At 43.9% G+C, this 288,358-nt stretch overlaps 4 protein-coding genes, 1 long non-coding RNA gene and 1 pseudogene across 5 annotated transcripts; all 6 read left to right on the top strand.

Annotated features, from left to right (window-relative positions):
* Positions 1-66,975: 66,975 nt before the first annotated feature.
* dph6 (diphthamine biosynthesis 6) lies at positions 66,976-158,809 on the top strand. The gene is made up of 15 exons (XM_041847962.2): positions 66,976-67,144; positions 67,498-67,589; positions 67,810-67,994; positions 90,839-90,912; positions 93,365-93,483; positions 100,888-100,949; positions 101,208-101,302; positions 101,394-101,487; positions 103,488-103,629; positions 104,003-104,125; positions 105,363-105,492; positions 105,815-106,001; positions 135,122-135,367; positions 144,873-145,269; positions 157,379-158,809. The coding sequence occupies exons 1-15, from the start codon at positions 67,113-67,115 to the stop codon at positions 157,495-157,497; spliced, it is 2,097 nt and encodes a 698-aa protein (XP_041703896.2). The 5' UTR covers positions 66,976-67,112; the 3' UTR covers positions 157,498-158,809.
* Positions 158,810-160,420: 1,611 nt separating this feature from the next.
* On the top strand, positions 160,421-164,920 carry LOC121539455 (zinc finger protein 770-like). Its single transcript, XM_041847961.1, has 2 exons — positions 160,421-160,592; positions 160,899-164,920. Exon 2 carries the CDS (start codon positions 160,965-160,967, stop codon positions 164,466-164,468), a length of 3,504 nt encoding a protein of 1,167 aa, XP_041703895.1. The 5' UTR covers positions 160,421-160,592; positions 160,899-160,964; the 3' UTR covers positions 164,469-164,920.
* A 2,074-nt stretch (positions 164,921-166,994) lies between these two features.
* Positions 166,995-248,842, top strand: aqr (aquarius intron-binding spliceosomal factor). The gene is made up of 35 exons (XM_041847960.1): positions 166,995-167,091; positions 167,374-167,477; positions 167,966-168,022; positions 168,112-168,152; positions 168,250-168,285; positions 168,375-168,495; positions 168,760-168,900; positions 169,491-169,559; positions 169,799-169,899; positions 170,490-170,566; positions 171,872-171,936; positions 173,195-173,425; positions 173,988-174,091; positions 180,275-180,377; positions 182,540-182,660; positions 183,112-183,253; positions 183,440-183,618; positions 184,496-184,663; positions 188,345-188,514; positions 189,047-189,288; positions 189,408-189,557; positions 190,363-190,432; positions 192,181-192,291; positions 194,033-194,142; positions 198,420-198,555; positions 200,067-200,276; positions 204,315-204,452; positions 204,595-204,666; positions 205,405-205,592; positions 208,184-208,355; positions 223,679-223,849; positions 240,241-240,326; positions 244,326-244,500; positions 246,596-246,709; positions 248,323-248,842. Exons 1-35 carry the CDS (start codon positions 167,052-167,054, stop codon positions 248,602-248,604), a joined length of 4,497 nt encoding a protein of 1,498 aa, XP_041703894.1. The 5' UTR covers positions 166,995-167,051; the 3' UTR covers positions 248,605-248,842.
* Positions 248,843-250,485: 1,643 nt separating this feature from the next.
* On the top strand, positions 250,486-252,759 carry LOC121538849. Its single transcript, XR_005995256.2, has 2 exons — positions 250,486-250,701; positions 252,103-252,759. It is a non-coding gene; the product is annotated as an uncharacterized LOC121538849 (long non-coding RNA).
* Positions 252,760-258,625: 5,866 nt separating this feature from the next.
* LOC121539453 lies at positions 258,626-262,690 on the top strand (annotated as a pseudogene).
* Positions 262,691-273,768: 11,078 nt separating this feature from the next.
* LOC121539452 (gap junction delta-2 protein) lies at positions 273,769-278,510 on the top strand. Its single transcript, XM_041847959.2, has 2 exons — positions 273,769-274,204; positions 274,650-278,510. Exons 1-2 carry the CDS (start codon positions 274,134-274,136, stop codon positions 275,494-275,496), a joined length of 918 nt encoding a protein of 305 aa, XP_041703893.1. The 5' UTR covers positions 273,769-274,133; the 3' UTR covers positions 275,497-278,510.
* The last annotated feature ends 9,848 nt before the right edge of the window (positions 278,511-288,358 follow it).

Genomic DNA, 288,358 nt, shown 5'->3' with positions numbered 1-288,358 from the left:
GGAACCAGAGGGTTCTTCATGAGAGGGTTCTAAATGGAACTCAAAAGTGTTCCCCTACAGGGACAAATTAAAGGGTTCTACGTGGCACCCAAAAGTTATCCCCCATAGGGACAAATGACAGAATGTCTATTGGTTCTAATCTTATAACAATTATTATCATACCCACAGATCCAGTGGTGTAGCATTAAATTAATGTCACTGGCAACTGAAAGGTTGTGAGTTCAATTCCCAAGTAATCAGCATTTTGCTGGTCTGCAAAACGACACCCATCATTATCATATTTCCCAGCATGCTCTATTGCAGTTAGATTTTAAAAAATAGTTTGTTTCAATATCTGTGGTTTTGTATGTACATTAATGCTACACAAAGATAAATGACATACATTTTTCTAAACTAATCCAATCTATTAGTTGGATTTATTGCACCCGTTACAAATGGTTGTTCCAGTTTAGATGGTTTAGGTAGTCCCGTTCATTAATTCTCCTAACCCTGGCAGTCATTCTGAATGCAGATTGTGGGAATCCCCTCTGGCTGGATTCCAATTGGAATAAACATCGCTTTGTAAGACAGCATTATGTGACTTGATGCTGGTTTTTAGCTTTAGTGTATGCTGCTCACCAGTAAAAACACAATGAAGGCTGGTCAACAGCGAAAACACAACAAAGGCTGGTCTGCCAGAATAACCAGCTAGACCATACTGGTTGGCCAGCAAAACCAGTTAGACCATGCTGGTCAGACCAGTTTGACCAGCTAGACCATGCTGGTCAGACCAGTTTGACCAGCTAGACCACGCTGGTCAGACCAGCTTGACCAGCATCCGACCAGGACTGACCAGCATAGACCAGCATGGACCTGCTTGAAATTTATGCTGGTCTATGATGTTTTTTTCAGCAGGGGAGAGGTCTTATCCCGCCACAGCCTTTGAATAATGGGAGAAAACAGCCAAACGTCACAGCTCTCCCAATGCAAACGCATTTGGGCTACTATGGATGACCTACAGAGACAGCAATAATATGCAGCCCTGCAGGTTGAGATGACGCCCAGATTGGGGTTAGGGGCTTGGTGCTTGACGGCTTGCTGAATTTGACCTAGGCTCGCTATGCCACATCCACTGTGGAATGCTGGGAATTTCCCTTCTTTGGACTAGAGAGATGCACAAAACACGGTAAGCAAAAAAAAAAAAAGACATTAGAGCTCATTGACACCATCACATCTTACATGTTTTTTTTTCTTCTGCCATTTTAGACATTTACTGCCCTTCACCACCATCATCTCCATCCCCATCCTCCGCCACCACCACCCTCCTGTCTGCAGTGTTGGGTAAACAAGGCGGAACCCTCATCAGCATGGCTGAGCTGGCGGCTCCTGACAGAACGCTGAATGAGTGATTTAAGGTTTCAAGTGAGAAGCTTTCACAGGTAATTAACCTGCTGATGGGTGTGCATGTGGGAAGACAGGGATCGAGGCAGAGGGAGGCGAAAACCTCTCTACATCACGTCACCATTTCAAGTCGAGACAGTGTGGATAGTTATGGCATCAGGGCTTAGCATACTAGCATGGGGCTTCACTCATTCTTAGCAATTGTTGGGACTGAAGGTACCAAGGAGAGTATATCCTTCTGTCCTTACCTTCACAGTCTGGGAATATGTTTCCGTAGAAATATGACTACAGTGTCTCAACACCAAGCCTCTTCCATATGTGGGTACAGTTGGCCAACAATAAGGGTGTAAGGAAATACGTATGAAGACCCACTGGACAGATGTCTCAATGTTCCATTGCCCTGCATCTTTATTTGTCTTATTGTGGAATGCAGTTAGGGACAGGGGCTAGTCAATGCAATTAAATACAGGGCTTCACTTGGAGCAGACAGGAAGATACAGTATTTGGGTGTGATTTCATTTTCATAACATTTACATTTTAGTCATTTAGCAGACGCTTTTATCCAGAGTGACTTACAGGAGCAATTAGGGTTAAGTGCCTTGCTCAAGGGCACATCGACAGATTCACCTAGTCGGCTCAGGGATTAGAACCAGCGACCTTTCGGTTACTGGCACAACGCTCTTAACCACTAAGCTACCTGCCGCCTCTAACCTTGTAGCTTAAAGGGATACTTCAGGATTTTGGCAATGAAGCCCTTTATCTACTTCCCCAGACTCAGATGAACTTGTGGATACCATTTTTATGTCTCTGCATGCAGTTTGAAGGAAGTTGCTAACTAGCATTAAAGCAATTGCTAACTAGCGTTAGCACAATGCCTGGAAGACTATGGTAACTGCTAGCATTCTAGTAAATACCATAGACTTCCAGTCATTGTGCTAATGCAAAACTACCTCTTGAAAAAAAAAAAGAATAAAATCCCCATGAATACAGTATCTTCATGAATAATTCTGGAAGCCTGTGACATAACCGGCTAACCGCTACGCTCAGGAAGACTTGCCACCTCTGGGAGTGCCTAAACACTACTGACTACTTCACCCTGTGAAACGTTCAGGAAGTTAGCTGTTAAGCTGCATTTAAATATGAGCTAATCATTCCTGCTGTAAATTTCCCTGACGCTTGGCGTTCACACTGGGAGGTCAGGGACTGTAGGGATACGTGCTGCGGATTTGCTTTAGGCCAGAGGGAATGAAGTGAACAGAACACACACACACACACACTTCCCGAAGCAGCCCCATTAGCAGTCATCAATGCTCTCCTCTCGCAGGCTCCCCAGGTTTCCCCGGTAACCTGATCTGTGGCGTGCTGAAAGTCGGGTCCTCACCTGTTAGCAGAAAACCCACCCATGAGTCTTCTGGCTCAGTCTGTGGGCTATTTTTCTCTGGTTTGCCACCCAGGCAGAAATGCATGGTACAGACAGTGAGGAGTGTTGGAGTGATTCATGTCCTGATAATTACACACTGTGTCCTCTCATGGATGGCAGCTGACAATACAGACTGACTGGCTGCACGGTTAAACTGGGAGGATGTGCCTTGGCAGTGATAGTCATTGCTAGTTTGTCCACCAATAGACAATAGTCTACAGGGACACATAGTTTTGATATGAATACGTACAGTGAGGGAAAAAAGTATTTGATCCCCTGCTGATTTTGTACGTTTGCCCACTGATAAAGACATGATCAGTCTATAATTGTAATGGTAGGTTTATTTGAACAGTGAGAGACAGAATAACAACAACAAAATCCAGAAAAACACATGTCAAAAACTTAAAAATTGATTTGCATTTTAATGAGGGAAATAAGTATTTGACCCCTCTGCAAAACATGACTTAGTACTTGGTGGCAAAACCCTTGTTGGCAATCACAGAGGTCAGACGTTTCTTGTAGTTGGCCACCAGGTTTACACACATCTCAGGAGGGATTTTGTTCCACTCCTCTTTGCAGATCTTCTCCAAGTCATTAAGGTTTCGAGGCTGACGTTTGGCAACTCGAACCTTCAGCTCCCTCCACAGATTTTCTATGGGATTGAGGTCTGGAGACTGGCTAGGCCACTCCATGACCTTAATGTGCTTCTTCTTGAGCCACTCCTTTGTTGCCTTGGCTGTGTGTTTTGGGTCATTGTCATGCTGGAATACCCATCCACAACCAATTTTCAATGCCCTGGCTGAGGGAAGGAGGTTCTCACCCAAGATTTGACGGTACATGGCCCCATCCATCGTCCCTTTGATGCGGTGAAGTTGCCCTGTCCCCTTAGCAGAAAAACACCCCCAAAGCATAAGGTTTCCACCTCCATGTTTGACAGTGGGGATGGTGTTCTTGGGGTCATAGGCAGCATTCCTCCTCCTTCAAACACGGCGAGTTGAGTTGATGCCAAAGAGCTCGATTTTGGTCTCATCTGACCACAACACTTTCACCCAGTTCTCCTCTGAATCATTCAGATGTTCATTGGCAGACTTCAGACGGCCCTGTATATGTGCTTTCTTGAGCATGGGGACCTTGCGTGCGCTGCAGGATTTCAGTCCTTCACGGCGTAGTGTGTTACCAATTGTTTTCTTGGTGACTATGGTCCCAGCTGCCTTGAGATCATTGACAAGATCCTCCAGTGTACTTCTGGGCTGATTCCTCACCGTTCTCACGATCATTGCAACTCCACAAGGTGAGATCTTGCATGGAGCCCCAGGCAGAGGGAGATTGACAGTTCTTTTGTGTTTCTTCCATTTGTGAATAATCACACCAACTGTTGTCACGTTCTCACCATGCTGCTTGGCGATGGTCTTGTAGCCCATTCCAGCCTTGTGTAGGTCTACAATCTTGTCCCTGACATCCTTGGAGAGGTCTTTGGTCTTGGCCATGGTGGAGAGTTTGGAATCTGATTGATTGATTGCTTCTGTGGACAGGTGTCTTTTATACAGGTAACAAACTGAGATTAGGAGCATTCCCTTTAAGAGTGCGCTCCTAATCTCAGCTCGTTACCTGTATAAAAGACACCAGGGAGCCAGAAATCTTTCTGATTGAGAGGGGGTCAAATACTTATTTCCCTCTTTAAAATGCAAATCAATTTATAACATTTTTGAGATGCGTTTTTCTGGATTTACTTGTTGGTATTCCGTCTCTCGCTGTTCAAATAAACCTACCATTAAAATTATAGACTGATCAGCAGGGGATCAAATACTTTTTTCCCTCAATGTAAGTGATTTCTTAATAATATTGAATCTTTTGAATAAATGTTACAAACAATACTTAAAAATAGAAAACTGCCGGAGTCATTATTGATTGGAGTACTAAAATACAAAAGGATAGCCTACAGTAGAGACATTATATAATTGTGTGAGCCACGATAGAGCTTCTGATGTTCATCTGGCAGTAATGTTATGGTACATTTTTTGCTGCTTATTCACATCAAGCTGGAGGCATTGCAGCAACACAAAATCCCACGAGGGAGAAACTATTAGAGAAACCAAATAAGAACATGTAGGTAATTATTAACTCCGACTTTTTTAACAGCTCTCATCACTGCGTGGTAATTGTCTTATCCATATACATGAATACCTTGAGGTTGTTGAGGATGACTTTTTGATTAGATTGTCTCTCTCTGCAATCACAGAGATTATCATAGTTCTTTTTGATTATTTTTTTCAGATTAAAACAAAGCATTTTCTACTTTCTGTCCACATTCAACGACACTAGACTAGACGCAACAACAAAAACAGTATCTCATTTAGTGATGCTACTGCTAGATAGTAGAGGTTTGGAATCCTTTCTCATCTTACTGAAAAGACAATTGCAGCTTTAAGGTGATATTGTTTTTTATGGAGGCAAATGTGGATGTAGAATAGTGCATGGTGTTGTTACCGTACCACTGATCTATGAGACTCAATAATGAAGCCTTCTCCCAAGGCTCTCTGGGATGCATTTAGGACATGCATGGGGAAAACGATGGCGGGTGTATTACCAGAAAAGATAAATCTATCTCATTAATCCTTTCTTCTCCCGGGCTGGGAGGCACATCTAAGGGAACATGCTGCAGCAGCCTTGTATGCTCGGATCTTTCACACAGATGGGCAGAGAGGAGAGGAGGAAGAGAGGATGGAGGGAGGGATGAAGGGAGGAGGGAGGGGGCTCAGTGTCAATCTGTGCATCATTAGACAGTGCAGCAACTACAAGAGGAAGAGAGGGATTACGAAGATGCGGCTTTCACTACAAAATGATCAATGATGTCTTTGTCTCTTCATAAAAAAGTGATGAATTCTCCTTTCCTCTTTGAAGCCATGCATTAAAATAATTCTGCTTTCAGAAGATCTGATGAAAAAGAAGGTGGATGTGTATGTTAACTGAGGCTATGGAACAGTAAACTGCCCGGAAGTACAGATCAAACTGAAATATAAGCCTTAATGACTAGTACGCTTTGGTTACAGCTATTTTGCTTCCCTTTACTTGAGTTAGTTCACTTAAGTATTTTAAATACATATTTGAAATGTCAAACACAAGTTCAAGTATTGATCTCTCCAGATTGTGGTTTTCCGTCCCACAATTCCCTGGTACTCCTACTACCCCTCCACCATACAGCACAAATTAGGGCCAGTAAATTCCATTGATTTTGGTCAAAAATGCCATTGATTCTGACCATGTGAAATGGTCAGGCAGTCCATAAAACAGATAAAGAGGTCATAACGGTTTTATCAGCCTGTAGAGTCCCATGGAAAGCTTTAGGGGGTTGTGAAAGTAGGAGTGGGAGCAGAGCATCCTCCACAGGGCAGTTTTGAACGTTCAGTTATATGGTGCCAGCTTGTCTTTCCTCTATCTCTCTTGAATTATTAAACAAATCTTGAAATTAATTATGCTGGATTATTGCATTTCTAACAATTCACAGGTTTAAACAAAATATTATTTGTGTCAGTAGTTGTATGCTCACTTCTGAGAAAAACATATATATATTTTTTTTTAAAGACATTGAGCTGTGATGAGTGTGATTAGAAGGAGTCAGGCGCAGGAGGGTAAATCACTGAATACAGAGTTTATTCCGTCGTACACAGTTGCGCTGGATAGCGACCACAAAATACAGGCAAAGGGGAACAATCTACCCCGGCAATACAAGGTACGAGTAGCTCCACTGAGCTACACTCAACTCACATAAAACAATCACCCACAAGGACAAGGGGGCAGAGCGAACACTTATACACAGACTAATGAGGGGATATGAACCAGGTGTGTGTAATTGACAAGACAAGACAAATGGAATGATGATATATGGAGCGGCAGTGGCTAGTAAGCCGGTGACGACGAACGCCGAAGCCTGCCCGAACAAGGAGGGGAGGCAGCCTCGGCGGAAGTCGTGACATGAGCGGAATAAGTCTGAAAAGTTTTCTCAATTTGTACAGTTTACAATAAGCACACATTAATCAAGAGGGCTTGATGTTTTATTGTTAAAATGTCCACTTTAAACTTTTGGGGCAATATGGATAAATGAAATGGAAAGAGACAGAGCTGAAACCTTAGTTGATTACAAATTCAATTACAGAGGTCCTTATGCTCATTTGAGAGGTAGATGGATATCTGATACACCTGAACCAAGGAGATTTTCCTTTGGATAAGATCTCTAAATGAAAAGGCTTTGGTATGAATTGCAACAGGGGGAGTAAATGACATCATACAAAGTGCTGCACTCTTTGGAATAGCCATTTATGCTAAATGTATTCATTTCAGGATATTACTGTAATAGTTACTTAGATTTGAAGATTATAGACCCTGAATTGCAATCATTGAAGGTAGCGTCTGTTTGCAGACTCAAACGTTTCCTGAACCAGCTTTATTGCTATAATATTGCCTTCAGGTAGACATTCGACTATAGGAGTTATTCATCATCCTCAACATCTTTTAGTCATTTTCATATTGTTCTGATAATGTACTCCCTCTCTCTTGGAATCTACTATCATCTCCCCACATCTGTACTGTACAGTTCTGTAAAAGACACAAACCTTTTGTCTGCAGTTGTTCCTCTGTCTAATGAAAGTGCCTGACTGACTTTAAAACTGCAGGTGAATAGGATGTGGTGGAGGGTGGAGGAGACAAGGTCCAAGAACACACTAGTCCAAAGACAGCCAGGGAGTGGAGGAGTGCTTGTGTTGACAGGTAAAGCGCTATTAATAATTTATTTATCTCCCTCTTAGTGGAGACTATAGGAGAGGAGAATGGATGAGGAGGTCTCGGAGACCACGCTGGATGTCAACCCTATCAACCTTTATTTTCACCTGTCAGCGCGGTGACTGACGTACAGTTGTTTGCCCTTCCTGTGGTCTTCACCCGCGTGCGTTGCCGTGACAGCCTGCGAGGAGGAGACAGCCCAGGCCTTCGTCTCAGGGCTCCCCTCATTCCCACCACACTATGCTAGCTCTTTATCTCAGACGGCGTGATTGAGAAACCAACCGCCTCCTCCTTCTCCTCTTGAGACGTCATTTACTCCTCTAAAACACAACTAGTAGCGAGAGAGATATGAAAGGGATGGACAGTGAAGACAGTGGAGACACCTATCCATGATTGACTGAGTTGTGATGGCTTGCAGGTGAAGTTCTTTCCCTCATGCATCCAACCAGTCAGGCCCATAGTGTATACAACAGATCAATCATATTCATCACATGGATAGTGTGTCAGTTGATGGAGAGTTTTGTCAGATTTGTTGCGGTGGAGATGCTCCTTTCTGCCAGTAATTTCCATTTGCCAAGGCCTTCACAGAGTAGAGCATACATAAAGCAATGTAACATTTTATAGAATAGATACTTGTAATAATCAAAGTAGAACCGTCTGTTATTATCAGTTATATTTAATGTTCCAAATGTTGGGGTTGCCTTTTTATTAATGTGTATCTTTCAGTGCTGATTTTAAAAGCATAAGTATTCAATGTGGATACAGAAATTAGCTGGGCCAAATCCACATAATGACATTAAATTATAGCTTTGCAAACCATGAAAATAAATATGTCTCTCTGCAGCCTTGGCTTTGAGGTTTGTGGAGTTGGAGGGCAGCAGCTTGTTGGACATGCATGAAAGGTTTTGTCTTGATTTTGCTGATTTTTCTGAAGTATTGAAACTTCCTCTTTGAAAACCACAAAAGGTTTAATGATAGATCTTGGAGAGCATACTGAATAGAAGTCGCTGAACATGGCACGGCTGCATGCATGGCAACCCTGTTATTGTTTTTGTATAAGGTAAATTCATAAGCTGAACTCCAATCAAAACCAATTGAATGTCAGCGAAATCAGGGCATATTTTAGTTTCCAAAGCAAAGCCCATCGAATGCGTCAGACTGGCTGCGTCAGAGAGAACTTTGTTATAATCAATGACTATGTCTTGTGGTTAATGTGTTGTCTTTTAAGGTTTTTACTAATTTCATTGAATTATCTTGAGATTTTCAGACGTTATTATACAGTAAGAACATAATCTTATTTTGCGTTTTTCACTTGCGTCAATAATCAAGACATAGAACCAAGTTGGAAGTTAAAATTGAACGCTATCTTCATGCCAAAAGGAATAATATATCCAAAGTTTTTTGCAAATATTACACCTCCATTACAATTTGCAGAAATGTCCATATTGTTCTGTACCTGACCAAAACCATCCAGAGAAAGATAATCTAACAATCCTCTCACTTTGGGTTGAATCTAGTGCCAAGCATCTCCTTGATGTAAACCCAGAGATGAATGAGATCCTGAGAGTCATTTTGCTGTCTGTGATCAGTCCATTGGCAGCTATGGGTTCTGGATGGGTGGGTGGAGTCCACGTCTCTCTATGTCAGTCCGCATGGAATCCTGCACTGGGGAACTTCACAATCAGCCTTTGTTTTGGTTGACTCCCTCCTCCTCTAGCTCCTCTCCTGTCATCCTTTGATCACGTCAAGCCCCTGCACTCTCTCTCTCTACCTTCATGGGGTTGACGGGAGCTGTGTTCGTATAGGACTGCATTCAGCGAGACGATAGGTACCCTATCCATTGCCCTTGGATCTTCCATTCCTCCTTCCCCACCCCCTTCCCGACACACCCCTGCCAGGTAGGTGACAGCAGGTGAGAAAACACCCCTGGGTTCCCTGGATCCTCCCCACAGTGGACCCCATGTCCCCCTCCACAGGCTAGCGATGCTATCTGCTAACTGAGACAAGGGTCAGCACCTGTGATGAAACACCAAACTACTGCAAAGGGATGTCAAAATGTGCAAATCCCTCACCTGGGCTCAGCTCAGTTCAGGAATGCATAAAATCCAAATGCAGGTTGAAGAGGGGTGGGTAAAGGACTTACATTAGGGGAACGATGTATCATGGCCTTTTTAATGTTGCAGCTTCTTAGCCTATTACTAATGACATGGAATGACCTGGACAGTGGTATGAAGGGAAGGTGACAAGTGGATCCTACGGAGAGAGGAGATGAGACACCTGTGACTGCATGATGCCTCTTGGCTTAATTAGTTGGTTGGAAAGGATCGCATCTCTTCACCTATACCGGCTTACTTCTGCACTGTGATTATATATTTACGAGTAATTTGATTTGGGACTCTATGTCATCATGTTTGAAAACGTGTGTTTTTTGGTATCGTCACATTGCTCCTTCTTATCAAAAAATTTTTAAGCTCCCTCTCTATTTATCTTTTTCTGGGCCTCATTGATTTTTGTCTTTGCCCTGTCCTGTCATTGCTCCTCCTCGGCCTACCCCCCCAAACAATAACAACTCAGGCTTGCTCTCTTGCCCTAACTCCAACACAGGAAGTGTCAGTCTCTGTGTGTGCTGCGCCGGGTGTTGGGTGCTGCTGCCCAGCTTTAAATGCCCCCAAACCTCTCTGTCGATAATATCGATGTAATCCACAGGAATCTTTGAGTGATCCTGCTGTCAGAGGAGCCTAATGACAGGCAACGGAGGGGTGATTGAACCTGCTCTACACAGGGCCGGCCGGCAGCCAGCCAACCAAGTCAGGCATTGATAAAGTGTCACAGACTTCAGTGCTTTGATTAGCCCTTCGACTAAGGCCATGCTAAGCAGAAACATTACTCTGCCCCCGCTAGCTATGGCTACAGAGAGAGGAGGGCTGGACTGAGCAAGGGAAAAAATATACTCTACAGGGAAATTAACCAATGCGGATGAAATGGTGTACCAAGGAAATTCTTGGATAAATTAACAACGCAATTACATTACATGACACGCAGCAAGATGGATGAGGAAAACTTGGCCGGCATTATGTTCTGTTTTCCAAATTGCAATTTATTTGAGGGCTTTAATGGATGCCGTATTAAAACATCTTGGGCCCCGGTCAGGTTTCATTGTGTGTCACCCAGCCATGATTGATGACCCCCTCTTCCTCGCCCCTCCTCCCCCTTCTCAGCTCCATCACCCCCTACTTCCCACCCCCATTACTCCCTCCACACTGCATTCTCTGAACATTTGCTGGGAATGTTAAACATTAGCTACATTTATATGGATGCAGGAGTAAGCAATTGATTTTCTTATCACTTAATTTCCCTGCTCGGTGCTGCAATGATACAATAAATTCCGGCCTACTTGGATCCTGATAACCCCTCTCTCTCACCTCGTGGTAAATTTCTATCAATAATGCCATTTGTCTCGAATCTCGGGCCTCTTTCCTCTTTCTTCATCTCCCTCTGATCTTGCACGGCTTTCCATGTGCTTTTGTTCCAGTTTCAATGATAGCTAGGGCCATTTTGGAAATGAAAATATAATCAAACGTATTTTTATTGCTGTAGCAAATGCATTAGTGTGTAAGGGACATCTGGAAATCATCCCAGCAGAGCTTACACAGTTATGGCAATATCATAGCGACTATTTTACCATTCATAATTACTCACAGGACAGTGAAAAACCACATGCGTTCTGCTTTGAACTGGGAGAAACTAGTTTTAGGACAGCGAGTGAAACCCGTGCAGACAAATGAAAGCAAACCCCCATTCACCGATGCACTTTTCTCCCATTTTCCTCTCCTCTTGTACCACCTTCATTTTCCTTTTCACTGTTGCTGTGGGATAAGTGCAGTGGAACCTTTTGGGGAGGAAAAGGTTAATAACATGGTGAATAAATCAGCTCTGCAGCACATCGCCTGCATGATATCAGCCCTCCTCCAACCCATGCCATAAATAATGTTGTTTTTTCATGTTTATTTCAGATATGTGCAAACGGATAAATAATGAATGAGCAGCCCTGACGGGACACATATTTCACTTAGCGGAAACGGCTTTAATGCAGTCGTGGTGGATTAGGCTCGCAATCACCCCGTTTTAAGATGCAGCGAGGGGAAAAAGGATGTTCAAACAACATTCAGAGCATGTTGGTTGAACTTTAGGTGTGCTTCCTTCCAATGATACTGACCTAGTTTTGAGATATGCTGTTATCCCTTTACCTGCCTCACTGGGTGGGAATTACTGTAAGGAAGAGGCAGACTTCATCTCATTATTGTCAACATCTATGGAAATCTAGGAAATGTTGTGTCAAGATAATTTGTTGTAATGATACAAAATATTTTCTGAGAATTTAAGGAAATGCTTAACAAATAGAGGGGAATTATCTAAATTAAGGAATTGATTTTGGTTAATTGTTTCCGCAATGTTTAAAAAAATGTTTTTAATCATAGCAGCATATCCCTAAAACATTACATTTTGGCCAGACCTTTTTCTCAGACTACAAAACTGCTTTGCTTATACATTCCTCAACATTTGAATTAATGTAATTATTTGGACTTTTTGGAAAGGATATAGGCAGAAACTACTTCATATGCGGCTCCATGCAGTTCCGTTCCATGCTCTTTGATTTTAGGTATGCCAAAAGTCTGAGACGCAAGTGCACAATCTTACCCTAATTCCATATTTATTTACATATTCCGAACAGAAGTGTTCTCATGGTGGTTTGAGGGAAGATTCGGCACGACTTTCCATTTTTCCCAGGTCTTGATGGTTAAATCCCCCCAAAAATCAGACGTTTTTTTTGGCGGGTGGATGGCTTTTAGAGGGTTTATCTAAACAAAGTTTGGGATTTGTAAATAGCCGAGGTTATCTGGCCATCGAGCTGGGCCTCCAGATGGCTGCTGAGACAGACCACCTGCTATGGGAATGCCTTCACTATGAACGCAACGCACTGAACACAGGCAGGCAGGGTGGAAATGGTCAGGCTGCACTCACTGACTGAACTTCCATCTTTCTGTATCTCATCTTCTTTCTCTTTCTAATATAATAATATAATATGCCATTTAGCAGACGCTTTTATCCAAAGCGACTTACAGTCATGTGTGCATACATTTTTATGTATGGGTGGTCCCGGGGATCGAACCCACTACCCTGGCGTTACAAGCGCCATGCTCTACCAATTGAGCTACAGAGGACCACGCTCTCTCTCTAGCTCTCTTTCTTTCCCACATCTTTATGTTTAACATGGCCTGACTGAGGATGAGAGGGAGACTTCTGCTCTTTTCCCTCTCCAACAGACAGATTCCCCTGTGAGGAGAGTTCCACCCCCCATAGTCTTCCCCTACCCCTCACCCCTGGCCCCTGGACGAAACAGCTGGACAGGAATCGACTCTGCTGCGGGTCCAGACGATCCGATCATGTTAAAAAATGACAACTCTTTTGAAGTGCCGGGGAGAAGGGCTGGCGGTTTGGGCGGGTGTGAGAAAACTAAACTAAAACAAAGGTGGTTTAATATGGTGGTTGCCAGTGGTAGATACTGTAGATTGAGGTGGATTGCCACAAAAATGTTTTGCTTACAATACAAACCCCTTGAAAAACAGCCTGCAGCCCTAAGCATGAAACATGAAAGGCTGGTCATGGCTCACATCAACAGCATTATCCCAGAAACCCTAGACCCACTCCAATTTGCATACCGCCCCAACAGATCCACAGATGATGCAATCTCTATTGCACTCCACACTGCCCTTTCCCACCTGGACAAGAGGAACACCTACGTGAGAATGCTATTCATTGACTACAGCTCAGCATTCAACACCATAGTGCCCTCTAAGCTCATCACTAAGCTAAGGATCCTGGGACTAAACACCTCCCTCTGCAACTGGATCCTGGACTTCCTGACGGGCCGCCCCAAGGTGGTAAGGGTAGGTAACAACACATCTGCCACACTGATCCTCAACACGGGGGCCCCTCAGGGGTGCGTGCTCAGTCCCCTCCTGTACTCTCTGTTCACCCATGACTGCATGGCCAGGCACGACTCCAACACCATCATTAAGTTTGCCGACGACACAACAGTGGTAGGCCTGATCACCGACAACGATGAGACAGCCTATAGGGAGGAGGTCAGATATCTGGCCATGTGGTGCCAGGACAACAACCTCTCCCTCAACGTGACCAAGACAAAGGAGATGATTGTGGACTACAGGAAAAAAAAGAGGACTGAGCACGCCCCCATTCTCATCGACGGGGCTGTAGTGGAACAGGTTGAGAGCTTCAAGTTCCTTGGTGTCCACATCACCAACGAACTATCATGGTCCAAACACACCAAGACAGTCGTGAAGAGGGCACGACAAAGCCTATTCCCCCTCAGGAGACTAAAAAGATTTGGCATGGGTCCTCAGATCCTCAAAAAATTAGACAGCTAAACCATCGAGAGCATCCTGACTGGTTGCATCACCGCCTGGTATGGCAACTGCTTGGCCTCCGACTGCAAGGCACTACAGAGGGTAGTGCGTACGGCCCAGTACATCACTGGGGCAAAGCTTCCTGCCATCCAGGACCTCTATACCAGGCGGTGTCAGAGGAAGGCCCTCAAAATTGTCAAAGACTCCAGCCACCCTAGTCATAGACTGTTCTCTCTGCTACCGCACGGCAAGCGGTACCGGGGTGCCAAGTCTAGGTCCAAAAGACTTCTCAACAGCTTCTACCCCCAAGCCATAAGACTCCTGAACAGCTAATCATGGCTACCCGGACTATTTGCACTGCCCCCCCACCCCATCCTTTTTACGCTGCTGCTACTCTGTTAAGTATTTATGCATAGTCACTTTAACTCTACCCACATGTACATATTACCTCAACTACCTCAACTAGCAACGGTACAACATTGACTCTGCAACGGTACCCCCCTGTATATATAGCCTCCCTACTGTCACTTTATTTTACTTCTGCTCTTTTTTTTCTCAACACTTTTTTTGTTGTTGTTGTTGTTTTAACAATATAAATGCACTGTTGGTTAAGGGCTGTAAGTAAGCATTTCACTGTAATGTCTGCACCTGTTGTATTCGGCGCATGTGACCAATAAAATTTGATTTGATTTGATTTGATTTAACTCCGTTTTTTAAAGTCTGAACTTTAATTTTACATCTTTGCTAGGGTTGACATGAGTAAGGGTAAGGTTGTGGGTAAGGTTGATTCAAAGGTCTGTTTCTTTTTTAATTGCTATGTACTGTAATATATACTGAACAAAAATATTAAATGCAACATGCAACAATTTCTAAGATTTTACTGAGTTACAGTTCATATAAGGTAATCAGTCAATTGAAATTCATTTATTAGGCCCTAATCTATGGATTTGGCATGACTGGGAATACAGATACAGTGGGGAAAAAAAGTATTTAGTCAGCCACCAATTGTGCAAGTTCTCCCACTTAAAAAGATGAGAGAGGCCTGTAATTTTCATCATAGGTACACGTCAACTATGACAGACAAAATGAGAAAAGAAATTCCAGAAAATCACATTGTAGGATTTTTAATGAATTTATTTGCAAATTATGGTGGAAAATAAGTATTTGGTCAATAACAAAAGTTTCTCAATACTTTGTTAAATACCCTTTGTTGGCAATGACACAGGTCAAACGTTTTCTGTAAGTCTTCACAAGGTTTTCACACACTGTTGCTGGTATTTTGGCCCATTCCTCCATGCAGATCTCCTCTAGAGCAGTGATGTTTTGGGGCTGTCGCTGGGCAACACGGACTTTCAACTCCCTCCAAAGATTTTCTATGGGGTTGAGATCTGGAGACTGGCTAGGCCACTCCAGGACCTTGAAATGCTTCTTACGAAGCCACTCCTTCGTTGCCCGGGTGATGTGTTTGGGATCATTGTCATGCTGAAAGACCCAGCCACGTTTCATCTTCAATGCCCTTGCTGATGGAAGGAGGTTTTCACTCAAAATCTCACGATACATGGCCCCATTCATTCTTTCCTTTACACGGATCAGTCGTCCTGGTCCCTTTGCAGAAAAACAGCCCCAAAGCATGATGTTTCCACCCCCATGCTTCACAGTAGGTATGGTGTTCTTTGGATGCAACTCAGCATTCTTTGTTCTCCAAACACGACGAGTTGAGTTTTTACCAAAAAAGTTATATTTTGGTTTCATCTGACCATATGACATTCTCCCAATCCTCTTCTGGATCATCCAAATGCACTCTAGCAAACTTCAGACGGGCCTGGACATGTACTGGCTTAAGCAGGGGGACACGTCTGGCACTGCAGGATTTGAGTCCCTGGCGGCGTAGTGTGTTACTGATGGTAGGCTTTGTTACTTTGGTCCCAGCTCTCTGCAGGTCATTCGCTAGGTCCCCCCGTGTGGTTCTGGGATTTTTGCTCACCGTTCTTGTGATCATTTTGACCCCACGAGGTGAGATCTTGTGTGGAGCCCCAGATCGAGGGAGATTATCAGTGGTCTTGTATGTCTTCCATTTCCTAATAATTGCTCCCACAGTTGATTTCTTCAAACCAAGCTGCTTACCTATTGCAGATTCAGTCTTCCCAGCCTGGTGCAGGTCTACAATTTTGTTTCTGGTGTCCTTTGACAGCTCTTTGGTCTTGGCCATAGTGGAGTTTGGAGTGTGACTGTTTGAGGTTGTGGACAGGTGTCTTTTATACTGATAACAAGTTCAAACAGGTGCCATTAATACAGGTAACGAGTGGAGGACAGAGGAGCCTCTTAAAGAAGAAGTTACAGGTCTGTGAGAGCCAGAAATCTTGCTTGTTTGTAGGTGACCAAATACTTATTTTCCACCATAATTTGCAAATAAATTCATAAAAAATCCTACAATGTGATTTTCTGGAGAAAAAAAATTCTCATTTTGTCTGTCATAGTTGACGTGTACCTATGATGAAAATTACAGGCCTCTCTCATCTTTTTAAGTGGGAGAACTTGCACAATTGGTGGCTGACTAAATACTTTTCACAGATCACAGATACCTTTAAAAAACTGGGCCTCACAATGGGCCTCAGGACCTCGTCACGGTATCTCTGTGCATTCAAATTTCCATCGGTAACATGCAATTGTGTACGTTGTCCGTAGCTTATGCCTGCCCATACCATAACCCCATCGCCACCATGGGGCACTCTGTTTACAATGTTGACATCAGCAAACCGCTCGCCCACACAAAGCCATACATGTGGTCTGTGGTTGTAAGGCCGGTTGGACGTGCTGCCATATTCTCGAAAACAACTTTGAAAGTGGCTTATGGTAGAGAAACTAGCATTCAATTCTCTGGCAACAGCCCTGGTGGACATTCCTGCAGTCAGCATGCCAATTGCACGCTCCCTCGAAATTTAAGACATCTGTGGTATTATGTTGTGTGACAAAACTGCACATTTTAGAGTGGCCTTTTATTGTTCCTAGCACAAGGTGCACCTGTGTAATGATCATGCTGTTTAATCAGCTTCTTGATATGCAACACCTATCAGGTGGTTGGATTATCTTGGCAAAGGAAAAATGCTCACTAACAGGGATGTAAACAAATTGAGAGAAATAAGCTTTTTGTGCATGTGGAACATTTCTGGGATATTTTATTTCAGCTCATGAAACATGGGACCAACACTTTACATGTTGTGTTTATATTTTTGTTCAGTGTAATATATGGGGTAAATAATGTAATCTTCACACCAGATTAGTATAAGTAAGAGGTTAAGTTATTGATTTAGTTTTACTTGGTGGAGTGCTGATATTGTGTGTGCCCGTGTATATGTAGCCTACATGCGCGAGTGTGTGTGTGACAGAGGGTTCCTTGTAAACCTCTCTGAATCCTCTCCAGCCCTGCCTGATTGGTTTAAACGGCACTCTTATGATCCTAGGTCACTCTACAGGACTGCTTTGACACTCCTCTTTGATCAATAGGGCCTGGTGCATTGTGGTCGAACAGAACAGACGCCCGTTCCCAGCACTGTTTAAGAGGTCACAGTGAGAAGCAGAACAGTGCATCATATCACCCCAACACCCCCTCACACCCCCCAACACATCATCTGACATGACACATGTGAGACAACACGGACCACAACAATGGCCGCCCCCCTTTGATGGATTGAATTCCTGAGTGTTTGTTTACATCGGAGTAGCCGCCCAGCCTGTCTGTCATTCAGTGTGGCGTGGTTGGGGCTTTGAAGTCATGGCAGCGGGGTGGTGATGCATCATCTCTCCCAGGGAGATGCAGGGAGGTGGCCATCTTGGCAGCACTTCTTGGGGACAGGCCTCAGACACGACGTTTGATCAGGGAAACTTTCCCCTTGTGTCATGGCTCAGAGCAGCTGAAGTGTGGCCTTCGTTGTGGTACAGTATAGAATCTTGGTATGTTGATGATCTGAGATGGTATGGAACAGGACTTGACTTGAAATTGTCATCAAAGTAATTGGGGTTGGATCCTTTCAAGTTTGTCGTGGGGGTGCAGGTTATTCCAGGATATTTTTGCTCTGATACATTGAATGGGAATTATTGGGGACATCGTTGAAGCCAAATGAAGTCGGTTAAGATGGCGTCTCATGGAGACATAACATACCCAGTTTGAGCTACTCCAGGAAGTGAGGTCCTTGATATTCAGGGTCCTTGGGACATCCATACCCCATTGAAGTTGAAATTCAAAATGGTTAAGGTAAGGGTTAAGGTTAGGGTTAGGTTATGGTTATGGTTAAGGTTAGGGTAGAGACATCCCAAGGATCCCGCATAGCACTGACACAGGAAGTGACGTTGCAGGCTAGCTCAGTGCTGTCTCCTCTGATTGAATAACTCAAATTGAAGGCCAACCAGGGTACTGCAGGCTGCCATTAGCAACTAAATTATCCTCTTCTGGGTGCGATTTTAAAATAATCGGTTCTAGGACATACATCTGGTGTATTAGAAGCAATTATTGGTACCATGATTGTCTTCTACATTTTATTTATTTAACAATGCCTTTAGTACTGCGGTCAGTAGTGCTGAGCAATTAACAGAAATGTTGGTTATTTTTCGGTTTTAAACAACTAATTGGCCCCTGTCAGGTCAATTATTTGAATTCCAATTAGTTCGGTTTTTTTCTGTGAGCTCAATGCGAATGTTGTGCAGTTTCTCTAGAGATAAATCAGATCAAGCCCCGAACTGTGCGATGCAGTAGTAGTAGTTTCCAATAGGCCAATATTGTACAAAGTTTAGCTCAGAAAACGTGGTAATTAACTGAAATGACCATAATCCATTGCGCGTCTACTTGTCCGGTCTGTGTTTCTTTTATGCCTGCTACGTAAAAGAGACAGAAGAATTTGTGCAATCGAGAGGGATAGAGTAGAGAGCAGTTGCTTGGCAAGGTATCTCTACCTGAAAATACATGATCTAAGTGATTGATAGTTGGCATTCAGCAGTCATAAAAGTATGCCTTATTTACTTTGAAGAACTACTAAAATAGTGATTTTGTCAGACAGTATAGGCAGCAGCTCTATAGAGATGATGACTTGGAATTAAATAATAGTCATCAAATAAAACAAATGTAATATACAGAACAACTGAAATATTTTATTAAAGTAAAGTCATGTGAATAAATGATGGTTAATAAGTCATAAGCAGTAATTGTCACGATCGTTTATGGAAGATACGGACCAAGGCGCAGCGTGATAAGCGTACATTTTATTAAGTACTAAACTCACGACACAAAAACAAACAAACGAAACGTGAAGTCCTAGGTTACACAAAACAAACCTTAACGGAACAAGATCCCACACCGACTAGTGCCAAACAGGCTGCCTAAGTATGGTCCCCAATCAGAGACAACGAGATACAGCTGCCTCTGATTGGGAACCACCCTGGCCAACATAGATCTAAACGATCTAGCACATCAACATAGAAAATAAGACATAGAAACTCAACACCCTGGCTCAACACTTAAGAGTCCCCAGAGCCAGGGCGTGACAGTACCCCCCCCGAAAGGCGCGGACTGCGACTGCGCCACACAAACACAACAGGGTAGGGGCCGGGTGGGCATTCCGCCTCGGAGGTGGATCCGGCTCCGGGCGTGACCACCACTTTCTCTCCACCTCTCCATTGCGCCCCTGGTCTGGTCTGGCACCGCTGACTGGAGCTGGACCCGACGACGGTGGATCGATCTGTACAGGCTGTACCTCAAAAAGCTCTAATCGCTCAGCAGTAGTGGTAGTATGCCTTGAACTTCTGAGAAGGGGTAGTCATTCTCCCCTGCTTGGACCACACACACACACACACAACCACAGAAACACACACACAACCACAGACACACACACACACAGCCAAGCACCAGCCGTGGGCCTCATCCCAGCACATTAATTAAAGCTGAAAGGTTACAAAAAGTGGGAGCCAATAAGAAGGACACATTTAAGTTGCCTCGTCTCCTTACACCCTCTCAATAATTAATGTTATCAGAGAGTCTACAAGGAAGTGGGGACTCTCTACACCTAGCCCAGCCCAGCCCAGCCCAGCCCACCCCAGCCCAGCCCACCCCAGCCCACCCCAGCCCACCCCAGCCCAGCCCAGCCCAGCCCAGCCCACCCCAGCCCAGCCCAGCCCACCCCAGCCCAGCCCAGCCTAGCCACAGACAGGGATCGTCTGTCCCCTATACCCAATCTAAGAAAGGAAGTGTGCACCAATACATAGGCTGGCATTCCAGCCTCATAAATAAATATGATGATTGTTAATGGGGTTTGAGATTACCCGGTCAGTACTGCGTTCCCCAGCCTCCTCCTAGCCCTGACATACGAGTGCATCTGGTCCCTGAGGTCCCCGAAAATATGGCACCAACAGTAGTCTCTGGGACAACGACAAATCTGCAATATCACAATGTTTCCTTTTCATCATCTTCATTATAATCACCATCCTCATCACTATCATCTCTGTCTTCAACATCATGACATCATCACCTCCGTCATCTTCATCAGCAGTACATTTTAACTTGTTTCAGGAAAGCTTTTTCTTTCCAGAGAATGTTTTATTTTTCACTCTTGTTATTCCTCAGACGTTCACTAGTATCCAGCTTGCTGTACATATATTATTATTTGCCAGGAAGTGTTTACAGATTTCTATCAGTGTTTGCATGTCATTACATAGCAACTGAAGGCTTTCTCTCTAGAACTAGATTGTGTTTATCTTCGGCCTGGAATAGATTTCACTCTGTTTAAGCACTGATGGCCTGTTTCATCTTCTCTGTGAATACACCGCCTTGGCATGGGGTGATATAGGGAAACCGCATATTTACATTTATATTTACATCAAGTCAAGCCAGCAGATTGTTTTTGTTACGTCATACTTTTTGTTATCATTTTGTGTCAATATGAAACATACTGCTCTTCTCATTCTCTTGTATCAGTTTTGAAATAGTACAACTATTTGGCTGGTAACACAGAGTGCGCACAGACCATGTTAGGCCATGCAAATGTAAACTGTTCATAGTTCAAGTTTATATGAGTAATAATAAACATCATAAATTCACAGCATCTGGTCTTGAGGAAGGAACTGTTTATTTTTCTAATAGGGAGATTGTATCTAATAGGGAGATTGTATTGCACCCAAAACCTTAGCTATGCTGTAAATACTTGTACAAATTAACTGTAGTGTTTCAGATTTGATGGTCATCCAAAGCTGCTCTTTTTCAATAAGCCACCCTTTAGAACATATGGAAACAATACAAATATTATTGTCTTTCATATACACTAGATTTCAAGTGGAGCATACGTTTTTCAAAATTATGTATTGCAAGTTATTCTTTATTTAAGTATTCTTTATTCACAAAGTGATTCTTACCATCCTGCAGACTAAAAAATGTTTTCAGCTTTTGGGGATTTGGGTTGTTCCATGAAATGGGTGCCTTTTGGACAGGCAAACTTTTAAGAAATTAACATTAAAATACCTCTTCTTTCAACATTCAATTGCACGGAGGATATGTTTAGCCTACGGACATTAAACTCCTATGAACTAAGAGTAAAACACTGTCTGTCAACCCTGCTACGGACACTTATGTAACTGCCTAACTATTTAAAAAGCATGTTTGAGATAAATGCAACATTTTCTCATTGATCAAGTATCCCGTGTACAAATAAACTCACATATAATATCAAACTGATAATGTTACCTTTGGGCATCTAACAGGATTGACAATAACAGGGTTGAGGTTTTAGGTGAAGATCGCCATTACTCCTTATGTGGTGAAGAGCATGGGACAACATGGTATTGATGAAATTAGGAATTATATATATGTTCCACACATAATGAAAGTTAAATCAACTTCAAGTTTTCCTAACATTAATTGAGCGAACAGTGTTAACGTGTTGAGCTCAACCACCTCAGTCAAAGATGATAAAACAATTATAAATAGACCGAAAAGAGAGGAAATACTTATTTCCCTTTCCACCATGCTGTTCAGAAGACCCAAACGATGTCACCTGCTGTGAATCATTTAATTTGGTGGAATTATCCATTATTTTAAAGGGGAAAATAGTTTGCATAACAAGGGTGGCCTTAAAATGAGGTACAGATGTAAATGCATCACTAATCACATTACATAAATAATAATCTTCAGAAATGACTTTGTTAAAGCAGCAATGACTAGGCCTTTACAATGATGGTGAAACTTCGAGAAATTGGTGGATTAAAAAGTGGGTTCAAATCTTCCTAGAAGTGACACAGGTTTGACAGAGGGACATGTCAAAATGATATTTCTTTTGCGCTTTTGCAAGCCTTTATTCACATAAAAAATCAGATTTATTGAATTCTCCATGTGGTCTATATTAAAGTGCACTTCATTTAATATAAAAGGCTTTTCAAATTCAATATCGGTGCATAATTTCTACTTAAAATATCAAAGGCACCCAATTAGTGGAATGACCCATCTACAGTATACAAATTCACTGCATTATTTTCTTGGCTAATTGTATGACCACACTTGTGCCTATATGTATGACTGTATGAATATATGACTGTATAAGCATGCTCCTTGACACCATGGCGTGGTGTTGCTTTTCTGTGTGAGCTGTTTGGATTGCATGCCTGTAACTCCCCCTCCAGGACAACTTGCATATGGTCTCCCTGCTCCCTGTTCCCTGTTCCCTGCACCACCGGGGCTGGATCTGGAGCCTGCCTCAGCCTCAGCCTCAGCCTCTCCCCACTCCCTACTCCCTACTCCCCAGCCGCCAGTCCCCACACAGCCCAGAGCTGAGCTGATAACAAGTGAGCGCGCTCCTGGAATGATGGATGGGCCCTAGCCATGGGCTTGTCAGCAGAGGGTGGTGGGCCATATGGAACTGGCATATGGACCTCATAGTCTAAGATGGGCTAAGAGGAGGGGAGTGACAGAGATATACATTAAAGACACTGCTCTGCTCTTAAAAATGCAAGGTTCATCAGTTTGGTGGGGGAATATTAGTCAGTGAGGCTTCCGCGAGGCGCCAGCCAGACAAACACAGGCAGATGGACCTTCTGTTGTGACATGGGGAGATACTCTGAATTTATTCAATTTGATCTTCTGTCTCTAAGCTTTTTGGGTTGCGATGATTGCAAAGAATGGGATAGGCCTGATTTCAAGTCATTGAAGTAATTGACTTTTTTCTACTTCAAGGAATGCTGTAGTACAACTGAGTGTAACCAAAACGAAATTCATTTACATTTATGGTTTAACATTTTTGGTGTTAAAAATTGCCTGAAATGATTCTAAAGAGAGAAATATGCATGCATTAATTATGCCTTTTGACCTAATCGTGGTCATTCTATTTTTACTGCTCTTATCTACGATGTGTGTGTGTTTTCAAGTGTTTTAGTATGTGTCTGCCTGTGTGTGCGTGTGTGCCTGAGTGCCCTGTGTAGTGTCTGTGGGGCCTGAGGAACTCTGTTTGATTGTTTAAAGCCCCTCTTAATTGGCGCTTTGTCTGTGGGCTCCTAAATGAGCTGGGACACCCACCAAGGAGGTTCCCATGGAGAGCGCAAGCCCGTTTGACAGCCCCCATAGTGGAGCCTGTCCCGTCACCCCTCAAACTGCCAGCCGTGTGACAGCGGCCTGCACGCGCTACAAACACCATCCTGCCCAATTAAAACTCAGCTGTCAGAGAGCAGATATTACACTAACACTGTCTCGATTTCGGAGTGTGTGTGTGTGTGTGTGTGTGTTTGTGTGTGTGTGTGTGTGTGTGTGTGTGTGGCTATGCATGCATGTCTGTGTGTATGCAATCATTAAGGAATGAATGTGCTCCCTTTATCCAGGGCTCACTCTGTGCTTGTTTGTGTATATGTCCATTTCTATGTCACCAGGTGTGCTCGGCCCACATGTCCATGCATGCTGCAGCATATCCACCCCCAGACAGAGTGTCCCAGCCTTGTATTTGAGGCAGTTTTTTTTTAAGCGTGTGTGTATATTCTCTGTGAGTTGGGGTGCCCGGCAGACTGGCTGGATTGGGTTACATACAGAGTGATTTGTAATTCTGAGTAATCACTTAGGACAAGGTCTTACACTATTTTATCTGTTCACGACTGTAGGCCAAAGTCAATACTCATAGTATAGTAATGAGTGGAGGCTAACTGAGCCCTTTTATTAAAGCTCAGAGGAGTGAATCTGATGCCGGCCTGCTTCCCTTTGAAAGTATCTATTTTTCTCTTTCCTTCTCCATCTCTCTCTTCTCCCTCTTCTCCCCCCCAAACAGACCTGGAGCTCCAAATGGCCAGCAACAGCACTTCCACCACCTCTCTAGCATCCTCCAATGCTTTTGTTTCCAAACAAACAAAGGCAAATCCCCCAAAAAACAAGACAGGAAAAAAAAGCTATACAAGTAGGATCCATTTACAGTGTTGCTGTTGTTGTTGCTGTAAGAGAGAGGAGAAAAGGTAAAACATACATAAGAGAAACAAGTCCACTGAGTCAGAGAGTGGGAGAGAGAGAGGGAGAACAGAGAAGGCTGATTTTCTATAATATCATACAAGACTTTCTGGACAAGGTAACATTGTGTATGGTGAATTTCACAGTTTATGTGGGGGAAAAAGTAAGAAGACCCAACTAGCAGTGACGTCACATGCCCAGACATGTTCTGCCCTAAGAATCTGTTGTTGACCTATATTCTTCTGCCAAATGTTTTTTTTAAATATTCCTGGTATTATATATTGTCATTACTGCATTGCTTCAAACATCGGGTCCAGGACTAATTTAATCTACATAATGATTTAGGTAAAAGTCGTGATTTACTGACATAAACAAGTAGACATTATTCAATGGGATTATAGTAAAATGCCAGAGATGAGACAAAATCCCCAACGGCCAGGTCCAGATGTGTAATCTGAGATTCAGACATGGGGCATATATTTAGTTTAATCCCTGCCACTGGCAAAATACAGTTATTGGAAACTTCTCACCTCACCATAACCATGTTTCAGCACCGCATAAAAGCTCACCTCCACAAAATAAATTCTGCTGACTTTTCTTTCTTCTTCTTATGGTATGGTCTAAGTATTGAATCTTGCATTTCTCTGTGATGGATATGGTATATATGGTGAACAACGTAACATTGTTGAGAAGGTGCACTAGCTCTGTACCCTTGGGCAAGTGTGTGAAAGAAGACATTCTATGGTGGAAGTAAAGTCAAGTCAGTCAAGGTATATTCATTATTCCGCTGCTACACTGTATAACTATTTTATTATGATTATTTTATTAAATCTCATTTTAAAAGGTTTTCATTGTATCCCATTTGATGCCAGATAGTTACCTATTGTGTTGAATTATTGGAAGTGAATACAAGTAAGTACCTACTATTACTACACAATGTCTCAGTAAATGCCATGTAAATACCTATACCTGTACCAGTTCTGTAAATCAAAGCACTGTCCTAACTAACTAATCACTTTGAATACAATAGAACATCAGCATCTCTCTGTGGCAGAAGTCATCTTCCACAGCATGGACTGTACTGTCACAGCAAAATGTCTGGTTTACACTTGAAAGGAGATGAAGAGAAAGGGACAGTAAGGCCTGCCCTAATAGGCTACAGATGAGGAAACGGACAGTAAGGCCTGCCCTAATAGGCTGCAGATGAGGAAACGGACAGTAAGGCCTGCCCTAATAGGCTGCAGATGAGGACACAGACAGTAAGGCCTGCCCTAATAGGCTGCAGATGAGGACACAGACAGTAAGGCCTGCCCTAATAGGCTGCAGATGAGGACACAGACAGTAAGGCCTGCCCTAATAGGCTGCAGATGAGGACACGGACAGTAAGGCCTGCCCTAATAGGCTGCAGATGAGGACACGGACAGTAAGGCCTGCCCTAATAGGCTGCAGATGAGGACACGGACAGTAAGGCCTGCCCTAATAGGCTGCAGATGAGGACACAGACAGTAAGGCCTGCCCTAATAGGCTGCAGATGAGGAAACGGACAGTAAGGCCTGCCCTAATAGGCTGTAGATGAGGAAACGGACAGTAAGGCCTGCCCTAATAGGCTGCAGCTGAGGACCGGGACAGTAAGGCCTGCCCCTAATAGGCTGCAGATGAGGACACGGACAGTAAGGCCTGCCCTAATAGGCTGCAGATGAGGAAACTGACAGTAAGGCCTGCCCTAATAGGCTGCAGCTGAGGACAGGGACAGTAAGGCCTGCCCTAATAGGCTGCAGATGAGGACACGGACAGTAAGGCCTGCCCTAATAGGCTGCAGATGAGGACACAGACAGTAAGGCCTGCCCTAATAGGCTGCAGATGAGGAAACGGACAGTAAGGCCTGCCCTAATAGGCTGTAGATGAGGAAACGGACAGTAAGGCCTGCCCTAATAGGCTGCAGCTGAGGACCGGGACAGTAAGGCCTGCCCTAATAGGCTGCAGATGAGGACACGGACAGTAAGGCCTGCCCTAATAGGCTGCAGCTGAGGACAGGGACAGTAAGGCCTGCCCTAATAGGCTGCAGATGAGGACACGGACAGTAAGGCCTGCCCTAATAGGCTGCAGATGAGGAAACGGACAGTAAGGCCTGCCCTAATAGGCTGCAGATGAGGAAACGGACAGTAAGGCCTGCCCTAATAGGCTGCAGATGAGGAGAGGAACAGTAATGACTACTCTAATAGGCTGCAGATGAGGAGAGGAACAGTAATGACTACTCTAATAGGCTGCAGCTGAGGACAGGGACAGTAAGGCCTGCCCTAATAGGCTACATATGAGGAGAGAGACAGTAATGCCTGCTCTAATAGGCTACTGAACTCAGTGGGAATGAATAGGGATGTCCTTTTCCAGCTTAAATGAATCCGAGCCCATGAGGAAGTGACCAGAAACAGTCCAATCAGTACGGCCCACCTTTAAGACCAGTCCAATCAGCACAGCCCACTTTCAGATTTACCTCCTCTCTGCCCTCATCAGAGCAGAACTGGGACTCACTCACTGATGTACGGTATACCTCACATGCACTGTACATTCACACACACACACACACACACACACACACACACACACACACACACACACACACACACACACACACACATACAACACACACTAATTATGAGAAACCCAGTTACACACCTCCAGACACTCTCCCATATCATATCCACCTCTACAGAACCCACTAGCCTGCATCTGGAAGCGGGTCCATGAAAAGTGGCTTCTTCCTGATAGCTGGAACCATTTTCCAACCAGTGGAAAAGCTTCTTCTGCCTGGGACTTGGCCGACCTCCAGGAACACTTTGGCTCTACAGCTGTCTTACAGCGTTTAAAGCAGCATATGGTACCCAAGTACCATTGTTTCACCACTAAAGACCCGTCTTTTTCATCAAGGGAGAAAGGCCTTTTAACGTCAATTTCACTGGGGAAAAAAGAAAAGTTCAGAAAATGAGGGCTGGACGAAAAGAGTGATATGTTTTTTTGGGAGGGGGTGTATTTTCTTCCACAGGCCATCACTAATGTTGGCAGTGATGACATTTTGATTCTCAGCCTGTGAGTTTGTGAAACAGCACCATCTGTGTGCTTCCCCCTAATTAGTGTAATAGCCACAAATATTAAGGCAACAGTTTCACATGAAAAGCTGTTAGACACGTATGTGTGAAGACTGCTCTGCTCTCTCTCCACTCACTAGATACAAGTTAACAGGCTGGGAAATACAACTGAGCCAATTGCACATGTCCATCTATTGTATAGTCAGCATCTTTCAAAATAGATCTTGCCATATTGCAAAAATTTGCATGTTTGACAGATTTGCATAGAATTGTCGACATTTAATTGTATGCTATTCAACATGATGACATTGAAATCTTTACATTTGTATATCTTTATCATTTCTATCTTCCCGCTAAATAAATAAATCTGAACAAAATAAAAGCTTTTTGTTGAAAATGATGAGAGCAACAAGCACAATTAAACCTCTCACCTGCTGTGAAACACACTACATCATCTCTAGAACAATATCATAATGATTCATCAAAGCCAAGATAAAACATTTCATTTATATGACACAATCTCCCAAATCATCCTCCTGATCGCCTTACCCCATTATTCTTTTTTTATCATTTGAACCAAAACCTGACATTAACAAATGGAAGTTAATTTCTTTCCCTCGGAACACATTATAATCAGTCCAAAGGTTAATGTTTCTGCTAATTTATAAATGCTAGATGGCTGTCAGCGAGAGGGGGAAATGGTTTTGAAGGGGCTGACATAGTAAATTAAGCCTGTCAGATAGTGTCTCTGAGCTGGCGGATCAGAATCTGCCGTACCCTATGATGTCAGACAGCCAGGCAAACAGCCCCAGGGGCCCGGAGCGCTCAGCTCCCTCGCACTGCTCAATCCCAGACTTGGGAACACCAGGAATTTAGTGGCTCTTGAATGAGAGGAAAGGTAACAGGGATGTCTCATCTTTGGAGCTGGAGCTGGATGGTCATTGGTCAAATAGATCTACAGTAGTGATGAGACGTTGGTCAATGGGCTACAGTCAGAGTAAAGGATCATGGTACTGGAGCTGTCTGGTGTGGCACTGTAGCAAAGTGCATTATGAAGGCAGTTTGGCTGGTCTCTATGACATGGTTTTGGCTAAATAGAGTACAGCTATGGATGTAAGTGACGCAGCAGGTTATGAGAATTAGGTTACGTTTAGGAAAAGGGTAAAGGTTAGGGTTAGGGTTAGCTACAATGCTACAGTTGTCCCCGACGTGACTCGAACATGCAACTTTTGATCTGTAGCTGTACTCCATCTAGACACAACCCTCAGACATGACTGTCTGTGATTGTTTAAGCCTGGGAATGGCTGTCTTGCATTTTCCCTTTTATCAAGCTATATCATAGGGAAAATATGCTCTATTTATTGGCATGCTGGATCCACAGATTAACTGGGTAGTTTAAGGTAATAATTGATGGCATGTGTAGGACAATTTAGGTATGAGAAAGTGGGTTGTGAAATTGGCTGTTTTAAATGCGGTCATACACTCAGTAACTGGTCATGGCTTCTATCTAATGCCAGACGCAACTGTCTGCTTTTTTTCCTGGCTACCTTTTGGAGTGGATGCCGAAGAATAGCCCAGTTTAATTGTGAGGAATAGCCCGGGCAGCACTTGCCAAGTTTGCATCAACTGTTTTTTCCTGAGAATATCTCCATTCATGGTAAGTGTTACAAAGCCTTGTGGGATGGAAAGAATTACAACCATACAGTAAAGCCTGTAAGCCAATCAGAGACTTGGAGGAATAGTTCACGGGGGTAGGGAGGCATAGTGAAGCTCTGACAACCACCAATCTAGTCACACTGGTGAGATGATGAGGCCAAGAATCAAGATAAAGGTTATTCCAATCATTGCGCTAGAAAATCCCAAAAATGTGATCCGGGCCAATTTCTCTATCAATGGGAGGAAATGGCAACCGAAAGATTACTGTAATCTATATGGACCTTTGAAATGTATACGGGCTGCGAGCCAAATACACACACACGCACACAGACAGACACACCGACACGCACACTCACTTGCGCACCTGCACGCACGCACACACAGAATGACAAGAGATCTGCCTTAAGAAACAGAAGGTAAAAGGGAAGGCCTGTGTTCATGCCATTTCCATCCATCAGGCGTGTGAGGCGGTTGGTTGTAACGAGCGGTTTGTGTTTGTGTTTCTGTTTGTGGTGTGAAGGAGTGACGTGCAGGGAAGCACTGCTGGGCCCTATCACTCACTCAGACTGGACCACAGAGAGCTAGAGAAGACTGGATGGGAGGATCTCTCTCCTCCGCCTAGAAAGGTCAGAGAGAAAGTGAAAGAGAGAAAGAAGGGGGAGATAGAGAGAGAGTGTGTAGCCCCTGTGCAAAACGTTAGAGCTCTTCCCTCCATCAGTGGTCATTATTGGAGCCTGTCAGGAGCCAGTCTAATGGTGTCTCACCTGACAGCCTCCCAGCCGGCTGCCCCCCTGCCCCCCTGCCTCTCTGCCCCCCTGCCCCCCTGCCCCCCTGCTCCCCTGCCCTGCACCAAACTGCCAGCAGAGGAACAAGGGATGAGGAAGGATGGAGGAAGTGAGGTGCAGGGAGGGAGGAGGGGAGTGTAGCGAGGAAAATGAGGAGCCAGTGAAAAATGCAATCGATAGCAAACTCATCTTACTGTTTTTCAATGAAGTGACAAAGCACCCATTTTATTGGCAAATCGCTGGTTTAAGAGAGAAATATATTCAATAAAAAGAAAGCTCCTCCATCCCTTCTCCCTCCCACCCAATTGCTCTCTGCTTGCAGTGCAAATGTAGCTCTTTTAGGACAGGTCTCAGCTTCTCGTGTCTGACAACAAGCAGGATTATGCAGCTAGCGCTCTCGTAAAAAATTGCAATTATGGTGAAGAGGGCATTGGTGTCTGACTTGTTGGAGGAGGAGTGATTTGCTCGCTCCATCCAACGCTACTGGTAACATCAATCTCTCCAAATCCCTCCGATAGGCGAAAACCATGCAAGAGGAGAGGAGAGGTTCAGTTGGGATGAGGGTAGATTGGATTACCGCTGTGCTGCTGCTGCTGTAGCTGTGTGAATAATGTCCAAGGTCCCCAGAAGACACCATCAGGAGGGAAGGGGTATCAATCGTCCCCTATACGTACATACTGTAACCACTGGTATTGTTCACTACCCCCTCTCTCTCATTGTGCTATGACAGATGGAGAGGGTTTATGCAGGTGTGCTGAATTGTGCTTCATCATCCAGTGCTCTAGCTTTAAGTTGCAAATGACCCGCTTTTCCCGCGTACAAAACCTAGCAATTAAATGAATGTTGTGCATTACAAGTCAGATCGACAAGCGATGAGACCTAAAATTATGAATTGGGCATTGGAAATATTTTACTACCATTAACAACTGTCTCTGTCATAAGAGACCATCCATTCTAGTCCTGGTCCAGCTCAGCCCTGGCAGAGAAGGAGGGCTGAGTCTGTTCTACTTAACTGACTCCTTTATTATTAGAGAGAGGCTGTTAGCTATGTTCCTGGAGCGTGTGTCTGTGTCTTTGAGTTGACATTCCCCTCTCTGTCTCTGTGTCCCTGGGCCGTGATGACCCCATGCTGGGGCTCCGGGGCCCTGCCAGAAGTGCCTGAGGTGCTTTACCAGGGTGACTTATGGCTGCTGTGAGGACACCGGCGCGCACGCACACACACACACGCACACAGGCACACGCACACACACAGGCATAATTAAACACAGACAGACACAATGGCATACACACCCAGGCAAAGGCACAAACACAGGGGTCGGGACGAGAGGAGGAAGGGGGGAGGATGTGTCTATTACACACCTTCACGCTCTCTGGTAACAACCGTAGCTCACTCAGGTTCTGGAGGCAGGTGAAGGACAACCAGAATTGGCTCAGGGTGTAACGCTTGTCACAGCAACACCCTCTATACCACAAACAAAGAATGTTGTGCCATCTCCAGACATACACCGCAAATAGTGAAAATATTCAGGAAAACCTGCACTCTACAGATATCCAAGTAACGCTCCCAATGCTCGCAATCCTCCCCATACACCCTACACACTCACACCAATGCCCTCTCGACCCACGCTGTGTTGCGCCACTGAGACATGGGGAGCGTGACGTGCTGGGTGCGTGACGGTTCTCTCCCTCCCGGACCTGAGGATTTACTAGGTGACCCTGAGCTTGGTGCTGTGGCTCCTGCTGCCTGCCTGGGTCCTGGGTTCAGCCAGCTGTAAAATGAGGTGTAGGCAGCAGCCCCTCCGCTGGTAATGAGAAGTGGCATCTCGTTCAGGATAACCTCGGGAAAATGGCCTCTATAAATACCTTCTATAAATAAGAGTGTACCTTGGCCCAAGCCTCAGCCCGAGCCTGGGTCTGTGACTGGGTCCTCTCTGGAAAGGTCATCTCTTGCGCCATCACCAGCGTGCGCCGCTCACTCGCTTTTCCCTTTCCCTTTCCCTCTCTCTCTCTCTCTCTCTCTCTCTCTCTCTCTCTCTCTCTCTCTCTCTCTCTCTCTCTCTCTCTCTCTCTCTCTCTCTCTCTCTCTCTCTCTCTCTCTCTCTCTCAGTGCAGGTTCATTTTATAAGGTCTATCTCCTTTGATGGCGTGTTGCAGAACCTTCTCTGTTGACGTCTCTGCCCCCTCTGCCTTTCCATCCATCACATGACTCCATCCTTGATCTACGTTATGGTTCACGTCACTGAGGGCATATACCTCAGAGAAAGAGAAAGAGAGGTAGAGAGAGAGAGAGAGAAGGAGAGCTATAAAAGGGGGATGAAGGGGGGCAGGTGTTGGGGGCGAGGGTGGTCTGCCCTCTGTTAATTACTTCCCTAAAGGGTTTATGTGTGTCCACTCCATCGTCACGTCTCATTATGTCAACACCCATGTAGCGTGTCACAGTCAGCTCCCACCACAGAGCGTAGTGTTAATGTCATACTCCACTGGAGGCCAGGTTAACCTTAGGAATCTTGTACAATAACATTTTTGGAAAATGTATATTTGTACCTATCATATTATAACGTGAGTGTTTGCATCTGTTGTTGTTGTTGAGCATGGTATTACAAAAAAAAAGATTTTGGTCATGTTCTAAACACATTGGTCATGTTCTAAACACATTCTAAACCCACCCTACTCATTGGTCCTTGGCTTCCAGCTAAAGTCATCCAACAGTGACATTGTCCAGGCATGGTACCCAGAGCACCAGATCAGAGTCAGGGGACTGAGAAGGGGCCCCCTGTCTGTCTCCAAGACACTTCCCCTGGGCTAGCCTGTCCAGTTCTCCGCCTTGGGTCCCTCAGGTTTTCCAGACCTCCACTACCCAACCAGAGCCCATCCAGAACAGAGCCCCCTCCCACTCCCTGTAGGTCAGCCATTTTAACACAGCTTATCCCCCATCTTAAACTGCCTGTGGCCAACTTAAACGGATTAGCCTTAACCTACCAGCTCTGCCTGACCTGACTCTTGGCCCTGCATCCAAAACCACTTATCAATCAATATCCATATTGATCAGGGCCTCCCATGTCGGACCAAGGGAAAGCATTGGTATTGATTAGACCATATTAGCCGGGAAGAAAGGGTGCCAAATCAGTTTAGACACACCGCGTCAGAGGAATATGACAGCACATTTCACAGCATGGTTCCAGTGTCAACTGCGGATTTGATATACCAATACAATGAGGTAATCGGCCGGTAATCAAGTCACAAGGTATGTTAATTTAGTAATGCCTGCCCTTTAAATGCAGACGGTACTATGAATCGATCTCTTTGTGAACCTAGCATCAGATCAAATACAGTTAATGGGCATGGCTAGGTTTCTAATGAGTTAGTACAGTTGTTGTGTTGAGGGCCCAGCCGGCCATAGCATTTTGGCATGTCCCCTCCGTTAACCCTGCGTCACTTCTAGGAAGATTTCAACCCACTTAATCCAAAAATGTCTCCAAATTTCATCATCATTGTAAAGCCCAAGTTATTTTGTTGCTTTAACAAAGTCATTTCTGAAGATTATTATTTATTTCATGTGATTTTTTTGTGAAGCTTGCATTCAGTTGTCACTCCCTGTAGCACACAACAAGCTTCCATTCCCCCTGATGGCTGATTTAAGATGAAATTGTCAACCCTGTTACAGTCAACCCTGTTACTTTATTTGGCACTTAATAGGCACTTACTATAGTCCTTTTTTATTCAACCTCTTGAGATGGGAAAACAAATGCTCTGTATGACAGAATGTAAAAATGTAAAACAATTTTTTAACCAAGTTACACTTCTCAAAAGGCACCGAATTGGTAGAACGACCCAGCAACCCTTGAAGGAGTCTGGCATCAGAGGGCCGGTGTTCCTTTGACAGGGACACGGTGTTCCTTTGACAGTGACCCGGTGTTCCTTTGACAGGGACACGGTGTTCCTTTGACAGTGACCCGGTGTTCATTTGACAGTGACCCGGTGTTCCTTTGACAGTGACCCGGTGTTCCTTTGACAGGGACACGGTGTTCCTTTGACAGGGACACGGTGTTCCTTTGACAGTGACCCGGTGTTCCTTTGACAGGGACACGGTGTTCCTTTGACAGTGACCCGGTGTTCCTTTGACAGGGACACGGTGTTCCTTTGACAGTGACACGGTGTTCCTTTGACAGTGACCCGGTGTTCCTTTGACAGGGACACGGTGTTCCTTTGACAGTGACCCGGTGTTCATTTGACAGGGACACGGTGTTCCTTTGACAGGGACACGGTGTTCCTTTGACAGTGACCCGGTGTTCATTTGACAGGGACACGGTGTTCCTTTGACAGGGACACGGTGTTCATTTGACAGGGACACGGTGTTCCTTTGACAGGGACACGGTGTTCCTTTGACAGTGACCCGGTGTTCATTTGACAGTGACCCGGTGTTCCTTTGACAGTGACCCGGTGTTCCTTTGACAGTGACCCGGTGTTCCTTTGACAGTGACCCGGTGTTCATTTGACAGTGACCCGGTGTTCCTTTGACAGTGACCCGGTGTTCCTTTGACAGTGACCCGATGTTCATTTGACAGGGACACGGTGTTCCTTTGACAGTGACCCGGTGTTCATTTGACAGGGACACGGTGTTCCTTTGACAGGGACACGGTGTTCCTTTGACAGTGACCCGGTGTTCATTTGACAGGGACACGGTGTTCCTTTGACAGGGACACGGTGTTCCTTTGACAGTGACCCGGTGTTCATTTGACAGGGACACGGTGTTCCTTTGACAGGGACACGGTGTTCATTTGACAGGGACACGGTGTTCCTTTGACAGGGACACGGTGTTCCTTTGACAGTGACCCGGTGTTCATTTGACAGTGACCCGGTGTTCCTTTGACAGTGACCCGGTGTTCCTTTGACAGTGACCCGGTGTTCCTTTGACAGTGACCCGGTGTTCATTTGACAGTGACCCGGTGTTCCTTTGACAGTGACCCGGTGTTCCTTTGACAGTGACCCGATGTTCATTTGACAGGGACACGGTGTTCCTTTGACAGTGACCCGGTGCTGACTGACTGACTGGGTCTCCAGAGTACCATGGTGGTGGTGGTGCTGTGGTTTGTGTTCCTTCACCCTAGAGAGATGTCTGCTGTTACATCACCAAACACACACACACACACACACACACACACACACACACACATGCACACACACACAAACACGCACATGCACACACACACTTCATTAGATAGGGCATGGGAAAAACGTTCTTTCTCTCCCCTCCCCCCCATCAAATATTGATGCCCTGCACGAGACCAAACCAAATGAGTGAATAAGTCATGAAACACTGAGACAACACATAACAAAGAGCGTGTGGACTGTGGAGAGGAGAGCGGTCTTTTGCACTGTTGAATGTTTCTCGCCTACCACAGAGATTCAAATGGGTGGAGAGAGAAAGGAGGAATATCATACCAACTGGAGTGGTGGGCTTCATAAAAGGAAAGGGTTTCAAATGTGAGAACTAGAAATAGATGTGGTTATTGAATTTAAAGGACATAGGGGTTTGACAACCATTTACATAAAATTCATAATTCCACACATTCAGCCTTTGAAAAGGTATGAAATACATGATTTAATGCTTATGATATGGTTATTCTAAAATAGATGGCCTATGGATATCCCCCTTTCCTGGCTAGTGTTATGTATGAATTGGCAAAGGGTGTTGAACAAATTACTCCTAGTGGAGCCCTGTCTTTAAAAACTGGACGACAGCCATGAAAAGATTGAGCTCCATTCTATGATATGCGCTCTAGCAGACGCGGAAATAGCCACTTCCCCTTGAAGCTCCCTGAGGGTCTCATTTTGCGGACATCGCTTTTTTGGGTCAGCGAGTTAATGCAAAAAATATGTCCTGCCAAAGTCTCCACATTTATCTGGGTGGGTTTTCTGTGTCAGCCTCAGCGTGCCTAATTCTCCCAGGAACTCCCCTCTGTTGAGGAAGACAAGGCTGACTGGCAAACTCACACATTATCTCTGCAGTGATCCATTCTAGCCTCCTCTTACAGGGCCCGTCGCCAAGCACAACGGGAGGCATACACACACGCTTCACATGCACACACACACTTGCGCACACACACGCTTGCATGAACACACACACACAATGATCTGCTCATCAAAAAGTTGTATTTACTAGTCATAAATCACACTTTTTCGTCATTTGTCAAGCAGCCATGTACATCAAATAAATGTTTATTGACATTTAATCCACTCAGTAGGGTTTTTAATAATAATGCTAATAATAATTTGGTGGGTACTCATATTTGTCCTATTTCACACATGTAAAAGTGTGTATTAATACGCATGTGTGAATTGGAAATGTGTTTTTGCATATCCCACTCCCCCTGAGACACCCTCAGAGAGTGGGGTCACGGCCAGGGTCTGCCATTCAACGGTGACCCTGGAGCAATTAGGGTTAAGTGCCTTGCTCAAGGGCACATCGACAGATTTTTCACCTTTCGGTTACTGGCCCAACGCTCTAACCGTTAGACTACCTGCCTCCCATACTTTTTGAAGTACTTTATATGGTAGAGAACTTGAAAAGAAACATTCTGACACAACCACGGTCCCCCAGGCGATAGCTAAGTGTACTTACTAACCGTCCTCCGTCCAAGGGGTATTTTCTTTACCCATTAAGCCTTTTCATAAGGCCATCAAGTGAAAGAAAGGGTCAAATGTTCCCGTTTACGGGGAGCGACTGTAGCACAAAGGGGAGTGTGAGGAGCCATTTTGGGGCTGTCAGAGGGGTTTTGTGCTGCTAAAAGGCTGCTGTGATATGCTCTGACATGGGAGACCTTCCACAGAGCTTTTAAAAGCTGAACGTCGTGGGCACTCTCCCCATCACACTGGACGAGACGGAAAAAAACACACCTGTCACCGGCTGCTGAGCGTTGCTGCACTTAAGAGGTTTCTGGGGTGTTTTCAGACTGATGCAGGACGTGAGGTGTGAGGTGAGTTGGTGATAGTGTTGTGGTACACTTCAGCTCCTTTGTATCTCAACATAAAACCTATCTTTGTGATGATGAAAGGGCATTTCTGAGCTCTTGTTCGATTATGTTCTATAGCAAGGGTGAGCTCAAACTTCAGGTTAGATTCCTGAGTTCAAGGTACAAGGATGAAGAGATAAAAACTTGCTTGAAAAGGTGGGTTTACTTCATGTAACTTCAGTGTCTCACAATGGCATATAACTATATGAGGATATGTCTGAGCTAAGATCTAAATGTAGGAACAACACAGTTTTTTCCTAAAGCCCTTCTTCACTTTACTTGCCTAGTGATTCAAACAGATTGTCCTTCCTACCATCCAATCCATTCGAAACCTCTCTAAATGTTCCCAATGCCTTTCGGGAAGGTTATGGCACTGAGAAAAAAACAGTCGTTAGAGAATAGAGAGGGACAATCCTCCATCAGCACCCCCTCTCCTTCTCTCCCAGTCCCATCTCTCCCTGCTACCTTTATTCGCTGCCCTATTAACAACTGTTACTGGGCTTCTAATTATGCCCCTGTGATCTTGGAGAGTGGCGGGCACGTATCATCTCCCTCCCAGGGGAGTATGGGTAATTACCAGCATCCATCCAAGGCCGCCCGCCGCCCCTGTTCCTCTATCACCGTGGCGATAATCATGTGGTGCGTCGCCACCAACATCTGTTCCTTCCTTGAGCGATGAGCCAGAAAGGCCTGAGTCTGTCACACTAGCTACTTCCTGTCTGTGTCCTAACCTTTGACCTTCGACAATGCTTCGCTGGGCTAATTTGTTTACTCTTAGAGGTAGGGAGTCTTACAGACATCCCAACAGAATGTAATTAAGTCAGGGTTTAAAAATAAAGGACCTCTACTTGTGTCTGTTTAACACTGTAACTCTGTTTTCATTTCTTTTCCATCCAACTCTCTCACACATGCAAACCTCTATTTCCTTTGATTTTGTTGCATTTATCATGCAGTGATATTATGCGGTAACATTCTATATTTGTTGAATATAAAGTCATCTTCATAGGACTTGAAATACAACCATCTGCTCCCCAATATTCAAATTGTCTACCACAACCATGTCCATTTCTGACCACATAATAGCACCTATTCTGATGGATAAATTAAAATGCTTTGATAGAGTTCACATGGAATGAAATATTTAAAGAGCAGCCTATATCTAAGATCTCTGTATTATTTATTCATTTCATATCACTTCCATAAAAAACCCTTCAGAGTTGATGCTTCCTTGATTGACAGCTGGCTCAATGCAAAGCTATCGACTTCTGCAAAGTGGTGAAGGTGGAAAGAGCGTCCCAATGTTTTCAAAGACAAAAGAAAAAGGAATAAAAGGAGACGGCAGACAAAAAGAACAATATGGGGTTCTGATAAAGAATGCATGAGGTATGCGAGAGAGTTTAAGGTCCAAAATCAAGGAATGACATGGGGAGAGAAGATGACCGCTTTACATAGATATGAGCTGAAGTTATTCATATTTGGTCACTGCTATATCCTCAGCACAGTTTATCGGAGTCCACCTTCATGGCCTCCTCGTCACTCGTGGCCTTCTCACCAGCCTATGCGGGGACAAAGGCATTCAGTAAACATCTCTATAATGGAGCATGAATGCACCATTGTCTGTTGAAGAGACCCTAACTTGCCCTCAACTGATTACGTAGCTAATGTATAGTCTTTGATTCAGCATGATACTGTACATACAGTGACTTAATACCAGATATGCCTCCAATGGGAGACCACAGATCTAACAGTGGCCTTTAGCCTCCTCAACCATTACAACAGAAAATAAAGAATTTGTCTGATTTCATCCATGTCTCATCTCAACCTCCCCTCCCTTCTTTTTACAGTGTGGATCACAACTTGGGTCCCCGGGCCAAGTTTTCATGGGAATAGAAGAGCATGCAGTGACGGAGTGAGACTCAGAATTAGGGAGTAATCAGGGAACAAATCCTAGGAGACCAGAGAGTAATTTCCCCCCGTTTTCACTGATGAGACCCAGCAGCAACTTCTACTTCAACTCTCAAGTTTTCCCACATAATAAGAAGAACGCTTAGCCACTTCTGACCGCACTCACTATGAGAAACAAAGTAGGGATACATACAGTAGGGGTATGAAGGAGATGAAGGGATATACGAAGGTAAATAAAGACATATTCCGCATGTAAGCTCAGACAAGACGGTAGGAAAAATAAGCGAAGCAGCTTATAATAATGAAATGCTTTTTGATCAAAGGGGATGGGGGAAAGTGATGTATTTAAGCAGATCAGAATCTCTTTAAAATATGTTTTAGTTATGCGCTACTTCTGAAAAGAAAGTCATAGTCAATATTTGGCAGCTGTGACATTAATGAGCAACTTATTAGAAGGGAAAGAGTCATAAATATTCATAAAGATATTAGGGAGGGGTGTTAACGGTAAGCACCTGTCTACTTAACAGTGACAGGGAAGCACTGAGTGACTTTATGAAGACCCCCCCTCCCCTCCTCCTCTTCCCCGAGCCACATGTGTCCTTCCTTACTTAACGTCGCCTCTCCTCGCCATTGACAGCTCTGCTGACAACCCACACTTGAAGAAAATAAGAACATGTTTTTAGAGATGTCAACTTATGATGGTGAAAGCTCAAGGTTAGGGTTGCTCTCTCGCTTGCTGACTAGCCCGCCTGCTACCTCCCTCCCTGCCTGCCTGCCTGCTCTCTCCTGGCATGCTGTATGGATATTGGCCATCAATGCATCCGCATATTGTGAAAATTAATAATGCATTTTCGTGTTTTTTTGGCAGAGGAGATGTGGAATGCGGTGATACATCTGTCATGTCGTCTTCTAAATCCAAAAAGTCAAAGGGTTATGCATTTATTTTATTTTGTCAGAGAGAGAAGCTGTCGAGGGTATTAACTTTGACAGAAAATATTTTCTTACAGTATGGCGTATGCATAATTTCATCGGAAGTTTGAAGATGGGGGGTTAATCATGGTTCTGTGTCCTCTGATGTGGAGTATTCGCTCTTTCAGTCACATACTATTGTGTGTTTGGTGTGTGTGAAAACAATGATATGTTTTTTGATCCACAATGTATCATCAGCTGTGTGGGCTGTTTATTTATTTGGTTGGCTTTTGGACAAGGGGGCTACTTTCAAGATCAATGTTATTAAACACTAGTGTAATGGAATATGTACATTATCTTGATTAAATAGGGTGCCAAACATTTATCACACAGTCATAAACCATTGATGCACTTAACTGACATGCTGATATCATAGTATATCATCAAACTATTGTATTTAAACAGCTTACGGAGGATCTGCCTATTTTACTAATGACCACATTGATATGTATGTTCTCCTGTGTAGAATACTGTTTGTTCCCATGCCTCAAAGTCACGCTGGAGTGAGTCTGTCCTTCCCTTCAGCTAGAAGGAGGGGGATGAAGGAAGAGGAGGGGGCATCTGGGACATCTCAACATCACCTCAGTGTTTAGGAATGCTGGGAACTCTACAAGAGTGTCTACCTGTCACACCACAGGACGCCAGGCCCAGACAGACGCCGGACCAAAGGTGATGCTGTTTACCGACGTGTTCCCTCTCTCTCTCCCTCCCTTCCCCTCTCCCTCCTCTTCCCCTCTCCCTCCATTTTCTCCTCATCTTCCTCTCCTGTTTCCCTCAACGTAAGCCAGACCCCCTTCTGTTCTTCAACAGTCAGGGTTGTAGCGTCAATGCCGATCTGGATGGGGTGATGGAATGGAGGAGGGGGAGGGAGGGAGGGAAAGAGGGTGATGGGGTGATGGGATAGAGGTGGAGGAGGAAAGGAAAGAGGGAGGGTGGGAAAGAAGGGGTGAGGCAGAGGAGAGGGTTGTGGTGGGTCAGAGCCCAACAAGCTGTGCTGGGAAGCTAGCCCACCATGGTCCCTTGGCAGGAGGCTCTCTCTCAGCACCAGGTGGTGATGCCCACCCGCCTGCACTTCCAACCTGCCCACCTGCCACCCCCTCGGCCCTTGCCACGTCTCATGCAGATTAGTTACAAAAACAAGGGAAGGAAGAGAAGAGGAGAGAAGAAGGGGAGGAAGGACAGACAGGTAGATAAACAGCATCCTAACGAGAACCCCCTCCCACAACACCATCCTTCCCCCCATGTCTTTAAAATGCCTTTGAGGAGTTGGGATGCAGGATTGTGACATTGGGGATGTTTACTAACCGACACCTGGCAGTGAGTGCTATTCTCTTGAATATGTTGACTAGAAGCTGTACTCTACACTGAGTGTACAAAACATTAGGAACACCTGCTCTTTTCATGACATACATTTTACATTTACGTCATTTAGCAGACGCTCTTATCCAGAGCGACTTACAGTTAGTGAATGCATACATAATTTTTTTGTTGTTGTTTTTTTTTCATACTGGCCCCCCGTGGGAAACGAACCCACATCCCTGCCGGCCAAACCCTCCCCTACCTTGGACCAATTGTGCGCCGCCCATGGGTCTCCCGGTCGGTTGCGACAGAGCCTGGACTCGAACCAGGATCTCTAGTGGCACAGCTAGCACTGCGATGCAGTGCCTTAGACCACTGCCCCACTCGGGAGTCCTAGACAGGTGAAGCCAGGTGAAAGATCCCTTAAATCCCTTACAGTGGCTTGCGAAAGTATTCACAAACCTTGGCATTTTTCCTATTTTGTTGCCTTAGAACCGGGAATTAAAAGTAATTTTTGGGGGGGTTGTATCATTTGATTTACACAACATGTCTACCACTTTGAAGATGCAAAATATTTTTGATTGTGAAACAAACAAGAAATAAGACAGAAAAACAGAAAACTTGAGCATGCATAACTATTCACCCCCCCTCCACAAAGTCAATACTTTGTAGAGCCACATTTTGCAGCAATTCAGCTGCAAGTCTCTTGGGGTATGTCTCTATAAGCTCCACCACCATGCTTCACTGTGGGGATGGTGTTCTCGGGGTGATGAGAGGTGTTGGGTGTCAATTAACTTCTGGGCCACATCCTGACTGATGGCAGCCCATTCTTGCATAATCAATGCTTGGAGTTTGTCAGAATTTGTGGGTTTTTGTTTGTCCACCCGCCTCTTGAGGATCGACCACAAGTTCTCAATGGGATTAAGGTCTGGGGAGTTTCCTGGCCATGGACCCAAAATGTCGATGTTTTGTTCCCCGAGCCACTTAGTTATCACTTTTGTCTTATGGCAAGGTGCTCCATCATGCTGGAAAAGGCATTGGTCGTCACCAAACTGTTCTTGGATGGTTGGGAGAAGTTGCTCTCGAAGGATGTGTTGGTACCATTCTTTATTCATGACTGTGTTCTTAGGCAAAATTGTGAGTGAGCCCACTCCCTTGGCTGAGAAGCAACCCCACACATGAATGGTCTCAGGATACTTTACTATTGGCATGACACAGATCTGATGGTAGCGCTCACCTTGTCTTCTCCGGACAAGGTGTTTTCCGGATGCCCCAAACAATCGGAAAGGGGATTCATCAGAGAAAATGACTTTACCCCAGTCCTCAGCAGTCCAATCCCTGTACCTTTTGCAGAATATCAGTCTGTCCATGATGTTTTTCCTAGAGAGAAGTGGCTTCTTTGCTGCCCTTTTTGACACCAGGCCATCTTCCAAAAGTCTTCACCTCACTGTGCGTGCAGATGCACTCACACCTGCCTGCTGCCATTCCTGAGCAAGCTCTGCACTGGTGGTGCCCCGATCCTGCAGCTGAATCAACTTTAGGAGACGGTCCTGTCGCTTGCTGGACTTTCTTGGGCGCCCTGAAGCCTTCTTCACAACAATTGAACCTCTCTCCTTGAAGTTCTTGATGATCCGATAAATGGTTGATTTAGGTGCAATCTTACTAGCAGCAATATCCTTGCCTATGAAGGCCTTTTTGTGCAAAGCAATGATGACGGCACGTGTTTCCTTGCAGGTAAACATGGTTAACAGAGGAAGAACAATGATTTCAAGCACCACCCTCCTTTTAAAGCTTCCAGTCTGTTATTCTAACTCAATCAGCATACAGAGTGATCTCCAGCCTTGTCCTCGTCAACACTCTCACCTGTGTTAACGAGAGAATCACTGACATGATGGCAGCTGGTCCTTTTGTGGCAGGGCTGAAATGCAGTGGAAATGTTTATTTGGGATTAAGTAAATTTTCATGGCAAAGAGGGACTTTGCAATTAATTGCAATTCATCTGATCACTCTTCATGACATTCTGGAGTATATGCAAATTGCCATCATCAAAACTGAGGCAGCAGACTTTGTGAAAATTAGTATTTGTGTCATTCTCAAAACTTTTGACCACGACTGTAGTCAGTTGCACAACTAAATGCATTCAAATGAAATGTGTCTTTCCGCATTTAACCCAACCTCTGAATCAGAGAGGTGCGGGGGGCTTCCTTAATCGACATCATCGGCACCTGGGGAGCAATTGTTGTTTGGGGTTAACTGCCTTGCTGAAGGGCAGACGGAAGATATTTCCACCTTGCTGGCTTGGGGATTCAATCCAGCAACTTTTCAGTTACTGGCCCAACGCTCTTAACCGTTAGGCTACCTGTCGCCCCTGTAATGGTGTGTGTATGTGCGTGCACATGCATGTGTGTGTGCGAGTCCGCATATTCAGACCATTAACAAATGATAAATGGAAAGGGGACATTGACTGTGATTGGTGACCACTTATTACATCAAGGTTCTCATGAACAGAGAGATTCCATTTTCTGCTCTTCTGATCATTATAAAACTCAGAGTTCTCAGTTATTATGCTGTTCCATAAATAAATACACAGGCAAACGTTCCCAATTAGCCATGTATACACACAGGGAGGTTTCCTCTTTACTAACAGCTACTTGATACTCCCTGCAAAATTAGCCTGGCTCAGAAGATGGATCGAGCCTCCTTTGGTCCGTCGGAGGTCAATGATTTCCCTTCCCATGTCAGAGGAGAAACAAACAGCAGGACACAGGAGGCTATTTCTGCTCTGTGACGCAGTGACGTGTCTGGACTCATGAACTCTGTTGTGAGCTCAAGATCCCTGTCTCCAAGAAAATAAATCCTCCCCTCCTCTCCTCTCCTCTCTTTTCCCTCCCCCTCTCCCCCCTCTCCCCTTACCTTCATTACGCATTGTTTTGTTTATGCTTGGGCGCAACTGTGGCTGCTCCTGATAGTTTGAGGTCAGGCGTGACTGGCTGCGGGTTACTCTAAATAAATACACAGGGACTAGCCAGGAAGGAGCGGGTAGGCTGCGCTTGCCGCCGAATCACCCTTGATTCGTGTGTGTGTAGTGGGCTAGTATTGTATGGCAATGATGCCCCTTCTGCCTGCCCCCCCCAACAACCTCCCATCAATCCCCCATCACACCCTCCATCCCCCTGCTCCCTTGGAAGGAGATGGAATCAGGCCGGGCAGGCAGGCAGGCAGAAGGGGCATCATTGCCATACAATACTAGCCCACTACACACACACACACACACACACACACACACACACACATACAGTACATACACTATAGACTTTGACTGGCATTGCACAGGCTGTGCTTTACTATAAGTGATGCTAGATACTTGAACACATGGCCTGTGGTTACACAGAGGCAACTCAGAATACACAAATGCACAGTACTTGTGGCTGTGTGTTTGTTGTGTTTGTTGTGTTTGTTGTGTTTGTTGTGTTTGTTGTGTTTGTTGTGTCTGTGTGTTTGTTGTGTTAGTTGTGTCTGTGTGTTTATTGTGGCTGTGTGTTTGTTGTGTTTGTTGTGTTTGTTGTGTCTGTGTGTTTGTTGTGTTTGTGAAATGCTTCAGTCTGGTTTTAGACCCCATCATAGCACTGAGACTGCACTTGTGAAGGTGGTAAATGACCTTTTAATGGCGTCAGACCGAGGCTCTGCATCTGTCCTCGTGCTACTAGACCTTAGTGCTGCCTTTGACACCATCGATCACCACATTCTTTTGGAGAGACTGGAAACCCAAATTGGTCTACACGGACAAGTTCTGGCCTGGTTTAGATCTTACCTGTCGGAAAGATATCAGTTTGTCTCTGTGAATGGTCTGTCCTCCGACAAATCAACTGTACATTTCGGTGTTCCTCAAGGTTCCGTTTTAGGACCACTATTGTTTTCACTATATATTTTACCTCTTGGGGATGTTATTCGAAAACATAATGTTAACTTTCACTGCTATGCGGATGACACACAGCTGTACATTTCAATGAAACATGGTGAAGCCCCAAAATTGCCCTCGCTAGAAGCCTGTGTTTCAGACATAAGGAAGTGGATGGCTGAAAACTTTTTACTTTTAAACTCGGACAAAACAGAGATGCTTGTTCTAGGTCCCAAGAAACAAAGAGATCTTCTGTTAAATCTGACAATTCATCTTGATGGTTGTAAAGTCGTCTCAAATAAAACTGTGAAGGACCTCGGCGTTACTCTTGACCCTGATCTCTCTTTTTGACGAACATATCAAGACTGTTTCAAGGACAGCTTTTTTCCATCTACGTAACATTGCAAAAATCAGAAATTTTCTGTCCAAAAATGATGCAGAAAAATTAATCCATGCATTTGTTACTTCTAGGTTAGACTACTGCAATGCTCTATTTTCCGGCTACCCGGATAAAGCACTAAATAAACTTCAGTTAGTGCTAAATACGGCTGCTAGAATCCTGACTAGAACCAAGAAATTTGATCATATTACTCCAGTGCTAGCTTCCCTACACTGGCTTCCTGTTAAGGCAAGGGCTGATTTCAAGGTTTTACTGTTAACCTATAAAGCGTTACATGGGCTTGCTCCTACCTATCTTTCCGAGTTGGTCCTGCCGTACATACCAATACGTACGCTACGGTCACAAGACGCAGGCCTCCTAATTGTCCCTAGAATTTCTAAGCAAACAGCGGGAGGCAGGGCTTTCTCCTATAGATCTCCATTTTTATGGAACAGTCTGCCTACCCATGTGAGAGACGCAGACTCGGTCTCAACCTTTAAGTCTTTACTGAAGACTTATCTCTTCAGTAGGTCATATGATTGAGTGTAGTCTGGCCCAGGAGTGTGAAGGTGAACGGAAAGGCTCTGGAGCAACGAACAGCCCTTGCTGTCTCTGCCGGGCCGGTTCCCCTCTCCACTGGGGTTCTCTGCCTCTAACCCTGTTGCAGGGGCTGAGTCACTGGCTTGCTGGTGCTCTTTCATGCCGTCCCTGGGAGGGGTGCGTCACTTGAGTGGGTTGAGTTACTGACGTGATCTTCCTGTCTGGGTTGGCGCCCCCCTTGGTTTGTGCTGTGGTGGAGACCTCTGTGGGCTATACTCGGCCTTGTCTCAGGATTGTAAGTTGGTGGTTGAGGATATCCCTCTAGTGGTGCGGGGGCTGTGCTTTGGCAGAGTGGGTGGGGTTATATCCTTCCTGTTTGGCCCTGTCCGGGGTTTCTTCGGATGGGGCCACAGTGTCTCCGGACCGCTCCTGTCTCAGCCTCCAGTATTTATGCTGCAGTAGTTTATGTGTCGGGGGGCTGGGGTTAGTTGGTTATACCTGGAGTACTTCTCCTGTCTTATCCAGTGTCCTGTGTGAATTTAAGTATGCTCTCTCTAATTCTCTCGTTCTCTCTTTCTCTCTGAGAACCTGAGCCCTAGGACCATACGTCAGGACTACCGGGCATGATGACACCTTGCTGTCCCCAGTCCGCCTGGCCTTGCTGCTATTCCAGTTTCAACTGTTCTGCCTGCGGTTACGAAACCCCTACCTGTCCCAGACCTGCTGTTTTCAACTCTTAATGATCGGCTATGAAAAGCCAACTGAGAGACCTGAGCACCTAGGACCATACGTCGGGACTACCGGCCGTGGTGACTCCTTGCTGTCCCCAGTCCGCCTGGCCTTGCTGCTATTCCAGTTTCAACTGTTCTGCCTGCGGTTATGGAACCCCTACCTGTCCCAGACCTGCTGTTTTCAACTCTTAATGATCGGCTATGAAAAGCCAACTGAGATTTATTCCTGATTATTATTTGACCATGCTTGTCACTTATGAACATTTTTGAACATCTTGGCATGGTTCTGTTATAATCTTCACCCGGCACAGCCAGAAGAGGACTGGCCACCCCTCATAGCCTGGTTCCTCTCTAGGTTTCTTCCTAGGTTTTCGCCTTTCTAGGGAGTTTTTCCTAGCCACCGTGCTTCTACACCTGCATTACTAGCTGTTTGGGGTTTTAGGCTGGGTTTCTGTACAGCACTTCGAGATATTAGCTGATGTAAGAAGGGCTATATAAAATAAAATTGATTGATTGATTGATTTGTTGTGTTTGTTGTGTTTGTTGTGTTTGTTGTGTCTGTGTGTTTGTTGTGTCTGTGTGTTTGTTTTGTTTGTTGTGATTGTTGTGTTTGTTGTGTTTGTTGTGTTTGTTGTGTTTGTTGTGTTTGTTGTGTCTGTGTTTGTTGTGTTTGTTGTGTCTGTGTGTTTGTTGTGTCTGTGTGTTTGTTGTGTTTGTTGTGTCTGTGTGTTTGTTGTGGCTGTGTGTTTGTTGTGTTTGTTGTGTCTGTGTGTTTGTTGTGTTTGTTGTGTTTGTTGTGTTTGTTGTGTCTGTGTGTTTGTTGTGTCTGTGTGTTTGTTGTGTTTGTTGTGATTGTTGTGTTTGTTGTGTTTGTTGTGTTTGTTGTGTTTGTTGTGTCTGTGTTTGTTGTGTTTGTTGTGTCTGTGTGTTTGTTGTGTCTGTGTGTTTGTTGTGTTTGTTGTTTCTGTGTGTTTGTTGTGGCTGTGTGTTTGTTGTGTTTGTTGTGTCTGTGTGTTTGTTGTGTTTGTTGTGTTTGTTGTGTTTGTTGTGTTTGTCTGTGTGTTTGTTGTGTCTGTGTGTTTGTTGTGTTTGTTGTGATTGTTGTGTTTGTGTGTTTGTTGTGTTTGTGTGGGGAGGGAGGGAGGATGAGAAAGACAGCCTTCCCCTTTCTTTGTTATGTAGCCATTACATAATGGTGGGAAGTTTGGGTTCTTTTACCAAGGTGATTTTGAACCTGATAGAAAAACTGATTATGGTCTGATCAAACTGACCAAAGTCTCTCCGATCTGTACCCATAAACCTCACCTAAGAAAATATGTCAGACAGCCTATAGTCTGAATAACAGATGTATTGCATGCCATCGTGTTCAATTATGCAGTCATTCTTTGATCGGCCTCTCGTCAGCTCATTGTCCGCTACCCATCTCATCTGTCCTCCCTTCCCTCCCTCCTTCATCCCTCCTCTATCCCTCTGTCCCTCCATCCCCCGCCCTGCCCTCTGTTTGCCATCTTTAGGCTGTGTTGGCCTTTCACCTGTCTGCTCCAATCTGGCAGGGGCCACAAAAGCCTCATCTGTACCATGCTGGCCCCATGCCCCTGGCCACTACATCTCTGTAGCCCCCAGCATGACTGGACATACCTGTCCTCAGGCATGGTACGACCCCATGTGGCACGTCTGTCCATTCCAGAGGTTATCAGCTTTGATCGCCGCTATAGACTTCAACCTCAAGACTTCACCTGCTGCCCTGAGTGGCTGGAGAGATGGAGGACAAAAGCAAAGGAGAGAAAGAGTGAAGGAGGATAGAAGGAGGGGGCTGATGAGTGAGACCAAGCAAGAGAGGGAATGAGTTGGAAGTGGATGGATAGAGGTATGCCTGGAGGCAGGGATGAGGTGATGAGTAGCCCTCAAAATGAGGCAGGCAGGTGGAGACCACCACAGGCACTGTTGAGGGAGAACACAGGGGATTTCAGGTGTGTGTCAAACATGGACCAGCATGCTCACTGTTCTCCGATACTTCTCCACGCTCCACAGTGACATGCTTTAGCTGCCCCACAGACATCCTCTGGAAGTTACGGAAGGTAGTGGGGTGCTTTCTGACTGCTGGTTTGACACATTGATTGATGTTTAATGTGTCAGCTGCACTTTTTATTTATGTCTGTTCATCTGTCCTTTTTCCCCCTTTCTTTTTCTAATTAAAACAGCTTTCTTCCCCTCGGTCTATCTTTCTTTCTGTCATTACTCACTTCACTTATTTACTTCTTGACATACCTGTTAATTAGTGCTGAGCAATTAGTGCTTTTTGAGGTCGGTTCGGTTATTTAAAGAATTATCATGGTTTTCATTTTCTATTTGATTAGATTGTTATTAAATGCATTATGAAATGATGACATTCAAATGATTAGAGCTTTTTAATAGAAATTCCAAAGCCAAAAAATTGAATGACAGAAAATTACTATGAAATAATACAATATTTAATAATAATAATAATAATATGCCATTTAGCAGACGCTTTTATCCAAAGCGACTTACAGTCATGCGTGCATAATTTTTTTTTTTTTGTGTAGGCAGGCAGGCAGAAGGGGCATCATTGCCATACAATACTAGCCCACTACACACACACACACACACACACACACACACACATACAGTACATACACTATAGACTTTGACTGGCATTGCACAGGCTGTGCTTTACTATAAGTGATGCTAGATACTTGAACACATGGCCTGTGGTTACACAGAGGCAACTCAGAATACACAAATGCACAGTGCTTGTGGCTGTGTGTTTGTTGTGTTTGTTGTGTTTGTTGTGTTTGTTGTGTTTGTTGTGTTTGTTGTGTTTGTTGTGTTTGTTGTGTCTGTGTGTTTGTTGTGTTTGTTGTGTCTGTGTGTTTATTGTGGCTGTGTGTTTGTTGTGTTTGTTGTGTTTGTTGTGTTTGTTGTGTTTGTTGTGTTTGTTGTGTCTGTGTGTTTGTTGTGTCTGTGTGTTTGTTTTGTTTGTTGTGATTGTTGTGTTTGTTGTGTTTGTTGTGTTTGTTGTGTTTGTTGTGTTTGTTGTGTCTGTGTTTGTTGTGTTTGTTGTGTCTGTGTGTTTGTTGTGTCTGTGTGTTTGTTGTGTTTGTTGTGTCTGTGTGTTTGTTGTGGCTGTGTGTTTGTTGTGTTTGTTGTGTTTGTTGTGTTTGTTGTGTTTGTTGTGTTTGTTGTGTCTGTGTGTTTGTTGTGTCTGTGTGTTTGTTGTGTTTGTTGTGATTGTTGTGTTTGTTGTGTTTGTTGTGTTTGTTGTGTTTGTTGTGTCTGTGTGTTTGTTGTGTTTGTTGTGATTGTTGTGTTTGTTGTGTTTGTTGTGTTTGTTGTGTTTGTTGTGTTTGTTGTGTCTGTGTTTGTTGTGTTTGTTGTGTCTGTGTGTTTGTTGTGTCTGTGTGTTTGTTGTGTTTGTTGTTTCTGTGTGTTTGTTGTGGCTGTGTGTTTGTTGTGTTTGTTGTGTTTGTTGTGTCTGTGTGTTTGTTGTGTTTGTTGTGTTTGTTGTGTTTGTTGTGTCTGTGTGTTTGTTGTGTCTGTGTGTTTGTTGTGTTTGTTGTGATTGTTGTGTTTGTGTGTTTGTTGTGTTTGTGTGGGGAGGGAGGGAGGATGAGAAAGACAGCCTTCCCCTTTCTTTTTTATGTAGCCATTACATAATGGTGGGAAGTTTGGGTTCTTTTACCAAGGTGATTTTGAACCTGATAGAAAAACTGATTATGGTCTGATCAAACTGACCAAAGTCTCTCCGATCTGTACCCATAAACCTCACCTAAGAAAATATGTCAGACAGCCTATAGTCTGAATAACAGATGTATTGCATGCCATCGTGTTCAATTATGCAGTCATTCTTTGATCGGCCTCTCGTCAGCTCATTGTCCGCTACCCATCTCATCTGTCCTCCCTTCCCTCCCTCCTTCATCCCTCCTCTATCCCTCTGTCCCTCCATCCCCCGCCCTGCCCTCTGGTTGCCATCTTTAGGCTGTGTTGGCCTTTCACCTGTCTGCTCCAATCTGGCAGGGGCCACAAAAAGCCTCATCTGTACCATGCTGGCCCCATGCCCCTGGCCACTACATCTCTGTAGCCCCCAGCATGACTGGACATACCTGTCCTCAGGCATGGTACGACCCCATGTGGCACGTCTGTCCATTCCAGAGGTTATCAGCTTTGATCGCCGCTATAGACTTCAACCTCAAGACTTCACCTGCTGCCCTGAGTGGCTGGAGAGATGGAGGACAAAAGCAAAGGAGAGAAAGAGTGAAGGAGGATAGAAGGAGGGGGCTGATGAGTGAGACCAAGCAAGAGAGGGAATGAGTTGGAAGTGGATGGATAGAGGTATGCCTGGAGGCAGGGATGAGGTGATGAGTAGCCCTCAAAATGAGGCAGGCAGGTGGAGACCACCACAGGCACTGTTGAGGGAGAACACAGGGGATTTCAGGTGTGTGTCAAACATGGACCAGCATGCTCACTGTTCTCCGATACTTCTCCACGCTCCACAGTGACATGCTTTAGCTGCCCCACAGACATCCTCTGGAAGTTACGGAAGGTAGTGGGGTGCTTTCCGACTGCTGGTTTGACACATTGATTGATGTTTAATGTGTCAGCTGCACTTTTTATTTATGTCTGTTCATCTGTCCTTTTTCCCCCTTTCTTTTTCTAATTAAAACAGCTTTCTTCCCCTCGGTCTATCTTTCTTTCTGTCATTACTCACTTCACTTATTTACTTCTTGACATACCTGTTAATTAGTGCTGAGCAATTTGTGCTTTTTGAGGTCGGTTCGGTTATTTAAAGAATTATCATGGTTTTCATTTTCTATTTGATTAGATTGTTATTAAATGCATTATGAAATGATGACATTCAAATGATTAGATTTTTTTAATAGAAATTCCAAAGCCAAAAAATTGAATGACAGAAAATTACTATGAAATAATACAATATTTAATAATAATAATAATAATATGCCATTTAGCAGACGCTTTTATCCAAAGCGACTTACAGTCATGCGTGCATACATTTTTTTTTTTGTGTATGGGTGGTCCCGGGGATCGAACCCACTACCTTGGCGTTACAAGCGCCGTGCTCTACCAGCTGAGCTACAGAGGACCACCATTTAAGTAGTGTATATTTCTTAGTTTTATTTGATGACTATAATTTTCAATTCCTTAAAGTCCTCATCTCATCTCTGCTCAGGCAGTAGCAGCAGCCAGCCAGACAACCATCTAACATTATCACTGTTCTCCCCATACTGTACTGTCTTTAGTCCTCATATTTAGCTAGGCTAGCCTGCCTTACTATGCTGCAGAGCTGTCTGACAATAACTGTACTAGTTTTTAAAAGTAGACAAGGTATATGTGCTGTCTCTATCCCTTTCTCTTGTATTTTTGTTGTGTAAATTCCTCTCTCATGCAGCAACGTATGCGGTCTGTGTGTATCTAACCTAACATAGCAGGCATGTGGATCCGAAAACCAGTCAGTATCTGGTGTGACCACCATTTGCCTTATGCAGTGCGACACATCTCCTTTGAATAGAGTTGATCCGTTGATTGTGGCCTGAGGAATGTTGTCCCACTCCTCTTCAATGGCTATGCGGGAACTGTATAGCTATGCAGGATATTGGCGGGAACTGGAACACGCTGTCGTACACATTGATCCAGAGCATCCCAAACATGCTCAACGGGTGACATGTCTGGTGAGTACGCAGGCCATGGAAGTACTGGGACATTTTCAGCTTCCAGGAATTGTGTACAGATCCTTGCGATAAGAGGCCATGCATTATCATGCTGAAACATGAGGTGATGGTGGTGGATGAATGGCACAACAATGGGCCTCAGGATCTCGTCACTGTAATCTGTGCATTCAAATTGCCATTGATCAAATGCAATTGTTTTACGTTGTCTGTAGCTTATGCCTGTCCATACCATAACCCCACCACCACAATGGGACAATCTGTTCACAACATTGACATCAGCAAACCGCTCGCCCACACAACGCCATACACGCTGTCTGCTATCTGGCCGGTACAATTGAAACAAGGATTCATCCGTGAAGAGCATACTTCTCCAGCATGCCAGTGGCCATCGAAGGTGAGCATTTGCCCACTGAAGTCGGTTACGACGCTGAACTGCAGTCAGGTCAAGACCCTGGTGACGATGACGAGCACACAAATGAGCTTCCCTGACAGTTTGTACAGAAATTGTTCGGTTGTGCTAACCCACAGTTTCATCAGCTGACCGGGTGGCTGGTCTAAGACGATCCTGCAGGTGAAAAAGCCGGATGTGGAGGTCCTGGGCTGGTGTGGTTACACGTGGTCTGCAGTTGTGAGGCCGGTTGGACGTACTGCCAAATTCTCGAAACGACGTTGGAGGCGGCTTATGGTAGAGAAATGAACATTAAATTCTCTGGCAACAGCTCTGGTGGACATTCTTGCAGTCAGCATGCCAATTGCACGCTCCCTCAAAACAAGAGACATCTGTGGCATTGTGTTGTGTGACAAAACTGCACATTTTAGAGTGGCCTTTTATTGTCCCCAGCACAAGGTGCACCTGTGAAATAATCATGCTGTTTAATCAGCTTCTTGATATGCCACACCTGTCAGGTGGATGGATTGTCTTGGCAAATAAGAAATGCTCACTAATAGGGATGTAAACAAATTTGTGCACCAAATTTTACAGAAATAAGCTTTTTGTGCATATGGAACATTTCTGGGATCTTTTATTTCAGCTCATGAAATATGTGACCAACACTTTACATGTTGCGTTTATATCTTTGTTCAGTGTAGTTCTTGACTTCATTTGACTGGTGAATGATTTGATTTCTCTCTAGAGAAATGGTGTGTTGGGCTCACAAAAAAACCTGAATTAAATAGAATTCAAGTGATTGAACCGATGTCGGTCAATTAGTTGTTTAATAACCGGAAAATAAACTACATTTCGGTTAATTGCTCAGCACTACTGTTAATTCACTTTCTGTTTGTTTGTTTAATCACATTCGATTAAACTAAATGTATTTATATTTGTGTGATATCATTCCTACTCTGACAGATTCCATTTCTGTTACTGGACCCAGGGTGTATAACACAAGTCCATATGCCACCAATTGCTGCAAATTGCCCTGGACGCAGATTATCGGCATTAAAAAACCTGGCCGAATTTGAAGCGTCATTAATATTCCTGCCGTTTTGTTTTTGCAATGAGATTGGCTTGGCACACGGCTGGCCGGCCTCTTATCGTGGTCTCAGACATCGTAATCAGGCCCCCATAATCACACTTCCAGAGGAGGGATGTAATGTGCCTGGGGCCGTGGCCAACAGCTCTCTAATATGGGCCGCTGCGGGCCGCTAGCCTGCAGACACGCAGGCCCCGGGACAGATGGAGACCGCCATTAAACACGGACAATCACAACACAGCACAGCGTACACTCACAGGGCACCGCACTGTGCAGGGAGAGGGAGACGGAGAGGGAGAGAGAGAAGTAGTGACACAAAATTAAAGGAAGAAAGAGGCTTACACTAGAGTGGTAATAGAACGTTGATGTTGCACATCATAGCAATCACAAATGATCCTCTGACAGTTTATGATCAAATTACAAAATCAATAGACCTGCTTGTGATTGAGAGTTAATATCTATTTTAGCTCATCCCACCCATTCACACACACCCTTCCCTTCTTCTGTATGCCTATCTCTAATCTGTATTTCCCCTGCCATGTTATCAGTGGTGTGGTGCCTCTTCCTCTCTATGGTCTTGGTAAGGGATTGGCTACATCAGACAGAGGGGCAGTTTATCTTGTGTGGTGTATGTTTGATATAGCTGGGGTCAGTAGGATGGGAGAGTCCCTCAGCAGCACACACCACAGATAAGCTTCAGTCAGAGGGCTCCCACCCTTTCCTTCTGTTTATATCACAATTGTCCTCTTGCAAGGACCAAAGTGGCCAGGGATGCTATACATACATTTTGATCGTTCCATTTCCCCTCTCTATCTCGTTTCTTTCCGCTCTGTCTGGATGTTGTTTTCTATCCATCAGTCTCTGTGAAAACCAATCTGGACAAGCTAAGATTATTATTATTTGCTATCTAATAGCAACTCCACTGTAAGCTACAGTATGCAGCCCCCCCTCCCTCTTGCTCTCTCGCTCTCTCTCTATTTCTCTCCCAAACTGTCGTATATCCTCTCTCAGCGTTACAGGTTCCTTCCTGGATTCTGGGAACATGAATACAAGTGTTTCCAGCTTTACTTCCTGAGTGGAGAGACACCAGAAGTGCTCCGGATGGGGAGTAAAACAGACCCCTTCTCTGTCAACAGAGTCTGCAGCACTCTGCTGGCTGTATCACTATAGGGTTAGACATGGGCTTTATCTCAGCATGATTCATTTATTACATCTGCCTGCCTGCGTCAGAGCAGGAAAGCGACAGGTCGCACGGCAGTAAACAAACAAAGCAGGACAGGACAGACACATCACCCTTTGGACAGGACGCTGCGACCGACCAAACTAGACTAAATGAGGCCAGCGATGAGGTGACATAAGAATGCAGCGAAGAGTGTGAGAGTGTCCCTCTTCTAAACCATCAGCACTTTCTAATCAGACTTTCAATTTCAAAAATAAAACCTTCAATGTGGTCATAAATCTCTCCTCCGAGTAATCCTGGCTTTTGTGTTTTCCTTTCTCTAATTGTTCGGTGTCTCCGCATCGTAAATCTTTCAGGGAAGAGCCATTAGCTAAAATGGTTGGCTGGGATTCTGGCTGGCAAGGCACTGTAATACAGTGGAGGATGTTAGGACCAAGCTTGGCAGGACCAAGTTTAAAGTTCAAATTCAGCATTTGGGAAGGATAGCTTCCATTTCCCTTTATTTTAACCACAGAGTTGGATTGAATTGTCACACACTATGCACATACAGGATATTGAACCATCAAAGTCAACAGAGAGACCAAGCTGAATTTGAAGTTCCTCAGGAAGAAGATGCTTTTATCATAGGCGTCAATTATCCCAACACAGAGGAAAATATTGTCTATGGTAACATCCAGTAAGTAAGTCCGACTCTATAACATGCCTCCTGAGCCTAGACTGTGTGTAGTGTGCTAACCCAGCTCCCTAATGATGAGCAGGCCTTGGTTTCCTCACTGTGTTAGCAGAGCCCTGAGTTGTACTGTGTTGTGAGTTTCAACTGGTAGTGCTGTAACTGAGTATGACGGCTAGCTCCGGGAAACCTGCGTGCAAAAGACTTCTCACAATTGAATATCCTGTCTTAAGTGTTTTAGGGGCTTTTGTGTAAATAGGAATCAGTCAGTACAGCAGTAAACTGATTTCCTGTTACAAGTACAACGGTTAACTGATGGACATGAAAAGGGACATTGACAAAGGAATTCACTGTGTCATACACTGGCAGACAAACACGAAAGGCTTGGTCCAAATGCTATTGGATTTCTCCTCCTTCTCGTTGACTAAAATTAGATCATGTTTTCAAACACAACAATTATGGGATGACAGAAGCAAGAGACACGGCCAGGACGTGAAATATGGTGGATGCGCCTTGTTCTCTTAGCAATGTTGCTCCTTGGTTGCCATCAAACATTTTCAGAAATTCTAGATGTCCAATAGAATAAAGACTATCCCTTTCATATCTGTTCCATGAAAACATACTTTTATTGGAGGAGATTTCAAGGAAAAGGTGGTGTTCAAATGGTGTTTGGGTGTTATCTAATGTGTTTGCTCAGTGTTTGTGGCTTTAGGGTGAATTATGGCCTAACAGTGTCATAGAGCTGACGAGGACCAGACACTTTCTTGTGTCATTATCAGCCATTAACAACCTGACGAATTGAGGTGAAAATAAATTAAAATAAATATGACAACTGAGTTCTTCATTTATTGTCCCTGTATTTGATAGAATGGATCGGAAAGGTTGCCTTTTAAATACTACTTAGTTTTTTCTCTAATCCCCTGAAACAGAGGAAAGACTATGCTTCATCCCTGATCCAGATCTTATCCTGCTGTATCTAGATTTCCCACGCCTCTTATGGGCAGAAGTCATTTCCCATCAACCCTAACCCTAACCCAAACCGGAGAGTAATACCATCATTAATATGACAATTATCAGGATAAAAACCTTCTTTGTGCACTGGGTTTAAGATGGTAATATAAGTGTGGTGAATTTATGATTAATCTACAAATGCTGCCATAATGTACCTTATTATTACTATGAATCATCTAAGAGCCAGAACCGGAGGTACAAATGACCTTAACCGTTTAATTAAATCTAATTGAATATCGTTTGCTTTAAAGTCATCCTTTCGGTGTCGTCTTTATGACTATGGAGGAGATGTCTGCCAAGGCATGGTGGATCCCACCAGAGTTAAATGCATACAGTGTACAGTGTTACAGAGTTAATGGGACAGCTAATTGACAGTGAACCATAGGAGGTTAATAATAGACACTTAATTGACTCCTATCAATTTGTTACACTAGGACCATCACTGCCATCCCTGCCGGGCCTCGTTCTAACATGGAGAAGAGCCAGTCTCCTTCCCAGCCAATCCAGGACTCCACTAGAGGAAATGTAGTACATCTACAGAAATATTAAATAAAATTACTTAGTTATGTTTTGTTTTTTTTACATCCTGAACCATGATTGCTTAAAGATCAGAATTCATTCCACTGGTTGTTCATCTCTGATGTAGCTCAATGTATCCTAGCACTGTTCCAATCAGGGCACAGCACCATTTGGCCGGCGGCAAGTGCATGACACATTTCCCGACAGCTATCCGCATTTCTCCATCAGCATCCAGGAAGTGAACGTTTATTTTCTCTGAAGCCACGTAATGGAATACTACACCCCCTTATTAATTTAGAATGGTGACTATGACACATCAGTTACTGTCCCAGGCCCTTCAGGACCAGTCCAAGGCTCCCTCTAGCCCCTCAGCCCTCCAGACCCCTCCCTGTGTATATATCAGTTTCATCTGATCCTGAACAATGACACAGCAGGAACAGACATGTTCCCCTGTGAGGGCCTTCTATATACACTGTAACAGTACAACCAACTGTTGGGATCTGAGGCCATTGGCTGAGACACTGAAACCAATACGCAATGCAGGCATGCACGCACATACCGTATGGACACACACACACACAGAATCATACAGATGTAGGATCTTCATTTGAGCCAGGTTGCTACAGCAGGAAAATAATTCTGCTGCAACAGGGAATGTGAAGTATTATGTAGATTATAATTCATGGACATTTTTGTAGAGGTTGATACGTTTTCATTAGGGAAAATCAAGTCTGAAATGTCAAAGTGGAAATTACAAACTTTAGAAGCCTGTTTAAAACTGAACTACACTACAAAATTCTCAGCACCAAAAGAGTGATCAAATTAAGATCCTACATCTGTACATCTGTACATACATACATTTGTCTGAGGAGAGGCCAGACCGACTGGACAAACTGTGATGTCATCAGACCTACCATAAAAAAAAAAGAAATGCACTTCTCTGAGAGCACAACCCAAATACACCAATTAAACACTCAATGCTCTGGCGCTGCACACACTCTCTTTCCCTCTTTAATTCATAGTCATTTTATGCCCAGGAGGCTGGTAGCCTCTTAATTTGATCGAATGTAAATAGTGCACATTGGAATACAGGGATGGCAGAGGGCAATACATCACTTGGATGGCTTCAACAGTTGAGAATGAGCTGATAGATGAACTTTGCAGGGAGATGCAGGCTGGCTGGGGAAGGCAAGGTTTTGGAAGGTTGAGGATATTCATCATAGCAATTATTGAAAGTGTTTTTCGCTGACATCATAGTCCCAGCTCATATATCAGGCAGCGGTGGCGTGCGTATGACTTAGTGACACAGGTTGAGTGGAGGACATTGAGCAGTAAAAATTAGCAGGTTATCCCGGGTGAAAAATGGAACCATCAGGGAGCCAGCATTTGCCATTCTAAAGACCCCCGTTCTGAAGTACATTTTCGGATGTTATTGTTTATATTTCTTCTCGATTGTAGAAGTGTCCATGTGCACTTTGTAATAGATTTATTGCCATTATGGTACTTTAGTGTTTGTTATCATTGTTGCCATTATTGTTGCTTAGCAAATAATATGCTTTCAGCAACAGGCTGACACAATAGTGGAATAGTATTTATGGTATTTCATATCCTCTTGAAAGAGAAAGGTTTTTCCAATGTTAGAGAGAGAGAAAAAAGAGAGAGAAAAAAAGAGAGTGAAAAAGAGAGAGAGAGATAGAGCGAGAGAGAGAGAGAGTGAGAGAGAGAGAGAAAGAGAGAGAGAAAAGAGGGGGAAGAGAGGCGTGTAGATACGAGTGGATAGTGTCAGGGCAGGGATTCACATGCATGTATTGTAAACACGTGAGGTGAGCTGGCATGAGGAGTGTGTGCGTGCTCTCTTTGTCCTGCAGCAGGAAGCAGCGGATACCAGGCTCTTGCTCCAGCGATCTCCGGGAGAGCAGGCTCTTCCTCGAGAGGAGAGCGAGAAAGGGGAAATGGTATCTGGCATGGCCACGCATAGCCTCTCTTCTCTCACACACATAAATGCATACACATCCAAATGCATGCACACAAGCATACACTGGCTGAATCAACACAGGGCAGACTGCACAAGCGGCCCTATAGTATGGACAATCCCTATGCTTCCCAGTTATGGTGAGAGATAGAGAGGAGTTTGGACCCCTTATGTACTGAGGTGACTACCCCCCCACACCCCTTCTCTCTAGTCCTCCAGTCCAGCTGTCCCCTCTCACAGCTTGCTCTTTGACAGTAATGTTAGGAAATAACAGTGTTCTTTTACATGGGACATCTGTATGCACTGTACTGTACTCTCCAGTACTGTACTGATAATATACACCCCATCCCACCGTCTGAATTGAAGATGTCGTAAACAAGCAGAAGATCCCTCCCTCTTGGGAAGCTCCAGAGAACATCAGAGGACTCCCAGGGTCTCCTACGTTTGTCCTGCATGGCTCGACTCCTCTGGGGAACACGCTGGGCTGGCTGGGAGTCTGCTGACCCTAGCCTGAACCTGGGATATCAGGGGTTAGCCAAGGGCTAGCAGGCAAGGAGCTGGGATGGGTGTGGTGCTGGAGGTCAGCAAAGAGGAGGGAGATGGAGGAGGGAGAGAGAGGACTAATAAACACAACAGAGGAAGCTCCATCAGGATGTATCTTTTATAGCCGGCTGGTACTTGAAGGTATCAGACCCTGCTTTTAGCCGGCCAGATGAATCCTGGGAATAGGGGGAAACATGAGGTCAAGGTTTTACAAGGTCACTGGGAGGTCAATGGTGGGTCATGGCTGTTTGCGATGCTGTCTCTCTCTATCCTATCTAGTGTGAGTGGGGCATTGATGGACTTTACACATACACACACACAAACACACACACCCCTCCAGCACTGTCCGCTCCTGTCTGATTCCTTGTTTAATTTTCATTACAAGCCTCCTACTGGGGCCTGAACTTGTTGCCCCGTCTAAACTGGGGTGACAGCTCACTAAATCACTGCGTTTTAGTGGAGCTGCCTCCTTTTGTATACACTTTAATCACAGGACTCCAGCAGCCAGGAATATTGGACCCAGTGTATGGAATTCACCCCATAAAAGCCAGGCAGAGGCCACTGGTGTGCTTCTCATGGCAGAATCGCTGACAGAATTCATTTTGTTTCTCGCTGAGACAGACAAGACAGTGGTTGGCGGGGTATCAGCGGGGGCTCTCTCTTTTAACCGGGTTGACAATCAATCGCCTGGGATCAACTGGTTTTAGGCCGTAAACTTGAGGTCATCTCCCGCCTGGCGGACCGTTTCTCATCTGGCGGCGAGGACGGTAATACGGCAGCAATGGTCGCAGGAGGCCTTGGCTTTTGTTTGTTATTTATGGTTAGTCACAGGTTCAGAAATGGTTCTGAATGATCGAAGGCCATCTCTCACACAACTCTCACCGGAGCTTGAGAGCGGTTTGTCGGTCGGTTAACCCTCTTGGTGCATACTGTATCTGTGTGAAAGTCTTTCTATTAATCTCAAACTCAGGTTAGATTTGTATGGTAGCTCCTTCTGAGTCTTCAGTAAATATGTACACCATTAGATCCTATTTAATGGCTTTTGGCACATGCAACGTCAACCAAAAGTCAATGATTCATAAATCATCAGATGAGCAGACTAGCTGAACTCTCTCTAAAGCCCTCAACGTTCATGGTCCAGACTGAAGCAGCTCACAGAATACAGTAACTCTGATTGCAGATTATAATGTTTTCCATGTGGCTCCTGCGGTTTTCTTGCGCTTACAGTACAGCTAGTCCTGGTTCCCCCTTCTTCATGCTCTCACCCCAGTCCAGGATGTGATTAAATATTCAATCACTAACTGTGTCCACAGATCAAGCGCTTTCTCCTTGTCTTTCTCCCTCTCCTCCTTCTCCTCCTCCCTCTCTTCTTCTTCTTCTCCCAGAGGAGGCCTACTTCTGCCCGGCTGGATATTTATAATGTCTGTGTTGACATTGGTGTTAGAGAAATAGCCCCGGCTCAAAACCACAAGACAAATGGCAGACCCAGACGGGTTGTGTTCGGGTGGAGAGCTACCTAGCTTAGCCAAGACCAGGCTAGGGCAGGTGACCTCCCTCCCTGGAGGCCAGGGGGGGAGGAAGAGAGGGAGAGAATGTATGACCAGGCCACAGTATATTAGGATAAAACATGTTTTTTTTGAATGTTTCAGAATGACCAAGGCACTAAAGAGATATTGGATGTAGACAGGTGTTTCATCAGTTGGCAGGGAGAGAAACAAAAAAGTGTGTCTATTTCACCTATACAGAATGGGTTTGGTCTTTGGAGTCAGGGAAAATGTTTGAAACCGAACTCCAATATATAACTACATTATTCACCACTGAGTCAAACTACATGGCTGATTGAAGTAAAGTGGTCCTCCTAAAGCTTCTAAGTCCCTCCAATACTCATGGAGGGGACAGTCAAATGAGAATGAGTGGGGCTTTAGACAGGCAGCATCCATGAACTGGCCCCCGATGCAGAGCAGGTGCTGGCCCCCGATGCAGAGCAGGTGCTGGCCCCCGATGCAGAGCAGGTGCTGACCCCTGATGCAGAGCAGGTGGTGGCTTTGATTAGGAAGCAGATTGCATAATCTCAGTGTGGGCTCCAAAACAGCTCATACATACACACACACACACGCACACACACAAACCACATCCGAGGCACACTCAAAACATACTGGGCATATACTGGTTGAATCAACGTTGTTTCCACATAATTTCAACGAAATTACAATGAACCAACGTGGAATAGACGTTGAATTGACGTCTGTGCCCAGTGTGAACACACACGCACACCTCACACACACTCTTCATAGATATGGGGCCCATTCTGACAAGAGTCAACCTGACTTGGCATTGGGCGGACTGGGGCAATCCAAGAAAAGCAAAGTGGACCCACGAGAGGGCTGAGGCTTTTGTGTTTGCAGAGTGTCACACTTCATCATGTGGGAAACCCATGACAGGGCCGGGAAGACATTTGAAGCTCGGGAGGGTGTGTGGGGATCGCCACTGTGGCTACCTCTGATGTCAGCTCCAATATTCTGATTGCGAGCTATTTCCTGGATTAAGATTGTGTTTGTCGGACGCAAGTGAAGCCGATCGCGGTATTGTATATCAGAGAGCAGATGTCTTAATTTCGCTATCCCGTTAAGAGATCTGGGGATGATTCACTGGCAGCAAGTAAAGTCCCAAGTGTTACAGTTGTCTAATGTTACAGTTTTAAAACCAAAAAAGTAATTTACAACTAGTCTATTTATTTATAGAATTCCTACTGTTATTGTGATGCAACAACTTTAGGTTAGTTATCATCTGCCAGTTTGTACTGTGCAATTCATCTTCTTCTTTTTATTCTTCTGAAGTGGAATGATGAGTTTCTGTATTCTAGGCTGTCTATACTTATGACAGTTGCTTACGACAGAATACACAAAGTAAAGAATAAAAATCACGAAGTGTCCTTACTCTTCTTACCCTGCCTGATAATCAGGACAAGGCCTTTGATTAAGGCTGAGAGTGTGTCTCTGTAAAACATTAAGGCCCTTGTGTACAAAATTGTGTTTGGCAGCAGTCAGGTGACGGTAGGCACGTAGTAGTGCGTGTCATTTTCCCTGGCTGCCTTATAATTAGGAGAATGGTGTACTTTAATGGACCACATCCACTTGGCTGGCGCTTCACAGGGGGAACAGAACTGCACCCTTAATTTGATTCTGGGATTTTGGAAGGAAAATCAAAGACAATTTCAAATCAGGAAAATATTCAGAGAAAATCACATTTGTACTTAGGGATGCTTGGTCAAAACGTTTCTGTTCCTTTGGTGTTGAGAATGTCCAAAGCTCATGATTGATAAACTATAGGATATATGATTATTAATCAATTCAATGTATGTGATTGGCTCCCAAAATACCTATACAATCCCTGTATGGGATAGGGTTCCCTTTGGGTATGAATTAACATCCACGTTTGTGTGGCATGGAGGATATTTGAGGTTTATGAATGCAAGCCCCACCTAATCATATTCACAACAGCATCATCCCCTTCAAAATGAGTAGGAGGTTTTCCATGCCAAAAACAGAGCTGGAGGAGACAAACACAGATAAACACTCAAACCAATGATTTGAGAGCTTTCAGTGGAGGCAGAAAAAAGGGAGCCTTCAAGAAGGAAGACAATTTTCATCAACCTCACCCGCTCGCATTTACAAACGCATCGGCTTTTCCGCCAAATAAAATAAAGGTAGAAAAGCAGGAGATTTTCTGGGGGGGATTTCCAGCAATCTCAATCATTGTTAGCCAGCTGAGGGGCCTTTTTAAGCATCGCACTGAGATCAAACACAATTTGGATCACGTTTCCTCACATTTCTAATCAAGGGCGCATTAGCCTAAGACATTAATGAGGCTACTAATCCATTTGGGCCCCTCGTGATAACAGTTAATTGTCTGTACAAATGTGTACAGATCCCCATTTGGGTTGTTTACTAACTGATTTGGATGTGGTTAGGCCCTAAAGAGGCATCATTATGTTGATAGTGCATTGGAAAATGAGCCTCTTGATCGAGGAAACACCACAGTGGGGCTGAGTTAAAGATACACAGAGCTGCTTTCAAATTGTCTGTCTATCTCACATTCAAATATAAACTGTCAAATAAACATCAAGATTCGCTACAATGTTTTGGAACACTGCCACAATATTCAACCAATGACCCCTTGGTGAATATTAACTCATTTCTATCAAAGATGTCTATAAGAGTTTACAAGCTGTAGAGACACCATGTGAGGGGTATGAATAGTGTGTGCTGCTGAACTCAATAGGAACTCAAATTGATCACTGTCAGGTAGGCTAAATGCTGTGCTGTTGTTGGGATGGCTTGAACCACTGATATGCCTTAGTGAGGCATGAGTCTGAGAGAGCAGGGAGTTCAACACAAACAGACCGCCAGGTGTTCTGGTTCTGGACCCTCAGCTTCTCATTGGCCAGGGGGATACACCAGGCTTGATCTGGCAGCTAATCACAAGCCGCTTCTGCTTTGTGTTTGTGGCCTTATGAAGAATTGGAACCCAAATTGAGTTCTGCACAAAGTCGGAATCTGGACTCTGGATTGGCTTGAGTTTGAACAGAGCACACGCTTTAGGAAGGTTACTGATGCACACTAATGTAAGGGGAAATAGTTATTAAAATATGTGCACCAGAAGAAGAATAGAACCTGACTCTATGCTCTTACTGTGAATTTTTGGAAATCAAGTCTTCCCCCTGAGAAAATACAATCATTTCAAATGCTTTAAAGAGTTCTGTTTCATTGCACAGCTGACCTACAACATTGTTTGTCATTCCCTTGTATTTCCTTTGATATTTCTAATAAGTGTGTTATTTCTGTTTTCCAGTTACGCAGATTTTTTTGTCATTAGTCTAGTGATGATATATTATTAAAACAAAATGCAAATTGATTTGGCATCAATGCATAAATTGAATCCTTGCACGAAGGTACACATATTGTCAACATATTTCACTATTTCTAGTATCTGTGTAGTATAGGCTGTCTATTGAAAATAATACAAACAGAAAGATGTGTTTATGTTCTTGCCCCTCCATGCAACCTTGAGTGGCCTGTCCTGGCACTTCATTTATCGGGCCGTGATTTCAGCCTTACTTTCTCATTACACCGAAAGATTTTTGTGTCCTTCTGCAAAGAAATTTTTTTTTGTGTAATATGTGTAAATCACTTGTCACATGCACATGCTCCTTTAAGGAAAGGCCAAGGGTGCCATTTCCTCCGCCTTGCTTCCATATTTATATGTCTCATATTCACGTCATTGCCTATGTCTTGGTTGCACGATCCATCAACAATTTTTATCCCCCTCGCACCAACAAAAAGGACATAAACGCTATTTTATGCCGCTCGAGTGCTGCCACATATAAAAAACAGAACAACACACTTCTTTATTAATTTGTCTAGATATTAAACTACTTAATAAACTACAACTGATAAGTGAGGTCATTTGCATTGGTCAGAGCCGATGGGCTTTATTGGGAAATGACCAGAAGCAATGAAGGTGTGTGGTGAAGAATTACCAACACAATTGGAAATTTGGTGCTGATAAATTTATGAGTTTACAAAACTGAAGGACAAACAGAGCTATTGGGCGGTGTCCTTTCGGCGAAAGGGCAGCTTTTCATCTGAGAAGGATAAGAAAATACAGACGGCAAGTATTATTTTCACATTATAATAGCTTGTTTATAGTGTATATTGATTACATTTGATCAAAATCTCATTAATTTATCCATTTACTCCTATCTTATTCACAATCAGAAAAAAAGTTGAAAAGCAATATTAAATCATTTCCAGCATTTACAGACTGTATTTGCATGCTAAAATCATTTGGAATGATTTTAGTAACGCAATCATTATCCTTACCACAAGGATGATCCTACCAGTGGCCTCTAGCCTACTACTGTAGGTATATATTTCAGTGTCTGCGCCACCAGGCTATACCTACACACTTACAGGCTTTGGAAGGAATTATTTTAGGGTGAAAGGAGCTCATCCTCAGGTCTAAGGCTTTGCTCCACTTTTCAAAAACAAAAACAGAACAAGAGAAAGGAACATAACAAAAAGCAGTGGGTTGAGAAGTTGTCCTCTTCAATTTTGTACATTCAGACAAAATCAGTTGCATTTGGCCTGCTTAGGGGCAGAAGGTGAGGGAAACACACCACAGCAGTGCAATTATTCTACTCTTTTGCTTAAACCACAGCCTTCCCCCAGAGAAGAAAGCACAAGGCCTGTACTAAACAATTAACTAACTCAATATTAAGCATTTATGTGTACATTGATGGAGGTTGTTCATTAAAACAGTTATTTTGAACTTGTGTCAATTTACCAGGGGGGCAATGTATGCCAAACAAAATCCATTGATTTCAAAATTTAAACAAATCCTCTGTAGCTCAGCTGGTAGAGCATGGCGCTTGTAACGCCAAGGTAGTGGGTTCGATCCCCGGGACCACCCATACACAAAAAAATGTATGCATGCATGACTGTAAGTCGCTTTGGATAAAAGCGTCTGCTAAATGCCATATTATTATACAACTCTATGCACAAGGACTACGTTTAACAATTTACACAGAACATTTTACAACAGTGCAGATGCAAAGTTTGGTAACAGAATGATGGCACCAACAGGACAAACTGTCATACAAGCTTTGCATCTGCACTGTTCTTCAAGTAAATGTGTTTTTGTCTAAATGTCTGTGTAAATTGTTAAAAGTAGTCATTGTGCATATAGTTGTATGGTTTGTTAAACCTTGAAATCAATGTAAATTGACTGGCATACATTTTAATGTGAACAATCTGAATATCAGCGTAATTCCGTTATCATGGAATTGCCCAGTGGGGATAACTGAAGGGATCATGATTTAATTTTTGGATGACTGTCTTTGGTTGACTTTCTCATCACAACAAATGCACCATCAGCATCTTCACATTTGATTGCTCACCAATCATTCCTACAGAAACAGCTCAACTGCAAATCTATTAATTATATTGTAGTATAACATGTTAGCAGCTCATGTGTAGACCTTCAGGACTGGAGGAACTCGCACCCACGGACATATATATATATATTTTCAGAAGATTACCGATCAAAGCGCTCGTTTATTTTCAATCAGGCACCTCACAAGACAGCTTCATTCATAAAGGTCCTTTCATCGAGGAAGTACTTGCTTCCCATTAGTTTTTGTGTACATGCTGAACTGCTGCTGTACTGGTTGCTATGCTGTACACAAATTCAGAATAAACGAAACATAGATAACATTATCAGATTATGCATTTAGTAACTGTTTATGTCTACAGAAATATTTCATGAAGAAAATGAAAGTAGTCGCGTTGATAAGGTAATTCCATTCATTGCTGTCACAGCTTTCCTGTTCTGTCCCCGTGTTCTAGCTAGCTATCTGAGAAGGATGGGTTGCTTGCTTGGGTTTTGTGTGCGGGTTTACTACTTTGCTAGTTAGATTAATATGATGTGTGGATGAAATATGCATGCATCGTTATTCGTTACAGAAATAAAGGTTCATAACATTTTGAATACATGCTAGTAAGAGGAACTTGCATTTCAGATTAGAACTCTTCAGGAAATCACCCTAACATTCATATGTTTCAGATCATAGTTACAGTGATACGGCTATTTACATAGTTGCATCTTCATGTAGTGAATGCATTAATCTCTCTGACTGTATTGTTGCAGTGGAGGCAAAGACAGCTGCTATAACATGATGCAATGTGTTGCTGCTGGGCACCAGATAGTAGCTCTGGCCAACCTGCGTCCTGCTAACACAGGTGAGATGTCTACCTGTTTTTCCTCCTGTATGTGTTGGTACTTATAGCAAAATTCACACATTGGTCAATGTTTCCCCTAGCTCTCTTCCTCGGCGTGGTGACCATGAAGAAGTCTTTAATGCTCCATCAATTTAAATCAACAATAAGGGATGTGCCTTGCCTAAGTGGAACAGTAAAACTGTAAATGAATGAACTTCTGTCATCCGTCCCCATGTGTTAGATGAGTTGGACAGCTACATGTATCAGACGGTGGGGCACCAGGCCATAGACCTGTATGCTGAGGCTATGGATCTGCCCCTGTACAGACGCACCATCCAGGGCTCCAGCCTCGACACTGGGAGGGACTACAGCCAGACAGAGGGAGACGAGGTGGAAGACCTCTACCACCTACTGAAGATGGTCCAGGTATACCTCAATATGGAGGAGCGAGTGGGACATGGGGGCAGATAAGAGGAGTTGCATTGCTAGTGTTTTAGCAAGATGAGGCAACAGCAAATTAGTTGGCTGAAGAAGACTACACTTGTAGCCTATAAGACCAACCTATTTACTCTGCAATCTGTTCTTAGAAGTAGCCTAGTCTGTTGATATCAAGGACCCCCTTTATACAATGCCATACAGTCTCATCAGACATACTCGTGACTACACTTCAAGGTTTAGAGAGAGCTATGCTAAGCTACATGACATGTGTCACAGTCTGTGAGATGTGTTACAGCAGATTCAGAGCCACCTATCAGCCTATCATCACTCTGTGGTATAGGGAGGTTATCTGACGGTGGTGTGGGATGGTATAGGGAGGTTATCGGATGGTAGTGGTGTGGTGTGGCATAGGGAGGTTATCTAACGGTAATGGTGTGGTGTGGCATAGGGAGGTTATCGGATGGTAGTGGTGTGGTCTGGGGCTGTTTTTCATGGTTCGGGTTAGGCCCTTTAGTTCCAGTGAAGGGAAATCTTAACGCTACAGCATACAATGACATTTTAGACTATTCTGTGCTTCCAACTTTGTGGCCAAATTTTGGGGAAGGCCCTTTCCTGTTTCAGCATGACCATGCCCACGTGCACAAAGCGAGGTCCACACAGAAATGGTTTGTCGAGATCGGTGTGGAAGAACTTGACTGGCCTGCACAGAGCCCTGACCTCAACCCCATTAAACACCTTTGGGATAAATTAGAACGCCAACTGCGAGCCAGGCCTAATCGCCCAACATCAGCAAAATGAATAGGAAATGTAGTCATTGACAAGGTTAGAAATAATGATTGTGTCCTTCAAACTTTGCTTTCGTCAAAGAATCCTCCATTTGCAGCAATTACAGCCTTGCAGACCTTTGGCATTCTAGATGTCAATTTGTTGAGGTAATCTGAAGAGATTTCACCCCATGCTTCCTGAAGCACCTCCCACAAGTTGGATTGGCTTGATGGGCACTTCTTACGTACCATACGGTCAAGCTGCTCCCACAACAGCTCAATAGGGTTGAGATCCGGTGACTGTGCTGGCCACTCTATTATAGACAGAATACCAGCTGACTGCTTCTTCCCTAAATAGTTATTGCATAGTTTGGAGCTGTGCTTTGGGTCATTGTCCTGTTGTAGGAGGAAATTGGCTCCAATCAAGCGCCGTCCACAGGGAATGGCATGGCGTTGCAAAATGGAGTGAAAGCCTTCCTTCTTCAAGATCCCTTTTACCCTGTACAAATCTCCCACTTTACCACCACCAAAGCACCCCCAGACCATCACATTGCCTCCACCATGCTTGACAGATGCCATCAAACTCCTCCAGCATCTTTTCCTTTGGTCTGTGTCTCACAAATGTTCTTCTTTGTGATCCGAACACCTCAAACTTCAATGTGTCTGTCCATAACACTTTTTTCCAATCTTCCTCTGTCCAGTGTTCTTTTTCCCATCTTAATCTTTTATTTTTATTGGCCAGTCCGAGATATGGCTTTTTCTTTGCAAGTCTGCCTAGAAGGTCAGCATCCCGGAGTCGCTTCTTCACTGTTGACGTTGAGACTGGTGTTTTGCGGGTACTATTTAATGAAGCTGCCAGTTGAGGACCTGTGAGGCGTCTGTTTCTCAAACTAGACACTCTAATGTATTTGTCCTCTTGCTCAGTTGTGCACCGGGGCCACCCACTCCTCTTTCGATTCTGGTTAGAGACTGTTTGCGCTGTTCTGTGAAGGGAGTAGTACACAGCGTTGTACGAGATCTTCAGTTTTTTCTTCTCGTATGGAATAGCCTTCATTTCTCAGAACAAGAATAGACTGACGAGTTTCAGAAGAAAGTTATTTGTTTTTGGCCATTTTGAGCCTGTAATCGAACCCACAATTGCTGATGCTCCAGATACTCAACTAGTCTCAAGAAGGCCAGTTTTATTGCTTCTTTAATCAGCACAACAGTTTTCAGCTGTGCTAACATATTTACAAAAGGGTTTTCTAATCCAATTAACCTTTTAAAATGATAAACTTGGATTGGCAAACACAACGTGCCATTGGAACACAGGACTGATGGTTGCTGATAATGGGCCTCTGTACGCCTATGTAGATATTCCATAAAAAATCTGCCGTTTCCAGCTACAATAGCCATTTACAATATTAACAATGTCTACACTGTATCTCTGATCAATTCTATGTTATTTTAATGGCCAAAAAAATTGATTTTCTTTCGAAAACAAGGACATTTCTAAGTGACCCCAAACTTTTGAACGGTAGAGCTGCCGCTTTCAAGGAGCGGGACTCTAACCCGGACGCTTATAAAAATCCCGCTATGCCCTCCGACGAACCATCAAACAGGCAAAGAGTCAATACAGGACTAAGATTGAATCGTACTCCCCCGGCTCTGACGCTCTTCGGATGTGGCAGGGCTTGAAAACTATTACAGACTACAAAGGGGAACACAGCCGCAAGCTGCCCAGTGACACAATACTTCCAGATGAGCTAAACCACTTCTATGCTCGCTTCGAGGCAAGCAACACTAAAGCATGCATGAGAGCACCAGCTGTTCCGGATGACTATGTGATCACGCTCTCCGTAGCCAATGTGAGTAAGACTTTTAAGCAGGTCAACATTCACAAGGCCGCAGGGCCAGACGGATTACCAGGACGTGTACTCCGAGCATGTGCTGACCAACTGGCAAGTGTCTTCACTGACATTTTCAACATGTCCCTGACTGAGTATGTAATACCAACATGTTTCAAGCAGACCACCATAGTCCCCGTGCCCAAGGACACTAAGATAACCTGCCTAAATGACTACCGACCCGTAGCACTGACGTCAGTAGCCATGAAGTGCTTTGAAAGGCTGGTCATGGCTCACATCAATACCATTATCCCAGAAACCCTAAACCCACTCCAATTTGCATACCGCCCCAACAGATCCACAGATGATGCAATCTCTATTGCACTCCACACTGTCCTTTCCCACCTGGACAAGAGGAACATATACGTGACAATGCTATTCATTGACTACAGCTCAGCATTCAACACCATAGTGCCCTCAAAGCTCATCACTAAGCTAAGGATCCTGGGACTAAACACCTCCCTCTGTAACTGGATCCTGGACTTCCTGACGGGCCGCCCCCAGGTAGTAAGGGTAGGTAACAAAACATCTGCCACACTGATCCTCAACACGGGTGCCCCTCATGGGTGCGTGCTCAGTCCCCTCCTGTGCTTCCTGTTCACCCATGACTGCATGGCCAGGCACGACTCCAACACCATCATTAATTTGCCGACGACACAACAGTGGTAGGCCTGATTACCGACAATGATGAGACAGCCTATAGGGAGGAGGTCAGAGACCTGGCCGTGTGGTGCCAGGATAACAACCTCTCCCTCAACGTGACCAAGACAAAGGAGATGATTGTGGACTACAGGAAAAAAAAGAGGACTAAGCACGCCCCCATTCTCATTGACGGGGCTGTAGTGGAGGTCCAAAAAACTTCTCAACAGCTTCTACCCCCAAGCCATAAAACTCCTGAACAGCTAATCATGGCTACCCGGACTATTTGCACTGCCCCCTCACCCCCACCCCATCTTTTTACGCTGCTGCTACTCTGTTAATTATTTATGCATAGTCACTTTAACTCTACCCACATGTACATATTACTTCAACTACCTCAACTAGCCGGTGCCCCCGCACATTGACTCTGCACCGGTACCCCCCTGTATATACAGTGGGGGAAAAAAGTATTTAGTCAGCCACCAATTGTGCAAGTTCTCCCACTTAAAAAGATGAGAGAGGCCTGTCATTTTCATCATAGGTACACGTCAACTATGACAGACAAAATGAGAAAAAAATTCCAGAAAATCACATTGTAGGATTTTTAATGAATTTATTTGCAAATTATGGTGGAAAATAAGTATTTGGTCAATAACAGAAGTTTCTCAATACTTTGTTATATACCCTTTGTTGGCAATGACACAGGTCAAATGTTTTCTGTAGGTCTTCACAAGGTTTTCACACACTGTTGCTGGTATTTTGGCCCATTCCTCCATGCAGATCTCCTCTAGAGCAGTGATGTTTTGGGGCTGTCGCTGGGCAACACAGACTTTCAACTCCCTCCAAAGATTTTCTATGGGGTTGAGATATGGAGACTGGCTAGGCCACTCCAGGACCTTGAAATGCTTCTTACGAAGCCACTCCTTCGTTGCCCGGGCGGTGTGTTTGGGATCATTGTCATGCTGAAAGACCCAGCCACGTTTCATCTTCAATGCCCTTGCTGATGGAAGGAGGTTTTCACTCAAAATCTCACGATACATGGCCCCATTCATTCTTTCCTTTACACGGATCAGTCGTCCTGGTCCCTTTGCAGAAAAAAACAGCCCCAAAGCATGATGTTTCCACCCCCATGCTTCACAGTAGGTATGGTGTTCTTTGGATGCAACTCAGCATTCTTTGTCCTCCAAACACGACGAGTTGAGTTTTTACCAAAAGTTATATTTTGGTTTCATCTGACCATATGACATTCTCCCAATCCTCTTCTGGATCATCCAAATGCACTCTAGCAAACTTCAGACGGGCCTGGACATGTACTGGCTTAAGCAGGGGGACACGTCTGGCACTGCAGGATTTGAGTCCCTGGCGGCGTAGTGTGTTACTGATGGTAGCCTTTGTTACTTTGGTCCCAGCTCTCTGCAGGTCATTCACTAGGTCCCCCCGTGTGGTTCTGGGATTTTTGCTCACCGTTCTTGTGATCATTTTGACCCCACGGGGTGAGATCTTGCGTGGAGCCCCAGATTGAGGGGAGATTATCAGTGGTCTTGTATGTCTTCCATTTCCTAATAATTGCTCCCACAGTTGATTTCTTCAAACCAAGCTGCTTACCTATTGCAGATTCAGTCTTCCCAGCCTGGTGCAGGTCTACAATTTTGTTTCTGGTGTCCTTTGACAGCTCTTTGGTCTTGGCCATAGTGGAGTTTGGAGTGTGACTGTTTGAGGTTGTGGACAGGTGTCTTTTATACTGATAACAAGTTCAAACAGGTGCAATTAATACAGGTAACGAGTGGAGGACAGAGGAGCCTCTTAAAGAAGAAGTTACAGGTCTGTGAGAGACAGAAATCTTGCTTGTTTGTAGGTGACCAAATACTTATTTTCCACCATAATTTGCAAATAAATTCATAAAAAATCCTACAATGTGATTTTCTGGAAAGAAATTCTCAATTTGTCTGTCATAGTTGACGTGTACCTATGATGAAAATTACAGGCCTCTCTCATCTTTTTAAGTGGGAGAACTTGCACAATTGGTGGCTGACTAAATACTTTTTTCCCCCACTGTATAGCCTCCCTACTGTTATTTTATTTGACTATTTGACTCTTTTTTTGTTGTTTTATTTTACTTTTTTATAAAAAAAATAAATGCACTGTTGGTTAAGGGCTGTAAGTAAGCATTTCACTGTAATGTCTGCACCTGTTGTATTTGGCGCTTGTGGCCAATAAAATTTGATTTGATTTGTGATTGCTAGGTTTAGCTCATTTCCCCTTTCCAGGGCAGGGCTGACGTGACCCCGTCCCTTGTTAGGGCCACAAGCCAGGCCAGCAGGGCCCAGCAGACAGCCAGTTCTCACTGTGTTTACCTCTCTCACAGTTAACAGTGGAGGGCACAGACCTGTAACTAAGAGCCCAACCAATATATTGGTTCACCGATATGATCGGCCGATATTGGCCTTTTACAGATGTATCGGTCGATAATTCCACTGATAACCGATATTCAATAAATAGGATGAAAAAAATGAATTTCATGCTGATCTGAACACTTGCTGTCATTCTCTTTGTGTCATTATTGTCACAATGTATGAAATCAACAGTTATTGTTTAATTGCTCTTTTGGATGGCAATTTATTCGAATTCAGTGTGGAAAAATAACACTTTTTCATTTCCCCGCAGTAAAACAGTATATTGGCAGATACAGTGCCTTGAAAAAGTATTCAGACCCCTTGGATTTCTTCACATTGTATTGTGTTACGAAGTGGGATTTAATTGAAAAATACAACAACAAAAAACTTTAATATCAAAGTGGAAGATTTTGATGAATAAAAAAATTCATAAATTAGTTTAGGAGTAAAATCTGGCTTAGCAAATCACATAATGTACTCACTCTGTATGAAATAATGGTGGTTGACATGATTTTTGAATGACTAACCCTTCCTCTGTCCCCCATACATACAACATCTGTAGGTACCTCAGTCAAGTATTGAATTTCAAGCAACGATTCAACTACAAAGACCAGGGAGCTTTTCAAAAGCCTCATAAAGAAGGGCAGTAGATGGGAACAATAACAAATCCGACGTTTAAATATCTCTTTAAGCATGGTCAAGTTAATAATTATGCTGTGGATTATAAATTAAATCACCCGAACACATCAAAGATACAGTTGTCCTTCTGAACTGAGCTGCAGGACATGAATGAAACTGCTCAGGGATGTTACCATAAGGCAATTGGTGATTTTCAAAACAGCTACGGAGTCTGTGATGGTAGAAAACTGAGGATGGATCAACAACATTGTAGTGACTCCACAATAATGACCTACATGACAGAGTGAAAAGAAGAATACAAATATACAGAACTTGCAAGGCACTGTATATCGGTATCGTTAAGTTTTGTCCCAGGTCTCAAGTAAACTCACTCTCCATGCAATTTTTATTTTAAATATGTTTTCTAATTGGGGTGGTTTCTTATTGCACCCTATTATGAGAATTACATTGAGATCAGATATGTTTGTGTAGTTAGTGAATTTCCTGTCTCCAGCCTGTATTTTTGAAGTATCTCACTTGTACTTATTTTTGTCAGTTATGGGTTCTGTAAAAATACAATTGCTTCCTCTTGAATATCCAGTTTATTCAAAGGCGTGTTTTATATTCACCTCAGGTTTAGTGCTGAGTTTGATTGTGTTGGAGCGAAGAGGAGAAAAAAAATAAAAATAAAAAAAACTTTTCAGATAATTAGCTGTTAAATCACCCTCACAGGAAAAGAGCAGTTTTAGCATAAAAAATGTGTTCTGTTTGGGAAGTGTGATATTTTGAAAGATTCATCCTAGCAGTTTGAATTAATTAGATGTTATTAAAATAATATTTGGCAAATGACACATGAACATAGATGAAAGCATTTTTTTTAGAAGCTGTGATGAATCGGAGTAAATCTGTTTTTCTTCCTCCCTGCTCTCTTTAAATCCTTGAAGTTCCACATCTCTGCTCATAACATGAGCCAACAGTGCCACCTATGGACCAATCCCAGGCATTGCCTAACCAAACCTAACTCACAACACCCTTCGGTTTCTCACATGGGATCATTTTCAGTGGAACCATTGGGGGAAAAAATGCCCAATTATGATAACCCCCCCAATCCCAATAGTGGTGATAATCGCAGAGTGACAATGTGCCCCTCTTGCACCCCCCCCCCCGTGCGCGGCTGTGTATGGTCCGTTCTCTGTGAAGTGTGTAACCCGATAGACACGCGAGCCATAACATACCCCAGCCCATCCTGCCATGGCGCTGATCTTTGAACCTGGCCTTTGAGGAGGAGAAATAACTGTCTTGTCAGAGGCAGAGGGGATCTTTCACTCCGTCCTCAGCGTGTGTGTGTGTTATGAATGTAAAGCGGTCTGATGCCCACAGATCTGATGGCTCCACTTCCCCTGCCCTGCCTAGCATATGTCTCATAAATCAGACCACAGATTGAATGTCAGCATGTCACTCTCTATCTTATATCTCACCATGAGGGGTTCAATGTTTTAAGAGGAAATCGTTTTGATGGGAAAATGTCTGTTCAGTTTAGAACTAAACATTTAAAATCCATAACTTGTATAATGCATGCATGATGCTTCTATACATTTTTCAGTGATATTCTCGTCCAGTAAATGGATGGAACGTACAGCATTCATAACATAAAATTAGGTGAAGTTATGATTCTTCTCTATTCATTTCTGTGCCCAGAGCTGTTGCCCTGGCCTCACCTTCACCTGTCCTCCTGTCCTGTACATCAATACTGTACATGCTGCGGAGGGTGGTTGGCTTGGCCATGCTGCCGTGATTAAGATCAGCAGTGTCAGCCACCCTTGGCTGAAACGGCTGCTCCACTCCCACCCCCTCCCAGCATGCCTGGGGAAAGGTTCATATTAGTCATCTCAAATCCTTCAAGTTCTTCATCCCTTCTTTTCTGCTCTGACACACTGGCTCTTTATGCCTGGTGACACTGTGCGAGAGGACAGGAGAGGAGGAGGGAGGGAGAGTGTCCCTTGAAGGATAGGTCAGAGGCCCTAGGTTACATAATAACACGTTTCTATCTTCATCCTCCACACATGGTGCTATAAGCATTAGCTTCTAGCTCTAATATCCTGGCTTGTTCAAACTTCCCATACTCTTTTCCCTCAATCCCCTTGCAACTAGATACCTTTTTTGCAGTAAAATAAGTCAATGTTTTTTATTATATAAATAAAAAAGTTGTTACTCTATCTCTGTATTTTATGTTAGTTCTCTTGAAGGCACATTTAAGCATACTTGGTATCTCTCCACTAGTATGTTGAGGAAACAAAAACTTGAAGAACTTGGATAGAAATAGAAAGATGTCAACTGCAGTTCAATGACCCTGCAACCTCTCAACTAATCAGTGGCAACAATAGGTTCCAGCTCATTAGGCTGATGGGGAACAATAGATTATATTAATACCTAGGCTTTTAATTATGAACCGTCTAATTAGCAGCAACATTTCTGTCACATTCCTGCCCTGGCTCTGTTGAGGATGGAAATGTTACATTCAGATCTTATTTCCTGCCATGTAATTAATTAGACTTTTCAGGAACACAATGCTTTCAAACATCGTTATTACTGAGTGATAGCCTATCCCAGGGCGGTGTAGGCTACTACACCCTGAACTTTCTTTTTTTCTTCCCTTTTTATCAAGCCAAATTCTCGAGATGTCACGGAAAAATACTGGAGAGCACCAGGCTGCAGTCCCCTTTGGCCTTTGTAGATGTTCAAACATTCCCTTCCGTTGGTGCGTGTTAAAACACCACATTTTTTGCGAGATAATCCCTGTGTTAAACACACAGACACACTCTCCCCATCCCCAGCGTCACCCTCCACCCCCCACTCCATTATCGACAGCAGCAGACTGGGCTGGGGCCCTCCGAGATTGGAGAGGGGGAGTCGACCGTCCGTCCACCAGTCCAAACATTATTTTTCTATTTTTTTCTCTTCTTCTTCTTCTCTTCATATCTGGATTCTATTGTGTTGTCGTCATAGCCTTTTCAGAAGCCTTTAGAAGCCTGGCGTGGCGTTGCTGCAGGTGCCGTAGTGGAGAGGTCCTGCTGTGAGGGGTAGGAGAGAAGGAGGAGAGGAAAGAAGAATAGAACAGGCAGAGGAGTCTGGTGTTGAACCTGGAGCCTTGTGTTATCGATCAGGGGGCCGAGGTGTTAGGAGTCAGTCGTTACAAAGCACAGCGGTGTGTTGTGAGGTTAGAAAATCAAACACGCCTACTCTTATTACCAGCACAGCACAGTGCCGTGTTAGGCACATGGGGGCTCAAAGAAAATGGATTTCTTTAAAAAGCTGCTTAATGCATAAATCACAACCGGTGAGGTCACAGAGAGGCTTTATGAGATAGGATCAATAAGAAGACTAATGTGAGGCTCTTGTACCTGTTATGTGGGGCAAAGATGCATTTTTTCCCCTTCTCACAGGTATAATTAGCAGTGTGGTAGTAGCATTAACAGTGGATAATGCTCTTCAAAAGTTAATTGATATATTCCAATTAGTTTCATGCGTTTTCAGGACAAGTGTAGGCTGGCTGTGTGTAATCTAGCTTGTCTCATGTTCTTCTAATGAGGCTAGTAGCATTGCCTAGATTCCTGTTAAACTACAGTGCGGCCAGGCACTCACTGCCTGGGTCTCCTTCTAGCTGTGATAACCCATTGTTATCTTTTCCTTTGGTCTGAGACTGACTGCTGACTGGAACAGAGACAGTCAGTGGGGTGAGATTGTGGGTTGTTTTGCACACGAGGAAGGATAGCATTACCGTTGAGATAATGGCCGTCTGTATTGTTCTCGCCCCTGTGTGGAAGTGGCGGGACAGGATCTATTAGACTCAGGCACATTTCCCTCAGACCCAACCGACATAGCTAACGGAACAGTCAGTCCCACACAAACATTAGATAAAGAGCCTAGCCTAAAGCCTTTGTAATTTGTTTGTATTTTTCTGCTTAATGTACTTTGCTCAATCTTGTTTAGTGATGATGGAAACAGATAGCCTTATCTTGGCTTGCCAAGGGCAGGAGCTGCTATGGCTGGTTGGGTAAACATTGTTCCAAATGGAGGATTTTTCTCCCCTGGCCACAGAGATGGATTGTAGACATAGCTCTGAGTTATTTGCATCAGATTGCTCAGGACTAGGCTAATATTTTATTTTGGGCGGTCTGTTTAAGAGTGGATGTTGCACTTACTTTCATGGATAGTGTGTGTGGACTATGTGAGTCACTCGCACATGGTTTCTGAGTTGTTTGATTGGTTAAACCACAAGGGAGTCTGAGAGTTGATCATTTTCTGTAGCTTTTTTTACTACCCTTTTCCCAGTTTTCCACTGAGATCCACTGATAAAAGAAGAGTTCATCACCCATGTGAAAAGGAATGTGCCATGAGCATAAATCAGACCCTCATTGCTTCATTATCAGTTCTCAGCCGTTTCAACAACTTGAAGAGAGATCTGGGTAAATAATGAAAAGTAATTGGAACAGAGACCGTCCGTCTAAAAACAACAGCCGTTTCACACAAATACATAAACACTCAGAGGCTCCTTGGCCCAGAGCGCTCGGAGAGCACCCTGTTGTGAAGAAGTCATTCACCTTTTCTTTGCTAGCTGCCTGTCGTCGGTCAGGCCCAAAAGTGTCTGTCTGCCTTTCCCTCCTCCCTCCCTCTCGTCTGACTGACCGGATGGCTAAGGGATAGCTCTTAGTCAGTGAAATCCCACCAACCATCTCCCCGAAAATTAAGCAGACTTTGACTTTTATGTTTTGTTTTGCGAAGCATTCCCTGAGAGAAGTATTTGTGGCAGCCCCCGTGCCCCCTGCAGCTAAAGCCATAACCAGCCGAAGAAAAACACTGTCTGGAGTCTGGAGTGTGTAAAACCTGCATCACAGCCATATTTTCCCCCTCTCTCTCTGAAGAGGGAGGGGGCCGGGAGACCACCAAGATGTCTGAGGCTCAGAACGAGAAGGGAGGACGAGTGGTCCCGAGATGTTTGGTTGTATCCTGACTGAGTTTTTCCCCAATCGACAACCTCAGCAGGAAAGCATTTGCATCTTGGAGAGGAGCAGGACGGAGAGGAGCACGTGAAGGCTTGTTGTGGCGTGACACCGGTTGCCATGGTGTGTGATGATTCCTTATGAACCCTCCTGCAATCTCACTGGCTGGAAGCTACCCAGACAACCGTCTCCCTGTCTTGGTGTCTCAGACAGTCCCACCTCACCTCAGCCAACTGAGAATGTTTCAGTGACAGAGGAAGGATTAAGGTTTGTTTTATGCCCTACGGAAAAGGAGAGTCACATCAGGCGTTTGTCCTGATTCTTTCTGGAGGGATGCAGATGGAGATGCAGGCCGTCTGGAACTGTTTGCAACATATCCTGTGTTTTGACCTGAAAATTCTCCATATTGATCTCTTATTTCTGAATTGCCAGGATTCTTTAAAAAAAGGGTTGATAAACCCTTCTACCTTTTCCCACTGCTTGCTTCCCAGCGTTTAGTTAGTTTTCCATGCATGTTGATATGGAAACCCTTCTTGGCCCTGCTTGCTGCTGAATCCAAGGCTTTGTGCTTGGTTTGGCTCAGGCCCTCTGCCTGCCTGCCTGCCTGGCTGTCTGACGTCTGGGCCTCTGTTTACGTAACCATATATATTTAAGAGGAAACTCGTGAAACGTTAATCTCTCTACTTTTTAACCCTGATGAAGTTCTACGTTTTCCAGCTGTGCGGTGTGGCATATTTATGCACCGGCCCTATCGGTGAACACAGCTCTGTCACTGTTAATGAATCACAGCACTGCGGTGTGTGTGTGTGTGTGTGTGTGTGTGTGTGTGTTTGTGTGTGTGTGTGTGTGTGTGTGTGTGTGTGTGTGTGTGTGTGTGTGTGTGTGTGTGTGTGTGTGTGTGTGTGTGTGTGTGTGTGTGTGTGTGTGTGTGTGTGTGTGTGTGTGTGTGTGTGTGTGTGTGTGTGTGTGTGTGTGTGTGTGTGTGTGTGCACTGCAGGCTGGAAGACTCGAGCTGTAACAAGCTGAAATGGCCCTAAAAAAAAGCTCTCCCCTGTCTACAAACACCTCAGTGGGAATGTGTTGAAAGTGAAGTGTTGCGTCTTCTTTTCCTCCAGAATCCAGCCCAGAACAGTCTGGTTGTGTCAGCCGTCATCGTTCTGAGGCTGATAGGCGTCACTCATCGTGGTGACAGTGATGAGACAATGGACAATGTCATATCCCTCTGTTCAGACCACACCTGGCATTAGAGGCCTCTCTGAGGACTATAGTTCCTCTTATGAAACTCACTGTCTCACTCCGTCCCGCATCATCATCATCCCTGGGACTCGTCTGGACTGTATACAAGGCCGGCTATATTAACATTTTTTTTCATCCATTATTTTGTTTACTGTTGAGGAGTGACGCATGATGAGTCATGGAGGGAACACAACCGTTAACACAAAGGATAGGCCTGTCTGTCAACAGCTGCTTCTAACAGCCAGCTTCTCCAATTTACCAAAGGGAACATCTCAGAGTCTGGAACCACTAAAAAGGTTTTAGTTTGAGTATGTTTTACAAAGACAGCATTCCCTATGGACAGCTTTTTAGTTGTTATTGTTTTCTTTGCCCACATTTGGGATGATGAACCTCACCACCACGCATATTGTGGTTGTTAGTATTTGTGACACTTTTCTTGTTGGTATACCATAATATACACCCAAATCAGGGTCAAGATTTTAGTCTTCCACGCACATATTGTTTCAAGTTTTAATGTCACATGCACAAGTACAGTGAAATGCATTTATTGCAAGCTCTAACTGCAACAATGCAGAAATCAATAACAATGTAATACTAAAAATAACAAGGTAGAACAAAAACACACGAGATATAAAAATAAGAATTAAGAACACGATAAAATAAGTAAGCATACTATATACAGGGTCAGTTCCAGTACCATATTTACAATGTGCAGGGATACTGGATCAGATGACCTGGCCTCCACAATCCCCCGACCTCAACCAAATTGAGATGGTTTGTGATGAGTCGGACTGCAGAGTGAAGGAAAAGCAGCCAACAAGTGCTCAGCATACAGTTGAAGTCGGAAGTTTACATACACCTTAGCCAAATACATTTAAACTCAGTTTTTCACAATTCCTGACACTTAATCCTAGTAAAAATTCCCTGTCTTAGATCAGTTAGGATCACCACTTTATTTTAAGAATGTGAAATGTCAGAATAATAGTAGAGAGAATGATTTATTTCAGCTTTTATTTCTTTCATCACATTCCCAGTGGGTCAGAAGTTTATGTACACTCAATTAGTATTTGGTAGCATTGCCTTTAAATTGTTTAACTTGGGTCAAACGTTTCAGGTAGCCTTTCACAAGCTTCCCACAATAAGTTGGTTGAATTTTGGCCCATTCCTCCTGACAGAGCTGGTGTAACTGAGTCAGGTTTGTAGGCCTCCTTGCTCGCACACGCTTTTTCAGTTCTGCCCACAAATGTTCTATAGGATTGAGGTCAGGGCTTTGTGATGGCCACTGCAATACCTTGACTTTGTTGTCCTTAAGCCATTTTGCCACAACTTTGGAAATATGCTTGGGGTCATTGTCCATTTGGAAGACCCATTTGCGACCAAGCTTTAACTTCCTGACTGATGTCTTGAGATATTGCTTCAATATATCCACATAATCTTCCTTCCTCATGATGCCATCTATTTTGTGAAGTGCACCAGTCACTCCTGCAGCAAAGCACCCCCACAGCATGATGCTGCCACCCCCGTGCTTCACGGTTGGGATGGTGTTCTTCAGCTTGCAAGCAGCCCCCTTTTTCCTCCAAACATAACGATGGTCATTATGGCCAAACAGTTCTATTTTTGTTTCATCAGACCAGAGGACATTTCTCCAAAAAGTACGATCTTTGTCCCCATGTGCAGTTGCAAACCGTAGTCTGGCTTTTGTATGGCGGTTTTGGAGCAGTGGCTTCTTCCTTGCTGAGCGGCCTTTCAGGTTATGTCGATATAGGACTTGTTTTACTGTGGATATACGTACTTTTGTACCTGTTTCCTCTAGCATCTTCACAAGGTCCTTTGCTGCTGTTCTGGGATTGGTTTGCACTTTTCGCACCAAAGTACGTTCATCTCTAGGAGACAGAACGCGTCTCCTTCCTGAGCGGTATGACGGCTGCGTGGTCCCATGGTGTTTATACTTGCATACTATTGTTTGTACAGATGAATGTAGTACCTTCAGGCATTTGGAAATTGCTCCCAAGGATGAAGCAGACTTGTGGAGGTCTACAAAATATTTTTTGGAGGTCTTGGCTGATTTCTTTGGATTTTCCCATGATGTCAAGCAAAGAGGCACTGAGTTTGAAGGTCGGCCTTGAAATACGTCCACAGGTACACCTCCAATTGACTCAAATGATGTCAATTAGCCTATCAGAAGCTTCTAAAGCCATGACATAATTTCCTGGAATTTTCCAAGCTGTTTAAAGGCACAGTCAACTTAGTGTATGTAAACTTCTGACCCACTGGAATTGTGAAACAGTGAATTATAAGTGAAATAATCTGTCTGTAAACAATTGTTGGAAAAATAACGTGTCATGCACAAAGTAGATGTCCTAACCGACTTGCCAAAACTATAGTTTGTTAACAAGAAATGTGTGGAGTGGTTGAAAAACGAGTTTTGATGTCTCCAACCTAAGTGTATGTAAACTTCTGACTTCAACTGTATGTGGGAACTCCTTCAAGACTGTTGGAAAAGCATTCCAGGTGAAGCTGGTTGAGAGAATACCAAGAGTGTGCAAAGCTGTCATCAAGGCAAATGGTGACTATTTGAAGATTCGTAAATATAAAATATATTTTGATTTGTTTAACACTTTTTTGGTTACTACATGATTCCATATGTGTTATTTCATAGTTTTGATGTCTTCACTATTATTCTACAATGTAGAAAATAGTAAAAATAAAGAAAAACCTTTGAATGAGTAGGTGTTCTAAAACCTTTGACCGGTAGTGTATGTATAGGGGTAAGGTGACTCGGCATCAGGATATATGATGAACAGAGTAGCAGCAGTGTATATGATGATTGTATGTGAGTGGGTGTGTAGAGTCAGTATAAATGTATGTGCATATTATGTGTGTGTGAGCAAATTATGGAGTGAGTGTTTGTAAGTGTGTTGGAGTATCAGTGTGTGTAGTGTGTAGGGCCCTGTGACTGCATAGAGACAGTGCAAAAATGTGAATTAAATACAAAATTGATTTACTCGTTTCTGGCCCTGTGCTGAACCATCTGACCTATCCTGTTACAGTCCACTGCTTTACACTTGAACCCAAACTGCTGTTGCTCCCCATCTCCTTCACAACCCAGAGAGCACTGTAGCTAGGTCACCTAGCTAGCCTAGCTGGGGTTGTGTTGTGTATGAAGGGAATGATAATGATGCTGATAACACAAATAAACAGCATAGCAATTTCCCCCATCCCACTGGAAGGCTCCTGTGACTGTCACATCCATGACCACAGAGGTGTCTGAACATACCCCTAACAAGGCCCCTGGAGTGTTGTCCCAAATTTTATTAAGCACAAATTGCTTGAACCCCACGCTTTACACCCAGACCTCCAGCACAGCACACATCGTCATAACAGAACAGGGGCCCCCTGTGTCACCCCTGTGTAGCGGAGCACGGGAGAACAATCCCATTTCATTAGAACAGGCCCAGAGCAGAGCTGATATAATGGCGCCTGAGCCATTAAAACCATGTCGTGTCCAGTCACTCACTAATGGAACGGGGTGGGGAGGGGGGGGTGTCGGTATGACAACAAGGACATGCCGGGGCGCGTGACGGTACCGTGTGCCCTTGAGCAAACTGTCATTCAAGGCACTTTAATTAATTTCTCAGGCCCTGTCTTCCTGCCTAGTCATGCTATGAGGCCGGGGCAGTAACACTAACATGCAGGAAGGCACGTAAACACCATGAGCCAGGAGGAAAGACTGACTGTGTAAATACCTGCTTCTATATGGTATTACAATAAGAGCTGTTTTTTGCTAATCGTTCAGTGCAAAGGCGAACTTGCTTTATTGAATACCAGATATCTAATGATTTTACGATAGTTACTATGGTTAATGGCTAATAGTCTGAATCGGAGGACACAGGCCCTTTGGATTAGGCCTAATTTAGAAACAAATCTCTGGAGTTTTGAGTATGTCATTAAGACTTTGTTTTGATCATCTACACAATCATTTAATGAGCGTTCTGATGTACTTAATGAATCTGTGAAGTTTGAATATTTTATAGCTTCCTAATTGCCCTGTTTTCTATTAATTACTTTGGTCTATTAAATATTAATCCAGATGGAGTGATATGATTGATAACATAAAGTACCCTATTTAAAATCTAAGATGAAAATGGATGGTCTGTTTGATGTTCAGTAAAATACTGCCCTTACAGAATCCCCTTTCACTTTGAAAGTGGTAATGCTACGTAGTTTCAATCAAGTTCCAAACTTTGTTTGTGCATTTTTTGCTTGCATTTATATCATTGTATTTTTATCATTGATTCTTAGTAGTAGTAGTGGTTTTCCCAAGGGGAAATTAGTTTTGCAGCACTATTAAACTCAAGACACTACAGACAGATTTGGGATAAAAGTTGGTCTGTCAATATTGATGCAAAACTTGATGAATAAGAATTCAGGAAAAGGGTTGACTCATCAAGCATTTTATGTAAGTAGAAGAAGTAGATCAACATCGTGCTACATGATGGGCATGCCTCTGTCTTTTTAGATTATATCTCTGTATCTGCACTTCGGCTATAGGCCTACAGTTGAAGTTGGAAGTTTGCATACAGCCAAATACATTTAAACTCAGTTTTTTATAATTCCTGACATTTAATCCTAGTAAAAATACCCTGTCTTGGGTCAGTTAGGATCAGCACTTTATTTTAAGAATGTGAAATGTCAGAATAATAGTAGAGAGAATTATTTATTTCAGCTTTTATTTCTTTCATCACATTCCCAGTGGGTCAGAAGTTTACATACACTCAATTAGTATTTGGTAGCATTGCCTTTAAATTGTTTAACTTGGGTCAAACGTTTCGGGTAGCCTTCCACAAGCTTCCCACAATAAGTTGGGTGAATTTTGGCCCATTCCTCCTGACAAAGCTGGTGTAACTGAGTCAGGTTTGTAGGCCTCCTTGCTCGCACACGCTTTTTCAGTTCTGCCCACAAATGTTCTATAGGATTGAGGTCAGGGCTTTGTGATGGCCACTCCAATACCTTGACTTTGTTGTCCTTAAGCCATTTTGCCACAACTTTGGAAGTATGCTTGGGGTCATTGTCCATTTGGAAGACCAATTTGCGACCAAGCTTTCACTTCCTGACTGATGTCTTGAGATATTGCTTCAATATATCCACATAATTTTCCTTCCTCATGATGCTATCTATTTTGTGAAGTGCACCAGTCCCTCCTGCAGCAAAGCACCACCACAACATGATGCTGCCACCCCCGTGCTTCACGGTTGGGATGGTGTTCTTCAGCTTGCAAGCAGCCCCCTTTTTCCTCCAAACATAATGATGGTCATTATGGCCAAACAGTTCTATTTTTGTTTTATCAGACCAGAGGACATTTCTCCAAAAAGTACGATCTTTGTCCCCATGTGCAGTTGATGTCAATTAGCCTATCAGAAGCTTCTAAAGCCATGACATCATTTTCTGGAATTTTCCAAGCTGTTTAAAGGCACAGTCAACTTAGTGTATGTAAACTTCTGACCCACTGGAATTGTGATACAGTGAATTATAAGTGAAATAATCTGTCTGTAAACAATTTGGAAAAATGACTTGTGTCATGCACAAAGTAGATGTCCTAACCAACTTGCCAAAACTATAGTTTGTTAACAAGAAATTTGTGGAGTGGTTGAAAAAACTAGTTTTAATGACTCCAACCTAAGTGTATGTAAACTTCCGACTTCAACTGTATGCCAATGATACAATTGAATTACATTTGGATGGTCCAATGTATGTATATATAATTACAATGTATATCACACATGCTACCTTGAAATAGAGTTTAATGACCGTATTATTTTTTGGGTGAAGCATGTCTGGGAGCCTTAATCTTCTGAGCCCTTAATAATTCAGCCCAGTCCATCCATTTTCATGAGGGACGTTTGGGGGGAGGTTTCCTTTAATGAATTTGACAATTAGTAACAGAAGTTAATGACTGTATGGGGCTAAGTACCCTGATGGACATGGCTGTGGGCCTGAATGTGCCCGTGCTCCAAGCCATATATCCTAATTTAATGTCTTGAGTTTCCTGACGACTACAGCTAGACTAGACAGGCTTTTGTTTAGTCTGCCCCTGATGGGGGTCCTTGGGGTCCTTCAGCACACCAACAGTCATGGAGGAGGAACAGAGAGCATTGTGGGAACAGTCTGAGGTAACAATGACATGGTGTCATTGTAGCTAGATATTCTGAATAAGCAGCATACCCATAGTCCAATAAATCATCTTAACTGAATGTGTATTAATTGTATTGGCTATACGTTTTGACAGTCACAATAGATTTATTGCGTTATAATTCTTATAGTAGGATATCTTTCTGGGAAAATATGTGCTGTGATTTATAGTACCGTTATCGTATATTCTACCCACAGTCCCAATGGTAATACAATCAAAACATCCTTCAGCCAGATGTCACTCAAAGTTTTTAGCGAACATATAGTTCATGATCCATCTCACTCTTTTTCAGGTATTATCCAACTATAAAACATTTAGTTAAATATTTTAAGCAGCATGACATCAAAGTTTGTGTTTTTATAGTGTCATGAATACATGGAACACTTCTGCAATATCCATCTCTGTAGATGTATGTATTCACACCCGCCTCACAATTATTCCCTCTGCCTGCTTTGCTTTCCCACAGCGGATGAGAAAGCATGTCTAGAATTTGTGAAATCCAAGTCGTTCAGTTTGTCGAGAGCAACGCTAGCCCCTTCTCATTCCTGGCAGTCTCGACGATAGCTATAACGGCGACAAAAACAAAACGTCATCCAAAAATAACTCTCTCCAGAGTTTTAAGTAAAGTTAATACGTTCTTGTTTGCAAACGGTCTAGAATTAGAGCTAGAGTCTACATTTCAAAAAGGGGGTGTGAGAGTTTGCTCTTCTCAATGTCTAGAGTGGATTGCTAAAGTGGCTATTATTGCCTTTTTGTAATAATTATATCTGTGGCGAAGCTAAGAGCCATGTAGTTAAAAGAAAGCCCACTTCATTGTTACTTGATGATTCAGGCCTTGGAGTGCCCACTCTTAACATTATGTCTGCTTCTGGCTCCCTGAAGGACAGAGGGGAAAGGAGAGGCATTATACTCTGTTGTTTAATCAGGCCCTGCCAAGTTTACAGTTCAATGACCCAATCACATTGTCAACAGTTAGTTAGACACCTCTCAGAGACTGGCCTGTCCTCTACACACTTTTTCTCTTTCTCCCTCTTTCTCTTTCTCTCGTTTCATCTTTCTCTTTCCCTCTCTCTTCGTCTTTCACTCTCTCTCAAGCTTCGTTTGGCTCTTCAGGAACTGACATGTTTTTGAGGGAAAAGGTTATATCATTAGAAAATAGTTAACAGCCCTGCGGCCTATGTAGAGTAATACAACAAGCCCTCTTGGCTCTGTGCAGTGCTGAAATGTTATCAGTCTGGAGTAATTATTGTCACAGGACTCTGAATTTCCAGAGATTGAGTTGTATTGTACATTACATTTTAGACTGACTATAGTGACTTGCTGTACTGTATGTGTTTGGGCCCATTTCACAGTGCTATGACATTCAGTAGGCAGTAAAGAATCCATCACACCATGGCTGTCCCTGTACTACCCTAGCCTGTCCCTGTACTACCTTAGCCTGTCCCTGTACTACCCTACCCTAGCCTGTCCCTGTACTACCCTAGCCTGTCCCTGTACTACCCTACCCTAGCCTGTCCCTGTACTACCCTAGCCTGTCCCTGTACTACCCTAGCCTGTCCCTATACTACCCTAGCCTGTCCCTATACTACCCTAGCCTGTCCCTGTACTACCCTAGCCTGTCCCTATACTACCCTAGCCTGTCCCTATACTACCCTACCCTATCCCTGTACTACCCTGTCCCTGTACTACCCTAGCCTGTCCCTGTACTACCCTAGCCTGTCCCTGTACTACCCTAGCCTGTTCCTATACTACCCTAGCCTGTCCCTATACTACCCTAGCCTGTCCCTGTACTACCATACCCTATCCCTGTACTACCCTGTCCCTGTACTACCCTAGCCTGACCCTGTACTACCCTAGCCTGTCCCTGTACTACCCTACCCTAGCCTGTCCCTGTACTACCCTACCCTAGCCTATCCCTGTACTACCCTAGCCTATCCCTGTACTACCCTACCCTACCCTGTCCCTGTACTACCCTAGCCTATCCCTGTACTACCCTAGCCTGTCCCTATACTACCCTAGCCTGTCCCTGTACTACCCTAGCCTGTCCCTATACTACCCTACCCTAGCCTGTCCCTGTACTACCCTACCCTAGCCTATCCCTGTACTACCCTAGCCTATCCCTGTACTACCCTAGCCTATCCCTGTACTACCCTAGCCTATCCCTGTACTACCCTACCCTGTCCCTGTACTACCCTAGCCTATCCCTGTACTACCCTAGCCTGTCCCTATACTACCCTAGCCTGTCCCTGTACTACCCTAGCCTGTCCCTATACTACCCTAGCCTGTCCCTATACTACCCTAGCCTGTCCCTGTACTACCCTAGCCTGTCCCTATACTACCCTAGCCTGTCCCTATACTACCCTAGCCTTTCCCTATACTACCCTACCATGTCCCTGTACTACCCTAGCCTGTCCCTGTACTACCCCATCCTATCCCTGTACTACCCTACCCTATCCCTGTACTACCCTAGCCTATCCCTATACTACCCTAGCTTATCCTTGTTTGCATGTGTGTGTTTATGTGTGCAGCTCTCCCTCCTTGTCCCCTCGTTCTGCCCGGGGGCTACTGTGTGTGTGTGTGTGTGTCTCTCTCTGTCCCAACACACACACACACACACACACAGACAGTATATTCTTTATCTGATTAGCTGACACGCCTGCGTGGATCTATGTGCAGCGCGGCGGCTGAGCAGAGCAGCATCAGGCCCAAGGCAGGGCATAGATTTCATTTTAAAAAGTATCAAAGGTTTACACGCTGCTCGCTTTAATCAGCATGTTTATCAGGCAGAGAGAAATTGCAGGAAGGACCACAGGGAGAAGGGGGGGTTATCTTAAGGACCAGTAGCCTGGGAAATTGATAATGGCTACAAGGTAATTTACTGGCAACTTGTGCATCCCTCCACTGCACCTCTGCCTAGGCCGGCCTTCATTCTAATTACAGGCCATGTAATGTACTAATGAAGCTGCGGGGTGTGTGTGTGTGTGTGTGTGTGTGTGTGTGTGTGTGTGTGTGTGTGTGTGTGTGTGTGCTCTGTGCCAGTCTGGAGTGATTTCATGAGCTTGAGATTGAATACGTCTCTGGGCTTGGTGGGTGGGGCGGCAGATGCAGCCTCCCTCTGGAGTCTGTGTGTGTGGCCGTCTCCCAGGATGAATGTGATGTGAAGAAGTATCTGATTAATATTTGGCAGTGTGACAGACACGGGCTAAGCACAAACATTAGCCCAAATGATGTATGTATTTCATATATTAAGTCAACGAGGTGATGCTGTGTTTTGGAGCTTGGTGTTGGTAGATGTGTTGTCTGTGATGGGATATTAGGGGGCAGCTCTGTTTGCAGTGACAGTTATTGAGGGTTGTCATGAGGACAACATGTCTGGAGGACACTCCTTAACTACTAACAGTTGTTTTCCAGACTCACTCAGTAGCACAGTGAGTCCTTTTGCAAACTGACTAGCTTAATACTGGGCTGGGTCAATTATGCCTCGTGATGGGGTCTCACTGAAGAGTGTGTGTGTGCATGTGTGAGTATGTGCACAGTTCTTCCCTATGTAACGGTCTCTGACCTTGCAGTGTGGTGGACAGTCCCATCGCCAGTTCACACAACGCTACTGATAAGAAGCAGACTGGCTCTGCTGCTCCAGTGTTAGTATTGTTGTTCTGATGCTACAGCCAGGCACAGCCAGGACGAGGAGTTAGGCTCCATCCTATATCCTTCACCCCCCTCACTAGGGGATGTGTGCAGGGCCAGGAAAGCCTTGATATGACCATCATGTAAACATCCCCACCTATCTGATGGAGGGAAAGAAAACTGTTTTCTCAGTGAGTGTGTGTGTGTGTGCGTGTCTCTCTCTCTCTCTTTCTCTCCGTACATGCTCGTACATGTGTGTCTGTTTATAGACATCATTCTCTCATAGTGTCCTCTTTTTTAGATGGTTATGTGACCTTTTGGCCCAATTAGATCATCACAAGACATCACCATGACTCTGTAACGTGTTAAAATAAACACTCATATGACGGAACAGGAAACCGTTGTGATGTGAGAGTTTAAAGTACGTAAAGTTTCCTAAAGGAGGATTTTCCTCTTCCTTCCCTCTCTTCTCTTCACAGGAAAAGGAGGATGTCGAGGCGGTGTCTGTAGGGGCCATTCTTTCAGACTACCAAAGAGTACGGGTGGAAAATGTGTAAGTAGAACAAGTGTGTACATACACACACACACAACTACATGCCTGAGAGACACTGTATTCCAAACAAAGATGATGTACATTTGTTTACTCCATGATGTTTAGTCTAGCTGTATTTTTATGGTACAGTTGTATTACCAGAATGGCCAATGGCTTACAGTACCAGTCAAAAGTTTGGACACACCTACTCATCAAAACTATGAAATAACACATATGCAATCATGTAGTAACCAAAAAATTGTTAAACAAATCTAAATATATTTTAGATTTTAGATTCTTCAAAGTAGCAACCTTTTGCCTTGATGACAGCTTTGCACACTCTTGGCATTCTCTCAACCAGCTTCATGAGGAATGCTTTTCCAACAGTCTTGAAGGAGTTCCCACATAAGCTGAGCACTTGTTGGCTGCTTTTCCTTCACTCTGCGGTCCAACTCCTCCCAAACCATCTTAATTGGGTTGAGGTCAGGTGATTGTGGAGGCCAGGTCATCTGATGCAGCACTCCATCACTCTCCTTGTTGATCAAATAGCCCTTACACAGCCTGGAGGTGTGTTTTGGTCATTGTCCTGTTGAAAAACAAATGATAGTCCCACTAAGCGCAAACCAGATGGGATGGCGTATCGCTGCAGAATGCTGTGGTAGCCATGCTGGTTAAGTGTGCCTTGAATTCTAAATATATCACCAACAATGTCACCAGCAAAGCACCATCACACCTCCTCCATGCTTCACTGTGTGAACCACACATGCGGAGATCATCCGTTCACCTACTCTGCGTCTCACAAAGACACGGCGGTTGGAACCAAAAATCTCAAATTTGGACTCATCAGACCAAAGGACAGATTTCCACCAGTCTAATGTCCGTTGCTCGTGTTTCTTGGCCCAAGCAAGTCTCTTCTTCTTATTGGTGTCCTTTAGTAGTGGTTTCTTTGCAGCAATTCGACCATGAAGGCCTGACTCACGCAGTCTCCTCTGAACAGTTGATGTTAAGATGTCTGTTACTTGAACTCTGTGAAGCATTTATTTGGGCTGCAATCTGAGGCTGGTAACTCTAATGAACTTATCCTCTGCAGCAGAGGTAACTCTGGGTCTTCCTTTCCTTTGGCAGTCCTCATGAGAGCCAGTTTCATCATAGTGCTTGATGGTTTTTGCGACTGCACTTGAAGAAACTTTCAAAGTTCTTGAAGTTTTCCGTATTGACTGACCTTCATGCCTTAAAGTAATGATGGACTGTCATTTCTCTTTGCTTATTTGAGCTGTTCTTGACATAATATGGTCTTGGTCTTTTACCAAATAGGGCTATCTTCTGTATACCACCCCTACCTTGTCACAACACAGCTGATTGGCTCAAACGCATTAAGAAGGAAAGAAATGACACAAATTAACTTTTAACAAGGCACACATGTTAATTGCTCTCCAGGTGACTACCTCATGAAGCTGGTTGAGAGAATGCCAAGAGTGTGCAAAGCTGTCATCAAGGCAAAGGGTGGCTACTTTAAAGAATATAAAATATTAAATGTATTTTGATTTGTTTAACACTTTTTTGGTTACTACATGATTCCATATGTGTTATTTCATAGTTTTGATGTCTTCACTATTATTCTACAATGTAGAAAATAGTAAAAATATAGAAAGACACTTGAATGAGTAGGTGTGTCCAAACTTTTGACTGGTACTGTACGTGCGTAATGGGATACAATGTATTGTTATACACCACATCAGACAGGACACAACCTTTTTATTTATACGGTAGGACATTGGATACAGGTGAAAGAGTTTCTATGACAGTACCTTTTGGAAGAGGCCTAGTATGGGCCTCTCTCTCGCTCTCTCGCGCTCTCTCTCTTTCTATCTCTCTGTCACTGTGGTAAGGTACATTCCAGCACAAGCCTCTCTCGTCTTGTGTTCCCAACACAACCCAACACAACCACAGAGCTCTCAGCTTATGAACAAATCCCGCTGTCAATCATGTATTGTTTCAGCCACTCACACACACTCTTACTCTCACATACACACTCATACACCGCAGGCGTTCTCTGAGACAAAGACATGTACGCCCATGAGTTTCGGCTCCAGTTACCGGCACACTGCCTATGTGAGTGTGTTGTGTATGTGTGTGTGTGTGTGAGTGTGTGTGACACAGAGAGTTATAGTGTAAAGGACGTGCCATTTTAAGATAATTACCCCTCTTTAATTCCCCCTCTTCTGCTGAATCTGTTGAACAAAGCCACAGGCACCAGAGACGGCTCAGAGTGTGTTCCATGTGAGCGTTGGTAAGGCAGCCTGCCCGCAAAACTAGTGAAGGTGCCCGTCGCACTTTGAAGGTGTTGTGATCCTGGCAAGTTTTCATTCTGACCCACCCCTCACCCTCTCTCTTCTTTCCCTCCCTCCCTCCCTCCCTCCCTCCCTCCCTCCCTCCCTCCCTCCCTCCCTCCCTCCCTCACCTGTTCCCCCAGGTGTGTGCGGCTGGGTCTGCAGCCCCTGGCCTACCTGTGGCGCCGCGACCAGGCGACCCTGCTCTCTGAGATGATATCGTGTGACCTCCACGCCCTCCTCATCAAAGTGGCCGCCTTCGGTGTGTCTCTCTCCATTTCTCTTTCTCTCTCTTTCTCCAGGGCAGCGGGTGAGCAGTCCAACACCGCCCTTCTCTCATTGTCGGCTTAGTGCTCGTTCTTTTCTCAGTCCAAAAGGTGCAGATTAAGTAGGAGGGTTTGTTAGAGGGGAGTGAGGAGAGTTTGAGATTTGGGGTGGGGAGGGAATGGGAGGTGGAGGGTTTGTGTAACCAGAGAGAGAAAGAGAGAGTAATGTGCAATGTTCCGAATCATCAATCTGTGGTTTTTAGCAGCGATGTTGAGACTTGTGCCAGGGTGCAAAGGCAGCAGAGTGGAGAAGAATATGAATAGAAAGATAAGAAGCAGAAGTGAGGTGGGGTTCTTGGCAGTTGAGCAACTGTACAGGTGATTGCACAGCGCATTAATGAAAGCCTGTCAATAACACCGCGCAGGCGTCCCTATTGTGGTGGGGGGCCAGTGTTGCGTACCTCACAGCTTTTGCATACCTCAAAACTCATGGGCTGTGAAGAGTAGATTAAAATCTAGTATATATCTAATTTAAGCTTTTAAGTGGCTCTGGCACAAAGGGAAAAGGTTAAAGTATTGTCACCTAGGTTTGTCTTCTTGGCCATTGTGGAGCCTGGGGGATTGAGGGATTGGTTTGCGGAATAAGTGTGGTGTGTGAAGACTGCTACCTGTATCTGCTAGACAGTTGAGTTGGATCCGTATGATAGTGAAAGGGATAAATGATAATTATGTGGCAAATTGGTATTTTTACTTTGAAACAACTCTTGGCGATAGATCATTATGGAGACACTGTTTATGTGCTCTTAAGTGCTTGTTGTCGCCTTCAGGAGCAATCAGTTGAAAGGGGTGCCAGCTAGACTGATGACCTAGTGAACTGAATGTCGTGACATGTTCAGGTTTCTAGATGTCTCTCAACACCATTGAAATGGCCACTGTTGGAATGTAGCTCATCATTTACCTGTATTATTATTAGTCTTCGTATCTATGACTATTTCTCATTTTTCAAGTTTGAATGTTTGAAGGGTTATTAGTCATTTTTCCCCCCGTTCAAACTTGAATCTTTCGCTTTTTAAAGACAGAGATAATCGCAAGAATCCAATTCTGAGCCTGTTATAATTTTACTGACAAGATCATTGTGTTCTAGCATCTCTGTAAAGTAAACGTATTATAATTTTGTTCTTTCTCCAAGTGAAGTCCCTTTATCTAGCTTTATCTAACACATGCTTTTGACTTGTGTATTCCACTTGGGTTACTTCTTCTCCCTTTGATGTCAATGATCACACTGTCTTTTATTCCACCTTGTTTGAACGCAATGAACCTAGAGGATGTTAGCGAGGAGAGTAATTATGCTAATGCAGGGCTTTTTGAAAACAACGTCATCTTAATTTGGTCGCCGAGACAAAGCCTCTTTGTGTCTGGCCCAGGAATGCTGCTCTGCTCTGCTGTATGCTGCTGCTCTCTGCTATCGCCCCAGCATCGCTAGTCCCTTCAAATTACCGCCCGAAGTCATTCACAGCCAGAGAAAACACCTCACCTTAAAGGCTTAAGTCCCCCAGTGACCAGGCCACCGTACCGCCAAGCTTTCAACCCCTTCTCTTAACACATAGCTACTCCTCTAAAAGAAAAATAACATTCCACACATTCATTTTGTGAGTTTGTGTTTGTTTGTGTGTGTGTGTGTGTGTGTTTTGGCTACAGGTAGAAGATCTTATTTTGGTCCCTGACTCCTCACCTGTCCCGAGGCAGGGGTAATTAGAAATGAGAGAATTTAATGGGGCCGCGAGTGCCTCGGGCCCTTTTAAGGCACCACTCAAATAATTGCAGCTTTGGTTCGAAGCAGGTCTGAGCAGCGAGGTGTGCTGTTTGGGGGGGTATTGGGTGACAGATGGGTGTACCTGAGGGGATGAGGTAGGGGGCGAGGCGGATTTGCCTTCGCAGACCTCAGGAAGAGATAAAAACAGCTCTCTCAGGGTTAAAGGTCTAAGCCACATCTGAAATGACAGAGAATGCTGCGATGTTTGATATGCTGATGGTTCATCTGGCACTGTCTGCAAGATAGGTTTTTCTTTGGGGAGATGAAGGGATAGAGACTGGGTGGTAGTTTCAGTGTAATATTCCTTCATTACCTACTTAGAGAGACAGGTGAAAAATTAACAGTAAACTGCATTTCCTACTGCTTTTGCTTTTTGGGGGGAACTGAAGAGATTTTGAAGGTGACAAATCCCTATTGTCAAAAGACAGCTGTCCAAAAAATGAATTCTCAGGAAGCGCTTATTTTCATACTGACGTTACCCTAATCCACAGTTGGAGAGAAAAGAGAGAAAGAACAGACAGAAAAAGATTATTGTCAGATTTCTGTCTCCTGATATCCTATGTAGTGAAGGCTATTGAATTTCTTAAGATATTGAGCACAGCAGAATATTATAAAGCCAAATGAAAATGATTTATAAATGTGAATTATGTGTATTAGACGATCATTAAGTTTTACCTGAGTTGGATCCTCATTGTTTTCACATATAGCACAAGCGCTCTCTCCCTAGCAAGTGATAATTGGCAATTCCAAATGCCAGTATTAAATATTAATGTAATTAGTTAACTGATTGATTAGTGTTGGTGTGTGTGGGTTGCACATGCAGGTTCAGCATTCTCTGCAGCAGTTAATTGCTCCGCAGCTTTAGCGATAATTGCCGTTTTTGAAATCAAGGTTTCTCCGTCGGAAACCTTTTATCACATGAGCTGAGCTCTACCCTTTGCACTAGGCCTTCCTTTGTGTTATGAGAAAAATAAAATGTGGACTGATTTGCATTCACTGAAGACCGTACTGTAGCTACAGTTTAAAACCATGGACTAATTTAGTTATTTTAGAAGACCTAATGGTTGGTTTAGTTTTGTTTGACAACAATTGTCTATTTGAAATGTCATGTTGTCTTGTCTACTGTTAGAAAAACCAAACTTCTTTGAAGGCAGAGGAATAGTTACGTTTTCTCCTGGAAGTCAAATCAGCTTCCATTGTCCTTTCAATGGCCAGGGCCAAATTAGCCTTGAGAGGCAAGCAGTGCTATAATTTGCTGTTGACATTTGATGTACCACTGACAGTAAAGCATTGTGATGAAAACAATTAAAGCAACTTTAACATAGTGACAGTAAACGCTAAACCATCAGCCTCAGGTTGCACAGCTTAACCTTGACTCAGGTCACAGAGCCCCATCCACCCCTCCTTTCCTCCTTCCCTCCATCACGTTGGGATGGAAAGTTGCTAACCACAGAAAGACAAAAGAAAGTGTAGGATTAGTCATTTAGTCTTGACATGCCAAGTAGCAAGACTCCTTTTTTTTTTTTACCTGTCTATTGACTCATATGACCTGACCTTGTGGGGCCGGTTCAATCATATACATCTCTGTCAACAATGTCATTAGTTTAGTGTAAGGGTCAATGATGAACTGTTTTGGCCCAGCTCGCCACAATGAACTAAAACATCAATATTTGATATAAAGCTTTAACACTTATGTTGCATTTTGCTGCTAGAATGGATACATCACTACCAAGAGTCAATGGCACCTATTGGATAAAAAAAAAATACAAAAGTAAAGATGGAATTCAATTCTGCAATATCTTTGTATCATTGATACTTCCTCTTTATTGCCAGTTAGTGTCTTTTTCTAAAAGTCTGGGATAAAGTCTGTGTAAAACTTGCAATATACATTGGATAAGGTTATAATTGGCCACAATTTCTCTTTTTTAATTTGTTGGATATAAAAGATTCCATCTTTGAGGTGGGTGCCGCTCTATTCACCCTGCCTATTATTCCTCTCTGAGACATTGAATTTCAGATAAGAGCTTGAACACATTTCACATATAACCTTAATCTTATCATCTTTTGTTTGTGTTTCCCTCCCTCCCTCTCTCCTCCCTTTCTTTCTCTTTCTCTCTCCCTCTGTAAGATGAGGTGATACTGAACAGCTATTGTTTTCACTAAGGTCTTTGAGAGCGTTGTTCAAAGGCTTGACGCGGCTCACCTTCTAGTGGGAGATGCTTATTTCATGCATTTAAAAGCTCAAATGTTTCACATCCTGAATCCAATTTTCTCTCCCTTTTCTCTCTGAAGGCAGGGATTAATGCCAAGCTGTCAGTCGGCAGACGTGCCAGATCTTAAGACGACTCGTGGATGGCTGCGATACTCGGCTCTGGCTCTGGCAGTATCTAGAATCTCTCTCCCAGGTTTTAATTTAGCATTAGGTACAATGTAGCAGAGTGCCAAGGACACTGAGCAGGAGAACACAACTAGTTTAAATTAAGAAGGTAACTCATGCTGTAGGTTTTCACTAATCAATTGATGAAGGGTGCTTAGGCTTTCACCAGTGGGTAAAAAGTATACACAAGGTTTTACTGTTGAAATAATTGGCTGTGACTACGTAGGTCTGTGAGAGACCCGCAAGCAGAGTTCAGCAAGCAGTGAGAGCACCTTTTCATCTGTTAACACAGCCTTTTTTTCAAACATTTTGTTTAAAAGATCAGTTATGCATCATTTCAGCTTTTTGTAGTAGTTAGTAGTCTAATAAGCAGGTAGTAATGGATATGATGGTGTCCTTTCCATACTATTTATTTTGTGTACAGCATAACCATCAATACACTTACAGAACAGTTTTACATGTCACTATGATTTAGTCTTGAACATACTACTGACGTGACTGTTCAAATAGGGCAAAACCTCTCTTTTTCAACACTCATTTCGAGCTTTGGCAGAGTCATTTTGTGAACACCGTACCCCGTAAAACGTGTTTCCTCATTACGCACTCTCTGGTTTGAGAAGTTCACTGAATTTAATTGCGGTTTTATAGGATAATACGGGATAAAAAGCCTTTTAAGGGCCAGCTATTCCTTTTTGTCTCCCAGGAAAGCTTCTCTCTCCAAAGTGCGGCCAACCTGTCTCTGGCGGCAGACAAATGACAGCTTCTAGTGGGCTTATTTGGGTTTAATGTGGCATAATGAGGTTAGGTAATTGGGTTTAGGTCATGTTGTAAAACAGGTTGAGAGGAGACGGGGATGTGAAGACCATGTAAATGAGTGCAGTGTTAGATTGCTGGATGAAGCTAACAGTAACAATGTGGTGGGCTTGGCTCACAGTAAGTAGCCACTGAGTGACACTCACAAAACTTGTCCAGTATGGATTCAGTTAGGCCCATCTTATGGTTCAGCAAGAAGAAGATAAACAGATTTCTGTTGCCATTATTCATTAATTGGGGGAATTTCATGAAGATGAAACTACTTTTATGTCATTGGAAGATTGGCATCTCAAGTCTGAATAGTTATATATTGTATGGTATATTATCACTTATTCCTGTCACACACATCTCTAAGCGCTTGCCACCTCCCTCCCTGTAAATATCAAATCATGTATCATATATTATTTAAGGCTAGGGTAAGTTAATGAACACATTAAAAAAGCGACATCCCCTCAGCAATTTGAAGCCAATCATTAAAATGTGTTAAAAGGCATGACTAATTAAAAAGGATATTTAAATGGGATTGAATTTTAATGCTTTTTCTCTTATTACCTTTGTGCAGGGTTAAGATGAGAGAGTGATGAGATTAGATATTCTCACACTAATTAAGGCTACAGCTCCCCTGGGTGGAGAACAAGGGCCTGGCTCATTCACTCCTTCTACACTCCTCTCCTCTCATTCTCTCCTTCCCTAAATCCCCCCTGGTCTTCCCTCTCTCCTTCACAGCGCCGGACCATGGGAGGCTTGGGAGCCTAGTTGAGGCTTAACTTGAAACCCACTTTGGGATGCTGCATGCCCCTCCCCAGAGGTACCGTGGAATCTAACCTTGACCTTTGAGGTTGTCAGGACAGGAAGATAATATATTTTCTCACGTTATGATTAACATTTGCCTTCTAATTACATAGAAACTTGTAAATGAGCAGGATTAAGTAGATTTTAATAGGATAATGAATGTTCAGAGGTTTTGATAACCAAATATATTGGAACAGAATACTGTGGTGTAGGTTGCATTGGCATTTTGTCAAAATAGCATGTCAGTCTGTTATACTGTAGGTAATTACTTGTTTGTAATGTGTCAGACTATGTATGAAAAGCCACACTGAGAAGAAATTGGATATGGGTGAAACTAAGTGAGCCACTAAAAACCCTCTCAGTCACATAAAGCTGAACATAGCCTTGCTAATCTTGTCTATGGTAGTCTCCATGGCTGTAGAATCAGATAGGCTAGCTAGATTGGATTGGCTGAGGCTCTAGCATTAACAGGAAACCACATTAGGATAATTTATATGAAGCCTCTTTGGTCATAGTGTTCAGCTGGTTTCACCTTTACTCCCATCTGTTGTTTAGCTGTTTGTCTTTGTTGTGTCTGCTGAGTTACATGCTGTCTCATTGGCTGTTTGAAGTTAAGAGCAGGTAGGGTCACCTGGGGAGATACCATAAGTAGCTTGTTTGTTTGTTTACTTGAGGATCAGAGTTGTTTATTCTCAGAAGATGTCGTGTGACCTCATCGGCCTCCTCATCAAAGAGCTAAAGGTCGGAAAGGAGGCTTCATCAGGAACATGTGTCAGGAATATTTTGACAGCAGGCGGAGGATTTTTGTGTCACGCAGAGAGTAAAACCATCCACACTTAATGAGATAGAGGGAACACAAACTGTTAGTGCCCTTAATGCGCCAGTACTGTAAATTAATTGACATGCTAAGCCATTAATACAGCCATGGTGGCTATTACTGGCTAATGTTGGAACCTCTAAGAATTGAGTGACTACCTGGCTTATACGTTCAAAGGTGGGGTCTTTTTGTTCTCAAAGCTTTGATCTGAGGTAAGATGATGACGAAGAAACTGAAGTAAGATGTAATGGTGTTCTTGGAATGTGGCACTGGTGGGTACTGGCTGGGTAAGCAGACATAGCTCTCTTCCTCCTCTCCTCCTGTTTTTCTCTCTGCTGCCCCACACAAAGCTGAGGGCCTGTGAGTCACTTCCATGCACCGTGTAAGGGGAAGGAGAGGGGGAAGGCAAATAAACAGGATTTCTCCCTCTCCCTTTCTCCCTCTCCCTCTCCCTCTCTCAGAGTTTAGGTTATCAAAGGGAACCAGATGAGGGGTGCTTCTCTCTTTTCACCCCGCTGCGACTGAAAAATGTTACCTTTACCCGGAGATATCTGTGTACACTACTTGCAAAGTCAAATAAATAGATCCAGGGTGCAGGTTTACGTGTGTGTCTGTGTGACTGCCCGTAAAGCATCAGCGCCTGTCATCTTCAATCACTGTTCTCTGTCCCTGATCAGGCCTCCCTCTCTCTCTTCTGTGTGTGTGTGTGTGTGTGTGTGTGTGTGTGTGTGTGTGTGTGTGTGTGTGTGTGTGTGTGTGTGTGTGTGTGTGTGTGTGTGTGTGTGTAGGGCTGGATCCTGAGAAACACTTGGGGAAACCTCTGGCTGACATGGAGCCCTATCTAACTCAGGTCAGAGCATTACCTCACCAGGCTGGATCTGGCTTTGTTATATAATTATGTCACCCTGAATGAACTCACTAAAGAGTGGCCTGCTTTCAAACTGTTACTGCTTTCTTAGCATCATTGAGTTTAATCTGAAGACTCGATATATGACCAACAGTAATGTTTTGGCTAGTGTTTCAAACATATAGATTTAGAGTAAAGTGATTGCTTTTAGGCTGGATCTTAAAATGAAATGATTATGAACATATTGTTTTTGTTGGACAGCTTTCTGAGAAGTATGGAGTCCATGTCTGTGGAGAAGGGGGCGAATACGAGACATTTACTCTCGACTGTCCTCTGTTCAAGAAGAGACTTGTTATGTAAGTCCAGCATTGAAAGTTGTATCTTTCTTGAAATGAATGTACAGACAAGAAAGTATATACTTATAAAAGTGTTTTCATCTTTCTGCAGTGATACTATGGAGACAGTGATCCACTCTGCAGATGCCTTTGCTCCGGTTGGCTACCTGCACTTCAGCAAGATGCACACAGAGGACAAAGAGAATGTAAGTCTTACTTTTTGCAGAGTTAGGCTATTTTTGTGTCAGCGTTTAGTGGTTTCAGTTCAAGTTGTAAATGCAATTCAGGATGTTAACTAAATAAATTAGTCTTGCACACCATTGATACAGAAGTCACTCAGTACACAGAATAAACAGAATTGAACAGTCTCTAATAGTTGCTTTTTTGATGCGTGATAAGTTTGCCTCCAGAGGGTCTCCCTCCCATCTCTCCATCCCTCGCTCCTCTAGTCCCACATGGCCTACTTTGACGTCTGCAATATTCACTCCTGCCTGAAACTAGGCCTGGCTTAATAAACATGTCTGCTTAAATTAAGGCTTTTAAGATTCAGGTAGCTGGCTAAGCGGACACAGTGGGGGGATGGGGAGGAGTAAAGAGGGGTGGAGGTGAGTAAAGGGAAGGGGTGGGGGGTTCTGGAGACATAGGGATGATGCCCTGGCTCCTAGTGTGAGAGAGATTATCTGGATCCCACAGTTGACTGTATGTACCCAAGCAACACATTGGATTGACTCATGTCACTTTTCCCATTGCAACATGTTCTCGTTGGTTTCCTCCTGGCTGCCTCTGGTCTGGTAGGGTAGATGAGAACTAAGACGTCTATGTATCTGTAGATTTGGCCAACTTAAGTCTACACAGTTAACTATGAGGTCAGGGGTCAGGTCAGACAAGGTTGTGTGTAACACAACAGCTCCTCCCTTTAACAGTATTACAGTGGTCTGGTTGCGACTAATTAGCTTAGCGGACTGGAGGCTACAACCAGTGAGTAAGAGAGAGACGGGAAACGAAATAAAAGCAACAAGCTTAGTAAACAACAGCATCTGGGTCAGTTACTCTGTGCATTGTATTTGTAGTAAAGAAACCCAGTAAAGAATGGTGAGAGAAAGAACGAACTTGGAACAAAGAAGATGAGAGTTTATCTAGTATTTTATAGAGGAGCTGTGCTAGCTGCAGTAATGTGTGTGTATGTTTGTGTGTGAGGGGGTACACAGGGGGTTCACAGGGGTCACACGGGTGGGAGCAGCCCCTAGCAGGCCAGTGCTCTAGGGCATGGTTTGTGTGTGTGTTTGTGTGTGTTATTATGGACAGAAATCATACCCTCCAACCCCGGTGACCCTCCAGCTTCCATCCTCCATACATACCTACAGCTATGTATTTTCTACCCCCACACACATACACACATCCCCACATCCCCCCTGGGTTGCTGGTTGGGGGAAGAGCAGGGAGATTCCCTGGGCCTGGGATTCAGGGGAGAGGATAACCTACCCTCATGCTGCAGTCCAAAGCTCTTTCCATCAGGGTGACAGATCGGCCCTGACACAAGCACTAGATGACTAGAGGAGACTGCACTAGGGCGGGCGGTGGGCAACACAGGGGGTGGGGACATCACGGCCCTCCATCATTTGCCCCTCAGTTTTTCCCTCCCTGTGTAGGCAGCAATCGAGAGGGGCTGCAGTATAATTAATTTGATTATCATATGGCCAAATGCAGCTGACAGCAGGAGGGGGGGTAGTTGTTAAGAAAATTTGAAATGTGTATTTAAATGTTTTACGCCCTGGTGGAATTTGGCAGGTAATATGTATGCCTTTGAGAATGCTAATGTTTTTTTTTTTAAGAAGAGGGTATGGAGGCAAAGTTCTAAATAAACAAATGAATAAAACACCAGTGTGGTGAAATCCAAAGCATGTCAAAGCAAAGCTAGGAATCAAGAAGAGTGATAGCCGGCATGATTGTATCAGAAAATACAACCGCCTGCCGCCCCTCCCTGCTTGGTGTAATTCATGAATATGTTAGCATGTGTTTCATATTCATTCACCTTGAAGTTATTTGTGTCTAGGCCCTCATCAGAAAAATAGTGACATACATTGCCTAGCCTGTGTAGTGGCGGCTTTTTGAAAAACAAATGGTGCTCTGTTGGTTGTTTTGCAATGGTTGTGTGTAGTTATGTGATTTTGGGGCGGTGTCTGTTTGGCTTGATGTTTTATTGCAGGGCGCGGTGGTGAGTGTTTTGCCCCTCGGTAGTTGTCCTTGCCAGAGTGTCATTGAAAAGATGACTGAGGAGGCTGATCGAGCTGAAGACATCCAGGAAGAATTTACATCAAATGGCGACCTTAGTTGTCATCGGGGCTGTGGTGAGGCGCGTGTGTGTATGTGTGTGTGCCTGTGTGTGCGTGTGCGTGCGTGCACTGTATCTGTGTCATGTGGCCAGTGTCATAATGCTAGCTCTTTTGAGTGATCACTTGACAAGAGCTGTCATTCTAAGAACATATTTATGACTGTTTAGGAATAAAAAATGTTGTTACTGTCCATTTCTGAATGAATTACTACTTAGCAGTCGTATACATATGATTTAGCTGTTACAAAATACTCTTCATATCTTCTAAAACATTGTGCGTCTATATCTTTGAGACATAGGCCTAGTTTAGTTTATAGAAAAGCAATAATTTCACTTTTCAAGTTGCAGGCCTCTCAAACCTCCGTCTGGTCTGATATCTCTCCCTCCAGACCTCCCGTCCTGCTCACCTAGAAGCTCCAGGGGCTACCAGTGGATCTCAGGTATCACTGGGCTTCACAGCCCAGACCCAGGGATCCAGAGTCAGACCACTACAGCATTCACTCTGCTGCAAGGTACAGTTCAGTACAGCAAAAGAGGGGGGAAGTATACTGACTGCAAACTAGTTTGTAACTCTGATGCTGCAAACTAGTGCATCACAAGTTTAAAAAACAGACTTATAAAATGTTCAATTTCCAAGAAACACAAGGCTACTTGAAAATTCTTTAGGTTCTCAGAAACTCTAGTGATAAGTCACAAACTCAAACTAACGCCGTAACCCAAAATAATCTATGTTAGCTTCGATCAAATAAAAATGTAGAACTTTTGAGGGAAGATAAGGTTCTGGACTGCTTTTACCAGGGGTTATATCAGGAATATAGAATATAAAAAGTGGTTGGTGCTAAGGAGTACTGGAGTGGTTGCCGGCACTCTGTAACCCCTTTGCAAGGTTTAACCCTGAAACCAGCCAATTGAGAAAACGGAGGTGGAAAACTCCTTTGTTCCCAGGACACCTCTCTTTCTCCTTGTTGTGTTAGGAAAATGCACTTGAAAGGTGCGGCAGGCTGGGCCCGAGCAAAAACACAGCTCTTTATTCACAAATGCTCTTTTTAAGTTTGGGAGGCCCACGTGTAAGCTTCTGTGTCCATCACAGGGACGGAATTGCAAGCGCACCACACGAGGACAGACACTTTAAATTAACCCAGAGCGGAGCGCACCCCGCTCCTCTTCAAACAGACACTCACTCTCACACACTTACGCTTACACACAAGCACGCTGTGTGGGTTAGCTCTTTTTCGCCCCGCAGAACTTTTTCTAAAAGTGCACACTTTAATAGAGCATCTGATTTTGGGGGGTGAGGGGGAGAAAAAGGGTAGAAAGATGAAAAGCATATTTAATCGTGGTATGCGGCTGAACAGCCTTCACAGAGCAGAGACAATATTAAATGAGTTAATATTTAATGGAGAACCTCTTTGTATGAGGGCGAAGTGTGTGAAGTACTCTGAGATGCCAGCGTTGGCAAAGGAAAAACAAACTTGATGCCCTATCATATAATAAGGAGGAGAAAGACCTTGCTTCAAGCCCCCGGTCTTCCCTTCCCGATGCTCTTTAAGGGAGCTGAGCTGTGTACAATGCATGGGATGAAATAAATCATGACTTTCAGAACTATGTCAAGGTAAACATAGCTCAATGTGCATTCAGTATGGTCTCAAGTGTCACCACAATCATTTAGCAACCTAAACACGTTGTATTCTCCCTACAATGAGAAATATTTGTGCGTGTATCTGTAACCTGTGACTTGGTCCTGTGTAGGTGAGCTGGAGAGGAGAGACTGGCAGCTGAAGCATATTGTCCTGGTTCACCTGTATGTGAGGAACATGGAGGACTTCATTTCACTCAACAAAGTCTACACCACCCACTTTGGCATCAACCCCCCTGCCAGGTACCATAATGGACCCGTAGGCTGCCTTTCTATTGTCTAGAGAGGTTTCCCCTCCCTGTCTCCTACTTCATATTAATGTTATTTACACACACCTTTCCTGCATTCTTAGATGAGTGCAGATGAAGGACAGGGGATAAGGAGAAGAGTCTACAGACTATTTAGCACACTTAGACTGACCCCTCACCCAAAAAGCAGAGACAATCACATATCCTCACTAAATCCTTCACTGTCCGTATACAGTTGATGAGTATACAGATCATATCATCAGGATCTCCTCCTTCATGTCCTCCCCTCCTCTTCATCCCTCCCTCCACCTCTCCAGGGTGTGTGTCCAGGCCCCTCTACCTGCCGGTCAGCTCCTCCAGATGGACTGTCTGCTCCACGACTGGCCCCCAGAGCCCCAGGAGGCTGCGCAGGAGGCTACCTTCCACCACAGAGAGGCCCTTCACGTCCAGAGCCTGTCCCACTGGGCTCCCGCCAACATCGGGCCCTACAGCCAGGCCTTCAGGGTAAGAGACCCCCACGGGAGGGGAGACGGAGGGGAGGGTGGTGGGATGGATGGCTGGGTAGCTGGGTTGGAGATGTGGTTGTCTTTTAGATTCCAAGGAAGTTAGTAGAAACATGGAGAGGGGGTGGGGTGGTTGGGTTTGGGATATGTGTGTCTCTTTTGATTTTTACTGGGGACTTACAAGGATCAAGAGGTGAGGAGGGAGACTGATGGCTAAGTGGCTAGACGGGGAAAGTCAGTCTTGTGTTTCTAGGGACTTACAAGGAGCATAGTGGTGCATAACTCCCAGTGAAAGACTGAGATGGATAAGAATGGTTGATTCCAGGGATCGTTATAACTAGCTACAACTTTGTTGTTTGAGTCTGACGAGGAACTAGAAACAAAGACATAGCCTTTGAAATCCGACTAGGATACAAAGCTGTGATTTCACTGACGTTTGTAGTCTGAGAGTGTGTATTTGTCTGCAGAATGTAGCCTTGTGGGTGTGTGTATATGTGTGTTTGTGTATCTACATCCACATTCGTGTGTGAAGTTTGTAGGATGGAACGTTTTTTCTTATTGTTTAAACACACAGACTCAGCTCAACAGGAGAGAACACAGGAAGTGAGTGTATCCGTGGTTGCGTGGGCAGCTGGTGCTGTGTGTTTACCCACTCTGTACTGGGGATTACACTTGTCAAGTTACTGTCAACAAGGCAAGTGTCCATCTCATCCACAACGACCTTGATCTCCCATCCAAAACCTCAGATGAGTAAGAACACGTGTGTATGGATGGATGGTTGAGGTAGAACCATTGAGTGTTGGGGATAACTTACAGAGTAATGATATCATGCTGTGCACACTGTTGTTGATCTCATAGAAGGTTAAGAAAGTTAAAACATTTTAGGGGATCAACAAAGTTATAGCTGTTATTATTGACATTATTAATTCAGACTTGAGCCTTGGATAAGCATGTAGCGCAGGATGTGTGTTCTATTATCCTACTCTTATACTTATACTACGCTCATAGCCTACGCTTATACTGTAGACCCTTAGTGACATACAAACTATATATCGTTTTGCCTTTAAACAACAGAATCATTTGTCTGTCTTAATGTCATTATTCATGATCATTCAAAATCCAAAGCAATTTCCCCAGAAAACAATTAAATCTGATTTGTTTGCACTGAACTCTGTAGAATGATCCCAAAGACAGTGCCTTGTCTCTCAGCCTGCTGACTCTACCTCCATGGCACACTGGTTCAATTAGAACAAAAATATATGAACAACATCGCTTTGTTTTAGGGGGAGAATTTTACATATTGATACAATTAGCCCCTCGCTGTGAGCATGCAAATGTGTTGCCCCACAACTCACGTCTTAATGAGAATCTGCTGTCGTGGTAATGGCGAATGTTGCCGTGACAATATAGCCTAGCATTGGGGTCCCGGCAACAGTATACAGTGCATTCGGGAAGTATTCAGACCCGTTGACTTTTTACACATTTTGTTACATTACAGCCTTATTCTAAAATGTATTTAAATTGTTTTTTTCCCCTCATCAATCTACACACAATAACCCATAATAACAAAGCAAAAACTGGTTTTTAGAAATATTTGCTGAAATATCACATTTACATAAGTATTCAGACCCTTTACTCAGTACTTTGTTGAAGCATCTTTGGCAGCGATTACAGCCTCGAGTCTTCTTGGGTATGACGCTACAAGCTTGGCACACCTGTATTTGGGGAGTTTCTCCCATTCTTCTCTGCAGATCCTCTCAAGCTCTGTCAGGTTGGATGGGGAGTGTCCGTGCACAGCTATTTGCAGGTCTCTCCAGAGATGTTCGATTGGGTTCAAGTCTGGGCTCTGGCTGGGCCACTCAAGGAAATTCAGAGACTTTTCCCGAAGCCACTCCTGCGTTGTCTTGGCTGAGTGCTTAGGGTCATTGTCCTGTTGGAAGCTGGACCTTCACCCCTGTCTGAGGTCCTGAGCGCTCTGGAGCAGGTTTTCATCAAGGATCTCACTGTACTTTGCTCCGTTCATCTTTCCCTCGATCCTGACTAGTCTCCCAGTCCCTGCCGCTGATAAACATCCCCACAGCATGATGCTGCCACCACCATGCCCCACCGTAGGGATGGTGCAAGGTTTCCTCCAGACGTGACGCTTGGCATTCAGGCCAAAGAGTTAAATCTTGGTTTCATCAGACAAGAGAATCTTGTTTCTCATGGTCTGAGAGTCCTTTAGGTGCCTTTTGGCAAACTCCAAGCGGGCTGTCATGTGCCTTTTACTGAGGAGTGGCTTCCGTCTGGCCACTCTACCATAAAGGCCTGATTGATCGAGTGCTGCAGAGATGGTTGTCCTTCTGGAAGGTTCTCCCATCTCCACAGAGGAACTCTGGAGCTCTGTCAGCGTGACCATCGGGTTCTTGGTCACCTCCCTGACCAAGGCCCTTCTCCGTCGATTGCTCAGTTTGGCCGGGTGGCCAGCTTTAAGAGTCTTGATCCAAACTTATTCGATTTAAGAATGATGGAGGCCTCTGTGTTCTTGGAGACCTTCAATGCTGCAGAAATGTTTTGGTACCCTTCCCCAGATCTGTGCCTCGACACAATCCTGTCTCGGAACTCTACGGACAATTCCTTCAACCTCATGGCTTGGTTTTTGCTCTGACATGCACTGTCAACTGTGGAACCTTATATAGACAGGTGTGTGCCTTTCCAAATCATGTCCAATCAATTGAATTTTCCACAGGTGGACTCCAATCAAGTTGTAGAAACATCTCAAGGATGATCAACTGAAACAGGATGCACCTGAGCTCAATTTTGAGTCTCATAGCAAAGGATCTGAATACTTATGTAAATAATGTATTTCTGTTTTTCATTTATAATACATTTGCAAAATGTCTAAAAACCTGTTTTCACTTTGTCATTATGGGGTATTGTATGTAGATTGATGAGAATATTTTTGGTTTAATCCATTTTAGAATAAGGCTGTAACGTAACAAAAAGGAAAGGGGTCGGAATACTTTCCGAATGCACTGTAGACCGACAGAGGAAAGGCAGTCTGAGACCAGACCAAACCAACCCCCCTCTATCCCACTTTAGGAAATAATGAGTGGGATCCTATTAAAGAAAGGGGGAAGGGAAGAACAGCTCAAATGCTTTATTCTGTGGTCTTAATTATTTCCCCTGAAGAAGTTGTCAGTTTGGAGTCACAGTCACATACAGAGAAATTATTGCATTATCTTGCTTTATGGCAATACGTTGATTGGTGAAGTCTATTGTTTGAAGTTTTAGGCCTGTTGTTAAATCGCTTCCACATGGCTGTTGAGACCCACTGAATAAGGCAGTAGGCTGAAGTGGCCAGTGTGAGGGACAGCACATGGCTCCTGACAGGCCTGGCACACCGGGCATGCTAGATCTGACTGGGACTGGGAGCAGGACTGGTGGTAGACCAGAGAGTATCATGGGAAGAAATGCTTGACGTGGCGTGTGATAGATGTTGGACCTCTCTGCTCCGTCTGTCTGTCTGCTCCACTTTCTCCCTCCCTAATCTCAGACTAACTGTTGATGTCGTTTGGCAATCTGACAGATCCCTATCTGCCCTACTGATGTACAGAATATGTTAACCTTTATGATGTCGTCGCGGCAGGCCCTTTGGGTGTGTTTTGGTTACCATCATTAAGGTGAAATCGACCGGGAGGCTCACAAAAAAGGGACAATAATTTAATTTGTGGTTTGTTTATGCATTTTTTGTTCTATCAGTTACACCCTTGATTAGTTTCTGCTTGGAGGTCATGTTTAACATAATATTAGCTGTGATATGGGTAATGAGGGTTTTCTTCAGAGGTGACACATTTGATTGTGGTCACTGCTCTGCCTTAAGATACAATACCAGAGATCAGAGTTCCTCTTCCAACTAATTTGTTCCTGTTTTATTATTTTGATGTTTATCAGTGATTTAATGTGAATTCTCTCTAGACTCATGCTTTGTCTACATTATTTGCATAATTTAATTATCAAAAATGCCACTGTTCTAGCACATCAATCACTGTTGGAAAAAAAGAGCAGTTCCAGCTTTAATTTAAAAAAAGGGGGAAAAAAGTATACGGTTTCAGCTTTCGAAGCCACCCATGCTATTTACAACAACCATCAAGTTATGCCAGGAAAACTTTAATATAAACTGTCATAAAAACAGGTATTACTGCATTGTTGAATCAAGTCACTCAGTATCACTCAGCTTCCACAACCACATTGTGCCATTATCATAATAATAAGAAAAAAAGTCCTATATTCTGTAGCATCCACGTCTTTGTAAAGAAAAACCCATTTGTACTAATAACAGATGATTAAGCTTGCGGGTTGTCAGACGGAGAAAATTGACCCTTCATTAACCAGCGTGCTAGTTAACAGCAGGAGTCCCAAATGGAAAGGAAAGGGGATACAGTGGGGGGAAAAAGTATTTAGTCAGCCACCAATTGTGCAAGTTCTCCCACTTAAAAAGATGAGAGAGGCCTGTAATTTTCATCATAGGTACACGTCAACTATGACAGACAAAATGAGAAAAAAAAATCCAGAAAATCACATTGTAGGATTTTTAATGAATTTATTTGCAAATTATGGTGGAAAATAAGTATTTGGTCAATAACAAAAGTTTCTCAATACTTTGTTATATACCCTTTGTTGGCAATGACACAGGTCAAACGTTTTCTGTAAGTCTTCACAAAGTTTTCACACACTGTTGCTGGTATTTTGGCCCATTCCTCCATGCAGTTCTCCTCTAGAGCAGTGATGTTTTGGGGCTGTCGCTGGGCAACACGGACTTTCAACTCCCCTCCAAAGATTTTCTATGGGGTTGAGATCTGGAGACTGGCTAGGCCACTCCAGGACCTTGAAATGCTTCTTACGAAGCCACTCCTTCGTTGCCCGGGCGGTGTGTTTGGGATCATTGTCATGCTGAAAGACCCAGCCACGTTTCATCTTCAATGCCCTTGCTGATGGAAGGAGGTTTTCACTCAAAATCTCACGATACATGGCCCCATTCATTCTTTCCTTTACACGGATCAGTCGTCTTGGTCCCTTTGCAGAAAAACAGCCCCAGAGCATGATGTTTCCACCCCCATGCTTCACAGCAGGTATGGTGTTCTTTGGATGCAACTCAGCATTCTTTGTCCTCCAAACACGACAAGTTGAGTTTTTACCAAAAAGTTGGTTTCATCTGACCATATGACATTCTCCCAATCCTCTTCTGGATCATCCAAATGCACTCTAGCAAACTTCAGACGGGCCTGGACATGTACTGGCTTAAGCAGGGGGAGCAGGATTTGAGTCCCTGGCGGCGTAGTGTGTTACTGATGGTAGGCTTTGTTGCTTTGGTCCCAGCTCTCTGCAGGTCATTCACTAGGTCCCCCCATGTTGTTCTGGGATTTTTGCTCACCGTTCTTGTGATCATTTTGACCCCACGGGGTGAGATCTTGCGTGGAGCCCCAGATCGAGGGAGATTATCAGTGGTCTTGTATGTCTTCCATTTCCTAATAATTGCTCCCACAGTTGATTTCTTCAAACCAAGCTGCTTACCTATTGCAGATTCAGTCTTCCCAGCCTGGTGCAGGTCTACAATTTTGTTTCTGGTGTCCTTTGACAGCTCTTTGGTCTTGGCCATAGTGGAGTTTGGAGTGTGACTGTTTGAGGTTGTGGACAGGTGTCTTTTATACTGATAACAAGTTCAAATAGGTGCCATTAATACAGGGAACGAGTGGAGGACAGAGGAGCCTCTTAAAGAAGAAGTTACAGGTCTGTGAGAGCCAGAAATCTTGCTTGTTTGTAGGTGACCAAATACTTATTTTCCACCATAATTTGCAAATAAATTCATTAAAAATCCTACAATGTGATTTTCAGGATTTTTTTCTTCTCAATTTGTCTGTCATAGTTGACGTGTACCTATGATGAAAATTACAGGCCTCTCTCATCTTTTTAAGTGGGAGAACTTGCACAATTGGTGGCTGACTAAATACTTTTTCCCCCCACTGTACCTAGTCAGTTTCACAACTGAATGCATTCAACTGAATTTTATTCACACCTATTTGATTTAATGCTGCCTTTTCTATTCCCCCACAATCACAATCCCTTTGGAGCTACATTACAGGCACAAACACGGTAGTGCCAGATTTACTCCTGAGCTGCAACAGCATCAGATGAATGGTTGTTAAACATATCATCTTTCCTGTGTTAAGGTAAATGGATCACCCCTGGGATATTTGGTGGGGTAATGATATTCACTGATCAAATTGTAGAAGAGCGTTTGGGGAGCTAGCGGGGTTAGCCTCAGGTTGCCAGGCCAACGCTCTGCTCACCGCTCACCCTTCCTTCACTCCCCTAATTGTGAGTGACATTCAATATTGCGGAAGCCTCTCGCAAGCCTGCAATAAGATTTGCATTGGATTTTGAAAATTGTCAAAGTGGACTCGGAAGCATGGAGGGGAAAGTGGATCTGACGTTGGCAATTAGCGTCAAAGGGAGGAGCAGAAGCGCGGCAGGCGGTAGAATTTGAATAATCTTCTTAAGGGAGGCTAAATGCGTTAAAACAATGAGCTGAGCTGTGGCTGACCCTCTTGTTGGGGAAGTTCACAGGTCAAGTTAGGCAGAACCTCCCACTTAGAACCACAGAGAGGACAGACAGAGGCCTGTGTGAAGAGAACATAGGGAGGTATTTCCCTCCTCTAATGTAAAGATGAAGCACTATATGTGAGGGTTCTCTGATTGATGATTAGGGAGCCAGTAGAGCTTCGTGGTGAGTTGACTGACTGACTGAGTTTCAGGTTGGGAGAGGGAGAAAAAAAGAAAGCTTCTGGGGGAAGTTTAGGTTTTGATGAATAGCCAAAATTAAGCTAAATGATTTGTTTTATGGCAAGTTGTTCTTCCTCTGAATTTTTCACAGCCGTAAAGAGCTTACTTCCAGCCCTTCTCTTCCATCACCCCTCCCTTACCTCCCCCAACCCCGTCCGCCAGCCAGCGGAGGCAACATGCACCTAAATTACCACAGAAGGGTAATTAGCTAAACTAAAAAGGCGGTGTCTAGCTTCAGGGGGGCCAGAAAGATCTATCCAAGTCAGACGTGTGTGTGTGTGTGGGGGTGGTGGAGGGGGGGCAGTTACACAGGATGTACAGATTAATTAGAACGTTTAACTTCATTTCTAACAAAAAAAATCCCATTAAAAATGTGCGCTCTTTGCGACGACTCTCCCCTTCTCCATAATCTATTAAAACACCCGCTTTTACCTCACCTCGCCTCCGTCATACTTTATGGATTTTTTCATAAACACGGCCTATACTTCATAAATGTCTAGATTTTCTAGTCTATTAACATTACTTCAAAAGCACTTGATAAAAGAGCAGGGCATGCATGAAATAATGCACCAATAATACGGAGATACGCTGGAGGCTAGAACAGTAGGGGAGGCTCTCCAACGAGCGCTGGCAGACAATGCAGGGGATCTTATCAGCTCTAATAAAAGAACAAATGATCACTTCCAACCGAGGAGGAGAAGGGAGGAGGAGGAGGCAAGGGGAAGAGGGAGGGGGAGAGAGCAAAACAGTTGTCAAGTAATTGAGCTGATGAAAAATGGTTTGCAGCTTAGAAGGGTTTGATCAGCCGAGAGATTGAAGTGGCCACAGTTGCCTTGGAGGATGTTATACATGGGTTTGTGTTGGCGCTGGAATTAGTTGACGTACGTCAAAATATGTTTTTGTTTTTTCCCTCAGTTGAATATCTGAGTCATAGAAAAATGAATAGGTTACTTCTGTTTTGGAAGGTAGTGATTCAAAAATGATTTTTGGACTGACAGTTGTGGTTAAAATCCCAAACGTTCCTTCTTGTCTCGTCTCTGAACATCATTTGTGTACAGTGCATTCGGAAAGAATTCAGACCCCTTGACTTTTTCCACATTTTGTTATGTTACAGCTTTATTCTAAAATGGATTAAATTGTTTTCCCCCCCTCATCAATCAACACACAATACCCCATAATGACAAAGCAAAAACAGGTTTTTAGAAAAATGGAAATATCACATTTACATAAGTATTCAAACCCTTTACTCAGTACTTTGTTGAAGCACCTTTGGCAGTGATTACAGCCTTGAGTCTTCTAGGGTATGACGCTACAAGCTTGGCACACCTGTATTTGGGGAGTTTCTCCCATTCTTCTCTGCAGATCCTCTAAAGCTCTGTCAGGTTGGATGGGGAGCGTCGCTGCACAGCTATTTTCAGCTCTCTCCAGAGGTGTTCGATTGGGTTCAAGTCCGGGCTCTGACTGGGCCACTCAAGGACATTCAGAGACTTGTCCAGAAGCCACTCCTGCGTTGTCTTAGCTGTGTGCTTAGGGTCGTTGTCCTGTTGGCAGGTGAACCTTCACCCCTGTCTGAGGTCCTGAGCGCTCTGGAGCAGGTTTTCATCAAGGATCTCTCTGTACTTTGCTCCGTTGATCTTTCCCTCGATCCTGACTAGTCTCCCAGTCCCTGCCGCTGATAAACATCCCCACAGCATGATGCTGCCACCACCATGCTTCACCTTAGGGATGGTGCCAGGTTTCCACCAGACGAGACGCTTGTCATTTAGGCCAAAGAGTTCAATCTTGGTTTCAGCAGACAAGAGAATCTTGTTTCTCATGGTCTATCCTTTAGGTGCCTTTTGGCAAACTCCAAGCGGGCTGTCATGTGCCTTTTACTGAGGAGTGACTTCCGTCTGGCCACTCTACCATAAAGGCCTGATTGGTGGAGTGCTCCAGAAATGGTTGTCCTTATGGAAGGTTCTCCCATCTCCACAGAGGAACTCTGGAGCTCTGTCAGAGTGACCATCGGGTTATTGGTCACCTCCCTGACCAAGGTCATTCTCCCCCGATTGCTCAGTTTGGCTGGGCGGCCAGCTCTAGGAAGAGTCATGGTGGTTCAAAACGTATTCCGTTTAAGAATGATGGAGGCCACTGTGTTGTTGGGGACCTTCAATGCTGCAGAAATGTTTTGGTACCCTTCCCCAGATCTGTGCCTCGACACAAGCCTGTCTCGGAGCTCTACAGACAATTCCTTCAACCTCATGACTTGGTTTTTGCTCTGACATACACTGTCAACTGTGGAACCTTATATAGACAGGTGTGTGCCTTTCCAAATCATGCTCCAAATCAAATCAGCTGCAACCGAATGGCTGTTGTTGTTGTTGGCTAATCACCACTGTCCCGAACCAAGCATCAGTTAGCCTTGAGCTAGCCTCGAGCCAGGCCCATCTCCCGGCTATCTACCTCTCTGTCAACCGTACGGGACCTCCTAGTGTTGACACGGAGCCCCGCCGATCCATCACGACTGGTCTGCCGATGTAATCATCTGATGTGGTTTCAACAGGCTTCCTGTAGCGACGACCACGAAGATCCATCTGCTAGCCACGGCCCGCTAGCACACGCAATCAACATCCGTGCCTCCTGCTCGCCTGTGCCGTAGCAGCCACCGAACTGCTCCCGGACTCACCTATTGCTGTTCACTGGACCTTATGATCACTCAGCTATACAGCTGATGCCTGCTGGACTGTTCCTTTATACGGTACCCCATCCTGTTTATCTGTTTAGCCTCAGCCCAAACTTTCGTCACCGTTACCAGCTGTTGTCTTAGCTCTCTCGAATAACACCTGTGATTGCTTTATGCCTCGCTCCCATGTCAGTATGCCTTGCCTATTGCTGTTTCGGTTAGTTCTTATTGTACTATTTCACTGTAGAGCCCCCAGTCCTACTCAACCTGCCTCAGATAGCTCCTTTGTCCCACCCCCATACACGCGGAGACCGGCTCAATCGGGGCCTCCAGTGATGCTATCTCTTTCATCGTTACCCAACGCTTAGGTTTACCTCCACTGTACTCATATCCTTCCATATCCTTGTCTGTACATAATGCTCTGAATCTATTCTACAACGCCCGGAAATCTGCCCTTTTATTCTCTGTACCCAACGCACCAGAAGACCAGTTCTTAAAGCCTTTAGCCATATCCTTATTCTATTCCTCCTCTGTTCCTCTGGTGATATAGAGGTTAACCCAGGCCCTGTAGCCCCCAGTATCACTCCTACTCCCCAGGCGCTATCATTTGTTGACTTCTGTAACCGTAAAAGCCTTGGTTTCTTGCATGTTAACATCAGAAGCCTCCTCCCTAAGTTTGAGTTATTCACTGCGTTAGCACACTCCGCCAATCCTGATGTTCTAGCAGTGTCTGAATCCTGGCTTAGGAAGGCCACCAAAATGTCAACTACATCTACAGCATTTTCCGTCTAGATAGAACTGCCAAAGGGGGCGGAGTTGCAATCTACTGTAGAGATAGCCTGCAGAGCTCTATCATAGTATCCAGGTCTGTGCCCAAACAGTTTGAGCTTCTACTTCTAAAAATCCACCTTTCCAGAAATAAGTCTCTCACTGTTGCCACTTGCTACAGACCCCCCTCAGCCCCCAGTTGTGCCCTGGACACCATATGTGAATTGATTGCCCCCCATCTATCCTCAGAGTTCGTACTGCTTGGTGACCTAAACTGGGATATGCTTAACACCCCGGCCGTCCTACAATCTAAACTAGATGCCCTCAATCTCACACAAATTATCAAGGAACCTACCAGGTACAACCCTAAATCCGTAAACATGGGCACCCTCATAGATATCATCCTGACTAATTTATTCTCTAAATATACCAGGATCTCAGCGATCACTGCCTCATTGCCTGTGTCCGTAATGGGTCTGTGGTCAAACGACCACCCCTCATCACTGTCAAACGCTCCCTAAAACACTTCAGCGAGCAGGCCTTTCTAATTGACCTGGCCCGGGTATCCTGGATGGATAATGACCTCATTCCATCAGTAGAGGATGCCTGGTTGTTCTTTAAAAGTGCCTTCCTCTCCATCTTAAATAAGCATGGCCCATTCATAAAATGCAGAACTAAGAACAGATATAGCCCCTGGTTCACCCCAGACTTGACTGCCCTTGACCAGCACAAAAACATCCTGTGGCGTACTGCATTAGCATCGAACAGCCCCTGCGATATGCAACTTTTCAGGGAAGTCAGGAACCAATATACACAATCAGTTAGGAAAGCAAAGGCTAGCTTTTCAAACAGAAATTTGCATCCTGTAGCACTAACTCCAAAAAGTTTTGGGACACTGTAAAGTCCATGGAGAATAAGAGCACCTCCTCCCAGCTGCCCACTGCACTGAGGCTAGGAAACATTGTCACCACCGATAAATCTACGATAATCGAGAATTTCAACAAGCATTTTGCTACGGCTGGCCATGCTTTCCACCTGGCTACCCCTACCCGGCCACCAGCTCTGCACCCTCTGCTGCAACTTGCCCATGCCCCCCCTTCTCCTTCACCCAAATTCAGACAGCTGATGTTCTGAAAGAGCTGCAAAATCTGGATCCCTACAAATCAGCTGGGCTAGACAATCTGGACCCTTTCTTTCTAAAATTAGCCGCCGAAATTGTCGCAACCCCTATTTACTAGCCTGTTCAATCTCTCTTTCGTATCGTCTGAGATCCCCAGAGATTGGAAAGCTGCCGCGGTCATCCCCCTCTTCAAAGGGGGTGACACTCTAGATTCAAACTGCTACAGACCTATATCCGTCCTGCCCTGCCTTTTGAAAGTATTTGAAAGCCAAGTTAACAAACAGATCACCGACCATTTCGAATCCCACCGTACCTTCTCCGCTATGCAATCTGGTTTCCGAGCTGGTCATGGGTGCACCTCAGCCACACTCAAGGTCCTAAACGATATTATAACCGCGATCGATAAAAGACAGTACTGTGCAGCCGTCTTCATCGACCTGGCCAAGGCTTTCGACTCTGTCAATCACCGCATTCTTATTGGCAGACTAAATAGCCTTGGTTTTTCAAATGACTGCCTCGCCTGGTTCACCAACTACTTCTCAGATAGAGTTCAATGTGTCAAATCGGAGGCCCTATGGGGGTGCCACAGGGTTCAATTCTCTGGCCGACTCTTCTCTGTGTATATCAATAATGTCGCTCTTGCTGCTGGTGACTCTCAGATCCACCTCTACGCAGACGACACCATTTTGTATACATCTGGCCCTTCATTGGACACTGTGTTAACAAACCTCCAAACGAGCTTCAATGCCATACAACACTCCTTCCGTAGCCTCCATCTGCTCTTAAACGCTAGTAAAACTAAATGCATGCTCTTCAATCGAATGCTGCTTGCACCCGCCCGCCCAACTAGAATCACTACTCTCGGCGGGTCTGACTTAGAATATGTGGACAACTACAAATACCTAGGTGTCTGGTTAGACCGTAAACTCTCCTTCCAGACTCACATGAAGCATCTCCAATCCAAAGTTAAAACTAGAATCGGCTTCCTATTTCACAACAAAGCCTCCTTCACTCATGCTGCCAAACATGCCCTCTTAAAACTGACTATCCTACCGATCCTTGACTTCGGCGATGTCATTTACAAAATAGCCTCCAACACTCTAATCAGCTAATTGGATGTAGTCTATCACAGTGCCATCCGTTTTGTCACCAAAGCCCCATATACTACCCACCATTGTGACCTGTACGCTCTCGTTGGCTGGCCCTCACTACATATTCGTCGCCAAACCCACTGGCTCCAGGTAATCTATAAATCACTGCTAGGCAAATCCCTGCCTTATCTTAGCTCATTGGTCACCATAGCAACACCCACCCGTAGTATGCGTTCCAGCAGATATATCTCACTGGTCATCCCCAAAGCCAACACCTCCTTTGGCCGCCATTCCTTCCAGTTCTCTGCTGCCAATGACTGGAACGAACTGCAAAAATCTCTGAAGCTGGAGACTCTTATCTCCCTCACTAACTTTAAGCATCAGTTGTCAGAGCAGATTACCAATCACTGCACCTGTACACAGCCCATCTGTAATTAGCCCACCCAACTACCTCATCCCCATATTGTTATTTATTTCGCACATCGTCTTCTGCACATCTGTCACTCCAGCGTTAATACTAAATTGTAATTATTTTGCACTATGGCCTATTTATTGCCTTACCTCCATAACTTACTACATTTGCACACACTGTATATAGATTTTCTATTGTGTTATTGACTGTACGTTTTGTTTATCCCATATGTAACTCTGTGTTGTTGTTTTTATCGCACTGCTTTGCTTTATCTTGGCCAGGTCGCAGTTGTAAATGAGAACTTGTTCTCAACTGGCTTACCTGGTTAAATAAAAACATTAAAAAATAAGTCCAATCAGTTGAATTTACCACAGGTAGACTCCAATCAAGTTGTAGAAACATCTCAAGGATGATCAGTGGAAACAGGATGCACCTGAGCTCAATTTCGAGTCTCATAGCAAAGGGTCTGAATACTTATGTAAATAAGGTATTTCTGTTTTCACTTTGTCATTACAGGGTATTGTGTGTAGATTTGATAATTTCATCCATTTTAGAATATGGCTGTAAAAAATCAAGAGGTCTTACTACTTTCCAAATGCACTGTACGTCTGTCTATACGGACTCACTCAGACCTTACTCATCTTGCCCAAACGTTGGGATCAACTGTACACACTTGAGCTTGACAAACACACCACTCACCTTTCATACCTGATAAGGCCTTACCTGAATGGCATGTCAGTGGTATGCCCCAGGGCCTAGAATTACACATACACTCACCTATACAGGGTCAGGCATAGGCCTAATAATGATTCACCTATGACTAGCCATGGTTCTCATAGATGACTGACAGGACAAGTACACTGTGTTCAAAACAGATAGTTACACACAGAAATGAACATGCATGCGCGCTTGCACACACACACACACACACACACATTATGGGGCACTTAGGCCTCTAGTGAGAGTGACTGAGCCTCCATACGTCTCTGTCCCTCTGTGAGTCACCAGAGTGGCTGAGGTAACTGTCCTGTCCCAGTAGCTGGCTTGCTAAAATTACAACCACCACACACTGCACTGGGGGTCTGGTAGATTTAAGTGGAGAACAACAACAGGGTCTCCACCCCCTCCTTACCCTCCTCTTCCCTAAAACAAGCCCATTTAAGGAGACAGATATTTGCCCTGACACATGGTCTCTGCTCTAGACGTGGTCTCTGTGATGAGGACAGTGGTGGAATCAGAGGGCGGGGGTTGGGCGTCTGTGTATATTTGTGTGCGCATGGATGAGTATTTGTGTGTATATGTGAAGCAGTGACGTGCAGTGAGGTCGGTGGCTGGGTAGACACTGGCTATTATCAAAGCCAGATTTACTCACAAGTAAACCTTGATGAAGCCCAAGTTCACCATGCAACAGAGAGCTCCAACAACCAGAGTGACATAGGCTATTAACCGAAATTGACAAACAATTTTCACCAAATATAAATACCAATGTAGCCAAGATACAGAAGTGATAGCCTCCAGTGGCGACATACTTCATATTATCCGACAAAATGACACACTGCTCATCTCAGCTCAGCCATAGACGTATGTAGCATCCACAGTTCCAACTGATAGGTGGCGATATAAGACCACATTTCATCCGAATAATTTGAAACACAAACTTAGCCTTTCACAATGGATTTACAATTCTTCCAATACATGGCGCACGTATGTGAAATATTATTACACACATATATAATAAATAAGGTTCTAATTACATTTCCATATCAACAATCGAAATGACTGAATGCAGTTCAAAACATCAAAAAAGTGTCTAATCAAAACTAAATTCTAGCTTGATAAATCAAAAGCATTCAAAGGGATGTAATATATTCTCATGATTAAACAGTAGCCCTACAAAAAAATGCATTTAACCCTATCTTTACTTGTAAATTAAGTCCATTCGTCTGGTGAACCTCTATTCTGCATGCACACAGCCGTGTGGAAGACACATCCAAGGCCTCCTTCGGTTCCATTTTTGCACTGACACAAAAAGTAATTCCCATTCCGCCCACAAAGCAACAGTAATTGTCCAAGATGTTGAAAAGTCTGCGTAAAAAGTATTAATTGGTAATTACATTTCAGACAAGTGGACAGTCCGGTACTCACTGTTCGTCTGCCCGACAGCTAGAATTGTTTGAGGTGAAGTATGGTGTCCATTTAATATAATTTGCCATTTAGCAGACACTTTTATCCAAAGCGACTTACAGTCATGTGTGCATACATTTTTACGTATGGGTGGTCCCGGGGATCGAACCCACTACCCTGGCGTTACAAGCGCCATGCTCTACCAATTGAGCTACAGAGGACCATTTGTCAGGTTGTCAGGTTGTTTTTGCTAGCTAGCTTCGAGTTGGTTCAGTTCAAGGGATGCGAGCGCCAAATTATGTAGACACGGCCAAATGTACACAGCTTACCCCAGTCAATACCCAACATATTAAGGCAGTATGCATGCACAACACAGGAGGTTGGTGGCACCTTATTTGGGGAGAATGGGCTCGTGGTAATGACTGGAGCGGAATCAGTGGAATGGTATCAAATACATCAAACACATGGTTTCCAGGTGTTTGATGCCATTCCATTCTGCTCCGTTCCAGACATTATTATGGGCCGTTCTCCCCTCAGCAACCTCCTGTGATGGAAAAAAAATATGAAATCGTCTCAATGCAAGGAATGAAGCTACTTCAAGCTGAAAAGGAACGCATTAATACCTTAGCAAGGTTTTGATGCAGTTTCAGCAATTCTTTAGATTTTGAGCATAAAAAACACCAGAATCATTGAGAAAAAAACATTAGATAACAGTAAAGAATGACCATTTTGTACAGTACCAGTCAAAGGTTTGGACACACCTACTCATTCAAGGGTTTTTCTTTATTTTTACTACACTGCTCAAAAAAATTAAGGGAACACTTAAACAACACAATGTAACTCCAAGTCAATCACACTTCTGTGAAATGAAACTGTCCACTTAGGAAGCAACACTGATTGACAATAAATTTCACATGCTGTTGTGCAAATGGAATAGACAACAGGTGGAAATTATAGGCAATTAGCAAGACACCCCCAATAAAGGACTGGTTTTGCAGGTGGTGACCACAGACCACTTCTCAGTTCCTATGCTTCCTGGCTGATGTTTTGGTCACTTTTGAATGCTGGTGGTGCTTTCACTCTAGTGGTAGCATGAGACGGAGTCTACAACCCACACAAGTGGCTCAGGTAGTGCAGCTCATCCAGGATGGCACATCAATGCGAGCTGTGGCAAGAAGGTTTGCTGTGTCTGTCAGCGTAGTGTCCAGAGCATGGAGGCGCTACCAGGAGACAGGCCAGTACATCAGGAAACGTGGAGGAGGCCGTAGGAGGGCAACAACCCAGCAGCAGGACTGCTACCTCCGCCTTTGTGCAAGGAGGAGCAGGACGAGCACTGCCAGAGCCCTGAAAAATGACCTCCAGCAGGCCACAAATGTGCATGTGTCTCCTCAAACGGTCAGAAACAGACTCCATGAGGGTGGTATGAGGGCCCGACGTCCACAGGTGGGGGTTGTGCTTACAGCCCAACACCGTGCAGGACGTTTGGCATTTGCCAGAGAACACCAAGATTGGCAAATTCACCACTGGCGCCCTGTGCTCTTCACAGATGAAAGCAGGTTCACACTGAGCACGTGACAGACGTGACAGAGTCTGGAGACGCCGTGGAGAACGTTCTGCTGCCTGCAACATCCTCCAGCATGACCGGTTTGGCGGTGGGTCAGTTATGGTGTGGGGTGGCATTTCTTTGGGGGGCCGCACAGCCTTCCATGTGCTCGCCAGAGGTAGCCTGACTGCCATTAGGTACCGAGATGAGATCCTCAGACCCCTTGTGAGACCATATGCTGGTGCGGTTGGCCCTGGGTTCCTCCTAATGCAAGACAATGCTAGACCTCATGTGGCTGGAGTGTGTCAGCAGTTCCTGCAAGAGGAAGGCATTGATGCTATGGACTGGCCCACCCGTTCCCCAGACCTGAATCCAATTGAGCACATCTGGGACATCATGTCTCGCTCCATCCACCAACGCCACGTTGCACCACAGACTGTCCAGGAGTTGGCGGATGCTTTAGTCCAGGTCTGGGAGGAGATCCCTCAGGAGACCATCCGCCACCTCATCAGGAACATGCCCAGGCGTTGTAGGGAGGTCATACAGGCACGTGGAGGCCACACACACTACTGAGCCTCATTTTGACTTGTTTTAAGGACATTACATCAAAGTTGGATCAGCCTGTAGTGTGGTTTTCCACTTTAATTTTGAGGGTGACTCCAAATCCAGACCTCCATGGGTTGATAAATTTTATTTCCATTGATAATTTTTGTGTGATTTTGTTGTCAGCACATTCAACTATGTAAAGAAAAAAGTATTTAATAAGATTATTTCATTCATTCAGATCTAGGATGTGTTATTTTAGTGTTCCCTTTATTTTTTTGAGCAGTGTATTTTCTACATTGTAGAATAATAATGAAGACATCAAAACTATGAAATAACACATATGGAATCATGTAGTAACCAAAAAAGTGTTAAATAAATCAAAATGTATTTTATATTTGAGATTCTTATATTAGCCACCCTTTGCCTTGATGACAGCTTTGCACACTCTTGGCATTCTCTCAACCAGCTTCACCTGGAATGCTTTTCCAACAGTCTTGAAGGAGTTCCCACATATGCTGAGCACTTGTTGGCTGCTTTTCCTTCACTCTGCGGTCCGACTCATCCCAAACCATCTCAATTGGGTTGAGGTCGGGGGATTGTGGAGGCCAGGTCATCTGATCCAGCACTCCATCACTCTCCTTCTTGGTCAAATAGCCCTTACACAGCCTGGAGGTGTGTTGGGTCATTGTCCTGTTCAAAAACAAATGATAGTCCCACTAAGCCCAAACAAGATGGGATGGCCGCCGTGGCTGCCGAATGCTGTGGTAGCCATGCTGGTTAAGTGTGCCTTAAATTCTAAATAAATCACAGACAGTGTCACCAGCAAAGTACCCCCACTCCATAACACCACCTCCTCCATGCTTTACTGTGGGAAATACACATGCGGAGATCATAATAATAATAATAATAATATGCCGTTTAGCAGACGCTTTTATCCAAAGCAACTTACAGTCATGTGTGCATACATTTTTACGTATGGGTGGTCCCGGGGATCGAACCCACTACCCTGGCATTACAAGCGCCATGCTCTACCAATTGAGCTACAGAGGACCACACCGCGTGTCACAAAGCCACGGCGGTTGTAACCAAAAATCTCCAATTTGGACTCCGGACCAAAGGACAAATGTCCACCGGTCTAATGTCCGTTGCTCGTGTTTCTTGGCCCAAGCAAGTCTCTTCTTCTTATTGGTGTCCTTTAGTAGTGGTTTCTTTGCAGCAATTCAACCATGAAGGCCTGATTCACACAGTCTCCTCTGAACATTTGATGTTGAGATGTGTCTGTTACTTGAACTCGGGGAAGCATTTATTTGGGCTGCAATTTCTGAGGCTGGTAACTCTAATGAACTTATCCTCTGCAGCAGAGGTAATTCTGGGTCTTCCATTCCTGTGGCGGTCCTCATGATAGCCAGTTTCATCATAGTGCTTAATGGTTTTTGCAACTGCACTTGAAGAAACTTTCAAAGTTCTTGAAATGTTCCGTATTGACTGACCTTCATTTCTTAAAGTAATGATGGACTGTTGTTTCTCTTTGCTTATTTGAGCTGTTCTTGCCATAATATGGACTTGGTCTTTTACCAAATAGGGCTATCTTCTGTATACCCCCCTATCTTGTCCCAACACAACTGATTGGCTCAAACGCATTAAGAAGGAAATAAATTCCACAAATTAACTTTTAAGAAGGCACACCTGTTAATTGAAATGCATTCCAGGTGACTGGTTGAGAGAATGCCAAGAGTGTGCGAAGCTGTCATCAAGGCAAATATATTTAGATTTGTTTAACACTTTTTTGGTTACTACATGATTCCATATGTGTTATTTCATAGTTTTGATGACTTCACTATTATTCTACAATGTAAAAAATAGTAAAAATAAAGAAAAACCCTTGAATGAGTAGGTGTGTCCAAACTTTTGACTTGTAGTGTATATAATTGTATTCTTTATTTGGCTTTTCATAACAGAATCGGATGAGGAGGCATTTGTACAGGGGGTATGGGGGGGTAGTGGTGGACAGTAGCAGGGGTGGGTGGGACTGAGATGGGGTCATTATTTATCCCCCCACCATTCAATTCATTTCATTTTAGTCATTTAGCAGACTCTCTTATCCAGAGCGACTTACAGGAGCAATTAGGGTTAAGTGCCTTGCTTAAGGGCACATCGAAAGATTTTTCACCTAGTCGGCTCGGGGATTAGAACCAGCGACCTTTCGGTTACTGGCACAACGCTCTTACCCACTAAGCTACCTGCCGCCCTCACCATCAGACCATCACACCATCACACACACACACACACACACACACACACACACACACACACACACACACACACACACACACACACACACACACACACACACACACACACACACACACACACACACACACACACACACACACACACACACACACACACACACACACACAGACACAGACACAGACACAGACACAGACACACACAGACACACACACACACACACACCCCTCCTCTCCCTGCTGTGACCCCATGGAGGCTGAGTGTCAGTGGCAGCAGTCATTTTCAGGAAGCAGAGGCTGTGTTAGGCAGGCAGCACTACCCCAGCCCACTCCAGCCTTGCCTCAGCCACGTGGCTTTGGGAGGCTGGTATTAGCTTATACCGGCCCAGGACATGGGAAGGACTGGATCTGTCACAGTGCATTGGGCTCTCACTGCGCTGGGCCACTGTCGCCCTCCTTTCTCTACCGGTGACACACAAACACAGACACAGAAACACCCACACACACACAGGCCTTCATTAATGGGTCCTGCCTTGACAACTGATCCTAATTGGCTATGAACAACTCTTCATGTATTATTGGTGTCTGACTGCCTTGGTTCATGTAAACAAGCCGCGGAAAGGAGGGACAGGATAGCAACCTCCATCGCAGGCACACACGTACACCACACTCACACACACACACACTGTATGAACACAGGCATAGGCCTCCACACGCGCACACACAGACTCTAGCCACATGCCCCAGTGCAGTGACCTTTACACACCCAGCCAGTCACTGGAGATCAGAGATGCTTTCTCTTCTGTAGTGGGTGGCCTCTTTCCCACTCCCCTGGTATAGTCAGTGAAACCATGTCGCTAGTGTTTGTTATTGGCTTAGAGAAGTGAACACAATTACTGATCTTTATTTCTATCTCCTTATAAACTCAATTGAATTGAATGGACCTTTCAGTGGATGAATATTGGGGGAAACAAATATTTCACTGTCAGGACTCAGGATGTATGGATGTGATTTGACAGATTAATTGAAGGGCTTTAATGTCTGTAGGAGTGAGTGAATAAGCGACATGCAGAAGTGTGTGTGTGTGAGAGAGAGAGAGAGAGAGTCTGTTTACTCTTAGCTTTGTCACTGTTGATCAGTCTAAAGGAGGAGATTAAGGAATAGACCAGCCATGTCACAAAATATATTTGATTAGTGCCACGTAACAATGTCAAAGCCAGAGATGCATATTAAAACCCTCAATCCATTTTACCATCCAATCACAAACACTATGTCAATATATGTTCCAAATATTGTTTTTCTTTGGTATGAAATTTCACCAGAAAATTGTCCCCTTTTTTAACATTGTAAAATGGGAGTGGCTCTGTTTTATTGTGCGGTATAAATAACAGAATACTAAAGGCATACAGAAAAACAATAAACGGCCAGTGCTGTCCAGTCCCATCACTGTCTGAGGAATGGGAGATGTATGACCATTCTATTACTATGGTAACTAGCCACTATATTCAGTGATGCCCGGGTGTGTTTTTCCCCCCTGCAGTGTCGAGTGGGCATTGCTGACAGGATTGGAGTGAGAGCCACACACACACACACACACACACACACACACACACACACACACACACACACATACACACACATACACAGAGAGAGACAGACAGACAGACAGACAGACAGACAGACAGACAGACAGACAGACAGACGAAAAAAATGCTCCTTCTGAAGTATAGAGGTTGGTAAACACAGACAGGAGCACACTCACTACAAGGTGGGTGCCTACATACAGTATAGTAGCTATATGGTTAAAAAATAAACACAAACAAACCTGGTTTAGCATACATAGTTCCGCAAAGCACAATGCAGAGAGGCTACTTGAGTAGTACGATCTAATCTAATAAAGGTAAACAGCCACAACACAGAACAGCCCAGCACTTGCCTACACACTGGGAATGTAACTAATACACTGTATGTAAACACGCAGGAAGACAGGACCGGAGACAGAGCTGAATAGAGATGGTGCTGACAGAGAGTTAAAGGGATACATCATGCATAAACAGAAAGAGCACAGTAGTAATGTGCCTTAGTAACAAGAATCATCACCTTGAGGTTAATATACTGCTTAGTGTGGGAGTTCAAGTGAGTTCAAGAATGCTACTACTGACTTTACACCACTGTTTTATGAACTGTGTATTTTGGTGGTATTGGTTATTTTTAGACTTTCTATGACTGCGTTGCTGCTATATTTAATTCTGTATTCCTACTATATTCAAAGTGACAGTAAGTGCTTCCGGTGAAAAATGATTGTTAGGTTGTCGTCATCGTACGACAGTGGATGAGCATCGCAGTTTTGTCTTCATTTATTAAGGTGATGTTATTTTTTAAATAGCATTCAAATGGATGGCTCAGGGAAAGGTTAGTATTTATGTCCCTTTACTTCTGGACACTCACCTTTTCATTAATTTCACGTTGAGGTGGTGGGTACGGTACGAAGGCACGGTACGTTTTTACCTGGGTCATTTCATTTTCAACAGCCATTGCCATTTAAGTACACTTTACAGAGGGAAAAGTGATGTGGATGAATTATAGACAATTTCCTGTTTTAAGCAAGCGCTGCATTACTTTGGACATATAACCATGTTCGTCTATTTCCAGATGTATTATTGATATGGTTGGATTTATTATGTAAGTATCTGTCAGATGCTATGAATGTTAGTGAGGCTACAGGACATTTTGGGCTTTTAGGGGGAAAGAGAAAAAGTAAAAATATAGTGTTTTACATTTTGTAATTTACACCCATTTTTATACAGTAATTGTTTGATTTTAAAGTAAAAACTTGGTAATTAAATGTTTTCTTCTATACATTATCAACAGCTTGAATTTCAAAATAACTAGCATTTTATAGACTAAATAATATAGCTAGTGGATACAGTATCTATTCAATTAAATCTATTCTATAAAGCCAAGAAGTATAGAGGAACAAGTTTGACACTATTTTCCAAATATGAACCAAAATTGAGCTGAACCATTTAATCAGATCCTGAAGTTGTAACTGCAAGAAATATTGATACAGAGCATTTTGAACAACATAAAAACCATCCAAATCTTTTCCAGATTCTTTTTTTCCTTTTTAACTGACAAATTCCATTGACCTTAATCCACCTTTCCTTGACTTGTATGGGATTTCCTTTTTATCTGTGAAAACATTTTGTTGTTGTCCATAACACATCTGAGAAGAGGTAGAATATATCTGGCCATACACACTGTATAAAGTGTAGGCCTACTGTATGTACTGCATTGAGAATGCTTAGCCACATTCCCCTACGACCACAGCCTTTTCCATGCAGTCATACTGCCATCTCTTGAAAGGAAAGGGAACTACCACTACCAATCCTCACTGGGACATTCTCTCTGCCTCTCTCTGTTGGTCTTTTGTTCCTCTTGCCTGTATTTGTATAGATGTGTACTGTACTGCAGGTTGTCCACTCGCTTTAAGTAGAGGTCCTTTAGTGTAACCTTGGTGTGTCTGTCCGAGTGGCTGGACCCTATCTGCTACAGTATATGATGGCTGGACAAGGCGATGCAGTAGGACTGGCCTCTCTGCCTCTTCAGACCAGCGCCTTTACCAATGTGACAACCTGACGTGTCACCACTAGTCATGGGGGAGACAGAGCGGACATCACCCCCCCTACACACACACACACACACACACACACACACAACAACAACAACACACATAAATGACATACATAGAACTGACTGATATTTTTCCAAATAAAACCAGCCAAGAGATAGGGTTTACATTTGTTTTGAGATTTTCCAGATATAAGATTACATTTGAGTCTTGATTTCAGGTGTGCACAGGTTAGGAGTTGACCGGTCTAGTCTTTGCTTTTGACTGTGAATGAAAGGTAAATAAAGCTTGCATGGGCCACTCTGTAAAAAAAATCAAGAATGTCTGACTGAAAGAGGTGGTCACAGCTGGAAAGGGAGAATGAACAGGGGTTGAGGGTTGCAGTTTCAACATCATTCAATCAGACAAACATGCCCCTCAGCTGAAACGGCGAAACCCTCCCGATTCTCTCGAATTAGGGAGATTAGCGGGAAAGCGCATAATGCGGGATGATGGAATTTGTCATAATTTGCATTGTCCTGGAATGATCCGGTTTGATAGAGCGATGCATCGAGGAGCTTGTCATGTCCCACGGGCAGGTCATAGAAGAAGCTTGGCAGAAATGATTTTTGAGATATGTGCATCAGTCGTAAAAGACTCACAACCAATTTGTCAAAGAAATCTGAGGTCGGGACAGTTGAAGGCACCAGGGCATTTTGCCTTAACGCAAAGAGAAAACATGCTCTTCTATCACTTCAGCACACACAACACTGATGGTCTGGGCTACAATGTGTTACCACACTCTTCATCAACATGTACCTTTATCAGTTTGACTTTTTATATTTGACAAGATTTTTTACTTTAGATTTTATTTTAAAAAATATTGGGGTTGAAGTACATTTAAGATAAAACACAGCAATAAGTCAATTTGAATATATTTATTTTTGTCAACAGAAATTGTCAAATTCTAAATGATTTATTTATTTGCTCCTGTATTGTGGCGTGTGGATGCGCGTGAGGACGGTGTCTCCCACAATAACATAAAGCAGTCCCTTCTGACCTTGATAATACTCCCCAACGCTGCCTAGGCTACAGACAGACCAGTAATCAGCATAAAGTTGACCAGAGCCGACGTGACAGTGTTACTTCTCCATGCGGGCATCTCTGGAACGGGCATGTCTAGGGCAGACAGGCAGGCAGAATGGAAACGGCATTGTGAAAGCGAGAGAGGGGCCAATGTCACGTTTTGTCTTTATAGTGTCTTTTCACGATTCCTGATTATTTTTCTTTTTCTAATATTTGTTCTGGTAATAACTATTCTATTTTGAACATATGTCCGTAGGTCTTTTTTGTCTCCATATGCAGTTCTGGACCAGAGAGGATGCTTGAGAGGTCCCCCATATTTGCCTTTCTTTGTGAGTTTCGTTCGGCTATTTATGTCGCCGTTTAAGTAACACTGATGTTGTGTGACAGTTGAGCATACAAGGGTTAGGCTCAAACTAGAGCACAAACTGAAAAAATAGACATGGAGGATTAATAAGAGGATGAAATTTTAAAAATACAATTTTGTTTTCTTTCAGAAGAAGCCTTAATTAAGAGAGACTAACATGGTGAAACATACAAGAGAAGGGGAGAAAGGTTTTGGTTCTCCTGAACATTTTATATTTCTATAAATGAGGTGTCAGAAGCCCCAGAATCTCCTCGGGGCGTAGCACAACATGAGGCCATCTCTTATCGTTTCTTATTCGGAGACGTGATGCGCTTTGAATGTACTAATGCTGAAAGAACCCCACAGACTTGAAGCCAGTTCAAGATGGAATCTCAGCACACAGACCTGACAAACTGACATCCACCGCGAAAGGATTAAACAGTTATTCCGTATCAAATCCAAAAAGCAGAAATAATATATGCACTTAAATGCGCGGAATAAACTTCTTCCTTGATCTGCACATTTACAACTATTTGCCAATCTTTAAATATTCAAGAAAGAAGAAAAAACAGGAAAGAGATTAAGAATTTTGTGGCATGAAATAAAGCATGTTCCTTTATATACTATGAGAGTGTGAGGTTCTAATACAGTTTGATAGGTGTTATGACATGTCTTGCTCCAGTGTTCTAGTGATTGAGTCATTCAATATCCCCCCTGCCTTCAGTCCAAAGTACTACATTTACCCATTTACTGTGGATCCACTGTTAACAATGCTTAAAAGATTGAGAAGCAAACATAATTCTGTTACAAATATTTACTCACATTATGCTGCATTTAGTCATACACTGTTTACCCTTTCATTTTGTGTTATGTGTTTCCTTCCTGCGTTAGCCAAAAGTTATGCCATATTAATTTGATTCATTTTGTACATTTATATTATCATTCCCTTGGTTAAATTATGCATGAGGGCTCAATGGAAGGATGTGACCATTAGCATATCTGATCAGAGGGCCATGGGGCTGTTCCCCCTCACGCTGTCCTTGGACCAGGGGGAGAACCTGACTGTTCATCAATACCAGGTCACTTTACCCACACTGGCCCAGTCTGGTTGGTGACACAGAGTCAGACGCTCATTCAGCAGAATTGAGTCCAAATAGTTACTTTACAACACCAATGCAAATATAGCCTAGCACCCTAGCCTGTTCATGCCTTGGAGGTTTCGAACAAACACGACAATTAAGAAGGCCTCAGTCACGCTATGCGTGTTACAAGAAGCAGTTAAGGCTTGAGAGCGGATGGATTCATCCATGCAACCGGTTCTAGTGTTCCAGTGTTCCAGCATTTACATACGTGTTACTGTCTGGATCCTTAGGGCTCAGTGACCTTTTGACACGTCATTGGGTTTATGAAAAATAATGGTGTTTAAGCCATGAAATAAAGGTTGATAAAGCATGAAGCCAAAACACAGATTTAATTAATGCTAAGCAGGCAGCGTGTGCCGCGATTGCCTCAGACGTCTCGAAGAGAGGAAGTTTGTGTAGCTTGTAGGGATCGTTGGGGAAATAAGGTCTGAGACACATTTAGTGTTAAGTCAAACTAATAGATTTTGTAACCCTGAGGTACAATATTTAAAACTCGGCTTGCACAAGAACTAAAAATGCATTTTCAGTTAGACAGTAAACAATTGAAATATAAGATTGAAAAACATAAGCTACATTGTACCTTTTAGCGTTTAGGGTCAGGATATCTGCAATTGCAGTGAGAGGGAGTGGAGGCTAGATATACCATTCACCGTGAACATGCCTTACTATTGATTTTACCGTGAAATATTTAATACCGCATGTCCTTCCTTTTCTCTCTGGGCCATTTAGACTCCTAAGGTTACCGTTTGAAAAATACTTTACTTGTTATAGGAAGTTTAATGTAATATGCAATTGTTTGACCCTTATGAATATTTTAACGGGCTCATCTCTGGCCTATTAAAAATGCATGTGGCATTGTGCTTGTTGATCACGTTTAGGACGCCCATGCAAATTGGACTGTCTTCCCTGTCAACGCAGAAGATAAATAATGTAGCTGTGTTGTATATTCAGGGACACCATTGACAGTCAATTAACAAGTTTGATTGGTGTGTGAACTCATTCTTTTGAACTGTTAATTTTATGTAAATAGTATTCACTTCCCTTTTTCCCTTTTTCCTCCACTCTCAGGTTCGCCGTGAAAAGCCGATCCCCCGTTAACCCCCTCCTTTCCACCAGCGCCAGTAGAAACCTGAGCTGGAGCCTTAATAATTGATCATCACCCACCTGCTTGGTGGAAGCTATGGGGAGTTTGTCTTTAACAGTGAAGGGGGCATGCGCTGGCCTCTTTTGATATTCAAATCAACAAATGGTAGCCCTCCTTTTTTGGAAGTCAAAATGGGGAGCTTTTTTTATGGCTTGTTACGAGGTCCTCGCCACCCGTCCGACCTTATCAAGGCTCCTCAGATGGAGGAGATATGATGGCACTTGATGGCTCATAAATGGAATGCCAATGACGATTTGTTGTTGACGTCTCGAGCAACTCAGGCTTTTATGTTACGCTGCAGACCAGACGTAGATGTATGGTTCGCGCTTCGACAGATAGTGCTCGCAGGTAAATTATCCGGTGATTGATCCGACCGTTTTAAAGAAGGGAGGCCTCCACCCCTCCATCCCCCTCCCCTCCTCTCCTCCCTTACGTCCGCTCTCTCGTCTCCTCCTCTGTCCCGGTAATTTGGAGCAGCAGAGGCAGATGCTGAAGATTCATCAAAGTTGACAAGTGAACCCAGGAGCTAGGAATCATGGGAAACCCATATGATTATGGAAATGGCTGTGGCCATATCCCCCCTCTAGCAAAGAGCTTTATGTTGTTCTGTTATTATCAAATCACATTCTACAAACTGCTTATTATGTCATGGTGAAAAAACACGTTTGTGTGTGCTGCAGCAGTATTTTAAAGAGCCATCACACTGCCCTTGAATGTCCAGTAGTAATGCCCACTATGGTACATTGATGTGCACTGAAAATACAGTATAACTCAAAACATATGCACCATGTTATCCTGCGTTCGTCCCATAGCTTTGCAATGCTTTTTATCTGCAAATATTGCTCATTGGTAATTTGATTAAGTAATAAAGGCTACTTTTATGTAAAAGCGATTTCCCCTGTCTCATTGATGTGGACTAGATATCTCAGATAAGCCTAGCAGGTGATTGGACTATAATGCCTAGAACCTTGGGGCGTTGAGGGTTCGATAATTGGCCTCATTTGCTACTAACAAAGTGAGCAAGGGTACTGACTCAGTGGAGGTGAAGAGGGGGTTGGGGCAAAGTGCTAAGCCTTTAGTAATACCACTGGTCCACACTTAACCCTGGTAATCTGGGGGAGAAATACAATACCCATGTATGTACGTATGGTAATCGGCTAAGGACCCTGCTCTCACGCCATGTATCAATTGATGTTGGTCTCCTTGATCCCTCTGGAGGTCAGTGTCTTCACAGACCCTAAAGGTCCCTGCTTAGACCACCAATTAACACCCTGTCACCAGCGGCTGTTGACTAGAAAGTGGCGTGGTGGCCACACTTTGGTATCCTAATGTAGCAGGGTGATGGGTGTCCAGGGACCTGACCTCTCCACTGGTCTCATTGGTCCCCACGCGTCCTTCTGCATTAATCGCATGGATTTCTTTGAGCTTTAAAGTATTGAGTTTAGGAACTTTGTCGTCTAACAGGCCGTTTATCTGGGAATCTCAGCTTATTATCGCGTGGTTAATTATGCTCATGAATAAGACAGCACAGACAGACCCCCGTTTGAACGTATCTGCTCTCACGCATGCTAAGGCACCTGCTTATCTTCCTGGTGTGAAATATGTATTATTGGTGATATGATATATCGTGAAAAAATATGGAACTTGTTAATTGATACGCTAATCAAACATATGCTGGTAATTTATGTTAATTTGGGATGTTACACCTCACTGATGTATGCACTGTGTTCTTATGACAGGACTCAGGTAGAGTTAAGTTAGTTTGATTAGGAAATGAACAGCACTTCTTTGTAGTTAGAAAATGTTTTTGTTTGTCTGTTTTCACATCCAAGTTGTATCAGGTCTATGTGTTTGCAGTTTGCACTCTATAGCTTTACAAAATAATATATTTTTCCATTGTAGTCCTCCATGAGGTGTGTATATGTTTGGAAATGAAATAAATACGTTGGCCTCAGTTCTATATCGAACAGCCCAACGTCTACACCAGCCATTTGTCCATTTGAGAGAATGACTGCATTTATCATCTTTGACCAGTAGCCAGTTCTGTGGGAGTATGTAATTGAGTTTCAAGCGATGGATTGATTTTGAGGAGAGATTTATTCTCTGAAACCAGGAGTGTGTACACAGGCCACATGGCCAAGCAGAAGCACAACCATTCTATAGGGCAACTGAGAGGGAAAACATGAACCCCTGGAAAGAGCTTTGTTTGGCCGCTGCCAGGATATATGAGACTGATGTCAGGGTTTATAATGTGAATGGATATGAACAACCATCCAGAGTATGAGTATAAGTTCCTGTTTAATCACATATATGGCTCAATTCCATTGGAAGAACCAGGAGGAACCAGAATGAATGGGAACTAGGGAGAACCAGGCACAGGGTTCCATAGTTACACCAAGAAATAGGCTAGCATCAGCTCAACTAACGTGTGATTGTGTGGTACCTGTGCCCCTCTACAGGTGGATGAGGCAGTGTTCTGTGCAGGCCAGATCGCCCTGGTGCCTTGTACCATGCAGCTGGTGAGGGCTGGAGCCAGGACCCAAGCCTGCCTGTCCTTCAGCCATGTAGAGAAGGTTCTGGAAGCAGTGATCAGCAGCCTTACCCTGGGCCATGTGCTGCAGGCCCACTGCTACGCCACCCGCAGCCAAGACATCCCCGTCATTAGAGCAGTCTGGGACAGCAAGCTGAGGGCCGCACAAGAGAAGGTGAGCTATTTTATCAACTATTTATCCTTTGTATAAGTCCTTTGTATATTTATCCTTTTGTGAATATGATCAATAGCATAAATAAATGGTATTAACCTCTACTCACACAGAGTAGGCAAAAAAATAGCATCTGTGTGTGCTTCCATCTCCGTTTGAATAAGGGAGAAAATGTGATAAAGAATTCAAGCCTGCATGCCTAATATGACTATCAGAATTTAATGGGCAAAAGTGGAATTTCCAAATGAGCCAAAGTCCCACCCTCTCTCCCCCTTCAGAGACCCAGAGCTCTGTTGCTGATATTTACCAGTGAGTATGCTCATAAAAAGTTGATGATGTGGGAAACACTGGTGTCTTTGATAATATGGAGCTTGGCACAGAAGCAGATGTCTTCCTTTAGAGCCTCCCTAATCCTTTATCCCCCTTTTGGAGTTAGGCTGAACTATCTGAACAGCTTATCCCCCCTCCACTCCACTCCATGCTCCGCCCCAAACCCCTCTCCCCTGCCACAAACTCTCTTCCACTCCACAAACCCTCTTCCACTCCACAAACCCTCTTCCACATGGCTAAGGGCACCAGGCTCCCCAGCCAGGCCTGCTCCTCCTGCGGTAATCTGCCAGGCCTGGGGAATAAGGGAGAAGGGGAGAAGGGAAGAGCCCACCTCCAACATGTGGCTCAGACTCTGTGGTGGGAAGTGCAGTGGGGGAACTCACTAAAAGTGCAAATCAGGGACTTTCTAAAATGTGCAAAGTGGGGACTCGCTCACTTGCAGGACTTGCCTTCATGATAGAGATAGCAGACTAGTGTCACGCCCTGGCTCTGGGGACTCTTATATGTTGAGCCAGGGTGTGGATTTTCTATGTTTTGTTTTCTATGTTTTTGTTTCTAGATCGTGTTGATCTATGTTGGCCAGGGTGGTTCCCAATCAGAGACAGCTGTAGCTCGTTGTCTCTGATTGGGGACAATACTTAGGCAGCCTGTTTTGGACTAGTTATTTGTGGGATCTTGTTCCGTATGGTTTGTTGTATTACCTAGGACTTCACGTATCGTTTTGTTTATTGTTTTTGTTCATGTTGTGTACACTTAAATAAAGTATGTACGCCTATCACGCTACGCCTTGGTCCGCTTCACATAATGATCGTGACAGAAGATCCCACCTCGACTGGATCAAGCAGCGTGACGAGGAGAGAGGATGGACTTGGGAGGAGAGGAGAGAGAGTCTGGCGAGAGGGATGGAGGCTATGATCATGGGGGAGAGACAAGCCCAATAATTTTTTAGGGGGGGGGCTCACGCCGTGGACGACGAGGCAGCAGGAGGCCGCGATAGAGCGGTTCAGCCGGTTAGCAGAGGAGGCCACCAGGTTACGGGGGCTATTGGTCATGAGGGAGAGTGTAGAGGCACGGCGAGAGGAACTGGTTAGGCAGCAGAGGGAGCGGAGGTTTAGAAGGAAACGCAGTCCCGCTCCTCGCACCAAGCAAGTGGTGTGTGTCACCAGTCCGGTCCGGCCCGTTCCTGATTCCCGCACAAGGCCAGTGGTGTGTGTTCCCAGTACGGTCCGGCCCATTCCTGCTCCCCGCACTAAGCCTGTGGTGCGCGTCGCCAGCCTGGTCCGGCCTGTTCCTGTCCCTCGCACCAAGCCTGTGGTGCGCGTCGCCAGCCCGGTCCGGCCTGTTCCTGCCCCTCGCACCAAGCCAGTGGTGCGCATCGCCAGCCCGGTCCGGCCTGTTCCTGCTCCTCGCACCAAACCAGTGGTGCGCGTCGCCAGCCCGGTCCGGCCTGTTCCTGTCCCTCGCACCAAGCCTGTTGTGCGCGTCGTCAGCCCGGTCCGGCCCGTTCCTGCTCCCCGCACCAAGCCTGTGGTGCGCGTCGCCAGCCCGGTCCGGCCTGTTCCTGCTCCCCGCACCAAGCCAGTGGTGCGCGTCGTCAGCCCGTTCCTGCACCCCGCACCAAGCCAGTGGTGCGCGGGCGCCAGCCCGGTCCGGCCTGTTCCTGCTCCCCGCACCAAGCCAGTGGTGCGCGTCGCCAGCCCGGTCCGGCCTGTTCCTGCTCCCCGCACCAAGCCAGTGGTGCGCGTCGTCAGCCCGGTCCGGCCCGTTCCTGCTCCCCGCACCAAGCCTGTGGTGCGCGTCGTCAGTCCGGCACGGTCCGTGCCTGTTCCACCGGTGCCTGGTCCGGCACCGGTCAGCTGCTCCACACCGGAGCCAGAGCAATCCGCTCCACCGGTGTACAGTCCAGCTCCGGCCAGCGGGGCCAGACCAGACCAGGGGCGCTACGGGGGGGTAGACAGAGAGTGGTGGTCACGCCCGGGGCCGGATCCGCCTCCGAGGCGGAATGCCCACCCGGCCCCTACCCCGTTGTGTTGGTGTGGCGCGGTCGCAGTCCACGCCTTTGGGGGGGGGGTACTGTCACGCCCTGGCTCTGGGGACTCTTATATGTTGAGCCAGGGTGTGGATTTTCTATGTTTTGTTTTCTATGTTTTTGTTTCTAGATCGTGTTGATCTATGTTGGCCAGGGTTGTTCCCAATCAGAGACAGCTGTAGTTCGTTGTCTCTGATTGGGGACCATACTTAGGCAGCCTGTTTTGGACTAGTTATTTGTGGGATCTTGTTCCGTATGGTTTGTTGTATTACCTAGGACTTCACGTATCGTTTTGTTTATTGTTTTTGTTCGTGTTGTGTACACTTAAATAAAGTATGTACGCCTATCATGCTACGCCTTGGTCCGCTTCACATAACGATCGTGACAACTAGATATCCTCTTAAAGCTTACACTGAGTATACAAAACATTAACAACACCTGCTCTTTCCATGACATAGACTGACCAGGTGGAGAAAAAACATCTAATCAAATCAAATCAATTTTTATTGGCCACATGCGCCGAATACAACAGGTGCAGACATTACAGTGAAATGCTTACTTACAGCCCTTAACCAACAGTGCATTTATTTTTAATAAAAAAGTAAAATAAAACAACAACAAAAAAGTGTTGAGAAAAAAAGAGCAGAAGTAAAATAAAATAATAGTAGGGAGGCTATATATACAGGGGGGTACCGGTGCAGAGTCAATGTGTGGGGGCACCGGCTAGTTGAGGTAGTTGAAGTAATATGTACATGTGGGTAGAGTTAAAGTGACTATGCATAAATAATTAACAGAGTAGCAGCAGCGTAAAAAGATGGGGTGTGGGGGCAGTGTAAATAGTCCGGGTAGCCAAGATTAGCTGTTCAGGAGTCTTATGGCTTGGGGGTAGAAGCTGTTGAGAAGTCTTTTGGACCTAGACTTGGCACTCCGGTACCGCTTGCCGTGCGGTAGCAGAGAGAACAGTCTATGACTAGGGTGGCTGGAGTCTTTGACAATTTTGAGGGCCTTCCTCTGACACCGCCTGGTATAGAGGTCCTGGATGGCAGGAAGCTTGGCCCCAGTGATGTACTGGGCTGTACGCACTACCCTCTGTAGTGCCTTGCGGTCGGAGGCCAAGCAGTTGCCATACCAGGCGGTGATGCAACCAGTCAGGATGCTCTCAATGGTGCAGCTGTAGAATTTTTTGAGGATCTGAGGACCCATGCCGAATCTTTTCAGTCTCCTGAGGGGGAATAGGCTTTGTCGTGCCCTCTTCACGACTGTCTTGGTGTGTTTGGACCATGATAGTTCGTTGGTGATGTGGACACCAAGGAACTTGAAGCTCTCAACCTGTTCCACTACAGCCCCGTCGATGAGAATGGGGGCGTGCTCAGTCCTCTTTTTTTCCTGTAGTCCACAATCATCTCCTTTGTCTTGGTCACGTTGAGGGAGAGGTTGTTATCCTGGCACCACACGGCCAGGTCTCTGACCTCCTCCCTATAGGCTGTCTCATCGTTGTCGGTGATCAGGCCTACCACTGTTGTGTCGTTGGCAAACTTAATGATGATGTTGGAGTCATGCCTGGCCATGCAGTCATGGGTGAACAGGGAGTACAGGAGGGGACTGAGTACGCACCCCTGAGGGGCCCCGTGTTGAGGATCAGTGTGGCAGATGTGTTGTTACCTACCCTTACCACCTGGGGGCGGCCCGTCAGGAAGTCCAGGATCCAGTGGCAGAGGGAGGTGTTTAGTCCCAGGATCGTTAGCTTAGTGATGAGCTTTGAGGGCACTATGGTGTTGAATGCTGAGCTGTAGTCAATGAATAGCATTCTCACGTAGGTGTTCCTCTTGTCCAGGTGGGAAAGGGCAGTGTGGAGTGCAATAGAGATTGCATCATCTGTGGATCTGTTGGGGCGGTATGCAAATTGGAGTGGGTCTAGGGTTTCTGGGATAATGGTGTTGATGTGAGCCATGACCAGCCTTTCAAAGCACTTCATGGCTACAGACGTCAGTGCCACGGGTCGGTAGTCATTTAGGCAGATTATTTTAGTGTCCTTGGGCATGGGGACTATGGTGGTCTGCTTGAAACATGTTGGTATTACAGACTCAGTCAGGGACATGTTGAAAATGTCAGTGAAGACACTTGCCAGTTGGTCAGCACATGCTCGGAGTACACGTCCTGGTGAACAGGTGAAAGCTATGATCCCTTATTGATGTCAGTTGTTAAATACACTTGAATCAGGTTAAAGAAGGATTCTTAATGGATTGTGTATCTATGCCATTTCAGAGGGTGAATGGGCAAGATATAAAATGTAAGTGCCTTTGAACAGGTTATGGTAGTAGGTGCCAGGCACAACGGTTTGTGTCAAGAACTGCAACGCTGCTGGGTTTTTCACGCTCAACAGTTTCCCGTCTGTATCAAGAATGGTCCACCACCCAAAGGACATCCAGCCAAATTGACAAAACTATGGGAAGCATTTGGAGTCAACATGGGCCAGCATCCCTGTGGAACGTTTTTGACACCTTGTAGAGTCCATGCCCCTACGAATTGAGGCTGTTCTAAGGGGAAAGGTGTGGGGGGGTGCAACTCAATATTAGGAAAGTGTTCTTAATGTTTGGTATACTCAGTGTATATGCTCCACGAAGAGTCTAGTGAGGAATTATTGATAGAGTTGGGACTTAGTGACAAAGTGAGGACCCATAAGTCTATTGTGAGGAGGGTAATATGAATTAATTTAAACTATTCCCTGGCCCATAGCTGGCCTCCCCCAACATGAGTAAAATAAACGTTCCAAATTATAACACATTGAATGCTAGTAATTAGCATGTAGTTTAGGGACTGTCAGACCATTGACTCACTGAGGTCAAAGCTTAGGGAACTAGTTGGCTACAGGACCAGGTCAGATGTGCTCCAAGATTGTCAACATTGTCCATCTGTTCAACATTCAATAAATCGGTGAAAACAAGTCTTTGATGTCTCCAGCGGACTGCTTATTGGCACCTTGAGTCCTCCATCTTGACTGGCACTTGAATTAACCCCTCCTCAGATTGACAGCTCTGTGTTCTTTCCCCCCTGAACAGGTTAGTTAACCCTCTCTCAGCTTGTAGATACTAGTACAGTGGGCTAGCTGGTAAGGGTTACTAACCTCCCACCTCCCCCTTTCTGAGGTAGTCTTCGAGTAGCAATAGATGCTGGTAGTTCCCAGCTCCTCCATCCCTCCTCCCCTCCCTCCCCCTCTCTCAGCGCAGGTGGGGAGGGAGGAGAGGATCCAGGGGAGAGAGAGAGTCTGTGGCAGGGGACTGCCTGCGTTTTATCCTGGGCCTGGTGAAATGGCTCTGTCCCCGGGGTTTGGATTAGACAAAGCGCCGGTGCTCATTTGAAGTGATTGTGATGAGAATATTTAACACAGGTCAAATACAGATAACACCACTCATGCAGAGACGGGGGAATAACTTACCCTCTCCTTCATTCACTCACTCACACAAGGCTCAGGACTGGATGAGTGCACCTGCAATAAATGAGATATTTATGTTCTTGGTTACTGTATTTTACTGTGTGCTTTTTACCTGGTATTCACTTAGAAGTTCCACTTAGGAATTCCATGTAAATTGGTAATTATTAAACTTTTTGCAACATAATGATGTAAACTAGAAACTGTAAAGCTCCAGGGCCAGTTTTTAGATGTGGACAATTATCTTTGTCAGTAGCTATTGATTCACACTAGAAACACCTGATGTGGTGGCTCTTCACAGAAACCAAATTTTCACCCATGCAATTAGCTACATAGGAAACCAATAGACCCTAAATCCACCCCTGACTAAAACCAGGCTCAGTTTTATTAAAAGTGTCTTCTCTTGTTAGTTTAAACAACTTGACTCCCAGGTCTCACTCACTTTTACCTGACCAGCTCCTGCAGCCAATCAAGCAACACTAAAACCCTCTTGCTATTTTATTTTCGGCGCCACGAATAATAACGGACAAAAACATTTATCACGTTTACGTCCAGCGCCACGTACAAACGTAACCAGCAATCAGAGCTGTGATGAGGTGGGAGACATCAGGCTGCTGAGGCAGAAGGAAACACGGCTGCGTGGCTCCGCAGACGCGCCGAGCGGCCATGTTGTTGTTGTGCGTTGATAATTTCTCCAATCAGGTGGACGGGGAAGCTCGCAGGGTTAATTGGGAGCACGCTGGAGCTGCCTCGCATGTAAAATCGTATTTATGGCGCGTCGAACCGTGAGGTCAGTGTGTGTGTGTGTGTGTGTGTGTGAGAGAGAGAGATGAATAAGGAGGTGTGCATGCTATATGTCTGTAATTGTTAGCCAGACTTCTCAGTTGGTACAGACAAAAGGACTGGAAAACACAGCGACTTCTTTTCTGTTGATGCCAATGGATTTTCTCCTAGTTATTAGTTAAGCTAAACGTTTGGTATTCATGAATGCACATTATGTGATGTGTGATCGAATGGCAATTTCCATCATAAGAAGTTACACAAGATCACAGTGCGAAGTCAAGTGCCATGCTATTGTCCTTTTCTGTGTTTGTCTGAATCCCGGCTTGAGTGTTCTGTAGTAGACCCTCTTTTTGGTATCCATCAATCTCCATCTCCTTCCCATATTCACCTAAACATATAGGCCCTTATATAATAAGGGTTCCTCTCACTCCCTCCTGTATATCCCCTCTCCTGCCTTTAACCCTGTTTTGCCCCCTCTCTTCAGGAGGGAGCTGTTAGTGTTAGCTAGCCTAACGCACCTCCACCACCACAGCAGCAGTAGACAGGCTTTGGTTTATACAAGTGGCCCCAGGGCTACAGTCAGCCAGCCAGCCTGCCTGCAGAGGAAACGGAGAGAGGAGAGGGGGGATAATGTGGGCACTGGCGGCCCACGTCTCTCAGGCAGCCACACAGAGGAGAGGAGAGCCAGGCAGCCCCAGCCACGCGCTGAAGGCCTCCCGCTGGGCAGGAAATGTAGGGGAACTGCCTAAGCGGCTAGGCCCCATCAGCTCCCCGCTGCTCGCCGGCTTTACACCACTTCCTTATTACGGTGTTTACCGTTCGCCTTTCACGCCTCTCTGGTCCTCAGCCCTGCGCCAAGCGTCTGTGAGAGAGAAGGAGAGGGGGAAAGGAAGTGGGGAAATAAAATAAACATGGTGGAAAGCATGTCACACCCTCCTTCCGACAGTGGCTGAGCGAGTTCCAGATTTTCACAGAGAGCGAGAGAGAGAGAGAGAGGGGGATTGTTAGTGAGCCAACTGAATGAAGGGATGAAGTAATGTGATGTATTGCATTATGGAGCACCCTGCATTAAAGAGCAGGGCTGCCCCAATCACACATACATACACACTGACACACACACACACACACACACACACAAACTCTACTGCAGGCACTCAGCACAGTCATATATCACAATTTGTCACCTCTTTATTTTATTGGATTCATTTAATACATTATTTCTAGTCAGGCAGGGGGTGTCAGGTGGGTAGAGTGCTTTTACTCCTGACAGCAGGGATACACACTACAGTAATGAAGTACTGACTGACTACACACACAGACTGAAACATCACCACAGACAGAAACATCACCACAGACTGAAACATCACCACAGACAGAAACATCACCACAGACTGAAACATCACCACAGACTGAAACATCACCACAGACTGAAACACTGAAATCAAAGGGAAGGAAAAAGAATACTCAGAAAGGACCAAATGTACTGTACCAAGCGCTCTCTGTTAATGTAACATTTGGAGAGATATAAATAAATAAAGGAGTTGATATAACCACCTCAGACAAGTCTGGGAGGAAAAACAAAGTCGGGAAGTTTAGGTTTGTGTGACTGTCTGCAGTGATCGGCCAGAGGCTAGAGTACCGTAGCTAAGCGTAGCATCGACATTGAGGTTCTCTGTCGTCTCGTTGGGTACGGTACGTCAGCACCCTGGGCCAACAGGATGGCCTTTAAGCCTGGTTAAGCAGGGCTCTTCTCCCCCCTGTCCCCCTCACCACCCCATCCCTTCCCACTCCCAGAGCAATGAGTATTGACAAGTGTAGGCCTGGGCCCCTCCAGGAGAATACCTAGCTGTGCGCTAAGTGCTAATCTAACATTTATCAAAGCAGAGGCCACGTATGTATCCTGTCACACCACTCAACACCACACAGGCCTTCCGTCCCTGTCACACTATTGTTCCCTGTTGTTGTTATTATTCATCACCACTAGATAGAGCTTCACAGTGAAGAAATGGAGTGAACAGATCTAGGCACTCCCCCCCTTAGGTTTCCCCCCCATCGTCCTTCTCCACTCTCCAAGGCGAGAGGTTGGCTGTTGATACACAATTAGGCCTTAGCTAAAGTTTAATCTGGAGGTAAGTGGCGCAGGCGTTCATGTAGCTGGCGGATTGGGTCGCGACGGGTTCCTTTATTGAGGGGGACAAAGAGGCCGCTCGTCGGCTCTTGTCAATGATTTTTTGTGTGACTGAATTACAAAATAAAGTGTATGTAACCTGTTATTATTCTGCACTTACGAAGTGGGGTGTAAGTGGATGAAAATTGATCCAGCAAATTGAAAAGGGGGTTAAGTGTTTTTGCCCTATCGACTCCAGCCGAAATGACTTGTATAAAACGCTCATTTCTCTCCCATTAGCAGATGAGGGCCGCAGCCAAGTATTATTTGAGGGCTACATTGTGCTGCGAGCTGGCAGAAGACATTTTGTAGCTGATAATGGCCCACTGACACCGTCTGGAGGGGGAAAACAGATTTGAACTCTGCAAATGTAATCATTTGAAGCCATCACAGCAGTTTTCTGCTAAATGTCTAACGGTGATTGGTGAATTAGTGTGAAATGGCCACAACCTGAATCATGATCTTCTTTGAAACGGTGAAAAAGGCTTCTTTGAAAGAAGCTGTCATGTTATCAGATGGACTTCAAACACATTATATGTGCTGTTATTGATGGATAGCTGTGTCGGCATCCATATAAGTATGTTTGACAAATGATTATTGTCCGTACCCTGGTATATAACCCAGGCTCACCTTTCAATCTCCAATCTTCCTCATGTTCCTCTCAGACACCTGGCATATGCTTTCTCTCAGGTATTGGATATTCAAATCATTCTCTTTTTGATAAAATGTGCATTGTCTCAAATATAAAGGGCACCTTTCTGTATTGCAGGAGGAACCATTCGGGGAGCAAGCGATTCAGAGTGGACCCTTGGTGGTTACCGTGGTCCCCTCCTTACCCAGGGGCGCGGCTGTGGAACTGCATGTCATCGCTGCCCACGACGACCCCAGACACAGGACTACCTGCCACATGACCACTGAGGTGGCGTGTGGAACCATAGAATGTCATGCCATGCTGTCCAGCGATAGCCAGTGTGCCACTGTATCCCTGGCCCTGATGGTGCCCACCTCTGCGCCAGCTGTCTCAGGGGTGGAAGGGGAGATACTGGGGGCACTGGTTGCTACACTTCAGAGTGCCATGCAGAAGATGGGTGGTGGTGGGCTCTCTCCACTGTGTGCCAGGGTGTTCTATAAGGGTAACAATGCTCTGGCTGGACAGCTTGTAACAGGTAGGTAAACGACACACTCTACACTGCTCGTTCCTCATACACATAGCAATACATGTTTAAACATTTAAAAATTCAAATTAAATTGAGTTAAATACAATTTATTTGGTATGAAAGTGATTTTTATGTTACCAAGATCTGGTTCCCTAGATTGGATAACTGTCCCTCTAAAACAGTGGTATTCAAACTTTTTTAGCGGGGACCCCTTTTTTTTCACCGATATTTCTGGAGACCCCATTTTCCCCCCAATAATTTATTGCGACCCCACCCCACCCCAAATAACAAATATTTTTACATCAACAAATAACATTCAATTCATTGCATTTTCATCTAAAAGAAAGAAATAATATACTCAATACAATTACATTTTTCTAATTATCTTTCTCCAAAATAATCTGTACTCTTAATTTTTTGTAAAAAAAAATATATATAAACTCAGCAAAAAAAAGAAACGTCCTCTCACTGTCAACTGCGTTTATTTTCAGCAAACTTAACATGTGTAAATATTTGTATGAACATAACAAGATTCAACAACTGAGAAATAAACTGAACAAGTTCCACAGACATGTGACTAACAGAAATTGAATAATGTGTCCCTGAACAAAAGTAACAGTCAGTATCTGGTGTGGCCATCAGCTGCATTAAGTACTGAAGTGCATCTCCTCCTCATGGACTGCACCAGATTTGCCAGTTCTTGCTGTGAGATGTTACCCCACTCTTCCACCAAGGCACCTGCAAGTTCCCAGACATTTCTGGGGGGAATGGCCCTTGCCCTCACCCTCCGATCCCAGACGTGCTCAATGGGATTGAGTTCCGGGCTCTTCGCTGGCCATGGCAGAACACTGACATTCCTGTCTTGCAGGAAATCACACACAGAACAAGCAGTATGGCTGGTGGCATTGTCATGCTGGAGGGTCATGTCAGGATGAGCCTGCAGAAAGGGTACCATATGAGGGAGGAGGATGTCTTCCCTGTAATGCACAGCATTGAGATTGCCTGCAATGACAACAAGCTCAGTCCGATGATGCTGTGACACACCGCCACAGACCATGACGGACCCTCCACCTCCAAATCGATCGATCCCGCTCCAGAGTACAGGCCTCGGTGTAACGCTCATTCCTTCGACGATAAACACGAATCCGACCATCACCCCTGGTGAGACAAAACCGCGACTCATCAGTGAAGAGCACTTTTTGCCAGTCCTGTCTGGTCCAGTGACGGTGGGTTTGTGCCCATAGGCAACGTTGTTGCCGGTGATGTCTGGTGAGGACCTGCCTTACAACAGGCCTACAAGCCCTCAGTCCAGCCCCTCTCAGCCTATTGCGGACAGTCTGAGCACTGATGGAGGGATTGTGCGTTCCTGGTGTAACTCGGGCAGTTTTGTTGCCATCCTGTACCTGTCCCACAGGTGTGATGTTCGAATGTACCTGTGCAGGTGTTGTTACACGTGGTCTGCCACTGCGAGGACGATCAGCTGTCCGTCCTGTCTCCCTGTAGCACCGTCTTAGGCGTCTCACAGTATGGACATTGCAATTTATTGCCCTGGCCACATCTGCAGTCCTCATGCCTCCTTGCAGCATGTCAAAGGCACGTTCACGCAGATGAGCAGGGACCCTGGGCATCTTTCTTTTGGTGTTTTTCAGAGTCAGTAGAAAGGCCTCTTTAGTGTCCTAAGTTTTCATAACTGTGACCTTAATTGCCTACCGTCTGTAAGCTGTTAGTGTCTTAACGACCGTTCCACAGGTGCATGTTCATTAATTGTTTATGGTTCATTGAACAAGGATGGTTCATTGAACAGTGTTGAAACCCTTTACAATGAAGATCTGTGAAGTTATTTGGATTTTTGTAAATTATCTTTGAAAGACAGTGTCCTGAAAAAGGGCTGTTTCTTTTTTTGCTGAGTTTATATAAATATATACACTACCGTTCAAAAGTTTGGGGTCACTTAGAAATGTCCTTGTTTTTCGAAAGAAAAGCACTTTTTTTGTCCAATAAAAGAACATTTAAATTGATCAGAAATACATTGTAGACATTGTTAATGTTGTAAATGGCTATTGTAGCTGGAAACAGCTGATTTTTTATGGAATATCTACACAGGCGTACAGAGGCCCATTATCAGCAACCATCAGTCCTGTGTTCCAATGACACATTGTGTTTGCTAATCCAAGTTTATCATTTTAAAAGGCTAATTGATCATTAGAAAACCCTTTTGCAATTATGTCAGCACAGCTGAAAACTGTTGTGCTGATTTAAAGAAGCAATACAACTGGCCTTCTTGAGACTAGTTGAGTATCTGGAGCATCAGCAATGGTGGATTCGATTACAGGATCAAAATGGCCGAAACAAATAACTTTCTTCTGGAACTCGTCAGTCTATTTTTGTTCTGAGAAATGAAGGCTATTCCATGCGAGAAATTGCCAAGAAATTGAAGATCTCGTACAACGCTGTGTACTACTCCCTTCACAGAACAGCGCAAACAGTCTCTAACCAGAATAGAAAGAGGAGTGGGAGGCCCCGGTGCACAACTGAGCAAGAGGACAAATACATTAGAGTGTTTAGTTTGAGAAACAGACGCCTCACAGGTCCTCAACTGGCAGCTTCATTAAATAGTACCCGCAAAACACCAGTCTCAACGTCAACAGTGAAGAGGCGACTCCGGGATGCTGACCTTCTAGGCAGTATTGCAAAGAAAAAGCCATATCTCAGACTGGCCAATAAAAAGAAAAGATTAAGATGGGCAAAAGAACACAGACACTGGACAGAGGAAGATTGGAAAAAAGTGTTATGGACAGACTAGTTGAAGTTTGGGGTGTTCGGATCACAAAGAAGAACATTTGTGAGACGCAGACCAAATGAAAAGATGCTGGAGGAGTGCTTGATGCCATCTGTCAAGCATAGTGGAGGCAATGTGATGGTCTGGGGGTGCTTTGGTGTTGGTGAAGTGGGAGATTTGTACAGGGTAAAAGGGATCTTGAAGAAGGAAGGATATCACTCCATTTTGCAACGCCATGCCATTCCCTGTGGACGGCGCTTGATTGGAGCCAATTTCCTCCTACAACAGGACAATGACCCAAAGCACAGCTCCAAACTATGCAAGAGCTATTTAAGGAAGAAGCAGTCAGCTGGTATTCTGTCTATAATGGAGTGGCCAGCACAGTCACCGGATCTCAACCCTATTGAGCTGTTGTGGGAGCAGCCAATCCAACTTGTGAGAGGTGCGTCAGGAAGCATGGGGTGAAATCTCTTCAGATTACCTCAACAAATTGACAACTAGAATGCCAAAGGTCTGCAAGACTGTAATTGCTGCAAATTGAGGATTCTTTGACGAAAGCAAAGTTTGAAGGACACAATTATTATTTCTATTAAAAATCATTATTTCTAACCTTGTCAATGACTACATTTCCTATGCATTTTGCAATATTTCCTGTTCAAACCCATTTCATGTATGTTTTCATGGAAAACAAGGACATTTCTAAGTGACCCCAAACTTTTGAACGGTAGTGTATATATATATATATATATATATATATATATATACACTACCAGTCAAAAGTTTGGACACACCTACTCATTCAAGGGTTTGTCTTTATTTTTACTGTTTTTTACATTGTAGAATAATAGTGAAGACATCAAAACTATGAAATAACACATATGGAATCATGTAGTAACCAAAAAAGTGTTAAACAAATCAAAATATATTTTATATTTGAGATTCTTCAATTAGCCACCCTTTGCCTTGATGACAGCTTTGAACACTCTTGGCATTCTCTCAACCAGCTTCATGAGGTAGTCACCTGGAATGCATTTCAATTAACAGGTGTGCCTTCTTAAAAGTTAATGCGTTTGAGCCAATCAGTTGTGTTGTGACAAGGTAGGTGGGGTATACAGAAGATAGCCCTATTTGGTAAAAGACCAAGTCCATATTATGGCAAGAACAGCTCAGATAAGCAAAGAGAAACGACAGTCCATCATTACTTAAAGAAATGAAGGTCAGTCAATACTGAAAATGTCAAGAACTTTGAAAGTTTCTTCAAGTGCAGTCGCAAAAAACATCAAGCGCTATGATGAAACTGTCTCTCATGGGGACCGCCACAGGAATGGAAGACCCAGAGTTATCTCTGCTGCAGAGGACAAGTTCATTACAGTTACCAGCCTCAGAAATTGCAGCCCAAATAAATGCTTCACAGAGTTCAAGTAACAGACACATTTCAACATCAACTGTTCAGAGGGGACTGTGTGCATCAGGCCTTCATGGTTGAATTGCTGCAAAGAAACCACTACTAAAGGACACCAATAATAAGAAGAGACCTGCTTGGGCCAAGAAACACGAGCAATGGACATTAGACCAGTGAAAATTTGGCCTTTGGCCTGGAGTCCAAATTTGAGATTTTTTGTTCCAACCACCGTGTCTTTGTGAGACGCGGTGTGGGTGAACGGATGATCTCTGCATGTGTAGTTCCCACCGTAAAGCATGGAGGAGGAGGTGCTATGGTGTGGGGGTGCTTTGCTAGTGACACTGTGTGTGATTTATTTAGAATTCAAGGCACACTTAACCAGCATTGTTACCACATCATTCTGCAGCGATACGCCATCCCATCTGGTTTGGGCTTAGTGGGACTATCATTTGTTCCTCTGTGTTTAATTATTCGGAGTCATTGGCTCTCTGTTGTAAAGAACAGCACTGGGGCGGGCAGCATCCTCTGTCATCATTATACTGTTATGCCACCATCTTACTCTCTCAGGATTCTGGTTCCTCATCAAGACAAATATGGAATGGTATTTATTTTCCCCTGCGAGACTCGTTTTGTCTTTAGAAAAGGTCCAACCAACACATTCATCAACCAGACACAGTTGAATCCACGCCAGACCCGACACTTTTACAGTCATTTCTTGGCCTTGACATGTTTTATTGGGGCGTATGAAATTATCAAGTGATGAATAGGAATAAACATAGTCAACAAAAACATGGGTGTTTGTTTTGTCACATAATTATATGATGACAATTCATGAAATGTCATCAGTTCGTGTTCTGAACATCTCAGGAGAGTTTGAAACTACTCCGTTCACACAAAGTAGGGCTGAAATGAAAGGATGCTCTGACATTTTAATACTGCAATCATGTTTGATGTGAATATGGGCATATAACACAATGTTGTGTTTAAAATCGCTGACTTTTAATGATGTTGTTGGATCTCAAATATGTGAAATAACACAACATCCTTTTGGTATTTTATTGGTTTATACTGTTTCACCAGAGCAGTTATAACAGAAAAATTAATTAATTTATTTTACTTTTCACACAGACTTAAATAAAAAAATAAAGTCCACAGCTTACCCCTCATTTCATATTTCTATGGTATATGCTCAGACACTTTCCCTAACGCCAGTTATTGACTCATCATTGAACTGGAATCTGTTACCTTTCCTCAGCACGCACAGCCCCAGCCATGGCCTGGGAGAGGGCCTGTGGCCAGGCAGCCTTCATGGTTCAAAGCCCAACTCCCCGCCTCCCAAAAGTCAAAGGAGGAAAAGTAGCACCTCTGGCGCTAGCCGTCACAGCCACAAACTGCCACTGTCGTAGCGCAGTGCAACGCCGCTGAAAAATGTGACCCACCCCGAGTCACTATCGTTGCGCTTCACGGCTGATAGACAGACATATGCTTCGGATGAAACCTTTTACATGTTGTCTCAAGATGTTACTTACGTTACAGAGACTCAACAACCCCACATATGGCCTAGTTATGTCAGATGATTTGCACTTCTAATGAAGTGATTTGTAGACTATTTAACAATATTCTTATAAAAACATTTCAAAATACTTATTAGTATGTTGGTTGTTTTCTATAAATAATGAGTAAAAATGCTGTTACAGATCCACTGAAATGTTGAAAGAAAGGCATCAATTGTTTCATAAAGAAATCAATATATACAGTGCATTCGGAAAGTGTTCAGACCCCTTGACTTTTTCCTAATTTTGTTACTTTACAGCCTTACTCTAAAATTCATTAAATTGTGTGTTTCCCCTCATCAGTTTACACACAATACCCCATAATGACACAGCAAAAACAGGTTTTTAGAAATGTTTGCAAATGTATTAAAAAATGGAAATATTACATTTACATAAGTATTCAGACCCTTCACTCAGTACTTTGTTGAAGCACCTTTGGCAGCAATTACAGCCTAGTCTTCCGGGGTATGACGCTACAAGCTTGGCACACCTGTATTTGGGGAGTTTCTCCCATTCTTCTCTGCAGATCCTCTCAAGCTCTGTCAGGTTAGATGGGGAGTGTCGCTTCACAGCTATTTTCTGGTCTCCAGAGATGTTTGATCGGGTTCAAGTCCGGGCTCTGGCTGGGCCACTCAAGGAAATTCAGAGACTTGTCCCGAAGCCACTCCTGCGTTGTCTTGTCTGTGTGCTTAGGGTCGTTGTCCTGTTGGAAGGTGAACCTTTGCACCAGTCTGAGGTCCTGAGCGCTCTGGAGCATGTTTTCATCAAGGATCTCTCTGTACTTTGCTCCGTACATCTTTCCCTCGATCCTGACTAGTCTCCCAGTCCCTGCCGCTGAAAGAAATCCCTCAGCATGATGCTGCCACCACCATGCTTCACCGTAGGGATGGTGCCAAGGTTCCTCCAGACGTGACGCTTGGCATTCAGGCCAAAGAGTTAAATCTTGGTTTAATCAGACCAGAGAATCTTGTTTCTCATGGTCTACGAGTCCTTTAGGTGCCTTTTGGCAAACTCCAAGCGGGCTGTCATGTGCCTTTTAGTGAGGAGTGGCTTCCGTCTGGCCACTCTACCATAAAGGCCTGATTGGTGGAGTGCTGCAGAGATGGTTGTCCTTCTGGAAAGTTCTCCCATCTCCACAGAGGAACTCTGGAGCTCTGTAGAAGTGACCATCGGGTTCTTGGTCACCTCCCTGACCAAGGCCCTTCTCCCCCGATTGCTCAGTTTTGCCGGGTGGCCAGCTCTAGGAAGAGTCTTAGTGGTTCCAAACTTCTTCCATTTAAGAATGATGGAGGCCACTGTGTTCTTGGGGACCTTCAATGCTGCAGACATTTTTGGTACCCTTCCCCAGATCTGTGCCTCGACACAATCCTGTCTTGGAGCTCTATGGACAATTCCTTCGACCTCATGGCTTGGTATTTGCTCTGACTTGCACTGTCAACTGTGGGACCTTTATATAGACAGGTGTTTGCCTTTCCAAATCATGTCCAATCAATTGAATTTACCACAGGTGGACTCCAATAAAGTTGTAGAAACATCTCAAGGATGATCAATGGAAACAGGATGCACCTGAGCTCAATTTCGAGTCTCATAGCAAAGGGTCTGGATACTGATGTAAAAAAGTTTTATTTAATCAACTTTTTACATTTGCTAAATATTCTAAAAAACGATTTTTCGCATTGTCATTATGGGGTATTGTGTGTAGATTCATAAGGAAAATGTTTTATTTAATCCATTTTAGAATAAGGCTGTAACGTAACAAAATGTGGAAAAGGGGAAGGGGTCTGAATACTTTCCGAATGCAATGTGTATATATATATATATACAGTACCAGTCAAAAGTTTGGACACACCTACTCATTCCAGGGTTGTTCTTTATTTTTTACTATTTTCTACATTGTAGGATAATAGTGAAGACATCAAAACTATGAAATAACACATATGGAATCATGTAGTAACCAAAAAAGTTTTAAACAAATCAAAATATATTTTAGATTTTAGATTCACCCTTTGCCTTGATGACAGCTTTGCACACTCTTGGCATTCTCTGAACCAGCTTCATAAGGAATGCTTGTCCAACAGTCTTGAAGGAGTTCCCGCATATGCTGAGCACTCGTTGGCTGCTTTTCCTTCACTGCGGTCCAACTCATCCCAAGCCATCTCAATTGGGTTGAGGTCGGGTGATTGTGGAGGCCAGGTCAGCTGATGCAGCACTCAATCACTCTCCTTCTTGGTCAAATAGCCTTTATACAGCCTGGAGGTGTGTTTTGGGTCATTGTCCTGTTGAAAAACAAATGATAGTCCCACTAAGCGCAAACCAGCTGGGATGGCATATCGCTGCAGAATGCTGTGGTAGCCATGCTGGTTAAGTGTGCCTTGAATTAAAGTAAATCACAGACAGTGTCACCAGCAAAGCACCCCCACACCACCTCCTCCATGCTTCACGGTGGGAACCACACACGCGGAGATCATCCATTCACCTACTCTGCGTCTCACAAAGACACAGCGACCAGGAAGGCCTGATTCACTCAGTCTCCTCTGAACAGTTGATGTTGAGATGTGTCTGTTACTTAAACTCTATGAAGCATTTATTTGGGCTGAAATCTGAGGTGCAGTTAACTCTAATGAACTTATCCTCTGCAGCAGAGGTAACTCTGGGTCTTCCTTTCCTGTGGTGGTCCTCATGAGAGCCAGTTTCATCATAGCGCTTGATGGTTCTTGCGACTGCACTTGAAGAAACTTTAAAAGTTCTTGAAATGTTCCGTATTGACTGACCTTCATGTCTTAAAGTAATAATGGACTGTCGTTTCACTTTCCTTATTTGAGCTGTTCTTGCCATAATACGGACTTGGTCTTTTACCAAATAGGGCTATCTTCTGTATAGCACCCCTATCTTGTCACAAAACAACTGACTGGTGCAAACGCATTAAGAAGGAAAGAAATTCCACAAATTAACTTTTAACAACGTACACCTGTCAATTGAAATGCATTCCAGGTGACTACCTCTTGAAGCTGGTTGAGAGAATGCCAATCGTGTGCAAAGCTGTCATCAAGGCAAAGGGTGGCTACTTTGAAGAATCTCAAATATAAAATATATTTTGATTTGTTTAACACTTTTTTGGTTACTGCATGATTCCATATGTGTTATTTCATAGTTTTGATGTCTTCACTATTATTCTACAATGTAGAAAATAGTAAAAATAAAGAAAACCCTTGAATGAGTAGGTGTGTCCAAACTTTTGACTGGTACTGTATGTGTGTGTATATATATATATATATATATATATATATATATATATATATATATATATATATATATATATATATATATATATATAGAGAGAGAGAGAGAGAGAGAGAGAATATATATATATATATATATATATATATATATATATATATATATATAGATATATAGATATATATATATATATATATATATATATATATATATAGATATATAGATAGATATGACAAAAGGACAAAACACCTGTTTCTATGACACACCCAAAATGGCCACTGTCTGACTGGGACTGGATGGCACTGCTGTAAGCACTGTAGACTACTGTAGACTAGAGCGCCTCGGTTAAGCGGGATGTCTTCCTTCCCCATAGAGAGGAGCCTCGCTGCACTCGCAGTGCTTGGCCTCTCAGCCACATTGTTCACTCACCTCTGCCTAAATGAACAATTTTCATGAGCCAATGCCTGCTAATTATGTTCTCGTTTAGCGGTTAATTTGAACCAGTTTGGAAGGCAGTGTAGCACAACTAAAAACCATGGAAGCAGCTCTGGGCTCTCTCTCTCCCCTGCTTAAAAGCCCCATAAGCCCAGCAGGCATTGGCAATTTCACACAAAATGCCCCTCTTTCTATCCCGTTCTCTCTCTCTCTCTCTCTCTCTCAATTCAATTTCAATTCAATTCAATTTCAATTTAAGGGCTTGATTGGCATGGGAAACGTGTGTTAACATTGCCAAAGCAAGTGAAGTAGATAGTAAACAAAAGTGAAATAAACAATAAATATTAACAGTAAACATTACACTCAGAAGTTTCAAAAGAATAAAGACATTTCAAATGTCATATTATGTATATATACAGTGTTGTAACAACACTGTCTCTCTCTCTCTCTCTCTCTCTGTGTGCCCCACCACAACAGTACTCTAATCTCCCTGTTACCCAGTCATATATATATTTATGTATTGATTGATTAAAATGAAAAACAAAAAGGTAATGCTAATGGTCAATATTGTTGGCATTAATGATTGGCAATCAATGCATTTCAAAATGTGGAAATTTAACAGGCACATGCAGGCTGTTTTTCTTTTAACCCCCTGTGTTGGATGTGAAGCAGAATAATGGCTAGTACTCTTGGGTAGATGGTTTAGTTCCATCCCATTGCTAATGTGATTGCTTTTAGGATCCTGCTTAATGGCCTCTGTCCCCTGCACCTTGCAACCAGGCTCCCCACTTCGCTGGGTGGGGGACGGGTGTGTGTGTCAGGTGGGGAGAGTTCTTAAGGGTCTCAGAGGTTGAAGGACAGCAGCATCTGGCTGGGTGGGTTCTTTCAGCAGCACACATACTACACACGTAGTGTACACACACAAACACACACACACACACACGGATGGATGGTCACTCCATATCACCTTCACCCCTCGCCCTGGTCCCAGGCACACAAAGGCCCTGTCTGCCTCAAAGTTCAAAGACTAAAAAGTCCTGAAATGAAACAGGCCTTGTTTCAGAGGTGTGATGAAGGCTTTGTCTCTTCTCCCCTAATGTTACCATTACTCTCTATGATCTCGCTGCCTCTCTCTGTTGTCTCCACTTGATCTCCAGAGGGTCCTACATCCAAGGGTGAAGCCTCACGCTCAGAAAACAACCATATTTGGCCTTTTCATAAAATAGGAAAAAGGCCCTGTGTTCAGTGGGGGCATTTCAAGCCATCGCACATATTAGCTAATTAGCCTGTATGGGTTCTTTGTGTGTGTGTTTGGCGTGCTGCGTTGTGCTCTAATGAAAGAAAATGAGGCTTATTAAATGGCACTGAACAGCGTTGGTAACCTTTCTGTTCTGATTTCCCTCCACAAGTTCATAATGGTGACAGAACTTCTCTGCTCTTACACTGAGGCCTGCTATTTAAACTGGCTATAGTTCACTAGATATGAGTCTCTATAGATTGTAACTTAATTGTATTAAATGTAAATTCAGTGTTAGTGTAACCACAGATTGACAGTTGGTGACACAGCTTTGAGAAGCTTTGATATAGTCATTTTGCAGTTACTTTTATCCAAAGTGACAAATTGGCACGCTCTAAACTCAGTATATGTGGCCCACGCAGGAATCAAACCCATGACTCTGATGTCCCAAGGACCATACTACAACCAACTGAGCCATTGGTTCCAACCAACTGATATCTAGATGCACTTAGCTACCACATCCCAACAACATATCACATCCCAGTGACCACATCACGACACACTCAACACACTGTTAGATCTATGGAACTAACAAGCCCATGACAGCCATCCATTCGAGGCCAGGGGAACACTTGTGACCAATTAGGGACTGAGGAGCAGGAGTGGACATGGCGGCGACATCATCCCAGTGGGCTGCTGCTAAATGGACAGGCTGTCAGCAAGGAGACCACCAGAGACACTCTCACATGTCCACTGCCTGTCTGTCTGTAGATACACACACACACACACACACACACACACACACACACACACACACACACACACACCACCCCTCTCGAACAATCTCTCAGCTCCACTCAAGCTGAGTGCCAACCGTCCCAACACAGCTTCCTTACATCCCAACACGACGGGGGGTGCAGGATCTATTCCACTGGATCCCCCCACAACAAGCTGCTGCTCATTTGTCCAAAAGGGTTTGGACATTGGTTTAAGTGTGTGTTGGAGAGGTAGGTTAGGGGTTTGGGATGGAGTTGGGTGTAGGAAGGATTGTGTGTGTGTGTGAGTGTATACTTGTGTGTTAGAATGCCTGTGTGTGTGTATTCTGTGTGTCTTGGGCAGGGGGTGTGTGGGTTCAGTAGCTTAGAGTCCAGCCCTTGCTGACCATATGTCTGCACTGCAGGGAGTTGAATGAGGGGCTATACAATCTGCTGGGGATTTGAGAATGTCAATATTCTGTGAATGGGCCTGTGTTCCCTGGTCGAAGGGTTAAGTGCAGCCTCTGTGCCGGACATCTTAGGGCCTCGTGCCTGATCCTAAGATACTGAGGTACAAGCAGCTTTACAGCTTTTCAATGGGGAAGTCGGATGATATTAACAACTTTTTTTCTTCTTCTCTCTTCACATCTCTCTCTCCCCCCTCCCTCTCTCCCCCCTCCCTCTCACCCTCCTACATCACCCCCTCTATCTCTCTCCCAGGACTTGAGGAATGTTTGAGGACCACTCTAGGCCAGGCCAGTCCATCTGTGGCCTTTGCTCCAGTACTGGACTTGCCTGACTCTGCTGTCCTCCACCTGTCCTGCTGGCTCAGTCTGTAGAGAGTGAGACCTATCTGGACAAGAGAAACCACTCTCCCCCATCCACTGCACTGAGCTACAACTCTAGAGCAATGCTAAAGGAGGGACCATGATCCACCCAGAGAAGAGGAGGGACTTGAATGTTCAAAGAGACTGCTCATATTACAGACTACATCTGGACACACACCAAACCTTTGCTTGATGGCCTTACTATTTGTTATTTATGTGTGGTGTGTGAATCTACTGATGTAGTATGTTTCTGTACATATATGTATAATTGCATACATATGAGTATGGAGGCTTACTTAAGACACTAGGCTAGTAATCCACTGTATCCTTCACCCAAGGCTTCCAGCAGCTGACACTCTGAAACAGAGATAGCATTTATGAGACAGATCTACTGTACAGTACAGTACAGGACAGTACAGCCCACATGCCACAGCACCAGAGAGCTGCAGTCAGTGTATCCCAGACCACGATCTAAGAGCTACTATATATCCCTGGATCTTCTACTGTTAGCGATAGATTCACGCTTAGCAATCTAACACCCCTAATAAAAGCCCAGTGTGGTAGAAAAGCTATACATTGATTTGTTTTTAGGGTGTTAAGCTTTGTTTGTGTCTGCCTCGTGCTTGGCACGGCCATAGACGTGTTATTACAATAGGCAATCAGAACCAAGCACCTGAAAAGATTAAGCCTCTTTATGTTGCCCATTGATTCTAACACAGTCTGGTTAATAGGAGAGGATCGTTCCCCTAGCCTACACACAGCTGCAGGGCTGGCATCCACACAGAGAGAGCGGGAGAGTGTGGGTGCATATGTACACACATTCTCTATATATAGTGTGTGTGTTTGTGCGTGCGTGGTGTGAAGAAAACAACACTATTAACTATTGCTCCTGGAACATTTATGTTCTCAAAGATCATGAACCATATTGACGAGCTCAATTGGAATGCATCTTTACTCAGGCTATATTCTCTCCATTGTGCTGGTGATGGAGGGAGCAGAGTGGGCTATTGATCTCAACCATCTATCTCTTGTTTTCATTGCTTTTATCAAAAATTGAACAATAGAGGCAACCAACAGTGCCTGAAGATTTTATTGAAGGTCCAAAAAACAAACAAGCAATTATCTATGAGGCTGAGCAAAATAACGCACCAATAAAATACATGTTAAGATTAACCATGTAGGTTTAGTCTACCTAAAGGAAATGCAAGGGCACAAAGATGGAATATAACTCCAGAGGAGAAATCATACATAAAACAGCAGCAGCAGCAGTCAATTTAACAATGTGTAATAAGTTCCTTATTAAAATGCTGAACACATGTTGGAAGTTTTGACTCTTCTCTTTTTCTTTGTTGAACTGTGAGTCCAAAGCATTCCTTTGCCTTTTTGAAATACCAAGCAGATCTTTGGGTAGACACCCCGAAGTAGGAATCTTGTGGTTGGTACAATCCTACATCCTGTTTTACACACTCTTTAATCTGAATGTGGGAGGCCTACAGGGGATAATGTCAGCATTTTAGAATGAGTCTACAATGCCCCAGCCACAACATTTGGTGCCAAACACAGACAGACAACCACTTGTCGATCACCACAGAAAGCTATTATTTCCCAGACATGCAGACAGACACAAGCAGAGACATTAAGCATGTTGTCACACCCCTGGACATGGGCTAACACATACATTAGGGCTGCAGCACAGACTGTGTTGTCTGCCTCTAACTGCTCAGTGTTATTACCACTGTCCCTTCAGAAAATGAATAAAGACAGGGTGACGTTTTCATTTTTTCTTGTATTCTTTCTTTGTGTGTTAAAAAAACATCTACATCCTCTACTTAAGAAACCGGCAGTGAGCGCACATACAAACTAGTAGTTGTCGTGACTAACATTGTCCTTTGTGTGCAGTGTACCAGCCTGCGGCCCTTGTCATTGTGGCCAGGCACATGGACTTTGACTGTGTGTTAGCTCCTTCAGGCTACCCAGGCTGGCTTCGCAGCTCCCCTCCCCATGGCAGTGGTCTACAGTGGGGGAGACCTTGTCAAGATATCTCTGGGGCTTCAGACACTGGCCTCTAGTTTCAAATCCACAGTGACTTATATGATTATCATGTTTAGGATCTTTTTGATCTAAGTGTTCTTATTTGTGTTTCTTGATTCACAATTGTGAATACCAGCAACCATCATGAGACATGTATCATTGACATGTACTCCTTTATACAGCTTGACGATGAAGCAGTTTATTGAGTGGTGTGTGCATCCCTCTTGTGGCTGATTATATGAATTGCAGCCAAATAAGCGGCTCAGTTGAGCTTCCTGGGGGCCTATTTTAGTTCCATTAACAGTTTGTCTATTTGTGTATTTTTGCATCTCTAAGTATTTAGTCAAGTATCTAATCCAAAGGTGACTGAGTTCAGGCAGTAAACAGTAAGCTTCCAGACATCTTCAAAACTAGAAAGCCACTCGGTTAATTGGTTAATCTTTAATTAAACTACAGGATGTGGGACATCGAAGTAGAGGCTGAGGTAAACATATACTTCTATAGTTGGATTTCCAATACCTTTTCCCCTTTTTTTGACTGTCTTTATCTCTGACAGATTGTAGACAGGTGTGTCTATGACTGATCGCGTCTAGGTCAGTTCAATGAGTCCGTAGCAGATTTGGATTGTGGATAGAATCTTAATCTGCAGTAAGAATAAATCTAGAGATGAAGCTGTGTAATTAGTTCGTGTCACCATTGGTGTGCTAAGCCAACCACAATCTTATTACAAATAACTCCTTCAAAGTGTGGTGGTGGATTTCTTCGACGTTTTTGGTTTGTTACTCGGATAAACCTCATAGATACTGCCACTAAAGTAGACGTCAGAGCAGAAGTGACGGTAGGGTGGGAACCTAAAATAAGTGATGCTGTTTCTGTCCGAGTATTATTGAGAGACGGACACAGTTGTTTATTTTGAACGCTGTTATCACGTAACTTCAATTTATCGTCATTTTCTGGACCGCAAAGCATACACGTTGTGTTTCTCATTCTGGAGAATAACAGTCAGTCGCACTCGTGCTTGATGAGTCTTTTATGCATTTATCATGGTGAAACTGGTAGGCTAAATGAAACATTAGGTAAGGTTAGCTAACTATCATCTTCAGTGTGTCATTATAGCTTGAATCAAGCTTTCCGAATGTTACTACATCTCAAGTTAGGCCTATTTTATGTTAAATAGAAGGAGTTTTAATGATCAGGTGACATATTTTATTACAAGAGCATGATGAAAGCTATGATTTATTAATGGATTTGCTGATAGGTTGAAGAATGCAGTGCAATGTTTTGAGATTGATTCAATGAGTTCTACATTATTGTATAGCCTGTTATATGCGTATACACCCATATCAACATTGTATTTAAACTGGTTTTATGTTTTTTCCTAGATTGTTCAATGAAGGAGAATCCTCAAGCATTTGTGGAACATCACAGGAACGAAGAAGGCAACAACAATGCATCAGTGCTCTGTTTGTAAGAAGGTATTCCCGAGTGCCTCTAAACTCCAGAGACACTATCTCATACATACAGGCCAGAAGCCATTTATCTGTTTGGTTTGTGGAAAAGCCTTTAGACAATCTGTACATTTAAAGAAGCACTCTGAGACCCACACAGGGAATTACCACAATTGGAGTCCACCCACAGACAGTTTGCCACATCCCATACCAGTACCTACAAACCTTGATCCATCTCTTGAGAAATCAGGACATTATTTGACTACAGATACCCCACTGTTGCCTACAGTGTCTTTTCAAAGAGATGGGACCATGCAGAGGACACAACTAGAGATGTACACTACAGCCTCAGAGATCAAACCGCAACCTGAACTAATCCCACCTGCTGATAATGGTTGCTTTATCAGCCAACAAAGCACTCTGCCAGGTGGACATTACTTCACAAATGTAATACTGCAAGATAACATGATCGGCTCTGATGGAATGGAGAACAGTGCGTGGCACACAGATGATGTCCACACATGTACAGTCTGCCTAATGTGTTTTAGTTCCTCTCACCAGCTTCAGAGGCACTTACCTGTTCACAGTCAGCCAAAACCATTTGAGTGTAGCATTTGTGGGAAGGCCTTCAGACTAAGGGCCCATTTGAAAATACACTCTCAAATACATGAACGTAGACCTACTGGGTTTAAGACTATCCCCATGCTTGGGTCTGAGCAGAGCTCTTCCAGAGGTAGAATGAGGGTGAACCACGAATGTCCAACCTGTTCAAAAACGTTCTGTTCTCCATCCAAACTAAAGCGTCATTTTCTTACTCACACTGGCCAGAAGCCCTTTTCCTGTGAGGACTGCGGGAAAACATTCAGGCAGGTGTCACACCTGAAAACCCACATATATGCCTCACATAATATATTGAATCCCCAAAGTGTGTGTACCAAACAAAAACGAATAGATGCTAGGAACATAAATGTAGAGATGGAGCTACAGTGTGAAATAAGCGTCAATGCCCCACAGCACCTGGACAAGTTAGAAACAAAGTCTCTGCTTCCTGTCAAAGTGGAGCCGAATGCCAGTGGTACCAGTCACTTTCAGTGTAGCATTTGCTCAAAGACATTCAGCAGTTCAATTAGACGCAGGCAGCATTACATGATACATAAAGAAGTAAGACCCTTTCAGTGCCGTGTCTGTGGCAGAGCCTTCCGTCTTTCAACCCATCTAAAGAGGCATCAATTCAGCCATAAGAACATTGATGAATCTCAGAACACAAGTCAGGTTGATGATCACAGGGATGCTGTGTTGAAGACAGAACATGCTTACCAGAATTCAGACAAAGGGATGACTTCTCCAGAGCCTAATGATTCGAAAGCTTTTGAGCTCGATATTGTTAAACCAGAGCACTGGAAGCCGAATTTAAAAGATGATAAAGACTTTCCAGTTTCCACCCTGCAGGAGTCAACTTACCTGGAGACACCGGTATCTGGTCAAACCAACAGCCAACGTAAGAAGATCAGCCAGAAAATGAAGAATCAGCTACTGAACCATCAGTGTCTCGCATGCCTTAAAAGTTTCCCTTCTCCATCGAAACTGCAGAGGCATATGTTGACCCATACTGGTCAGAGACCCTTTGGGTGCTACACATGTGGGAAGAGGTTTCGCCAGCCAACACATTTAAGGATCCACTCCCGCACTCATCTGTGGTCCAGAAATGGCAAGCAAAGATATGCTCAGCGTTCTAGACCTCCATCACATCGAATGACTGAATACAGAGGGTCTCCAGTGGGTGTCCAATTTCAGGAAATGCATCCTGAAAAGCACAATTTTGATAGGAACTTTCACCTCAACGCCCCTACAGAGAGTCAGTCAGGTCAAGGCAGTGCTTTTACATGTGGACACAATGAAAGCAATAGTAAAGTGCAGTGGTTTCAGTGTTCAACATCCTCCCTATCCAAGCTTCGGCTCCCTCTCCGAGTGCCACCAGAAACAACACTGAATCAAAGTGGCCACTTACCATTGAAGAATCAAGCACAACCTTCAGCAGGAAAAGTTCACAATGACCCTTTCCTGAGTACAGATCCTGAATTGGCTTTGAAAGGTGCTGATGCCACCCCTTTGGGGAATACAAGCCATACCGAACACCAGTGTTTGCTATGTTTCAAATATTTCCCATGTGCCTCTAAACTACAAAGACACAACCTTGTGCACACTGGCTTGAGACCCTTCCAATGCCTGGCATGTGGAAAAACATTCAGACAGGCCACACACCTCAAAGTCCACGAGCGAACTCACAACAATTGGAGACCCTTCAGACCTGCCTCTCAACAGGGAAATGGAATGAAAGTAAGAAGGCAGCAACAACTTCAGTACTCTGAAGTCTGTGTTCAAGTTCCTGTGGCGAGTTCTATGAAAACAGAGCCGTCACATTTGAAAGGTGTGAATGAATGGAGACCATTCCAGGACAATTGTGAGGATACCTGTAATAATCAAGCAAAGGCACAATCGGACAACAACATAATCAACACTTCTAAACAATCCATACCAAACAATGTGCACAAGTGCAACAACTCCAGGCCTATAGACAAAGTGATCTGTGTTAAAAGAAAAGCACACCTGTGCACAATTTGTCAGAAGGGCTTTGACACTCCAAGCAAACTATCCAGACACGTTCTCATACACACTGGGATAAGACCATTCAAATGCAGTTTGTGCATTAAAACTTTCAGACAGCCATGCCACTTGAGAAGCCATGAACAACGAACACATGAGAATAGAACATGTAGTGATGTCCAGGATAACCGCAGGTTTAGGGACCATGAAACTCTTGCCTCTGCTCAAGGAAAGACACTGAGAGACATGCCACAGTCCTACAAAGACAGTTCTGATCACTGCTCAGTCACTGATGAGGGATTAGGTCATTCTTCACAGACAAGAGACCCAAGCTTTGTGGCAAAACAAGACATACCAGATGATAATATGGAACCTGGGAGTAGACAAAGTGAGGACTATTGGTGCACTGAGTGTCACAGTCATTTCTTGTCCCCATCTGAGCTTGCTACTCATCTAAATGTTCATGTCCTAAGCAATGACATTACAGGTCAGACTTCATTGCAACAGGAAATGGAGGACCACATGGATTCTATGCAGATGGATTTTCAAACCAATCGAGTCATAGCAGATGCAGACAGTCATAATGTTATCCAAAATGAGAGGCTTGGTCATTACTGGTGTGAAACTATTCACACGCCATTTCAGTGTGACACATGCATCACATCTTTTGAAACGGAAAGGGATCTTCAGCTCCATAAATGTGTCTCAAGAAATCTAGTTGAGGTTACTCAGTCAAGCCCATATCAGTGTGCAATTTGCTTTAAGGATTTCAAGACTCCCTCCAAACTCCAGAGACATTATGTCACCCACACGGGAGAGAGGCCATTCCAGTGTAAAGCATGTGAGAAGACTTTCACACAAGCGTCTCATCTAAAAACACACCAACGCACACACAAATAAGACATGGTCTTAACAGATACATTTACATTGTAGTCATTTAGCAGACACTTTTATCCAGAGCGATTTACAGTAGTGGATGCATACATTTTTGAATTAGATAGTTCTGATTTTATTTACCTATATCTAATATTATTTATTTATCTATCTTTTCTCAGTTTAGTTTAGTATGCCCACATCACTGTTCAGAAAGGTCAAAATTACAATATGATTGATTTAATAAAATGTGCCTTGTATTGTCATTTGTTAAATCCAGAGTTTAAAATGAAATGATTGTCATGTGAAGCCAAGGCATTTTTGGTATAACAATGTGCTTGTTATTTATTGGTTAAGAGTTATTTTTTATTCATCTGCATAACTGCCATACTTTGCTGTTTTAATCCAAGTTTGTGTGACATCTTTAGAACAAATAAATGTCTATACTACACTGCTCAAAAAAATAAAGGGAACACTTAAACAACACAATGTAACTCCAAGCCAATCACACTTCTGTGAAATCAAACTGTCCACTTAGGAAGCAACACTGCTTGACAATACATTTCACATGCTGTTGTGCAAATGGAATAGACAACAGGTGGAAATTATAGGCAATTAGCAAGACACCCCCAATAAAGAAGTGGTTCTGCAGGTGGTGACCACAGACCACTTCTCAGTTCCTATGCTTCCTGGCTGATGTTTTGGTCACTTTTGAATGCTGGCGGTGCTTTCACTCTAATGGTAGCATGAGACGGAGTCTACAACCCACACAAGTGGCTCAGGTAGTACAGCTCATCCAGGATGGCACATCAATGCAAGCTGTGGCAAGAAGGTTTGCTGTGTCTGTCAGCATAGTGTCCAGAGCATGGAGGCGCTACCAGGAGACAGGCCAGTACATCAGGAGACGTGGAGGAGGCCGTAGGAGGGCAACAACCCAGCAGCAGGACCGCTACCTCCGCCTTTGTGCAAGGAGCAGGAGGAGCACTGCCAGAGCCCTGCAAAATGACCTCCAGCAGGCCAAAAATGTGCATGTGTCTGCTCAAACGGTCAGAAACAGACTCCATGAGGGACCCGACGTACACAGGTGGGGGTTGTGCTTACAGCCCAACACCGTGCAGGATGTTTGGCATTTGCCAGAGAACACCAAGATTGGCAAATTCGCCACTGGCGCCCTGTGCTCTTCACAGATGAAAGCAGATTCACACTGAGCACATGTGACAGATGTGACAGAGTCTGGAGACGCCGTGGAGAACGTTCTGCTGCCTGCAACATCCTCCAGCATGACCGGTTTGGCGGTGGGTCAGTCATGGTGTGGGGTGGCATTTCTTTGGGGGGCCGCACAGCCCTCCATGTGCTCGCCAGAGGTAGCCTGACTGCCATTAGGTACCGAGATGAGATCCTCAGACCCCTTGTGAGACCATATGCTGGTGCGGTTGGCCCTGGGTTCCTTCTAATGCAAGACAATGCTGGACCTCATGTGGCTGGAGTGTGTCAGCAGTTCCTGCAAGAGGAAGGCATTGATGCTATGGACTGGCCCGCCCATTCCCCAGACCTGAATCCAATTGAGCACATCTGGGACATCATGTCTCGCTCCATCCACCAACGCCACGTTGCACCACAGACTGTCCAGGAGTTGGCGGATGCTTTATAATAATAATAATATGCCATTTAGCAGACGCTTTTATCCAAAGCGACTTACAGTCATGCGTGCATACATTTTTGTGTATGGGTGGTCCCGGGGATCGAACCCACTACCTTGGCGTTACAAGCGCCGTGCTCTACCAGCTGAGCTACAGAGGACCACACTTTAGTCCAGGTCTGGGAGGAGATCCCTCAGGAGACCATCCGCCACCTCATCAGGAGCATGCCCAGGCGTTGTAGGGAGGTCATACAGGCACGTGGAGGCCACACACACTACTGAGCCTCATTTTGACTTGTTTTAAGGACATTACATCAAAGTTGGATCAGCCTGTAGTGTGGTTTTCCACTTTAATTTTGAGGGTGACTCCAAATCCAGACCTCCATGGGTTGATACATTTGATTTCCATTGATCATTTTTGTGTGATTTTGTTGTCAGCACATTCAACTATGTAAAGAAAAAAGTATTTAATAAGATTGAATGAAATATTCAGATCTAGGATGTGTTGTTTAAGTGTTCCCTTTATTTTTTTGAGCAGTGTATATAAATGTCTATCTCTGTGATTTTACCTTGAGATAAGTCAGTTGAATTATGCAAAATGATACTTGATAGTTCATCATCATAGGTTACCTGAATCATTAACATGCTATGTTCTCTCATCATTTTACATTTACATTTTAGTCATTTAGCAGACGCTCTTATCCAGAGTGACTTACATCATATCACTATATGGTCTAAAACATTGTTTAGCCGTAATAACAACTCTATAATGATAACCCCAGATATTATAGAAATAAGACCAACTTTTATGTATTTTCCATATGTGTACTCCCAAAGAATTTGGAAAATACTGACTGGATATACTGGCACTGCTTGCTGTGTAGGAACTATTGTTACACCCCTTGTTTCACTAGGAATCTAAACATAGCCAACCGGAAATGTGTCGTACATAAAGTGTTTTGCTTGTGTACATGCGTAGCGGGAATCACACACATGTTTTGAAACAACACGGTTGGTTTCTACAATTATTTGACTTTGTATGTAAACAAGCAATGTTTTATTAGCTACTAATTGTTGCTACCATAGCCAGCTAGTTGGACAACAACGGGTACTAGCTTGCTAGCGTTATCTACTACTCTGTAACGTTACTAGCTAACGTTAGCATTAACTTGCTAGCTAGTTCGCTGGACTGTAAAGTCCAATTTAGCTAGCTAGCATGCTAGTGTTATAAAGAAAAAATGTAATTGCAATAGGTAGTTTGCTATGTTAGCTTATAGTTCAATTTTTCCTTAGGAAAGCAAGCTAGCCAGCTGAATACCGACATGGAGAATCAAACCCATGCTAAGAAAGCATCTGCGCCCTCTGTGTCCCAAATCAACGCAGAATATGTCACACAGGTAACTGTATGCGCAAATAATGTTTGCTTTATGTGTCTTTTTACACTTCTGCTAAAATAACTGCCATCTCTACTTATGCTGGACATCAAATTGGTAGTTGCTGTAACTCTCCTAACATCCTTAACAGTCGGGATTGGTGGCGCTGGAATGTGAGAGTTTTTTTACTTGGTTTTTTTTATGTCACTGATTATTTGACGGGGGTGTACCTACACCTGGGGTGCGTTCAGTTCGCTTGAATGTTTGCTACGTTGCGGCATTTGCTACGTTGCTGACGGTATTCCACAACCCCTCCCCGTTTTTCAACGGGTCGTTCAGAACAGTACCGTTTCCGTTTATTTGAACATTGCACACCGTTTTTTCGGTGTAACAGCAGCCCTGGTTGACATCTTTTGAATTTTGGAGAGGGAGGTTTTCATTCCGCCCATAGGATTTCAGAGGAGGGGATGTACTGTGGGTTGCTGTTATAATAACACTCTTTCTTCTCTAAGTTGGCTAACAGATACTGGGCGCCCCATGCCAAGAATAAACTACCTTTTGACCCAAAGGTGAGCCTCCTACTTACAAACTTGAGTTATGAATATAGTGGAGGAGATGGTCTGCTTGCTCTAACAAACTATTATTGTCACCCACTCAGGTCTTGGAGGATGTCTATGAGAAAGAGATTCTCAAGTCCAAGTGAGTGAACTCAACTCTTGAATAACATCAGTATTTTGTAACGTTAACTCTTCTTACCAGTAGTATAAATCCTCCACGTCTGCTATTTTATCTTCAGGTTCGCCATTAGGAAGATCATGTTGTTGGAGTTCAGGTGGGTTTTTGACATTTTTAATGTGGCCTCAATACATTATTATCAGTCATTTGCAGTTTTTAACATGCTATTTGTGTCCTGCCTCTCAGTCAGTACCTGGAGAACTACCTGTGGGTGAACTATAATCCTGAGGTCTCCAGTAATGCCTACCTCATGTCCATCTGCTGCATAGTCAATGAGAAGTTCAGAGAGAACGTCCCTGCCTGGGAGGTAATGGATTCAGTGGCCTGTCAAACAGAAATGTTGATCCTTGTTTGTCCCTTTGGTTCACTTAGCAAATTCTTATCTGCGTTAACATCGAGTGTGTTGGTAACCATGCTATGTTGTTGTGAATATGGGTGTTGCGTGTCAGCTGTACAGGGACAGCCCCAGTGTTACAGCTACTTAGGGCAGATGTCTCCAGCGAGCATTGATCAATCTCCTCTAATATCAATGCATGTCCTCTTTATCCCTTGGTTTATTATCTTTATCCAGGTGTTTAAGAAGGAGCCAACGCACTTCCCGTACTTCTTTAAGTGTGTGATGGAGGCCGTGCTGGCTGGAGAGGAGGCTGGCCTGACTCTGAAGGAGCAGACTGTACTGTTGGTTTTCCTCGACCACTGCTTCAACAGCCTGGTATGTCCCACACCAACCAATATCTACCTCTCTGTAAATGGGGAATTAGTTATTATATCGACCACATAATATAAGTTGAGTAATACATTGTTTTATTGCAAAATTATGTTAGTAACAACCATAGAATGAAGAGTCCCTTTCCTCTGCCCTTGTTCACTCCCCTTTCCCTGACCTAATGAGAATGGATAGGTGAAAGCAGCAAAGCTGAAGCTAGATGGAGCTACTGCTTATGCCTACCCAGTAGTCTCAGAGCCACGAAGATGAGCAAACAAGAGCAGAAGGGAGGGGGAAACTTCCTGTAGTTGGTTTTAAGAAAAGTAGTTTGGTGCAGGTTCCACTAGGTGGCAGTATTACACTTCAAAGCTTTGTGTACTTGGGTGCCACCCTAGCACATCTGTATTCTCCACCCCTGCTCAAAACCATGAGTAGCCACTGCACCAGTCTCACTCTGAAAATCTATTTTCATCCCCTCTGCTTCTCCTGAACTGAATGCAATGGTTCTAATCTATTTGGTGCGTTGCCATTATTCTACCAACTCTCTCTCTCTCTCTCTCTCTCTCTCTCTCTCTCTCTCTCTCTCTCTCTCTCAGGAGGTGGATTTGATTAGAGAGCAGGTGCAGCAGCTAATCTCACTGCCCATGTGGATGTGTCTCTTACCTGTAAGAACTCCTCTTCCCTTTTTCTCCAGTGCTCCCATGTCCTTAGAACTGTCACTCTGTTAGATATGGATTATGTTTAAAATTGTGACAATATTTTCCACATTTACAAATTGTGATTGATTATGTGGAATAGGGTTGTTGAGCCAAAAACAACTTTCCTAGGTCAAAGTTTGAGTTTTGCTCTCTTTTATAGCATCCTTAAGATTGATTAATGAACACACTATCTGTCATCTTTACAGTCTAGACTGCAACATGAGCTGAAGAAAGTTCCCAAGCTCCAAAAGTTTTGGAATCTGATCAAGAAGAATTTTGACAAGCTGGAAGACAAAGCTTCAGAGCAGTAAGACCTTCACCTTCTGCCTGTATCTGGACCAGTAGAAATAGACCTTAACCTTCTGCCTGTATCTGGACCAGTAGAAATAGACCTTCTGCCTGTATCTGGACCAGTAGAAATAGACCTTCTGCCTGTATCTGGACCAGTAGAAATAGACCTTCTGCCTGTATCTGGACCAGTAGAAATAGACCTTCTGCCTGTATCTGGACCAGTAGAAATAGACCTTATGCCAGTATCTGGACCAGTATCTGGACCAGTAGAAATAGACCTTCTCCCTCTGTCTGTATCTGGACCTGTAGATATAGACCTTCTGCCTGTATCTGGACCAGTAGAAATAAACCTCCCTCTGCCTTTATCAGGACCAGTAGAAATATAACTTCTGCCTGTATCTGGACCAGTAGAAATATAACTTCTGCCTGTATCTGGACCAGTAGAAATATAACTTCTGCCTGTATCTGGACCAGTAGAAATATAACTTCTGTTTGTATCTGGACCAGTAGAAATACCTTCTCCCTCTGCCTGTATAAATAGTCCAATCAAAGGCACAGTGTTGTGATGTGTGTCACTAATTATTATTTCCCTGCCTTTATTTCCAGAGCTAAGATGGAGAGGACGTTCCTCTCTGCGCTCATTAAGAAGTTTCTGGGTGTTCTGATGTCCATCTCCCCAGCAGGTAAGCATTTAGCAACACAGTTATGATTTATGAACAAAGCAGTGTTTTATTATTCCCCACAAGCAGCAGGCAGAAGAGAGATTCTCAAGGCAAAAAATAGTCCTCATACAGAAAAATGTGTCACACCTTGTTGTGCCAATTTATTTAAAAAGTTAGCAGAGAGGTACAAATCTTACTCTGGCGGCAGACAGCCTAGCGGTTAAGAGCATTGGGCCAGTAACCAAAAGGTTGCTGGTTCAAATCCCAGAGCCGGCAAGGTAGGAAAAAAATCTGTTGTTCTGAGGGCGGGGAACAGTTGTTGCTCAAGGGCAAGGCAGGTAGCTTAGTGGGTAAGAGCGTTGTGCCAGTAACCGAAAGGTCGCTGGTTCTAATCCCCGAGCCGACTAGGTGAAAAATCTGTCGATGTGCCCTTGAGCAAGGCACTTAACCCTAATTGCTCCTGTAAGTCGCTCTGGATAAGAGCGTCTGCTAAATGACGTAAATGTTAACCCCTAACGATAACTGCTCCCCAGGCGCCGATGACGAGGATGTCGCTTAAGGCAGCCCCCCGCGTTGGGTTAAATGTGGAAGACACATTTCATTTGAATGCATTCAGTTGTACAACTGACTAGGTATCCCCTTTCCCTTCCCTTCCCTACCAGTGGCAAACTAGGACACCCCAGGCACGTGTGACGAGCCAAAGATCTTTGATAGTCTTTATCTATGCGCAGGCCTCATCTCTATGTGACATCTCTACAGTCCAGCCCTGTCTCAGGTGTCATCTTCTCTCAGCCCAGACCTCATTACGGGTGTGAGACACACCTTTTCAACCCTCTATCCTTTCTTTCTGACTTGACCCCCACTGTGAAAGAGCAGCAATGTCCAGATGCTCCCCCTCTTCGCCTCCATGGTGACGTAATGCAGGGTGACACAGACCCCCCTCCCCACCCAGCCAACCTGAGTGCTCAGAATAGCATCTCTCCCAACATGCAGCTAGGTGAAGGTGGTCATGCTGTGACCCCCGACTCTAATCCTCCCTGTCAGAGTCCTGGTACACAGCACGGGGACCCATACACACACACACACACACACACACACACACATACACACACATACACAAACATACACCTCCCCTAATGAGGGCTGATCTCCCAGTGCGCTGCAGTGCCTGAGGAAGACTCACACACGCGGTCTCCGTGCACGGCTGGGCCACATCCCTTCATCCCCCCATTCCCTCCTGTGTTTTAGTGTGTGATGGCAGAGTGTATGGTCATGTATGTTATTACCTAATCTGAATTGAACGACTCCCTGTGTTGTCTCTCTCAGGCCCTGTACCCATGGAGAAGGTGCACTACTGCGAGAGGTTCATCGAGCTCATGATTGACCTGGAGGTAAGAAACATTTATAAGGGACACTATGGTCTTGTTGTGTATTTATGAAGGGTACCAGGCAGCCATTTTATATAGGATCAACTGAATATCTGCATTCACTGAGCATGCAAAGACGCTAGTGAGTTCGCTGTACCTACCTATACAGCTATTTCGGTCTTGATCTGTGTTGAGTATGGAATCCTGTCCCTGAATGACTGGTTTTTGATGACTGTGAGAAAAGAAAGGTTATTTCTAGCGTAGAGCAATGGAGGTGTGTAAGGTCACAATGTAGCGTTTTTTCTTATTGTCTCTGTGGTCTGGCTTTATAATTACATGTAGCGAGTGTGTCACATAGTCAAGATGGTTCCTTCCCTCTCCAGGCTGCAAGGCAACGGTGCTACTGTTTACACACAGGGAGGATAGGATGAATGGATTTCTCCTCCGTCTGATGACAGGCTATACTTTTCCCCCCCGGTACTGGCAAGACAAGCTGCCTCTGGAGAAATCCTTTCCCCCTCAGCAGTATCATTTTACAAAGGGATGGCTGAAATCTCATACTTCCCTCTCTGGGATGATATGATAATGCCCTGTGAATCTCTGTAAGGAAAAAGAGACCCTACATTTTACATGTGTGTTAGGCTGAGCTGTCTATCTGTCATGGCTCTGTGGAGATCAAAGATGGCTGCTGTACATAAAGCCTGTCTGTCTGTGAGAGGGTAGTATCATTTGCAGCACCTTCCCTCTGTAGAGAGGTGAATTCAATGGAATACATTGAGGTTCTGCGGTTGACATTTTCATTGTTTTCTTAAGAAATTTGAACTCTCTAACCCTCATCTATGAAATAAAGAGTCGAAAACAACCTTCTGAAATAGACCCTGAATCAATAGGGGCCTATTTATACTCTGGGCCTCAATGCTGGGAATTCTGGTTTGTAGATGCATTGATCTGAATGACCCCAGAGACCGAGTCAATCCATACATGGACTAAGCCTGGTTCTGATGTTGCACCGTCTCTGCTTGTTATCAGCTACAGGCCTCGGCTGCATAGTAATAGTAGGCTGGATTATATAACACCCTCATTGTGTTAACATTCTGACTGAGACCCTTGTTTTTCACTGTTGGAATGTGTTGTCTTTCTGGGGCTTTTATATGTGTATGTGTGAAGAATCTCTTTTTTTTTCTTCAATCATAATTATTGAGGCTCTGGTCTCGTATAAAGGCTTCTGTTTCAGCATTGTTTTACCATGATGTGTAATGCGTTGTTCCATGTCTGTCTTCAGGCCCTGCTGCCCACCAGGCGCTGGTTCAACACGGTGCTGGACGACTCCCACCTGGTGGTGAGCTGCCACCTGTCCATCCTCATGCAGAGAGAGAAGGAGGGACACCTCTTCTGCCAGTTACTGGACATGCTGAAGTTCTACACAGGCTTTGAGATCAACGACCAGACGGGCAACGCCCTGACAGAGAAGGAGATGACCACGCTCCACTATGACAGAATCACATCACTGCAGGTACATGCATACAACACCATGCTGGCCTCCATTTTGTTAGTGTTCCTTACCTGTCTAGTTAAGAATGTATTGTGTATTCAAATAGTTAATTTGATAGGGATAGTTGTAAACATTATTGGCACATTTAAGCGTTAAAGATAGAGCGAGAGAGTTGTGCACCTGGGAGACGTGGCCCGTGCTGTGAGTAAAACATGTACGAATATGAATCATTCAGGATTTAGTGACAGCTTCCAGATGTCTTTTACAATAAATAATATCAAGTCAAATTTCAGTCCTAGAGAGAATTCTCAATAAATGTCAGTGTCAAACTAGTTTCATGCATTTTTACCTCTCAACTTGAAATGATGAAATGCATATTCAGGGAAATATACAGGCTGGTTCATCTGTTCTTAGCTTGCCTCTCCATCTGTCCATCTCTCTCTCTTTCCCATACCTCTCTCTAGCCCCACATAGATGCTGGATTAATAAATGAGGGAAAGCCTGCCTGACATCACACTGGCTCTGAAGTGTGTGGGGTGGGTGGTGTTTGCACCTGCTTTAATGTTTGTGTGTTGTCTTTCAGAGGGCAGCCTTTGCCCATTTCCCGGAGCTGCAGGACTTTGCCCTGTCCAATGTGGCAGCAGTGGACACACGGGAATCCCTTACAAAACAGTTTGGCCATCTCAGGTAAAGTGTGTGTGATATAGACTGGGGCGGGAGAAGAATCAATTGTGTGTGTGTGTGTCCTATCCTTGTCTCCTTTCCTGCTGGTCCTAGGTGCTGCTGAGTTTGAGATAGTTAACACTGGGTCTCAGCAAGCCAGGTAGTGAAGTATCCGTGCTGTTTTTGTGTGAATTTATCCCAAAGCTCTATTTTCTTCTGTGTATTATTGTTCTCATGAATAAAGCCAGGCTCTGCATTGTTATCCAGTCGCCCCACTGGCTTCAAAGCAGCTCTGGAAACTCCAAATATGCCCATCACTTTTAAAAAGGCACTTTTTATCCAGAAAACCCTATTTTTAATGCCAACTATTTCAGCTGTGCTACCCACAAACTAAGCTGCCACTCGTCCACTATTCCCGATTGATCTGTTAAGTACCCAAAACACACACACAGTATTTTTCCCTTTCAGTTTTAATGGCCCAGTGCAGTAATAAACATGATTTTCCTGTGTTTTATATATATATTTCCACACTATGAGGTTGGAATAATATTGTGAAAATTATGATAATGCCCTGTTGGTGTAAGAGCTTTCAGCCTGTTCTGCTGGAATGGAGTTTTGGCCTGCCTTGTGAAATCACCAGGTGGTGAATTAGTTAATAGACCAATAAAATAAGAGTTTCATACCTCTCTGCCAATAACGGCTAGTTTTCAGTTTTCCCCTCCCTTCTCAGACAGTCCCAGCAAAATTATTGCTTGAGAAATTGCTCTTTGCTTAGAAGCTATTTTTGTTTCTTTTTGACCCTTTTTATTCAAAAACAATTACAGGAAGGCACTTAATTGTTATCCAGAAATGATCTTATATTGAGATAATTGCTACATTCATCTCCTTAACAACTCAAAATAAGCAGCTATTTTTGCTTTGTCATGAAGGGAGTATAGTACAGCAGCGTGACCCATGCCAGTCCCTAGACTGACCAACTGCATGGTCAGCAAAACCCCCGGATCCGTGTGGTCAAACCATGGCATCATCACGAGCCTGCCCACACTACTGCTCACAATGACACGTGTTCCTGTCCGTCTGTACAGGACTCTGTCACAGTCTCTCTTTATTACCAACCCCTGGCACATGTCACGTCAGTCTGATTAATGCAGAGAGCAGCCTCAACCCTCTGCCTCAGCTCTGAGAGATGGAGATGCGGTTGGATTTTAATAATCGCGTCGCATCGATCCCCTGTACAGTCGTGGTCAAACGTTTTGAGAATGACACAAATATTAATTTTCACAAAGTCTGCTGCCTCAGTTTTTATGGTGGCAATTTGCATATACTCCAGAATGTTATGAAGAGTGATCAGATGAATTGCAATTAATTGCAAAGTCCCTCTTTGCCATGAAAATGAGTGTTGACAAGGCTGGAGATCACTCTGTCATGCTGATTGAGTTAGAATAACAGACTGGAAGCTTTAAAAGGAGGGTGGTGCTTGAAATCATTGTTCTTCCTCTGTTAACCATGGTTACCTGCAAGGAAACACGTGCCGTCATCATTGCTTTGCACAAAAAGGGCTTCACAGGCAAGGATATTGCTGCTAGTAAGATTGCACCTAAATCAAGAACTTCAAGGAGAGAGGTTCAATTGTTGTGAAGAAGGCCTCAGGGCGCCCAAGAAAGTCCAGCAAGCGCCAGCACCGTCTCCTAAAGTTGATTCAGCTGCGGGATCGGGGCACCACCAGTGCAGAGCTTGCTCAGGAATGGCAGCAGGCAGGTGTGAGTGCATCTGCACGCACAGTGAGGCAAAGACTTTTGGAGGATGGCCTGGTGTCAAGAAGGGCAGCGAGGAAGCCACTTCTCTCCAGGAAAAACATAATGGACAGACTGATATTCTGCAAAAGGTACAGGGATTAGACTGCTGAGGACTGGGGTAAAGTCATTTTCTCTGAAGAAACCCCTTTCCAATTGTTTGGGGTATCTGGAAAAAAGCTTGTCTGGAGAAGACAAGGTGAGTGCTACCACCAGTCCTGTGTCATGCCAACAGTAAAGCATCCTGAGACCGTTCATGTGTGGGGTTGCTTCTCAGCCAAGGGAGTGGGCTCACTCACAATTTTGCCTAAGAACACAGGCATGAATAAAGAATGGTACCAACACATCCTCCGAGAGCAACTTCTCCCAACCATCCAAGAACAGTTTGGTGACGAACAATGCCTTTTCCAGCATGATGGAGCACCTTGCCATAAGGCAAAAGTGATAACTAAGTGGCTCGGGGAACAAAACATCGACATTTTGGGTCCACGGCCAGGAAACTCCCCAGACCTTAATCCCATTGAGAATTTGTAGTCAATCCTCAAGAGGCGGGTGGACAAACAAAAACCCACAAATTCTGACAAACTCCAAGCATTGATTATGCAAGAATGGGCTGCCATCAGTCAGGATGTGGCCCAGAAGTTAATTGACAGCATGCCAGGGCGGATTGCAGAGGTCTTGAAAAAGAAGGGTCAACACTGCAAATATTGACTCTTTGCATAAACTTAATGTAATTGTCAATGAAAGCCTTTGACACTTGTGGAATGCTTGTAATTATACTTCAGTATACCATAGTAATATCTGACAAACATATCTAAAAACACTGAAGCAGCAAACTTTGAAGACCAATACTTGTCATTCTCAAAACTTTTGACCACGACTGTACACGCCATGCTGACAGTGTAGGACTGCAGTGGCCCTACCTAGCAGGGCATAGTTGAGGAAAATACGAGGACTAGCATACATTACGTCACCATGCTAACAAGCACAGATTTAAGAAACAGGCTATGTGTTGGGAAAATGTGGCACTTTTCATATTGTCAAATGAAAGGTAGCGACCCGGACACTGGAATAGGGGAATTTTCCTCAGAAAAATAGAATAATCAGCACACTGTAAATATTCTCCTGAATGTGCATTTCTACCCCTGGGTCTTCGTTGTAAAAAACAGACTGACTTAGCAGAAAATATACCACTCTTGTAAAGCATGATATATATATATATATATATATATATATATCTATATATATCTATATATATATCTATATACACACACACACACACACACAGTGAGGGGAAAAAGTATTTGATCCCCTGCTGATTTTGTACGTTTGCCCACTGACAAAGAAATTATCAGTCTATAATTTTAATGGTAGGTTTATTTGAACAGTGAGAGACAGAATAAAAACAACAAAATCCAGAAAAACGCATGTCAAAAATGTTATAAATTGATATGCATTTTAGTGAGGGAAATACGTTTTTGACCCCCTCTCAATCAGAAAGATTTCTGGCTCCCAGGTGTCTTTTATACAGGTAACGAGCTGAGATTAGGAGCACACTCTTAAAGGGAGTGCTCCTAATCTCAGTTTGTTACCTGTATAAATGACACATGTCCACAGAAGCAATCAATCAATCAGATTCCAAACTCTCCACCATGGCCAAGACCAAAGAGCTCTCCAAGGATGTCAGGGACAAGATTGTAGACCTACACAAGGCTGGAATGGGCTACAAGGCCATCGCCAAGCAGCTTGGTGAGAAGGTGACAACAGTTGGTGCGATTATTCGCAAATGGAAGAAACTCAAAAGACCTGTCAATCTCACTCGGCCTGGGGCTCCATGCAAGTTCTCACCTCGTGGAGTTGCAATGATCATGAGAACGGTGAGGAATCAGCCCAGAACTACACGGGAGGATCTTGTCAACGATCTCAAGGCAGCTGGGACCATAGTCACCAAGAAAACAATTGGTAACACACTACGCCGTGAAGGACTGAAATCCTGCAGTGCCCGCAAGGTCCCCCTGCTCAAGAAAGCACACATACAGGGCCGTCAGAAGTTTGCCAATGAACATCTGAATGATTCAGAGGAGAACTGGATGAAAGTGTTGTGGTCAGATGAGACCAAAATCGAGCTCTTTGGCATCAACTCAACTCGCCATGTTTGGAGGAGGAGGAATGCTGTCTATGACCCCAAGAACACCATCCCCACCGTCAAACATGGAGGTGGGAAAATTATGCTTTGGGGATGTTTTTCTGCTAAGGGGACAGGACAACTTCACCGCATCAAAGGGACGATGGACGGGGCCATGTACCATCAAATCTTGGGTGAGAACCTCCTTCCCTCAGCCAGGGCATTGATAATGGGTCGTGGATGGCTATTCCAGCATGACAATGACCCAAAACACACGGCCAAGGCAACAAAGGAGTTGCTCAAGAAGAAGCACATTAAGGTCCTGGAGTGGCCTAGCCAGTCTCCAGACCTTAATCCCATAGAAAATCTGTGGAGGGAGCTGAAGGTTTGAGTTGCCAAACGTCAGCCTCGAAACCTTAATGACTTGGAGAAGATCTGCAAAGAGGAGTGGGACAAAATCCCTCCTGAGATGTGTGCAAACCTGGTGGCCAACTACAAGAAACGTCTGACCTCTGTGTTTGCCAACAAGGGTTTTGCCACCAAGTACTAAATCATGTTTTGCAGAGGGGTCAAATACTTATTTCCCTCATTAAAATGCTAATCAATTCATAACAGTTTTTCTGGAGTTTTTTTCTTTCGCTCACTGTTCAAATAAACCTAACATTAAAATTATAGACTGATCATGTCTTTGTCAGTGGGCAAACGTACAAAATCAGCAGGGGATCAAATACTTTTTTCCCTCACTGTGTGTATATATATATACACTGCTCAAAAAAATAAAGGGAACACTTAAACAACACAATGTAACTCCAAGTCAATCACACTTCTGTGAAATCAAACTGTCCACTTAGGAAGCAACACTGATTGACAAATTTCACATGCCGTTGTGCAAATGGAATAGACAACAGGTGGAAATTATAGGCAGTTAGCAAGACACCCCCAATAAAGGACTGGTTTTGCAGGTGGTGACCACAGACCACTTCTCAGTTCCTATGCTTCTTGGCTGATGTTTTGGTCACTTTTGAATGTTGGCGATGCTTTCGCTCTAGTGGTAGCATGAGACGGAGTCTACAACCCACACAAGTGGCTCAGGTAGTGCAGCTCATCCAGGATGGCACATCAATGCGAGCTGTGGCAAGAAGGTTTGCTGTGTCTGTCAGCGTAGTGTCCAGAGCATGGAGGCGCTACCAGCAGACAGGCCAGTACATCAGGAGACTTGGAGGAGGCCGTAGGAGGGCAACAACCCAGCAGCAGGACCGCTACCTCCGCCTTTGTGCAAGGAGGAGCAGGAGGAGCACTGCCAGAGCCCTGCAAAATGACCTCCAGCAGGCCACAAATGTGCATGTGTCTGCTCAAACGGTCAGAAACAGACTCCATGAGGGTGGTATGAGGGCCCGACGTCCACAGGTGGGGGTTGTGCTTACAGCCCAACACCGTGCAGGACGTTTGGCATTTGCCAGAGAACACCAAGATTGGCAAATTTGCCACTGGCGCCCTGTGCTCTTCACAGATGAAAGCAGGTTCACACTGAGCACATGTGACATGACCGAGTCTGGAGACGCCGTGGAGAACGTTCTGCTGCCTGCAACATCCTCCAGCATGACCGGTTTGGCGGTGGGTCAGTCATGGTGTGGGGTGGCATTTCTTTGGGGGGCAGCCCTCCATGTGCTCGCCAGAGGTAGCCTGACTGCCGTTAGGTACCGAGATGAGATCCTCAGACCCCCTTGTGAGACCATATGCTGGTGCGGTTGGCCCTGGGTTCCTCCTAATGCAAGACAATGCTAGACCTCATGTGGCTGGAGTGTGTCAGCAGTTCCTGCAAGAGGAAGGCATTGATGCTATTGGATCAGCCTGTAGTGTGGTTTTCCACTTTAATTTTGAGGGTGACTCCAAATCCAGACCTCCATGGGTTGATAAATTTGATTTCCTTTGATAATTTTTGTGATTTTGTTGTCAGCACATTCAACTATGTAAAGATTATTTCATTCATTCAGATCTAGGATGTGTTGTTTAATTGTTCCCTTTATTTTTTTGAGCAGTATATATATATATATATATATATATATATATATATATATATATATATATATATATATAATTAATTAATTAATTAATTAATTGTAGGTCAGTTGGTAGAGCATGGCACTTGCAACGCTGGGGTTGTGGGTTCGTTTCCCACGGGGGGCCAGTATGAAAATGTATGCACTCACTAACTGTAAGTCGCTCTGGATAAGAGCGTCTGCTAAATGACTTAAATGTAAATATGCTGTTTCCCCCCCCTCCCTGCAGTTCCAACACTCTCCACCGGGTGGCCTCGTATCTATGCCTCTTACCAGAGCTGGCAGATGGACAGGACACCACCTATGAGAAGGAGGTTCTCCTGGAGCTGCTGGTAGGTGCTGCTACTAAGCAGGGAGAAGTTGTCCCTAACCACTGATCGAGGGTCAGATATTTATGTCATCGTCCTAATGCTTTAAGTTAGGAATGGGGAAAGGGTAATCTGAACCTCGATCTGTGGTTAGGGGTGATGGGAAGTGAATGATACTGAGACGCCCCCCAAGATGTTCTTAAGCATGAGAGAATGAGAGAACCCCTCCTCTCTATTTACAGCTTGGCTGAACAGCAGCAACGTCAGGATATGGTCATTTACAGAACAATAACCGCCTTGAGAGAGTAGCGGCATAACAGGTTTTTGTGGCTCGTTTAAAAAACATTAATTTATGCTTTTGACCTTGGAATACATACAGTATGCAACCCCCCACCCCAGCAAGGTTTCTCTTATCCTAGGAAAAGACAACAGTGGATCTGATTGCTCTCCACACACACACCCTTAGTCCCTTCTAAAAACAGGCATCCAGTGTGTTGAAAACAAGTCTCATCCCCCAAAACCCTCCATCACCAAGCGACCAGCCCATCCACTGACCTGCTCCATCCTTACTACTGTAATTACCCACTTCAAGTCTTCTCTAGGCCTCCTCTCCCCACTACTGAAGAGAAGCTTTTCCATAATTAGCTGATTAGATTGTTCCCAGAGCAAATGTCAGGGGACTCATTTGGCCCCGGGTTGCCCTGGGCAACCGAAAATCTCCAAAGATTCCACTTTGGTACTATGTGTCTGTCAGAGGCTTGGAGCGCTGTGCTGTACGGTAGGGAGCAGAGCAGAGCAGCTAACACAGACACTGCAGAGAGAGTCTGTAATTAAACCTGGGAAGGAGAGGATGAGCTGACTAGAGTTATGCTGTGTGTTCAGCCTCTAGCTATCACTGTTCTGATGTGTATTTACTTAATTCCTCAAAGACATTAACCAACCACTCTTGAATTCTGAACAGGTTATCGTTTTTCCTCTGTTGAATGTTAACATTATGATATTTGTTAGTTTTTGCATAGTTTTGCAATAATTGTCAGAGGTATTTGAACTGAACGTTATTCTCAATCGGGGCATAGGGTCTAGATCTCTATGGACCTCTCTGCCAGTCCCTAATGGATGACTATGACAAACCCTGGGTTAGATGGTGACTGGCAGGGAACACAGCAGTGTAACAGGATGGATGACTATGACAAAACCCTGGGTTAGATGGTGACTGGCAGGGAACACAGCAGTGTAACAGGATGGATGACTGACAAAACCCTGGGTTAGATGGTGACTGGCAGGGAACACAGCAGTGTAACAGGATGGATGACTATGACAAAACCCTGGGTTAGATGGTGACTGGCAGGGAACACAGCAGTGTAACAGGATGGATGACTATGACAAAACCCTGCAGTAACAGGATGGATGACTATGACAAAACCCTGGGTTAGATGGTGACTGGCAGGGAACACAGCAGTGTAACAGGATGGATGACTATGACAAAACCCTGGGTTAGATGGTGACTGGCAGGGAACACAGCAGTGTAACAGGATGGATGACTATGACAAAACCCTGGGTTAGATGGTGACTGGCAGGGAACACAGCAGTGTAACAGGATGGATGACTATGACAACCCTGGGTTAGATGGTGACTGGCAGGGAACACAGCAGTGTAACAGGATGGATGACTGACAAAACCCTGGGTTAGATGGTGACTGGCAGGGAACACAGCAGTGTAACAGGATGGATGACTATGACAAAACCCTGGGTTAGATGGTGACTGGCAGGGAACACAGCAGTGTAACATGATGGATGACTATGACAACCCTGGGTTAGATGGTGACTGGCAGGGAACACAGCAGTGTAACAGGATTAGCGTAGCATGGCGGATATTGACTGACTGCTCACATATGGGAACACAGGGATTATATAGGCTAAAACACACACACACAGCTGGCAGGCTAACTAAGGAGATAAGAGCCCAACAGTATGAATGTGGGGTTTGTAATGACAAACCGACGGTGACTGGTGTGATGCAATGCGTCTGACCTGATTTAAAACATTGTTTTTAATACCACTGTCTGTGATCTAGTGAGTGAGGGGGAGGATACGTCTTGTAAGGGCAGTCAGTGCCAGAGTGGGCCAATGGCTCATTAATCACATTTCTTTCTCCATCTCTTTCTTCCTTCTCACACACACTTCCAGGTGTCTCGTCATGAGAGGAGAATCTCCCAGATCGAGCAACTTAATCAGATGCCTCTTTATCCAACAGAGAAGATTATCTGGGATGAGAACATCGTCCCCACTGAGTACTATTCTGGCGAAGGTCTGTGTGTCTGTCTACGGTATCTCCTCGCAAACTCATCACACACACGCACCGCTGTTATCCCACACCTCAGGGTCACTGAGCTGGCATCCTCTTAATGGGCAATCCTCTTTAGGCCGGCAGGGGCACCTTCACCAGCTAAGATGCCTACAGCCCCATAAACCCATTGAAATCCATGAGCCTATCGACATCTATAAGGCTATCTGTTTTAGCCTGCCAAGAGATTACAGGTTTAAACTAGCTGTATAGTCAACTCTGCCACTGTTCTATCAAAGGGATTGTCCTGGTCAAGTGGGTCCAGAATTGTTAATGGTCAGGGAAAACACAAGGCCCTATTTATGTTACACTGAAATAGATGTGTAGGTAATAGGTCTATACCAATGACATGCATCCAATTCTGAGCATTTGTACCCAAATCTCTCTGTTTAGTCTTTGTGTGTGTGTGTTCCAGGTTGTCTGGCTCTGCCTAAGTTGAACCTGCAGTTCCTGACCCTCCACGACTACCTGCTGAGAAACTTCAACCTGTTCCGTCTGGAGTCCACCTACGAGATCAGACAGGATGTGGAGGACGTGGTGACTCGCATGAAACCATGGTGAGCAGAGAACGCACACACACTTATAACTGATGGTAAAATAAGGTTGCCACATTTCTGTTTCCTTCAAATTTATAATTTTGTATCACTCATATATCATAACTCAATTTCTATGACATATTCAGGCAGTCAGAGTATGGTGGTGTGGTGTTTTGGGGGTTGACCTGTTGTCTTGTCTTCCTATAGGCAGTCAGAGTATGGTGGTGTGGTGTTTGGGGGCTGGGCCAGGATGGCTCAGACCATCACAGCCTTCTCCATTGTGGAGGTGGCCAAGCCCAACATCGGAGAGAACTGGCCCGCCCGCGTCCGAGCTGACATCACTGTGAATCTCAACGTACGAGACCACATCAAACACGAGTGGGAAGGTACATGGCTCTTTTCTCCTACCTCTCCTTTCTCTATCCCCTGCTCTCTCGCGCTCCCCCTCTCTTTTCTTCCTTTCAGCATTCACTCTATCCCCCGTCTCTTTTCTTTTATACTCCTTTTCTCATCCACTGTCTCCCTCCCTCTATCTTTCTATGGATCCCACTCCAACATCTCAATAATAAAGCCTTTATGTCCTCCATAAAGTATTTTCATCCAGACCTCTATATCCAATCCTGCTGTACCTTGACCTGTGACCTCCTCTAGCCTTGTCTGCCTGTAGACATGTTGTTTCCTACCAGCCCTGACCACTTGGCTTCAATGTTTTATTTCCTCATCTGCTTCCCCCAACGGGTGCAGCAGGGCTACTGTAGATAATGTTGGCCTCCCTGGCATTGATTGTGTCGGACCCCAGTAAGACTAGCTGTCGCCATTGGCGTCGGCTAATGGGGATCCTAATAAATCAAGATTCATCGTTCTACCATGAGCATATCCAACCATACAACACTGGCTGACTGTAGCTAGCAAGAGATGATATAGGTTGTTCTAGCAAAGAGGAATGTTTTGAAGAATAAAGGATGAAATGCTGACACTCAAGCCAGGGAAAGTATAAGGATATGGAAATTGTGCTGGTCAATTACAGTGAATTGATTAATTAAAAATAAATCTATAGTTTTACTAAAGGAATCTCTGCTCTCCAACCATACCTAGCAAACCTCTGAGTGCAGGAGGATGGCTCAATGTCATGTCAATATCCTCCTCCCCTTTGTATAATTAGAACTTCATGTTTTAAAGATCAGCCCAGCGCTGACGGGGCATTGTGTCTCTCTCTGTCTTTCTCTCGCTCATTCTCTCTCTCACTCTCCTCACCTTTCCCAGGGCTGCGTAAGCACGATGTTTGCTTTCTGGTCACGGTGCGGCCGAACCTGCCCTACGGCACACGCTTCGACCGGCGCCAGCCCTTTGTGGAGCAGACAGGCCTGGCCTACGTGAGGGGCTGCGAGGTGCAGGGCATGCTGGACGACAAGGGCCGTGTCATAGAGGAAGGTAGGTTGGCACTCAGACGGGCATCTGTATACACACCAGCGTACACACACAGACGTGCATACATACCCTTCCTACCACCACACACACCGGCACACACATCCTGCCCATACACACTCACACATACACACCCTTCCCCTCATCCTCCTCCGACCCCCTAACTTCCAGCCCATGAGGTCTAGTGGGGTTGTCATGGTGACACTCAACCAGAGACCTGACCTGTTCGCATTAACACTCCATTAACCTTAGGGCAACCCATCGCACTTGAACGCCTCTCAATGTTTTATTTATTCTATTTTACTGAGGTAGAAAGGGACATGTTATACAGTGCATTCGGAAAGTATTCAGACCCCTTTTTCCACATCTTGTTACGTTACAGCATTATTCTAAAATTGATTACATTATTTTTTGCCCTCAACAATCTACACACTACCCCATAATGAAACAGCGAAAACAGACTTTTTATAAAAAAAACTGAAATACAATATTCCCATAAGTATTCAGACCCTTTGCTATGAGACACAAAATTTCGCTCAGGTGTTTCCATTGATCATCCTTGAGATATTTCTACAACTTGATTGGAATCCACCTGTGGTAAATTCAATTGATTGGACATGATTTGGAAAGGCACACAACTGTCTATATAAGGTCCCACAGTTGACAGTGCATGTCAGAGCAAAAACCAAGCCATGAGGTCGAAGGAATTGTCCGTAGAGCTCCGAGACAGGATTGTGTCGAGGCACAGATCTGGGGAAGGGTACCAAAACATTTCTGCAGCATTGAAGGTCCCCAAGAACACAGTGGCCTCCATCATTCTTAAATGGAGGAAGTTTGGAACCACCAAGATTCTTCCTAGAGCTGGCCGCCCGGTCAAACTGAGCAATCGGGGCCACCTCAGGGAGGTGACCAAGAACCTTATGGTCACTCTGACAGAGCTCCAGAGTTCCTCTGTGGAGATGGGAGAATCTTCCAGAAGGATAACCATCTCTGCAGCACTCCACCAATCAGGCCTTTATGGTAGAGATGCCAGACGGAAGCCACTCCTCAGTAAAAGGCACATGACCGCCTGCTTGGAGTGTGCCAAAAGGCACCTAAAGGACTCTCAGACCATGAAACAAGATTCTCTGGTCTGATGGAACCAAGATTGAACTCTTTGGCCTGAATACCAGCGTCACGTATTCTGGCACCATCCCTACGGTGAAGCATGGTGGTGGCAGCATCATGCTGTGGGGATGTTCTTCAGGGACTGGGAGACTAGTCAGGATTGAGGGAAAGGTGAACAGAGCAAAGTACAGAGAGATCCTTGATGAAAACCTGCTCCAGAGCTCTCAGGACCTCAGACTGGGGCAAAGGTTCACCTTCCAACAGGACAATGACCCAAAGCACACAGCCAAGACAACGCAGGAGTGGCTTCGGGACAAGTCTCAGAACTTTTTTTTTTGCCTTCTCATTATGGGTTATTGTGTGTAGATTGAGGGGGGAAAATGATTTAATCTGTTTTATAATAAGGGCTGTAACGTAACAAAATGTGGAGTAAGTCAAGGGGTCTGAATACTTTCCGAATGCACTGTATGACAGGCTTCTCTAGACTCCAGAATAACATGACAGCCATAGTCTCAGATCCATCCTATTGAAGCTGTGACTGGGCCTGCCATGGCTTTTCTTTCCCCTGTGGTTTGGCTATGAAAGGAGACATTCAGGCATGTTACCCTGATCAAAGGTCAGTTTTGCATTTCCCCTCCTAATGATTAACGTTATGATTGGGGAAGGGTACGCTTAGCCTCCTACAGGCAACTTCTACCTAGAGCCTTCTTCTTCCACCAGCAGAGTTCAGAGCAGGCTATTGGAGTGGATTGGATGTAATATCAGGTTAACCTCCAGACATGGTATCCTAAGTGTTCCTCCTTTCCCATGTCTGAACATGTGTCCGTGCACCACTACCAAAACACTATGTCCCCTCTTTGCTCCTCTCCATATTCCCACTGTATTAAAAATGTAGAGAGCGGTGCTAACTGGGCTGGTGTATCTATGAAACTTTCAGATGCCCACAGGGCTGAGCCAGGGACAGACATGTCACGTGTATCACTGGGCGCTTTGTGTAAAGTGGCGCTATCGTTTATATTTATTTATCCTCCATTTATTCAGCAACCCCAGAGATATTTAAAATTTAATATACAAGGGGGCTTTTTGGCCTGTCCAAAATTGCTATAAGCTGTAAAAGTCAGTAAAGTAAAGCTGGAAATAGCTGAAAGATACAAACACGTAAATCTGAGTTTGGTTACTTTTCCCTACTGGCTACATGCCTAGCTCTTCACAGACACCCATCTCCAGCTGTCCTCAGCCCTTTATCCCAGTGTGTTTAGTGTCCTCCTTCCAGCCACTCATTCGTCAATCGCACCACACTTCTTTAAAGGAAATACATGGGACGGGCTACCGGTTTGAGTTTCACTTCCAGGGCTCTGGACTATGGCACCAGGTCTAAAGCCTCTAGCCTGTGTGTGTGTGTGAGAGGCATGAGAATGTAAATGTGTGTTGGTGCTGAGGTGGCAGATGAGTGGCATGAGAATGTACTGTGGGGGTGGATGCTGAGGTGGGAGTGGCCTGGACTAGGATTTGAGAGTTTAGCTCTCTCGGGGACTAGGGAAGATGCCCTGGTGTTTATGAAATGGTAGGCATACGATGAGCCCTAAAATGGGCTGTCTTTTTGGGGGGTCTGGCCAGTGTAACTAATGCTTCTCTGATTTCAAGGACAGTGGTCCTCTCTTTCATCTTTCTCTCTAATCTCTCTCTCTCTCGCTGTGTGTCCTTGTGTTGTTACATAAGTGTTGAACATTGCCAGGCTCATATACCCACCGTACATCATTAGCCATGTATTGGCTGGTAGACGATATGTTGAGAATTAATTTCATAACTCTTTGGTTACGATTAAACCTCCAAATGGAATTTGTATTTCGGGGGTTAGTTGAATTGCATGCAATGATGTATATAAAAACCCTGGATTGCCGATGCTATGTATTGGCTAGTGAGAGGCTTTGAAGCCACCGGTCGGCCGTAATGGCACTCCCCAGAAGCAGCAGTTCTCCATAGGAATGAATGGAATTCTACAGTATTTCAATTAAACGTTTCAAGGCCAAAATTACATGTATTTAAGTAGGTTTTTGTTGTAGTCGGGACAGTAACATTAGAACGTTTGAAAAACTATACTTTAAGGAAAATGTTTTCATTTTTATGTTTAGCTCACATAATATAATTTAAAAGTATGCATTAAGGTGTCTGCAACATAATACATGTGGCAAAAACAAATGTAGACATTAATAAATGCATTTCTATAGCTTACAAAATATTATTTTACAACGGTGGGTGCGTGCGAAGATGGTGTGGTGGCTTCAAAACAGCGCCCCCTGACGGTCATCTAGTGTGTATACAGTATATAAATCATTGGTTGCATGTCACAAGATCACTTAGCGTAGCACAACAGTTTCTACCTTGCATGCCTGTTTTTATTTTCTCAAGTGAATGAATACTAAAAACAATAGCTTTAAATATTAAACCGTTTAAAATCCTATCATATATTTTATTCGTACTGGAAATGTACAGGTAAACTTTTTGCCTTAATGCAAATACTTATTAATTCAATCTGGACCATAATGTACTACAATGTGTTGTCCCTATCCTATTCAACAGGCCCTGACCCCAAGCCCAAACTGAGAGGAGACACCAGGACGTTCAGAGTGTGGCTGGACCCTAACCAGTACCAGCAGGATATGACCAGCAACATCCAGAACGCCACTGAGGACCCCTACGAGTCCTTCAACATCATCATGAGACGCAAGCCCAAAGAGAACAACTTCAAGGTTAGTGGGGAGGACTGTTACTGCACATTACACATGACCCAGACCACCTTTGTTATTTAAACTCCCTCTCTCTATATCCATCCCTTCTTCCCTTGTTTCATACTACCTCTCACCTTCCATCCATCCATTTATTGCTTCCTCCCTCTTTCCCTTCCCTTCATCCCTCCCTTTATTTGAGCATCACCGCCAGGCCTTGATCTCTTTTCCTCCACCCCACCCCTGGGTGATCAATCACTGCCTGGTCCGGGAGCTGGAATCCTGAGGGTGATCCAGGATTACCTCCAGCTCAAGGCCTCTGATTCCCCCCACTGACCCCAGACAGAGGCCCTCGAGGATGGGTGACCTTGCACCGCACGCCCCCCTCCCCCTCATCTCTCTAGGCGTCCATCTCTGGAGGCATGCCTGTAGTACGATGCACATTCTGTTAAATCAGGTTGGACTACTGGAGACTGCTTGGCCAAGAGAGCCAGCAGTTATCTTGGAAATTCAAATGTAGCCGTTAACTATCTTGGTGTTTTGTTTTCTCCCCTAGGCTGTCCTGGAGACGATCAGAAACCTGATGAACACTGAGTGTGTGGTCCCAGAATGGCTCCATGACATCATCCTGGGCTATGGCGACCCGGGATCCGCCCACTACTCCAAGATGCCCAATCAGATCTCCTCCCTTGACTTCAATGACACCTTCCTGTCGATCGACCACCTGAGGTCCTGTTTCCCTGGTTACACCGTCAAAGTCACTGAGGACAACCCCAAGCTGCAGATACCCCCCTTCAGGTCAGAGGTCAAGGGTCAGATGGAGTAGGGTTGGGGTCATTGTCTTCCTGGGGTGTTGTCTTTTTGATGTGGTCCAACCTCAACATATCTTTGAACCTTCTGCTCTTTCCCCACCCTAGAATCAAGTTCCCTGTGCAGAACAAGGCAGACAAAGGCAAGAAGAGGAAGGCAGACTCTGAGGAGGAGAAAAAGGAGGAAGAAAAAATGCTTATAGTGGAGCCTCACGTCACGCCCAACCGGGGGCCCTACCCCTACAACCAGCCCAAACGGTGAGGTTCGAAGATTAAATCCTGCAGGAGCCCCTGCAGGGTTGGCACTGCACAGAGGTCAAGTCCTTGTCCTCTCTCTAGCCAGTCAAGTCTCATCTTGCTCCAGTGTGTCCGCAGGGCTCCTAAATAAAGCACCCACCTTTTTGTTTAGCCTCCGCTCAGGGCCTGCGTGTTTCCACCCCTAACGTGCCTGCCTGCTCCAAATTTAGCTTCCCCCAAAGGCCCGACAAGTTTATGCTTGAGGGCATTGACTGAGCAAACCTTTCCCCCTAGAGCAAAAACAACCCAGCTCTGTAAAATGCAATGCTCTAAAATGTTTACATTTCTGTCAGGGACGTTTTATACTGATTTCTATTTATTCGGATTGGTGTGTTTTGATTTGCTATGTTAGCGTGAGCTCTGGGGATTTGCGCTGTTGGCTGTGTAAAGTTTTGGTGGTTCTGTTTGGTGAGGTAATTTCTTGACATTTTAGCCCTGTAGCAAACTAGATCAAAACAAACTGTCAAAGTCTTAATTATATCAATCTTAATCATAACTGAACAGAAATGAATTGCCTTGTTAGTTAATAAAATTATCATTCATCTGATCTGATGGTAACTTTGCTTCTTCAGTTGCACTTTGATATTGAAATCCTTTTAGGCACAGAAACTCCTCTGGGTCCCTTGACTGAAACGTCTTTCATGAGGTTTTCGAACTCTTCATCACAGAGCTTGTTAAAAACAGCTCTCGTTTAGCTTCTCTGAAGTTTTCAACATGTTCCTTAAAATCCTCTAACCATTAGTTAAAACTTTGTGTGTTTGAACAGAAATACCATCCAGTTTACACCAACTCAGATTGAGGCCATCCGTGCTGGGATGCAGCCTGGACTGACTATGGTAAGAACATTTACTGTCTTAAGTATACCTCTTGTCTGCTACTGACTTTTTTTTATACTAATACACTAAACTGACCTCATACTGCTCATAGGAACCATTGATATTGCTTTTCATACTTTAATATACTGTCAAAATAAAACATATTGTCTAGCAAAAAGCTGTTGGTAAAAAAACTACTCCTATCTGGCCACTTTAATAAACCAAGGCAATGGACAGACGGCATTAAAAGTTTGAGCAACAATTGAACTCTCCCATCCATTGGCTCGTGAGTTAAACTGTGCCTTTCAATCACTCATAGCCCAGAGTGTGATGTTGGCTACCTCAGCAGTCCCGCCATACCAGTGAGCTGTGATATGACAGGTGTAATATTGGCCCTGTCTGCTTGAAGAGCTGAGGATTTGTAACCACTCTGCCTGACGCAGGGGACTGGCTGGGGACTTCCCCAGCCACTAGTAAATAAGGTGGAGTTATTTGGCGTCCCAATCCCCATCACTCATGCAGAACTCAGTCAGACCTTGCCAGTGAAATACTTCCCTGAAAGCCCCTCCGCTAAATTATCTTAAATGGTGCCGATGGAGCACACACACTAAAACGCGCACACACACACAGCCTCTCAGAAACGCACATACACACTCTACTACCCACTCTAGTGTTCCTGGTGACAGCACACACACACACACTACCGCCTTGCTTTGATGAAGCTCATTCCCGGCCTAGTGATCGGTAGCTGGCTGAGGGGTCGGTCTGTTATTTATTGGGTGACTGCTGTGGAGTAAATATGGCAGTCGTAAAACAACTCTGCACAGACACACACATCGCTCACTGGCATGTCACGACAATCGTTAGAAGTCAAGACCGCCTCCCAGTCAAGACCGCCTCCCAGTCAAGACCGCCTCCCAGTCAAGACAGCCTCCCAGTCCCCTCCCAGCCAAGGCAGCCTCCCAGCCAAGACAGCCTCCCAGCCAAGACAGCCTCCCAGCCAAGACAGCCTCCCAGCCAAGACAGCCTCCCAGCCCCCTCCCAGCCAAGACAGCCTCCCAGCCAAGACAGCCTCCCAGTCCCATGCTTTGCCTATCATCTGTTGGATCAGTTTTGGAGCCATTTTTAGGCCAGGTTGAACGTTTTTACACTGTTTTGGGGTGTCCAGTCTGTAAAGTGGACTGGCTTTTTTGCGAGTGCTTTAAAAGGACTTACCTGAGGTAAGACGGTGGCTAAATAAATGTTTTATGAATATACCGTCAAGTAAACTCTATTCCCAGGTGTAGCCTCCGCTAGTCTGTGAGCACCTTTCGTCCTGGGAAAGCCCTGATGAAAATGGAAACACAAATAGTTTGTTTATGAGCCTGTCCTTTCCGACTGGTGTAGTGGTGTTTATGTGTTTGAGGACGGTGATAGTTCTAGACTAGACCCAATGATCTCTAAAGCCTTAACTAGATACAATGAAGGTCAAGGAGCCGATGGAAAGAGCTTAATGGGCGCTCTAGTTTTATTTGTTCTCTCTCTGTTTCTGTGTCCTTGCCTGTGAGTGCAGGGAGGATGACCTTGCATGCCAAGCACTTCTCACCTCAGCCCTACTCACACACACAGGTCCTGTCTGATCCACTGAGGGGAAAACTGTGTGTTCTGACAGGCACAGGGCCTTCTTGTCAGAACCACTGTGGCAGAGGCCTTTTCTGTTATCTAACCACCCTTCTCCTTTTTCTCCTCCGTGCACTTTCTCTCTATCCCTCCTCCCTCACTCTCTCTAGGTGGTGGGTCCTCCAGGTACAGGAAAGACCGATGTGGCCGTCCAGATCATCTCCAACCTCTACCACAACTTCCCTGAGCAGAGAACCCTCATAGTCACACACTCCAACCAGGTAGGAAACGCCTCTAAAATGACTAAATTGACATATACTGTGCATTCGGAAAGTATTCAGACCCCTTGACTTTTTCCACATTTTGTTACGTTACAGCCTTATTCAAAAATGTAATAAAAATCTCATCCATCTACACCCAATACCCCATAATGACAAAGAGAAAACAGGTTTTTAGAAATGTTGGCTAATTTATTACAAAGGAAAAACAGATACCTTATTTACATAAGTATTCAGACCCTTTGCTATGAGACTCGAAATTGAGCTCCGGTGCATCCTGTTTCCATTATTCATCCTTCAGATGTTTCTACAACTTGATTGGAGTCCACTTGTGGTAAATTCAATTGTTTGGACATGATTTGGAAAGGCACACACCTGTCTATGTAAGGTCCCACAGTTGACAGTGCATGTCAGAGCAAAAACCAAGCCATGAGGTCGAAGAAATTGTCCGTAGAGCTCCGAGACAGGATTGTATCGAGGCACAGATCTGGGGAAGGGTACCAAAAATGTCTGCAGCATTGAAGGTCCCCAAGAACACAGTGGCCTCCATCATTCTTAAATGGAAGAAGTTTGGAACCACCAAGACTCTTCCTGGAGCTGGCCGCCTGGCCAAACTGAGCAATCGGGGGAGAAGGGCCTTGGTCAGGGATGTGACCAAGAACCCGATTTGTCACTCTGACAGAGCTCCAGAGTTCCTCTGTGGAGATGGGAGAACTTTCCAGAAGGACAACCATCTCAGCAGCACTCCACCAATCAGGCCTTTATGGTAGAGTGGCCAGACGGAAGCCACTCCTCAGTAAAATGCACATGACAGCCCGCCTGGAGTTTGCCAAAAGGCACCTAAAGGACTCTGACCATGAGAAACAAGATTCTCTGGTCTGATGAAACCAAGATTTAACTCTTTGGCCTGAATGCCAAGTGTCACATCTGGAGGAAACCTTGCACCATCCCTACGGTGAAGCATGGTGGTGGCAGCATCATGCTGAAGGGATGTTTTTCAGCAGCAGGGACTGGGAGACTAGTCAGGATCAAGGGAAAGATGAACGGAGCAAAATACAGACAGATCCTTGATGAAAACCTGCTCCAGAGCGCTCAGGACCTCAGACTGGGTCAAAGGTTCACCTTCCAACAGGACTACGACCCTAAGCACACAGCCAAGACCACGCAGGAGTGGTCTGAATACTTTCCGAATGCACTGTATATCATTATTTATAGGCATGTAGCAGAAGATTTTATCCATAGCAACTTATGGATAACAAATAGGCCCCAATATTCATAGATATGGCCCATATAGTCACAAGTATTGCATGTTTGAAGCTTTTTATGAAAAAAGTTGCTGCCGGAGGAATTCACCAATCCGCCCGAAAATGGTGCCATTAATCACTGAGAAAGCCCAACCAGAAAGCCAACCAAAAAATTTAAGTGTTGCTCCCCTGTGCCCCAGTCTCAAGTATTTAATCAAAAAGTGATCTAGCTGCATTTTACTACTACAACAGCTGGCTGGCAGCGGGAGCCTCTAACATAACTGAAGATATTTATGAAACGGCTGCATTTATTGTCATCACGCAATGTTTCCCTCCCCCATTTCTATTTGTCATACTGTAGACTACATCATTATTATGCTGAACTTGCCCCAATATATCAATAGGACCTGTTGGAAGCCTTGTGTCCCCTTTCTGTTCACCCTGCAACACTGTAAGGTGTGTGTGTGTGCAGGCATTCACCTCTATTCTGTGTGTTCCAGGCTCTGAACCAGCTGTTTGAGAAGATCATAGCTCTGGACATAGACGAGCGTCACCTCCTACGTATGGGCCACGGAGAGGAGGCACTGGAGACTGAGAAGGACTTCAGCAGGTGAGGAAACGCCACGTGGTGTTAGACACACACACTCTCACACACGCCCAACTGAACACATACACACATTAGGGTTACACATGCAGTACCAGTCAAAAGGTTGGACACACCTACTCATTCAAGGGTTTTACTTTTATTTATGCTATTTGAAGAATCTCAAATATAAAATATATTTTGATTTGTTTAACACTTTTTTGGTTACTACATCATTCCATATCTGTTATTTCATAGTTTTGATGTCTTCACTATTATTCTACAATGTAGAAAATAGTAAAAATAAAGAAAACCCCTTGAATTAGTAGGTGTGTCCAAACTTTTGACTGGTACTGTACAGTCGTGGTCAAACGTTTTGAGAATGACACAAGTATTGGTCTTCACAAAGTTTGCTGCTTCAGTGTTTTTAGATATTTTTGTCAGATGTTACTATGGTATACTGAAGTATAATTACAAGCATTCCACAAGTGTCAAAGGCTTTCATTGACAATTACATTAAGTTTATGCAAAGAGTCAATATTTGCAGTGTTGACCCTTCTTTTTCAAGACCTCTGCAATCCGCCCTGGCATGCTGTCAATTAACTTCTGGGCCACATCCTGACTGATGGCAGCCCATTCTTGCATAATCGATGCTTGGAGTTTGTCAGAATTTGTGGGTTTTTGTTTGTCCACCCGCCTCTTGAGGATTGACCACAAATTCTCAATGGGATTAAGGTCTGGGGAGTTTCCTGGCCGTGGACCCAAAATGTCTATGTTTTGTTCCCCGAGCCACTTAGTTATCACTTTTGCCTTATGGCAAGGTGCTCCATCATGCTGGAAAAGGCATTGTTCGTCACCAAACTGTTCTTGGATGGTTGGGTGAAGTTGCTCTCGGAGGATGTGTTGGTACCATTCTTTATTCATGCCTGTGTTCTTAGGCAAAATTGTGAGTGAGCCCACTCCCTTGGCTGAGAAGCAACCCCACACATGAATGGTCTCAGGATGCTTTACTATTGGCATGACACAGATCTGATGGTAGCGCTCACCTTGTCTTCTCCGGACAAACTTTTTTCCGGATGCCCCAAACAATCGGAAAGGGGATTCGTCAGAGAAAATGACTTTACCGCAGTCCAATCCCTGTACCTTTTGCAGAATATCAGTCTGTCCCTGATGTTTTTCCTGGAGAGAAGTGGCTTCCTCGCTGCCCGTCTTGACACCAGGCAATCCTCCAAAAGTCTTTGCCTCACTGTGCGTGCAGATGCACTCACACCTGCCTGCTGCCATTCCTGAGCGAGCTCTGCACTGGTGGTGCCCCGATCCCGCAGCTGAATCAACTTTAGGAGACGGTGCTGGCGCTTGCTGGACTTTCTTGGGTGCCCTGAGGCCTTCTTCACAACAATTGAACCTCTCTCCTTGAAGTTCTTGATTTAGGTGCAATCTTACTAGCAGCAATATCCTTGCCTGTGAAGCCCTATTTGTGCAAAGCAATGATGACAGCACATGTTTCCTTGCAGGTAACCATGGTTAACAGTGGGAGAACAATGATTTCAAGCACCACCCTCCTTTTAAAGCTTCGAGTCTGTTATTCTAACTCAATCAGCATGACAGAGTAATCTCCAGCCGTGTCCTCGTCAACACACTCACCTGTGTTAACGAGAGAATCACTGACATGATGTCAGCTGGTCCTTTTGTGGCAGGGCTGAAATGCAGTGGAAATGTTTTTTGGGGGTTTAAGTTCATTTTCATGGCAAAGAGGGACTTTGCAATTAATTGCAATTCATCTGATCAATCTTCATAACATTCTGTAGTATATGCAAATTGCCATCATAAAAATTTAGGCAGCAGACTTTGAAAATTAATATTTGTGTCATTCTCAAACCTTTTGACCACGACTGTACGTACAGTGACAAGTATACCCAGCTGGTCCCACACATAATTAGTCCAAGTCAACAGACAGAGCCACTCGATACCCCCCATACACTCCACCCTGGTCATGGCTTTATCTTCATTAGGGCCTGCTTGCTGTTTCCCCTTGCCCACCCACTATTTCCACCAACCATTCCATCCTGATTAGTGCTCTCAACATTTGGGCCTTGTACAGGGTCTCACTGTCCCATTTGGGACTCATTTGGCAGGACATGTGGTGGCTTTAGAGTTTTATTTGGAGGACCGATTGGCTACCAAAACTGGTTGGGTCTTCTTCAAGACCTTGCTAGGCTGTGGATTTGAGCCCTAGGTGGTCCCTCATTGTTGCAGACCCCTGGTGCATGCACACAGATACAGGGAGCAGATTCTCACCGTTAGGAAACACGCTAGAGTTCTCAGGGCAGCCACAGTAGTTCACCCACCCACACAATTTGGGGAACTCTGTATGTGTGTGGCTATGTGTCTGTGTCTCATTCAGTGCCTTGAGGTACTGTGACTCCGAGGTGCGGAAAAGCCGCAATGACCATAACCCGAAATTGTATTTAATCGCGGCCTTAGTATTAGGAGTTCATGCATGGTCCTCCGAATGATTTTCTCCTGTTTCCTGTCAACTGAACACAGCTCCTTGTTGCATAGAGCAGAGATGAGATGATGAGTGGATGTGACGGCCCTCTCTCTGGAGGAGCACCATTGCATTATGCAGATCAGCTACAGCTAGCTACAGTACCAGGACGAGAGGACGAGGAGGATACTGCTAAGAACATGCACACTGACTTACTCCACATTCACTCCTTCCTTCCTTCCGGTCTAATGACGAGGAAGGAGTCAGCTGGGGAAACTAATTACCACTGTACTGTATAGGCTATGGGATGGAAAATAAACAGGCGAAGAGGCCTTCTCTGTTCTCAGTGCTCAACCAATGGTAGTTTACAGTGACATTTAATATAGAATATGTTGCCTTTTAATAAAACATGTAAAATGCTATAAATACACAGTTATACACATTCTCTCAGTTAACTAGTTTTAATGAGATATTGAAATACTGGTTGGACGGCGGACGCGGGTGTATATAGAGCTTTTGTGGAAGTTGAAAGCACTTCATGACTAAATGGGTCAGTTTGCGTTTTCTCTCTTTCTCTCCTGGGATGTTGGAGCAGAGGGCTGCTTTGTGAGGAGGGAAACGAGGTCGCCACTTTTTCATTTAACGTCGTCGGACGTTGTAATTCTGTTTGAATCCTCTGCTGTGAAGCTTAGCGGGATATATATGTATAGGTCTCTACCTCAAGTATCTCACACACAGCACTGTGTCTGGGTGACATCTGACATAGCATGTCCCAGTGCCACCTACTAATGCTAATCGGCTTTCTGGTTTGTTGTGGCGGGACACCTGACTAGACAAGATGACTCGGTTTTACTGTGATTTTGTCTTTTCCGTTTGTTGAAAAAACAACTCTTGTTTATTGTGCACTGTATTTATTCAATACTAGTCAATTGTGGTAAATAATATATGTGATCAATGGTATGTATACATTATTAGTGACGAAGGCAATTTGGTCCATCTAGCTATTAGTTTTGTGCAATTAGCTCCCATCGCCTCAACAACCAACGCTATTAATACAGAGCGTTGAGTTAGCGTTTGTGTACTTTACATTTGATTATCCACTTGATGCCAGCTGATTCTCACGTGTAGGATGATGATGATAATGAACATATTTTAGGGGTTCATTATCCCTAGGCTGTGATGTCACAGGTTTAGGCTTCAGTTCTCTTCAAAACATTAACATTTCCCCTCAGAATGATGTGGTATGACCCTCGGTTCTGGAAGGGCAGGCAGGCAATGTGAAGGGGAGGTTGAGACTGTTATCAGCATTATAGGAATAGGATGTTTTGCTTGAATAGGGTTCATGTATTCATTTATTTTGCTCATTTGCACCCCAGTATCTCTATTTGCACATCATTTCTTGCACATCTATCATTCCAGTGTTAATACTAATTGTAATTATTTTGCACTATAGCCTATTTATTGCCTTACCTCCATAACTTGCTACATTTGCACACACTGTATATATATTTTCTGTTGTATTTTTGACTTTATGTTTTGTTTTACCCCATATGTAACTCTGTTGTTGTTTTTATCGCACTGCTTTGCTTTATCTTGGCCAGGTCGCAGTTGTAAATGAGAACTTGTTCTCAACTGGCTTACCTGGTTAAATAAAGTTGAAATAAATTTAAGAAATTTTAAAAAATGTTACTAGATGTCAGAAAAACCATGTTTTCCCATCTCAAGAGGTAAAACAAACAGACTAAGTGACATTATTGTAACAGAGTTGAGGTTTTCATAGTATGAAGGGGCTGATGTAATGCGGTATGTTGTTCAGGTATGGGCGTGTGAACTACGTGCTGGCAAGGAGGCTGGAGCTGCTCAGTGAGGTTGGTCGTCTGCAGGAGAGTCTGGACGTCCCCGGAGACGTGTCCTACACCTGTGAGACCGCCGGACACTTCTACCTCTACCAGGTCAGTACAGGAGGGGTGTGTGGGTTCTGGGTGTGTGTGTGGTTGGATGTGAACGTGTGTATGTCACTTTCCAGTACAGGGAGGACACATGCGTTTACAGATTAATCATTCATTCCTGATATCCTGACCTGCAAAAATCGAGAATAAAATGTATCTCTAAAATCAAAATTCAAGGGGATAAAGTCTGCTGATCAATGTTGTGCTGGCCACATCCCAGTTCAATAAGTGTCAGTATCTATTTTCCTTTCACTTCATATCTGCCTCAACAACAAATACCAAAATATTATACCAACCCCTCAGTTATTATACCTTATCCTCTGTTTACTTCTGTCACCTAAATACTGCATACTGGCTCCAGGATGCCATAGCAGACAATTATGCATCAGGCAGCATTGCATCAGCAGAATAGCCCAGAATAGACAACAGCCTTTTTAAACAAAGAGAAGACAACCCAAGGCAACTGTCAACTTAAGAAGACCTGAGAGCTCATACAATAGCCCAGATCTAAAATCAAGAAGAGTTGATCTTTCACTGAGGAGGCATGCTGTCAGTAAGATGAAACTGGGAGCACGGGAGGCTGGCAATGGTTGAAGAGGGGCGGCAGAGGAGGGAGGGAGACAGTGGTTTAATAGCAGATACCGCAGTCATTGTGTCAGGCTTAGTATTGTAGTGGGGTTTATGGAACCTATGGTCTATGCCAGACCCCTCACTCAACACATTGAAATCCTCCATGCCAGTCAGGGGGCTCCCCTCTTCTTTGATTCCTATTGTCATCAACCTTTTATTGTCTTTGGACAGACGCAAACAGAACAGACACCAGCTATCAACACAACATCATGGACAACTCAGCAAAATATCTTCCATAAAATTGTCATAAATAGTTATACATGAGATCTCTGTCTATAGGCCAGGGCACTCCTGTCAGATGAAGAGTATTATCTGTTCCCCCTCATCTGCCTTGTCACCTTAGCACTCAAAGACCCTGTATGGGATTGGACATCAGGCAGTAATGAGCCTGATGGATAATATCAGGGGTGGATAATGGTCTCTGTTAATCGTTATGGCCTATTAAGGCAGATGGTCAAGCTACATCGCCATTTGTAATACTGATTAAATTGCTAATTGTTCCACAGTTCCCTAAGGCTGCGTAGTTTGTTTTGCAACTGTGCCTGTGAGGGCATGGGCTTTGTTTCAAAATATCACAATATATTACGGTTCCACACGTTCCCATGACACTCAAGGGGAAAATAGAATTTATATTTTGTTATTTTCCAGTATATTATTACTATAAAATGCATGTGTTGACTGTGTTTGCATCCATGTCTATGACTTTGCGTCCCTTTTGTATGTGATGCAAAGAGTGTTTGTATGAAGAAGCATGCATGCTCTTTGAATGTGACTCAACTGTGTTTATCTATATGAGTGAGAATGCATGTGTGCGGCATACCAAAAAGAGCCAGACCTATAACATCCGGGGGGGCTGTCTGGTGTCCTCCCTCTCCCCACTGTAGGTGATGTCTCGCTGGGAAGAGTACATGAGCAAGGTCAGGTCTAAGCAGGGCTGTCCAGTGGAGGCCGAGGCCGTGGCAGCACACTTCCCCTTCCACAAGTACTTCTCCAACGCCCCCCAGCCTGTGTTCTACGGTCGCTCCTACGAAGAAGACATGGACATCGCAGAGGGCTGCTACCGACATATCAAGAAGATCTTTACCCAGCTGGAGGTAGGCAGGCCACACGCACATCACGTAGAGGCACATACACACACATCACATGTTTACCTAGCTGAAGGCACATGCACAACACGCCAAGAAGATCCTCACTCAGAGTTAAACATGTCACACACAAGCTCTTGAACACACACACATCATCTTCACCCCAGTCAGTGGTAATTGTGTCACACATAATTCCTCACGGGTCATTAAGCTAGCTGTGTGTGTGGCCAGGTGGGGGCTGGAACACACTCACTGAACACATGATTCTGTTTACCCCACTGACACCATAACTGGTCCACCTGGGCTCACTGGTGATTGGTCCGATTCTGACCCTCTCTCCCTATGGGCATCCTACTCTTTAAAGAAGTAGCATTGCAGGCACAGTTACATCGCATTGAATCAGATTTCAACAGCTGTTTCTGTTGTAATGTTAGGAGTTTGTAATATGATGCGGTTGGATAGATGGTGCTAGATGGCGCTATTCTTTTCTTTTCCATATTCACCACCATCTTTATCTCTCTCCAGCCCTCTCTCCCTCCTATCCCTCTCCTCCCCCTCTCCCTCTCCTCACTCTCTCTGTTTATGAGTCTGTTCTGTGAGATATTGGTTGGAATGACATGATTGTCACCCCGCTACCCCTCCTCCCCCATTGGCAGTGACACAAGACCCGCTATATGTCTCCCCAGATGCAGATGGAAGATTACAGGCCCTTGCATTCCCTAAACACACACACACACACTCTGCGATCTAAATTCATAGTCTGTGTACACAAACGCACACACACACACGCACACACATACAAACACACACATACACTGCTTTGCCATGCACCTCAGCTCAGATACAGCCCCTCCTGGTTGCGTCCGGTCTTTATATAGAGAGAACAATAACATTAGAGATTTATGGGAGCAACGCCGAGACCTCGCAGAAGCAATAAAGAAGTTATTGACTGGAGGTAATATCCTAACATGTACGTGTGGCCTTGATTTTTATCTGGCATCCCTCTTATCACTGGCTGCATCACATCAGACGGGAGAACCTTACTATGTTCACTTAGCCCGGCCTCGCCCATGATGCTGCTGCAGAGATATCTGTCTGTCTCCCAACTCAGAGACGCTAGAATCTCCCTCTAGAATTACAGGAGAATGAAAGTGCTCTGTTGCCTGGCTGCCTACAAGGAGTATTTAAAGATGTTTGTGTTTTATGAGATGCCATCCCAGCAGACGATGCCAACACACACACACACACACACAGCCGGAACACAGTGTACAGCCGTCTACCGCTGGGATTTCTCTCCATCCAGCCTCACGCTGTTGTTTATCTTTCTTCCCCTCTCCTTTCAGTCTGTGAATTCATTTCACCCTTCAACCACTGAGGAGCCACGGGGGGTTAAAAATAGCCCTCATTAATATTACATGTTTTGATCGGGTTTAATATTAATATAAAAATAGTAACGCATCAAATATTTATCTCTCCCAGTGCCCTCTGAGGCTCCACCTCCCTCAGCCCCCCCGCAGCCCCTTGACCGCAAATGTGGCCACCTCAAAATAGCCACGCCGGGCCGGTTCGTACCCACACCGGTTTATACCCACACTAGCCCACTCTCAGCCTCAGCAGTATAGAGCTATGATATCTCTGCCTGGTCTCTATGAATTCAAGCGGGTCCCTTTCAGGAAAACACCCCCAATCTTGCTTTTCCCATTCAGACGAGCCCTGTAAGGGAATCTGTTCTGAAGTGCTCGGCTGCTCACTAAGCTTCTATTGAACAGTAACCCATATCTGTAGCTCAGTTGGTAGAGCATGGCGCTTGCAATGCCAGGGGTGTGGGTTCGTTTCCCACGGGGGGCCAGTATGAAAATGTATGCACTCACTAACTGTTCGTCGCTCTGGATAAGAGCGTCTGCTAAATGACTAAAATGTAAATGTGAATATCCTTTAAATGCTCACGAGCCTGCTCCTGAGGATAGAAAGGACTGAAAAGGAGATAGCTGAAAGTGAAGATATCCAAGGTCACGTGCAATTACTGTCTTACATTTCATTCCTTGTTTTGATATTTTTTCAAAGGAATTGCTAAGAATCCTGTTTTTAGGTAATGGAATGTGACTTTTTTATATATAAAAAAATGTTTTTACGGCCTTGTATGACCTCCCTGTTGTAGATGACTGCATTGGACACAGTACTAGTCAAAAGTTTGGACACACCTACTCATTCCATGGTTTTTCTTTGTTTGTACTATTTTCTACATTGTAGAATAATAGAGAAGACATCAAAACTATGAAATATCACATATGGAATCATGTAGTAACCAAAAAAGTGTTAAACAAATCAAAATACATTTTATATTTGAGATTCTTCAAAGTAGCCACCCTTTGCCTTGATGACAGCTTTGCACACTCATGGCATTCTCTCAACCAGCTTCATTAGGTAGTCACCTAGAATTCATTTCAATTAACAGGTGTGCCTTGTTAAAAGTTAATTTGTGGAATTTCTTTCCTTAATGCGTTTGAGCCAATCAGTTGTGTTGTGACAAGGTAGGGTTGGTATACAGAAGATAGCCCTATTTAGTAAAATACCAAGTCCATATTATGGCAAGAACAGCTCAAATAAGCAAAGAGAAACTACAGTCCATCATTACCTTAAGACATGAAGGTCAGTCAATCCGGAATATTTCAATAACTTTTAAAGTTTCTTCTAGTGCATTCACAAAAACCATCAAGCGCTATGATGAAACTTGCTTTCCTGAGGACCACCACAGGAATGGAAGACCCAGAGTTATCTCTGCTGCAGAGGATAAGTTCATTACAGTTACCGGCCTCAGAAATGGCAGCCCAAATAAATGCTTCACAGAGTTCAAGTAACAGACACATTTCAACATCAACTGTTCAGAGGAGACTGTGTGAATCAGGACTTCATGGTTGAATTGCTGCAAATAAACCACTACTAAAGGACACCAATAAAAGGAAGAGACTTGCTTGGGCCAAGAAACACAAGCAATGGACATTAGAACGGTGGAAATCTGTCCTTTGGTCTGATGAGTCCAAATTTGAGATTTTTGGTTACAACCGCCGTGTCTTTGTGAGACGCAGAGTAGGTGAACGGATGATCTCCGCATGTGTGGTTCACACCGTGAAGCATGGTGGAGGAGGTGTGAGGGTGCTTTGCTGGTGACACTGTCAGTGATTTATTTAGAATTCAAGGCACACTTAACCAGCATGCTACCGCAGCATTCTACAGCGATACGCCATCCCATCTGGTTTGGGCTTAGTGGGACTATCATTTGTTTTTGAACAGGACAATGACCCAACACACCTCCAGGCTGTGTAAGGGCTATTTGACCAAGAAGGAGAGTGATGGAGTGCTGCATCAGATGACCTGGCCTCCACAATTACCCGACCTCAACCCAATTGAGATGGTTTGGGATGAGTTGGACCGCAGAGTGAAGGAAAAGCAGCCAACAAGTGCTCAGCATATGTGGGAACTCCTTCAAGACTGTTGGAAAAGCATTTCAGGTGAAGCTGGTTGAGAGAATACCAAGAGTGTGCAAAGCTGTCATCAAGGCAAAGGGTGGCTACTTTGAAGAATATAAAATATATTTTGATTTGTTTAACACTTTTTTTGGTTACTACATGATTCCATATATGTTATTTCATAGTTTTGATATCTTCTCTATTATTCAATATAGAAAATAGTAAAAATAAAGAAAAACCCTTGAATGAGTAGGTGTGTCCAAACCTTTGACTGGTACTGTATATCTGGACACATACTTGATTATGGTCCTCTATTTTGGCATCAAAGCAAAGTTTTCTCAACAGATGTATTGGATGTGTTTATTTAGAGCATTGAGTTGAACCGTCATTTTTTTACGTCCAAGGATAATTGTATTCCATCATGTCATCTTATGATAAACATCTGCTCACTGTGGTGCAGCCCTTTGAACCGGTCATCACTACCTGACAATGCTGATGATTTAACCTTTACCCCTGAGCTCTAACCCTAACCCCAGCCCTCTGATCCACCTTCTTACTAGTGTGTGTGTGTGTCCATCAGGAGTTCCGAGCCTTCGAGCTGCTGAGGAGTGGACTGGACCGTTCCAAGTATCTGCTAGTGAAGGAGGCTAAGATCATCGCTATGACCTGCACCCACGCTGCCCTCAAACGCCATGACCTGGTGGAGTTGGGCTTCAAGGTCAGACACACACACACACACACACACACACACACACAAATATTACTCTACCCTACACTACACACACTAAGATCAGACACACACACACAGAACTCGGGTCAGAGGCAACTCGTCACTTACACTAATGTTCTTCTGTTTTCAGTACGACAACATCCTGATGGAGGAAGCAGCTCAGATCCTGGAGATTGAGACCTTCATCCCTCTCCTGCTGCAGGTAAATTACTACAATCAGACCCAAAATCCCACCGGAGCTAAACCCCAATGTTCAGGTCTAAAGCCCATATTTAGGTCTATACTTCACCTGAGAAGAGAACTCCTTGTCACTCAGGATGAATGGGTCCATCCAGTGTTAACGGGGTCATCATGCTGGGGCCTAATAGCCTCAGATAGCAGATGGCAGTAGGGTCTGTTTACAGAGGAGACTATTAAACCACATCAACCTGGCCAACGACCTCTTAGTCTCCTCTCGCTCCAATCAATGCAAACATCCATCCCATCATGCCTGCTGTCTTTCCATCGTAGGCGGTAATGAGAATCTACATCCCCCACCCTTCATTTTCCTTCCATTGGATCCCTATCGGTGATTGAATCAGGCTCGACATATGAGCCTTGGTAATGTCAGGTTTGTCTGGGGTCAAACCCTCATTAAACTCTCCCTCCTAATCAGCAGAATAGCAAACTCATCAGTGAGGCTCGGCTCGGTCTCCATCTCCATCCTACCTCTCCTGCATTCACAGTATTATTTACTAGCCAGATAGATGGCGCACAAAGTTCACCACTCAGTTAACAGGCAGAGGGGGGAGAATGGAGAGAACGAAAGGAGGTGAAGAACAGGTGTGAAAAGGTGCAGGGCCGGTGATGGGTGTTTGAAATGCAAGCCATTTTCCCTTCTCTGTGGAGAAGAACTGACCTTGAACCTTGACACTGACCTATCTTTCCTCTCCCTCTCCAGAACCCAGAGGATGGTTACAGCAGGCTGAAGCGTTGGATCATGATAGGAGACCACCACCAGCTGCCCCCCGTCATTAAGAACATGGCCTTCCAGAAGTACTCCAACATGGAGCAGTCCCTCTTCACCCGCTTCGTACGCCTAGGGGTGCCCACCGTTGACCTGGACGCCCAGGGACGTGCCCGCGCCAGGTGGGTTAGGCACACTGGGGACATAGCAGGGAATATGGTTAAAACAGAAATGCTGAATACATAACATATTATTTGTAACTAACAAACATAAACAAGTCTGAACATGCAAAAAATCATTTGAAATTTGAAAATAATTTATCATGCTAGGTTTGATCATCAAACATTTGTGCAAAAAATATCAACAGTGTGTGTGTGTGTGTGTGTGTGACATCTCTTAATCCTCTTAAACATAAGACAAGACAAAAATAACTAGTCTGTTAACCAATTAAACCCTCCTGGCTATGTCCATGATCCAATAGGTTCTAAGTAGCCACTGATACATGTGAATACGGTCATGGCTCCCTGTCTAATTGGCTTGGCTAATCAGTAGTAGTGCCCTCACTATGTACTGTATACTAACATGGACGCTAAGCTAGAGTGGTGAATAGTGAATCTCTCTTTAAAGGTAATACATAAAGGAATTTTTGCATTGTAATTTCAGACAATGTATATCTGCCGCTAATAGTGGAATGATAGTGTTTCACAGTATTACTTATCCACCGGTGTTGTGATTGGCTGTGATATTTGCCTTTTGATTTCTCCCGCCAGAGCGAAATCTGTTGTCAAACTGGGAAACCTGTTCTGACTTTGTGGCTGGGTTATCTAATGGAAATAGCTCATTTCCTGGTTGCAAAAATTATACACAAATTCAAGTAATGTGAGAAAACAAGCACTGAATAGTGTACAGAATCGCTACCGTCTAAATCGCTAACAAATATATTTTCAATAACAAACAATGTAGGTTTTACAGCTGTTTTGTTATTCAAAATACACTGCTCAAAAAAATAAAGGGAACACTAAAATAACACATCCTAGATCTGAATGAATGAAATAATCTTATTAAATACTTGTTTCTTTACGTAGTTGAATGTGCTGACAACAAAATCACACAAAAATGATCAATGGAAATCAAATGTATCAACCCATGGAGGTCTGGATTTGGAGTCACCCTCAAAATTAAAGTGGAAAACCACACTACAGGCTGATCCAACTTTGATGTAATGTCCTTAAAACAAGTCAAAATGAGGCTCAGTAGTGTGTGTGGCCTCCACGTGCCTGTATGACCTCCCTACAACGCCTGGGCATGCTCCTGATGAGGTGGCGGATGGTCTCCTGAGGGATCTCCTCCCAGACCTGGACTAAAGCATCCGCCAACTCCTGGACAGTCTGTGGTGCAACGTGGCATTGGTGGATGGAGCGAGACATGATGTCCCAGATGTGCTCAATTGGATTCAGGTCTGGGGAATGGGCGGGCCAGTCCATAGCATTAATGCCTTCCTCTTGCAGGAACTGCTGACACACTCCAGCCACATGAGGTCTAGCATTGTCTTGCGTTAGGAGGAACCCAGGGCCAACCGCACCAGCATATGGTCTCACAAGGGGTCTGAGGATCTCATCTCGGTACCTAATGGCAGTCAGGCTACCTCTGGCAAGCACATGGAGGGCTGTGCGGCCAATCTTGGTGTTCTCTGGCAAATGCCAAACGTCCTGCACGGTGTTGGGCTGTAAGCACAACCCCCACCTGTGGACGTCGGGCCCTCATACCACCCTCATGGAGTCTGTTTCTGACCGTTTGAGCAGACACATGCACATTTGTGGCCTGCTGGAGGTCATTTTGCAGGGCTCTGGCAGTGCTCCTCCTGCTCCTCCTTGCACAAAGGCGGAGGTAGCGGTCCTGCTGCTGGGTTGTTGCCCTCCTACGGCCTCCTCCACGTCTCCTGATGTACTGGCCTGTCTGCTGGTAGCGCCTCCATGCTCTGGACACTACGCTGACAGACACAGCAAACCTTCTTGCCACAGCTCGCATTGATGTGCCATCCTGGATGAGCTGCACTACCTGAGCCACTTGTGTGGGTTGTAGACTCCGTCTCATGCTACCACTAGAGTGAAAGCACCGCCAGCATTCAAAAGTGACCAAAACATCAGCCAGGAAGCATAGGAACTGAGAAGTGGTCTGTGGTCACCACCTGCAAAACCAGTCCTTTATTGGGGGTGTCTTGCTAATTGCCTATAATTTCCACCTGTTGTCTATTCCATTTGCACAACAGCATGTGAAATTTATTGTCAATCAGTGTTGCTTCCTAAGTGGACAGTTTGATTTCACAGAAGTGTGATTGACTTGGAGTTACATTGTGTTGTTTAAGTGTTCCCTTAATTTTTTTGAGCAGTGTATATTTGTTAGCGATTTAGATGGTACAGTGATTCCATACACTTCAGTGCTTGTTTTCTCACAAACTGAAATTGAGCGAACGTAGAATTTCTGTAGCCAGGAAATGAGCGCCACAAAGTCAGAACAGCTTTTCCAGTCTGACAAGATGCCGCTCCGGCGGGAAAAATCAATAGGCGAATATCACAGCCAATCACAACACTGGCGGGTAAGTATTTCTGTGAAACACTATCATTCCAATATTAGCGGCAGATATATTATGGACATTTTCTGAAATTACAATGCAAGATTCTACAAAATCCTATGTGTAGCACCTTTTAATGCTAACGTGCCATTCTCTAACCATATGAATGAATGCTAACATGGTTCTCCATCTCTCCTCCAGTCTGTGTAACCTGTATAACTGGCGCTATAAGCAGCTGGGGAACCTACCCCACGTACAGCTCTTGCCCCAGTTCCAGGCCCCCAACCCTGGCCTGACCTTCGACTTCCAGCTAATCAATGTGGAGGACTTCAACGGTGTGGGAGAGTCAGAGCCCAACCCTTACTTCTACCAGGTTAATAATGCACATTTACACAGGAACACACACACAAGCACTTCACAAGCACTCCACCTACGCTTACACACACAAGCACATATGCGCACACTCATTTACCACAGTAGAATAATAGCGTTTATTGTTCAAGGATTCTTTCATTTTTAACCTTAATGGATTTGGAACAAGTCCAGATGATATATTCATTACCCGGGCTAGCTCACCGTTAACACTGGAGCCACTCAGGACAGGCTAATGACTCTGTCCTCCAGACTAGCAGCCAGATTGTCTTTCCTTATAAAGTGGCTTAGGCTGGTGTGTGTCTCTGTCTTTGTGTGTCTGTCTGTCTTTGTGTGTCGCTCTGTCTGTGTGTGTCTCAGGGTTTCCGTTAGGAAAATGTGGCGCCGGACATTTGATCGGCAGCATTTTAATTTACTGGAAATTTAGAAATTTACTGGATCCATATGCATTGGGTGCGTAACCTGATTAGGGCGTCCACCCACAGTGCTCAGAATGACAAATCACGTATCGATTATGGTAATTCATTTTAACAGAACATGCAACGGTGTGCGTTGTCCTTACCGAATTCTGATGTGCACTTTGAAGTAGGGTTGGGCGGTATCCAGATTTTCATGCCGTCATACCGTTTCTGTATCGTGCCGAGGTATATAAAAGTGGCGCTATTTCCCAAAAATGTTTTAATCTTTTGGGGGAAGGGACGCACAAAACAATTTAGGCAACAGGGATCTTGATCCAGGAGAGGATTGAATGTCTCTGCTGTAACCAAGAAGCTTGATCTTGACATCAAGCCACTTAGCTAGCAAGTTAGCAAACCAAATTCATAGCTGGAGCCCTGAGCTGGATATCATTTATTTGACACATCTTATATTTCTTATAGTTATACTTAACTTATAGTTTATAAGCAGTGGTGTAGCCCGCAGCCCCCGCAAACCGTCTGTATTTCGAAATACCCCGGTATACGGTATAAACGTTATATCGCCCAAGCATACTTTGAAGATGTTAGAGTAACTGTCCACATTGACTTTCCCTCAGCCAACAAGATGAGTAACGAACTGCAAAATCACTAGCTTATGTCAATCTACTTTCCCCCCATAGTAGAAAAGTTGACCTATTCTATTGGTCAGCTTGTCGTTCTGTGCTAGAAAGAAATGGCCTATTCCAAACAGACTCTGGGACAGTTGTGGGACGATAGATCCCAAATTCATACAACCAATACATTAAAAAAACGTTCAAAAGCAATGAGGCTGATGCAACCGATCAGAGCGTTTAGATTAAAATATTGATAAACTGTTATTTCTTCACATTATAAGCGCACCAATGTGCAAAAGGCAGTAGGCTATGCGCGAATGTTCGTTCCCTAATGCAATGAGCAGGAAAACACTTTGTCAAAAGCGCACCGCACGTGAGCATTTTCATGTGACGGATATGAAAATAGCAGTTAAAAATTTAGAAAGAGGAGAGATCTAAAGATGTAGTCTTATGCTACTGAACAATGAAAGAATGTTGATTTGAAAACAAATAGAACATGAGAGAAATAGTCTACTGGTTTCAATGGCATATGGAAGTCTTTATAAAATAATTGCCTCCACATTTCTATGGTCGGAATCAGATTTTGGCTAGGCTACTTTGAAGCGAGGTAAGACTTGCCTCAAAATATGAAGTAAAACATTCAGGTAAAAAACAAAAAGTATGTTTCTAAAATGCATACTGCCTCCAGCTCATTGCAAAGTGGTGTGTGACACGCTGAAGCCTGTCTACCATTGCCTATGCACTTAAATGGCGAATGGGAAGGGTGCTTCAATTACCAGTTGTGAAATAAAATAGTAGCTCTTTTTCTATTTTTTATTTTATTTTTTTTGTCATTTAGCAGACGCTCTTATCCAGAGCGACTTACAGGAGCAATTAGGGTTAAGTGCCTTGCTCAAGGGCACATCGACAGATTTTTCACCTAGTCGGCTCTGGGATTAGAACCAGCGACCTTTCGGTTACTGGCACAACGCTCTTACCCACTAAGCTACCTGCCATCAAAACTGTTTTTAACACGTGATTGCATTTAGAATTGTTGCGCAATGATTGGGCTTGTAAAAGCACTCACTCAAGCAGCAATGAACAAGCTGTTTGAGGAGCTGTAGCAGTAGCTATATGACAGAGCTGTATCTGTATGCTGTGCACATGTGATAAGATGCATAACAACTTACGAAAATACACTCTGCAATTTAATTCCACAAAATTATTCAAATTAACCTATAGACCGATCAACTGACCGGTAAAATGTATTTCCATCAACTGGTATTTCCATCAATGAATAGGCTAAAAAGCATTATTTTGCAATGGGATTTTTTTCTTCTCCTGAACAAGTGGCCTGCGGCAATTAGATTTATCGGCTTCTCATATTTTTTGGGAGGGCCAAAAGCCGGCTATTACCGGCTAATGGAAACCCTGGTGTGTGTGTGTCTGTCCTGAAGCTTCCCATTGTTGGTTAAATGAGGAGTATGTGTCTCTCGGTCTGTACATCAGATCACATGAGCTCCTCTCCTCTGTATTCCTGTTGCCATTTTCAGGCGCCTCAAGAAAATGTACCACATCTCTCAAATACTCACCCCCCTTAAGCACTTGTCCAGACGGGGTAGTGGCGCCCACCACTTACACACACACACACACACACGTCCAGAGATCAGAGGGGTGAATTGGACATTGGAGAGGCAATAGTGTCCAATAGTGTGGTGAATGCCTGTCACAGCTGTACAAACAGCCCTTTTCCCCCCCTACCACACACACACATTCCAGCTCAAGGCACTTCATTGGGCACTAGCAACAGGAGACCTAGCCAACAGCGATCTATCCCGTCTCTTCGGCATGGCTCATTTGCTAAAGTACATTTATGTTAATACTCCAACCCCTCAAGCTCATTGTGAGTGCCACTGCTCTGCACACACACTTGCAATGGGCCATAAAATGAAAATGTTTCCCTTTATTAATCCACATCTCCTATAGTTGTAAAATGCTGCACAAGGTATGATTGTGATGTAGACTAGACCAGTGATTCCCAACCTTTTTTGGTTACTGTACCCCAAATCAGATTTTGCTCTGTCCTGAGAACCCACAAAGTACCCTCGTGCATTTTACCAGTAGGCCTATATTCTTATGAGCCTTCTTAAGTACCCCAGGGGTACATGTACCCCAGGTTGGGAACCACTGGACTATACTGTATATGGTCTTAGCCTCACTTCATTATTCAATAGACCACTGATGGGAGCTAGGGAAGATTGAAGTCATTGGAAAAGGTTAACATTAGATGGATTACTTTAGCATGTCTGTGTATATACCAGTACATTACATTCTCAGTATGTTTCACTCAGCCCTGATTCTACAGTAGTTCAACTGAGGTCTTTTAACTCTTTCATTTTCCTTAACACTAGAACCGCTAAAGCAATTATTTTGACTGCTCATTAATTTTTGTAAATATGTATGACTGCCATTTTTTAAGTCATGCCCCCCTCCGTCCTGGACTTTTCCTAAATAAGTCTATATACTGTAACACGCTGCCGTTGTTAGAATCATAATATCACAAACATAACTGGAGTTATAACCAGTTTTATGACGGCATGTCATTTTTTAAATGGGTTTTCCCTCATTGCTCATCCTTCTCCTGACAGTGGAATAGGCTGTGCCCAGTTGATAATCACCCCGATAATTGCCTCAACTGAACCTAAACTATACCGAAACTAATTTCACACATACACTACCGTTCAAAAGTTTGGGGTCACTTAGAAATGTCATTGATTTCGAATGAAAAGCAATTTTTTTGTCCATTAAAATAACATCAAATTGATCAGAAATACAGTGTAGACATTGTTAATGTTGTAAATGGCTATTTTTTTATGGAATGCTCCAGATACTCAAGAAGGCCAGTTTTATTGCTTCTTTAATCAGCACAACCGTTTTCAGCTGTGCTAACATAATTGCAAAAGGTTTTGTAATGATCAATTTGCCTTTTAAAAATGATAAACTTGGATTAGCAAACACAACGTGCCATTGGAACACAGGACTGATGGTTGCTGATAATGGGCCTCTGTACGCCTATGTAGATATTCCATAAAAAATCAGCCGTTTCCAGCTACAATAGCCATTTACAACATTAACAATGTCTACACTGTATTTCTGATCAATTAGATATTTTAATGGACAAAAAAATGCTTTTCTTTCGAAAACAAGGACATTTCTAAGTGACCCCAAACTTTTGAACGGTAGTGTATATGAACCGATGAAATAAATGACGTAAAGTATGATGAGGGAGAATGGGTGAGTTGATGAGTGAGGGGAAGCGAACAATGCCTAATTATGTAATCACAAATTGTGAATGAAGAACAGGGCGTGCCATTCTATTGTATTGGTATGTTCAAATTGTTATCTTAAAATGGTACCCTATATCCTTCCACCAAATCAAGCCGTTTTATCAGTCTACTCTGGGCTACTTGGAGTACACAGAATAACCTACACCTCTGAGGCCTAAGCACAGAAAAGCCAGAAAGGTGCATACTGAGAAAGTGTCCGTGCCACTACCAAATGAAACGGTGAGACAGGAGAAAGAGAGAGGAAAGGACACCACCATTTTAGATGGAACGAGCCAGTGACAATGCTACGGGACGATTTATCAGCACAAAATGTAATCACTGAGAGAGCATCTCAAGCAAAAAACATCAGCAATGCACTCACCAGCTTTCATTGTTTATGTGACATGGGCATGCTACAGCATTCAGGGACTGTACTGTGGCTAAAGTGCTCACGGAGCAAGGAGACACTGCCTCTTATCTGTCTGTTGATGAGCTGGAAGCATTCATTTCAATCCTGTATGTCCGTGGAGCATTCGGTGGGAAGAGCGTGTATATGGAGAGCTTCTGGTCAGACTTATATGGGGTACTTATCTCCTGAGTGGCTCAGTGGTCTAAGGCACTGCATTGCAGTGCCACCTGTGCCACTAGAGATCCTGGTTCGAATCCAGGCTCTGTCGTAGCTGGCCGTGACCGGGAGACCCATGGGGCGGCGCACAATTGGCCCAGCGTCGTCCAGGGTAGGGGAGGGAATGGCCAGCAGGGATGTAGCTCAGTTGGTTAGAGCATGGCGTTTGCAACGCCAGGGTTGTGGGTTCGATTCCCACGGGGGGCCAGTATGAAAAATAAAAATGGATAAGAGCGTCTGCTAAATGACTAAAATGTAAATGTACTTTTCTTTGGAGAAACCCTGTCACAGAGTCGCTTCAGAGAGATCATGCGTTACCTCCATTTTGATGACAAAGAAACAGTAATTCTCCATGGTATCTGACGTATAAAGACTATTTTTGACTGCTGTCATATTGACACATACAGTTGAAGTCGGAAGTTCACATACACATAAGCCAAATACATTTAAACTCAGTTTTTCACAATTCCTGACATTTAATCGTAGTAAAAATTCCCTGTCTTATGTCAGTTAGGATCACCACTTTATTTTAAGAATGTGAAATGTCGGAATAATAGTAGAGAGAATGATTTATTTCAGCTTTCATTTATTTCATCACATTCCCAGTGGGTCAGAAGTTTACAGACACTCAATTAGTATTTGGTAGCATTGCTTTAAATTGTTTAACTTGGGTCAAACGTTTCGGGTAGCCTTCCACAAGCTTCCCACAATAAGTTGGGTGATTTTTGGCCCATTCCTCATGACAGAGCTGGTGTAACTGAGTCAGGTTTGTAGGCCTCCTTGCTCGCACACACTTTTTCAGTTCTGCCCACACATTTTCTATAGGATTTAGGTCAGGGCTTTGTGATGGCTACTCCAATACCTTGACTTTGTTGTCCTTAAGCCTTAATTTTTTTTCTGAGGACTTGGCTGATTTCTTTTGATTTTCCCATGATGTCAAGCAAAGAGGCACTGAGTTTGAAGGTAGGCCTTGAAATACATCCACAGGTACACCTCCAATTGACTCAAACTATGTCAATTAGCCTATCAGAAGATTCTAAAGCCATGACATAATTTTCTGGAATTTTTCAAGCTGTTTAAAGGCACAGTGAACTTAGTGTATGTAAACTTCTGACCCTCTGGAATTGTGATACAGTGAATTATAAGTGAAATAATCTGTCTGTAAACAATTGTTGGAAAAATTACTTGTGTCATGCACAAAGTAGATGTCCTAACCGACTTGCCAAAACTATAGTTTGTTAACAAGAAATTTGTGGAGTGATTGAAAAACGAGTTTTAATGACTCCAACCTAAGTGTATTTAAACTTCCGACTTACATTATTGCTTTTGTGCAGATTTTCACTATCAAGCCCACTTGGTGCTTAAAATGATGTTTAGTCTACTGCTATTTTCATCATTTGACAACACGTCTTGCTGACCGTGCGTCTTGGTGGTTGGGGTATTTTATTTTTTGGTCGTTATAAAAAGAAGCTGTTACCCTGTTCCAACACATACGCTTTCTGTTTCATAGTTGTAACAAAGGCACTCACTTGAAAAATGTTTTTCATTTAGCCTACAGTAACAAACTAATTAAAATGCTATTGTGTTATTTGAAATAAAATAGAAATCGTATTCTGTTGCCTTAGACCTCAATAAACACAACCAAATGATTATTTTTGCGATCGCATAAATGAAATGTATTAATTACACTGTTAGAATGTTGCAGTCAAAATGACTGCTCATTAGCTTGGGGGGGTCCCTCGAGGCCCCTCGAGGCCCAGCGGTTTTAGTGTTAAGGGGTAGAGAAGTGTGCCACAGCCACACTCTTTCCCTCCCTCTTTCTTTCCCTCTTTTCTTCCCATCTCCCTTGCTCTCAGCCACATGCCAGTCCTGGGCCATTACACTCAAACTGAGGCGATGGGCTGAGGCAGCTGTTGCCATGGTTACTGAGATATCTGGAGTTTTTGCACATTAGATCACATTTATGTTAATCAGAGACATGAGACAGACGGGCACAACTACTGGATACGCCACATGCAAGCACAGACACACACATACACACAGATGTCTGCTCTGGTGGGTGGATATGTGAGACTTACTGCATGTCTGTGACCTAGTGTGTGTGTCTCTGGGCTTCAACCTGGGGCCCAGAGTATTTCCTGGTTAGATCACATGGTCAGGAAAATCTCCTGGCCTTAGTCAAATTAGCGAGGTCCATATCAATCCATCCAGGCAAGGGGAAGTCAGGGGGAACAGAAACAGAGGTACAATGTTTTGATGAGATTCCATGGCTAGCTGTCTAGCAGAGGCCCAGGCTGTGTGAGTTATTCCACCCTGCACCGTACCAATGGGAGGCTAGCTTTACCCAGCCTTAATTGAAACTGGGTGAATAATGCATACTGTTGGCTTTTTTTAATTTCATTTTGGTGACATTTGGAGGGCAGATTGTTCTCTGTTGTTAAAGTACTACCTCCAGGGTGCGTTTCTCTCTGTGTGTGTGTGTGTGTGTGTGTCCGTGTGCGTATATGTGTTCTTGTGATATAAAGCCTTTCAGCACTTGTTAAGTCACTCAAACTGATAAAAATTTAGTAATAATGAGACAGACATACAGTGCATTTGGAAAGTATTCAGACCCCTTGAATTTTTCCACATTTTGTTACATTACAGCCTTATTCTAAAATTTATTAAATCGTTTTTTTCCCTCATCAATCTACACACAATACCCCATAATGACAAAGCAAAAACTGGTTTTTAGACATTTGTGCAAATTTATTAAAATAAAAAAACTGAAATAACATTTACATAAGTATTCAGACCCTTTACTCAGTACTTTGTTGAAGCACCTTTGGCAGTGATTACAGCCTAGAGTCTTCTTGGGTAAAATGCTACATGCTTGTCACCCCTGTATTTAGGTAGTTTCTCCCATTCTTCTCTGCAAATCCTCTCAAGCTCTGTCAGGTTGGATGGGGAGTGTCGCTGCACATCTATTTTCACGTCTCTCCAGAGATGTTCGATTGGATTCAAGTCCTGGCTCTGGCTGTGCCGCTCAAGGACATTCAGACACTTGTCCCGAAGCCACTCCTGCATTGTCTTGGCTGTGTGCTTAGGGTCGTTGTCCTGTTGGAAGGTGAACCTTCGCCCCAGTCTGAGGTCCTGAGCGCTCTGGAGCAGGTTTTCATCAAGGATCTCTCTGTACTTTGCTCTGTTAATCTTTCCCTCGATCCTGACTAGTCTCCCAGTCCCTGCCGCTGAAAAACATCCCCACAGTATGATGCTGCCACCACCATGCTTCACCGTAGGGATGGTGCAAGGTTTCCTCCAGACATGACACTTGGCATTCAGGCCAAAGAGATCAATCTTGGTTTCATCAGACCAGAGAATCTTGTTTATCATGGTCAGAGTCCTTTAGGTGTCTTTTGGCAAACTCCAAGCGGGCTGTCGTGCCTTTTACTGAGGAATGGCTTCCGTCTGGCCGCTCTACCATAAAGGCCTGATTGGTGGAGTGCTGCAGAGATGGTTGTACTACTGGAAAGTTCTCCCATCTCCACAGAGGAACTCTGGAGCGCTGACCAAAGCCCTTCTCCCCCGATTGCTCAGTTTGGCTTGAAGGCCAGCTCTAGGAAGAGTCTTGGTGGTTCCAAACTAATTCCATTTAAGAATGATGGAGGCCACTGTGTTCTTGGGGACCTTCAATGCTGCTGAAATGTTTTGGTACCCTTCCCCAGATCTGTGCCTCGACACAATCCTGTCTCTGAGCTATACGGACAATTCCTTCGACCTCATGGCTTGGTTTTTGATCTGACATGCACTGTCAACTGTGGGACCTTATATAGACACGTGTGTGTGCCTTTCCAAATCATGTCCAATCAATTGAATTTACCACAGGTGGATGATCAATGGAAACAGGATGCAACTGAGCTCAGTTTTGAGTCTCATAGCAAAGGGGTCTGAATACTTATCTAAATAAGGTATTTCTGTATATATTTAATACATTTTCAAAAATTTCAAAAACCTGTTTTCGCTTTGTCATTTATGGGGTATTGTGTGTAGATTGATGAGGATTTTTATTTATTTAATCAATTTTAGAATAAGGCTGCAATGTAACAAAATGTGGAAAAAGTCAAGGGGTCTGAATACTTTTCGAATGCATCTTTTATCAAATCTATCCATTCCCCTTTAATATCTTTTTAGATGTGATCTGAATCTGAAAACAGTGGATGAGTATTTAACTGAAACACTTCTGGTTGCTAATTAGAACATACAGTGGATTGCGAAAGTATTCACCCCCCCCCTTGGCATTTTTCCTATTTTGTTGCCTTACAACCTTGAATTAAAATGGATTATTTTGGGGGGGTTGGATCATTTGATTTACACAACATGCCTACCACTTTGAAGATGCAAAATATTTTTTTGTTGTGAAACAAACAAGAAATAATACAAAATAACAGAAGACTTGAGCGTGCAATGCTATTCACCCCCCCAAAGTCAATACGTTGTAGAGCCACCTTTTAGAGCAATTACAGCTGCAAGTCTCTTGGGGTATGTCTCTATAAACTTGGCACATCTAGCCACTGGGATTTTTGCCCATTCTTCAAGGCAAAACTGCTCCAGCTCCTTCAAGTTGGATGGGTTCCGCTGGTGTACAGCAATCTTTAAGTGATACCACAGATTCTCAACTGGATTGAGGTCTGGTCTTTGACTAGGCCATTCCAAGACATTTAAATGTTTCCCCTTAAACCAATCGAGTGTTGCTTTAGCAGTATGCTTAGTGTAATTGTCCTGCTGGAAGGTGAACCTCCGTCCCAGTCTCAAATCTCTGGAAGACTGAAACAGGTTTACCTCAAGAATTTCCCTATATTTAGCGCCATCCATCATTCCTTCAATTCTGACCAGTTTCCCAGTCCCTGCCAATGGAAAAACATCCCCACAGCATGATGCTGCCACCACTATGCTTCACTCTGGGGATGGTGTTCTTGGGGTGATGAGAGGTGTTGGGTTTGCGCCAGACATAGCGTTTTCCTTGATGGCCATGAAGCTCAATTTTAGTCTCATCTGACCAGAGTACCTTCTTCCATATGTTTTTGTATTTCTTTTTTGTATATTTTTTTAGGGGGTAGATCAGCTTTAATATTGCAGATAGATTGTAGCTTCAATCAATGTAATTGTCTGCATCACTTCCAATCCCCCATTTGTTTTGTTTTTTCGCAAATATATACATATATATATATACACATACAGCTGTGGAAAAAATTAAGAGACCAATGCACATTTTTCTTAAATCAGCATCTCTACATGTATGACATCCATTCCATTCCAGTGTCTGTTGAATTCCAACACAGACACACCTCATTCTACTGAATTAGGTACTGATTAGGTGATCACCTGAACCAAATCTTATTTAATGAGGAAAAGTATAAAAACCACTGCTGTTGTCATCACTATCCTCTTGCAATAGGACCAGCTGTATGGTAAAAACAGTGCTAATAGTACCTCAAAAGTAATATTAATCAAAAAATAACTATTGACCATGCCAAAAGAGTTGAAAAGGAAAGTTTTGAGTGAGGAAAAGAAGGATTCAATTCTGGCTTTACTGGCAGAGAGATACAGTGAGCGTCAGGTTGCTTCCATCCTTACAATTTCAAAGACGGCGGTTCATAAGAACAAGGTCAAGCAGCAGACATTGGGGACAACAAAGCTACAGACCGGCAGAGGGCGAAAACGACTCTCTACTAACCGGGATGACAGCCAACTCATTCAAATGTCACTCAACAACTGTAGGATGACATCAAGTGACCTACAAAAACAATGGCAAACAGCAGCTGGGGTGAAGTGCATGGCGAGGACGGTTCGAAACAGGCTCCTAGGGGCAGGGCTGAAGTCGTGCAAAGCTAGAAAAAAGCCCTTCATCAATGAGAAGCAAAGAAGAGCAAGGCTGAGTTTTGCAAAAGACCATAAGGATTGGACCGTAGAGGACTGGTGTAAGGTCATCTTCTCTGATGAGTCCAATTTTCAGATTTGCCCAACACCTGGTCGTCTAATGGTTAGACGGAGACCTGGAGATGCCTACAAGCCACAGCGTCTCGCACCCACTGTGAAATTTGGTGGATGATCTGGGTGTGCTTCAGCAAGGCTGGAATCGGGCAGATTTGTGTTTGTGAAGGACTCATGAATCAAGCCACGTACAAGGTTGTCCTGGAAGAAAACTTGCTTCCTTTTGCTCTGACATTGTTCCCCAACTCTGAGGATTGTTTTTTTCCAGCAGGAATTCTTGCGCCAGGAGTGGCATAAAGTCACCCAACATCAATGTGAAAGACTGGTGGAGAGCATGCCAAGGCGCATGAAAGCCGTTATTGAAAATCAGGGTTATTCCACCAAATATTGATTTCTGAACTCTTCCTAAGTTAAAACATTAGTGTTGTTTAAAAATGAACATGAACTTATTTTCTTTGCATTATTCGAGGTCTGACAACAGTTATTTTGACCAGTTGTCATTTTCTGCAAATAAATGCTCTAAATGACAATATTTTTATTTGGAATTTGGGAGAAATGTTGTCAGTAGTTTATAGAATAAAACAAAAATGTTATTTTTACCCAAACACATACCTATAAATATTAAAACCAGAGAAACTGATAATTTTGCAGTGGTCTCTTAATTTTTTCCAGAGATGTGTGTATGAAGGAAAAAAGTATTTGATCCCCTGCTGATTTTGTACGTTTGCCCTCTGGCTCCCGGGTGTCTTTTATACAGGTAACGAGCTGAGATTAGGAGCACACTCTTAAAGGGAGTGCTCCTAATCTCAGTTTGTTACCTGTATAAAAGACACCTGTCCACAGCAGAAATCAATCAATCAGATTCTAAACTCTCCACCATGGCCAAGACCAAAGAGCTCTCCAAGGATGTCAGGGACAAGATTGTAGACCTACACAAGGCTGGAATGGGCTACAAGACCATCGCCAAGCAGTTTGGTGAGAAGGTGACAACAGTTGGTGCGATTATTCGCAAATGGAAGAAACACAAAAGACCTGTCAATCTCCCTCGGCCTGGGGCTCCATGCAAGATCTCACCTCGTGGAGTTGCAATGATCATGAGAACGGTGAGGAATCAGCCCAGAACTACACGGGAGGATCTTGTCAATGATCTCAAGGCAGCTGGGACCATAGTCACCCAGAAAACAATTGGTAACACACTACGCCGTGAAGGACTGAAATCCTGCAGCGCCCGCAAGGTCCCCCTGCTCAAGAAAGCACATATACAGGGCCGTCTGAAGTTTGCCAATGAACATCTGAATGATTCAGAGAAGAACTGGGGGAAAGTGTTGTGGTCAGATGAGACCAAAATCAAGCTCTTTGGCATCAACTCAACTCGCTGTGTTTGGAGGAGGAGGAATGCTGCCCATGGAGGTGGAAACATTATGCTTTGGGGGGGGGGTTTCTGCTAAGGGGACAGGACAACTTCACCGCATCAAAGGGACGATGGACGGGGCCATGTACCGTCAAATCTTGGGTGAGAACCACCTTCCCTCAGCCAGGGCATTGAAAATGGGTCGTGGATGGGTTTTCCAGCATGACAATGACCCAAAACACACGGCCAAGGCAACAAAGGAGTGGCTCAAGAAGAAGCACATTAAGGTCCTGGAGTGGCCTAGCCAGTCTCCAGACCTTAATCCCATAGAAAATCTGTGGAGGGAGCTGAAGGTTCGAGTTGCCAAACGTCAGCCTCGAAACCTTAATAACTTGGAGAAGATCTGCAAAGAGGAGTGGAACAAAATCCCTCATGAGATGTGTGCAAACCTGATGGCCAACTACAAGAAACGTCTGACCTCTGTGATTGCCAACAAGGGCTTTGCCACCAAGTACTAAGTCATGTTTTGCAGAGGGGTCAAATACTTATTTCCCTCATTTAAAATGCAAAACAATTTATAACATTTTTGACGTGTTTTTTTCTGGATTTTTTTTGTTGTTATTCTGTCTCTCATTGTTCAAATAAACCTACCATTAAAATTATAGACTGATCATGTCTTTGTCAGTGGACAAACGTACAAAATCAGCAGGGGATCAAATACTTTTTTCCCTCACTGTGTGTGTGTGTGTGTATATATATATATATATATATATATATATATATATATATTTCCCTTAATTACTTTCCAACCCCACCACCCCTTCCCTAATTGGAGTAAACTAGTGAACAACAATGCTTAGGCCTCTACATCCAGCTTATACATACTATCTACATTTTATGGACAATTTTACATTAATTATCCTTCAACTCCATTCAAGGGGCGGCAGGTAGCTTAGTGGTTAAGAGCGTTGTGCCAGTAACCGAAAGGTCGCTGGTTCTAATCCCCGAGCCGACTAGGTGAAAAATATGTCGGTGCCCTTGAGCAAGGCACTTAACCCTAATTGCTCCTGTAAGTCGCTCTGGATAAGAGCGTCAGCTAAATGACAAAAAAAAAAAAACACCACCCATCTATCTCTTAACACCATCCATATTGGATTTCTATTTGCCATATATTTTACAAAAGTTCTGAACCTTTCTATTCTCATTGTTTCTACATATTTTACATTTAAAATAAACATTTTTGCTAAAGGTATTATTATATTATTGATCAATTGACTATGACTTTTCAGATCACCCAGTAATGCTATCTGCAGGGTTAGCTCCAGGTAAATATTGCAATCCTTTAGCCATTCCTGTACCTGTACATGGACAGTACCAAAACAAATGATCTAATGATTGTCTCTACGCAGCAAAATCTGCGGAGCTGGGAAGATTGTATCCCCCATATAAATAACATTCAATTGGTAGCAATAATTTTATATAATAATTTAAATTGAAAAATTCTACGTTTTGAATCCGGCGTCGTTTTGCGTATCAGTTCATAAACACTATGCCATGGGCTCGGTACGTCAAAAATCTCTTCCAAACTATTTTGCAATCTATATGGGATGGCTGTCAATCCTTTGGTCCTTAAATGAAACTGGTATATTTTATTTATCACAGTTTTCTTTACCAATTATGTTCTTTAATGCAAGGTCGACAGACAAGTTCCTTACTTTTTCCCCCTTCCACTTTCCTCTTCCATTTTTGCGGTAATGCTGAAATTATTTGGTTGTAATTTTGGGTAGAGCAGACATTTCCATATGTTTTTGTTAGCTGCATGTGCGACAACTCCACCAGTCCTACCGATTATATAATTTACGAAGATTATACCTTTTTTAAACATTTTGTCAAAAAAAAAGAAGGTTTTTTATCAATTAATATATTTGAGTTTAACCACAATATTTGTTGCATTATTTGTTCTGTGGTTTCTGGAGGATTAAATTGAAATTGCAACCAACTTTCTATGGCTTGTTTTAGAAATAGTGATATTTGGGAGATTATTTCCTTTTCAAATAACTGAAAGTGAGAGGTTGTAATCTGAATAAAGGGGAAAAGGCTATTCTTGAACATTGGGTGAGACAATCTTACTAATTTGCTAGTGAACCAGTTCGGATTTGAGTATAACTTGTATGACTGAAGCTTTTAGTGATAGGTCTAATGCTTTAATATTTAATAATTTCTGTCCTCCGAATTCATATTCATTATATAAGTAGGCCTGTTTAATTTTGTCTGGCTTGCCGTTCCAAATAAAATTGAATTTTTTTTTTCTCATATAATTTAAAAAACTGTTCGCTAGGCGTAAACACTTGACTGCCGAGGGAAGGAGTTAGGAAAAGAGAAAGGAAGCGAGAGATTGAGAAAGGGAGTGATAGTGATAAAGAGGGAGGGGTGGATGGATAGAGAGAGAGACTGAGTGTGTGTGAGAGAGAGCGATGGGGAGAGAGAGAGAGGGAGGCAGGCCAGCTGCTGTAGAACAGCTGTGACCTGTATCAGTATTTGGGAGGAGAACGAGAGGGGTGATGCTCTACTTTGTCATGATCCTCCAAACCCCCTTCACTGCAGTGCAGACAGAACGTGTGTGTGGCAGGACGTTTACCCTCATCCCCCAGCCAACCTAACCTCACCCCCATTGATGCATTTGTGCCTCTCAGGCCCCACTCTGTGTCACACCAACCACCACAGGGGCATGGGCACAGATTTAATGTATTAATATACTCACACACACACACTGGTTTACTTTTCCCTCAAGGTCGGATGCTCTCTGGGTACTAAAAGAGTTTGACTTTGGTGTGGAAATTAATTTGTATTACAAACATGAACGCTTTTGTAATCATCTCACTTTCTCCCCTATGTAATATAGGCCTATTGAAACGAGTAGGGGAAAACATTCTCATACACTAGGAAATTAGATTTTGTATTTGTTTAGTAATAGTATTTTTGATTAATTTCCTATGTGTGCAAAACGTATCTAACCTGCCCTCCCATCAATCCCTCTCTCTAGAACCTGGGTGAGGCAGAGTACTGTGTGGCTCTGTTCATGTACATGCGTCTGCTGGGTTACCCTGCCGACAGGATCAGCATCCTCACCACCTACAATGGACAGAAACACCTAATCAGAGACGTCATCAACCAGCGCTGTGCTGGGAACCCCTTCTTTGGACAGCCCAACAAGGTAAGGTCTCACACACACACACACACACACCAGAGTTTCCGGACATTTGACCGACAGCATTTTAATTTACTGGACATTTGAGAAATGTACCGGACCCATATGCATTGGGTGCGTAACCTGATTAGGGCTGCCACCCACAGTGCTCAGAATGACAGAAATCACATTTTAGATTATTGTAATTCATCTTAACAGAACATGCACCTCGACAATGCAATGTCGTGTGTCGTCCTTCTTATCGAATTCCAATGCGCACTTTGAAGATGTTAGAATGACTGTCCACATTTACTTTTCCTCAGCCAAGAAGATGAGTAATGAACAGCAAAATAACTAGCCTATATCGATCTACTATCCCCCATAGTAGAAAAGTTGACCTATTCTATTGGTCAGCTTGTCGTTCTGTGCTAGAAAGAAATGGCCTATTCCAAACAGACTCTGGGACAGTTGTGGGACGATAGATCCCAAATTCGTACAACCAATACAGACATTAAAAAGCAATGAGGCTGATGCAACAGATCAGAGCGTTTATCGTAAAATGTTGATAAACTATTTGTTCACATTATAAACTCAGCAATGTGCACAAGGAAGTAGGCTACGCACAAATGTTCGTTCCATAATGCAATTAGCGGGAAAACACTTGTCAGAAGCATACTGCACATGCCAGCGGTTTCATGTGACAGAGATTCAATTATCCATTAGAGATGTTGAAAGATGGGAGATCTAAAGATGCAACAACTAACATGGTTGCTAATATGACTAGGATAGTGCCTTTGGCTACTGGACAATGAAATAAAGTTGTTTTGAAAACCAATAGAACATGAGAGAAATAGGCTACTTGTTTCAATGGCATATAGAAGTCTTTAAAGAATAATTACCTCCACATTTATAGAAACTGATTTTGGCTAGGCGACTTTGAAGCAAGGTAAGACGTGCCTCATAATATGAAGTAAAATGTTCAGGTTTCACACAATTAGGTATGTTTTCAAAATGCATACTGCCTCCAGCTCATTGGAAAGTGGTGTGAAACGCTGAAGCATGCCTACCGTTGCCTATGCACTTGAATGGCGAATGGGAAGCGCGCTTCAATTACCAGTTGAGAAATTAAAATAGTAGCTATTTTTTATCGTGGCCATCAAAACAATTTTTACGCTCTATTGCATTTATAATTGTTACGCAATGATTGAGCTTATAAAAGCAAGTTTCACTCCAGCAGCAACAGGAGCTGTAGCAGCAGCTCTCACGCTGTCTGACAGATTTTCCTCTGGGCTCTGTATCTGTATGCTCTGTGCGTGCGATGAATAAGAATCATAATGACTACCAAAAATACACACACACCAATTTAATTCCACTAAATTATGTACAGACCGATGAGCATGACTGGTCAAACGTATGACATCGACTGGTATTTTCGGCAATGAATAGGATAAAAAGCATTATTTTGCAATGGGATTTTTTTATTCTCCTTGACAATTGACCAAGGCCAATTTTAGGTATCAGCTTTTAATTGTTTTTTATTGGCCAAAAGCTGGCTATTACCGGTTAACGTAAACCCGGACACACACACACACACACAAACACACACCAAACTATGTAAATACACAAAAACCCATTCTTTGGACAATTCTAAGGAAACGCACAGATTTGGACACATACATATACAAACATACACAATAACCCCTTCAGCCCGTCCAACAAAGTAACACACTTGTTCAAGCGTGCACACACATGAGCCCATAGGATTAAGAGTCTTGAGATGGGTCATAAGAGGCGTAGCCGTGCCAACTGGGTAACTGTTGCTAACCGTGCTGGCTGTTGAACTGAACTCGGTGTGGTAGGGTAAGTGTTTAGGTGGCTGCTGCATTCCTACTTTCATTCCACTGTAAATGAGGTTAGGCTCATAGAGTCCTGTTATGGCATGTGGGTGCAGTGTTTAGTAGTGGCGGGACTAAGGGTCATGTGTTAGTCTGGCCCACAGCTTTCTTCTTTCTGTGTCTCTATCAGTGTCTGTTACAGTATATATCTGTTTTTTTTATATATATATATATATATATATATATATATATATGTTCTGTTAGCTCTGTGGTAGAGGTCTTCATGGGTCCAAAAAGTTGGACTGGTTCCAAAATGGATCCGTGGCTTTCCCACCCGACCCGATATGCATAAATACATTTTCAAAAAATTGAGACCCGTTCCAAATGGACCCAAGAACAGTCCGACCCGATCCAAAAAGTCCCATGGAAAACAGACGGGTGCTGGTTCGGATCCGAGAGACCCGTTCAGATCCGAATGTAGAAAGAGGGAGAGAAAGAAACCTCCGACTGGGCGCTGCCAGCACCATCAATAAACAAGCGATATTGGCCAATTGTTTCACAGTTACAGTGGCCTTCTGAAAGTATTCACATCCCTGGACTTTTTCCACAATTTGTTGTTAAAGCCTACATTTTAAAATTGATTAAATTGAGATTTGTTGTCACTGGCCACACACAATACCCCATAACATCAAAGTTATTGCAGCATGAACTGACATTTTGTCCACCCAATCAAAGGATCGTTGAATTAATCTAGTACTGAAAGCATACGCTACAGCTAGCTAGCACTGCAGTGCATCAAATGTGATGAGTAGTTGACTCTGAGAGAAAGCCAATAGTTGAATAGTTTTGAACAAATATATTTCTTCAAAACTGAAGGAGAAGTAAGAGATAGAGGGAGAGCTAGCTATATTTGGTTGTATTTTTTTTTTGTACTTTCACTTACTTAGCTAGCTAATGCAGCTAGCTAGTTTAGCCTACTCAAACAGAGGGCTGCCATGTTAGCTAGCTGGCTATGGCTATCCAACACTGGAACTTTTCCAAGTCAAAATAAGCTTTCGTTTTTATTAATTTATTGCCACCGGGGCCCGCCGGTGTAACTGCTAAACTGCTTGCTAAATGTACACTTTACTGCATGATTGTAGCGGTTGTACTAACGCGTTAGTTGTAGTAGTTATGTTGACTGACGTTAGAAAATATGGTGACAACGATGTAGGCTGTGGTTAGTGGTTATGATATAAAGTTTTTTTTAGCCTGGTCACAGACCGCAGACACCTGAATTTGTCTAATAGAAACTCTTGTTTGCAACTGTTGGACTAATGATTACACCTTAGATCGGCTAGATGCAGGCAAGATTGTGCAAGGCGGTATTGAATGTGTCACTGTCTGTCACATTAATTACTCAAATGTTTCTCTCGACTTTTGCACCTATGTTGTAAACTTTTATTCATAGGCTAGGTTGTAGTAACCTCATGATGGGTATAGGGAAAACATTTGTATCATGTACTAACCTAAACCTATTGATGTTACATTGAACTGGGTGAATGGAATATGAATGACATTCATCCAATATGCTGAAATAGAAAATAGGCCATGCTCCCCAAAAAATAATCATCCTCTTAAACGGCACCGACCGCCATTGTCAACAACATTGTAGTTACTCTACAATACTAACCTAATTGACAGAGGGAAAAGTAGGAAGCCTGTATAGAATAAAAATATTACAAAACATAAATAAGAAGGCACTAAAGTAACACTGCAAAAAATGTGGCAAAGCGATTCACTTTTTGTCCTGAATACAATGTGTTATGTTTGGGGTAAATCCAATACAACACATTACATGGGTATGCTTGTAATCGTTTAGGACTGGTGAGTTTTTCAGGATAAAAAAATAAACGGAATGGAGCAAAATTCTAGAGCAAACCTGGTTGTCTGTGTTTTGATGTGCAGCATATTCCAAACTTCATAGCCTATTTGATTGGTTTTTACTTCCCTAAAAAATTACTTGTTCAGCTGTCGGAGATTTGAGTGCTATATACATCAGGGCATTGCATGCATCTAGGCCTAGGCGTATGATATTAATATTTAAAAAAATATACACTGAACAAAAATATAAACGCAACATAAAGTGTTGGTCCCATGTTTCATGAGCTGAAGTAAAAGATCCCAGAAATGTTCCATACGCACAAAAAGCTTATTTCTCTCAAATTCTGTGCATACATTTGTTTACATCCTTTTTAGTGAGCATTTCTCCTTTGCCAAGATAATCCATCCACCTGACCGGTGTGGCATATCAAGAAGTTGATTAAACAGCATGATCATTACACTGGTGGACCTTGTGCAGGGGACAATAAAAGGCCACTCTAAAATGTGCAGTTTTGTCAAACAGCACAATGCCACAGATGTCTCAAGTTTTGAGGGAGCATGTGATTGACATGCTGACTGCAGGAATGTCCACCAGAGCTGTTGCCAGATAATTGAATGTTAATTTCTCTACAATAAGCCGTCTCCAACGTCATTTTGGAGAATTTAGCAGTACATCCAACCAGCCTCACAATCGCAGACTACATGTATGGCGTCATGTTGGCGAGCGGTTTGCTGATGTCAACGTTGTGAACCTATGGTGGCAGTGGGGTTATGGTATGGGCAGGCATAAGCTACGGACAACGAACACAATTGCATTTTATCGATGGCAATTTGAATGCACAGAGATACCGTGACGAGATCCTGAGGCCCATTTTTTTAAAGGTATCTGTGACCAACGAATGCATATCTGTATTCCCAGTCATGTGAAATCCATAAATGATGGCCTAATGAATTTATTTCAATTGACTGATTTCCTTATATGAACTGTAACTCAATAAAATCTTTGAAATTGTTGCTTGTTGCATTTATATTTTTGTTCAGTGTGTGTGTATATACAGTGCATTCGGAAAATGTATCCAGATCCCTTGACTTCCACATTTTGTTACATTACAGCCTTATTCAAAAATTGATTAAATTAAATTTTTCCCTCATCCATCTACACACAATACCCCATAATCACAAAGCAAAAACAGGTTTTTAGTAATTTTAGCAAATGTATTAAAAATAAAACAACTTTATTACATTTACATAAGTATTCAGACCTTTTACTCAGTACCTTTGTTGAAGCACCTTTTGGCAGCGATTACAGCCTCAAGTCTTCTTGGCTATGACGCTGCAAGCTTGGCACACCTGTATTTGGGGAGTTTCTCCCATTCTCTGCAGATCCTCTCAAGCTCTGTCAGGTTGGATGGGGAGCGTCGCTGCACAGCTATTTTAAGGTCTCTCCAGAGATGTTCGATCGGGCTCTGCCTGGGCCACTCAAGGACATTCAGAGACTTGTCCCGAAGCCACTCCTGCATTGTCTTGTGAACCTTCACCCCAGTCTGAGGTCCTGAGCACTCTGGAGTAGGTTTTCATCAAGGATTTCTCTGTACTTTGCTCCCACAGCATGATGCTGCCACCACATTGCTTCACCGTAGGGATGGTGCCAGGTTTCTTCCAGACGTGACACTTGGCATTTAGGGCAAAGAGTTCAATCTTGGTTTCATCAGACCAGAGAATCTTGTTTCTCATGGTCTGAGAGTCCTTTAGGTGCCTTTTGGCATACTCCAAGCGGGCTGTCATGTGCATTTTACTGAGGAGTGGCTTCCGTCTGGCCACTCGACCATAAAGACCTGATTGGTGGAGTGCTGCAGAGATGGTTGTCCTTCTGGAATGTTCTCCCATCTTCACAGAGGAACTCTGGACCTCTGTCAGAGTGACCATCGGGTTCTAGGTCACCTCCCTGACCAAAGCCCTTCTCCCCTGATTGCTCAGTTTGGCCGGGCGGCCAGCTCTAGGAAGAGTCTTGGTGGTTCCAAACTTCTTCCATTTAGGAATGATGGAGGCCACTGTGTTCTTGGGGACCTTCAATGCTGCAGACATTTTTTGGTACCCTTAACCAGATCTGTGCCTCGACACAATCCTGTCTCGGAGCTCTACGGACAATTTCTTCGACCTCATGGCTTGGTTTTTACTCTGACATGCACTGTCAACTGTGGGACCTTATATAGACAGGTGTGTGCCTTTCCAAATCATGTCCAATCAATTGAATTTACCGCAGGTGGACTCCAATCAAGTTGTAGAAACATCTCAATAATAATCGATGGAAACAGGATGCACCTGAGCTCAATTTCGAGTCTCATAGCAAAGGGTCTGAATACTAATGTAAATAAGGTATTTCTGTTTTTTATTTGTATTAAATGTGCAAATATTTCAAACCTGTTTTCACTTTGTCATTATGGGGTATTGTGTGTGTAGATTGATGAGGGAAAACATTTAATTAATCAATTTTAGAATAAGGCTGCAATGTAACAAAGTGGAAAAAGTCAAGGGGTCTGAATACTTTCCGAATGCACTGTATATAAAGGATGAGAAGCTTAGGCCTAGCCCTAGAGACCGAGAGAAAGATGGAGATATGCCGGCACCATGTTCCCAACACTGATATGCATGTCTTTATACTTGTCAGCTAGGCTACTACTGCTATACAGATGTAGGTGTACAGAAGAAGGCTAATTCGTTAATTTTCGATCCTAATGTTTTTAATAAAGTTTAGCTTTATTTTGTTAAAGGAGTAACTGGTAGGCCTAAAACATTATTCCTCACCTCAAGTTCAACTGTCAGTCAGTTGGAGCGCTGGTGCGCACTGCCTTCATAGGCCTGCAGTAACTATGCCTAATAACAGCCATGCCACACCAAACCTTCACACGTTTCTTAACTTTATTTGGGTAATATCAAAAGAAAGTCAAGACATTGTTTATAGGGAAAATACGAACAGGTTATTATATTGCGACATTAACTACAGTTTTTCATCTCGCCCTCTGGTTTTTCCTTTTCATGGTTTGAGTGCAAGTAGCCCTATAGTAGGTCTACCGGTAATTCTATTATATTGTGGCAAACACAACATTACAGTTTGGAACTTAATTTGGCCAAAGAAAAATGGCTCAACAGAATTAAACAAAACACTTATTGCATATTTAAAGAACTTCACAAAAGTTTTGAACAGGCAAATCAAATCAAATCAAATTTAATTGGTCACATGCGCCGAATACAACAGGTGCAGACATTACAGTGAAATGCTTACTTACAGCCCTTAACCAACAGTGCATTTATTTTTAACAAAAAAAGTAAAAATAAAACAACAACAAAAAGTGTTGAGAAAAAAAAGAGCAGAAGTAAAATAAAGTAACAGTAGGGAGGCTATATATACAGGGGGGTACCGTTGCAGAGTCAATGTGCGGGGGCACCGGCTAGTTGAGGTAGTTGAGGTAATATGTACATGTGGGTAGAGTTAAAGTGACTGCATAAATAATTAACAGAGTAGCAGCAACGTAAAAAGGATGGGGTGGGGGGGCAGTGCAAATAGTCCGGGTAGCCATGATTAGCTGTTCAGGAGTCTTATGGCTTGGGGGTAGAAGCTGTTGAGAAGTATTTTGGACCTAGACTTGGCACTCCGGTACCGCTTGCCGTGCGGTAGCAGAGAGAACAGTCTATGACTAGGGTGGCTGGAGTCTTTGACAATTTTGAGGGCCTTCCTCTGACACCGCCTGGTATAGAGGTCCTGGATGGCAGGAAGCTTGGCCCCAGTGATGTACTGGGCCGTACGCACTACCCTCTGTAGTGCCTTGCGGTCGGAGGCCAAGCAGTTGCCATACCAGGCGGTGATGCAACCAGTCAGGATGTTCTCGATGGTGCAGCTGTAGAATTTTTTGAGGATCTGAGGACCCATGCCAAATCTTTTCAGTCTCCTGAGGGGGAATAGGCTTTGTCGTGCCCTCTTCACGACTGTCTTGGTGTGTTTGGACCATGATAGTTCGTTGGTGATGTGGACACCAAGGAACTTGAAGCTCTCAACCTGTTCCACTACAGCCCCGTCGATGAGAATGGGGGCATGCTCAGTCCTCTTTTTTTTCCTGTAGTCCACAATCATCTCCTTTGTCTTGGTCACGTTGAGGGAGAGGTTGTTGTCCTGGCACCACACGGCCAGGTCTCTGACCTCCTCCCTATAGGCTGTCTCATCGTTGTCGGTGATCAGGCCTACCACTGTTGTGTTGTCGGCAATATAGGCAAGGCCTATATTGCAGCAATTACCTATAAAGGTGAGTGCCTACCTAGGCCTACCTAACAAATGACAGCAATAGGCTAATGCTTTTTCTTTTACGAAGCCTACTTTTAACTTATCTTAAACTAAATACGGAGAGACAACATTTTAATATACTTATATATTATATATTTTTTTATATACTTTTTTTTGACAGCTTAATTTAGCCAGCGAAAATGTCTCTACAAAATCAAACAAAACACTTTGCATGTTTAAAAAAACTGATTTAGATTAAATCAGGCCAATAATAATAATAATAATAATGGTATACAATAATAATATTGATAAAGCAAATGATAATGCATACGAAAATGAATAAATAAAAGAAAATTGCATCAAACCTGAATAGCGAGTTGCACACAGTCCATTTGGCTGCGTGAACGTTCTTCTCATCTTTGCCCACTACAATATAAAATGTGTCCCGAGGCCATTCCCCTTGTCGGCTTCTTTTCACTATACGAATCTCGGAATTTCGGGTCTGTTGGACCATGAAGACCTCTACTCTGGTCATCTGGTGCTATCTCTCAATTTGTGTATTACTACTACTGAGGGCTCATCCTCTCCAGCTTTTCCTTCTCTTTCTTTCTCCTTGTCTCTCTCATTCTCTCTCTCTTGTTAGGCGTGTCTCTCAGACAGAGAGCTGACCTCTCTGGGGTGACGAGCTGCTAAAGGGAGAGAGAAAAGGAAAATAAGAGCGGAATGAGACAAAGGAAAATAATAACGGTCTTTGGGGGAAAACTGCTGAGCCGCAGAAAAGGTCAAGCCGGCTCGTCTGCGTTTCGACCAGAGTGAGAGTCTTAACAGCGATGTCACAATGGCTAAAACACACCAAATGTCACCAGCAAACCAGCCAGTCCAGTCGACTGTGTAGTTAGACACACAGTAGATAGGTTACTTAGTACCAGCTAGACTAAACAAACGCACTACAACAGGGCTAGTCAGTCACATCCACACCTCCTGGTTCTGCATTCCATTTGTATGCTTTTCCTTTCTCCCTGGTAGATCATAATTTATGTACAGTGCATTCGGAAAGTATTCAGACCCCTTGACTTTTTCCACATTTTGTTACGTTACAGCGTTATTCTAAAATGGATTACATCGTTTTTTTCCCTCATCAATTTACACACAATACCCCATAATGACAAAGCAGAAACAGGTTTTTAGAAAAAATACCTTATTTACATAAGTATTCAGACCCTTTGCTATGAGACTCGAAATTGAGCTCAGGTGCATCCTGTTTCCATTGATCATCCTTGAGCTGTTTCTACAACTTGATTGCAGTCTACCTGTGGTAAATTCAATTGATTGGACATGATTTGGAAAGGCACACGCCTGTCTATATAAGTTGACAGTGCATGTCAGAGCAAAAACCAAGCCATGAGGTTAAAGGAATTGTCCATGGAGCTCTGAGACACGATTGTGTCGAGGCACAGATCTGGGGAAGGGTAGCAAAACATTTCTGCAGCATTGAAGGTCCCCAAGATCACAGTGGCCTCCATCATTCTTAAATGGAAGAAGTTTGGAACCACCAAGACTCTTCCTAGAGCTGGCCGCCCTGCCAAACTGAGCAATCAGGGGAGAAGAGCCTTGGTCAGGGAGGTGACCTAGAACCTGATGGTCACTCTGACAGAGCTCCAGAGTTCCTCTGTGAAGACAGGAGAACCTTCCAGAAGGACAACCATCTCAGCAGCACTCCACCAATCATGCCTTTATGGTAGAGTGGCCAGACGGAAGCCACTCCCCAGTAAAAGGCACATGACAGCCCGCTTGGAGTTTGCCAAAAGGCACCTAAAGGACTCTCAGACCATGATAAACAAGATTCTCTGGTCTGATGAAACCAAGATTGAACTCTTTGGCCTGAATGCCTGTGTCACGTCTGGAGGAAACCTGGCACCATCCCTACGGTGAAGCATGGTGGTGGCAGCACCAGGGACTGGGATGCTAGTCAGGATTGAGGGAAAGCTGAACAGAGCAAAGTGCAGAGAGATCCTTGATGAAAACCTGCTCCAGAGCGCTCAGGACCTCAGACTGGGGCAAAGGTTCACCTTCCAACAGGACAACGACCTTTAAGCACACAGCCAAGACAACGCGAGAGTGGCTTCAGGACAAGTCTCTGAATGTCCTTGAGTGGCCCAGCCAGAACCCGGACTTGAACCCGATCGAACATCTCTGGAGAGACCTGAAAATAGTTGTGCAGCAACACTCCCCATCCAACCTGACAGAGCTTGAGAGGATCTGCAGAGAGGAATGGGAGAAACTCCCCAAATACAGGTGTGCCAAGCTTATAGCGTCATACCCAAGAAGATTCGAGGCTGAAATCGCTGCCAAAGGTGCTTCAACAAAGTACTGAGTAAAGGGTCTGAATACTTACGTTTATGCAATATTTGCAAACATTTCTAAACACCTGTTTTTGCTTTGTTATAATGGGGTATTGTGTGTAGATGGATGAGGAAAAAAACAATTTAATCATTTTTAGAATAAGGCTGTTTTATTTATTTTATTTATTTTATTTCACCTTTATTTAACCAGGTAAGCCAGTTGAGAACAAGTTCTCATTTACAACTGTGACCTGGCCAAGATAAAGCAAAGCAGTGCGATTTAAAAACAACAACAACACAGAGCTATATATGGAATAAACAAAAACAAAACGTACAGTCAATAACACAATGGAAAATCTATATACAGTGTGTGTGCAAATGTAGTAAGTTATGGAGGTAAGGCAATAAATAGGCTATAGTGCAAAATAATTACAATTTAGTATTAACACTGGAGTGATAGATGTGCAGAAGATGATGTGCAAATAGAGATACTGGGGTGCAAATGAGCAAAATAAATAATGTAAATAACAATATGGGGACGAGGTAGTTGGGTGGGCTAATTACAGATGGGCTGTGTACAGGTACAGTGATCGGTAAGCTGCTCTGACAACTGATGCTTAAAGTTAGTGAGGGAGATAAGTGTCTCCAGCTTCAGAGATTTTTGCAGTTTGTTCCAGTCATTTGCAGCAGAGAACTGGAAGGAATGGCGGCCAAAGGAGGTGTTGGCTTTGGGGATGACCAGTGAGATATACCTGCTGGAACGCATACTACGGGTGGGTGTTGCTATGGTGACCAATGATCTAAGATAAGGTTGGAGATTTGCCTAGAAGTGATTTATAGATGACCTGGAGCCAGTGGGTTTGGCGACGAATATGTAGTGAGGGCCAGCCAACGAGAGCGTACAGGTCACAATGGTGGGTAGTATATGGGGCTTTGGTGACAAAACTGATGGCACTGTGATAGACTACATCCAATTTGCAGAGTAGAGTGTTGGAAGCTATTTTGTAAATGACATCGCCAAAGTCAAGGATCGGTAGGATAGTCAGTTTTAAGAGGGCATGTTGAAGGAGCAGCGTTCGATTGAAGAGCATGCATTTAGTTTTACTAGTGTTTAAGAGCAGTTGGAGGCCACGGAAGGAGTGTTGTATGGCATTGAAGCTTGTTTGGAGTTTTGTTAACACAGTGTCCAGTGAAGGGCCAGATGTATACAAAATGGTGTCGTCTGCGTAGAGGTGGATCTGAGAGTCACCAGCAGCAAGAGCGACATCATTGATATACACAGAGAATCGAGTCGGCCTGAGAATTGAACCCTGTGGCTCCCCCATAGGGCTGTAACGTAACAATGTGGAAAAAGTCAATGTGTCTGAATACTTTCCGAATGCACTGTACATGACCGTAAGAATGATGGGATGTTAATTGCTTAATGAACTCAGGAACCACACCTTTGTGGAAGCACCTGCTTTCAATATACTTTGTATCCCTCATTTACTCAAGTGTTTCCATTATTTTGTCAGTTACCTTTAACTGTCATTGATTGGCCAGATAGTGTTCCAACCAGGGCTGAAGCCGTCCCTTATTAGTGAAGGAGGGATGAAAATCAGCAGTGTTGTGCTACGCACCTCAAGGCCCTAGATTTGAATAGCTCTGTATTCCACTGTGGGCCACAGTACAGTGAGTCTTAGGAAATGTTCGCATACATATGCATCGGGAGCAAGTTTAACATATCTCCAATTTTTTTACATACTATGCATTTTTAAGGAGTTGTTTTTGTAGTTACTGGGGAAATGTTAAAGAACTCTTTCTTTAGAATGGTGATGGATAGATGTTTTTATAAACACTAAAGCCATTTGCTGTGTTTAATCTGCTACTTTAACTGGGTTAAGGGGTCATTTGATTAATGCACACAATCACATTAATGAAAATTCGATTTAGAGCGATCATACACACATCCATAGGCAGGTCAGGGCTAATTTAGATTGACATTGATAGAACCTGTAACAAAAGCGATAAGGTTAATCAGTATTTACCTAGTTGTTATTCACTGCGACGGAGGGAGGGAGAATGACGGAGGGAGGGATGGATGTTAAGAGCCTGCACTGAAATCAATCTCCCCTTCTCTCCCAGTGGGTTCATTTCCTGTACAGTGGTAGGGCACAGTCAATACAACAGGAAATCAAAAGGAACCCTGTGACACAGGGACACTCATACAGATGGACTCAGTTTGGAAAATGGTCTCATAGAAAAATGGTTATCATTCTCTACCACTGCCACCCTCCTGTGGGCCGCTGACCTCTCACTACCCACAGCATAGCCCTGGGAACCCACTTAACTCAGTGAAAGATGGGACAATTAGGCATGGGCAATTCCCCGGTAACAGTGACACAGAGACTCAGATTTTTCCATTTAAAATGTATGTCAAACAAAAATCAATGGTTGCAAAATTAAACAACCATACAACTATATGCACAAGGACTACTTTTAACAATTTCGAAACAAAATTGTACAAGAACACATTTACTTGGAAGAACAGTGCAGATGCAAAGTTTGTTAACAATGCCAGTTTGTGCTGTTGGTGCCATCATTCTGTTACCAAACTTTGCATCTGCACTGTTCTTCAAGTCAATGTGTTTTTGTCAAATGTTCTGTGGAAATTGTTAAAAGTAGTCCTTGTACATATAGTTGTATGAGTCTCGGTGTCACTCTGTTACCGGGGAATTGCCTGCATGCTGTCTTCAGTAGCTACCTGCAGGCGCATGAACAAGAGGGAAAAAGGGGAGCGGGAGCAGAGAAAGACCAGAGATACAGCAATGGATATTGGAATCAGGTGACCATCTGCTGAGATTCAGTATGACAGTGATGAGAAAGAGAGCAAGTGTTGTTTTTTCTGGTCGGTGTCTTCTGTCAGGAATTCTAGTGTGTGTGTGTGTACACACTAGAACAGATCCCACTGCCCTTGGATGTGTGCCTGGCTGCCTGCCGTGAAGTCATGACCTCTGCAATTCCCTCCCTGGAAGATTTCAAATAAATAACTTAACACAATGCAAAAGCCCCCGGGGACTCTATCTAGTCCTCGCTCTCTCGCCCATAGCTAAAAATAAAAGGTTTCAGCCGTTGCTCTGGAAAATATGGTGAAGCATTTTGGCTGAAATTGCACAGCATATTTTCCCCTCTTCAGTTTCCGCTAGGCTATGCCATTGGGTGGGTACATTGTATTTGTGTGTGTGCATGTCAGGGATGGGTGTTGGCTGTTGTGGGGTAACAGTTGGCCGGTACGTGGGTTGGAGGTCCTAAGAGCGACTGGCCATGGTGTCTGAACAGACAGATCTAGATGTCTCACGCTGTTGTAAAAGTGACATATTGTTGCTTCTGGTGCTGCACCTGTTCCAAATATCAACAGGGAGATCTAAATACATTTTGGTCCACTTCCTGGTTTTCTACCTCCTGCTCTCCCTGGCCTGCCTCTCGCCCATAAGGGGACTCAGAGGGGGTTTGGCTTGTGGGACTCCCAAGTCAATGAATAGTGCATTAGACCAATGGAAAAGACTAGGATGATTTATTTAAAGCTGTTGCTGTTTTCCTGAAGCTCTATGGCTCTTCTCTTCCCTCTGGCGTATTGATCCACTCAGGAGAATGGAAGAGGCCAGTCTCTTGCTACTGGGATACACATCTGGCATTCTCCATCTCATAGACCCTTCCAGTCAACACCCATGTATGGGTACAATGTTTATGAATGTTTCATTGGTAAGGTCTTGAACTGTCTGCAATGCGCAAAGCGTAGGGTGATGGATGAGGGGTTGGATCGAGACCGCCTGGGTCTAGCTATATCAACTAAAGTCGTCATTAGCTGCTTTAGTGAACAGCTCAACCTATTGCATACTGTATGCAACACTATTGCGTAAGTTGGACAATAAAGCCTCCCAACATCAGCTTGTTTCCTCACTGCAAGGAAAAGGAATGATTTGAAATGTGCTTCTTATAAGGACAGGATTGCCGGGGAATAAAGCAACTTGCCTGACACGCAATTCCTCGGCTTCAGAAATCCCAAGCTATTTTCCTCTCCTCAATCTCCCTTACATTGTGTGTGTGTTATTGTGGCCCTGAGTCTGTGAGGGCCAGGTAAGCAGCCTGGGTACTGTAGGTAAATACCCTGGGCTGGGCCCCTCTAAGCCGTATTACACCCCCTGCCTCTCCATGTGGCCCACCATGATTACAGCAGGAACAACACTTATCATTCCCCCCTCCCTAAGAAGATCCACTGCTCTCTGAATTTTTTGGAAGGGAGCTAGGCTCACACTCGCTCGTAAACGTTTGAACTAAATCCAACCGTCCTCAACACACACATGCACTCATATACACTCATCTACTGCAAAACACACCAGCCACCTCAGCGCTAGCACTTGGCAGGTTTCTTCAAGTTTTAATGTCACATGCACAGGTACAGTGAAATGCATGTCTTGCAAGCTCTAACCCCAACAATACAGTAATCAATAACAATGTAATACAAAAAATAACAAGGTAGAACAAAAACACACGAGATATACAAATAAGAATGCGATAAAGTAAGTAAGCATACAATATACAGGGTCAGTTCCAGTACCATATTTACAATGTGCAGGGATACTGGATCGATGGAGGTAGATATGTATAGGGGTAAGGTGACTAGGCATCAGGATAAATGATAAACAGAGTAGCAGCAGCGTATATGATGATTGTATGTGAGTGGGTGTGTGTGTGTAGAGTCAGTATAAATGTATGTGCATATTATGTGTGTGTGAGCAAATGATGGAGTGAATGTTTGTATGTGTGTTGTAGTATCAGTGTGTGTAGGGCCTTGTGAATGTGCATAGAGGAAAAAATAAGAATAAAATAGAAAGGTCGACTCAGACCGTCTAGCCATTTTGTTAGCTAGCTATTTAGCTTTTTTATGGCATGGGGATAAAAGCTGTTCAGGAGCCTGTTGGTGTCAGACTTGATGCACCGGTACCTCTTGCCATGTGGAAGCAGAGAGAACTGTCTATGGTTTGGGTGGTTGGAGTCTTTAATGATTTTCCGGGCTTTCCTTTCACACCGCCTGATATAGAGGTCTTGTATGGCAGGGAGCTCGGCCCAGTGATGTACTGGGCTGTCCGCACCACCCTCTGTAGCACCATTTTAAGTTCTAAGTGATTTGGATACCGAGGAACTTGAAGCTCTCGACCCGCTCCACTGCAGCCCCGCCGATGTGGATTGGGGCATGCTCGCTGCCCCCCCTTTCCTGTAGTCCATGATCCGCTCCTTGGTCTTACTGACGTTGAAGGAGAGGCTGTTGTTCTTGCCCCAAACTGCCAGGTCTGCCCGTTAGGCTGTCTCATCGTCGCCGGTGAACAGGCCTATCACCAATCATCGTCAGCAAACTTGATGATAGTGTTGGCGTTGTGCGTGGCCACACAGTTGTGGGTGAAGAGGGAGTACAGGAGGGGACTAGGCACACACCCCTGTGGGGCCCCCGTGTTGAGGGTCAGCGTGACGGAGGTGATGTTGCCTACCCTCACCAACTGGGGTCGGCCTGTCTGGAAGTCCAGGAGCCAGTTGCAGAGGTAGGTGTTCAGTCCCAGGGTCCTAAACTTGGTGACGAGCTTGGAGGGAACAATGGTATTGAACGCTGAGCTGTAGTCAATGAACAGCATTATTGCATAGGTATTCCTCTTATCTAGGTGGGTGAGGGAATTGTGGAGTGCAATTGAGATTGCATCATCTATGGATCTGTTGGGGCGGTATGCAAATTGGAGTGGGTCTGGGATGATGGAGTTGATGTGTGCCATAACCAGCCTCTCAAAGCTCTTCATGATTACAGATGTGAGTGCTACAGGGCGGTAGTCATTGTAGCATGAAGCCTTAGAGTTCTTGGGAACAGGAATGATGGTGGTCATTTTAAAACATGTGGGGATTACAGACTGGGATAAATAGAGGTTTAAAATTACTGTGGATATACCTGCCAGCTGTTCTGCGCATGCTCTGAGAACGCACACTGGAATACCATCGGGCCCCGCGGCCTTGCCGGTATTGACCTGATTTAAAGACGTGTTTGTGTGTTAAATCATGGATGTGTGTGTTCCTCTCTAGGTGACGACGGTGGACAGGTTTCAGGGTCAGCAGAATGACTACATCATCCTCTCACTGGTCCGCACCAGAGCTGTGGGACATCTGAGGTAGGCACTTTACCACACACACTTTAACACACACACTAAACAGATATACACCACACCAGTCACTTTACCCCCCAGAGGAGCTTTTTTTAAATGCCTCTTTTTAAAGAGTCTCTTGGTATGAATAAATGTGGAATTTTCAGAAAAGTTGGTTAGGTCTTTACAGACTTATTTCTCATGTCACACACAGGGTGGATAAAATCAGCTTTTGAGGAGGATTTAGAAAAGGAGAACGTGCCACCGCACTAACCATTTTTAAGTTCAGCTGCAGCATTGTGTAAAGATGATTGGGGTGAGAGTATCGAATAAAGAGCAGCTTTACCATCAAAGGGTTTTTGTAAAACAGCCTATTACAGGTTTTGAGAGCCCTGTTGGTAACCACTCGCCTGTGTTAAGTTGACTGTCTTTTTCTGATTTTTCTCTTGCTCTTTCTTTCTTACTATCTTTTTCTGTCTCCATGTCTCTGTCCTTCTCTTGCTCTTTCACTCTCCTTTTCTCTTCTACTTTTACTCTTCTTTTCTCAATTACTCTTTCTTTGACTCTCCCTCTCTTCCTTTCTCTTCTGCTCTTTCTCCTCTCACTCCCCTCCCTCACTCCCTCTTTCCCTCACTCCCTCTCACTCCCCTCTCCATCCCTCCCTCCCCCTCTCCATCCCTCCCTCCCTCTCACTCCCCCTCTCTCTCTCACTCTCTCTCTCTCTCACTCCCCCTCTCTCTCTCACTCCCTCTCTCTCTCTCTTTCTCACGCCCCCTCTCTCTCTCACTCCCCCTCTCTCTCTCACTCCCTCTCTCTCTCTCTCTCTCTCTTTCTCACGCCCCCTCTCTCTCTCACTCCCCCTCTCTCTGCATTGATACCTTGTGAAAATACCTTTCATTTCCAGGCTGTTATGAGATACCGACGAGCCCCTCTTCCTTAATACGCTGCATATTTAAACACCAGGCAAATATTTTAGCTGTCTGTACCAGGACGCGCACACACACACTCCCTCTCCTTGTGATGTATAGTGGAGGGTGCGCTGGTGTAATGTGTTTTTACGGATATAGGCCTATTGGAGGCGCGACATGGCCGACCGTCTCCAAATGGAGCTTTGGCTGGATGAATAAGTCATCCTCTCCTTTGATGCCTGTTCTAGCTTAGCAGCAAGTGCATAAAGCCAGGGCCAAAAAAAACACTTCAAAACTCCCTTTTCTCTGTGTCTGATAAAGGAGAAAATTGATGGGCTGGTGGTGAAGGGGTGCATGTGGGCCAGGGAGAGTCACCAGTTTATCATGTTGTCTCACCTATCACAGGAGATGACACCCTTCTGCTTAATTCACATTTCATTCTCTGTCTCTCTTTATATGTGGAGTGGGTTTTAAAACACCTCTTATGTCCAAGAGTTAGTTATTCACAGAAGGGGAGAAGAAATACTGTATTGTAACTCCAAGACATGAGCGTTTTATCAATGGGTTCACATTGCAAGTGTTATTTTTGAATGGCCAACTGTCTACTTTGTACTATGATAGACATTAAACCACTGTTGAACATGGCCAATTCAATAACATTCCCTACTTGTTGTGTGTTTTGAGCATAGAAATACTTTAAGCTAGAGAGGATCTCTGTGACTGATTGTGCTAACTTAATTAATATCTTGGTGGCCTTTCTGAATGGGTGGGAAAGCAGTGATTCATGAGAAATTCCCCCTGCTGTCTCTCCCATGCTGAGTTCTCTCTCCAGTATGGCGGCATTACCTCGCTTCACTCCACTCTGCTCATAGCAACCCGCTGCCGTGCAACTGACCATATGACAAGCTGACCCCTCGATCTGACAGCCTAGGAGAAGCCCTCCCACTGGGACACACACGGGGAGGGACACATACATAGACAGACACACTGTGACAGCAGCACACACACACACACATGTACTGGGACACACACACAGGGTCACACTCAGACACAGACACACTCTGACAGGCGCACAACCACACACACATGTGCAGGTATACACAAATGTTGACACACACACACCAAAGAGAAGACATGCAGGGAGACAGACACACCCCGACAGGCACTGACAGACACACTGCCCCTCTACATGACTGCTTATGTCAAGGAACCACCCAGGTGGGCGTCCCCTACCCCTGCACACAGAGCTGTTTCCTCAGGCGAAGACTGCTTCTGATTGGCTCCTCTCTTGTCAGGCTCTTTGCTGATTGGAGGGCTGCTCTTGTGGTTTGTTTCTGTGGCAGTTATGTGTTTTAGGTAGCTTTTCCATGGTCCACATTCTTGTGAGTTGTTGTTGCCTTGTTAACTAAAGAGATTACTACACACACTAGTACGCTCACACACACGCCTACACACAGTTTAACACAACACCCCATACATAACACACAAGTGTAGATTAATCTCGTGGTCTACTCGTGTCCATTTCACATTCCACGTCTTGTCTGTGTATGAATGTATGTTTGTGTGTAGAGTTTTACACACGGAGACAAAGATTGTTTAGAATCTCACCAGAGCTCCCTGAATAAGCCAAAGAAATCTCCTTCCTTCCCACGCAAAAGCCTTTACCTCGGCCCATGTTGACAGGATCAGTGTTAGTGGAGCTGGAGAAGGTCTTACCGTCAGTTTCACTCTACATCAGCTGAGTTATTATAGTAGTATGCTACAGTATACAGTCATTTGAGATTTCTACCTGTAACTTGGACTGGAGCTACCTGGCTTTGTCTTGGTTGAACTACTGCCTCGCTATGGTCTGAATACAATAGATAAACCTGCTGTTGTAACATAATGGCTGATCACCAGCCCAGTGTGAACAGTTGGTTCCCTGCTTTTACCCATATAGTCAGAACTCAGGAGTTACATTTACATTTACATTTTAGTCATTTAGCAGACGCTCTTATCCAGAGCGACTTACAGTTAGTGAATACATATTTTTTTATACTGGCCCCCCATGGGAATCAAACCCACAACCCTGGTGTTGCAAACGCCATGCTCTATCAACTGAGCTACATCCCTGCCGGCCATTCCCTCCCCTACCCTGGACGACGCTGGGCCAATGAGTCTCCCGGTCGCGACCGGCTGCGACAGAGCCTGGATTCGAACCAGGATCTCTAGTGGCACAGTTAGCACTGCGATGCAGTGCCTTAGACCACTGCGCCACTCAGGAGTTAAAATTAGAATTCAATTCTGTGCTGCTGATGTGCGCTGTCTTATCAAGGTTGCTTAGATAAATGAGGCATTTATCATACATATATTTATTGTTAGATACTACTTGAATTGTTAGATACTACTGCACTGTTGGAGCTAGGAACACAAGCATTTCGCTACACCTGTAATATCATCTGCTAAATATGTATATGTGACCAATAACATTTAATTTGATTTTATATCTGTCCCATAATGTCCCTGGCTCCTCCCTGGGGACCAGGACTAGCAGAGTATAGCAGCCTGTAAACTATATTTTACTAAACACACCACCACTGCACGGCAGTATTACAGCCAGGGAAACAGAAGCTTCCCGACTCCCCTCTCTCTCTCCCGCTAATCCTTTAATTCCACTGGATGGAAAGAAAGTAGCCCATCTCCTCGCTCTGTCTCCCCTCTGCCTTTTGTCTGTCGCTCCTCTCTCTGCCTTTCCTCTCCCTCTCGTTCCTTGCCCTCTGCTTTTTCTCCTCTAGCCATCCTCCCCTCCCTCTCAATTTTTTTATCTCCTCACCTTTGCTGCCTTATCTTTCTTTAACGCCTCCCTACTCCTGCTCTCTCATCTGTCACTTTCGCGCCTTTCCAATTCCTTTATAAATGTTCCCTCTTTTTCTCACCCACTTGCTTTGGGAGTGGAAGGGTTGTGTAGATAGTGATTTAGAGGCAATATGTGCCAATTGCCAATGCTGGTGCTCTTTTTTTGACTCAATTAAGTGGTTTAAAATGTAATTTCTCTCTCACTCCCCCTCCCGCTCTCACTTCCTCTCTCTCCCTCCCGTGCTCTCACTTCCTCTCTCTCCCTCCCGTGCTCTCTCCACAGGGATGTGAGGCGGTTGGTGGTAGCCATGTCCAGGTCCAGGCTTGGCCTGTACATCTTTGGACGGGTCAGTCTGTTCCAGAACTGCTTTGAGCTGACTCCTGCCTTCAATCAGCTCACTGCCAGACCCTTGAAGCTCCACATCAGACCCAACGAATACTACACACAGGGACAGCCTGTGAGTACACACACTCACACTCGCTCGCGAGTACACACACACACACAGAGACGAGCTAATACACACATGCACTCTCATACACACTATTAGGCACATGCACTACTACAAGCACACACTTTGACTCAAACTTTCTCAGACACATAGACATACGTTTCTATGCAGTGCCCTTTCCAGCTCCTGCATAGTACATACCCCTTCATCCCCACTGCAGCCTAATCCTGCCTCTGTCATAATTCTCAATGGATGGAGTGATTCCTCCCCTCTCTCGTTCTATCCAGCCTCTTACCCACCGGCCCAGTCAGTTAACACCATTTAGTAAAGGCAGACTGTGACAGACAGATGGGGGAACACAGTCTATTATTAACCCCCAAAGGTCATCAGGCAAAGCCAGTCTACCCCAACCCATACCCCCTCCAGGATAGTGCTAGACTGGGGGGGGGTTTACTGTAAGCCCCCCTAGCCCCACCTCGTGGCGCACACACACACACACACACATTGGCACGCAAGCTCCAGTTCGAGGGACAGCTCTTTTAGGCACGCACATGTGCCCCCCTTGCTAAGTACTGACCTATCAGAAAGAGTCCAGTCCCGGACGCTCCACTTTCTCCTCAGAACCACTGATTTGGAATCAGTCTTTCCCATCCGTCTCTGAGCCTTACTCATTATAGACCATATAATAACACTTATCTGGGACCTGTTGTAAAGCACATAGAGAAATCATGTAATATTCAGTTTGTCTATGCTTAGTTGCCCTTGATAACATGAGGTAGTGAAACGTGATTTGGCTAATGTATTGTTATTGTAATGCTGTGGTTGAGTTGCACTTAACTGCTTCCCCTTAAATTATTTTACTGCAATTTAAGGGGAAACCGTTAAGTGCAACTCAACCACAGACTTCACTGCACACACACTGGTTGAATCAACGTGGAATAGACATTGAATTGACGTCTGTGCCCAGTGGGCAGTCTTATTTTACAACGCCCCTGCTCCCCGCTCCACACACACACAGCCCAATGGACCGCTGCAATTCCAGCGCATTACTTATGTTTAGGGGGCATTAATGCAGCTGAGTGAATATTCAACTCGCCCGCCATGCTGTCTTCCTATTTGCATATTCCCTTTCTCTCCCTCTGTCTCTCACTCCCTCTTGGCATCTCTCTCTCCCTCTTGGCATCTCTCTCTCCCTCTTGGCATCTCCCTCTGCCTCTCTCTCTCCCTCTTGGCATCTCACTCCCTCTTGGCATCTCACTCCCTCTTGGCATCTCACTCCCTCTTGGCATCTCACTCCCTCTTGGCATCTCCCTCTGCCTCTCTCTCTCCCTCTTGGCATCTCACTCCCTCTTGGCATCTCACTCCCTCTTGGCATCTCACTCCCTCTTGGCATCTCACTCCCTCTTGGCATCTCACTCCCTCTTGGCACCTCTCTCCCTCTTGGCACCTCTCTCCCTCTTGGCACCTCTCTCCCTCTTGGCACCTCTCTCCCTCTTGGCACCTCTCTCCCTCTTGGCACCTCTCTCCCTCTTGGCACCTCTCTCCCTCTTGGCACCTCTCTCCCTCTTGGCACCTCTCTCCCTCTTGGCACCTCTCTCCCTCTTGGCACCTCTCTCCCTCTTGGCACCTCTCTCCCTCTTGGCACCTCTCTCCCTCTTGGCACCTCTCTCCCTCTTGGCACCTCTCTCTCCCTCTGCCTCTCTCCCTCTGCCTCTCTCTCCCTCTGCCTCTCTCCCTCTGCCTCTCTCCCTCTGCCTCTCTCTCCCTCTGCCTCTCTCTCCCTCTGCCTCTCTCTCCCTCTGCCTCTCTCTCCCTCTGCCTCTCTCTCCCTCTGCCTCTCTCTCCCTCTGCCTCTCTCTCCCTCTGCCTCTCTCTGCCTCTGCCTCTCTCTGCCTCTGCCTCTTTCTCCCTCTGCCTCTCTCTCCCTCTCCCTCTCTCTCTTCCTCTCTCTCTCTTTCCACATCTCTTTCTCCCTCTGCCTATCGCTGCCTTTCTCTCTCACTCCGTAGCCGCATTAATAGTAAGTGGTCTAAACTAATTGATTTGAAGAGGACTGAAGGGAGAAATGAATAACCTGTAAACCATCTCTCTCTCCCTCCCTCAGAGAGAGCCTCGCTCGTCCCAGCCCGACCAGGTGATCAAGAACATGCCGGAGATGGCCAACCTGGTCTACAACATGTACATGCACATGATCCAGAGCACCCAGCAGTACAGACAGGTAACTACTGACCTCACAACACCCAGTTGTACAGACAGGCAACTACTGACCTCACTACACCCAGCAGTACAGACAGGTAACTACTGACCTCACTACACCCAGCAGTACAGACAGGTAACTACTGACCTCACTACACCCAGCAGTACAGACAGGTAACTACCATACTACACCATACACCAGCAATTGGAAAAACTAGGCTAGCTCCCCTAGCACAGACCACTAGCTCCCCTAGCACAGACCACTAGCTCCCCTAGCACAGACCACTAGCTCCCCTAGCACAGACCACTAGCTCCCCTAGCACAGACCACTAGCTCCCCTAGCACAGACCACTAGCTCCCCTAGCACAGACCACTAGCTCCCCCTAGCACAGACCACTAGCTCCCCTAGCACAGACCACTAGCTCCCCTAGCACAGACCACTAGCTCCCCTAGCACAGACCACTAGCTCCCCCTAGCACAGACCACTAGCTCCCCTAGCACAGACCACTAGCTCCCCTAGCACAGACCACTAGCTCCCCTAGCACAGACCACTAGCTCCCCTAGCACAGACCACTAGCTCCCCTAGCACAGACCACTAGCTCCCCTAGCACAGACCACTAGCTCCCCTAGCACAGACCACTAGCTCCCCTAGCACAGACCACTAGCTCCCCTAGCACAGACCACTAGCTCCCCTAGCACAGACCACTAGCTCCCCTAGCACAGACCACTAGCTCCCCTAGCACAGACCACTAGCTCCCCTAGCACAGACCACTAGCTCCCCTAGTACAGACCACTAGCTCCCCTAGCACAGACCACTAGCTCCCCTAGTACAGGCTAATAGTACAGTAGTGAGAGATACAACTAGCTGCTCCAATGTCACCTATCAGTTTATTTACCCACACCTGAGACCGGTTAATACTGGTCCTCAAACACACCTGCTCCAAAACAACCTCTTACAGTAATTCCTCTGTCTCTGTCTCTGTCTCTGTCTCTGTCTCTCGCGCTGTTTTTTTAAACTTTAATGCAGCGGTGGAAATAGGTCAGATGTAAGATAATTGTTTTAGTTCTGCATGCTGAGCCTTAACAGGCCACGAGCCTAACATTTTAGATGAGGGAACCAGAATGAGTTTTAATTAAAAGAGCAGTGCCTTCTTTTGTTTTACACCATGGGGAGTGGAGAATAAAGGAGGGGGAAGGGGTGATAACGGGTGCTGCTAAGCTACCCCACCCCTCTCTCATCCCCGCCTAAAGTGGCAGGGCTGCAGTGGAGAGGTGAGGTAACTTTGGTTTTCCAAACATAACAGGGTGTGCCCTCCCTAACCTGTCCCTAAGGCATGTGCACAGATTCTGTCCTCAACCAGAGAGAGCAAGGGAAGGTAGGAACGAGAGCAAAAGTGATAGAGACAGGAGGACAGAGAGAGGGATGGGGGGGGATGAGACATGAGATGAGCAGTGATAGAAATATATATTTTTGTACAGCATGGAAAATCTGTTAGGGTCTCATGTCTACAATACATGTTCTCATGAATTCAAGATATGGATGAACATTTTTATAAATGTAGGAATGATATGGTGACACCCTGCTTACATACACCCCCATTCCTCACCTTCCCCTGTGTTATCTTCCATGTCCAGCAACAGCAGAAGCTCCTGCCTCCCCCTCGGCAGACCCAGGCAGAGGCAGCTGTCCAGGCAGACGAGGACCAAGCTGAGACCCCAGTTGAAGTGGAGAACCAGGAAGAGACCCCGATGGAGCAGGAGTGCTCAGGGGAGGCCGGCACAGAGAAGACCCCACAGGAGACACCAGAGAAGGGCGACCAAGAGAAGGTGCCAGAGGAGCACCCCAAAATGCCCGAGCACCCTGGCCGAGATAGCGACAGTGATGGAGAGGATAGTGATGATGCAGAAGCATCTTAGAGTGGGGCGTGCCTGTGGGCCCCTGCACTGCTTTATCTGGCCCCATAGATGGGGCCCCAACTGGACTGTCCCTTAGAAAAGAGCTTGGAGCTAAAATGATGATCCTGTTTTAGAATCATTTTTCTACTGAAGCCATGAAGATGACTTGAGAAGCCTTGAGGATAATGTTTAATTTGATTTTCCGAGATGGTCTGTTTTGTAATCAATACTTTTTTAGTAAAATAATTCTCAATGTGAATGCAATCTTGAGTTTTTTATCTTCTACATACATTTGCAGACACATACTCACACACACCCAGCCATCCTATTTAAGCCTTTTTCAAATCTCCCTGTCATGTTACTCTTCCAGTCTACACACTTCCGTTCTGCCCCTCCCCCAGACAGGGTCACTGGGATCTGTCAATCTGATTGGCTCGCCCAATAGCGGCTGGACATGCTGCCACTAAGCTGCATTTATAGGTCAGTCACCATGCACATGAAGCCATGGGGGGAGAGAAGCCAGTACTTCAGACATTGTATCACTCACAACCCCACTCAAATCATCAGTGTCCATATCAGTGTTTGGGAACAAATGGACACAGTGGCATACAGTTCACTGAGATTGTGGTGGTGGATTAGAGCCTACCCTGACCTGACTCCCATTTATAGCCTCATTGGTCCTGGTAGTGTGGAGAGTCCACAGCCTGCAGGCTCACAGCACAGACTGGGAATTTAGGCATTATCATGCACCAGAGGTTAGCTAGCTGTTACATACGTCAGGCTAGCCTGTAACCCTCTCCCCAAGCTACACCCCCACTGTCTGAGAGGAGAGATTGCATCCACAGCTGCTCAAGGCCAAGTCACAGTACAGTCGTGGTGCTTCAACAGACCTGAACGCAGCCTAGCTAGAGAAAAAGTATTGTTTAGATTCAGGGAAGTGAGAGCAATGTATGTAACACGATTATCCAGTTTTGTTTTAGTGTACAGGTGTCATCTTCAAAGGCTGTTTAGATATTCAACATGTTTTAATGTTTGCTTTCAAAGCCTCTGCGACATCAAAGCTGAAGCAGATGTACTCTAGTCAGCCTAGAATAGATATGTCTCTTATGTGTCAGTTATACACTGAGTATACAAAACATTAGGACCACCTGCTCTTTCCATGACATAGACTGACCAGGTGAATCCAGGTGAAAGCTATGATCCCTTATTGATGTCACTTGTTAAATCCACTTCAATCAGTGTAGATGAAGGGGAGGAGACAGGTTAAAGCCTTGAGACAATTGAGACATGGATTGTGTATGTGTGCCATTCAGAGGGTGAATGGGCAAGACAAAAGATTTAAGTGCCTTTGAATGGGGTATGATAGTAGGTGCCAGGCGCACCAGTTTCAATGTCAAGAACTGCAACGCTACTGGGTTTTTCACGGTCAACAGTTTCCCGTATGTATCAAGAATGGTCCATCACCCAAAGGACATCCAGCCAACATGACACAAATGTTGGAAGCATTGGAGTCAACATGGGCCAGCATCCCTGTGGACGCTTTCGATACCTTGTAGTCCATGCCCGATGAATTGATGCTGTTCTGAGGGCAAAAGGGAGTGCAACTCAATATTAGGAAGGTGTTCCTAATGTTTTATACACCGTGTGAATCATAATCCATAAACAATTACAGGGTTAATTAATTAAATTGTCATTTGTATGACAAATAATCCCTTACAACTAGACTTGTCCCATAAATCCCCAGATTCTTCTCTGTATTGGTTCTGCATGTGCAGTGCAACAAACTTTTGAAACCTACAACAACCATTAATTTATTTTATTGAGCAACCGGTCCATGAATACACACATTGTGTCATAGCCTCCCTCTAGAAAACCCTCCGCAAATTACCAAATATCCTTATCTCCAGCTGTCCTCCCTGGCATTCAGTTTCCCCTAGTAGAGGCTATCTTGTTGCAGTAAATTAGCGTTAACTGGGAGGAGGCGGCCACTCATACAGACTGACTTTACTTGGCTTTGGCAGCTCCAAGCAGGAACAAAGCTGATATCCATTCCACAAGCAAGGAGGAAAAACAGGCTCACACTTTCTTAAAGATCTCTCAAACTTCCCACATCTGAAGGTGAACATGTCTTTTATACTCACTCCACAGGTATTCTCCACAATATGGTTTCCATAGCTCTACTTCGCATTGCTTAATGCCCTTCTACTTGTTAACCGTTAACTGCCATTGGTTGATGTGTCACTAGCACTAACTGCATGCAGTATAACAGTGCTATATGCATTTGTTTGTGTGCCGAGGAAGTATTGTAACTGCGCTTCTCTACATCCTTTAAGGGTCTTTGTAGAAGGTGAATTTAAAAGACAAAAAGGTATGACTGTAAACTGTTAGAGGTATGATTTGATGCTGTGATGTCTGTACTTTTCTGTTCTCAGGATGTTTTTCTTCAGGCATGGTTAAATGTTTTCATATTGCTTCAAAATATGAAAGCAACTTTTATTGCTCATCTTATCCTAAATCGTTGAAATAGCCAATGGATCCTGGGAAAAGTAGTAGTGTTTTTGGAATGCTAGTATTGTCTCATGTTTTTGATACACTGTGAAGGGCGTTCCCTGAAGCACGAGAACCTCGAGATTAACCAGTGCTGCTGATCTCATCACACGGTCTGTCTCACCACAACAGGATATTACACAGAACAGATAAGGAAGTAGGGAGGAAAGTGTACAATAGCTCATAAAACTGAAACAGCCTTGCTAATCGATCTGATTGTTGGCTTTTACACTCTCATTTAAAAAAAACTGTCAGTCTGACAGTTCGCTACTGAGCTCTTGGAAGATTTTATTTTAGATAAGACCATGGAATGAATAAAGTTGAAGTTTATACTTTATTTGCATCTGCAGTTACAGACCAATGAGTGTTACATACACTGACCGCAAATGAATCCTTAGTGCTTGCTGTTCACAGCCACTTTGAGCAGTGTCAGGTCCACTCAATCTTCTGTAGAGTAGGAGTAGACTCCCTGTTGACCCCAGCGGGTAGGGACCATGGTGATAGCGGGGAGTGTCAAGTACATCCACATCAACTGGGCTGGTGCATTCAATCTGATAATCATCAATTACAGATGGGAGTGTCACAGAGTATATCCTCTGATTGAATCACCATAGCACCCAATACACTGGGAATCTGATCTGATGTCTGGGAGCCAATGACATTTATATTTTTATGGGCGATATATAGATGGGATTATGAAAATCTAATAATCTGAAGTGATATTAATCGGCTCTGATCACATGGGGAGGGGAACAGCTCTGGCAATATAAATATTACTGTTACCCTATTCTTTTTGATGAGAAATCAATACAATAGACAAAAGATTGCCTAACAATTTGTCTTCCTTCTGTCAACTCTGCAAATTCCATCTTTGTGTGAGGCAGGTTGTCTATTGTTTGTATTCATGATTGATTTGTTAACGGAATGAAAAATGTAAATATTTTTCCCCTTCTCCTCCTATCTTCCTCCCAGACTAGGATGGCCAGTTGCGGGTCGTGTTTCTGGAGCATTGTGTGGCTGGTGATTTTACTGATCATAGGCTGGCCACTCAGTATCTTACTGGGGGGGCTCTACGGCCTCATCACCCCCCTTACCACCTGCGTGGGCCTGGACCGCTTGTCAGACCTGCTCCTGGAGGGGGCCAACCTGGGTCGGACCTGCGCCCAGAACATGAAACATGGCAAGGCAGTGTGCTGAGACCAGACCAGGTCCTGGTCCTGACTGCTGCTTCTGGTCCTGTCACCGTGGAAACAGACAAACGTTTCCTGCACAGAGGAAGAGTAACTGTTACTGTTCATGCCGAAGGCCATTGTGTTATTGTTCGTCTTGTCACGTTATTGAGGTATTAATATTTAAAAGTCCAAAGCCAAAACACAAGGTAAACTTTTAACAAAATGATTATGCTCGCTCTATCAATGTGTCATTAACAGTGGATGTTCTTTTTTGTTTGAGTTTGTCTACTCTACAACTTGAAATACAGATACTTAGTATTCATAGACTGTATTTGCTGTTTTTAATTCATGATGACATCCTGCAAAGGGCAGATAATGTTCAACAGCTTAACTTTAACAATAGAGCAGTTATGGATTTAAACTTATAACGTGATTAAATTCTTTTGAACTTGCCTTACATAGTATTTATTGATTGAATTGTCATTAGACAGAAAATAAAATGTCTGCCTGCCTCATTTTTTACATAGGAATATCTCAATGCATTGTCAATCCTCAGATACATTTTCAGACTGAAGTGGAAGATTTAAATTGCACTTTTACAAGTTTACAAGCTCTCTATTTCTCCACAGAGAAATGAGGTTGTACATTGTGGAATTCCGACAACTGGTCCGCTTCTCTTGCCTTAGGGTTACCTACCTCCTCCACAAACTTTAAAATGAAGTTTCAGTTGTCTCTGATTGACTATACACTGAGTGTATAAAACTTTAAGAACACCTTCCTAATATTGAGTTGAACCCCCCCCTCCCCCTTTTGCCCTCAGAACAGCCTAAATTTGTCAGGGCATAGACACTACAAGGTGTCGAAAGCGTTCCTCAGGGATGCTGGCCCATGTTGACTCCCACAGTTGTGTCAAGTTGGCTGGATGTCCTTTGGGTGGTGGACCATTCTTGATACACACAGGAAACTGTTGAGCGTTAAAAACCCAGCAGCATTGCAGTTCTTGACAAAAACCTCTGTGTGCCTGGCACCTACTACCATACCCCATTCAAAGCCACTTAAACCTTTTGTCTTGCCCATTCACCTTCTGAATGGCACACATACACAATCCATGTCTCAATTGTCTCGAGGCTTAAAAATCATTCTTTAACCTGTCTCCTCCCCTTCATCTACACTGATTGAAGTGCATTTAACAAGTGGCATCAATAAGAGATCATAGCTTTCACCTGGTCAGTCTATGTCATGGAAAGCGCAGGTGTTCTTAATGTTTTGTACGCTCAGTGTACATGAGAAGAAGATAATGTAGAGATGACCATATGCAGTAATTGGGAATTTATGCCAAATAAGGATAGTGCCAACTCGTCAGCATTTCTTTGCTTATAGGGAAGGTTTTGTTGTGAACTTGTTAGTTGATGAAACTCAGATGAGAACAGATGGAAATCTGGATGAAGTTCTATAACACATTTTGATGCACAGTGAATGTCAAATACTCAATAAAGTGCTGAGATTTATGGGTCTATCAGCAATCCTAAAAGTTCAACTTCGACCCTTAACGTGAAATGCAGAAATGAAAGACTAGGTAATGCAGAATTCAGTAACTGAGGAAAGTATGGAAGAATAAGCATAACCTTTCAAAAATATGATAGGTTGACATTTTTTAATTGCATATTCAAATTCTCAGGAATGATTACCTTATGTCACCTTTCAATTATCGTTCTTTCTTCTCAAACTATGTGAAATGGATCTTTCCAGATAAAGTTATTTCTCAGTGAAAGTCAGCATCACCTTGACTTTTGCTTAAAGAAAGCACATATTCTGGCACCATAGTTCAGCAAGCCATTGAAAGGTACACCAGAGGTACCATCCTTTCATCTCTTCATACGCTCATGCAATTGGGACATGGAAGAGATGAAACTTGAAAAAGAATTCCAGTTCAAAGGAAACGCACAGAGAATAAAAGGTCAGAGGGGAGAAACACAGTGGAATATTCCAACTTTTCAAGCACATCTTTCAGGAAGTTAACTTTTGGGAAACCTGCGTTATGCTTAAACCATTTATCATGGACAATTTCCCCATCGAGAAGAAAAGCAAGAGTAAATGCAAACTGAAGGATGAAGCATTTAAATGAATTGCAGAGCTGTGAAAGTCCAATTTAAATTGATAGTTTTTGGCTCCTTAAAATTCTTCCCCATCTTGTTTTGATTTTCACAATGCCTTGTCATCAACGTCAAAAAATAGCCCAGGTTCCAATACTTTAAAATCCCTATTAGGATTTATCCAAAACACTCCTGCTGAGTGTAGCCTTTGCCATTACCAAAACCAGGGGAGCTATATGCATTTGTAGATTAAACTATTCAAATGTAATTCATGAATAATTCATTTTCTTTCCAAAGCGCTATTTAAACTCATTTTCTCGCTCTCACTATTGACTGGTACACACTGTGACAATCATTCTCTAATGCTTTTTATATCGGGAGTTCTAATCCTTGCAAAAATTCCTTTGAAAAAAGATGGATGCTTCCCAAAATCTTAGTGAAATATTTATGCGAGTGCCATATGAGACCTAGTTGGGTTGATTTTTTCTCTGCCCAACACTGCTCCCAAAAGTCCTGGGGGCAGAAAACATCTTGCCAAAAATTGCCTGATTTAAAGTTCGTCTTTTTTCTATCTCCCAGAAGTCTTGGCAGGGGATGAAGCTTGGTTGGCTGACAGCGTCGTGCTGAGAGGCTGCACGTGAGAGGAAGAGAGAGAGAGAAGGAGAGGGAGTACAGAGCAAAGGAGAGAGAAAGATAGGGAAGGGGAAGACGGGGAGAGAGGGGAGATTGAAGAGAAAAAGGAGGGAGGAAGAGCGAGAAAGACAGAGGAGAGGGAAGGAGAGAGAGGGAAGAGATTCAGCAGGGCTGGTGAATATTTTATTTGGGTGTGAGATTGGGGATGGAAACAGGACGGCGTGCCTCGCTGGGAGGAAACCTGGGGGGCTCAGAGAAAGGATATGTGGGGCTCAGCATCCAATTAACCCCATACTGCTTTGTAATTTCACCCTCTCACACACACATACAGGGATACTCCTGTACTGTTAACTCAGGGAATGTCAAAGTTGGCCACCTTTCAAAGGGAAAGGAGAGTGTGTGGTATGGTAACCTGTGTCTGTGCAGTACACCAACAAGAGCTCACAAACTCATCGCAAATGGGGTTTGCTTGTGCTGATGGTTGTTTTTATACTGTAGTTATGTATCTTGTGAACCTGTGTGTTATTAATGTGTAATAATTAAGCATTAAGGCCCGAGGGCGTGTGGTATATGGCCAATATACCACAGCTAAGGGCTGTTCTTATGCACGATGCAATGCGTAGTGCTTGGATACAGCCCTTAGCCGTGGTATATTGGCCATATACCACAAACCCCCGAGGTGCCTTATTGCTATTATAAACTGGTTACCAACGTAATTAGAGCAGTAAAAATACATGTTTGTCATACCTGTGGTATACCACGGCTGTCAGCCAATCAGCATTCAGGGCTCGAACCACCCAGTTTATAATGTCCAGTTTATAATGTCGATTATAAACCGGGTGGTTCAAGCCCTGAATGCTGATTGGCTGAAAGCTGTGGTGTGTCAGACCGTGTACCACGGGCATGACAAAAAATTACTTTTTATTGTTCTAATTACTTTGGTAACCAGTTTATAATAGCAATAAGGCACCTCGGTGGTTTGTGGTATATGGCCAATATAACGCGGTTAAGAGCTGTATCCAGGCACTCCTCGTTGCGTTGTGGTATATTGGCCATATACCACACCCCCTCAGGCGTTATTGCTTAATTATAATACGTGCAGAACATACACACTGTACAGTATGTATGCATGAACTGTATGTAAACTATAGGTTTAATTAAAGATGGTGCAGGCTGTGAGCTTTGAACACGCTTTATGGAAATGAGTGTAGAATTATACAATACATTCTTGGTCTGTTCCCGATTTGCTTTTCCTTGACAACCTTGATGAATATGGATGCTGTTGTAGGCAGTTCTTTCATAATTAATAAATAGGCTTGTTTTGGTGGACTGCACTTGGGGTGAGGATCTGTCTATCTTTCTATATATCCAAGATCATAACATCAAAACAAAAAGGTTTTCTACATTTTGTATTAGTTTTCTACAAATATTACCTTTGTAACAAAAGCTCATCAGTTACTTATTCTGTTCAGTGCTCCGCTTATCTATGCTTTTAAACACATTCATTGATTTAATTTCCACATGTGAAAATGTGTTGGAATCATCCAGTGTGTGTTGTTCATAGCAGCCCTAAGGCCATGGTGCACCCAGTACCTTCTCCAGGTTAGAAGGCCTGAAGCAAAAACAGGTTCAAGCCAATCCAGTTGCTTCTCAGTTCAGAGTTGTGTGGAAAAGGACTAAATGCTTTCATAGCATATGTATTGAACCTGTTTTGATTAATTGTTAATAACACAGTGAGCTGCATCTTATGAAATCAGTCTTGCTCAATCTATTGTGAAAACACATTTAAAGCAATACGCGAAAGGTGTCCTTCAGGGGTGTGAATTAGGGCCGTTACATTTGTTTATTATTATTAGTAATTCCCAATGGAAATCAAATCGACTCACTTTTGCGCCTATGATTGTGGTTTCAGTCCTAAAAACAATATTGTTTCTCCTTCAGGGTGTGTGATTAAGGAGATGGCACAGGAAATATGATAGTGTCATGTTTATTTAGCCTCAATGGCTACTGCTAATGTAGAAATCTCAGTATGTGAATATTCGAGCAGCTTCCAAAGTGTCTCTTCCCCTCACTCTGTGTTGTTATACCCTTCTCCGCTCAGAAAATATTTTTCAGACTATGATAATAATCATTCCCTTTAGCCAAACTGAACAGGGGTACATATGTTCATAGCAAGACAACAATGTTTGAAAACGGGGGCAGAACGATGAGGAAAGCAGGCCTAGGCTAGCAGTCATTATGTAATGTAAAAACAAAGTCACAACAAGGGGGCTATGGCTTGGGGTAGGGTGACAGCAGCATATGATTCATGGCTAGTTGTGCCCTTTTGTGTTTCTTCCTTGTGTTTGACCCCTCCAATGCTCTCAGCCAGTGTTATTTTAGACCAACTTGTTCTTTCTCTGTTTCAAGAGCACATGCAGTGTCATCTGTAATCTGTAATGTCTTGTCCTTTTAACAAAATATTAAATAATAGTTCAACACACACAAACTGGTAGTCATGAAAGGAATGAGTATTTCTTCTATTCTGATGTGTATTTCTAATTTGTCAATTCAAAGGCATCACAAACTTATTCGCTACCATTAAATATAAATGGCAAATACATTATTGAAATTGCTGGCTGAATGAGTACAGAATTATGTTGAATCATGTTGGCATATAGCCATTATATCACAGCTATCAATAATAATCGAAATGCCTATTTTAGAAAATTATTTACTCAATAACATTAAATTATGCATTATGGTTATTGCAATGGTTATTTATTTATGCAAGTCCAATCACCCAAATGTATGAGTTCCACAATTGAAATACCAATATCTTCTTGGAAATAGGCATAAACTAGACAGGCCATGTAGGCCTATACAAAGAAAACAGGTTCAACTGAATCATATATTTCACAACTTCAATTTCTTGCTGTTGCTTCATACTGCCTCAATGACTGACCTCTCCCTCTGCTTAAAGAGAATCCAGAATGGTGGGGTTTGGAATTTATATTCTTAATAGTGGCAAACAGCTGCTATAGCCAGCTGTGTGGCACAAGTGGTCTCCCCATTTGCTGCTCCACTGTTTTATCCCATCTTAATGGCTATTGTCTGAGAATCATTACTACTGTAACCTATAACAAGCTTCTTGCCATAGGCCTCTGGAAATTCCATGTGCAATATAACTAGTAGCCTATCCATGTACCACCTGGAATTAAACATGTTATCATTATAATCAATCAACCAATCACTGCATCAATGCTAGAATCTGCTTAATTTCCCACAGAATATGATCAATAGAACAATGTTCGGGGAACTTGCAGCATCAAGAAGTCAACTAAGATGTTCATATCATTATTTTTTTTTCATATTGTTCTCTAACCTGGTATTTGACATTGTTGGAAACAGAGGTGTGTGTAGCCCAGTGGAGGCTGGTGGGAGGAGCTATAGGAGGTCAGGCTCATTGTAATGACTGGAATGGAATATATGGAACAGTCAAAAATGTGGTTTCCATATGTTTGATAACGTTCCATTAATTCCATTCCAGCCTTTACAATGAGACTGTCCTCCTATAGCTCCTCCCACCAGCCTCTTCTGGTGTAGCCTATTGTCCGGCTGACCCGCATTGTCTAGCTGCCCTCATCTTCCTCCCTACATGGGCCGCGGGCACGGATGCCCCTCTCCTCACCATTCCATTAATGGGCACGCGCTTGTCAATGGTGCGAGGTCTACCAAATAAGGAGAAGGTGGCGCACACTGTCAGAGTATAAATTGGCGCGTCCTCACAGCTCCTTGCCCCTGGTTTTGCACTGAAGGTCCAGCGCACGGTGCTGATCTGGTGAGTAGCGCTAGTTTTATCAGCTCTTCCTCTTGAGTCAAGAGTGAGAAATTATAAGTATTTTGAAATTACCTTGGAGGACCACAATTATGCTAACCTGGCAAGATTCTGAATGTAGCTCAGTTGGTAGAGCATGGCGCTTGCAACGCCAGGGTTGTGGGTTCGTTTCCCACGGGGGGCCAGTATGAAAATGTATGTACTCACTAACTGTAAGTTGCTCTGGATAAGAGCGTCTGCTAAATGACTAAAATGTAAAAAATGAATGCTCTCATCCGCGACTAACCAACTGGCATTCCCTAACTGGAACTGCGTCGAAGATACAGATCTTTCACCATACACCAATTCTACGTTTTTCGGCTGCATACTTTTGTATTTTTCAAGCCCATTTGTTATTTTCTCGCGTTTGACATTTGGTTATTGTATACAGACCATGAATAATAGATGAGGACATGGTGTGCCAAGTAACAAATGATGATGTAGTAGTAGGCTACTGAATTACCACAGTGTGAGCTGCATTAGCAAGTAAAAATAAGTACAAATTGGTAGGCATGAAGCATACTTACAAAAAGTCACTAACCATTAAACTTCTGAATTACAACCATAAATACTTGCTAAACTAGCGTCCTCTATAAAATGGATAGACTGAAGAGGAAATAATGTAAAATAAGTATATGATGGTTGCATCCACCCCTTATTTCAACTGATGTGATTCAACTAACAAACCTGCAGTAAAACATGGTTCTAAAATATAATGGCCATATATAGCCTAGTATTAACACTCCCATTTAATTTGCCATATATGCGTAATTCACAGCTCAGTTGATTGGAGCATGGTGCATTGATTGTGCCATATTGTCCAAACGTAAAATCGTGTGCTAAAATCTAAATGACCATATTATTGTACCGCTACAGTCAAAGCTGACACCATGTGCGACGACGAGGAGACTACTGCTTTGGTGTGCGACAACGGCTCTGGCCTGGTGAAGGCTGGCTTCGCCGGAGATGACGCACCGCGCGCTGTCTTCCCCTCCATCGTGGGTCGCCCACGTCACCAGGTAGAGTACTTCACCTGAAGCTGCTGTGTGATAACAAAATAAATTGAGTTCGGTTATTATTGTCTGTAAAATCACAACATCACTTTGGAACCTTGGCGAGCCATGTGTAAATGCCACTCAGATGCCATTTGATAGGCTATCATAAGCCACGTTCATTCAGACCTATCCTTGCGTTTTCTCAGGGCGTCATGGTCGGTATGGGTCAGAAAGATTCCTATGTCGGTGACGAGGCCCAGAGCAAGAGGGGTATCCTGACCCTGAAGTACCCCATTGAGCACGGCATCATCACCAACTGGGATGACATGGAGAAGATCTGGCATCACACCTTCTACAGCGAGTTGCGTGTGGCACCTGAGGAGCACCCCACCCTGCTGACAGAGGCTCCCCTCAACCCAAAAGCCAACAGGGAGAAGATGACCCAGATCATGTTTGAGACCTTCAACGTCCCCGCCATGTACGTGGCCATCCAGGCCGTGCTGTCCCTTTACGCATCTGGACGTACCACAGGTATGATTGATAGATAAGTAGTCTTCAGCCATGACCATCTGAAAGGTCTTCTTCAATGCTAACATATATCGCCACACTTTTTCAGGTATTGTCCTGGACTCGTGCCCATCTATGAGGGTTATGCTCTGCCCCATGCCATCATGCGTCTGGATCTGGCCGGTCGCGACCTCACAGACTACCTCATGAAGATCCTGACCGAGCGTGGCTACTCTTTCGTAACTACTGGTACACACGGGACATGGGCAATATTAACCGTATGAGGAATGAGGAAAAGCATGAAATTCGGCAAAAATGATATGCCACAAATGTTAGCCTATATTTTTCAATAACAATCAAATGCCACACTTGAAACCCAACAGCTGAGCGTGAGATAGTGCGTGACATCAAGGAAAAGCTGTGCTACGTGGCTTTGGACTTTGAGAATGAGATGGCCACCGCTGCCTCCTCCTCCTCCCTGGAGAAGAGCTACGAGTTGCCCGACGGTCAGGTCATCATCATCGGTAACGAGAGGTTCCGTTGCCCCGAGACTCTCTTCCAGCCCTCCTTCATTGGTGCGTATTACTGATCTCACCAGCCGTTTATATACTACACACGGTTATCTTAAGTTGAGATAATCATTGTGTAATAACGTATACGACTGCTGTGAATTAGTTAGACTTCGTTAAAGTCATCTATGTGACGTAGGGTAACAGAGCATATGCCTGCGGGTATTTTCACAAAACAGAATCAATGAATTATCCTGATATCCAGATAGGCTTAACTAAACCCATATTCAGCTTTAGCTTTCATTTATCTTTGTATTATATTTAAATCATAGGCCTTTCTGTGTGTTTATATAAAGTTTGCTGGTTTAGCTGACTAACATATTGATGCTGCTTTTGAAATACAACCCCAGCATGTGAAGCATGAGCTGCAGATGCTTGTTGACATAACTACTATAACAAGAGGAGCTGTCCATTTCAGCACCTGTTCACAGCCAACGCTCTAGAGGCCAACTGACCAACTACTGTATTTTCACAGTTGAATGTCATAACAAGTGTAGCCTATTTATCCAGAGGGGGCTGGCTCAGATTGAAAGATAACATCATTTAGGTGTCACTACAGACCCGGGTTCGATCCCAGGCTGTGTTACAGCCGGCCGTGACCTGGAGACCCATGAGGCAGTGCACAATTGACCCAGCGTCGTCTGGGTTAGGGGAGGGTTTGGCCGGCCGGGATTTCCTTTTCCCATTGCGCTCTAATGACTCCTTGTGGCGGGCCGGGCGCCTGCAAGCTGACTTCGGTTGCCAGCTGGACGGTGTTTCCTCCGGCACATTGGTGCGGCTGGCTTCTGGGTTAAGCGAGCAGTGTGTCAAGAAGCAGTGCAGCTTGGCGGGGTCGTGTTTCGGAGGACACATGGCTTTCGACCATTCGCCTCTCCCGAGTCCGTAGTGGAGTTGCAGCGATGGGACAAGACTGTAACTACCAAGTGGATATCACGAAAAAGGGGTAAAAGTACAACAAAAAATAAGATAATTGAAAGATAACATCATTGTCCTTTGGTAAACAGGTATGGAATCTGCTGGCATTCACGAAACTACCTACAACAGCATCATGAAGTGTGACATTGACATCCGTAAGGACCTGTATGCCAACAACGTTCTGTCTGGTGGTACCACCATGTACCCTGGTATTGCTGACTGGATGCAGAAGGAGATCACAGCTTTGGCCCCTAGCACCATGAAGATTAAGGTAATGTTGATTTAGACCTGCTGTTGTAGGATTGTTCTTTATTTTCAATGTTCTATTACAATGTATTTCCCAAAGGTTTAGTGCTATGGGGCACAACTTTGAAACCCAAAAATGTAACAAAGTCAGCTATTTTCCTGCCCATTTGAGAGTATGGTCTATTATGTAAATGTTATGCACATAAGAACAGAACAATTTTTTCACTTTATAAAACACCTTGCTATTAGGCCACTAACCAATGGCATTATCACTTGTTTGTAGATCATCGCTCCCCCTGAGAGGAAGTACTCTGTGTGGATCGGCGGCTCCATCCTGGCCTCCCTCTCCACCTTCCAGCAGATGTGGATCAGCAAGCAGGAGTATGATGAGGCCGGCCCCTCCATCGTCCACCGGAAATGCTTCTAGTCACCATGCCCCCTCCTCCACCTTACCTCTGCTCCGTCTGCGCTCAAATTAACTTACGGCCCAGGCCAGTTTGTTTACACTCAAGTGCAATTTATATGTGGATATGTATAGGTTTATAAATAAACGAGACCCGGGACTTGCAACACACCTTTTTGTGTCTCATTGTGGCTTGCGATAGATACACTTCAGTTATCCCATATAAGGATAGCCTATACATTTTAGAGGTCACTTATAAATCATGTAGGGAGAGCATGTTCCTTAATCACAATAGCTTATAGCTTAAACATATAGGTCTATATGACTCTTCAATGACAAAGGTGTCAGGAATGGCACCGTAAAATACCTTGTTCTGTTAAGACTGTACAGGTCAGCCAGTGGGGAGCATACATGCGAATGAAAAACATCAAAGAAAATACAGGAATTGACACTGCATAAATTAAGGACTTGGATTGGTGTGTTTTTGCCATGTGTTTCATGGGTGTTGTGACTTGTGTATTGGTATGCAGTGTTTGCATTACTGATGACCTCGTGCTGAGCTTCCCCCCTCCCCTCTGCCTCTCCCTCTCTTACACACACACACACACACACACACACCCCTTCTCGTTTATCACATCACGTGATGATTCATTGGAAGGTTATAATGATTTGAGGTTATGAAAGATTATAGCAGGGAGAGCTAAGCCATCTGATGATCCATTAAACATGCCCGTTCATTGAATAAAAACAAAGTCACATAATCCCTCACACTAATCCGTGCACCTTAGATCAGGTAATAGATTCTATCTGCAAAGGTACGTTCTATGTGTAAACATCAGTTCTCTTCCACAGCAATGGTCAAAAATATAAATATTTTCCTGAGCATTCATGAGGCATCTTAGTAGCCTCATTAAACAATTCACTTATTAGGCATAGGCCTATCCAGCATTGTAATGCATTACATTTGGGTGGAAATAAGATTAATATTTGTATTCTATATTTTCAAATATTTATGTGAAAATATAATAAAGGCTACTCAATTTGAAATTATTATTAGGCCTACCACGTCTTTGAAATAATCAGAGATTTCATTGACAAATATTTGTATGGTTGTGTCTTAAAATAGTCTAATGTTAAGTCGTGTACATGCTCCCTGCTCTGTAGTTGAATTGATCATATCTAAGTGCAAAACACAAGGCAGGGCCAGATAGGCCTATTTTGATGCCTTTTTTAAAGCCCCAACACAGACAGGCAACCTCATAAAGCTATTAGCAACTCAGATGCTACTTTCACTTAGTCACAGTATATCCACAGCAATATCTTTGCCCTATGGTGGAAACAATAGCTTTCCCAGTGGGCAAAACCTGGTTGAAAAGATAACGTCTTATTCTGGTAGATATTACGTATTTTTCTGACCACCATACGACCAGTTGGTCATAATTGTAACCTCTATCTGACCAGCTGATCATAATTCTGAGCACTATATTATGTGCTATATTATGTAGCCTACTGGTCATAGTTAAGACCTCATCATAACCTGGTAATGACCACCTGACTACAGTTCATTACCCACTGTAAAAGGTATTGCAGAGGAAAAAGTTGGATATTGAAAACATTGTTCATTATATACTGCTCAAAAAAATAAAGGGAACACTAAAATAACACATCCTAGATCTGAATGAATGAAATAATCTTATTAAAAAAAAAATTCTTTACATAGTTGAATGTGCTGACAACAAAATCACACAAAAATTATCAATGGAAATCAAATTTATCAACCCATGGAGGTCTGGATTTGGAGTCACACTCAAAATTAAAGTGGAAAACCACACTACAGGCTGATCCAACTTTGATGTAATGTCCTTAAAACAAGTCAAAATGAGGCTCAGTAGTGTGTGTGGCCTCCACGTGCCTGTATGACCTCCCTACAACGCCTGGACATGCTCCTGATGAGGTGGCGGATGGTCTCCTGAGGGATCTCCTCCCAGACCTGGACTAAAGCATCCGCCAACTCCTGGACAGTCTGTGGTGCAACGTGGTGTTGGTGGATGGAGCGAGACATGATGTCCCAGATGTGCTCAATTGGATTCAGGTCTGGGGGACGGGCGGTCCATAGCATCAATGCCTTCCTCTTGCAGGAACTGCTGACACACTCCAGCCACATGAGGTCTAGCATTGTCTTGCATTAGGAGGAACCCAGGGCCAACCGCACCAGCATATGGTCTCACAAGGGGTCTGAGGATCTCATCTCGGTACCTAATGGCAGTCAGGCTACCTCTGGCGAGCACATGGAGGGCTGTGCAGCCCCCCAAAGAAATGCCACCCCACACCATGACTGACCCACCACCAAAATGGTCATGCTGGAGGATGTTGCAGGCAGCAGAACGTTCTCCACGGCGTCTCCAGACTCTGTCACGTCTGTCACGTGCTCAGTGTGAACCTGCTTTCATCTGTGAAGAGCACAGGGCGCCAGTGGCGAATTTGCCAATCTTGGTGTTCTCTGGCAAATGCCAAACATCGTGCATGGCGTTGGGCTGTAAGCACAACCCCCACCTGTGGACGTTGGGCCCTCATACCACCCTCATGGAGTCTGTTTCTGACCGTTTGAGCAGACACATGCACATTTGTGGCCTGCTGGAGGTCATTTTGCAGGGCTCTGGCAATGCTCCTTCTGCTCCTCCTTGCACAAAGGCGGAGGTAGCGGTCCTGCTGCTGGGTTGTTGCCCTCCTACGGCCTCCTCCACGTCTCCTGATGTACTGGCCTGTCTCCTGGTAGCGCCTCCATGCTCTGGACACTACGCTGACAGACACAGCAAACCTTCTTGCCACAGCTCGCATTGATGTGCCATCCTGGATGAGCTGCACTACCTGAGCCACTTGTGTGGGTTGTAGACTCCGTCTCATGCTACCACTAGAGTGAAAGCACCGCCAGCATTCAAAAGTGACCAAAACATCAGCCAGGAAGCATAGGAACTGAGAAGTAGTCTGTGGTCACCACCTGCAGAACCACTCCTTTATTGGGGGTGTCTTGCTAATTGCCTATAATTTCCACCTGTTGTCTATTCCATTTGCACAACAGCATGTGAAATGTATTGTCAATCAGTGTTGCTTCCTAAGTGGACAGTTTGATTTCACAGAAGTGTGATTGACTTGGAGTTACATTGTGTTGTTTAAGTGTTCCCTTTATTTTTTTGAGCAGTGTATTTCTATTTGTTTCCATAGTCACCAATTAAAGTTTAAATCTACAACATATTCTTACATTTAAAATAGATAAAGCAATGGCAAAAACAAATCTACATCACAATGTTTTTGCACATCTGCATACAGTAATTGTTTCATAATTCACCTACAGACATTACATGCATAGAAAGACTGGGACACAGATTATATAAAGGCAGATTGTTTTATTTTATTAATGATTAATAAGAGTGGTGTGATGAGTCAGATCTGCAGTGAAGAGAATCAGCGGAATACAACTTTTTCAATTTGAGATAGAAAACTAGAGAAGGATATTCCTGAAGAAACTTTGTGGACAGTTGGCTAAAGGTATTTCCAAAGTATTTCCATAGTACTAGTTGAAGAAGTTTGTGGAAGTTATAGCTTAGATGTCTTCAAAAAAGAGCAACTTGCTCATATACATACTTTGTGTCCTCCTCCACCACGGCGGTCAGGGGCATATTTTAGGACTTCCCAGAGGCCCCGCAACACATCAACCTCCTGAGTTTTCTGGCTTTTCATGGCTGTAAGCATAGAAAGAGAAGAGAATAAATGAACGATTGGCATAATGTGGATATGCAGGACACACGACAGAACAGTAAACTATATTTAACAGCCAGAATCTACAAAAAATGTCTCATTGTCTATGTCAAATGTCTCAACTGCTCATATTTACTTACCAACTACAAAGGAGCACACACGAGTGGTAGCAAAGGCATGATTGCTCCTCTCTCCCTTCATAATATTATTGAAGTGGGACATGAATTCATTGGTCATCAACTTGAAACATTTTAAGAGGATATAAAATTAGACAGTAGTTGGATAATGACCATTTTTAACTCATCTCTAAATGGTAAAGATTTGCTTAATCCTAATACATGTTGTAATGTTGTATAAACACACCGCTCCATAATCCTTAGGACATGGTTCCAGACAGAAAGGTAAATGTAATAATGTAATAATGTGTAAAGCGGCATTAAATAGAGAAAAAAAAATGTGTTTGAGTGAGTGACAGGGAGAATGAGCAAGAGAGAAGTGGGAGAAACTTTACATGACTCACCAAGGGAGGTGTCTGTTGAATGAGGACACAAAAAAAGGTGAGTTAAAATAGGATTTTATTTGCTTTACAAACTTACTGTATATCATTAAAATAAGTGCTATTTTAATTGGATCTACTTACACTACACTCTTAGTAAAAAGGGTTCCAAAAGGGTTACTCGGCTGTCCCCATAACATAACCCTTTTTGGTTCCATGTAGAACCCTCTGCAGAAAGTGTTCTACATGGAACCCAAGAGAATTCTACTTGGAATCAAAAAGGGTTCTATATTGGACCAAAAATGATTCTTCAAAGGGTTATCCTATGGGGTCAGCCGATGAACCCTTTTAGGTTCTAGATAGCAACTTTTTTTTCTAAGAGTGTATGATCAGACATTATGGGCAGCTGAATAGCATGTCTCTTGGGGAATCCAGTCTCAGTGAGACCTGATGCAGAGAAAAAACGTTAATGATCATTAGCATAGCTAGTACAAACCTAGCTCTTACAAAGCACATTGAAGATCAGAGTTTCAAACAGAAAAAATAAACATTTTGCGCACAAAACTTGACTATGGATTTGAGGGGTGGTTCTGCTCTCTCCTTTCCCTGGGATGTGGCAGAATAGGTCCCTGGTAACTGAGTGGTTGGCCAAGCACTGCTGTAGAGGCCATGCATCAGGTCATTTACATGTTTCAGGAACTGTAAAGACTGAAACGAATCATGATTAACCATTACCTAAGGTCTTCACTAAGTTAGACTTAGCCTAGCAAGTACATAGACTATGTTGCCCCTCAGCAATCTGGCAGTCAGGCAGACATACGGAGAGAGATAGAGATCAACAGCAAAACATAGGCTATTTCCATTTCTTAGTCAGCTGGCTGGATAACTTCTGTACTCCTCCCTTTTGTTCCTCCTCCATCCTGCCATCCAAGCTAGAAGATTCCTGCAAAAAAGAGAATCAAGAATTGAACAAGGCAGTTGAGAGCTGTAAAGTTAGAATGAGTGTTGAGGGGGAGCAGGGATAGGCTAAATGTACCGTATGGTCAAATACAAAAGACAAAAATACAAGGATCCCTGATGAATCAAGAAAAACTTCACATCCATGGTGGGGGGTACAAGTTTCAAGAATTAGGCTAGCTTAAAGTCTCTCTCTCTCTCTCTCTCTCTCTCTCTCTCACACACACACACACACACAGCTAGCATAACACAATGTTGACATGATGACAATCTTTTCTATAAGTTATTGTGATCATCAGCTCTCTGTCTTTCCTTCTCTCTCTCACTCACACACACACACACACATACAGAGAGCGAGAGAGAGCATCAGAGAGAACACACATACAAACATTTACTGTCATTAACTAAAATTATATCAAAATGTCAAAATGTTTGGTAAACAGGTAAAAATGTTAACTTACCATGTCAATGGAAGATTAGCCAGAGGGCTAACATTAACATTAGCATGCTAAAATTAGCCAGCTAGCTAGCAAAACTTTCCTTGACATTTCTAATTTTTTACATTTACATTTACATTTTAGTCATTTAGCAGACGCTCTTATCCAGAGCGACTTACAGTTAGTGAGTCCATACATTTTCATACTGGCCCCCCGTTGGAAACGAACCCACAACCCTGGCATTGCAAGCGCCATGCTCTACCAACCGAGCTACAGGGGACTATATTCTCCCCAACAAACTGCCGCTTTACTTACAAAAATAAAACAAGAATGCAGGAGAACAGGGACTACCACTTAGCGGCCAAATCTTTTTGAAGTGTTTTGTGTACATTTCGAGAAACTGTTGTTGTTTCCCAGCAGTGTTGTTGTGTAGCCTACCAGGCACTTTGTCCCAATGTGCCATATGCAAGCAGTGCGCGTAGAGATCTACTGCTGCTTGAGGCACAGATTCCAATCCAAGTTTTAGCTGGAACTGATATGCCTACCTCCTTATTTAGCTACTGACATTTTTATAAAATGACTGCATGTATTATGTTAATTGCTTAAAAGCTTTAAGGTCAAATATATACATGTCATATTCTCAGGGTCAACTTACCTGGTAAAATAAGTGTAAAATAAAATAAATCAATAAAAATTGTCAAATTCAGGTGCAATACTTTTTTAAAAATTATTTATGGTAATAAATGGGAGAAATAGGTTTCTGTCAATCCTGGTGTAGTAGGATATTGAAATAAAATACATAGGCCTATGTTTTATTTGTTAAATTCTGAAAGGAAATGTAGTTAGTCATAATAGAACATTCAGTGTAACAGAAGAGAATGTGCAACACAATAAACAGTACAATCAACAAAATATTATTATTAGAAGCCAACTCACACAGCAAAATGGCGCCGGAGGAGATGTCTGCAGTTTAATGGGCTATTGTGTGTGTTTTTTCACGTTATTTGTAACTTATTTTGTACATAATGTTTCTTCCACCGTCTCTTATGACCAAAAAGAGCTTCTGGATATTAGGACAGCAATTACTCACCTCGTACTGGACGAAGATTTTTTCTTTAACGAGTCGGACGTAAAGGATTTTCTTCAGACACCCGAGAAGGCCCAAATCCCCGTCATTCACATGAGAAAGAGACAGAGATATCGGGGACGTAGGTCGGGGTGCCTTGTAAGGATCCGACGGCGAGTGGGTAATCTGCCTCTACCATCAGTCCTATTAGCCAACGTACAATCATTGATAACAAAATAGACAAACTACGATCACGAATATCCTACCAACAGGACATTAAAAACTGTAATATCTTATGTTTCACCGAGTTGTGGCTGAACGACGACATGGATAACATACAGCTGGCGGGATATACGCTGCATCGGCAAGATAGAACAGCTGCCTCCGGTAAGACAAGGGGTGGCGGTCTGTGTATATTTGTAAACAGCTGGTGCACAAAATCTAATATTAAGGAAGTCTTTAGGTTTTGCTCGCCTGTGGTAGAGTATCTCATGATAAGCTTGTCACGATCGTCAAAAGGAGTAGACCAAGGCGCAGCGTGGAATGCGTACATCTTTTATTAGAGTACTTACACAACTAATAAAACAACGAAACGTGAAGTCCTCGGTTAACAAACAAACCTTACGGCTCAAGATCCCACGAAACACAAGAGCACAATAGGCTGCCTAAGTATGGTTCCCAATCAGAGACAACATCCAACAGCTGATTCACGTTGCCTCTGATTGAGAACCACCCCGGCCAACATAGAAACACATGAACTAGACACTGAAACATAGAACACAAAACAATGACTCTACACACCCTGGCTCAACATATGAGAGTCCCCAGAGCCAGGGCGTGACAAAGCTGTAGACCACACTATTTACCAAGAGAGTTTTCATCTATATTTTTGTAGCTGTCTATTTACAACCACAAACCGATGCTGGCACTAAGACCGCACTCAATGAGCTGTATAAGGCCATAAGTAAACAGGAAAATGCTCCTCCAGAGGTGGCGCTCCTTGTGGCCGGGGACTTTAATGCAGGGAAACTTAAATCCGTTTTACCTCACTTCTACCAGCATGTTAAATGTGCAACCAGAGGGAAGAAAACTCTAGACCTCCATTTGGCAAATCTGACCATAACTCTATCCTCCTGAAGCACCAGTGACTCGGTCAATAAAGAGGTCAGATAACGCAGATGCTAAGCTACAGGACTGTTTTGCTAGCACACACTGGAATATGTTCCGGGATTCTTCCGATGGCATTGAGGAGTACACCACATCAGTCACTGGCTTCATCAATAAGTGCATCGATGACGTCGTCCCCACAGTGACCGTACGTACATACCCCAACCAGAAGCCATGGATTACAGGCAACATTCGCACTGAGCTAAAGGGTAGAGCTGCCACTTTCAAGGAGCGGGACTCTAACCTGGACGTTTATAAGAAATCACGCTATGCCCTCCGACGAACCATCAAACAGGCAAAGCGTCAATACAGGACTAAGATTGAATCGTAGTACACCGGCTCCGACGCTCGTCGGCAGGGCTTGCAAACTATTACAGACTACAAAGGGAAGCACAGACGCGAGCTGCCCAGTGACACGAGCCTACCAGACAAGCTAAATTACTTCTATGCTCACTTTGAGGCAAGCAACACTGAAGCATGCATGAGAGCATCAGCTGTTCCGGACGACTGTGTGATCACGCTCTCCGTAGCCGATGTGAGTAAGAACTTTAAACAGGTCAACATTCACAAGACCGCAGGGCCAGACGGATTACCAGGACGTGTACTCCGAGCAGTGTCTTCACTAACATTTTCAACCTGTCCCTGACTGAGTATGTAATACCTACATGTTTCAAGCAGACCACCATAGTCCCTGTGCCCAAAAACACTAAGGTAACCTGCCTAAATGACTACTGATCCGTAGCACTCACGTCTGTAGCCAGGAAGTGCTTTGAAAGGCTGGTCATGGCTCACATCAACACCATTATCCCAGAAACCCTAGACCCACTCCAAATGCATACCGCCCCAACAGATCCACAGATGATGCAATCTCTATTGCACTCCACACTGCCCTTTCCCACCTGGACAAAAGGAACACCTACGTGAGAATGATATTAATTGACTACAGCTCAGCGTTCAACACCATAGTGCCCTCAAAACTCATCACTAAGCTAAGGACCCTGGGACTAAACACCTCCATCTGCAACTGGATCCTGGACTTCCTGACGGGCCGCCCCCAGGTGGTAAGGGTAGGTAACAACACATCTGCCACGCTGATCCTCAACACGGGGGCCCCTCAGGGGTGCGTGCTCAGTCCCCTCCTGTACTTCCTGTTCACCCATGACTGCATGGCCAGGCACGACTCCAACACCATCATTAAGTTTGCAGACGACACAACAGTGGTAGGCCTGATCACCGACAATGATGCGACAGCCTATAGGGAGGAGGTCAGAGACCAGGCCATGTGGTGCCAGGATAACAACCTCTCCCTCAGTGTGATCAAGACAAAGGAGATGATTGTGGACTACAGGAAAAAGAAGAGGACCAAGCACACCCCCATTCTCATCGACTGGGCTGTAGTGGAGCAGGTTGAGAGCTTCAAGTTCCTTGGTTTCCACATCACTAACAAACTATCATGGTCCAAACACACCAAGACAGTCATGAAGAGGGCACGACAAAGCCTATTCAGGAGACTGAAAATATTTGGCATGGGTCATCAGATCCTCAAACAGTTCTACAGCTGCACCATCGAGAGCATCCTGACTGGTTGCATCACTGCTTGGTATGGCAACTGCTCGGTCTCCGACCGCAAGGCACTACAGAGGGTAGTGCGTACGGCCCAGTACATCACTGGGGCCAAGCTTCCTGCCATCCAGGACCTCTATACCAGGCGGTGTCAGAGGAAGGCCCTAAAAATTGTCAAAGACTCCAGCCACCCTAGTCATAGACGCACGGCAAGCGGTACCGGAGCGCCAAGTCTAGGTCCAAAAGGCTTCTTAACAGCTTCTACCCCCAAGCCATAAGTCCCCTGAACAGCTAATCAAATGGCCATGCGGACACCCCCCTGCCCATCTTTTACGCTGCTGCTACTCTCTGTTTATTATCTATGCATAGTCACTTTAACTCTACCTACATGTACATATTCCCTCAATTACCTCGACTAACCTGTGCCCCCGCACATTGACTCTGTACCGGTACCCCCTGTATATAGCCTCGCTACTGTTATTTTACTGCTGCTCTTTAAATATTTTTTTGTTATCAATTTTTTACTAAACACTTATTTTTCTTAAAACCGCATTGTTGGTTAAGGGCTTGTAAGTAAGCATTTCACTGTAAGGTCTACACCTGTTGTATTCAGCGCATGTGACAAATAAAATCTGATTTGATTTGATATCAGTAATTAAATAACCATTCTTTCAATTTGAGCTTTTAATGACCTGGCAAATTCGATGTATTTGAGGTGAAATATCACAATTCTTAGTTTTTTTAAATTGGTATTTCATCACCTGCAGAATAAAAACCTTGCCCTACTCCTGAAAAAGTTAATCTGTCTGGATAAAGTGAAGTGGACTCTGCACGAGTACCATTAGCTGGAGCCCATCGTAATATGATTCTGCATCGCTCGGGAAAACATGAAGCCCCCCGAGTCCAAGTCCATGCCGAGTCTCAAACGGAATAGGCCCGAGCCAAGAGTGTTGACTGGGTACAGTATGCCAACGAGACCATAACCTGCTTTGGAGAGCGCTGCCAGCTGTTGTTTGCCAAGTACGCTAAACTGAATCATGCAAACCCTGCTGAAAAAGAACATTACTCCGATTTTTATAACTGTAATGATTCTAGTGTCTTATATGCAATGAGAGCATGGCATACAAACACTATGCAAATGTTTATATAGATTGGTGTCTATTAATTGAGTATCATTTAGATAACTGGTCAGTAGTTCAATTTCAACCAAAAAACATATATCAACCAAAATAAGACATTTTTCATGATTTCAAAAAGTGATCATGAAAAATATGTCTTAATCTAGTTGTGATCTGATTATAAGAAGTCCCGACCAGATTTCTACCAGTAAAATACGTCTTTATCACGTCTTATGCACACTGGGTTACTAGGAGCATTGAGATCTGTGGGATCCCACTGGCACTCAAGGACAGCTGCTTTACGGCAGGCATTGTCATGATTACAGTAAAAAGAAAGCAACAGGTAGGCCTATCTGCCTTAAAAGTGGCTCCGAAAACGTATCTGGGCGCCATGTCTTGACCTGCGGTTTAAGGACACGGCGCTTTCACAACCCCTCTCCCTCTCTACCCCAGTCACACTGAGTGCGCGCAACCGGACACAATTCGGTCTGGCTCAGTAATTTTGATGTGTTATAAACTAGAAACACCCAAGGTGCATTGAGGTTATCACCAATCATGTTATCACATATTAATCTTGCGCGCCGTCCCTGGGTTCCATTCGTCGAATATTGAAAATGAGAAATCCTGGTATTTTGGCAGCGCTCCACCAACCTGTCTGCGCGTGACGTAGGGAGGGGACTACTTAAAGGCGGATTAATGCTGGCAAGACATTAAATCCAACCTCCCTCCATCCAGACACAGCGCGCGACCCATCAACCTGATCTGAAGATCGAAAATAGGAGGGCTTATAGTAAGCAGCCCTTCAGCTCCACAAGACAACGAGAAAGTGTGGCAGCGTCGTGCGAGCGCTTGGGCAGAAGCACAGAACAATATTGCACGGAGCTGGCGAGAGGAGGGCGGGACAGCTGAGGGCTCGTGATCAATGCATTTGCCAGATAACCTCGGATCCTCTGGAGAGTGACAACGACAAAAAACCCGGGGAAATATTTTCCACATATTCGGCAGGAGTTCGTACAGAGTGCCGTGGGCTCTCGCCTCCTCCGGATGAACAATAATGGGGGAATGGACCATACTAGAGAGGCTCCTGGAGGCTGCTGTCCAGCAGCACTCTACTATGATAGGAAGGTAAGAGCAAAATGTCAACTGGATTTCCAATAACTACAGATATGCATGTTTTAATGGCTGTTGTTGGGGCTAGATAGGTGGGAAGCAGAGACCGGGCGCTATTGCCTGTTATGCTTACTTTACCAAACAAACGCTTGTAAAACATTTCAAAACACAAATACAGATGAATGTCAATGAGTAAATACTTCAGAGTACACAGAAATATATAACAATGGCGCACTGACACACATGATAAAGGCATAATACACATAGCATCCGAACCAACCCCGGTGCTGAGAGCTAGCAGAACGTGATCCCAGCAAAGAGCGTTCGTTTCAGCACTGGACAGCTCCTAAACACGCGCCTGCTTAGAGACACTGTACTGAATCTCCAGCCATTTGCACTAAATTAACATAATTTACTGACTCTATACTCATACATTGTTTGTTTGTTTGTTTGTTTTTAGAATCCTACTAACTGTGGTGGTGATCTTCCGGATTCTAATCGTAGCAATAGTTGGAGAGACAGTCTATGATGACGAGCAAACCATGTTTGTTTGTAATACCTTACAACCGGGCTGCAACCAGGCTTGCTACGACAAGGCATTCCCAATTTCACACATTCGATTTTGGGTTTTCCAGATCATAATGGTTTGCACCCCGAGTCTTTGTTTTATCACATACTCGGTGCATCAGTCGGCGAAACAGAAGGAGCGACGGTACTCCACGGTCTTTCTGTCCCTGGATAAGGATCAAGATTCAATGAAACGAGACGACAGCAAAAAGATTAAAAACACCATTGTGAATGGAGTACTTCAGAACACAGAGAACTCCACCAAAGAAGCCGAGCCCGACTGTTTGGAAGTCAAAGATATCCCCAATTCAGCCATGAGAACTACTGGAAAGTCTAAAAAGAGTCGGCAAGAGGGTATCTCGAGATTTTACATAATTCAAGTGGTTTTCAGAAACGCGCTGGAAATAGGGTTTTTAGTGGGTCAATATTTCTTGTACGGATTCAATGTCCCATCGGTGTACGAGTGTGATCGATACCCCTGCATAAAAGATGTCGAGTGCTATGTTTCCAGACCAACAGAGAAGACCGTGTTTCTAGTCTTCATGTTCGCGGTCAGTGGCTTTTGTGTATTGCTGAATCTGGCAGAACTCAATCATTTGGGGTGGAAGAAAATCAAAACGGCCGTGCGAGGAGTGCAGGCGAGGCGGAAGTCCATTTATGAAATCAGAAATAAGGACTTGCCTAGAATGAGTGTGCCTAATTTCGGTCGCACTCAATCCAGTGACTCTGCTTATGTGTAGCACATGGAGAGAGTTCCCGATGGGACAATGTGCGATGTGTAAAGATTGAACCAAGATGAACACTGGATGATGACAACTCCCCACGCCACATCCGTTTCATGACTTAAAAGAGTGGGCCGATTTTTAATTTGTTTATCTTTTAAGGACTCCAATGGCAAGCGTGGATTACACGTTTGTTAATTTATGTATTACATTGCACTGATGCAACTTTTTAGTAACGTTTATACTATGTAAAGCGCTAAATAGAGATCATGTCGACGTGTTCACGCATTTACTCTTTGTGGGTTGATCTACTGTACTTGAAGAGAGTAGGCTAAATGAAAATTGCACTAAGAGGTGAACACCCGAGAGCCAAACCTAACCCGTTGCGTGCTACTGACAGTGTTTTAAAAACATTTTTTCAACCGATTGTTGACACCAATCTATTTAAGCGACACAATACACCGGTTGACTATATGTTCGAGGGGAAATATTCTCCAGATTCATATAGGCATATGCTTAAATATATAAATCAATTTTGACTACGGATCGACCTAGTTGAAATACATTAGCATCATTCATGTTTTTTGTTGCCTGTGTTCGCACCACTGACCTTAACGTATGTAATCATTCCATTGCTATATAGCTGACTTGCAAAACAGTATCTGGTGGATTTGCTGCAAACGCTAACGTCTGTGACATCCTTAATTTATAATACACCAAAGCGCCCACTGCTTTCATTTGTGAAAAGTGTTGTCTTGCTTTCGTGTAATTAAGTGCCATACTTGTACATAGACATATATATGTATACATAGAAATATATAAATATATAATATTATTCATCATGAAAGCTAATTCCCTGCTTGAATTATGTTAAATGCCGCCTAATTTCTTTGCTTTGACTTGTTGTGATTTAAATGGATATATGACATTTTCTCTCTCTCTCTCATTCTATTTGGCAAATGACTGGAAAATAAATAAAGTGCTAGTCTTTTTTATATACTGGAAGAAAATGTTTCTCCACAATCATAATTGATCTCAACTCAAAATAGCACAAATTGACCTTTTTAACAAACTAAGAATGGGCAATAAGTATCTGCTCTGGTGCTACGGTTTTTCACAGAATGGTTTTCAATGTAATCAAAATAAACCAGAAAAAGAAACACCCTTTTCTGTCGAAAAATAAAAGTGGGATTCATGTACACCAGAAATGTGTGAGGTGCAATACTTTTCTGTCTGAAAACTGAACTGGAATGTTAGAATTATCCTATAGCTGCCCTGTCTAGAGCATGGCTTGGTTCAGTGAAAATGGCAATGCTTGCCACACCCACAAGCCTATGTCCATCCATCCAATGAGAAAACCCCTAAAAGCTCTTCCTTTGATGTTATCAGTGTCTGTTAACATGTGGGTGTGCTGTAATGCATTTCAATGGGGATGATGCTTCCACGACAAACATCAATACTGCATGTCCCATAACAGTGACCAGATGCAGCCCTAATGTGAAATGCATTCTAACATCCATATACTGTCCCTTCCCAGCCATAGCTGACCTGACCATGACTGTTCACATGGCTGCTATACTGTTACTGACTTTGTGACCTTGACCAGGAAGCAATTGGACAGACACACTGTACAGAACAGGAATGATTAAGACCTGATCTTCATTGATAGAGGACTTGGCTTGTTTTGTCCTCTGCTCATCCCTTCTTCCCTCATTTCAAGGAAGTGAGCAAAGGAGCGGCTCTGGCTGAAGGGAAGGTCGTGTGAGCCTCATGAAGGTCACTAAGAAAAAGGGAAAGAGAAAAATGAGACAGTGCTGAACTGTACGCCCACACTCCAGAGAGAGAGAGAGAGAGAGAGAGGGGGATTCCAGGATGATCCGAGGGAGGATGGGATGCTAGACTCTGCCTTTGCCAGGATGACTCGGCAAAGCCCAGAGAAATCGAAGAGTAGCGCACACTGACACATCCATCTCAAACTCAGCAGGGACGTGAAAATTCTCTGTAACTCGAGAACTCTGGGAAAAAACTGAGGAGAAGTGCAGTTTGACTACTTGGCCTCTCTCCATCTCTCTCTCTCTATTTGTCTCTCCTTTCCCTATCTCTGAAAATGTTTACTGACCAAATTACTGTACAGGCCATCCTGTTCTATAAGATTGAAGTGTCCACTTCCACTCAGTTGTTTTCAATGCTTGTAAATGACTTGGGTGTTCTTTCACTGAGAATTCCCAGTTATACAAGGGATCATACAAACAAAGACTATATTTTCACTGTACATTACTGTATATTTACTGTACATTTACTTAAGGGACACTTGCTCTGATGCTCGACTAGTGGTTTCCCTGCAATATTCATCCTGGTAATTTCACGGCTACTTCTAAATGCCAAAATTATTGTGTTATGTGTGAATGCAATTATGCATGCTGTGTTGCATTTTCCATCATGTGAGCGTTGGGAGGCTTGGTTTAATATTACATGGTACCTGTGCAGCTCTTCATTTCCTTTGTGCTCAGCTCACGAGAGGCGGGCTAAAAAGGAAGAGGGCTTTTGACCAGAGAGATAGCTGGAGATAGCGACAGTTGGAAGCGACTCTCCCAGTTCTATGGCATTTATCTTGCGCTCGCTTCGGCCCCCACTCTTGACAACTGTAGATACATCTGAGCAAGGACTGCAGCTATTTCAAGGATCCAAGACAAATGCTCAGGAAAACCACAGATTTCAGCTGATTGCAGGTGCTTAAATAAACAGGGAGGGAATTTTACAGGATAATTTTAGCCCTTAATCTCTCAGTCTCTGTCTAGAGAAACACCCCTGGATTAGAGAGAATCATCTCCCTGGGACCGTTATGGTCTGGGAGAGATGAGAGGTGGTCAGTGTCCTGTCCTCATAAAATAAAAGCTCATTTTATTACCATCCACTACTGCGTCAGTGTAATTTCATCCTTCCTGTTCAACACTTCCTGTTCACTATACCCTGATGAAGACAGCGTGTCTGTCAAAACGTTGGTTATTCGGTTATTAAATGATTGCATCTGAGCTCCTAGAATGTGCGGCTCTCCTTTTCTTTTTCAACACTTTAATAAGGCCTTACTGATTAAAAAAATGCACTGGTTACCATAAAAAAAATCAATAATGTTTTTCTCAACAACAAACCAAACCAAGCCTCCAACCCATGACGTTTTTTATTTAATGCACTGGTTCCGTATATATGCACTGTAAGCGGAATGACTTTGAAAGACATACTGTGAATTAAATCAATTTTCTCACGAAGACGAGAATACATTTGTTAAGGGTGTGCTGTCATTTTTTTCTCTTGTTTTTCTGACTCTCCTTGCTGTCCTTCTTTTCTCTACAGGAGGAGTTCATCTTTAAGACAGCCATGCAAAAAAAACTCAGAGCTGGTTATTTTTCAAACACTCAAACACACAGTCTTTATCTTCTCTACTTGCTGTCTAGAAATATGAAGTCAAGTGCTACATCCAAAGAGGATTTTATGTGGAAGAAGATCCAAACAACCTCAACAGTGTATGACACTGGCTCACGACTGATATTCTACAAAATCACTCTTACACCTTATCATCAGCACAGCTCTAAATTATTCTATACACTATAAAAGTGGGAAAGCCAAATAAATACTACACAGTTTCTTACTATGAATATTGTGTGTGCATATGTCCTACACATTTGAAAGGATGAGAGGGTCACCTGGGGAGATGGTCCAAAACCATCACATATAATTATAATGAATTATATTTTAATCAATTCATTAATTATTGCTGCTTATAAATGACTTATTCATGCATTATGCATTAATAAGCCTAATACTAAATAAATAATTCCTCCTTCACCCTGGTTTAATCCAATGACAGTTTAATTCCAGGTCATAGACCATTGGCAAGACCACTGGGAGACAGACGGTGGGTTACAGAGTGGGATACCAGCAGTGTATTATTTCTGGTTGGTGAGCGAGGCCCATGAGAGAAAACTATCTGTCAGATATTGGATGCACTGTGCAACCATAGTGAGGGACGTTACATCAAGTGCCTTGTTAACATACAGTACATCAATACAGATACACTATACTGTAATCATTGGTCTGGGCTTTGATAAGAATAAATGAAATCAAATTAAATTACATTTGTCACATGCACCGAATACAACTGGTGTAGACTTTACTGTGAAATGCTTGCTTTCAAGCCCTTCCAAATGATGCAGAGTTTAAAATAATAAAATAGTAACACAAGAGGAATAAAATAAAATACACAAGAATGGAGCTATATACAGGGAGTACCAGTACCAGATCAATGTGGAGAGGTACGAGGTATTTGAGGTAGATATGTACATGAATGCAGCGTAAAGTGACTAGGCATCAGGATAGATAATAATACGAGTAATATAAAGAACAGAGTAGCATAAGCAAATTATGAGTGTAAAAGTGTGTGTGGTGAGTGTGCGTGTGTGTGTTTGTGTTGTGTCAGTATGCGTGTGTTGTGTGTGTGTTGTGTGTGTGTTGTGTGTGTGCTATGTGTGTGTGTGTGTGTATGTAGTGCATGTGAATGTATGTGGGTTTTGTGTGGGAGTGTCAATGTAGTGTGTATATGGTGTGTATATGAGGTCTAGTGAGTGTGTGTGGGGTCAGTGCAAGATAAAGTCAGTGCAGATAGTTTGGGTACCATTCATTTACTATTTAGAAATCTGGCTATTTAGCAGTCTTATGGCTTGAGGGAAGAAGCTGTTTCGGAGCCTGTTGGTCCGAGAGCCGATGGTCCGGTATTGTTTGCCGGACGGTAGTAGAGTGAATAGTCCATGGCAATTTTTCGGGCCTTCCTCTGACACCACCTGATATAGAGGTCCTGGATGGCAGAGAGCTCGGCCCCAGTGATGTACTGGGCTGTTCGCACCACCCTCTGTAGAGCTTTGTGATCAAGGGCGCATGCTTTGAGAACGTGCCCCGGTATTCTGTCAGATTGTTAACCTGTTTAAACGATTGTTAACCTGTTTAAACGTTTTGTTCACATCGGCCACGGAGAGCGAGATCACACAGTCATACGGAAAAACAGGGGCATTCACGCAATTCCTCGAAGTGAGCATAAAAGGCATTTAGCTCATGTGGGAGTTCTGCATTGCTGGGCAACTCATGGCTGTTTCCCTTTGAAATCCATTACAAAGGGAAAACCTTTGCCCTGCCACATACAACGAGCGTCAGAGCCGGTGTAATAGGATTCCACCTTCCTCCTATATTGTCCTTTTGCATGTTTGATGTCTCATCGGAGACTGTAGTGGGCTTTCTTGTATGCGTCCATGTCCTTGTCCCGTTCCTTGTAAGCAGTAGCTCTAGCCTTTAGCCCAGTGCGAATATTGCCTGTAATCCATGGTTTTTGGTTGGGATACGTTCTTATACTGACTGTGGGGATGACATCGTCTATGCACTTATTGATGAAGCCCGTGACTGATGTGGTAAACTCCTCAATGCTATCGGATGAATCCCGGAACATATCCCAGTCTGTACTAGCAAAACAGTCTTGTAGCCTTGCGTCTGCTTCATCTGACCACTTCCGTATTGAGCGCATCACTGGTACTTCCTGTTTGGGCTTTTGTTTGTAAACAGGAAGCAGGAGAATGGAGTCATGGTGTGATTTGCCGAAGGGAGGACGAGGAAGGGCCTTGTATGCATATCTGTGGGTAGAATAAAAGTGGTCTAGAGTTGTAGAGACCCTAGTGGCGCAAGAGATGTTGGTTGAAGTAAGGTAGGACGGTTTCAAGTCTCCCCGATCTTTATCAATGCCAAAGAAGAATGTAATAAACCTGTAGATAAGGTTAGTTTCCTGGCCAATTGGTTGACAAGAGAAGGACCAAGCTGGCAGCTGTGATGAATGTGGTTGGCTGTAACTTCTTTATTTATGAGCCTCCATGGCTGCCTGTGACCTTACATCAGACAGAAAAACACTCTTTCCTCTGTCAAGAAGTTGGGCAAGGTTGAACACAGAACAGTCTGAAATAATACTGAGACTGACACAAAATCTAAGCTGACTGAGAAAATCATATGCACTTAAAAATATATATATTTATGTGCACTTTGCTGGTAAGGACTAAACAACAACAATTCCCACCGTTCTACATGTGAGATCACAACAACAGTACTTTGACCTGAATGTGAACCCCACTATACCACACCCCCTCTGCCCCGAGAACCATGTCTACCCAATTTCCCTTCTCTTAACAATCTGAAAGGAGAAGACTTGCTTCAGGATAGTATAGAGCTTTAATTCTGTTTTTTTTGCACGGATTACTGCATGAAAGGGGGAAAGCAAACAGAAGAAAACACTGAAAGCGTTTTTTTTTTGCCATTAGCTATGTAATTAGTTTGGTTACCATAGCACATATGCAACCACATGGCATAGGGAGAAATTGCATCTATTGAAACAAAAAAATAGGTAATTTTGTTTTCAGTGGAGGAGATTGCAGATATGCATTTACAGTATGACGAGTTAGTTTGGCTCCTGGTCTGCCTCTCAGGAGAATCAAAGATGATGTGCTGTAATGTTAGTTACCTCCATCATACACAACAAAAGCGACAGACACCAGTTCAGTCCCCCCCCTGCTCTGCTCATCCCTGGTCCATGGAGTAAACTATTCATGTGAGAGGATATGTTTAACACGGCCGGGGCCAGTGTGATCTAAGTGCAGCCAGCCTATCCTCAGACAACTTCCTCCTACCTAATGAAACCTTCCAAGTATGGAGACAGACAAAGGGACATGGTGGCAAGACATGTGACAGCCAGGCCCCATACAGAGGGATTTGGTTTAGTGAGCCATGCCACAGCTACAGTAACAATCAGCGCTAACAGGACAGAACCACGCAAGGTGCTGCCAGATTAATTCCTGATTCCAATTTTTAATATCACTTTTGGATCATGAACATTGTGTGGATTATGATTAGGATTTGCCACCCTAAGGTTGGTTCACTGTGGGACAGGCTGTTCCTTCACCAGGCACAACAACATTACAACCCCAAATCCTCAAAATGATCAGATAACATTGTCATTACAGGTTATATTCCAGTGAATCAAAAGTAATTCACATTATATTATTCTCCAGCAATGTCCTCAATTCTCAGTGAACTAATACATGCTACACTAAGTAATACACAACATGCAAATGACGGCCTGTGCTGTAATACTGCAATACACCAACTTTACCTCAGAGAGCAGTTAGTCATTTCTACAGAGCGGGCAGCACTAGGATAGACCACACTGCGGTAAAGCATACCCCTTAACGGTTTCCCTTTTGTGCAATCTTTCATTTTGGGCCCTGGAAGCCCCATCCATGCTGACTCCCCTCCTGCTGCTTGTACCAACTCCCTCCGCCCCTCCTCTCCTCTCCTCTCCTCTCCCATTTCTCCCTGGCGGTAGGTAAAACAGACACCCCTCGCTGCATAGCCGATCGATCATGATAAATGTTTAAGTTACGCACCATTTGGCAGCCAATAAAAATCAGTGGTGGCCGAGACATAATCAGCTACAAAGGTGCTCCCTGTTTAACAAGATAAGAGCTGGAGCAGGGATATATAGAGAGAGAGAGAGTAGGAGAGAGAGAGAGAGAGAGAGAGAGAGAGAGAGAGAGAGAGAGAGAGAGAGAGAGAGAGAGAGAGAGAGAGAGAGAGAGAGAGAGAGAGAGAGAGAGAGAGAGAGAGAGAGAGAGAGAGAGAGAGAGAGAGAGAGAGAGAGAGATATACAGTGGGGGAAAAAAGTATTTAGTCAGCCACCAATTGTGCAAGTTCTCCCACTTAAAAAGATGAGAGAGGCCTGTAATTTTCATCATAGGTACACGTCAACTATGACAGACAAAATGAGAAAAAAATTCTCCAGAAAATCACATTGTAGGATTTTTTATGAATTTATTTGCAAATTATGGTGGAAAATAAGTATTTGGTCAATAACAAAAGTTTCTCAATACTTTGTTATATACCCTTTGTTGGCAATGACACAGGTCAAACGTTTTCTGTAAGTCTTCACAAGGTTTTCACACACTGTTGCTGGTATTTTGGCCCATTCCTCCATGCAGATCTCCTCTAGAGCAGGGATGTTTTGGGGCTGTCGCTGGGCAACACAGACTTTCAACTCCCTCCAAAGATTTTCTATGGGGTTGATATCTGGAGACTGGCTAGGCCACTCCAGGACCTTGAAATGCTTCTTACGAAGCCACTCCTTCGTTGCCCGGGCGGTGTGTTTGGGATCATTGTCATGCTGAAAGACCCAGCCACGTTTCATCTTCAATGCCCTTGCTGATGGAAGGAGGTTTTCACTCAAAATCTCACGATACATGGCCCCATTCATTCTTTCCTTTACACGGATCAGTCGTCCTGGTCCCTTTGCAGAAAAACAGCCCCAAAGCATGATGTTTCCACCCCCATGCTTCACAGTAGGTATGGTGTTCTTTGGATGCAACTCATCATTCTTTGTCCTCCAAACACGACGAGTTGAGTTTTTACCAAAAAGTTCTATTTTGGTTTCATCTGACCATATGACATTCTCCCAATCCTCTTCTGGATCATCCAAATGCACTCTAGCAAACTTCAGACGGGCCTGGACATGTACTGGCTTAAGCAGGGGGACACGTCTCGCACTGCAGGATTTGAGTCCCTGGCGGCGTAGTGTGTTACTGATGGTAGGCTTTGTTACTTTGACACCAGCTCTCTGCAGGTCATTCACTAGGTCCCCCGTGTGGTTCTGGGATTTTTGCTCACCGTTCTTGTGATCATTTTGACCCCACGGGGTGAGATCTTGCGTGGAGCCCCAGATCGAGGGAGATTATCAGTGGTCTTGTATGTCTTCCATTTCCTAATAATTGCTCCCACAGTTGATTTCTTCAAACCAAGCTGCTTACCTATTGCAGATTCAGTCTTCCCAGTCTGGTGCAGGTCTACAATTTTGTTTCTGGTGTCCTTTGACAGCTCTTTGGTCTTGGCCATAGTGGAGTTTGGAGTGTGACTGTTTGAGGTTGTGGACAGGTGTCTTTTATACTGATAACAAGTTCAAACAGGTGCCATTAATACAGGTAACGAGTGGAGAACAGAGGAGCCTCTTAAAGAAGAAGTTATAGGTCTGTGAGAGCCAGAAATCTTGCTTGTTTGTAGGTGACCAAATACTTATTTTCCACCATAATTTGCAAATATATTCATTAAAAATCCTACAATGTGATTTTCTGGATTTTCTTTTCTCAATTTGTCTGTCATAGTTGACGTGTACCTATGATGAAAATTACAGGCCTCTCTCATCTTTTTAAGTGGAGAACTTGCACAATTGGTGGCTGACTAAATACTTTTTTCCCCCACTGTATATATAGAGAGAATGCTAAGGATCTAATCGCCAGCCAAGACCACCAACACACTGCAGATTGCCCTAACATGGCCCTTACAAGGAGGCACTTGTCTCACTCAAGCGTGGCGCCAATTCCATTTCTACTCCACCAATTCAGTAAGTGAATTGGGAAAAGGTTGCTAAAACCCCTAGCCTTATCACAGGGTGACATGGGGTGTAGAGGGTACTGTACACATTATAGCTATCATTTACAATGCCTTGCAAAAGTATTCATCCCGCTTGGCGTTTTTCCTATTTTGTTGCATTACAACCTGTAATTTAAATTGATTTTTATTTGGATTTCATGTAATGGACATACACAAAATAGTCCAAATTGGTGAAGTGAAATAATAATATTTAACTTGTTTAAAAAAATTCTAAAAAATAAATAATGGAAAAGTGGTGGGTGCATATGTATTCACCCCCTTTGCTATAAAGCCCCTAAATAAGATCTGGTGCAACCAATTACCTTCAGAAGTCACATAATTAGTTAAATAAAGTGCCACATGATCTCAGTATATATACAGTTGAAGTCGGAAGTTTACATACACTTAGGTTGGAGTCATTAAAACTCATTTTTCAACCACTCCACAAATTTCTTGTTAACAAACTATAGTTTTGGCAAGTCTGTTAGGACATCTACTTTGTGCATGACACAAATAATCTTTCCAACATTTGTTTACAGACAGATTATTTCACTTATAATTCACTGTATCACAATTCCAGTGGGTCAGAAGTTTACATACACTAAGTTGACTGTGCCTTTAAACAGCTTGGAAAATTCCAGAAAATGATGTCATGGCTTTAGAAGCTTCTGATAGGATGTGTACCTGTGGATGTATTTCAAGGCCTACCTTCAAACTCAGTGCCTCTTTGCTTGACATCATGGGACAATCAAAAGAAATCAGCCAAGACCTCAGAAAGAAAATTGTAGACCTCCACAAGTCTGGTTCATCCTTGTGAACAATTTCCAAACGCCTGAAGGTACCACGTTCATCTGTACAAACAATAGTACGCAAGTATAAACACCATGGGATCACGCAGCCATCATACCGCTCAGGAAGGAGACGAGTTCTGTCTCCTAGAGATGAACGGAATTTGGTGCGAAAAGTGCAAATCAATCCCAGAACAACAGCAAAGGACCTTGTGAAGATGCTGGAGGAAATAGGTACAAAAGTATCTATATCCACAGTAAAACGAGTTCTATATTGACATAACCTGAAAGGCCGCATAGCAAGGAAGAAGCCACTGCTCCAAAACCGCCATAAAAAGCCAGACTACGGTTTGCAACTGCACATGGGGACAAAGATCGTACGTGAAGCACGGGGGTGGCAGCATCATGCTGTAGGGGTGCTTTGCTGCAGGAGGGACTGGTGCACTTCACAAAATAGATGGCATCATGAGGAAGGAAAATTATGTGGATATATTGAAGCAACATCTCAATACATCAGTCAGGAAGTTAATGCTTGGTCGCAAATGGGTCTTCCAAATGGACAATGACCCCAAGCATACTTCCAAAGTTGTGGCAAAATGGCTTAAGGACAACAAAGTCAAGGTATTGCGTTGGCCATCACAAAGCCCTGACCTCAATCCTATAGAAAATGTGTGGCCAGAACTGAAAAAGCGTGTGTGAGCAAGAAGGCCTACAAACCTGACTCAGTTACACCAGCTCTGTCAGGAGGAATGGGCCAAAATTCACCCAACTTATTGTGGGAAGCTTGTGGAAGGCTACCCAAAATGTTTGACCCAGGTTAAACAATTTAAAGGCAATGCTACCAAATACTAATTGAGTTTATGTAAACTTCTGACCCACTGGGAATGTGATGAAAGAAATAAAAGCTGAAATATCATTTTCTCTACTATTATTCTAACATTTCACATTCTTAAAATAAAGTGGTGATCCTAACTGACCTAAGACAGGGAATTTTTACTAGGATTAAATGTCAGGGATAGTGAAAAACTGAGTTTAAATGTATTTGGCTAAGGTGTATGTAAACTTCTGACTTCAACTGTACACCTGTTCTGAAAGGCCCCAGAGTCTGCAACACCACTAAGCAAGGGGCACCACCAAGCAAGTGGCACCATGAAGACCAAGGAGCTCTCCAAACAGGTCAGGGACAAAGTTGTGGAGAAGTACAGATCAGGGTTGGGTTATAAAAAAATATCAGAAACTTTGAACATCCCATGGAGCACCATTAAATCCATTTTAAAAACATGGAAAGAATATGGCACCACAACAAATCTGCCAAGAGAGGGCCGCCCACCAAAACTCACGGACCAGGCAAGGAGGGCATTAATCAGAGAGGCAACAAAGAGATCAAAGATAACCCTGAAGGAGCTGCAAAGCTCCACAGCAGAGATTGGAATAGTTATGCAAGCTCAAGTTTTCTGTTTTTTTGGTCTTATTTCTTGTTTGTTTCACAATAACAAATATTTTTGCATCTTCAAAGTGGTAGGCATGTTGTGTAAATCAAATGATACAAACTCCCAAAGAATCCATTTTAATTCCAGGTTTTAAGGCAACGAAATAGGAAAAATGCCAAGGGGGGTGAATACTTTCGCAAGCCACTGTACATGGAGGATAAAATATCATTATGTGGGATTTACCTGCTATGCTGCTTAACCCACTGAGTAAGTTGGTCCAGTTCACTTTGATTTACCCCTGGACTCTGTTTGAACCGGATAGCTGTTTCCTCTCTCTCGGTTTTTACTTATCTCTCTCTCTCACACGTTCTCCCTCCCTCCCTTGTTCTCTCTCTCTCTTTGATGTGACACTCCTTTGGTGTGAATCAAGCGCCGTCTCGTGGAGCCCAATAACACAGTGATGAAATCATACTTTTCAGAGAGAGAGCTTTTCAGGGCTTTGATTGCCAGCTACAACCTGTTTAACAATCTCAACGTGTGTTGAGCATTGGAAATCAAACCCAGCAGCAAACAGCTGCCCCATAGGATCCAAAATGTATTTGGTAGTCATAGAAAACATACGTGTGACATTTTGTCTTCCGTTCACGGGAGATCATTATCATTGAGAATGAAAAGGAAAAATGTTCCCTTTAAAGTGCTCTAGTGTGTTTAACCTATAGGTACGTGTTTCCTCTTCAATATGCCACATAATATGGTCAACTTGAAGTTCTGCCATCTACCAGAATAGGAATACATTCATGTAAAAAATTAATTATACTGTTTATGTTGTGTAAAAAACAAAACAGATTAGATGTTTTCAAAACTCTAAATGCATTCAGTATTATCATTTATAATGTAGCATTAGGATCTTTTTGAACCACAGCCAGATGATGCAGATGGTAGCACTATCCGTAAAAGTGGCCTGTGGGCAAAGACCTCAGATACTCTTACAACACACAGTGTGACTACTACATTCTCCCTAGATGAATTAACACAGACTGTGACACCCACGGATCCATCCCTCCATCCCCTGTGTCTCAGTAGTCTGCCTTGCTAAGAGACTGTTGTAGAACCTTATACTGAGGTCGGAGAGGAGGTTTTCATGAATCTTCTGTTAGCGTC

Source organism: Coregonus clupeaformis, chromosome 25 (genome assembly GCF_020615455.1).
Source record: "Coregonus clupeaformis isolate EN_2021a chromosome 25, ASM2061545v1, whole genome shotgun sequence".
NCBI lineage: Eukaryota > Metazoa > Chordata > Actinopteri > Salmoniformes > Salmonidae > Coregonus > Coregonus clupeaformis.
This window is presented reverse-complemented; position numbering and strand designations above follow the sequence as displayed.

What these genes read in the sequence shown, in the direction of transcription:
- LOC121539455 (XM_041847961.1), top strand. Translation starts at nt 160,965, where the DNA reads ATGCATCAGTGCTCTGTTTGTAAGAAGGTATTCCCGAGTGCCTCTAAA.
- aqr (XM_041847960.1), top strand. Translation starts at nt 167,052, where the DNA reads ATGCGTAGCGGGAATCACACACATGTTTTGAAACAACACG. An exon ending in ACAGAATCACATCACTGCAG is followed by an intron (nt 173,426 to 173,987) that starts GTACATGCATAC and finishes GTTGTCTTTCAG; the next exon opens with AGGGCAGCCTTTGCCCATTT. An exon ending in AGGTTCTCCTGGAGCTGCTG is followed by an intron (nt 180,378 to 182,539) that starts GTAGGTGCTGCT and finishes ACACACTTCCAG; the next exon opens with GTGTCTCGTCATGAGAGGAG.
- LOC121539452 (XM_041847959.2), top strand. Translation starts at nt 274,134, where the DNA reads ATGGGGGAATGGACCATACTAGAGAGGCTCCTGGAGGCTGCTGTCCAG. An exon ending in CACTCTACTATGATAGGAAG is followed by an intron (nt 274,205 to 274,649) that starts GTAAGAGCAAAA and finishes GTTTGTTTTTAG; the next exon opens with AATCCTACTAACTGTGGTGG.
- dph6 (XM_041847962.2), top strand. Translation starts at nt 67,113, where the DNA reads ATGAAGAAAATGAAAGTAGTCGCGTTGATAAG. An exon ending in ACCTACTGAAGATGGTCCAG is followed by an intron (nt 67,995 to 90,838) that starts GTATACCTCAAT and finishes TTCTCTTCACAG; the next exon opens with GAAAAGGAGGATGTCGAGGC. An exon ending in TGAGGGCCGCACAAGAGAAG is followed by an intron (nt 135,368 to 144,872) that starts GTGAGCTATTTT and finishes TCTGTATTGCAG; the next exon opens with GAGGAACCATTCGGGGAGCA.